The sequence below is a fragment of the Peromyscus californicus genome, unplaced genomic scaffold (genome assembly GCF_007827085.1).
Source record: "Peromyscus californicus insignis strain IS unplaced genomic scaffold, ASM782708v3 Scaffold_10__1_contigs__length_136768540, whole genome shotgun sequence".
NCBI classification, from domain to species: Eukaryota; Metazoa; Chordata; class Mammalia; order Rodentia; family Cricetidae; genus Peromyscus; species Peromyscus californicus.
Window position 1 is genome coordinate 92,218,142 of NW_026294391.1, and position 288,358 is coordinate 92,506,499.

General features: G+C 41.9%; 2 protein-coding genes and 1 pseudogene across 8 annotated transcripts in view; 1 reads left to right on the plus strand and 2 right to left on the minus strand.

Annotated features, from left to right (window-relative positions):
* The first annotated feature begins 14,538 nt into the window (after positions 1 to 14,538).
* Tmem164 (transmembrane protein 164) lies at positions 14,539 to 188,709 on the plus strand. 6 transcript variants are annotated; one of them, XM_052737280.1, is made up of 7 exons: positions 14,546 to 14,713; positions 15,448 to 16,105; positions 82,565 to 82,614; positions 102,818 to 102,884; positions 142,556 to 142,634; positions 174,338 to 174,438; positions 183,562 to 188,709. In XM_052737280.1, exons 2-7 carry the CDS (start codon positions 15,719 to 15,721, stop codon positions 183,769 to 183,771), a joined length of 894 nt encoding a protein of 297 aa, XP_052593240.1. In that variant the 5' UTR covers positions 14,546 to 14,713; positions 15,448 to 15,718; the 3' UTR covers positions 183,772 to 188,709. The 6 variants fall into 6 exon arrangements, with proteins under 6 accessions (XP_052593276.1, XP_052593240.1, XP_052593284.1 ...); XM_052737309.1 differs by lacking the exon at positions 183,562 to 188,709 and adding an exon at positions 176,004 to 180,503 and having other exon boundaries at positions 14,552 to 14,713; XM_052737290.1 differs by lacking the exon at positions 14,546 to 14,713 and adding an exon at positions 14,963 to 15,091.
* Positions 107,104 to 108,198, minus strand: LOC128109814 (POU domain, class 5, transcription factor 1-like; annotated as a pseudogene).
* A 6,905-nt stretch (positions 188,710 to 195,614) lies between the features above and the next one.
* Ammecr1 (AMMECR nuclear protein 1) overlaps positions 195,615 to 288,358 on the minus strand; it is a 112,050-nt gene continuing 19,306 nt past the window's right edge. Inside the window, exons 2-6 of one of the 2 annotated variants that reach the window (XM_052737257.1) lie at positions 254,064 to 254,174; positions 216,878 to 216,992; positions 203,442 to 203,532; positions 202,030 to 202,126; positions 195,615 to 200,088 (exon numbers count right to left, since the gene is read on the minus strand). In XM_052737257.1, the coding sequence (XP_052593217.1) occupies positions 199,974 to 200,088; positions 202,030 to 202,126; positions 203,442 to 203,532; positions 216,878 to 216,992; positions 254,064 to 254,174 (529 nt within the window). In that variant the 3' untranslated portion in view covers positions 195,615 to 199,973. Of the gene's footprint in view, positions 200,089 to 202,029; positions 202,127 to 203,441; positions 203,533 to 204,423; positions 211,473 to 216,877; positions 216,993 to 254,063; positions 254,175 to 288,358 lie in introns of those variants that run through there. The other variant, XM_052737267.1, reaches the window with a different exon arrangement.

Here is a 288,358-nt window from a genome sequence, read left to right on the forward strand (position 1 = left end):
GCGAGTTTTCTAAAAGCGCTTTCAGCATATTGATTTCTGACAGCACTCCGATCCAGGAAAAGAGCAACTACAAACTGCCAGCTTGCCCACAACTCCAAATCAATTGCACATGTAACAGATGCTTGGGTTTCTCTTTGCTTTTCTTCCTCCTCCCCTGCAGGAAAGTGTGTGGTTTCTAATAACACTCCGCCATGTTGAGGCAGCACAGGACGTTAGCTGCACCTGAGGCTACAAAGGTAAAAGGGTATTGAACAGAAATTCAGGCATCACGAGCCACTTAGGGTAGATTTCATTTTTGCCTTGTGATGAGAACGTGTGTATTTGACATTTAAAGGGAAGAAGGATCTAAAGTAAACACTTACTGAGTTATTTACTTGCCAGATGAGATGCTAGTTACTTTCCATATGTACGGCCACATTGAACCTCACAAGCACACTACAAGGCAAACACTGAATAATACGTTGTACATAAGGGAAAGGGTTCTGAGTGGTTAAGCCACATGCCTAGGGTTGCAAGGGCTCATCATTGGTAAATACTAGAACTCACTTCTCTCGTTTAAGATTCAATTTGTTCATTTACTTTGTTATTCAAATATTGATTCATGAAATAAAACTCCTATTTTTGGAGGGGTGGGGGTGGGATCTCTCTTCTAAACTGGCTTCAAACTCACTGTGTAGCTGAGGATGGCCATACAATTTGGGTCTTACTGTCTTGACCTTCCTACTGCAGGACTACAAATGTGGCTCATCATAGCCAGTTTTATGTGGGGCTAGGAATCAAGCCTGAGGTTTGGACATGCTAGGCAGGCACTCTACCACGAGAGCTACATCTCCAGCCCCTATTTTCTTTTATGTTACTTTCAACATCAGACACTTAAAATATTTCTTGCAACATTCAATCACAGCGAAAACAAAGAATGTGGTGTGTGTGTGTGTGTGTGTATGTGTGTGTGTGTATGTGTGTGTGTGTATGTGTGTGTGTGTTAATACTTGAAATATTATTACCTTATGTGAAATTTTGGTTATACTTATTTGTACATGTTACTTGGAACATAGCAACACTCAATTCACATTTATCATAACAATAATGGCAACAAAAGCAAAGAATGAAAGGAAATAGCACACGTAGAAATGAATCTTCCACAAGGAAGTACAAGGTCTTCCATCTTCCATGCGTCTGTGGCTAGCTTAGCCCGTAACGAATCAGTTTATGTCTGTATTCAATGAAGCGATTCCTTCATTAGTGTATCAGGGTCTAGATAGAAAAGAGAAAAATGAGCTAGGAATTCAAGTATTCAAATTGCAGCTTAAATTTGTAAGGTCAGCTCTTTCACATTAATAATCTTCCTAGTTTCTTTGAAAGAATATTATTAAAGCTAGAAGGGAATTCAGAAGTGAGTGACTAAAAGTCCAGTAGATTCTAGAAGAGAAAATGGAGGCCCAAAGATTGACTGATGCTAGTTGAACCAACTCTGGTGTCCAGCGCAATGGTCTGTTTCTGTCCAGTATCGCTCCTTTCTTTATGATGTGGATTTCTGAAGTTTGTCAGCCGTGTTCAGTCTCAGTCTGAAAATATTAGTGGAAAATTCCAGAAGGAAACAGCTCATAAGTTTTAAATTCCACACCTTTCTGAGTGGGATTTGGGGATTTCACAGTATTCCTTCCTGACTTTGCAGGGCCATGAAAAATCCGCTGATGCATTGTATCTCTGTTACCCCTCACTGTTCTACTCCGGCAGTGCGAGTCATCAAGTGACTTATTTCACTTCGTAATGACTCCAATGTGCAAACATCGGAACGTTACAATTTAAATTTTTATTTAATTTATTATTATTATTATTACTTGTGTGTGTGTGTGTGTGTGTGTGATGGTGTGTGTGAATGAGAGTGCTCACACGCCACAGCACTCACGTGAACGTCAGCGGACAACTTCCAGGAGTCAGCTCTGTCCTTCCACTGGGTTCCAGGAATCAAACTGAAATCAGAAGGTTTGTGCGGCAAGTGCTGTTACCCTGTGAGCCGTCTATCTCCCTGGCACTTACGCTGCTGTTTAGATGTGAAGAGAAGCTGCAGAGAGCTGCCTTTAAACTGAACAATGAAAGGCTGTTTTGTAGTTTTATTTAAACAGGGTTTCAGTATGTAATTCAGGATGGCCTCTAACTCCTGTTCCTTTTCCTTCAGTCTCCCAAGTACTTGGGTTACAGATGTACACCATCATGATCAGCTAAAAAAAAAAAAAAAAAAAAAAAAAAAAAAAAAAAAAAAAAAAAAAAAAATTCCTTGACGTGATAAGAATGAAATTACATGCTGAGGGAAAAGAGAAAAAAATTATGCTTAGGCCGGGCAGTGGTGGCACATGCCTTTAATCCCAGCACTTGGGAGGCAGAGCCAGGCGGATCTCTGTGAGTTTGAGGCCAGCCTGGTCTACAAGAGTGAGTTCCAGGAAAGGAGCAAAGCTGCACAGAGAAACCCTGTCTCAAAAAAAAAATATGCTTAGATTGCTAAGGTCTATGGTAAAAATAAATCTACCTGTGAAACTGTGAAGAGGGGGAAAAAATCATGTTAGCATTGCCTTTGTGTCTCAAACTGCACAAGCTATGGCCATGGTGCTTAGTTTCAGTGGAAAAGGCATCCCATTTGTATACAAACAGAAAAGAAACATAAACATAATGGATTATATGAGTCAGTGTGGGGGTCTCGGAATGTATCCCCTGCATATAAGGATGGACCACTGTAGTTTCAATTATGAAATGATGCTGTCCAGCCAGGCTTTCCCAGTCTATGCCAAGGGCCAGGCAAAACCGAAAGGTTCTCTGCTTTGCCCAGTATTCCTCAGCAACATTGTTTTTTTTTTTTTTTTTTTTTTTTTTTTTTTTTTTTTGGTTTTTCGAGACAGGGTTTCTCTGTGTAGCTTTGCGCCTTTCCTGGGACTCGCTTGGTAGCCCAGGCTGGCCTTGAACTCACAGAGATCCTCCTGGTTCTGCCTCCTGAGTGCGTGTGCCACCACTGCCTGCTCAGCAACATTGTTTTGGCCCTATTTGAACTCACGATGCTTAACCAAAGACTTTTCTTGAAACCCCTGTAAGAAAGACAGCTGTCTCATGGCTTTGTGATGTAAGTAGCCAAATAATGCCAAACTGAAGTTTGGATGACAAGGTAAGTGGTAATTTAGAACTAGAAGCCAAGAAAATATTTTGTCAACGACAAAACAGAATATATTATAATATATAATAGATAATACAATCATTCTAGATTATAAATAAAAGGTTTAAGTGTGTCAGGGTATATTTAAAGTTGCTTTCCATCACACCAAAACCTTTTTAGTGCTTCCATCAAATGTTTTCCCTTTAGTATGTACATGACATATATATCTAAAATGGCTGCCCTGTGAAAACCTAACTTTCCTTCTAACTTTCATTGAATTCGATGATGGCAGTAATCTTTGGAGCAGATAGGCCAGCAATATACTTATGAACCTTATTTGTATGCCGGAATGATAGGGCACACCTTTAATGCTGGCACTCGGGCGGCAGAGGCAGTCTGTGAGTTCCAGACCAGTCTCGTCTACATAGCAAGTTCCAGGACAGTCGGGATATATGCAGGGGGACACTGTTAAAAACAGCAGCAATAACAACACCACCACAAATTCCTGTCCAAAACTCAAAAGAGCCTTATGTTTGTGTATAATGTTGTTGACTCTGGGAATATTCTGGAAAAAGGAGGAGTGCCTTTCTGCCAGCTATGAGGAAAGCAAAGCAGGAAGTGGGTTAGATAGCAGGATAAGGACCCGAGGTTTTTATCTGGGCAGTTGTGTCTCCTAAGATAATAATGCTTGTCTCAACCTGTGTCTCTGTCTTGTATTGGTAGCTTTTCTTGTCCCTGTGGCCAAATACCAAGCAGGAAGTAACTTGAGAGGATTCCGTTCCACTCATGGTTGAGGGAGATAACAACAGTTCATGCTGGTGGGGGAGGCATGCTGGTGGGAGCAGCCTGCAGATGTGGGAATGTGCAGCAGCTGTTTAGATCATGGAGAGTCTGAAGCAGAAAAGGAATGCAGCATTCCTCAGGCTTTCTCCTTTTGACTCTTTCTTTTCTTTTCTTTCTTTCTTTTTTTTTTTTTTTTTTTTTTTTTTTTTTTTTTTGGTTTTTTGAGACAGGGTTTCTCTGTGTAGCTTTGCCCCTTTCCTGGAACTCACTCTGTAGTCCAGGCTGGCCTCAAACTCACAGAGATTCGCCTGGCTCTGCCTCCCGAGTGCTGGGATTAAAGGCTTGCACCACCACCGCTTGGCTTTCCTTTTGACTCTTTCATTCAGTCTGAGCCCCTAGGCAGTGTGATGATGCCCATCATCCTCAGGGTGACTTTTCTCTCAGTTAAGCCTCTTTGTAAATGCCCTCACAGACCTGCTCCAAGGTACTGAGGTGTTTTTTAAAATCTAATCGAGTCTTCCAGGAGTAGTGGTGCATGCCTTTAGGCCTAGCACCACGGAGACAGAGGCAGGCAGATCTCTGTGAGTTCAAGACCAGCCTGGTCTACATAGTGAGTTCCAGGACACCCATGGCTACACAGAGAAAGAAACCCTATCTCAAAAAAAAAACAAAAATCCACTCAATTCTGGGGAGTAAGTGAAAAAGTTATTGCTAGAAGGATCAAGTAGGTTAGAAATCAGAGATCTAAATAATAAGAGACAAGCAAAACACCCACAGGCTGTTAGGTAACCATCTAGAGAAGTTAGCTTCACATCTGGAGACTGCAGTAGATGTAGGAATAGAGTTCAGATATTGAAGGAAACTGTTTTAGACAGGAAACCTTTAAAACTGGGCAGCAAATGTAGAGCTCGGTGATAAAGCACTTGCCTAGCATGCATAAGGTCCTGGGATTGATCCCAAACACCACAAAATGAAATAAAACCAAGGCCAGGCATGGTGGCACATATCTGTCATCCCAGGGACTTGGGAGGCTGAGTCAGGAGCATTAATCAGTCAAGTCTGGGAGTTTGAGGCAAACCTGGATCACATAGTAAGATCATATTTCTTTAAAATGAAGCAATAAGTAAAATGAAGCCAGAAAGAAAATGTCAAGATTTTCACTCTCTCCCTCTCAAAACTGTTTTTTTCCCCCTGATATTTTTTAGATACTGGGATTTGAACCAGGGGCCTATGCATGCTAAGCATATACTCTACTGCTGAGCTACATCGTAGCTGTTATTAAAGGACTCTGCTGGTAACAAGAGCCCAAGTGATCATTGCTTCTGCTGGAGACCTTGAGTGGTGAGGAAAAGAAAGAGTAACTCGCAGCAACATGACTAAGCCATTTGTTTATTTTAGTGTTTTGAGACAGGATCTCACTATATAGCTCTGGCTGGCCTGGAACTCAGTATTTTAGAACAGGCTGGCATTGAACTCACAATGATCTGCCTGCCTCTGCTGCCTGAGTGCTGGAAATAAAGGCCTGCACTTTCACCATGCCCATGACTAAACCCATTTAACGTGGTTGCAACCATAGATCTAGACGTCTACACATTTGAGAGGGATGTTGTAGTATATACCTGTAATTCCAGAACTCAGGAATCAGAGGCAGGACGATCATATGTTGAAGGATAGCTTGGGCTACATGGCAAGACCCTGTCTTACATATGGAAGGATGGAAGACAGGCCCAGGATTTGCGTGGGGTGAAAGGATCAAGGAAAGACGGAGAATAGCAGTCTCCATTTGGTGTTATTTTGAGGTCAGCCAGGGCATTCTGAGTGGGGTATTTGGAAAAGAGAACTTTCTTGTTATTATCAAGAAGTATCTGAGGGATGAAAACCCTGTGAAGAAGAAGCTTGTTGGCCTTAGCCGTTTTGAGGTTGAAAGTTTAAACAGCATGGAGATAGCCCAAGCAAGGGCCTCATGACAAACAGCCCGAGTTCATGTCTGAGGAAGTGATCAATCGTGTTGCCAGACAGGGAACCAGAGAGAGTGTGTAGAGCTAGGCTTGATCCTTTTAAAGAACGTCTCTCCAGCCCCGACCTTGAGAGTTAATCTAGAGTTGCTCAAGAACTACTTAATCTTTTCCAAGGGCAGATCCTCCAGTGCTTATGGACCTCCCTCTAGGTCCTACCTCTTAAAGGTCCCATTTCCTTCTCCTACAGTACTAAACTGAGGACTCAGTCTCCAACATATGAAGCCTTGGGAAAAAAAAAACTGCATCCAAAACATTGTGCTGGCCATGTACTTTCTTGCCCAGCCCTCTCCCACACCTCTTAGCCAAATATTGACCTTGAATCAGAATTGTGTGGATCAGAATTCTTCATTATAAGAAACAATAAAAGTAAAAATAAATGAAATAAAAAGAATTCTCCCTGTGATATATATTTTTAATTAATTAATTTTGGTTTTTCCGAGACAAGGTTTCTCTGTGTAGCCCTGGCTGTTGTCCTGGAACTTGATCTGTAGACCAAGCTGGCCTTGAATTTACAGAGATCAACCTGCCTCTGCCTCCCGAGTGCTGGGATTAAAGGCTTGCACCACCACTGTCCGGCTTCTTCCTGTGATCTTAAAGCCCATAAAGCTGCAATCTGTGTAGCATATACCTTTTATTTACTTGTGAGAGCTGGATTTGGTGTTTCCTATGACGTGTGAGCTTGATATATTACCAAAGTGTTCGAGCGGTTCTATGGGACTATACTATGCAGGCTCCACTCTTAATAGGCTTTGAGCCGGATGGTGGTGGCGCACGCCTTTAATCCCAGCACTCAGGAGGCAGAGCCAGGCGGATCTCTGTGAGTTTGAGGCCAGCCTGGGCTACAGAGTGAGTTCCAGGAAAAGGCGCAAAGCTACACAGAGAAACCCTGTCTCAAAAAACAAAACAAAACAAAAAGTATCGGCTTTGAAAACACCGCTGGAACTAAAGCTTCCAGGGGTGCGGTGGGAAAAGGCTCCCCAGAAGCAGTATTTGCCAGGCCTCTCATTAAAGCCCTGTGCTAGCTGGGTCCTGAGTCTGAAAGTTTAGCGTCTCCTACAATCAGCATTTGTTTCTGAATATAAGACCTGATCTGACAGAGCATGATGGTACACACCTGAAATACTAGCCCTCAGGTGCTGGAGGCAGCAGAGTTCTGAGTTCCAGGTTAGGCTAGACTACATAATTTGATCTTATAACAAAAGGAAGAAAACAATACCAAAACAAGAAAACATTTTTTTTTTTAAGAACCATGATTTTCGTCATGCCTGTGGCTCATGTCTGTAATCACAGCATTACAGAGTCAGAGGCAGGAGAACTGCAGTAAGTTTGGGGTCTACATAGTGAGTTCTAACCTGGCCTGAGTTACAATGTGAGACCTTCTCTCAGAAAAAGAAAGAGGGACAGGATGAGCTGAGAGAGAGAGAGACTGAGAGGAGAGACAGACAGACAGACAGACAAAGAGAGATAGAGAAAAAAGATAGAGACAGATCGAGAGAGAGAGAGAGAGAGAAGAGTTGTTTTGATGAATTTCGGGGATAGAATGTTGAGCATAAGGAGCCAGTCACAATAGCAAAATGATTCCATTTGTGTGGCATTCAAGGATAGGCCACATGAATAGTTATGAAAATCAGAGCAATGGTTACCTCTAGAGGTGAGGATTGATTGGGAGGCGTGCCTGAAGATCTGAATGATGATTACGGGGGTGTATGCATTTGTCAAACTCACCAAGCTGTACACTTAAGACTAATAATGCATCTTAGTGAATGTCAGGTAGCCCTGCCCTGGATAGAAAGGAAAAAAATTAAATGCAGTGATCTTTTCACAGATTAGCCAGCTTTTCTACCAAGAGCCTCTGCAGTATTGTCTCTGTGGCATGGTCCCCTGAGAGACAATATTGTATATATGCTCAGGTCACTCGCTTTGGAGATCGAAGATCTGGGACAAAATCTGAGCTGTTGCACTTGGAGGCAGTAAGATCCGAGTTTCCAATTTTCTGTCTGTAAAATAGGAATCATAGCAATAGGAATTATGGACATAAATATGTATAGTGACTATGTCTCAGGCTGTTTGGTCACAAAGTTTAAATGAGATAATTTAAGTGAATCACTGGGCCACTTTAATGGGTTTGATCATCCACAAGTAAAATGTAAAAATATTTTGTTGTACTTATGTATTTATTTTATTTTGTGCATGTGTACATACCGTACATACGTGTACACATGTGGAGCTCAGGAGACAATCTTTGGGAGTCAAATCTCTCCTTCTGCCATGTGAGGCTCAGGGATCGAACTTAGGTAGTTCAAGTAGGAAGTCTTAGTGGCTAGCACTTTTTTTTTTTTTTTACCAACTGAGCTATCCTGCCAGCCCCCAGTGTGTATATGGGGGCTGGGGCTTGAGGACAGAACCTGGGGCCTTGTATATTAGGCAAACATTGTCCCACTACACAAATCCACAGCCTCTAGGTTTTCTAACTTTAGTGACTAAACTAGTAGTTACCTTTTTTTTTTTTTTTGAAGTCCCATTGTAAGGTCTTACTTCCAGAAGTTCTGATTACATTGGTCTGATTGGCCTGAGATGTGACCCAGTACTTGTGTGTTTAAACTTTTGTTGCATTTATTTATTTATTTATTTATTTATTTATTTATTTATTTATTTGAGTGTGTGTGTGCACACACACATTTGAGAACATGTGTATACCAGGGTAAACTTGAAGTCAGAGGACAGATTGCAGGACTTGCTTCTTTTTCCACTCTGTGAGTCACCAGGATCAGACTTCGGCAGTCAGGTTTAGCAGCAAGAACGTTCACCTGCTGAGCCATCTCTCCAGCCTGAGACTTGGTGTTTTAAAACAGCAGCCAGACAATTCTGAAGTGTAGCCACAGCTGATCTCCATGGGGTTAGATTTATTTGCACCTCCAAATGGGCTGCCTCTTTATCCAGGAGACGCTCTTGGTCATTCCAGCTCCTAGTGTTTTTTTTTTTTTTTCTTTTCTGAACTCTGAAAAAACGATGTGCAACTGCCATCCAACATAAACAGACAACTCTGGAGTGTGCGGCTCTGACTGTTTCCATATGTAGCACTCCCTAGATCAAGACATTGAACAGGACTAACATCTTTGAAGGCTTCCTCCTAGGGTACCTTCCCTGGTACATATCATGCTGACCTTTCTCGCTATAGATGACTTTAGCTTTGTTTCAACTACCCCTGTGCTACATCTGGTGTGGTGGGGATTTGACCTGACTGTGTTCACAAGGGAATGAAGAAAGGGCAGACACAGACACACAGAGAAAAGCTGGGGTCAGGTGGAATCTGATGATGTGGGGCCAACCACAGCAACAGCCAGAACCTCAGCTTGTTTACTATGTATATAGCATGTGGAGGAAGTCGTAGCTAATCTCAGTGGATGCCTATAGGTTACCAATCTCACGTTGTAAACAACTAAGAGGAAGAGGCTGCAGTTGCTAGTTTTTGCACACAATGGCCGATCACAGTACACACTTGTATTTGGACCAGAGGTTTTGCTATTTCTATGGGTCTGAAGCATTGGGTCCTTGGTGTAGCTGTGTCCACGTCAACAATACACACTCGGGAGCTCATTTGCTCTTTACACATTCACGCATGGCTTCCTTGGCTCTCCCACATCCCTGATTTTCAGTTTTGTTTTGTTTTGAGACAGGATCTTGCTCTATAGCCCCAGCTGGCCTGGTCCATGCCATGCTGCAGAATTTGTCTTCCATCTCTGATGATCCTGTCTCAAGTCTCTTGCTTCTTGAGATAATGGGCAAGTACTACCACACTGCTCTACCTCTGAGTTTTTGTGACTCCCCAGGTCTTACCTGTGTAGGTCATTCCTACAGGCAGGATTTGCGCTTACCAGCTTGGCTTTATTATTCACCACCCCTGTGTTATTATTTAACCTTTCTTGTTCATAAGTGCTCTGTAGGGTGGATCTTAAGCTCCTTAGGGCAAGAATTGCTCACAGGCCCAGAGCATTCCTCTGCACATTACAGAGACTCAGTGACTATGTAGAGAAAGAATGCTGGTGTTGAATGAATGGGAGTGGGGAGAAAAAAGTAAGCAGACAGACCAAGACAAAGGCTTCTCTCTTCATGGTCCTCCATCCACATGTGGCTCAGTACTCCTGATGACACTTCACAGCACATCAGGATTGTGCATTGTTTTTTGCTTGCGCTTGACTTGAGGGTTTGTTGTGTGCCTTTTCCTGGGGGAGATGTGGACAAGTATCTATTCATCCCAGATAGGGCAATGATAATAGACAAAAAAAAAATCGTTCCACTGAAGTCTGGTTTAGTGAACTAGTGTGTTTATCTGGGCTTCCTTACAGGAGCATGGGTGACTCAAAGGCAGCTGTGTCACTGAAAAGCTCACCCAGCATGGGTGACGGCTCAGTTCAAGCCACATCCCTGGACCTCCCCGTACACAATTTGTAGGCAGCTGCACTGGATGCAGTCTTCTCTTCCCAACAGAATTGTTTACTGTGTACCTAACCTTAGGAAGTGCTCTTGTGCATCTTGTAACTTTTTGAGTTTTCCAAGCATTATAAATTTAGTTAGCTTCTCAAGTCTTAAGAGGCTCCCTCTTCCCTCTCTCTCGGGAAATGTTTCAGTTGGGAGGAAATGGCTACACAAAACAAGGTTTCATTGTAGACAGAAGGCAGACATAGATTCCAAGAACCACCTGCCTGAGGAGAAAGTTAGATGCCCAAGTTTAACTTGAGAGTCTAACAAAAGAGAAGGCCCTTCCGGGTGACCTATACGCTCCAGGAAGTCACCTGAGCTCATAACTGGGAAGACGCTTTAGCCTAAAGAATTTAGGAGACTGTCTATACAAGCAGAGAGGTGACTCATGCCACCAAACCGGGAGATCAACTATCTGTCTTAAGACAGGCCTGAGAAGACAGGGAGGCAGATTATATAGAATTATACCCTTTTGTGACCTACAAGGATCTCAGAGACTATTGTCAAAAACATCCTCAAGAAGCCAGGGAGACTTGCATGTCTTTTATCCCCAGCAATCTGGAGGCAGAGGCAGGCAGGTTTCTGTGAGTTCCAGGCCAGCCTGATCTATGTTCTGGGACAGCCAGGGCTACATAGGGGGACCCTGTCTCAAAAACAGCAACAAACAGATACCACCACCACAAAGTACCCCTCACATACACCTACCAACTGCCTCCACCCTTGACCCTCCTCTCCTTGTCCGCTTTCCCCAGACACACAGGTCCTCAGGCCACTACTGCCCCACCTCACAGCATTCCTTCCCCACCCCACCCCCACCTACACCTGCCTCCTCCCCACCTCTACCCCCCCCCAGCTTCCTGTCATCTCCCTGTCCACCCAGCTGTCCTCCCAGCCCAGCCTCACTCTGCACTGCTGGAGCTGTTGTGGACTTCAGGCTCCCTTTTCACTGTAGGCCACTAAGACTTTTTTAAGAGCCCATGGCCCAGCAGGCCCAGGGACTGGCTGCCAAGCCTGAAGACCTGACTTGGACCCCTGGGAAGAGGGTTGGTGAAAGGAGAGAACTGAGTGCTGCAAGTTGTCATCCTCTGACTTCCAAACACACGGCATGGTGCTCGAGTGTCCAGTGCTCCCACAGAACAAACAAGTCCCATAATTTAAAATATACCCTCTTAAAAAGCAAAATCTGTCTCTTCTTGTCAGTGTTTGGAGATCAACAGGCTCTCCCAGCAAAGAAATATGGAGACATTTGTCTGAAGATTTTGGTTGTTGTTTGTAAAATTAGACCCATCATTTCAGTTCAGTGCTTGTCTCTTTACCTATGGGGACAATAGTTTCTTTGTGTTTCTTTGGTGTTTACTATGTGTCACTCTGTTAGGTGCTGAGGGGTGTGCTTGTGTAGAAAGGATTAAGACCCTTGCATGCTGTCAAAGAGCTGGGTGTTGGAGGCAGGCCTCCGAGAGAACAATGGAAGGCAGTATGTGATTCAGACAAAAATAAGTAGTGCAAGCAATAAATGCTATACAAGTTTTGAGGAGGGAGGGGGATCTGGGAACGGGGTGGGGGACTGAGAAGAGTGTGAGTTTCCATGGGTGTTGGAGGATGCTTTGCTTCCGCAGATGTGGGGGAGGGCACAGAAGTGAAGTGTGTTACCCACACACTTAAAGGCACATGCAAACGCCCGGCTTGCTAACAGTCTTCAGTGGATACTTTCTATGTATCAGACACCAAAAAAAGTTTTACAGAGTTCAGCTCATTTGAATGTGCATAACCCTATGAATTAGATAGCACTATCTTTCAATTAATAGATAAGAAATGGAAGCAATGAGAGGTTGGGCAAATTACTCAAGGCTACAGAAGTAACTGGCATACATAGGATTAGTTAGAATATGCATCTTTTAATCATTTTTAAAGATTAATTGGTTTTTATTTTATGTGTATGGGTGTTTTGCCTGCATGCATGTGTGTTCACCACATGCTTACCTGGTGACCAGAGGCCCGAAGAAGGTGTCAGATACTCTGGAACTGGAGTTACAGATGGTTGTAAGCCACCATATGGGTGCTGGGCATTGAACCCAGGTCCTCTGCTAGAATAACAAAAACTGTTAACCATTGAGCCATCTGTCCAGCCCAGAATGTACATTTTAAAAACATTTTGGGGGGCTAAAGAGATGGTTCAGCGGTTAAAAGCACTGGCAACTCTTGCAGAAGACCCAGATATGATTCCTAGCAGCGACACAGTGGCTCACACTTTAGTCCTCTGTGGGAATCAGGCACACGGAAGTGGTGCTCAGACATACATGCAGGTAAAACATTCATGCACATATAATAAAAATAAATAAAATATTGAAGAAAAACCCACTTTGTCTAACCTATGAAAAAAGAAAAAGGAATTTGTGGCTTAGATCAAGAAGTTGGCTTGGTTCCAGTCATGAAAGACAGTCCCTTTTTTTTTGCGGGCACAGGAGTGGCTAGGCCAGATTCCCTCCTGAAGGTCAGCATGGAAATGAGAGGGATTAATGAAGCCATTACTGAGAGCTATACCCTCATCTTTACTTCTTTGAAGATAGGAACGTGAGGCCGCCAGATGCTGCATTCCACAGCCAGGAGCTCCCTTGCCTTGTTCTTTGGTCATATTGCTGAGATTTAGCAAAACACCTAAGGAGAGCCAGTGAGCCTCTGAACTGAGTCTTGTTTGTTGCCATTCTTTATTAATTAGCACTTGGAAAACATCCTGCCTATGGTGGATGCTTCACAAAGCTTGAAGTCAGAGGAGCTTGCCTGGCTGTATTTGTTAGGTTGGAAAGGATGGGAGGGTATTGGCCTGATAAAACAGACGACTGTGTTTTACATTTTAAGACTGGCATGCAGCCAACATCTGAAAGTGTTTCCTAGGCAAGGTGCCTAACCGCGTTTTTTCTGGATATTCTTCTAACTTATGTGAGTCTTCAATAAATATTAAACCAATATATGGTACATTCTGAGTAGTCCTTTCCTTAATTCTTGATCCTAAGAAGAGCCAACACAGTCACTAAGTAGAAAGTGCCAGGGAAGAGGGGGCCCCTGGACACTAGCTAGCACTCACTTTGGCCAGGCTGCTTTTTCCAAGGCGGGGTTAGGAAGCAGCTGCTCTCATTTGGGGAGGGAGGAGGGGGAGAGGTCAGGAGACTTCCTTTCCTGCAGCTAGTCTTTCACGGACTGCACGCGGTGGAAGATAGGGAGCCTGAGAGGGAGACTGAGAGGGAGGGAGACACACAGAGAGGCAGAAACCGAGAGACACAAAGAGACAGACAAAGAGAGAGGCAGAGTGAGAGAGAGAGAGACAGAGAGAGAAATAGAGAGAGAAAGAGAGGGAGGGAGAGAGGTACAGAGAAACGGGGGCGGGGAGGGAGAGAGCAAGAGAGGGCTAGGGTGGTTTGTGTAGCTGGAGGAGAGAGGAAAAACATCAGAACTGGCTTAGAGGAAGTCCAGGGAGAAGCCCCCAACTTAGGCACTGAAGTAGGAAGTGAGGCTGTAACTAGAAGGGGCGAGGGACGATACTCTTATGGTCTTTTAACAATGTCCCATTTCAAGGCGGAAAGGAGGAAGCGGGAAGACCATACCCAGCACACTCCAAAAGTCAAAACCTGTCCAGTAGTTTTGCAGCCTTACTCCTAAAAGTTAGTGAGGGCCAGCTGAGTGCCTAGTGTGTGTCCAGGTGTACAAAGGAGTGATCTGAGAACCGGGTCACCTGAGGAGTTAGTCCACCAGGCTTAGGCGGGGAGGTGAATTGAGTCACAGTGGCGAAGGAGCAAAGCTGTGTACGCGTGCACGCATCGAGTGCAGAAGACCAGGCAAGGAGAAGACGGAGGAAAGAGGCAGGGATGGGGCCTCGGGAGGGCAGCAGAGTGGAGGGGGAGATGAGAGGAAGCAGGGCGGGGGGGGGGCGGGGGCGGGGGGGGGGAGGGAGTCGAGGACGAAGTGGAGGGAAGACAGCGAGGCGGGGCAGTGGTGGCTTGAGGACGTGTGCATGTGAGGGGGGGGGGACGGGGGTGGTGGTGATGGTGAAGTGGACGGGAGGAGGGCCTAAGGTGGAGGGAGTTGACGACGAGGGGGAGGAGAGAGGGAGGGGAAACCGGAGGAAGCGAGCGGCGGCTGCTGGGGGAGGAAGGCAGGGAGGAGGAGCCGTGAGCCGCGGCGGTGGCGGCGGCTGCTGCAGCCGCCTGGGGAGCCCAGCCCAGTGCCGCCTGGGGCTGCGGGAAGTGCGGGGAGACGGAGCGATCGGTCGAGCCCGGGCGGCGGGGCCGAGCAGCGGGTGAGTGGAGCCCCAAGGGGACGCGGCGGCCCGTCTCTGGGGGCCGGGCGAAGAGGAGCGGGAAGATGCGGCGGCGGCGGGGCGGAGGGTGGCGGCCCCATGGCTCGGCCCCTGGCTGGCCCCGCTTCCCCGCCCTCCCTCTCAGTTTCCTCCCGTCGCCCGCCTGCGCCTAAGGGGCTGGTCCCGGGCGGGCCGCGGGCTGAGGGTGGCGCTGGCCCGGAGGGCGGGCGTGATGGGCCAGGGGGGGTGGAGCTGGTGGCTCGGGGTGTACCCGGGGGCGGGAGGTTGGACCGGGACCGCTCTAAATTGGCTGGAGAGGGGGCCCCGTCGGCGGCGAAGTTGCTAGCTGGGGGCAGAGACGGCCACGCGGTTGCAGGAGTAAGACATCCCCCTCTCGTGGAGTGCGTGAGACGAGGAGTCCGGCGTCCCTGCCCTCCCCGTCGCCCTCCCCGCCTGCCCAGCCCTGCTAGCTCCTCTCCTAGCCTCCGGTGTCCCCTCTCTCTCACCCCCGCTCCCCCCCCCCCCCACACCGCCTCCTGCTTGGCTCCCTCGGCAGTGCCGGGTCCCCTAGGTCCCCGCCCTGACCCTCTCGGCCCTCCAACTTCCCTCGACCCCTGCTTGCTTGGCCACGACTCCTGTTCCCCTTTTCTTCCCTCGCTAGTTATCCCTCCCCGCTTCGTTAATTCCCGTGCAATTGCCTCTTTGAGACCTTTTTTTCCTCTCCTTCCTTTTAGATTGGCCAACGGCTCCTTTCAACCCTGCCTCGTTGGTGGCCACTGGAGAAGCGCGGGGGGCTCCCCAGACAGCCGTGGGGACAAGTTAGAGCCAGCACTTTACCCCGGGCCTCGCGTGTAGCTTTCCCTCCCCTGTTCTAGGTGCCCCAGTGTCCAGAGGGGGGTGCGGGTGTGCCCTCCTTAATGTTCCACCGCCCGGGCAACCCTTCGGTCTCGTGTTCCATCTCGCTCTTGCTTCCTGTACCGTAGTCAAGTGGAGCCACTTTGCATCATGTCCCGGTATAGCTACCAAAGTCTCCTGGACTGGCTCTATGGGGGTGTCGACCCCAGTTTTGCAGGCAATGGGGGCCCCGACTGTGCTGCCTTCCTGTCTTGGCAGCAGCGGCTGCTGGAAAGTGTGGTGGTCCTGACCCTGGCCCTGTTGGAGATCCTGGTGGCCCTTCGGCACATCCTGAGGCAGACGGAGGACGGTAGGGGTGGCCGTGGCAGCCAGCCACAGCAGGTGACCCAGCGGCCAGAGGAAGGCAAGGAGAGCCTGAGCAAGAATCTGCTCTTAGTAGCCCTGTGCCTGATCTTCGGGGTGGAGGTGGGCTTTAAGTTCGCCACCAAGACCGTCATCTACCTGCTCAACCCTTGTCACCTGGTCACCATGATGCATGTGAGTCTGTTGACTTTTTCCTGGGCAGCCTAAGTGATAAAAGTCATTTGTGTGCTCAGGACACTAGTGTAGAGAGCACTTTGTCCCCTTGGGAAGTGGGACCCTTAAAAATGGTTTTCCAAACAGCGGCTGCCTTTGTGCTAACTTGAGAGTTGCACAATGGATCAGCCCTACAGCGGAGGTAAAGAGCCCTAGAAACGACTTGCACTCCGAGCCCCATGCCCCCCCCCCCGCCCTCCTCCCCTCCCCCTCCCCCTCCCCCTCCCCCCTCCCCCTTCCTCCCTCCAGCTCCCAGCCCCGCTGGGGCCTGGCCTTTTCACCAGCAGGAAGTCCAACCCCAGCTAGGTGCCCCTTCAGAATCACATCTGTGGCCCATGGCCCAGCCCTCTTGCCTTTTGCAGTAGTTTCCCTGGGGCCTGGTTACATGCTTTCCTGGAGGTGGTTACACAAGCTTCCTTGTCTCCACTGTGGTACATTGGGGGAATACTTTTAGGGGTTTCTCTTAAGGACTCTTTCATTTGGGAGTTTATGCTCTTAGGGCGAGGTCTGCTTTTGGGTTGTGAGAAGCTTGAGCAACCCAAAGCTGCTAAGAGCTCTCTGAACTGGGCTCCATGCTGATTTGTGAACTTTAGGTTGGAGATCGCGATTGGAGGTGAGAGGGAATTTACTTTTTTCAAACCTGATTCTCTGATTCTGTCCTCTGGTCATGCTCCAAGGGTACTCAGAGAGCTGATTTCTTTTGCTCTCCTGACCTCTATTCATTAGTTATGCTAAGGCGAACAAATGGTCTTGAAGGGGGAAATTGCCAGCAAGGTACACATAATCTGTGTGAGGACCAAAGAGGGAGACTTCTCTACTCAGCCTGGTCAGGGATATTCTGAAGCTATAAATTCATGGGAACGAGGAGAAAGGGAGAACGGGAAAGCAATTAGGTCTTTTTACATTCCCGGCTGTGGAAAACTTTGTGTGTTTTACTGGGGGTAGTTTTGAAGGCTGTCTTTAGCATCTTTATTGCTTTTATATTTGTTGAAGGTTGTTCTCAGGAGAATGCGGACAATTCTGCTTAGAGCAGGAGGTTGAGATTATTATCCTCACTTTACAGCCCCTGCAGGGTTCAAGGATAGAGGTCGCTTGCCTCAAGGCAAAAGATGGATTAGAATCAGGGATGGAAGCGAACTCCTTTGGAGTTGCAAACCTTCAGCTCTCAACTCGGGGTGGCAGAGGGTGGTAAGGCCAGCCTGTAGGACTTTGCTGTATACTTGGGGCTCATATATTTGGTAGCTCACTTTGCCTGGAAATCCATTTGGTTACACATTCTTGGCCTCAGTTTCTTGATCTATAAAATGAGAATGACCTTGGCCCCTTGGCATCTTGTAGATGGTAAGAAGGTGTAGATGGCTCTGGAATAAAGTGGACGTTGTTGATTGGGTCCCTAAAAAGCATGGAAAAGAGTTGGGGTAAGATGGGGTAGGCAGCAGTTTTTTTTTTTTTTTAGGGCTTCTTGTGAAGGGGTGCCATGCACAGCAAGTCCAGGGTTGTCCTAGCTAGACCTTCTGTGCAGATTTGACCGGTCCTCTTTCTTTTCTTTTGAAATGAATGGCCTTTTTGTTAATGAGAGGAAACAATGCGTCTGAGCTGCTGTTGTGTATGCCTCTTCAGACAGGAGTGCTTTTTTAGGACGGCAGGTGGTAAGGGTCAGAGGGTACCTCTACAAAGGGGTCTTGAGGCCTCTGGCAACCACAGATCTGGAAGGTCAACCAAGGGCTAAATTCAGCCTCACTGGGGCTGCTACTGGTGTGATGATGACATCAAACCTGGCAACGACCATGATTTTTAAAGGAAAGATTTTAGAGGCTTTTAGAAGACTCTGGAGACCTACTTCTGGAATTAATTAGTTGTATGGCTTTGGGGAAAGTCCCCTTTCTGGGCCTCAGTTTCTCTACCTGTAAGATGGAACAGAATTGTACTCCTAACCCTCGACAGTCTGTTCTGTGATTCTTTGTCCCATAGCTAATGGGACTATGACAAAAGCCTTTGAAAGGCTTTTGACTTCCTTGTGCAAAAAAGAGAAATTGGTCTCCTCTGTGGAGGTCAGGTAGCCAGTCAGTTCACCCTTAGCTTTTGCTCCACATGGCTCCCAGTAAAGTAAAATTGTTGAGGCGACCTTCGGGGTCACATGCACTTGATGTCAGGACAGATAGATGTTTGGGTGACTACAGGCTGATTTCTTGTCCTCATGTGTGGGTTTTTTTTCCTTAGCTTTTGCCCTGAAGCTATAGGGTGGACGCAGGGAAAGGACTCATGCTGATACATTCTTGCAGTGTCCTGGGGACACTGTACTCCTTTGTCCTCTGTCCCCAATCACTGCTTTGTACCCTACTAAGGTCCTACGTCGGCTTTGGTACATCTAACTTTCTAGTGCCTTCTATGTAGCTCTTCGTTAGAACCTGGACTGTATAGATTTTTGAAAGTTGATGAGAGTCGGTTAAAAAAAAATTAACAGCAGATGGTAGCAACCAGTGTTATGACGTGGAAGCAGAAATGACTAATGATAGTTTGGAGGACTACTAATACCTTACATTTATCTAGCACTTTACTGCTCACAGGCACTTTAATATGCATTATCTTATTCGAGGTTGTGATAGATCAGCTTAGGCCCGGAGAAAAAGATGTTAAAATGTTTTCTGTGATTGTGTCTATTGCAAAGGGGAGATATTATGAATCAGTAAATGCTTTTTGCAAGTGAATTAGATGAATTAGGCTTTAATGCAGCAACAGACCTCGGAGATTAGAAGTACTGACCAGGCAAGGGGGATGTTAGCTGAAGTGAAAAGGGGTTTCAAGGTGGACATGCTTATGTTTGATAGTGTCTCTTAACTCCATGACTCCATTTTGGCTTTCTAGAAAGTTCTTTTCCAGTAGAATCACTAAGTGTAACAAGGGCCATGTTACTTTACGCCAGGAAGTAGAGGAGTTGGAGGGAAATTGGTTCCTTTCTCCAGCTCTCATTTTTCAGTCTGCAAAATATTCGTTTGCAACGCCTTGTTACACAGACCCTCCTCGTCAGAGCCATGCTGCCTTTGGGTGGCTGCCAACGGTAGTAACATAAGGAAGGGCATAACTTGCGTCTGAATTCTGTCCCTGATTAACATTCCTGCTGTTGAGTTTCTTTTTGGTCTCATGTGATTTCTCTGAGGTTTGAGGATTGTAGATTGATAGTGGCTTGGAGGATTACATTGGTACCAGCCCACAGCTCAGTTCCAGCTGAAGGTGCAAGTGCCCAGGTTAGCACAGCATTGTTAAACCCTGTGCTAAATATCAGGTCTGTCTGCCAACTACACCAATAAGGATTTCTTCAAGCATGGCCACTCAATCCTCTTTTGCCCATGAATCTTGGCAGGTATGCATTCCGGGGAATGAACCTACTGAGCCATTGGTCTGTTTATCCAAAAATCTCCCAGCAGTTTAGTGGCACAGGTGGCTTTAAATCTCAGCTGCCACAGTGGGAATCTCGGATTAGTCGGGAGAGATTCTTGTAGCTGTTTAAGTCTGAAAAAATCTACAGTTTCTCAGTAGAAGAGTTAAAATGCCAGACAGGCTAGATGTGATGGCGAATGCCTGCAATCTCATTACCAGGAGGTTTAGGTAGGGGGATGGCAAGTTCAAGGCCAGTATGACCTACATAATGAGACTCAAATACAAATACAGTCTGGTTGGTTGTGTCTGTAAAGAATAGGGGTCTACAACTAACTTTAACATATTGGTTCTTTGTTTTCTTTCTTCTTTGGTTCTTTTAATACATCTTAACTTACATTATTTTTCTTGAATACAATTATGTTGTGTTTGTCTTAAGAACTTAATGAAAAGATCTCCTTTTTCATGCTTTGTTTAATTGCAAAATTTCTTTGGGTTCTGAATGTGTCTGTGTTAACATCCGGTTAGGTGCTGAACTTAGCCAGGTACAACATTTGCAGCTTAATCTTCAATGCCTGTACACAGGAAGCGGGCCAGGCATTCAGCAAATTATAATTCATGATAATTGACCTGTAGCTCCCAGCCAGTACTTAATTTTTTAAAAATTTTGGTCAGTAATTCCGAGCCCCCTCTTGTTTTGTAAATTTACTTTATTAGTGTGTGTGTGTGTGTGTGTGTGTGTGTGTGTGTGTGTGTGTGTGTGTGTGTGTGTGTGTGACATACCACAGTGCATACACAGAGGTCAGAGGACACCTTCCAGATGTTGGATATCCTACACATCTACTCTAGGTCCTGGGACTTGAGCTCAGGTTGTCAAGCTTGCATGACAAGCACTTTTATTCTCGGAGTCGTCTCATTTTAGAATTGTGTTGCTTATTACATATTCTGCCTTTAAAAATATATATAATATATTAGAGGTTTGATTTCTACCAGACAGGGCTTTCCTGCCTTGGGTTTGCTAAAGTTTAATCCCCCATCTTTTCTTTCTCTCTTTTTCTTTCCCTCTCTTCATCCCTCCCTCCCTCCCTCTCTCCCCCCTCCCTCCCTCCCTCCCTCCCTCCTCCCTCCCTCCTCCCTCCCCCCCTCCCTTTCTCCCTCCCTTCCTTCCACACGAGAACTCACCATGTTGCTCTTGCTGGCCTGGAGCTCACTTTGCAGATGAAGCTGGTCTCAAACTCGCAGACATCTGCCTGCTTCTGCCTCCAGAGTGATGGGGAATAAAAATGTGGGCTCCATCTTACTAAAAGTATGGGGTGGTATATCTTCACAGATTCTGAGCTTTGGGCTGGGCTGGAGCCCAGTTGGAAGGGTATGTGTTTTGCACGCTTGGAACTCCAGGTTCCGGTCCCAGCACTTGATAAACCAGGCACGGTGGCACAGGCCTGCAATCACAGTACTGGGGAGGTGGAGAGAGGAGGAGTCAGAAGTTCAAGGTTATCTTCAGCTACAAAGCAAGATTGAGGACATTCTGGGATATATGAGACCCATCTCAAAAAACAGAAACAAAACGAAACCGAGTTTTTGGTGGCACCCTCTTTGACTTACTGAACACTCACTGGTACACTCCATTTACCGTTTGATGGGTTCATTTTAGAGAAAATCAGACAAAGAACTGAGAATGAGTCTTTCTCTTCCCCCCAACTTCAGATCAGACTCACTTCCTCACTCCCCATCTGTTGTCAGGAGCACTGATTACTGTTCCTACATGGGATTGATGTTCATGGATAATGGGTGGAATGAGGGATCCAGCCATTTGCTGATGGCTGTGTCCTGTGTCATCAGACCAGGAGGGCATCAGGGAATGTATGCTTATATGGGCCTTGGCATTGAGACATGACATTATTTTATTCTTCCCTCCAGAGAAAATGGCAGAGAATTCTCCCATCTTTCATCGGTGCAGTCTTTAGGAGACTACATTCATTATACATAGAGTTGCTGTGGACTGGTGGATTAAGCATCTACATCTAACACTGGGGTTGAATATTACGATGCCTATGGCTTTCTGTGGGAACCTGAGCAAATTATTTAACCTTTTCCTTTCCAGATCTACACCATGAAAATGAATACAGGGAATGCAAAGCTTTTTAATCTGCTAAATAACTATATAGCCACTTAACCCAGAGAAGAAGCTGGGCAAAGCTAATCAGAGTGGCAGATGACCAATGTGGTATTACTTTAATCTCAACCCCTTCTCACTTTTCCCGATGGCTGCTGAGATCCATTCTTCCAATAATGCCTGTTGCTTTTCTCTGGCTTCTTGCCCATGTCTCCATGCCCTTGTAATGCACAGCATGCAAAACTGGGCTCTGTAGCGCTTACGGTCCAGCCCATACCAAGCAGGGAGGAATGCTTTTCCCTCTCGGCCTTTTCATGCCACGCACCTGTGAATACAACCCCACATCATCACGCCTGCTTTTAAATAACAGTCTGTTTCTGGCTCCTGCTCGGTACCTGATTGCAGGCTCGCTGGACTTTGTTCCCTAACCGCACATCCACCACCTTCTCCGTCTTTCTGGGGCTTGTTTTCGATTCGTTCTCTCTGCAAGTCCTCCTCTGAGGATTCTCCTCTTTGAAACCTTTCTAGATGATCCTGACCTGACTCCAGTTATTCTTGTCAGTCTATTAAAATCGTTTGTCCTCCTTTCCCAACCCTCTCAGCACCTTCTCAGAATATTGGGCAAGGGGTTGGGGTATAGCTCAGAGGCAGAGTTTGCGTGCTTAGCATGCATGCCTCTCTGGGTTCAATCCCCAGCACCTCACACACATTTTTTTTTTTTGCTGTTGTTTGGTGAGGGCTCTTGTTTTTGTATGCTTATTCAGTTTCCACTGTTAGCAGGGACAGTTTTTATAAGAAAGGCATGTAATAGTTTAATTCCATGATTACAATGATGTACAGGCATGTTAATTGTTGTGGGCCTGGGTAATGGTGATTAAGTGACTGACAAGACTTGATGATGTTTTGTATCTCCCTGCCCCCATGGTGGCCTGTGTTCCCTTGAGGTCTCATGGACATGGTTCTTATGTCTGTTGTGCCCAAGGAGTTTATCTTTGGATCTGTTGGTTTGTTTGTTTTTTCGAGACAGAGTTTCTCTGTGTTGTCCTGGCTGTCCTGGAACTAGCTCTGTAGACCAGGCTGACCTTGAACTCAGAGACCTACCTGCCTCTGCCTCCTCAGTGCTAGGATTAAAGAGGTACACCACCATCGCCTGGCTCTGATCTGTTTTTGAAATAGCCAGAGGACAGAAACAGGCTCAGTTCTAGAGCACACAAGTCTTATAGAAGTTCTGCCACAAACTGCCCGTTATTCAACCATGGCCCACTCTGATCCAAAGTATGACTTTCATCCAGATCAGGAAATTAGGATGCTGGATCTACGTCTCTATCCCTTGGCAGATATCTGGGCACGGCAACTTTAATTTCTTGCTTTACTATAGAGATAAAAAGAATGTTATTAGGCCAGTGACTCACTTTTCTTTTTTTCTCCTGTACTTTTGAGTGCTAGCTCATTGTCATTGTGTCTACTTGAAATATTCTCAACAAGAGCCAAGTTTTTCAGCTTGTCCTTGTCTTTCATATCTTTTTATTATTATCATTTATTTTGAAGTACTGCAGAATGGATCCCATGCTTTGTGTGTACTAGGTAAGTGTCATGCCAATGAGCTATAACCAAGCTTCGTTTTTTGCTGTGTGCATATGCTTTGTTACATTGAGAGTACATTCGTCTCAAAGGTCCCTATCTGGCCAGGCTGAAGAGGCATGAAGAGAGCTTTGGATATGGAGAGGAGTGATTAGCTGGTTATAATGCAGATGCCTGACTCCCTCTATAGACACCTAAGCAGGTCCAGGGTAAGGATGGCATTATGATTTTTTTTTTGAGATAGCCTATGTAACCCTGGCTGTCCTAGAATTTACAGAGATCTGCCTGCCTCTGCCTCCTTAGTGCTGGCATCAAAGATTGTACCACAGGGGGTGGGGCTGGCTTCTGAATTTTTTGTTGGGGTTTGAGACAGGGTCTCACTATGTAGCTCTGGCTGTCCAGAAACTCACTACTTAGACCAGGCTGGCCACAAAGTCACAGAGATCTGCCTGCCTCTGCCTCCCAAGTGCTGAGATTAAAGGCATGCGCCACTACACTCAGATTTGCATCATGAATTTATATATTTTATATATATATTTTTTCTCTTTTTCTTTTTTTTTCTTTTCTTTTTTCAAGACAGGGTTTCTCTGTGTAGCTTTGCGCCTGTCCTGGAACTCACTCTGTAACCCAGGCTGGCCTCGAACTCACAGAGATCCGCCTGCCTCTGCCTCTCAGTGCTGAGATTAAAGGCATGCGCCACCACCGCCCAGCTCTGTATCATGAATTTTAAAGAAATTCCTTGGTGGACTGGTGGTGTGCCCAGCGTGAACAGAACAGCACTGTGTGATCAGGTATAGTGGTCATACTCCAGAAATGGACGGTCTCTCACAAAAACAAAACTAACCCCAAACTAAACTCCCACACAGTTCAAATGTTGGTCAGTCTTGGGTCCCATTTGGGGAGACATCTGGTGGCTGAAATAATAAGTGGGAAGAGCACTTGAGTGCTCTTCATGACTGACATGAAACTGTGGGCAAGCATTTAGGCTTCTGAAAGCAGTGTATATAGGTTGGTAGTATAGGCTATATAGGTAGTTTATGTAGGTAGTATGGCTTAAGTGAGATGGTAAGGACAAGTTTTTGTGAAGGGAGTGTTAAGGGAGTTGTTCTCATTAGAATATTTCAAGCAGGCCTTTGTTACCCTCTAGTTCTCCATTTCTCTCCTCTAGGCCAGTAAGTGCTCTCAATTGCCAGGAGGCCATTTTGACACCTGGTTGCTGCATGCTAGCTCTCTGTATGGGAGACTTGTTTTAAATGGTTGTAAGAATTTATTCCTTCTTAAACTTTTTTTTGAGATTTTTATTTTATGTATATGGATGTTTTGCCTGCATGTATGTCTGGGCACCATGTGTGTTCCTGGTGCCTGCTGGAAGTCAGAAGAGGGCATGGGATCTCCCCAGGACTGCAGTTACAGATGGTTGGGAGCTACCATGTGGGTGCTGGGACCTGAACCTTGATCCTTTGCAAGAGCAATTCTTGAGCCATATCTCCAGCCCCAAATTTATTCATTCCTGTATTCATTTAATAAATGTTTATGAATATCTGTTGCATGCCAAACATTGGTGCCAGGCGCTGGAGATTCAACAAGAAGTAATAAGTTTAGATGAGAAAGACAAGACTACGGGGTCAACTCATTTATAATGTTATATGTAAAGTCAAACACCCGAATGAAACAGAATGGGAAGGCGTTTTCGACAATGCATTTAAGGAAGATTCCCGCCCCCCCCCCCCCCCCCCCCCCCCCCCGAGATGACATTTGATTTGAGCTGGCACATGTAGGAGGCATGTTAACTTCATCAGAGCAGGGGCCCTTGGTAGTCTTATTCTCTGTTTGCATACCTAGAATGAGGCCCAACAAAGAGGGAAACGAAGAGAATTCTGGACATAAGACACAATGTATGGGTCAGTCACAGGAGCATAGGCCTTTGCATTGAGGAGGCATACGCAGGCTGATCTCTGAGTTTTAGGCTATCCTGGTCTACGTAATGAGTTCCAGGCCAGCCAGGGCTACATAGAGAGAAATCCTGTCTTTAAAAAAGAAAGAAAGAAAGATTGAATGTGTGACGGGCTGAGGGTGTTCATGTTCAAGCTAAATTTGATCCTGATCCCTGCTAAAACAAAAGCAAAAAATTCTAGACATACTGCTGCTGCCTCCTTCATATGACAGTGTCTCAACTGTAACCTTGCATCTTATCAGGGTCACATTTCCTGTTTCTTCCTCGCCAAGGCAAGTGAAGCTTTAAGAATGCTTTGTCATTTCTGGGCCATTGATAAAAGTCACAGATGCTCATGAAGTTTCATTAGGGGATATGCAATACAGAGAATCGTGTTCTCTGTCCTGTCCCAAGGAAGACCCATGCCGTCAAGGACAGATGCCCAGAACATTGAGGTAAGTTAGCAGAGATGAGTGGAGATAGCACACACCCGTGTACAACCTGGGGGCGATGATTTAGTTCTTCATGAGATGGTTGCCCTCCTGAATGCCCTCCACAGCAGAATTCAACACGAGGTCTTCCCTCCTCCCTCCCTCCCTCCACCCATCCCTCCCTCCTTCCCTCCCTCTCTATTTCTTGCCCTCCCCCTCCCTCCCCCTCCCTCCTTACCTTTTTTTTTCAAGACTTGTTGCTGCCTTCCTACCTTTCTTTTTCATATTCTTTCTTTCCCATTGCTCTGTCTTTCTACCTGACAACTCCATTCAAGTTGGCCTCCTTCCAGAGTATTTCACGGCTCTAACACGATGCCTTTTACAATGTAAAAATGCCTGTTTCAGGACTGGCAAGATGGCTCAGCAGGTAAAGGCACTTGCTGCTAAGCCTGTTGACTTGGATTCAATCTCTGGGACTCATAATGGAAGAAGAGGACCTACCCCTGCAAGTGGTCTTCTGATCACACGAAGTAAAGAGATGTAATCAAAATCTCCATTTCATTAGAGAATGTGACATGCCTGGGGGAACTGGGAAGAAACTACCTCCATTTTAAAGGTTCACAATGAAGTAAGAATGGCATGTGGACAGACTTCATTGGCTATCTGGGAAAGAATGAGTTAAAAAAACTGCTTTTCCAGTTTTAATATATTACCCTTCAACATTCTTTGTAACTTTGAATTCTTGGATATTTTATTTTATTTTATTATGCACTAGTGTGTGTGTGTGTGTGTGTGTGTGTGTGTGTGTGTGTGTGTGTGTGTGTGTGTGCTATGTGCATGTGTGGCAATTTTGGGAGTTGGTTCGCTCCTCCTTCCATGTTGGTCCTGGAGATAGAACTTGGGTGGTTGGGTTTGGCACCAAATACCGGCTGAGCTATCTTTATATCCCATTTTTATTTCATTTTAAAAAGTAAAAAAGCCAGGCTGGGTATGGTGGCACACATCTTTAATCCCAGCACTGGGGTGTAAAAGGCAAGCAGATCAATGTGATTTGGGGGCCAGCCTGGTCCACATAGTGAGTTCCAGGCTAGCCGGGACTATGTAGTGTGACAGTATCTCAAAAAAAAAAAAAGGAGGAAAAGAGAAATTAATTTTTAAAGAAAACTGTTGCATTGTTTATTTTAGAAATTCTCCTTTTGTGTTGGCCTGGAAGTTGAGTTTCTTTAGACAGAGGGGACTGAGACTGGATTCAAAGTACTGTGAGTATAAAGAAGGAAGACGGCCTTTATGCATAGTTCTTTAAAAGGGGCGGAGCCAGAAACCCCTTTGACTTTATGGGTTTATTTAAGACATTCTGCTCGAAGATTTCAGGCTTTGGATTTTTCATGTTTTCTAATGTTAGTGTAAACAGAACTGCTACACACACACACACACACAAAATGAATATAGTTATTATTCCTCTTCCTAGTCGCTGCTGTCATTTTCTATTATTTCTTTGTGTGAGTTTGTTTAAAAGGAAAAACACAGCCGGGCGGTGGTGGCGCACGCCTTTAATCCCAGCACTCGGGAGGCAGAGCCAGGCGGATCTCTGTGAGTTCGAGGCCAGCCTGGGCTACCAAGTGAGTTCCAGGAAAAGGCGCAAAGCTACACAGAGAAACCCTGTCTCGAAAAACCAAAAAAAAAAAAAAAAAAAAAAAAAAAAGGAAAAACACTTTTTGTAATGACTATTTGAGTTTAAAAATTAATGGACCTCACCAGGAGTTGTGGCGCACACCTTTAATCCCAGCACTCAGGAGGCAGAGGCAGGCAGATCTGTGGGTTCAAGGCCAGCCTGGTCTACAAGAATGAGTTCCAGGACAGCCAGGGCTACACAGAGAAACCCTGTTTTGAAAATAAAAAAAAAAAGAAAACACAACAAAGCAAACGAACAAAAGAAAGGAAGGAAGAAAGAAAGAAAAATAAATAAACCAGCCAGGCATGGTGGCACACACCTTTAATCCAAGCACTTTGGAGGCAGAGGCAGGTGGATCTCTCATTTCGAAGCTAGCCTGGTCTACATAATAAATTTTAGTATAGACAGAGCTACATAAGAGACTCTGTCTCAAACCCCCCCCCCCAAACAAAAACCCCAAATCAAATCAAAAAACCCTGTTTTCAAAGAAAAATAATGACAAAAATTTCTAGTTACCTTACCCTGGTCTAGTGGGTTTTTTTGTTGTTGTTTTGTTTTTGTTTTTTTGAGACAGGGTTTCTCTGTGTAGTTTTGGTGCCTGTCCTGGATCTCTGTAGACCAGGCTGGCCTCGAACTCACAGAGATACACCTGACTCTGCCTCCTGAGTGCTGGGATTAAAGGCTTGCGCCACCATCGCCCAGTCTGGTCTAGTGTTTTTAAGCAGCTGGCTTTTCCCATATTCCTTGCCCAGGGTTGGTGCTGTTTGCTGCCTCCTTTTCCAGACAGTATTGCAGCTATCAATACCTTTCCACCCAGGTGCAGTATTGTTCTGTATTGGTTGGTTCCAAAGGATGTGGGCAACCGGGGATGTGGAGGTGCTGGAAGTGTGGTGCTTTGGGCAGGAACAGTGCAAACTCTGGCCTGCGGCAGGTGCTCAGGTGTGTAGAAGGAGAACGAGATCATCTGGAGGGAAAGGAAGCATGCGTCCATCATCATTCCAGCTCAGTGCCTTCCATCTCCCCATCTCCATCACACATCAGCGGGGCTGTCATCTTGGGGTATATTTGGCCTGTGAGTGGAATGGCCTCTGCCAGTTCACCAGCTGTGTTTGCAGAAAAACTCTAGCTGACTGTGCTCTGGCTGTTGCTAGCAAAGAGACATTTCATTCAGGTGCTGATTAAATAAGGCACAGAGCCAGACTGCACATTAAGGCCCTTAACTGTGGCTCTGGGAGCTCTGAGTAAACATTTATTAGATGTTCTGGGCACAGCGTTAGCAGAGGACCATGGTGAGGTGTTATCTTCAGAAATCCGGTTGAAGGAAATGGGAGCTAGGAGACACTTCTAGAAGGAGATGGATCCTCTTTTCCTAGAGTAACCAGACCCGAGTTGCTGGCATGTACACAGAAGGACTAGAGAGGTTTCCTCACTGCCATTAACTTGCTGAGACTCAACACATCTCAGGATTGGGACACAGCAGGGTTCCTGACTAAGTAGGGCAATAGAAATATCTCCTTGTCCTAATGTAAGTTGGGCCTAGTGGAGAGAGCTTTGGAGTTCTGTTTCCGAGCTCTGGCTTTGAGCCCATTACCATGTGACCTTAGGCATGCTGTTTAACTACTCAATCAGTTTCACTCATCTGTAACATGGGAGTACTAACAGCACTCACCAAACAGGGTTGTTGTGAGAATGAAATGAAGTCATTTCAATCAAGAATTGAGCAGTAGTCTTGGCTCACTGTGAGCAAAGCAAAGGATGTTAGTTTTTTACTGGCAGTCATTGTAGTACTGTATATTTCAAGGCAGGAGTGGTAGATGGTGGGTCTGTGGGCTGAGGTGTTACAGTCCTGAGTTCAAATCCTTTTAGCTACGTGACCCTGGGTAGCTTAGCCTGTGTTTCCATATTTGTGAAATGAAATGATCACATATAAATATACTGGGGTTGTGTAAAGATGAGAAACCATTAATAAGTCACTTACTGTAGTAAATGGTATGCGCAGAATGTGCATTCAGTATCTTTTAGCTGTGATAGCGATGAGGAAGGTAATGACAGTCACTACTACTATTGTTACCCCAACTACCATGATGGCAACTAAAATGAGAGGTTCCTTCATGGTTAGCATTATGACTTGCTGTTTCGACCTTGGGTGCCTGATGGTAGGGTTTGATACTGGATTTAGAATTTTTGTTAACAAAAGCATCCCTGCAATCTTTGTGTCAGGCATGCGGTGGGCAGAGATACTGGTTTTCATGAAGCTAGCACCTGGGTGGTAATGGTTGTGGACATTATGAAGATTACCTTAGGTTAACCAGTCCTTTGGGAGAATGGGGGGCAGGAGGTGGTTCTGGTGGCTTTCCAGGGACCTCTTGGCTTACTTATTCCTGCTCTTTATTAGTGGGCTGACTCAATGATGCAAGCTATCTTGAGATTGGTAGTCTAGGAAACCAGTGATGAGCAGAAGTATGAAGGGTGTGGTTTTCTGTGGGTGGGGTAGATAGAGAGAGGTGAATGGGTTTCATTTTTACATTTTTCTTAATGTCTTTTGATTGAGGTAATTGTGGAGAATGAACCACTCACAGGGCTTAGAGAAAGGCAGGTTTACTTTTTTTACTTTTTTAAGATTTATTTATTTATTGCATATACAGAAGCGGGTGCCAGATCTCATTACAGATGGTTGTGAGCCACCATGTGGGTGCTGGGAATTGAACTCAGAACCTCTGGAAGAGCAGTCTGTACTCTTAACCTCTGAGCCATCTCTCCAGCCCTACTTTTTTACTTTTTATTTTGTTGCCAAGCTCGGGGATAGAACCCAAGGCCTTGTGCATACTGGACGAGTATTCTGCCTCTGAGCTACATACATACCCAGTTCCAGAGGAGCATGTTTTAAAGCAGACCAGTATCTTAGCTAAAAGGAAAGCACATTGTGGCAGAAGGTGGTTGTTAGGGGATCAGATTCCTGATGCCTTTACTTACAGTGTCAGCAAATAGACCAAAACAAAGCCACAGCACCACCAGCGAATCCCAGTGCCTTCTACAATCCTAGTATTTAGTAAACCTCTCCTTTCAAGAACTGTCACTGTTTTAAAATAGACTGTGCTCTGGAGTCTAAGCCACCAGTCACGGGAGGGAGACCCAGTTTAAATGTGGTTTCTAGGCCTTACTACTTTGTCATGTGACTTTACAGCCACGGGATAGGGAGGTGCCTCACCCCCACCTTGGAAGATCTGTGGGTATATTCACAAGCATTGGTGGGTAAATAGGCAGTTCTTTAGTTGAGGACTGAGGAGACTAAGGTGTTTTCCTGCAATAGTCCTGGTTCCCTGGGAGAGCTGTTTGGAGCACATGTCTATAGCAAACTGCAACCCAAGGGAAGGGCATACTTTAGAAATGAGCTTTTCCAAACTCACCATTCTAAGACCTAGGAAGGACTGCAATGAAGGATCCAGTTCACATCAGTACTTCCTCCTTATCCGTTTGCATTTGTTAAGGGTTTCCTTTATTGGAGCTTCAGGCGCTTGGGTGTGTGTGTGTGTGTGCCTGTCACTGCACTTTTATTCTGTTCACTGCACTTTATTCTCTGTACCCTGCAGGAATGTTGCTGAGGCTCATGTGCACAAGTGCCTCATTATCTTGAACATTTTCACACTGGGCCCCCTGGGCTGCCAGCTGCTGCTTCTCCCCCGGGCATTTCTCATTCCCAGCCATGAGCAATGTGGGCACCCAGAGGAAAGTGACTCATTTTACCTGTGGGTCTCCACTCCATGCAACTGCCCTATCCAGCTCTCAAAAGAACAGCCTTGTGAGCTAGCACCAGCCAAGGTCAAGTGTCCTTGCTTGCTTGTGGGATTTTTATTTTTTTTATTTTTTGGCCAGTAAATGAAGAAAAGAGATTGACCTCCAGCCCTGTGGCTGTCCACCCTGGAAAGGCCCCTTAGGGGGAAGTATTGTCTTAGGCCAAGGTTAGGGGTGATGTCTTATTGGCCAAGGCTGAGTGGGATTTGCAAAGAATGCGAAGGCCGCTGTGTCCCTGGGTCTCCAGAGCAGCCCGTTCTTGTTTGGCCATGTTTCACTTCACAGCTAGCGCTGTGTTTGCTCAGATGGACGCATGTGGAAACTGGGATCAGCTTCCCAAATTTCTTACTCCCTGAAAAACAATTTGCAAAGTATATTGTGGCCCACACCTGTTACTATTTTTGAAATCCTCCTTTTCCACAGGCACTTCACTGTAACCTAGGATTAAGTTCCCGATCCTGCTCAGACTGGCCCCCTTTTGGGGTTCTTCAGTTTCATTGAGAATAGAACTTAAAAACTGACTCAGAAGAAGTATAAAGAATATTTTAATAGAGTTTTAGAGAAAACGACAGTCCAGTCCAGCCAAGTTGTATATCCTGGCAGCTGCCTAGAGGAGGGAGATGGGTAAGAGGAAGAAAAGGTTTTTTTTTTTTTTTTTTGAGCTAGATCTAAGTTTGCAAGTAGCTCCATGGTCAGGGACGGGGAACATCAGAGAAAGAATGAAAATACTTGGTGTCAGGGCAAGCGTATGTAGGACTTATTTTTATTTCCTTTTTGTTTTTAGAGACACAGTCTCACTGTGTAGCCCTGGCTGTCCTGGAACTCACTCTGTAGACCAGGCTGGCCTCAGACTCAGAGATCTGCCTGCCTCTGCCTCCTTAGTTTGGGAGCGAAGGGGTGAGCCCCTGAAGCCTGGCATAGGATTTATTTTTAAGTTTTTATTGTATAGGCTTAGGATTTTAGCTGTTATCCAAAGGAGTCATAAAAAGGAGGGAAAGAAGAAGTTACACTTTTTGAGTTAGAGATCCGAAAAGCAGGGCAGGCTTACCAGCAAGTGCACTGAGGAAAAGGATGCTGGGAAGTGTAAGCACATTGTCTTAGTGAAAGAGGGCAATTAGCCGCTCCTGAGCATGTTTTCAGCTTTCCTGAAGGTAGTCTCCTGGCACAGTGACAAGCACAAGTGTATTGGTGATTGAGGGCAGGGAGGGTGGTGATAGCACGTTTTCTGATATTGTGACCTTTTGTGCAGTTTAGAACATTGTTTCCACCCAGACTCAGAGGTAGAGCTCAGATCCCATTCTCTTAAGTCAAAATCATGTACTTGAAGGAGAATTGTTAGGAGGAGGTTAGCTTTCCTTTAACGGGCCTCAACAAAGGCTGCAGTCTCTGCCTTCCTTTCATAAGGCTTTTTTTTGTAAAAAAATTTTTTCAGGACAAGGTTTCTCTGTAATAGTCTAGGTGTCCTGAAACTAGCTCTGTAGACCAGGCTGGCCTGCCTCTGCCTCCCTGGTGCTGGGATTAAAGGCGTGCGCCACCACTGCCCTGCAGCTTTGTAAATCTTAAGGAGGAGTAATTGTGATGTTTCCCTTTCTGCAAATTGCTGTGGTACTAGAGAGATGAGCTGGGCATGAGTGGGAGGGACCAGCCTCAATGACCTCCCCGTCTGATGGTTGCCTGACCAGCTATCTAGCGCCTCCACATTCTTCATGTCATCCCTTGTCAATGCGTTTCTCATCTTCTTGTCATGTACTTTAGGCATAGCTGGCTCCCAATTCTGGGATTACAGGTGACATGACTGTCGTACAGAAATGCTTCTTGCCTTTTGAGTCTTCTGCAGACCTTTGAACTGCTATAAACCGGGAACAGGGTCTGATGGGCAAAGAAGTGTGAGATTTCAGAGGAGGTGCTCGTAGTAATTTTTCATGATCTTACCCACTCCTGGAAAAGTTGACAGTAATAATAACACTCGTGACTTTGTGTTTTAGACAAGGTCTTTGTCTTTTTATGTAGTCCAGGTTGCTCCTTAACTCAGGACCCTTCTGTCTCCGTTTCTGAGGTTCAGGATTACAGGTGTGCACCACCATGCACCAAACCAATCTGTAACATTTTTGAACACTCATTAACTCTGCTGTAGGCTTGGCGCTAAGTCTTCTGCCCATGCACTGCTTCAGTTGCAGCCTTCCACAAAGATCACTTTGGGTTGATCTCACATTTTCACTTGCTTCCAGTCCGTTTGCCCTTTTGTTGACTTGGAGATGCAGGCTATTCTAGCAGCTCTTTCTTCGCTTGTTGAATCAGCTGAGTGATGGGGAAAAGAGCTAAAAACAAACAAACAACCCTCAGATTAGCTCAGAGGTGGCTATCGCCCCTCGTTATTTTTCCTTTCTTTCTTTTCTTTTTCTTTCTTTCTTTTTTTTTTTTCCAAGACACAGTTTCTCTGTAACCACCCTGGCTGTCCTGGAACTCATTCTGTACACCAGGCTGGCCTTGAACTCACAGAGATTCACCTGTCTCCGCCTCCCGAGTGCTGGGATTAAAGGCGTATGCCACCATACCTGGCATATTCCCTCATTTTTTAGATGAGTAAACAGACTCCGAGAGGTGAAATGATTCTCCAAAGCGGCAGAGAAGGGCAGAGAGTGAAGTCAGAATTAGAGTATGAAGAACTCCATGAGAAGGATAAAAAACCTCTTCACCAAGATCAGCATGTTAACAGCAGGTGCAAAAAAGAGGCCTTAGATATGCAAGTGACGACCTATAGCGGCTCCAGTCTGTATGGCAGCGATACCAGAGCTTTCATTCTCCCAGCTCTGCTCCCCACGCCCCCTTTTTTAAAAATTAAAACTGCTCAGCCATTAGCTCAGGCTTATTACTGACTAGCTCTTGCACTTAAACTCAGCCCATTTCTGTTAATCTATACGTCACCACGTTTTCCGGGGCTTTACCTGTGTACCATTACATGCTGCTCCCTAGATGGCGGACTGGCATCTCCTCAGTCTTCCTTTTCCCAGAATTCTTTTTCTGCTGGCCCCGCCTATACTTCCTGTCTGGCTACTGACCAATCAGCATTTTATGTATCAACTAACCAGTCTGGTCTCTTCTTTTGGAAGTGCATTCTCTCTTCATCAAACCTTCCATTCTGTCATCATTCACCTATCTCTGTCCAATCTCTTCTTTGGGGACAAAAGAACCTAAGGACTCTCAGCAGATGTCCAGTGGATTTGCATGTCTACCTGTGGCACAGTTACACAGCTAAATGGAAGCAGTGCTGGATGGTCTCTGGATCCCAAACTTAGTTTCATATTGTGATACCATGTGTGGCCTCTTTACACTTTTAACTGTGGCAGAATAAAATGGAATTAGACTTTTGCTTTTGCTCACAGAATTCTTTCCTGTGGCATGGGCGATTAAATTCAGGACCTTGTACATGCTAGCACTTCACCCCTAAGCTCCATCCCCAGCCCCAGAAATCTTGTGAATTTTGAACATTGCGATCCATAGCAGTTCTCAAAATGACGATCCTTTGGCTGCAGTCCACCTGGGTAACTGTTTGGTATAGTGGCTCCTTTGCCGTTCTGCCTTTTCCTCCCTTGTCTTCACTTCTCAGGAGACCCTGGTCTTGCTGCCTATCATGGGCAGGTGGTACGGGAAGCCGTGTGAGCACACGAGCCTGTGTGTAGAGCCAGTGTGGCCTGACTCCAGATGCTGCTTGCTTACACTCATTACACGTGCAGCTGTGGCTAGAAAGAGGCCATTGCTTCCTCATTGAAAGAGCCTGGCATCTGAGACCCAGATCGGAAGTTAGCTTTGTCAGGCATAAGCCACAGTGGTCAAAGAAGAAAAGGGCCAAGATAATCCGCTAGTCCAGTGGACTTGAACAACACACAGTAATAGAGTACTGGGTTAAGTACTAGGTAGACCTAGGTCCCGGTTTTAGCTTTGTTACTAACTGCTTGACAACACCGAGTTGTTTGGGATTGTCAAGTAGCCTGTCTGCGCTTCAGTCTTCTTATAGAATAAGACATATGGTGGCTAGTTAAATATACTGGCCTCAGAGCCAGCCTAGCTGGCTTCGAATCCCGGCACTGCTGCTTTCTAGCTTGGCTAAGTGTTGATATTTCTGGGCCTGGTTTATTCTTGTTTCCTTTTTTCTTTAGGTTTCCCAAGCTCATCCTTTTCTCCTGTTTGTTGCCAGGTGAATATACCTGAAGTGCTTGGGTAGTTTTCGTAGCTATGGAATGGTAATAATACCAATATCTCTTTCATGAGGTTTTTTTTTTTTTCTTTTTGGTTTTCTGATTTTTTTTTTTTCAGACAGGGTTTCTCTGTGTATCTCTGGTTGTCCTGGAACTCACTCTGTAGACCAGACTGGCCTCGAACTCAGAGATCTGCCTATTTGTGCATCCCGAGTGCTGGGATTAAAGATGTTCGCTGCCATTGCCCAGCAGAATTTTTAAATTTATTTTTATCTGTATAGGTGTTTTGCCTGTATGCACATCTGTGCACCTTAAATATGCCCAAGGAGACCAAAAGAGGACATTGGGTCCCTTGGGACTAGAGTTACAGTCAGTTATGAGCTGTCTATCATGTGGGTGCTGGGAGTCAAACCCTGGTCCTCAGGAAGAACAACCAGTGCTTTTAACTGCTGGGCCATCTCGGGAGGTGCTTATGAGAATTAAATGACTGCCTGTGAAGGGTTTAGAATGGTCATGCATAGCAAGTGTTCAGAGCTATGAGCCAGGGCTGGTGTCTGGAAGGGATGGATGGATGACCTCTGCCCTTCTTTGTCCAAAGGGTAAGTAAGCATGGGAATCAAGTGAAAGAAGGTCCATGCACGGTCTTGGAGTAAAATGCCAAGCCAGAGGAACGATCCTTTAAACAAACAAACTTAAACTTGTAGTTAACTTACAGAACAGTCGTGATGAAGAGGGCAATTGTTTATCCCGAGTCACTAGATGAACTGTGATGGCAAGAGCTAAGGCACATTCTGGGAAGACTGTCCTAACAGTCCCTGCTTTTCTTTCTAACTCTTCCAGCCACTTGATTTGAGATGTGGGACTTTCAAGGCCCCTTGAGGATGCTGGGATGGAAGGCAGAAGTGGTCTCAGCGTTGCCTGACAGTTCTGGCATTTATATACCCTCTGACTCCTCGTTTTTCTTCAGTCCATCTTTTCCTTTTCTTATTCCTCTGTCCTAGTTCATCCAATTTTTCCTTATCATCTTTCCTTCATCACCATTATCATCCGTATCCGGTGTCTTATGACAGCAGTCTCCCGGTGGATAGATAGTCCCTGCTTCGAGTATCTTTCCTGCTCTATCTACTGCTCTTGCTACTCCCAGAATGATACATTCTTGAAAAACCATCAACTGCTCCCAGTTGTCTTTTGTGGGGATGGCAGACAAAGAGGTGCATATACTTTTTTATGGTGTTCTTGGCTGACGATGCTAATCAGCCATAGGCATGTTTCCCAGGGAGTATCTGTTCAGGTTCAAAATGTTTTTAGAGTAATTTTCTAGTCAGCCACTTATCAAATCAGTCAGAGATGGCACACAGACAGGGTTGGTGAATACATAAATCCTCTAGGGAACCAACGCTTGAGCTCCATACATTAAAACTGAGGATCTGCTGAGATTTGGCTCCCAGCCCTTCCAATGTTGTTTTTAGTTGCGCGCTTTCTTGTGCTTTCAGATTGAGTCACGTGCACTGTGTCCTCCCATGCCTCTCTGAGTTTATCCTTTGTTCATGCTATACACCTTCAACCAGGTATACATTTTCTTTCTGTTGAAAGGCTCGTCCTTCAAGGCCTGGTCCAGACAGTCTGCATGAAGCTGTCTCCAGGCTTCCAAGCCCACTTTCATGATTCTCGTCTATTTAGCATGTTATTCTGCCTTATGTGATGTAATTGTTTATGCCTTGCCCCTTCCCGAGAGTTTGTGTTCCTTAAATGTGAGGCCTGGTTCTTTTAAATCAGTTTTGCTATGTCCTAAATTCTGGTGTGCCCTGGGCAATCCTCCCTCCCTCCCTCTCTCTCTCCCCCTCCCTCCCTTTCTCCCTCCATCTCCAGACAGGCCTCAAACTGTATGTAGCTAAGGCTGGCCTTGAACTTTTGATCTTCTGCAGGCATTCTGGGATTATAGCCATGTGCTCCCATACTCAGTTTGTGGGATGCTGAGGGCTTTGTAAATTCCACCAAGCGCTGTCACCCGTGCTGTGTCCCTGGCTCCTTCCTGCTTCTTTTTAAACTTGTTTTTTAGTTAATTGAGTTTTGTTCAATCCCTTGGCTTTTCAGATGAGGAGACTGGCTTAGAGACAAAGGTCACGAGTACATTTTGGGGTTTGTTTAAATTTCAGATGTTTGAGACATTTAGACCTTTGAGGTTCGCATATTCCCTAGGCAACTGAAATGTGGTTAGGACTAGAAATGTCAGGTAAGGAGGCATTTGCCTCGAGAATATAAAGGAAGAAAAGACAAGGGACATCCTTCAAGCTCAAATGAAAGTGGAAGAATATTCTAGGGAATGCTTCCTTTCCAGGACAGAAAGATGGTTCAGCAAAGCAGCAGCCATATTGGAAGTGGAAAGACACTCAGGAAAGTGGGGTGATACCCAAGAGTGGCAGGCGGCGTTTCAGGAAAGGGGCTGGTCCTCTGCCAAGCAGTGCTGAGACAGGAGGCCCAGAGGGCTCAAGGCAAGGCTTGTCCTCTGTTGCCAACCACTCCACCCACCTCTAAATATTTACCCTATAAATGTTAATGTGTGAGGACCTTTGTATGTGTAGCTCTTTATGGCAGTTGGTAAACAGAGAGCATTGGGAATGAATCCATCAGTAGGCGAATGGTAAATCAGGTCAGTGAATACTGGGCGGCTTTAAAAGGAGGCTTCTGTAACCACTTTGAAAGCTGTTACTGTACGTTACTAAAACAAAAAGAAACAATAGCAGAACAATATGTATGATAGAAAAACCCTTCATAGGTGCATTTTTTTTTATGAGCATACTCTAAAAAGTCTGGAAGAACATACACCAAAGAGTGCTTGTTCCTGGGTGGTTGAGGGAAGGGACACAATAAACTGTTACTACCATCCTATATTGTGTAAATTTGCTGCAAGCACAGATTTTTAACAGTAATTAGGAAAAATATTAAGGCTTATGGGTGAAGCCCAGTGGTGGAACACTTACCTAGCAAAACAAAATAATTAGAACAACAGTTGCCCATGCAGAGTATTTAAAGGAGCAAAGAATGCTGGAGTGTAGCTCAGTGGCGAAACACACGTTTCGCATGCATGGAGCCATTTTGGGTTCTATCACTAAGGTCTAAAAATAAATAAATAAGGGGTTGGGGATTTAGCTCAGTGATAGAGCGCTTGCCTAGCAAGTACAAGGCCCTGGGTTTGGTCCTCAGCTCCAAAATAAACAAACAAATAAATAAATAGGAGTAAGGAAAGGAGGTGGTTGGTAGCTTGAGGGAATGGTTATCATAAAATATTCACTGGAGAAAAGATTTGGCAACTGAGAAAACATCCTGGGTATGGGAGGCTGTGCCCCTTGCTGCCTGGGTGGTACAAGGGGGGTTGGTAGTGGAGAGATTATTGCCCAAACCAAGCAGTTACTCAGTGTCAGGAAGTTGAGCCAAGAGGAGAGGGGATTAATGGAAGAGTAGATAAGTCCCTAGAGGCAAGCAGGGGCTGATTAAGACAGACTTTAAAAAGTAAGCATGTATGTGTGTGGTTGGTGTGTATGTGTGAGACAGACAGACAGACAGACACCCCCCCACACACACACAGACAGACTGACTTGATGCTCTGAGGTATACAGGGATCCTGGAGCACTCACCACTGTGTGAAAATGTCAGCCTGGAACAGGGTAGAGAAGTTGAGAAAGGATGCATGAAATACCAATTTTAGGAGGATAGACGCTTCCAGAAAGGGAAGAGCTCTCAGGACAGCTCAGTGTGTGACATATGTCACAGTGTGGTATAGGCTGGAGGAGCTAATAGCCTTTTCTGACTAAGCTAAGTCCCCCAGGCCTGGGAGTGCAGCTCAGTGGTGGGGTACTTACTTGCCTGGCATGGACAAAGTCTAGCTCAAGCTCTGGCAGGAAAAGAAGGCAAGGAGAGCCCCCCTGTTGAGCTTTTCAGGTAACTGTACTGCTGTCCGCCTGGCTTAGCGAGCTGTGTGCTGAGGGACTGGACTGGAATGCTGGTGCCGCTTCTAGACCTCACCAGCTGCTGGAGCTGATGCTAATTTGGGGTCTAGAAACTGAAAAGGAGAAGGTGGAAGACAAGATTGTCAACATCTGGTGCCCCTCTCAGTCAACTGAGGCTGAGTTGAGTAGAAAATAAATACATGCCTGCTCCTCTACCCCACTCACTTTTTTGTTTAGTTTGTTTGTTTGTTTTGTTTTTGAGACAGGGTTTCCTCTATAGCTTTGGAACCTGTCCTGGAACTCCCTCTGTAGACCAGGCTGACCTTGAACTCACAGAGATTCTCCTGCCTCTGCCTCCCAAGTGCTGGGATTAAAGGTGTGCGCCACCACCGCCCAGCTCCTACTGTTTTTCTTCTCTTCTCCTCCTCTTCCTCCTTCTCTTCTCTTCTTTTCTCTTTCCCTCCCTCCCTCTCTCCATCCCTCCTTCCCTCCATCCCTTCCTTCCTTTCTTCCTGAGACATGGTCTCTATGTAGCCCTGGCTATCCCAGAACTCACCATGTAGAGCCCTCTGGCTTCAAATTCACAGAGATCTGTGCCCACAAAGTGCTGGGATTTGAAGTGTGTGCCACCATGTCTGGCTTTCTATCCCGTTCTTAAACGTATCTGGGCTGAGGCCTGGATATAGGCCTCTTTTAAAGTTCCTCACATGATTCCAGTCAGCAGACAGGATTAGGAATCCATCACTACTGTAGAGACTGTGTTAAATATTCAGAGCCTAAGCTGAGACTTGTGTGTCTCTGTGTTAAATAATATCTCAACACAGGTGTTTCCTCCTTTGCATTCCCAAAGCTGTTGGGTTCCACTTTTAGCATAAATGGTTCGTCTCCTTGCATGCTAGTGAGCTCTGCTTCTGTCTAGAGTGGGGTCAGGCCTAGGATGTCAAATTCAGGAGTTCTTCCATAATAGTCATTGCCTTTGTGGGGCCTCGCAATGAGCTGCATTCATTGACTCACCCTGAATCACACAACTTGTAGGATGGGTGGGGTACCAGCACTCAGGCCCGGATCTGCATCATACTGGGTAAAAGAGCAGAATTTGTGCTACCTAGCTGTTCAATCACTGTCACATAATATGACAAGGAACTTTGTTGTCTTGTGCAATGCTTCTTTGTATTAAAAGCCCAGGGGTGGTAAAATCTGCCATATTTAAAAAGTCTGGTGGGAGAGAGGTTTGAGGAGACCTGTTTGGCATGCAAAAAGCTTCTTATATGCTAAGTACTGTGTGGTGAATCTACATCATTTAACAGTTATTAAGCAATTACTCTGGGCCTAGCATGGGAAGTGGGAGAAAGCACAGTACATGCTTCTGCCCCCAGGGAATTTATTGTCAAGGCTCATTTGTAGTCAGATTACTGCAGTTTTAAGTGGCAGGTTTGTACTGAGTTCTTGTCCAGAAAATGGGAGAGGTAGGAGGGAGCTGAGTTCCTGGAGTTCATGACCTTTGCTTTACCGATGGGAACAAAGCTCAGGGAGGAAGCTACTTGCCCAAGGCCACAGCCCTTGGGAGTAGCAGGGTCATGACTGGTCTGTCACGCCATCACCCTTTGAGGTTATATGACACTCTGCCCCATTTGAAGGATGAGTGAACCTAATGTCCCATATTAAAAGTTTAATGAGAATTCCATTTTGTGCTTTATGCCTCCAGTCTTCCTTGTGGTTTGGGGGAGGGAAGGAGGGACTGGAGTTTCTGTGTGTGTGTGTGTGTGTGTGTGTGTGTGTGTGTGTGTGTGTGTGTGTGTGTGTGTGTGGTTTTAACAGTTTTGTATATGTATGTAATGAAAGTTTTTTCACCTTTCATTCTCCTTGGCCATCCCTGTCCCTCTCCTGCTAAAACCCATCTTCTTCCCAATATGTCCCTCACCTACTGTTACGGCTTTCTGTGTGTGACCCACTGAGTTTAATTAGAGCTCCTTGCTCAAATGTTGGTGAGAGCTTCTTTACTGGAGCATGGGCAAGTCTCAGTGGAGACTTTCTTTCACTGAAGAAAATGATACCCCTCCCTAGGCAACCATCTCTCTCTATCTTTTTGGGTTTTTTGTTTTTTTTTGTTTTCTAGGCAGGATTTTTCTCTGTGTAACAGCGTTGGCTGTCCTGGAACTCGCTTTGTAGAACAGACTGGTCTCGAACTCAGAGATCTGCCTGCCTCTGTCTTCCTAGTGCCTGGCTAACTATCTCCTTTCCTTCCTTCCTTCCTTCCTTCCTTCCTTCCTTCCTTCCTTCCTTCCTTCCTTCTTTCTTTCTCTTTCTTTTTTTTTTGTTTTTTTTTTTTCAAGACAGGGTTTCTCTGTGTAGTTTTGGTTCCTGTCCTGGATCTCACTCTGTAGACCAGACTGGCCTCGAACTCACAGAGATCCATCTGCCTCTGCCTCCTGAATGCTGGGGTTAAAGGTGTGTACCACCACCGCCCAGCATATCTCCTTTCTTAAGACCTTGCCCAGAAGATAGCTCTGCTTTATCAAAGACCAAGCGTGGCTGCTTTCTTTTTAACTAGAGTAGCTTGGACTCGGTTCCTAGAGTCCTTTTCTATTGCTTCTAAGGCCCTTTCCCAGACCTGGTGTGTTTCTGATATCTCCTTTCTCCAAATGCTCTATATTTTCCTTTTGTGAAAAGCACCTTGGAGACTGGAGGTGTCTGGTTTTGTGTGGGCCTGAGAATGAATGCAATGGTACCAGCCAGAATCATTAGCAGGCCTTTTTCTTTGAAGTCCTTATTCCTTGTTGGTCCAGAGTTCAGAAAATAGAACCCGAGTTTGGGGTTTTCTTGGAATAGGCTGGTGTAATCTGAAGTGAAGATAGTGGACTTGAACTTCCTGAGTCGTCTTCTCACACAGAGTGCTGAGGATGTGGTAATAGTACCAACTAACATTTGTTGAATAATACAATGTGCCAGACATCTTGAGGAATGCATAGATACATAATTTGGCATTTCCAGGTTATATACAGAAAAATAAAATCCATGTTGGTTAGCTAGTGTGTCTGAAGTCACACAGCTGGAAAGTGGCCAAGGTGGTATGGATATTTAACATCTGGTTGATTCCAAAGCTAGCATGGTTAAGTACAGGTTGACTATTTCATCTGTACAGTTCTTGGCGACAGAAGTACTTTAGATTTCAGAGGTTTTCAGATTTTGGATTCCTTGCATATGCTTTAGTGCCAGCTCATGTAAGCAACCAAAAAGATTTGGATTTTGTATTTTTTGTTTCTTTTTTGGTTTGCTTTTGGGGTCCTTATTTGGGGTTGGTCTCTATGTGCTAAAATAATAGAACCTACCATTAAAGGACCTCCGCAGTTACAGTTTGTATCTGTGACGAGCCTGTTGACAATTTTCTGTAAGCTTTTTTAGAGGATTGGTCAGAAGACATCTGTTCTGTACTGGGGGACCAGCTGTTTGAGGAGACCTACCCATCACCTGCCATGTCGCGTAAGTCCCTTCCCTTCCTTGAGACTCAGTTTCTGCATCTGTGGGAGAGCCGGCAGTATTGACACAGCTTTTCAGTCAGTATGTGACGTCGTCAGTTCATTTCTTGCTTTTTAGTGGAATGGACAAACTGAACAGGATGGGGGACCAAATGTGTCAGAAAGGTAAAAATGGGGAGGGAAGAATTTAATGATGCATTCTGGGTGGGTCAGTCAGCAGCACATGGTTCCAGCATGCTTAGCCAGTTACACATTGCTTTTCTTTTCCTGTGGATTTTATGCTGCAATGGAGTTTCTTTGCTGTTAGTACCATGTCAGAAAGCGTTTTCTTAAATTGGCTATTGTTATTTAATTTCAGGGCTGTGGTCTCTAAAGATATTTATAAACATCAAATAAAGGCTGAAAGTTAACAGGGGACTTAAATATGTATGAGATACTCCTATTTTATTGCTCTATGTTAGAATTACAAGAATGTGTGTTCTATTTTGCAAGAGAGCTTTGCTTCCAGAAGAGAACAGTCTAAACAATGGGTCATATACATGTTTATTATCTCTTTGCAAACTTTTAAGAGTTAAGTAGGTACATAACTAGTTCTAGTATAATTTTCTTTTTACTTTTCTATTTTCTCTTAAATATCACTAAGGCTAATAATCTATAAAACCCCACCCTCCATTTAGAAGAATGGTAGTTTTGATTTTTTTTTTCTTGTTTGAGACATCTCACACAACACAGGATAGTTTTGAACTTGTTACATAGCCAAGGATGGCAGTGAACTCCCGATCCTCCTTGTCTCTACCTCCAAAGTGCTGGGATTGCAGGCATGTTCCAGGTTTATGTGGTAGTAGGGGTAGAATTCAGTGCTTCCTGCATGCTAGGCAAGACCTCCATAACTAAGCTTCATCCCTAGTCCTAAAGCTTTGATTTAAAGAAAAAAAAATGTTGTTATTATGGGGTGTGTGTGTGTGTGTGTGTGTGTGTGTGTGTGTGTGTGTGTGTGCTGTTCTTGTGCTTGTAAGTCTTGTTTTTTTAAATAGACAAATTGGACTTACTTGAAACTTAGAATATTACAACATAGGACTGGTTTAAGAGGTGTCAGCCCATTATGGCAGGGAGGGTGGGCTCTTTTCTCCTTCTTTGCTGCCTCATGCACATTTTCAGACTTTCTCTGTCCCACCAGCTCCCAAATAATGACACAGAGACTTATTAATAATTATGAAAGCTCAGCCTATAGCTTAGGCTTCTTTCTAACTAGGTCTTATAACTTAAATTAACCCATTTCTATTAATCTATGTGTTGTCACACACTCTTAATAGCTTGAGTCTATCCCACCCAAGAATTAATATTTCTAAAGCCCTGAGGATACTATGTGATATGTAGGAAGTATTAAAAACATATCACAGCCCCTGCTTATAGTTAGTAGCATCACCTTTCTTCTAATAACCCATAGACAGCTCCTGGTTTTTGTCTGAATGGGGACTGAGATAGACCTTTTCTTTGGATAATGAAGGGTATCTACCAGGAAGTCGGTTTCATCTTCCCAGGAAGCTTGAAGTTGTTGACTTTTACTGCCAGTTAAAGAGCTGGTAAGATTAGGGCAGAAACCTCCAGAGAGAGGGTGTGTTCTTCTGCTAATTACTCTGTAGACAGCAGAGTGTGTGGGTAATGAGCTGTATGCTGGGTGTGGGAGCTAAGTGTCCACCCTTTGGGAAAACATGGGCAAGTTTCACTGGCTCCTGTGACAGGTAGCTAGCTCTCTGACTCTCATCCCTGGAGATGTTTTGGAGTCCAGTAGAGCTCTGGGTACTAGGCCTGTTAGCTGCTTCTTCACAGTCATCATAAGCTCCATTTAGTTACCTCTTACTTGGTGCTAGGCACTCTTCTAAGTACTTTATGTGTCCTAACTCATTTACTACTCACAATAGCCCTTAAAGAGAATTAGCTTGTCCAGAGTCATGTAACTAATGGGTTAGAACTTGAATTAGAAAACAGGTGATCTGGACCCAGAGCCTAGGAGCATAACCAGATACTTATTTCCTTTTCCCTTTTTAAATGGCATATAATTTTGTTAGTTGCTGGTGCCTAGGAATATGACTGATTTTTGTTCATGATCTAGCTAAACCTTGCTAAGTGCTTTTAAGTTAATGATAATTAATTTACTTGGGGGATTCTTTTGAGTTATCTGTGTTGGTAATCATAATTGACAAATGAGACACCTGTGGCTTCATTTGCAGCTACTTTGTATTTTTCTGTTTCCTATTTTTTTAGATTTATTTATTTTAATTTATGTATATGAGTATCTTGCCTGCATACTTGTATGTTCACCATGTGCATACCTGTTGGACCCCCCCCTGAACTGGGGTTACAGGTACTTGTGAGCTATTACGTGGGTCCTGGGAACCGAACCTTCATCCTCTGCAAGAGCAGCAAGTGCTCCTAACCATTGAGTCATCATCTCTCCTTCCCCCCTACTATTTCCCTTTGTTGTCTTATTGTTCTGGTACAATGTTTGGTAGAAGTAGCAGCCATTTATACCCTTATCTTAAAGGATATGCTTTGGGTATTGTGCCACTCCGAGGGGTGTTGCTGTAGATTTGTTCAATGATACACATTAGATTAGAGTAGGTCCTTTTGTTCTTGGCTTTACTAAGACTAAAAGAAAGAATCATGAATGGATGTTGGATCTTATAGACTTTTTAAAATTTGAGTCGACCATAGCGCTTTGGTTTTTAGTCTTTAAAAAGTAGTGGATTACATTGATTGATCATGTAATGTTAAAGGGACTTTGCAGTCCTGGAGTCAAGTCCCCTTGAGTATGACGTATTATCTTCTCTATTATTCCTGGATATGGCTTGCTACTGTTCCGTGGCTTGACAGCTATGTTCCTGAGTGAATCCGACTCCAGGGTTCTTTTGCCATCTTTTTCTCTCAGGTTTTGGTACTAAGTTTATGTTACTAGCTCATGTAATGAGTGGGGTAAGTGTTTCTTCCTTTTCTAAATTTCCCAGTAGTTTGCATGGGAATAAGAGATCTTACTTGATTTTTGTTAGAATTTTATGAAAAAGCTGTTAAGGTTTACTGTCACAAGGGTAGATTTATCCATTTCTTCTTTTAGTCAACTTTTACTAGATGTATCTTAAGACTATAATATTAGATGTACTACGTTATTACTTACGTTTTTTTTGTCGTATCCATTCATCACATATTTCATATAGGCGTCTTACAGCAACTTGGTCTGTAGAAGATCAATAAGGGTGGCATGTTGATAACAAAAGCATCCTTCTAGGTGGGCTGGGTAAATTGGATTTTGAGCCCCAGGGAAGAAAGTCAAAATTGCACATTTTCAGCTAAAGAATTTTAGAAAATTTTTAAATTTGGCACTGCCAGACAAAATTAAGCACCACACATCCTCCAAGTGTGTGTGGCTTTCATCAGCATTCAGACACCATTAAACACTCCACACTTCTGGGTTTGGGCATGGAGTTGGGGGCCAGAGCTTTGTTGTTCATTGGCCTTAATGACATTGGTGGGGGAGACAGGCTTCTGAGCCATAGGCTTCTTCCTATTGCTTGCTGTTTCTCTGAGACTTGACCCAAATCTTGTGACTTTCCCTCTTCCTTTTAGGTTTGGGGCTATAATTATGTGGCAGGTGTGAGGTGTGGGAAAATTGAGATAATAGTTACATTGGTGTTCTAAATAATCTCTTCTGCTCACTCTGCTGAGAAAGAAGCAGCATCTGCAATCTGTAGAAGACAAGTGCTCACAAGGACTAAGCGACAGAAATGATCGCAACTACTGTCTCTTTTCATTAGATGTTTGAACGGAATTGGACTATGTGAAGTGGGAAGTCCTACTGAGAGGCAAATTGCATTTGGGCACATCCGGGCGGGAATGGAAGTTTTCAGTTTCAGCTCTTGAGCCTACATGGTGCTGTGAAATCTTATTTTCAGGCTCTGTTAGGGCAGCTTCTAGTTCTGATTACATTTCCCCAATAAGCTCTCGCTTGTCATCTTCCTTTCCACGCAGAGAATTTTCGAGAAGTGGGAGCAGGTGAGCCAGTGTCATTTCATGTCAGCACAGTGATCCTCCCCTCTCGGTCTCTTGGTTTTTATGAAGTAAACCTTTATTTAGTTTTGTTTACAGAAACAAAATCATAAGTAAAAATAAAAGATGGATAAAAGAAAGGAGTTGCTCCTGGAGATCTATTTTCCTCCATTTTCTCTGAAAAGGCCTGGGCGAATGTCACTTTACATTTCTCATAAAAGTGTAGTGTGAGATGGAGGAGGTTGCAGATACTACAGACCGTGGCTGCACGAAATAAAGATCAGAGCTTGAAGGAACAGCAATTCAAAACAACATTAGTCATGCATGTGCATGTTTAATATTTATTTATTTATTTATTTAACATGGGGGGTGTTTTATGTCATCTATGTCTGTGCACCATGTATGTGCCTAGGGTCCTTGGAGGCCAGCAGAGGGCATCAGGTCCCCCAGCACTGGAGTTACAGATGATTGTGATACCCAAACGTGGGTGCTGGGAATCGGATGGGGTCTACTGGAAGAGCAGCAATGCTCTTAACCACTGAGCCATCTCTCTAGCCCCATACATACATACATACATACATACATACATATATATATATATATGTTTTAAATCAATGGATAATCTTTAAGACAGAGAATAAGGTTGTAGGCGCATACACTTTGATCCAACTGTCTTTGTGTTGGGGGGATGGTGGCCAAGTGATACAGTTCAAGTTAGATCACTTTTGTGAGGTGCCACACATACAAGATTACCAGTAACACTGCACTGACTGGCCCAGGATCTCTGGTACCATCACTGGACCATTGCACAGGGCGCTGACAAAATGATATCCCATGGCTCTGCTGTTGCTGTAATTCCAGTAGCAGATTTATTTAATTTCCCTCATTACCTTACTATATACCACATCAAAAGGACAGAAGATCAGAACTTAGCCTCAGAAAGGAAGGGACCCAACAAGTGTCACTTCCTTTAGTGATGCGTGTAGATAAGGAACTGATGGTGGTATAGGGTGTAGCAGAAGCATTCTGGGGAGCACCTCCGCCCTGCCTTGAATACAGGAAAGCAAGTGACAGTGCTCTATAAACTGTACAAGCTGGGTAATAACGCCAGGGATGGTTGTCGTCATGACTTCCGAGATTGGCTGTCACCCAGTGACTTTGCTGGGCTATGCTTGCAGGCAGTTCCTGAGAGGTCCTGGAAGCCCCTTTCCTGTACAGGTGCCAGGAAGTGGCATAGAAATACTGTCTCCTGATGATTGTAAAAGCCAGGCAGCTAAATTTAATAAGACATTTGTCAAGAAGATGGAAGATAATGACCAATTTTGGGTAGACAGATAGTTGCCTGCTGAAACAAAGCATGTATTGAACTATTTTGGAGTAGGAAGAAGCATTGCTATGACAACAAATTACTTATATTTGATTTAGAAGGAGAGCAGTGCAGCTAAATGGTTCAGAAAGCTCATGAGAACAATTGTTGGTACGGGTCTGTGTTAAAATATAAAATGTTAAGTATGATCTGTTAAATAATTGAGCATCGTGGTGTATTCTGTATCTTTTCTCTTTTCAATAAAGTACAATATAAATAAAATTAAATGAAAAAAGGGAACAGAGTTACATGCAAATTGTTTCACTTTTTAAGATGCCCCAAATGAAATCCATGGCGTTAATTTGTTGAAATACAGAAAATGCTGTTTCTCATTTTTCCAGTGATTAATCGTGTGTGTGTGTGTGTGTGTGTGTGTGTGTGTGTGTGTGTGCGTGTGCGTGTAAGAGAGAGAGAACGGTAGTGTGTTTATTGAAAGGAAAACTGCTCTTGAGCTCATTTCTATGCTTTGCTGTGTTTGTGGCTGAGAGGAAGAGTAAACAGTGACTGGAGTCAGCTGCTCGTGTGCATCTGGGGAAGCGGCCTTGAGGCAGGGGGTTGAAGGCCTGGCAGATCTAGGAGAAAGGACTCCTGTGAATATGGAGGTTAGGCCTATAGAGACAAGACTCACTGTTCCCTAAAAGTGAAACTTAGCTGTTGAGACTGAGTGCCTTTGCTGGGGACAGGTCTCAGAGCTGGGGACAGGTCTCAGAGCTGGGGACAGGTCTCAGGGTCTTTAGACTGGCTTCTGAGGGTGGGTACATCTTACAGCTCTTTGAGGGCTCTTGAGCCAGGCAGCATTTGGAATACATTTTTGTTCTCTCCTTTCTGCCTCTTGCCTCACTTTACCCCGTGTCAGCTCCCTATTTTCCCATTGTACTTCTAGGTTGTAAAGTAGGAGACAGGAAAAAGCTTGGAAATGGACAACTTAACTTTAGGAAGCCTGGAACATTACCCTAAACTTTAAACTGCCTCTCCAGTCAGAGCTCACAAATTCACATAGCCTTTCCCTTTCTTTGGAGGGGAAATTCCACTGGTCCTTCCTACAGGGAGGAGGCTGTGTCACAGAGGTCATTTCAAAGGAGGAAACTTGAAGACAGTAACATGCCCAACCTTAGGCTAACCTCCTATAAATGAGGAGTGGCCCTGGATCAGAGCTGTTGACTTTGACAAGTACACTATTTAAATTCTGTCTTCCTAAATGACAGGTTTAGTGTTTTATTGGCTGGGATCATGTCCTATCATGCCCCACCTTCTTCAGAAACTTCTGCTGCGCTCAGGTGTTTATCTCAAACTGTGACCCTGTTCCATAAAGGCTGTCACAAATTGGAAATACACCTTTTTGAAAAATATTAACACTTTCATTGTTAGAGAGAATTTGGAAAACAGGGAGACTTGCAACCTTTTCCTGTAATGGGCCTTAGTAATGAACATTACAAAGATTTGTGGGCCAGGTCACAACTACTCAACACTGTTACTAAAACTCAGAAGCAGACACAGGTAATGACAATATGTAAATGTATCTGTGGCTGTGCTCCAACTACACATTATATCTAATCAGTCAGCGAGCTAGATTTGATTTACAGAGCATACTTTTCCAGGCCCTGCATACAAAATCATAAGCAATCATGATCTCACCACTGAGGTTTGAACATTCTTCTGTCCCTCCTATGTATATTATTTTCACTGTTGTCACTGTACTGTATCTTACCAACCTGGGCCCCACTTTTGCGATTATTACAAACATTGTCTGTATTGAAAATTTATGACAGTCAGTTCATACTGGTTGCATAATATTCCATCGTATAACTAGATCATTATGTACCCGATAATTTCCTCTTATTCTTTGTAGTTACAAAGACCCTTACAGAAAAGTTCTTTCTGTCTAAATCTTTGTGTCTCAGATGACTTCTTAGGTCTTTTTCCATGAAGCAGAATTACTGAGTCAGAGGATGTGAATGTTGAGCTGCTGTTCAATGGTGTGTTGACCAAAGTCATGGTCATTAACATTTCCACAGTAATGAGAAGAGACTGAGTCTGGGCCACCTTCTCCTTGTCAACACCAGCTAGTCTCAGTAAAGCAAACTCTTAAAATGGTATCTAGATTAATGTATACTTCTTGGATTATTAGGATGAGTATTGAAAGGATTTCAAATAATTATTACTTTTCATAGGTTTTTTTTTTTTTTTTTTTTTTTTTGGTTTTTCAAGACGGTTTCTCTGTGTAGTTTTGGTGCCTGTCCTGGATCTCGCTCTATAGACCAGGCTGGCTTTGAACTTACAGAGATCCGCCTGGCTCTGCCTCCCAAGTGCTGGGACTAAAGGTGTGTGCCACACCCCCCCCCCCCCCCCCCCCCCCCCCGCTACCGCTACTTTTCATAGTTTCTTGGGTGTGCTCTTCTCTAAAGGCACATTGGACCTAACTCGATTCTCCTTTTCCTTGTGTCTTTTTTTTACACTTCCATTCCTCTGGCTCAGTTTCATTCATCCTTTAGTTCCCATTCCAGATCTGAATGGAGCTTCAGTCAGTGCAGCCTCGCTTAGTTCCTCCTACTCGATATGATCTCTCGGCTTTTGAGCTCTGTAGCACGGTGTGCCTCTCTGGGCACTTATCTGCCCCCTTTTGTTTCTGTCTGTGTACTGACATTCCCAGGGGGGTGGGAGGGCAGGGACTAGGCCATTGTTTGCTTTGTATGGACCCCCCAGAGCTTAGCAGAGGGCATAGTATGCAATGGACAGACTAGTTAGTCTCTTAGCACTTTGTTGAAAGGATTCGAAGGTCTTGTTGCTTGTTCCTTTTTTTTTTATATGCCATCTTGCTACTCCTTGCAACCTTTACAGAACTCTTTGGGATCACTGATAAGATAGGAACTTGGCTGATTACTTAAGGTGGGTTGTCTTCTAGATTCTGATTACTCTTTTTCTGTGAAATTTGGATTATCAAGTTTAACAAGCAATGTAAAAAATAATTTTTAGTATCCCCGAGACTGCTGTTCAGTCACATGTATAGAATTGTTCCAGAAGTTTCTGTTTTATTTATTTATTTATTTGTTTATTTTTTAAATTTATTTATTATGTATACAGTATTCTGCCTGCATGTATTCCTGTAGGCCAGAAGAGAGCACCAGACTTCATTACGGAGGTTTGTGAGCCACCATGTGGTTTCTGGGAATTGAACTCAGGACCTTTAGAAGAGCAGCCAGTGCTCTTAACCACTGAGCCATGTCTCCAGCCCCTATTTATTTATTTTTTAAGACAAGGAAGGTCTCAGGCTGGCATCTGAACTCAAAGAGACCTATCTGCCTCTGCCGGGATTAAAGGCGTGCACCACCACACCCTGAGATGGCGGGGTTTTGTCTGTTTTATGCCGTATGGTAGCTGCTAGTCGCATGTGGCTATTTCATATGTGGTTACTGCAGCCAACGTTCTGATACTTTTCTTCATTTTATTTAGTTGATGACACTTTGAGAACAGCCACAGGTAGCTTGTAGCTGTTTATTGGACAGTGCAAGATTATATAGAGCATTTATTGTTTTTACTTTTTTATGTCCAATGGAAGTTGAATTTCTTTTTGCAACAAAGTCTCATATACCCTATGCTCACCTTGAACTCACTATGTAGTCAGGGATGACCGTAAACTTCTGATCATTACTCCTGAACCTCCCAAGTGCTGGGAATATAGGCCTGAGCCAGCACACCTGATTTATGAAGTAGTTGGCAACTAACCAAATCCTTGTGTCCTTGTGCATGCTAGGCAAGCACTGCGCTACGTCCCTAGCCCAGAAGCCTAGTATTTACAGATGCTCATAGTAATAGTGACATTAAGACAGTCTAGAATCTTCAGCTTAGATCTAGGTAGAACTGTGAAGAGAGAAAAGAAAACATTGGTTTGGTTCAAAATAGAAAATGATTGCAGTGGGTCTATGATGGGAGAAAAGGGAGATGGTCCCAAATGAGTAGAGGCAGAAAATACCATGAGGCAGGATTTGAACCTGATATAGTCAGTAATGGGGGAGCCATTAAAGATTCATAGAAAGATGAGTAAGAGATGAGAAAGCCGTTGTAAGATCACCTTAGGATGTGCGTTATGGGCTCCTCTGTTGGATAAGGTTGGGCAGGAGTGACTCAGACTCCCGTCAAAAGGAGCCCCATTAGAAGACACAAACTGTTTATTTTCCCATTCACTTCCAGTTATTGTGTGTTTTCCTGCAGCTCATGTACACAGCGGCAGAGACCGCTAAGGTCTGGCAGTTGAATGGCAGAGTGACTGCTTCTGTGGAAGGAGGTAGCACCCTTTCCTGTGCTTGCAGCAAGAAATGCCCTCAGTAACCTTGGTGCCTTGAAAGAAACAATCTGGTATCTACACGTGCTTTTCCCATTTGCCTGCTTTCTTTGGAAAATATTTTAAAATCTCATTTCCATTTTTCACTGGTTTTTATAGTTTTATATTGGAGGCAGGGCCTCACTGGATAGCCCTGGCTGGCCTTAAACTTCCAGCGGCCATCTTGCCTCAGCCCGAGTGCTAGGATTGCAGGCATGCACTACCACACCAGTTCGGATTTCATTTTTAACCTTGAATTAGGTCAGACATTCATGTTTTTTTCCTTCTATCTACTCTTTCCAGCCCTCACCCTTTCTTTACTACGTTACTTGTGTTTCCATAATTGTATCATGACTTCAACATATGAGCTCAATAATTAACTGCTATTATCCTAAAGATCTCTGGAATCCCTTTTAAAGAAAAAGACGACTCAGGGTGCTCTCCCTCTCCGCAACCCCACTTCCCATACCCCAATGTGCCTGTTGACCCGGCCCAGCCCCTGCCATTTCTGCTCTTCCTGTCCTTAGCACGTCCAGGCCCCTTGGGCTCAGAGAGACTTGTTCTAGTTAAACCAGACCTAGAAATCTTCAGAAACCCTTGACCCAGAAGGGGCCTTGGGACACAGCCAGCAGTTAAATCTCCACGTGTTAGCATACCTCCCACCTCCCAATGGTTAAGTGCTCAGGGCGGTTGTTCGGTGGCTGAGAGAAAAGGGGGCCTTCTGTGGGCCCCGTCTTCCTTCTTGCTCTGGAGAGAGAGAGAGAGAGCTGCAACATCTAGGAGAAGCACTTCTTCTTTTTTTTTTTTTTTTTTGCATAGTGAAACAGCTTCCTTAATGAGGCCTCTTTAGAGGAAACAGCAAAGTAGTTCTGGACTGAGTTGCCATGGGGGTGGGGTAGGAAGAAAGGGGAAAACCAAAATGTGACAACACACTAATTTCCAGAGGGCAGGAGTTGTCTGGAAGTGGTAAAGTGCTTACCTAGTAAGCATGGAGCTCTGGGTTTGATCCCTACCACTACATACAACTCGCATCGTGGCGGGTGCCTGTAAGCTCAACAGTTAGGAAGTAGAGATGGGAGATCAGAAATCCAAGGTCAACTTTGGCTGCATAATGCAGTCTGGGTTACGTATGAACCAGTATAAAAAAAAAATAAGTTTGGAACTGTACACCTGTGATGTTTAGCAAAATCGAGCGTATTTGTATGGCTTCTCTGCTGATCATGTCAGTGGTATACTTCAAGGGTTAGAAGAGTAGATTGTTTTTTAAAGATGGAGTCTCACTAGGTAACTTAGGCTGGCTTTCTACCAGAAGTCTTCATGCCAGGATTATAGCTATGTGCCAATATGCCTGGTTGTTGCTTAATTCTGCTAGGTACTAGAATCAGATGCTTATGAATTAAAATTTTGGCTCTGTCTTTGTTAGTTGTTTTGAACTTGGACAATTTCTGCATTTCTTCAAACCTCAGTTTACCTGTTACACAGTGGGGAGAATGATGTCTACCTTGCATGGTTTTTGTAAGAGGGTTTTCAGGGGCAGTCTTGAGGGGCTAGGCTCATACACTGACACAGGTAAGCTTCTTGGTCTCTCCCCAGCCCTGTTTTCTATGTATTGACACAGGGTTACACTAAGTTGGTCAGGCTTCCCTTGAACTTGTACTGTATGTAGTCCTCACAAGGTCCTGAACTTGCAATTCTCCTGCCTTAGCTTCCTGGATAGCTGAGATTAGAGGCCTGTCCAACCAGGCCCGACTTAGAAGGATTCTTTTTTTTTAATTACTGCATTTATTAATTTACCTTCTCTTTTTCTTGGTTATAAAATATATTTTGATCATAGGTAGATATGGGGCAGATTCTACTGCTGGACTTTTGGAGAGTGGTAATGTGGCCTCTGCTTTCTGCAGAAGGTGGTGTGGAAGAGGGTACATTGTTTTTGAGTCAGAGAAATCTTAAGTTCCTTATGTGGGGTTTCATAGCTCCCTACCCTGGGAAGCTGGCTTACATTGAAGAGAAGTTTTCCTTTTGTTCTCTTGATGCTCAGAAATAACAGCAGCAATCAACGCCATATCCCATATTACAGCACTAGCTAGCCTTCCTTTAGCACAATGGTTCTCAACTTATGGATTGTGACCCCTTTGGGGGTTGAAAGACCCTTTCACAGGGTTTGCCTGAGACCATCAGAAAACACAGATATTTACATCACGATTCATAAAGGCAGCAAAATTACAGTTGTGAAGTAGCAACGGAAATAATTGCATGGTGGAGGGTCAGCACAACATGAGGAATTGTATTAAAGGGTCGCAGCATCAGGGAGGTTGAGAAGCACAGCTCTAGCAGGTCTGGGTTGAGGAGACTGAGTGACTGTGGACTGTGATTTTCTGTCCTGGTTGAGTAGAACTTCCAAGGGTTCTTGTTGTATGGATGTGGGAGGAGACGGGTGGCCCAGAGAAGGAGGGGTGTGTGGTACTGACATGGAAATGTATGAGGCTGAGAGAGAGTTGCCCTAATGGGGATCTTAGAAAAGAAAGATGGGATTGCCTTGAGCAATCCAGAGGTATACTCCTAGATAGCAAATAAAACGCTGTGAAGACATCCTTAAGAGCTTAACTCCGACCTTCCCCCCTCAGCCGCACTCATTCCAGTACCCTTGCTTTTGTAAGAATAAGAAGAAACATGCTCTTGGAAGACCGTGATACAATCTATATCTTAAATCCTCCTTTAAGAGAGGCAGCTGGCAGAAAGTCAGCAATTCTGGGGAGAATCTCCAGGCAAGCTCCTTAGTCATTGTAACCTGTGGCCTTTGATTTCTTGGTGATTAGATATTTTTATGCATTGGGTATGCTTCAAGCAGATTACTTTTTTCCCCCCAAGCTACAACCTGCTTTTAGTGGAGTGACTGAATGTGTTCCTATTCTACTTACATATCCAGGGAAATAGAATCAGTGTCACAGTCCCCTTCATCTATGTCCCTAGTGATTAAGGCCTTGGAGAGGTTGCAGCAACTCCAGTAGTTCAGCTAGCAGCTTTTTCTGTATATGTATTTTTTAAAAATATGTTGATTTTTATTAGTTTGTGTGTATGGTTGTTTTGCCTGTGTACCATGTGCATACAGTGCTCCTCGAGGCCAGAAGAGGATGATGGAGCCTCCGAAACTGGAGTTACAGGTGGTTTGTAACCCATGAGAAGAGCAGCTAAGAAAACCACTGAGTCATCCATCCATCATCCCCTCTCTGTGCATCTTAAGCAAGTGTATACAGAGGCACTTTTCATGATGACACCATGTGTGATGACTGGTTCGTAAACAGCAAGAACTGAATGAGTTCTTGGTGTCCGTCCTTCTCCTGGTTTTCACTGTTCCCCTCTGCCCATCTTTCTCACTGGAGTTACTTGCTTCTTGATCTCAACTCCTGAGGCTGAGCAGCAACTAAACCTATTGCCTCACAGGCTCAGGGACACACTTCCAAATTGATGATTTGGGACCTTAGCTTTCCGCCAGTGTTGTTAGACTCTCAGACTATTAACTGACCACCATACATCGTAGATTAATACTAACACTGGGTTGTGATGATTGGATACTGGGCAGGCAGAGACAGGAAGACTGCATATTTAAGGCCAACCTGGTAGAGTGCTTGGCTAGCCAAAGCAACAGACAAACACAGCCTAACACCACCTTTCAGTGTGTGTACTGCAAGTGTTTGAAATCACTATCATTATAATTAAAAAGGAAAAATGATTTTCAATTACAACATTAGTTCCCTGCAACGAAAGTAAGAGTAGCTACCATATTGAGTATATCAGCCAGAGACAGGGTGAGTTTCTTTCCTCTAATCTTCTGGACCTTTGTTCTTTCCTAATGTACCAAGTACAGAACTGTAAGGGGTTAAAGATAGCCTTTTTCTCGATTGCAGAAACATGTATTGTAAAGAGAATTTGAGCAAGTCAGAAATGGCAAAAATAGAAAGTGAAAATCCTCCGTAGTCCCATCTGCCACGGATAATCATTAGTAACAGCTCGTGCTTATTCTGTTAGGGCTTTGTCTTTACACATTAAAAACACAGAAGTGACACTGCTCCCTGTTATCTGAAACTTTCCCCTTTGGTAATAGTGCTGGAGTGTTTTCCAGGTCAGTGAAAATAAATACTTCACATCTTCTAGCAGCTGCATAATTTCCCTTGTGTGAGAAGAAAGCTAAGAGAGGTTTGAAGAAGGGATAGTAGGTGACATATGGACTAGATAGCAAGACTGCTAACTGCTGTGGAGTGTGAACGGAGCCACCATACTGTCCATTTTTCTCCTCTGGCTCCCATAACTTACCAAATGGGCTCAGGAGGCCCCACCTCTCCCTGAGGATCCAGAAGCAATTGGTGGGGGAAAGAGACATTGTATCCAGTGGTATAGGAAACATAAGTTACTATGTTGCTGTAAGCCACCCTAATTAAACTCGTTGAGTCGCAAAAGAGAGGAGAGAGAGAAAGAGAGAGAGAGAGAGAGAGAGAGAGAGAGAGAGAGAGAATAGGTATTAAGATAGAAGTGGAGTGAGCTGGGGAGAAGGGAATCAGTGGGCGTGGCCAAGAGAGGGTAGTAGGACTTGCATATGGTCAAAATACATTATAAGCATGTGTGAAAATGTCATAATGAAGCTCATTGTGTATAATTAATATATGCTAATAAAAACCTTTTAAAAATCAGTTAATAGTGTTATGAGTTACGGGAAAGCTCTTAAAACTACTCAGGGATAATTAAGAGGCAAGACTGCACATCAAATGTACATCAAATTCTTTCAGGGCTTCCCCCGCCCCTTTCAACAGATTCTTATGTAGGTCATGCAGGTTTAAACTCACTCTGTGCAGCCAGTGATGACCTTGAACTTCTGATCCTCCTGCCTTTACCTCTGGAGAATGCTGGGATTGCAGGTCTGTACCACCATGCCCAGTTTTTTATATGCTGGGAATTAAAGCCCAGGTTTTCAGGCTTCAATGAGCTACAAGTAGATTTTTTTGTATTCAGTTCTGATCTCTCTGTTCTCAGTGGTTGTCAGTATTTCTTTGTCCTGGGCAGTTGTTACTAGTAAAGCTCCTATTGAGTCTCTCGGGTGTGGCATTGGTTATTCTGACGCCAGGGAATTGATGGAAGAAAAGAAGGTTGTCTAGGGGAAGGGTTAACCAGGAGGTAGTACAAGTATGGACAGCTATTATTAGGTGGCTGTCAACATAGCGTGCTTTACTCTCTGGCACGTATCCCTCCTGGGAATGAAATAATCCAAGAATGATAAGCTCTCAATTGCCATCTGTCAGTTTGTGATGCTGCTTGCCTTGTTCTAGTTAACACTGAACACTGACCTCACATGGCATCTGGTGGAACTTAGAGGAAGATAAGATGATCACAGGGTGTAAAGCAAATGGACTGAGAGCTTGTAGAGAGATGGGCTAAAGGCCAGTGGTGTCAGTTTATCAGCATTTGTCTGTCTTGTGCTCTTACTTCTTCCTTCCTTCCCTCCTTGGTAGCTGATGTTTCCCCTGGATTCAACTTGTGTCGTTTCTTTTAGTAGTTGAATGAGAATGAGGGTTCTTTTTTTTTGTTTTTTGTTTTGTTTTGTTTTTTTTTTTTTTTTTGGTTTTTTGAGACAGGGTTTCTCTGTGTACTTTTGGTGCCTGTCCTGGATCTCGCTCTGTAGACCAGGCTGGCCTTGAACTCACAGAGATCCGCCTGGCTCTGCCTCCTGAGTGCTGGGACTAAAGGCTTGCGCCACCACCGCCCTGCGTATGAGGGTTCTTTAATAGGGATGAAGAGAGTTAGTTTCCAGGTTTGATGTAAAATGCAAACTTTTTCTTAAGAAGGTAAGGTTTAGAGCTGGAAGGTGTGGCTCAGTGGTACGATGTTTGCCTAGTGTGCATGCTATTCTGGGTTCCATTTCAAAACACACACACACACACACACACACACACACACACACACACACACACCACAGACAGAGACAGAGACTGAGAGACAGACAGACAGAGAGAAATATCACACACAGAGATAGAGTCAGAACATTTCCCACATGTGAGGGTGGGGTGTGTGGGGGGGGAATATTAAGATTGTAGGTGTTTGACGCTCAAAGGTGGACATACCATTTTCTTCCAGATTATCGCTAGGCATTCAGCATGTAGATAGCGCACTGTTCTTTCTGGCTATATTCCCTCCTAAGGTAAAAATGTGTCTGTGCCAGCAGCTGTGTTGGGGTAGAGGCTCAACAGGCAATTGTGCCAGAGAGCCTGCCTTCCTGGCACGGTTCAACTGAACTAAGAGTGGGCCACCTGTTTCTTTGATAGGCCATCCATCATGTGGAGAGCAACACAGGCTTGACAAGATGAGCCCATGCAATTTGTTCCTCTCCCAGGAAATTAGAACTGGGAATCTAAGAGGCTGCTGATGGCGGTCTGCAACAGGGACAAAGGGTAAACTGGAAGACAGGCAGTCGTGATGATCCATGCCCATACTGGCGCTGTGTGGAGCCAAGCCACGAGTTAGAGGGAGCTTGTAAGGGAGGAGTGGAGCTAACCCCAAGAGACAGACGAGCCTTTCTCCACGGCTGCCCAACCCTGAGGCCAGATCCCTATGGAATACCTGCGTTCTCACCACAGACCTGTCTTCTCTGGAGTCAGCTTGTTCTGGACTCCATTTTTTCTCACGATAAAAGTAGTCGGATGAGATCCAAACCCCTTCCTTTTCTACCATTGGCTTGAGCCAACAGCAGTCAGTCGAGGCTCACATGAAGTGCTGACGACATTGAAGGTATTGCTGGGAAGAGTGGAAAAACCCAAGATGCTTGATTATTTCTCTCCAGCTTAGTCCGGATGCTCTGAGCTGTGAGGCCTTGTTCCTGGCACAACAGCGCGAATGAAACCAGGCAGGGATCCTGACTGTTCATTTATCACCTCATAGCTCCCCACCAACAGGGGGCCTTCTTTATCTCATTTAACCTCTCAGCTGAGGAGGATTTGCCTTTCACATATTCCTCTGCCCAGCCAAGTCTTGATTATTCATGTATTAGAGAAAAGCATCAATGTGAATTATAGAAGACTGGCCCACCTTGGCCTCTCTTCCCTGTCACAGTGGCATTGAGCCTCGGAAATAGATACAGAAATGGAAACATCTAGCAAGAGGTAAGAGGCTGAGACAAACTGGGGCGGGTCATGCAAATTAATATTTTTAACAAGTTTTCTTTTTTATTCCTTCTTTTGAAACGTTCCTTGTTGAAGTTCTTTTTCTGTTATCTAATAAGAGATAGCATGAACATCTGGCTCTTAGCAACTCTTCTCGGTTCAGGATTTGGGGCTTGGCTGGCTGAAACACCCATAGTGGTGCTTGTCAGCCCTTGATTCTGGCTTCACAGTCTCTCAGGGTGTTTGTTAAATATGCTAATTCCTGAGTGCTATTGCAGATCTGGGGAGTCCAGATCCCAGGGAGAAGGGAGGGAGGGAGACTGCTCTATGAATACAGCATGCATTTATTTATTTTATTTTATTTTGAAAAAAGAATTTCACTCTTCAGTCCATCTTGGTCTGACATGCATCCTTCAGCTTGTTACAATCCACTTGCCTCAGCCTCCTGAGTGCTAGGATGGCAGGCACATGTCACTATGCTTGGCTATGAATATGGATTTTAATCCACTCTTCTCCAGGTGATAATTATGCACACTCACTTTTGAGAAGAACCACTATGCAATCACCTGAGGAAGACTAGGGGGAGGGTGGTTTTGGGAAGTGAAACATAATATCTCTGAGTCATTTTCTACTGGTATTGGGAGTGGGGAGAAAAAAAAAACCAAACAATCAAAACTGGCATTTTCGGTGCCAGAGGGGCTAGCTAAGGGGTCTTGTGAAAGGAAAAGCAAAATAATAATAAAGCCTCTGGGCAAGATCAGATGGTACATGGCACTCTCATCTCTCCTTAATTAGTGCTTGAGTAATTGAGAGTTGATTGGGCAAGGGCCCAGGAAAACTGTAAGTTAAGGGCTTGGCTGTCATCCATGTTGCCTTTTAAAGTTATAGTATCCTTGTCTCTGTTTTGGTGTTGACTTTATTTAGAGTGAAAGCAGCCACATACCCTTAATATATTTGGGGGTTTGTAGTAATTTACATATATAGTAGGTACTGCATAATGCCATTTAGTGGTCGTGTATTAAGTATAATCCTATAAATCAACAGGAGGGTACAATGCTTGCAGTGTCCTCCCTCCCTCCCTCCCTTCCTTCCTTCTGTTTTTCTTTTCTGAGACAAGATTTCGCTGTGTAATAGCTCTGGGTGTCCTGGAACTCAATTTGTAGATTTGTAGTCGAGGCTGGCCTCGAACTCAGATCTGCCTGCCTCTGCATATCACCCCCCCCATACCCCCACCCTGTCTCTGCCTCCAGAGCACTGAGATGAAAAGACTGTGCCACCACACTGGACTTCAGTCTTTTTTTCAATACTGTCTCGGTGGAGCAAAGCAAGGTCCTGTATTTCATTGCTTTCCAGGCATTCTCCAACAACTGTTGAATGGATTTGTTTCCAAAGCTCCTTTGGAAGTCTGTTTAGAATTCAGATTGCACTTTCCCATGGACACGATATTCTTCTGGTGGGTCAGGTTCCCAGAGCAGCCTGCAAAAACCTATTTAATGTGGAGTGAAGTCCAAGGGCAGATCTCCCGCACCTAACCAGAAGTCCTAAATGTGTTGTTAATGGAGGAAAGAGCCAATATTCAGCCCTGTGATCTTAGGCACATGCCCCAGCTCATTTTTAGCAGAATCATAGGACTTGGTTGGTGGAAGGAACAATTCCATCTCTTTCCCATGACCTCTTAGGTTTTATGTGACCTGGCAGCTGCTCACCTCTCCAGTATCTTGTCTTACCATTTTCTTGGCATTGCTTTGTTTCTAGGCAAAAAGACTACTTTGTACTCCCTGAGTGTGTCTTTATAACTTCTGGACCATTAAGTTAAGCTTTTATCTACTTTCTTTTCTCTTCCCGGAACCTCTCCTTTCCTGCCCTCTAAAGAAGGCCAGTGCTTCAGGCTTTCAAAACTGACCAGTTTTTTTTTTTATTGCAATGTGTTTGCATGCTTTTGCTAATTTCTCTTAGACTGAATACTCCCACAAAAGCAAATACCTTTTCTGTTACTTGTTTCACTATTCCCTACGTACTTAGCATGGTGACTGGCAGCTAAATGATACCCAGTTCAGGGGTTTTCAACCTTTTTGTACCAGATTTATACATACATACATACATACATACATACATACATACATATATATATACATATATATGTATATATATAGTCTTCATGTGCTCAATATACTTAAGTTGTAGCTCACATTAATACAGTGATATTTAGGTTATCCATAATTTCTTACTGCTTTATCTGTAATTCAAGCCTTTTCTCTGTGATTCAAGAAAACATAGTGGGAATACACATAGAAAGGTTTTCATCATCATGCTCTTTGCTCCCAAAATGCCACACTCACCTCAACAGGAATAAGAGATTTGTTTATTCTAGAGCCAAACATGAGTGTCCAAGGCCCAGGAGGGTGGATGGAGCTAGGTCACCCTAGCTTCTATACTCCTCCGTGGAAGCAGTTTCAAGGACAAAGAAAGTCATAAATCAAGGCAATTTTGAAAGCGTGAACTTTGTAGCTGATAACATTGTATCATGATGTCAAACAGTTATACTTGTCTGTACGTTTAGATAGAATGTATTCTGTCATTTGACTCTGATTCCCAGCTACTGCATTTCCTTCCAGAGTATATTTCTTCATAAATAAAGCCGAAATGCGCTGGAGCCAACTAATCCACATGGATGTTTCAGGTATTCAGACACTTGGCTAGGGTTGTCACTGGTGATGCAAACAGGAAAATGCAATAATGAAGAAAGTGCCTCCTGGCACTCTGATTTGGTTCAGTTAATATAGAGCCTAGAGGAGAGCCAAAAGAGATTAGCTCAACCAAGGCATTCCTTACAGTCTACACACAGCAGTTGCATTATTCTAGGATGCCACATCTGTAGAGAGTATAGAACCTTACAGCATGCTTAGTGGGTAGTTCCTGATTGTGTGCTTTGCTGACATCACTAGTATGTTGACACCACCATTTGGAATTTATTTTACTCATTTTGCATTTAATAAACGTGGTTTGATAAATTTTATTTACTTATCTGAATAATAGCAGTGCTTTCATGTAGTTCTTACAGAGTTAAGAAGATTCTTTAGGTCATTTGCCTCAACTATTAAGACGTAAGTCATACATTTTGACTATCTGTACTATGAAAAGCTGAGATGTGAAGCTTTCTGAGTGCTGAGATGATGCTGGAAACATTTGAGAGTTCGTGTTCACCTGGCAGCACATGCTCTAAAATTGGAATGATAGAAAATTAGCTTGGCTGTCAGACAGGGATGGCAGGTGGGCTGGAGAGATGGCTCAGGGAGTGAAGGCGCTTGCTGTGCAGTATGCAAGCCTGGTGACCCGAGTTCAATCCCCGGAAGCAACATGAAGGTGGAAAGAGAGAACCAGCTGCACTGTGGCACGTGTACCTACCACGCTCACACACACACACACACACACACGCACACGCACACGCACACGCACACGCACACACACACACACACACACACCCACTAAGAAATTAGTACAGTTTTTAAAAGGGATGAAAGGCAAATCAGTGATACATTCTATGTTTTAAATTCCTTTTCTAAAGATTTGGAAGAGAAGATTTCGAAGGTTTACCAACACAAAGAAATATGTTTCAGGAGATGAAAATGCTATGGTCCTGGTTTCATCATTGCATGTTGTGTACACATTGAATTACCGTACTCCACCTCCTGAATATGTACACTTCAAGGAATTTTGAGTGAGGAAGACAGTATGCATGAAGAAAAAAGTTATCAGCTGTTTGTGTGGTGCACATCTTTAATCCCAACACTCCTGAGACAGAGACAGGCAGATCTCTGGGTTTCGGGTTCAGGGCAGCCAAGAGCTACTCTCTGAGTGTGCGCCATAAGTGTCTGCCATCTTTCTTTCTCTGAGGGCACTGGCTTACTTCCTTACTAAGGAGTGATGATGGACAGTGATTGAAAATATCAGATTTCCAAGTTTAGAATTAGGAGTGCTTGCTTATCCACTAAGTCTCTGCGATCATTCCCAAATCTGAAAAAAAAAAAGGCTCTCTGAACTATTTGTGGTCACATTTTTAGATGAGGTGTACTCAGCCTGTGCCTGGATGCCTGCTGCCAAATGCTGCTTTTTTTCTTGTGGTCGGTCTTCAGTGTGCAGAATAGAATTTGTTAGTAGACAGAACAAAGCCTAATGGATAACCTTTGGAGAGTTCACAGGCTTTTAGGAGGAAGACCATTTGAAGAGAGGAAATAGCAGCCTCTGGAAGAAAAAGAGAGGGCTGTGTTGTTTTGGGCATATGTTTGGGATTGAAAGTTGGCTTCCTGTGGCTGATTTGTGGCTGCCTGGGAGAATGGCATAGTTCACTTCTCTACCTGGTTTACAGTTGGATCCACACCAGGAATTTCACACCACACTGCCTTTTCTCCCTGTAATGAAGAGACTAGTTGGCAGGGATGTAAAGAAAATGATTGTAAGTCCAAAAGCCAGTTAAAGAAAGGCTTGTGAGAATCAGCATCCTTCTCTCTGGCCTCACAAATTCCTTCACAGCTGCTTGTCTGACAGTATAATAAAGGAGAGTACCCCCCACGGCTCCAGCTATGGTGCGGTAGTAGGACATATTTGTGTGCACCATCAGACCAGCAGTTCGCTCTACCAGACTTGCTTCTAAGCTCCTTCCTTAATGGCACCCTGAAGAAACTCATCTGTCTGTCTGAGTCCAGGGAACAGAGCAATTCTAAAGGAGCTTCTCTTAGAGTCACGTATTTCCTTCTCTCTGGTGGCTGCCAAACCACCAAACTGTGGTCTATTTGCATCCGTCTCACTTTCTCTTCATAACACTGCAAAACGAGGTCCAGTGTTCTGTACAACGTGAAGCTACCTGTTGTGAGGCAGATGTGGAAAGCGCCACCGTAATTTGAGGTAGTTTTCAGAAGGGCCCCTTCTGATACAAAAAGGCTCTTTTCCTTTCCTTTCTTTTCTGCCTTTTTTTTTCTTTTTCATTTATGCCTCATAATTTTGTCCAATTTCAGCCCCTTGCTGCTGGGATTTTCCTTTTGATGTCTGCTTTCTAGAATAGTCACTGCTTGGAAAAAAAGGAAAGAAAAGAAGAAAAGGCCATCTCCCCAGCTTTCAATTTGCAGCCCCCCACCCCCTGCTCTTTTATCCACCCCAGTGTTTCTCTGGTTAGGAACAAAACCTGGGCTTCAGGGGCAGAGCATAGGCGGAAGACGAACCCTTTTTAAAGACCGAGCACATGTGGAGTTCAGGTTTCACTGTCATCTTGCTTCACAATTGGGTCAGGTACACAGGGCAAGAGTGAGGGGTAAACGGATGGTTAACCACCTCTGTAAAAGCTAACGTCCCGTTTTTTGAGTAAGTTTGAGGAAGAAGCAAACAGGGTTTTAAGATTTTCACGAGCTAATTGCAGTTGCTTTCAGCCCTTAGGGCATCTGTGGAGATTTGTGCCCCCCTCTGTTGCCTATGCTTACGTGCAAGCGCATGTGTGTGCATGTTTGTGTGCATGGAGCTGAGCGTGCGTGCATTGGTGTGGCGGCAAGAACTCCCCGGACCTCAAGCCCGTGGACAGGTTAGGCTGGCTGTTCAGCAAGCCCCAAAGATACCTCTGTCCTTCTGCACCCCTCAGCATCGAGCCTGTAGCTGCTGTGCCGCTCTGCAGGAATGCTGTCTGGAGTGAGCCGCTTGCCCAAGTCCTTCCCCTAGTTCTTTGATTCAGAGGTATGGATGGAATGTTGGCACCAAAGCCACAGAAGCAAAGGTATATACTCCCGCCACCATTTATTCTGGCTAGGAATGAGTTCCTGGGAGGTCGGTTAATTACAATTGTTGATGGTGTTATGTACTCCCGAGTGGATATACTCCTTTGCTGAGCAGTCTGCAGGCTTCCTGTAGACAGGAGCTATGCTTAGGATCTCTTGTGCCTAGCACACACACTGCTTACAGGTACTGACTGGGCTGTGGCTCTCTCCTCTTCCCCTGCCTTGTTCCTTAGGCACACTACACGTGATAGAAATTCTTGTAAAAATGATTGTGCTTTGTGTTTAATTATGTGTATGTGTTTGTGTGTGGCTTGTGTGCACGTGAGTGTAGGTGCATGTGGCGTCCAGAAGATGGTGTTAGATCCCCTGAAACTGGAGTTACAGGCAGTTGTGACTCACCTGACGCTGGTGCTGGGAACTGAACCTGGGACCTCTACAAGAGCAGTGAAGTGCTTTTAACTAACCATTGAGCCATCTCTCCAGCCCCGTGACAGGTGTTTTTATTCCTATTTTATTTTAATGTTTTTTTCCTAATGCTGGGGACCAAACTCAGTCTTACAGTTTCTAGGCAAGTGTTCTATCACTGATCCAAATGCCAAATCCCTTATTCCTATTTTAAAAGATAGAAACAACTGGGCCTCAGGTTTGGGAATGTGGCTTAGTTGGTAGAGTGCTTGCCTAGAATGCACAAAACCTGGGTTACAATTCTAGCACCTTATAAACCAGGTGTGCTGGCACACATCTGTAACCCCAGCAGTTGGGAGAGGGGGACAAGAGGATGAAAAATTCAAAAATTCAAAATCATCCTTGACTATATATGGAGTTTGAGGCTATTCTGGAATACATGAGACCTTGTCTCAAAAAGAAAAGTAAAGGAAAAGGAAGAAAAAATAAATATTGGAAAAAGACGTGAAAAAGGCCCAAGGATGTGGGAAAACCTCTTTCCTTTGTCTATGTATTTTCCCACCCAACAGCTCATGCCAAAAAACCAAAACAAAACTAGACCGTTCACCAATGTTGCGCATAGTCATAGCTAGATCCTTTTTGGCAGAACTCAGAAAACATACTGGTTTGTGTGCCTGTGACCCTGACTCAGTCGATCACCTTCCTGCAGGGGGACTGGACACTGGCCATCCCTCCTACAGGTGGGTGTAGCCTTGGTTTCTTCAGAACTCTCTTGAAGTTCCAAGGTAACCAGGTCATCTTGTTCTAAATATTTTTCTGGGATTGAGGTCCAGACGTCAGCATGATACCCACTCAAGTGGGTCAGACGAGGAAGTCTCTCTACACTCCAGTCTCTTTCAGGTCGCATCCCTGGCTGTACTCTGCCAGTGATGGCCCAGAGTGCCTCTTCTTGCCCCACACTGGTTAGGCACTACAGGGAATGCAACAAACAAATCACCTTGTGGTGAAGACAGGATGGATGTACGAATGGCTATATTCACGACGTTTGTAATTAGGTGGCTCTGGGGACTTTAGACCTTGAACTTTACTCTCCAGAAGTGAACACAATAGCTTCACAAACTTACAGTGCAAAGCCAAAAATCACAGCTGGCACATCAAAGAGGAGAGAAGCATTTTTATTTACTGCTGATAGGAAAGTACAGCTTCCAAAGATGCCATGCTCTCCTCCCTTAAAGAAAGTGTGAGGAATTCATGTTGGGGAGGCACTTTGGGGAGGGTACATTCCTACATACACACACTTTAATATACGTACTTCTGAGTGCGCTAAGTTAAGGTCATAATTCAAGGAGACACTCACGGCAGGAAGGAACTTCCCCATAGACACTGAAGCAATGTTAAAAGGTGGTGAAACTTGCTGGTCCATCTGGTTTCCATCATCAGGATCTGACAACTGCAGTGGGCTAGGAGGGAGAAGGCAAAGCTTGAGGCAGCCCGCCATTTGGAAGAGCTGGAACAGAGGCCCTAGCTGGTCAACTCTTTTCCCTAAGCCCCCTTTCCCTAGGCAGTGTCAGATTGCTTGCATTCCACGTAATCAGCAACAGCCCTCAAGCTTCTTATGACCAATGGAAAGAGCACCCTTGCAGAAGAATTAAAATGGATCGCCTCTACTTTTATGCCTACTAATGCCTCCATTTCCCAAATTCTGTGGTTACAAATTTCAGGCCAGCGACAATGTACCTGGTTTATGTGTTATCTTACCATCTGAGCTATATACATAGCAAAATATCTGGGCCCCTGGACTCTTTAGTAGTGTGACCTTAAGAAAGTTACTCTGCTGTAGCTCAGTTTCCCTATATGTCTGCTGGGGGATGGTGTTGGGGGAGAGGGCAGATGTCACATAACAGGATTGCTATGGGGAATACATGAAACAGCACATGTAACATTCCAGCTCTCATGTCAGGCACATGCAGAATGCTTCATAATGAATATTTGCTGCTGCTTTTGTTATTAACAACAACCTGACACCAGCAAACAAATTTCAGTTGTTTTTCTTCACATGCAGTTTCTCCTTCAGGAGTTTAAGTCACCTCCATTAAATCGTGATCCAAAAATACTAAATGAAAAACTCCAGGAATGAATAATTCATACATTTTAAGTTGTGTACCATTCTGAGGGGTGAGATGCTTTCTGTTCTGTCCTGCCCAGGACACAAATAATTCCTTTGTCAAGTGTGTGCACATTGTGTATGCTATCTGTAAGGTAGTCATTTTGTAGCCATCCCAGATTGAATGTGACAGTATTCCGCACGCACGAGATCCCATTTGTGGACATTCATTGTATTATGATAATTATTGTATTTCATTGTTGTCTTTGATTTGTTACAGTGTCTCAGTTTTGAATTAAAATGTCATAAGCTTCTAGATACAGGGGAAAAACATCTCTCTAGAATTTGGTGGTACATCCAGTTTTAGGTCTTCACTGGGGTCTTGGAAGGTGTTCCTGTGATGAACTTGGGACTGCTCTTCTGGACAGTACCAATAAGAACCAATGGATTTGGGAAGAAGGAGAAATTTGGGTGGGTATGCAAAAAAAAAAAAAAAAAAACATTCCATGAGGAAGTGGAATGAAATATGCAAGGTGGAGAAGATATGAAAGTGGGGGTCTGAAGTCACCTTGAGTGGGGACAGTGTCTGACATGCTTTGATATCCACCAGCCTGTCTGTCATCAGGACCAATTATCTCCAGCCCTTGTGGCTCTCCAGTTCCGGAATCTCACATTATGGTATGGAATACAGAGGAATAAGGTTAGGGCTCAAGTTGGTTCTTTGAGCTGAGCTTGAGGGTCTCTGTGCTTTGGTGAACTTGAGATAAGTCCTAACTCTGGTTTGTGGGTTCAGAGTCCCATTTTTATCACCTTACTCAGGCATGTTGGGAACCCTGTGGCCCATAGATGGGTTGATGATGAGACAGATCTGCATAGAGACGGTAACACTGAATCAGCCATTCCTGAAGCCTAATTTCAGAGGGGCTTGTTTCATAATTTCAAATCACTTCAAGGGCCCCATGGGAAAGACATTTATTTAGTGTCAGATAGGCTATAGACAATTGTCCCTTTTTGTTTGTCAATCATACCTTTGTTGTGTGACCTGAATGTGTTTTGCTTTGTCCATTGCTGTGGATACATCAATAATAATTTTGGAGAGTTTCTGTTTTCTGATTACATGTAAAAATTGTGTACTACCCATATGTTCTTCTGGAGTTTCTTTGCCATGTCTTTTTTTTTTTTTTTTTTTGAAACAGGGTTTCACTGTGTTGTCCAAGCTGACGGATCTCCATGTATAGCCCAGGCTGGTCTGGTGCTCCTGATCCTCTTGCTCAGCCTCCCGAGTGCTGGGGTCACAGGTTTGTACCAGGGTCCAGCTAATCTTCACAAGCTTTAGAAATGATATTGTCATTGTCATTTTTTTTTCGTCAAATGTTCTTTTTGACTTTATTCCCAAATTCCAGGTATGTTTCCACGGAGGGCCTCCGCGAACGGCTGTGCACCGCACAACCCTAGGAGGGGGTGCCATTCACATAAACTATAGTTGAATGGCGCCACTAGGGTTGTGCGGTGTACAGCCTGTGCAGCTCAACTCGACGTTCCTGGCGTGATGAATTAATGGATTAGTGCTGTCTTCATCAAGGGTGTGCTTTGGGGGAGAAATAGAGGGCGGTACAATTTGGAAGTGTTTCCCAGGGGTCCGAAACAGAAGGCTGCTGCTGTAGTAATCAGAAACATAAAAGATGTAAAGTTCTGGTGGGGTGGGAGGGCCGTTATTCTGTGGCAGAGGCAATCATTACATGGGAGGTGTATTTACCTTTATTTATTCAGTAAATAACGCCTTAAGAGCCTACTGTATAAGTGCAGGGAAGGGCTGGCATAGGAGAGCTTTAGCACTGGGCCTTGTGAGAGAAGCTGGGTAGAAACTTATAAAGATAAGTCAGGAGGAGAGAATCCCCCCTTGCGGGGTAGTGGAGGGAAATATGGAGGTGGGAGCCTATGGAGGTATTTGGGTAATGGTGACTGATTTATCTGGCTGTATAAAGATGTATGTGAAAGGAGTGGGGAGCAATAACTTGTGGAGGGTCTAGTGATGAAGCGGGTAATGATTGCTAAATGGAAGCCTTTGCCTTTATTCACCAACTAACAAACAGCCATTCAAAGTTTGTGGGTTTTAAAAGCAGCTTTGTTGAGATATATTCACACCCTCTATAATTCTCTCATTGAAAATGTATCTTTGAGAACTCGCGGTGGCGGTTTCTATCTGCAGTCTCAGCATTTGGAAGGCTGAGGCAGGAGAATTGAGAGCTCGCTGCCTGCCTGGGCTACAATAGTGACACCTTGTCTCAAATAGAAATAAATGAATGAATAGCTAAATTTTAAAGTACACAATTGAATGGTTTTTAATACATTCATGTGAGTATGTGACCATCACCATAGGAAGGTTTAGAACATTTTCATTGACTTCCCCAAGAAATTCCTTCCTGCACCACCTGCAAAGCCCCCAGAGTACTTTTTAATCTATAGATTCGCCTGTTTCCGAAATTTCAAATAAATAAAGTTATAACATGTCTTTTTGTGTGTGGCCTTTTTCACTGTGTGTGTGTCTGTACTTACATTTTTAATTTTGCAGTGCTGAGGATCAAACTTCGTTTCATGCATGCTAGGCAAGGGGCTCTTTCACTGAGCCTCACCTCCAGCCCCTGGTATGACGTTATTGAGGTTCATTCATGTTGTAGCATATACGTTGGTACTTCATTCCTTTTAAGTCAATGTAATATTGTCTGGTATGGGTGTGCACATTTTGTGTATCTTTTTATTCATTGATGAACATTGTAATTAATCCTCCCTTTCAGCTTTTATGAATAACATTTTAACCTCTATGTATCAGCTTTCGGATCTGCATATGTTCTCATTTCTCTTGGCTGTAGGAGTAGGATTTGGGGCTGGAGAAGTGGTTGCAAGTTTAAGACCACTGGCTGCTCTTCCAGGGGACCCAGGTTCAATTCCCAGCACCCACTTAGAGGCTCACAACCATTTGTAACTACAGTTCCAGGGGATCTGATGTTCTCCTGGTCTCCTTGGTCACCACACATACACGTGGTACACAGATATGCATGTAGGCAAAAACTCATGCACATAAAATAATAGAATAAAATTAAGAAAGAAGTAGAGTTGCTAGGTCATATGATAACTAAGTTTAACCTCTTGGAATTGTCAAACTGTTTTCTAAAATGGCCACACTATATTATATCCCTACTAACAGTGTAGGAGGGCTTTGATTTCTCCATATTCTCTTGAATACTAATAATTGTCATTAAAAAATCTATATAAAATTTATATAATATATGTGCATGTGCGTAGTGTGCATGTGCATGTCTGCCTATTTACGCAAATAAGTGTATATGCATGTGAATACAGGTGTGACTATGTTTGTTTGGAGGTCAGTGGACAGCCTTGGGTGTTAATCTTAGCCTTCCAACCTTGTTTGGGGCAGAAATTCTTGTTCCTTGGAGCATAGGCTAGTCTAGCTGGCCTGCCAGCTTCTGTGGATTCTCCTGTCCCCATTTCCCATCTTGCTGTAGGTGTGCTGGGATTACACATGCGTACTCCTGCAGCCGGGTCGATGTGGGCTCCAGGCACCTGAACATAGTTCCTCACACTTGGAAGAGGCTCTGTCCATTGGGTCATCTTCCCGGTGCTAATAGTCTCTTATTGTATTTATGCTGCTGTGTGGGTGTTCGTACCTCCTTGTGAATTCGACTTGCATTTCCCCGATGTCTAGTGATGGTGAACATCTTTTCATCTATATATGGACCCTTTGTACATTTTCTTTGGAGAAATGTCTATTCAAATATTTAGTTCATTTTCTCTTTTTGATTTTCCTTCTTTCTACTTTTTATTTTATGATACAGTCTTGCTATTATCCCTTACTGACCTCAAACTTGCAATCCTGTCTGGGTTTCTGTGGCACTTGGAGTATAGACACTAGACCACCATGCTGAGCTCTTAGTCTACTTTGCAATTGGGTTATTTGTCTTTAAAACTCATTATACTTATTTATGTGTGTTTGCATGTGCACACATGTACACACATGTGTGAAGGTCAGAGGACAACTTGCTGGAGTCAGTTCTCTCCTTCAACCATTTGTGTTCCAGGGGTTGAATTCAGATTGTTAGAGTAAGCAGCAAGGACTTTAAAGGCCCAGATACTAGGTCATTGTTAGATGCATGGCTTGCAGCCTCATAACTGTCTATTTGCTTTCTCACTATCCTTTGAAGCACAAACTATTTTAATCTTTAAAAATTCCACTTTACGTTTTCTGTTGTCTCCTATGTTTTTAGTATAGTATTTTTAATTTTTTCTTTGAAAACTTTCATCCATGTTGGGTTGGAGAGATGGCTCAGAAGAACACTGGCTAGCTACTCTTCTAGAGGACCTCGGTTTAATTCCTAACATCCACATAGCCACTCATGACCATCCATAGCCCTAGTTCCAGGAAATCAGATCATCTCTTTTGGCTTCTGCGGCCAATAGGCACACACATGGTGCACATATATGTAGACAAATACTCATACACGTGAATTTTTTTTTTTTTAAGAATTAGGAGCTGAAGAAATGGCTGAGTGGTTAAGAATACATACTGTTCTTGCAGAAGACCTGAGTTCAAGCCATGCACAACTGCCTGTAATTCTATCTCTAGGGGATTTGATGCCTCGGGCCATTGTGTACTTATATGCACATTACCTCTCCCTGCCAAATAATTGAAAATAAAATCTTGAAAAAGAAAATTTCATATGTGTATTCAATGTATTTGATCATAACCACTTTCCCACTCACCCCTACAACTTCCAGATCACCCAATTTCTCTTTTCCCATTTAATGTTTTTTTTTTGTGGTTTTTTTTTTTTTTTTTTTTGTGTGTGTGTGTGTGTGTGTGTGTGTGTGTGTGTGTGTGTGTGTGTGTGTGTGTGTTTGGTTTTAGTTTTTGGGTTTTTTTTTCTTCGACAAGGTCTACATAGCTCTGGCTGACCTAGAACTCACTATGTAGACTAGGCTCGCCTCAAATTCAGAGATATCCACTTGCCTCTGTCTTCTGAGTGCTGGGATTAAAGGAAAGCACCACCAAGCCTGACTTTAAAAAAAATGACTCACTTGGTCCAGTTAGAGCTGCCCATAGGCCCTTAGGTGTGGAGCTGTCCAATAGAACACAGACAACCTACCAGTGGCCGTATACTGAGGAAAAGCTGCAGCCAGCTCCTCAGCCAGGAGTGAGGACTCAGGACCCTCCTCCTGATGTCTGTGTTTTGATGTCATATCTTTGAGTTCATTGTCAAATCCAAGTCATCAAGATTTATTCTGATGTTTTTCACACACTTTGTAAGTTTGACTGTCACAGTTGGATCTTTGATTTTGAGTAAACCATTGTCTATATTTGTATGATAAGACATTCTTTTGCATGTGGATAACTTGGTGGCCCCGCATCATTTGCTACAGTGAGTATGTTTTCTCCCTTTGAGATCAGTTGAGAGGGTAGACTAAATTCTGTCCCATCATCTGTATGCCTATCATTGATGTTGGTACCACACTACTTTGGTTCTTGTTGCCGTGGGTGGAGTTTTGAAGCCAAGTAGTATTGAGTCTTGCGTGCTCTTATTTTTAAAGTTTTTTTTTTGGCTGTTACTGTCATGTAAATTTGAGAATTAGCCTGTCACTAATTGTGATAAGGACTGCAGTAAATCTGTCATCAGAAATTCTTAAGGAGTATAATGTAGTCAGACACTTTTTTTTGTTGTTTGTTTTTTTGGAGACAGGGTTTCTCCATGTAGTTTTTGGTGCCTGTCCTCAATCTCCCTCTGTAGACCAGGCTGGCCTTGAACTCACAGAGATCCACCTGCTTCTGCCTCCAGAGTGCTGGGATTAAAGGCGTGCGCCACTGCTGCCTGGCAATCAGACATTGTTTTAAGAGTAGGAATATGACAATACTTTGAACTAGGGTAAAGAGGGAGAGGTGTTGGAGATCCGGAGTTTAACAAGGAAAACTGCAGGTTGAGTGAGTGATATGGACGAAACTAGGAAAAGATAGTAAGGATGGACTCCAGACACAGCAAAATAGTTAAAGTGGCAAGATGCCAAGCTGTGGGAACTGGCTGCATGTGAAGATTCAGTTCAGAAAGATAGGAGGCATCCAGATACCTCTGAGGTTTGAAGATAAGCTGATTGTGATCCGCTCACAGGTCCTTTTAATTTTCTTCTCCTCTGCTTCTTCGTCTTCTTCCTTCTCCTCTTCCCCCTCCTCCCTCTTATTTCTCCTTCCTTCTTCCCTTCTCCTCCTCCTCCTCTGCCTCCTTTTCCTCTTCCTTCAGACAGGGTCTGTCTTTTATGTAGTCCTGGCTGTCTTGGAACTCTGTAGACCAGGCTGGCCTTGAATTCCCAGAGATCCACCTGCTTCTGCCTCCCAAGTGTACCACCACTCGAAGTTCTTAATTTTGTTTCTTGGAATGATTGTGACTTCTAGAAAGGGAGCAAAGATATCTGATAGCCGTCCCATACACCTGCCGCCCAGCTCCTCCAAATGTTAGTATCTTGTGTAATTATAGTACAATGTCAACACTGTTAGTGTTGGTACAGTATTATTAGCTAAGCTAGACACTCTGTTTAGGTCCCAACGGTGTTTCCATGAATGTCCTTTTCTTCTCCAGGATCCAGTCCAGAGCCTCACATTACCTTGCCTTGTCCTGGTATTTTAGTCTTCCAGTGTCTTTTGTGACCCTGGCAGTTTTAAAGAGTGCTGGCCAGTTTCTGTGGAAAAGTTCTTCATGTTTCAACTGGGATTATGTAATTTGAGTCAGGTTATCACAAAAAAATGGCATATTCTTCACTCTCTCTGTCATACCAAGAGGTACGTGGTGACGTGTCTTATTAATGTGATGCTAGATGTGGTTTCCTGCTTTGGGTGGTTTCCGTCAGGTTTCCCCACTGTAAATGATTCTTTTAGAAATGGTGGCACTTTCCTTATTAACTACTGTCTTTTAGTGCTTGCCTGCAGCGGTTACGGCTGCTATTGGCGATTGTTATGTTTCTCTCCTTTCTACCCTTCTTTGTGGGAAGCCTACCATATGGAAGGATAGGCCCTTCTCTCCCATTTTTTAAAAGTGGAGTAGACAGGGAAAGAAGACAACAAGTTCAGATTTAAGCATGCTATGTCAGAGGTGCCTGTATACCATCCACATGGAAACCTCCAGAGAGAATTTGGTGCCTACATGGATATAACAGTTGAAGCTGTGACATCACATCTAAGTGCCATTTTTTTTTCCATTTAGAAATGTAGATTTGGAGGTTCCATAGAAAATACTGGCGAGGCATCACTGGGAGGCCACATTGGTGAGGGCCTTCTTTGCTTATGCTCCAGTGGGCATGTTCAGTGGCCCATCATTGGCAATTCAAGATACGTCTGAAAGGAAGCATTGATAACCAGATTCTAGCTTTCAATTTACTATGCCACTATGTGCAACTGTGTGTGATGATAAAGACCATTTAAATGAAATCCAATAACAGGCTTTTAGAAAAGAGGGGTGTAAGGGTGTCTGGAGTTATTGGAGAAGGCTTTGTGGAGGAAATCAAACTTGCCATGTGCTTTGGTGGAATTTACAGGATAAGGGAAAGGGATAGCCAATAAGGACGATGCTCTCCATAGGTGACACTTACTTTATTCTTTATGGTATCCACTGAACTCAGCAATCCAACATTTCATTTTCTCACCTACTCTGAGATAGTTCCATTGTAATCCCCATTTCACAGATGAGGAACTTGAGTCTGAATGGTTAAGTATTTTCTCCCTTTAGGCAGCTGGACAAGGGAAGCCAAGTCATATGTCAGAATGTTATGAATATGAGCATAAAATTAGAAAAAAACAAAGTAGGGTGGATTGCAAGTTTAATATAAGCTGTTGCTGATGTAGTTCACCCTAGGAATGGATTTTCTATAGAAATCAGGTTAATAGCTGCTGTGTATTTAGGGCTGGCTCTGTGGTAGGCATTGTGCCGAATGCTTTGGCTGGTTTTATCATGTTTGATCCTCTCTGAAACCCTGTGAGACATAGGTCCTATTTTCAGTCCCATTTTACAGATCAAAAAACCCTCTTCTCTTCCAAGGCCACAAGATGAATTCGTGTGTCCATCTGCCTGAACTGGAAAACTGCACATGTCTGTCACCCTAGCATCCAGCAGGCTGAGTCAGGAGGATTATAAGTTACAGGCTAACCTGGCTACTTTGTGTGATCCTGTCAAAAACAAACAAAAAATACCCAGCCTTTTAATCTGGGTGGATTTGCCAATTGGATCAGAAATCATTGGTTATGAGCCTAGTAATGGCCATTGTTTGAGTAACGGACATTACTAAATCTAAGCATCCCTTTGCACCTCTTCTTATTCCGCACCCCAGTGGTTGCCCAGTGGTTGTCTGATAGTTTTTCAGAAATCATTCAAAGTGGGTTGCAGTCTGGTCCGTTAAGTCTGTGACTTTACAGCTTACTTCTCTTTGGGCATATTTATTTCCATCTCTCTAAGTTGAGGGGAGCTTCTTTGTAAGCCTCTTACACTGACAAAAATGGTAAAGTCTTAGAAAGAGGTAAGCTGAGAGAGCTGGTCTGAGGACTGGGGAGTAGTAGCCTTTAACTGTGGGTGTGTATATGGGGAAGGTGTCCTGGGGAAAAGGTGTTATGTCTGCATTTGCAAAGTATCCCCACAGGAGGGAAGGATGTCCTCTGAGGCCATTCTGGAATAGTGACTAGGACTACCAAGGGTAGTTTCTTGGTGTTGTAGATCCATCAATTAATTGATTGATGTGGAACACTATTTCTGTATCATTTACTTTTCCATTGCTGTGATAAGACACCAGGACCAAGATAATTTATGGAAGAAAGAGTTTATTTGGGTTCATGGTTCCACAGGGATTAAGAGTTCATGGTGTCAGAAAGTAGTAGCATGCACAGGAAGAACTATTCCGTCCTGAACCACAAGCCGGAAGCAGAGCGAGAGAGAACTGGCTGTAGATGATGCTGTTTTACACTTCAAGCCTGCCCTCAGTGACATCCTTCCACTATCAAGGTCACGCCTCTCAAATCTCCCCAGACAGTGCCACCAAACTGAGACCAAGGGTCGAGATGTCTAAGACTGTGGGTCGGGGGCATTTTATTCAAACCACCAGTTTCACTCTCTAGTCCATGTTCAAGTTCAAGTTCGCCATGTAACCTAGGCTGGTGTGGTCTGGAACTCATCTTCCTGTCTCAGTGCTCTCACAAACTGGGATTCCAGTTGGGAGCTAGCACAACTGGCTGATGGTGTAGATTTTACAATTGAAATTAAAACTATAAAAGTATTAGGAAAGCAATAGGTGAGCCACTTTATAACCCCAGGGTTGTAAAAGATTTTTGAAACACGATATCAGAGATAGAAGCCATAAAGGAAATAAGATGTACATCTGATGGCATAATGGTCAAACAGCTTCTGTACATGAAGAGACTACTATAGGTAGAGTTGTTCCAGCGGGGGAAACATGTTTACAGTCAAAGTATGTGTAGTCTAGAGTAAGTGCTTTGCTTTCCGCCTATAGCCAAGGCTGACCTTGAACTCCTGAGCCTCCTGTCTCCTGCCAGCTTCTAAATGTTATTAATATATAGATAGCTTTGGTGACTCACTGAAACAGAAGCATGCAAATTGCAATAGAAAAAATACAAAGATGGCCACATCCCCCCAAAGAAATCCAGCTAGTTAATAAACATGTTAGAGAGCAGTTTAACATTTCTGGTTGTCTGAGATCTGCAAATTGAAAATACAGCAACAACGAAAGCCCACATAAGTTTCTTAGAGCTTTTCAAAATGATAGTTACCATTTGACCAGGATGCAGCAGAAGAAAACACATTCTCATATATGCCTGGAGGAAATATTGATTCAAATAACTTTCTTAGAGCACACTTTATCATTATGAAATCAAAAGCCTTAAGGCATATGTAGTTGGCTTTCCATATCTTTTGGCTCCATATCTAAGAATTCAACCAACTGCAAGACAAAACTATTTTTAAAAAATTCCATTTGTATTAGAATGTATGAGACAGTTCTTTCTCTTAACATTAGCCCCTAATGATATAGTCGGCACATATGTACATAGCATTTACATTGTATTAGGCAGTATAAGTAATTTAAAGGTCATTAAGATATATAGGAAAACAAAAATAGGTGATATGTAAATGTTACGGCATTTTCTATAGTGGAGTTGAACATCCACAGATGTGAGGGTCTGGGAGCAGGGGTCTTGGAACCAATTCCCCATGGATAGGCAGGGGTAACTATTTCTGTTTCCTTGGACCCAGAAAGTCTCCTATAACTGTGGACTAAGGAAATGGTAAAGGAACTTGGTAAAGTATTGCATGTACATGTAATTGAGTCAGGTGAAGCTGTTAGTGATTAAGCTGTAGATGGGGCTAGCTCTACGGTAAGGAGCCCTACCTGCTCTTGCAGAAGACCCAGGTTCAAGTCCCAGCACCCACATGATGGTTAACAACTTGTCTGTAACTCCAGTTCCTGGGGATCTGATGCCAACTTCTGGCCTCCTTGAGCACTGCACCTATGTGGTGCACAGACATACACGCAGACATACTATGCATTTTAAAAGTATTTTTTTAAGTGAACAACGAAATGAGGCTATAGAAGCACATTGACCAGCATATTGTATGTTCAGGGTACAGTTGGCATTGTACATGTTTACATGATAGATGGAGCCTGGAGCCTAGATGCTTTTATCTGCTGTGCTTTTCTTGAGGTATTGGCCAGCCTTGGGAGGATTAAAATAGCACAGCAGAGTGGCGTTTTAGATAGACCCTTCTTGTAACCTTATGCTTAGATAGATCCTTTGTGACATGGAAGAGATTGTCACAGTGGTCCAGAAAGAAATGATGAGGCTACAAAGGTGTGAGTAGAGTTTTAGGATAGACTTGGTGCAACCCAGGGAGTTGATTCTCCCTATGGTAAGTAACACTCATAGGCACTTGTCCTGAGGAATCCTAGATATCTAGGTGTCTTCATCAGAAGTAGAGCCAGGAAAACTGGGGCCAGAGGACTAGGACCTGAAGGCGAATGTGCTAGGCTCCATGCCAGTCCCTTGTGCCTCCTACTCTCGATTTCCATTTCATGGAGTTCAACCATGTCCCTCCAGTGCTTAACTGAGCCAGCGGCTCATTTAGGATGGTCTGGGTCTGTGGTAAACTTGGGGCCAATATAATTGGGGACAGGAATAGGGAGTAGGACAAATGATGGCTGAGAGGGTGGGAGGCAAAGGGGGCGCCTAGAACCATAATGCTTTAGAGTTAGAAAATGAATTGAGACAGCAACTGGGTAACCAGAAAGAGTTAAATGTACTGTTCTGGGCTGGATGATCTTGGACTTGTATGGGGGTTTTCCTGGGAATTAAGCCTGGGTTTCAACAGCATCTGAACATTTTTTTTCCTGCAATGACTAGCCTTCTATGACAAGTCTCATAAACACTTGAGTTTCATAAGGGTTTGCGAATCACATGTACCCACCAGACCTGGGGCTGAGATGAGTTTGAGCTAAAATGAACTTGTGTGGGTATTGCTGGATCTGTGTGATGGGCTGCCCTGTTGGGTGTGTTTTGAGATATCTCATGGTATAGAAAATAGATCTCACGAATGTATGGCAGTACTGGCATAAAGCCCTGTGTGTTCTCTGAACACACTGAATGGGCAGAGCTATGGCGGGAGGAGGAGCCTTTGTGGTCTGCTTTATGAGTGTGAGGTGGCAAGTGCGTTGAAATGGGGTTTCATAAGAAGTGCTTGTGAGAGCTTCTCTCCCCTAGTCTCTTCATCTGTGAAATGAGGTTAAGTAACACGGCCCCGCCTCTGAGGGGATGTGGCAGTTCTCTGTAGCACCATTTCACTGGCTCCCTGTTTTTGCTCTATGCTTTAGGGGCTGCACTGGGCAGTTTGGACTATAGATAGAGAGCACCACATGGGTGCTGGGATAGGCTGGCATGTGTTCTCATCTCTCATCTTTGTACTTCTAGATGTCCTCTCCTACCGTTAAGCATCCCTAAACCTCAAGGGATGTTTTCGTTTTTCCTTCTGCCAGTCTGAAACACAGGCCATCAAAAGTTGGAGGGGTGGAGCCACCCAGTGAAGGAAGCAAAGAAAGGCAAGGCCGGGGACCCTTGGGCTGCTAAGTTAAAATGCTTTAACAAGGCACAATCAACTAAGAATCATTTTAGTTGTGACCTTACAATTTCAGAACTCTTTCGAGTGGCTGAAAGAGGTTACCTAGAAATGGAATGTGGGGTTTTTTGCTAGTGTATTCACTGTATTTGACTCAAAGATTGCTTGAAGAAAAGTCCTCTATCCTGGTGATAGTCATAGACAGGCAAGGTGAGAAAGGCCAGAATGTCAATTAGAACATTTTGGCCCTGTGAAAGTAACTATTGCTAAGCTCATCAAGACTAGACTAGCTGGCTGTCTCTTGAGTGGTGGCGAATAACTGGAGAATGGAGTGGGTTGGAACTGGCGGCTTAATCCTTATAGTAGGTTCCTAAATATCTGCTGTAGGGAAGTACAGAACCAGTTAAATAGTTATGTGCTTGCCCCTCGAGGCTACAGACACAGAAAAGTAAGACTTCATTAATTGTGAGGCCCACTATTGCATTTTTACTTTCTGGTGGCATGTTGCAAGTGTCTGGGTATTTCAGAAACTCAGGAAGGCTGCTGGCATAACTCTCCTGGGTATTCCAGATGAACTGGAGACCTTTTCATTGTGGTTGGGACCCAGTTTCCTCTCTGTACTGTAGCTTTAAAGTGTAGGCTTTGGTTGGCCTGATGCTGGGTAACTATGTGCAACCTCCAACTTGGTCCTTTGCCTAAGGTAAGTAACCTTCCTGCTGTGTCTGGGGTAAAGAACACCAGCTTCATTTAGTTCTTTCTTGGACTGCTCCTGAGGGCTAGGCTAGAGTGTGGGTAGGAACTAATATTTGCAGAATCAAAATTTCAAGTATATGATCCTTATTCAAAACCAGGAGAGTAGTTCAGAAATCTGCTGCTTTGGTATTTGAGAAAGGCAACACGATGGATGGTAAGAGTATTTTACATGTAATCCCAGTGAGGTCTGGGAGTGCATTACTCCACACAATGAAATACATCTTAGTTCTGTGAGAAGTACATGAAAATTCCTCATAAATAAAGTGAGATTTACCCCCTTTCAAGTCATGCTTTGAACAGGCATACATTTTCTTTTTTAGAGCCTTTTGGATTTGGCATCCAACAGAGGATTGTGGACCTAAAATTATCATTGAGTTTGCACTTTAATCAAATGAACCCACAGGGGAAAGGCATGGGGTAGGTGCTGGTAGATGGCTCTTTCCTTGGAGGGGTTCTCTAATGGGGTATCGTAGGTGATGGATTCCCACTGGTATTCTTCTTAAGACACTTTCTCTTTTCCATAATCCCCCTTTTTCCTCTTAGCAGGGATTCTAGCTGCCAAGCAGATGTCTTCCCTATGGTACAGACTATTCTTCTCACTGTAGACTGAGAAAATGGCGGAACAAAATGTCAAAGCATGCACCCTTGGCAAAGCCAACAAGCCCATAATGGAATCTGTCAGCTATCAATGAGTTTTTTAAACCACACAATCAAATCAGTTTGGGTCAAGGAACCCTACAAACATAAGGCTTAGGTATTAGTTAATCCTCCGTCCCATGTGTCTTTGGCCCTCAGAGTAGTTCAGTCCAAGAGCAAACACATAGCATGTGAGGCTACCAGGAATGGCTGACCTCATTCCATCTGGAACTTTTGTTCAGCATGCAGATGTGGTGGGGGGAGGTCCCAGGTTTGCAGAATCAGAATGCTTTATGTGAGAACACAGGAATTTGCGTATTTAGCAAATTTTGCAAAGGATGTTTTGTCCTTGATGACAGTTGAAGACAACGGTATGGGTAAATAAAAGTCAAACAACTGCAGGTCCTTAGAGGCTGTAGTCCAGGCCTGTGTCACACCCAAGAGCAGGGAGCTGACTGTCCTCTTGAGTGACAGAGCTTTTGGTTTGCGTTTTTGCCTGTCACGATAACAGGACATTAAAAAATTCCCTAGGTCAATTTGTAGAAACAAACAATCCAGTGGGATTTAGAGTCGGGGGGGGGGGGGGCAGTTTGTTAGAGTTGTGGGGAAATTCAGGATCCCAGATACTTCCAATTTTCAGATAAACACAAAGCAATGTTTTAATAGAAACATGCTTCATGCAACACTTCCAGCCTACTTACTCAAAAACATTATTCATTGTTTCTCTGGAATTCCAATTTAACTCGGTGGCCTGCATTTTCATGTGCTAAATTTGGCAGCTCTGAGTATTGATAAGCCCACCTACCCTCATGGGAGGCAAGCAGATGGCGTGTGTGCGCATCTTCCATGTGCAGAATCTATTTTTACCTGGCCTGGGGTAAAGCTTCAAAGACTGGCTACTTATGGCGTATTGAAGTTAGAGTACTGAAAAATGAACTCTCTCTCCCTTACACACACACACACACACACACACACACACACACACACACACACACACACACACTACAAATGTACTTCGGTAAGCTATCTGTTTGCCTCATAACTATAAAAATTTTAACTAACACACAAAACATACAAATTTCACTTTTCTAATTTTTTATATTACATTTTTTGTGTTAAACTTTTATTTTTTTTAAATGTTATTAAAGTAAAACCAAGTCACCGTGCTCAGTGTTTTGCTCACTAACCATTCTTAATTCTTCAATTGCAGATCTTCCTCCTGGCCTGCCCTCCATGTCCGGGAGCTATCGTCATCTTCAAGTAAGAGAAAATTGTGTTTTACCCCTCCATGGCCCTTCCTTTTCAGGCTATTCTTTCCATTTGGTGATAGAGGACAATGTGGTCTCAACCCCCCTGGACTGGACTGCTTGGTCCTCTGGCCTTTCACAAGGATTAAACATCTGTCGAGGTCCACTGAACTGTCATGTACATGTTGGATATAGGTTGTAGCTGTTGTTGAGCCCTGGCAAATCCTACTGAACCAATCTTTGTGTTTACACATCCAAGGCAGGGTGGCTTGGCAGCTTGTTGTCCTACTGAGGTTACTCTTGAGAGCTGCTGGGGACTACCTGGCTTTATTCCACAGTCCCCCCCCCCCCCCAACTACCCCTACTGGTGATGTGCCATTGAAGGTCATTGTTCCTGTGTCTTAATGGCCATTTTTCCTTCAGGTGCAAAATGAAGTGACAGGGATTCTGGAAATTGAACTCAGGGTCTTATACCTGCTGCACAATGTTCTACCCCTGAGCCACGTCCTTAGCCTTAGAAATTCTGACTTTCTTTCAAATATCAGCAAACATCAAATTCAATAAAGCAAGCAAACATGTTTCTCTGAAGGCAAGTTTACGTAAATTAAATTAGTAAGAGTCCCAGAACCCTCATTTTCGCCATGAGTTGTGATCATCTCCCTCATCAGACCTTTTATTAGAGTTGCTAGTGTGAAGGTAAATGGGCTGAATTAATTTCCTCTCTCCACCCCCACCCCCATGTTGGAGCTATTCCTGAAGAGTGAAATGGCCAGAGGGAGGGAACAGGAAGTAATAGGCCTAGCAGATGCTTGGCTAGTTGAGAGTAGAGTAAATGGCTTTCTGATTTACTTAAGTCATTAGAGTGTTAGGCAGGGGGAAAGCTACCCCATTTGCTGCTGCAAACAGCTCCTTAGAATAGCCACTTAGTCTCTTGCCTAAGGTGAGTAACTTTCTTCCCGGTGAGGGGTAATGGATCCTGACTTTATATATTTTATGTGGACAGCTCCCACAGAAAATGGCTATTTAACCTCACTTCCCTCCCTTGCCTTTTCAAAATGAGCTCAATTATTCAGTGTAATGTTTTTAAAGCAATGGTCATTGATTTTTATTTCATTAGGATGAAAGCAGCAATCCTCATCAGAAAATAAACACCACCTCCATCCTCCCCCGAGAGATAATTTCGGTTATTGCCTTTCTTTTTTTGATAAGCAAAAATCACATTGTTTACTCATATTTGTACTATTTATTTTCTCAATTTAATTTAGTTTACTTATATTTTATACTCATATGATTACTGGATATTTCATAGTGGTCCTTTGTGATTCCTTTTTCTTGGCCCCTAACTCACACTATCCCTCCATATACTAAACCGATACATGTCTTTCTCCATGTGCATGGACAAGCACATGTGGCTTTTAGAAGGTTTTGTTAATTGTTTTTATTCTTTAATACATGTTGCTTTTTTCACTCAGCAACATCTCATGGAAATCCATCAAAGTCTACTGGTATAAGTGTTATTTCAGAAGGCTGTAAAATATTTCATAAATACATAATTTATCTTGGCATTTCCATGTTAGTGAATATTTACTTTCTTTCCATAATGCTGAGATAACCATTACTGTCTACTAACTTTGTATATTGTTGCTTTCAATTTTTGTTTGTGCGTGTATGTGAATGCTTTACACAATATTTTTCTTTTCTATACAAATATTATTCCTTTGGAGCTTCCTCATTTCCAATTCTATTTAAAGTTGCTTTACCAAAGATGAATAACCAGTTGCACTCGAACAGTATATTACACACTCCCAGCTTTTTCCTGTAAACTGAACATCCGTATTGTCAGCTATTAAATGTTTTATGTACTAGGCTCAAGTTATTGATTCTCTGTTCTGTTCCGTTGGCTTGTGTACCAAGACCATATTGACTTGATGACATTAGTTGAAAATTCATTTAGCACCGTCTTGTCAACTTTTCCTATTTATACATTTTTAAAGTTTCCTTTTACTCAGTACTCCCTTCCAGTTCTACTGGGATTCTAATTAGAATTACATTACATTGGTCTTCACTTTTTAATTAGGTTCTTTATAGCTAAGAAATTGTATTTCTTTGCATGTTCACATCTGATTTTGTGTTAATTAGATCTATTCTTTTCTTCTTATCTAGTCTATGCTCTTTTTGATGCATTTCTCAAGAATTAATAACTTTTCTCCTGTTGGGGCTCAAATGCCTTCCTCATCTCCATTGCTAAGTGCTATCTGCTATGCAGGAAAATGGTATTGACTTTTATGAATATTTATCTTATGTTTAGCAGATTCTCCTATTATCTCTGGTAAATTTCATTTTTCTTCTATCTTTTCAATACTTACATTTTTTGTTGCGTTTTGTAGAAACTCAGGTAGCTAAATAGAAATCATGTTGATGGCCTACTCTGCCTAAAGATTTTAAAATCAAAATGTTTTCTGAGTTTTTACATTTGCTCTTGGCATTTGTTTACTTATTTGGTTTCAACTTTTCATTTCTTGTGTTTCCACATTTACTTACAGGATTGGTTACTGTATTTTAATAGCATCTGCATGAGTTTGAAATTGTACTCCAAGTTTTTTCTTTTCTTTCCTGAAGCACATTAGTCAAGTTCTGTGCTATTGAGCTATACCCCAGATCTAATTTATTTTTTCAATACAATGAATTATGTTGATAGAATTTCTGGATTTGAACTACTATTATATTACTGAAGTAAGCCTGCTGATCACAGTATGTTACTATTTTGATACAAAGCTGAATTCTGTTTATTAGTATTTTATTTAGAATGTGTCTTCAATATTCATAGGTGAGATTGAAATCTTTTGTGTTTTTTATTAGATTTGAAGATTAAAGATAAGATGGGTAACATATAGTATAGAATGTTTCTTCTTTTTCTTTGGCCCACAATACTTGAATTACACTTAGATGTTACATGTCCTTTGAAGGTGTGATGAAACTCCCTTGTAAAGCACATCTGGACTTGGTATCTTTTTCATTAGGTAGAGTCATAATTACCTTTTCAGTGTCTTCTTCTATGGAAACCAATCTATTTAAATTCTTTGCCTTTAATTTTGGTTGTTTGTATTTGTTAGAATATTATCTACTTATCCTATATCTTCAGATTTATTGCCATAAGTTTGGGTGAGTATGCAGTATTCTTTATCATTTGGAGAATCTTTCCTCGTGTGGTTACGTTTTATTTCTTGAACTTAATCTTGTATGTTTTCTGTTGTCTCTTCTGTATTTAAATTTGCTCAGCAAGCTCATTATTGATTTTTGATTGCTATGTAGAATAAAGTCTTGGATTTATTCATCCTTTCAGTCTCCCTTCGAAGTGTTAAAACCATCAACCTATGTCATTCAACAGTCCTTACGGCTCAGTGTACACACTCGGAGTGTACACACAGGCTCTGCTGTGGCCTCGTGTACGAGCACTACCTACCTATTTCTTATTTGTCCACTCCTGCTTTGCTGTACCAGTCTATGCACGTTTGCTAGCTTCCCAGCTAAACAGAGCTTGGCATGTTCTTTGCAGAGACATGCCCAGTCACTGCAGGAAATGGGTTATGATGTATACAGCAGGCTGCATTGCCCCATGCTGGTTTGGGACTGACAGTTCTTTTGGCGGGTAGAGAAGGGGCAGGATTCTCTACAGGGATCTCGTGGCCTGTTTCACAGGAGAGACTGATAGTTTGCCAGTGTTCCAGCTGGGTCGTGACTATTTCATTTATGGGAACCTCTGCTGACATGTGACTTGCTAAGTGCTGCTGCTGTAGCCTGCTGCTAGAAAGGCTGCCTCAGCAGAAACCATGCATCTGAGATGTAGAGCTAGAATTGGCAGGGTTTCTGCTTGACCCAATCCACAGCAAGCTTGGGCGTGGTGGTCTTATGCCCTCTGATCTCACCGACTTTGGGAATTGCAGCCTGGTAGCTTTCTGCTTCTGGAAGCCCCTTATCTTCGTGTTTCTAGGCGCTCCTACTTTATGCATGCTCAGCAAGCAGCTCCAGCATTGTTTGTTGTGTCGTATTTGTTCACGCATGACTGCTCTCCATCTCTTGGAATCTGAGCCACTTTCCTTTCCTCATTTGGCTGCTTAGAGGGGCTTTTTCCGTAAGAGCGGTCCCCCAGTCCTTTCTATGGCCACCCTATAGAATCCTTTTTTCTCATCAGGTTTGCCTGAAAATAATACATTCCACCCTCTGTGTGAGGTCCCACCTCCCCAGATTCAACCAACTGCACACTGCACACTGCAAGATTTGTTTGTTTCTTTTCAAATTGCATCTGTTTGAACAGGAGGCTTTTTTTCCCTTGTCATTATCCCCTCAACACTATAGGATAACATGTTTGCAGAGTGTTTACATTGTATGAACTTTTGTTAAAAAAAAATGGGCTGGAGAGATGGCTCAGATGTTAAGAGCCCGACTGCTCTTCCAGAGGTCCTGAGTTCAATTCCCAGCACCCACATGGTGGCTCACAACCATCTGTAATGAGATCTGGCACGCTCTTCTGTATGCATAATAAATAAATAAATCTTAAAAAAAACAATCTAAAGAGGAAGTAAGCATTGAAGTGTGCCAACTTTTAAGTAAGTTACCTGTCTCAGTCACCATTAGGGAACCTACCCTGTCATATTATGCGAAAGTTGGTCTTCCCCTCCCTCCTTGTTTTTTATCCCTGACTGGCCTCCAACTCATACAGATTCATCTCAGAGCACTGGAATTAAAGGCATATACCATCTTGCCAATCCCTCACACTTAATAAATAAGATTTCCTTTTGAAACTGAGGTGGAGTCAGGTAGGGTGGGTTGGCGCACGCCTTTGATCCCCGCACTCGGGAGGCAGAGGCAGAGGCAGGCAGATTTCTAAGTTTGAGCCTAGCCTGGTCTACGGTGAGTTCCAGGACAGCCAGGGCTACACAGAGAAACCCTGTCTCGAAAAGAAAAAGAAAAGGGAAAAGAAAAAGAAAAAGAAAACAGATTTCCTTTTGATAAAAGGAGAAGAAAGAGGGCCATGTTGGAGTAGCCAGGAAGTCCCTCAGCTCTCTCTCCTAAGCATCTCACTGTGACTTTTTCTTTACTTTTTTGCTTAACCCTTTCCTCAGTTTTTTCTTTATTACAGCAGATTTCAGATATATACATATTCTATTTATTCTCATATGTTCCTTATACATTTGTGTAATTTCTTCTGTGGGCTATCAATTCATGTTATGAGTTTTATATAGAGATATTTCTCTTAGTTGAATAAATTATATGCGTGTGAAGTCTAGAAGTTTTTTTTTTTACTTTTACAATGAATACTTCTTTTGCTTTTTTAACATTTTTGTTGTTAATTTTCAAAAAGGACCTATTTTTATGTGTGTGTTTGTGTGTATGTATGTGAATATGTATACGGGTGCCAAGGAGGCCAGAAGAAGGTGTCAGATCTCCTGGAACTGGAGTTCCAGGCGGTGGAGTTCCTCAGCAGAGTACTGAGCCTTCTGACATGGGTGCTGGCACCTCGGCAAGAGCGGCAAACCCTCCTCATCACTGAGCAGTCTCTCCAGCTCTCATCTCGATAGATGTCTCAGATTAGTCTGTAAATCACTATGTAGCCCAGGCTGGACTTGAACTTGAGATCATCCTCAGTGCTGGGATTACAGCATTTACCACCATGCCTGGCTTACGTTTTAACATTTTTTTTTTCTTTGAGACAGGGTCACATTATGTAGCTCTCGATGGACTAGACTCACAGAAATCTGCCTGCCTCTCCCTCCTAATTGCTGGGATTAAAAACATGCACCACAGACACTGCAACTTTTAACTTTTTAATGAAGTGTTTGCTGCACATCAATTTTGCATTTTTCTTGGTCGAATCGGTTATTCCTTCCTTCAGGCCATGAGTATTTCCTATGATATATGTATGTATGTAAGTATGTATGTATGTATGTATGTATGTATGTATGTATTTAATTATTTGAGATAGAGTCTTACCATGTAGCCCAGACTGGCTTGAAATTGACTGTGTATCCCAGGACGGCCTGGAATTCTTGGTTCTCGTGTTTCATTCTCCCAAATCCACTACCACAACCAGCTCTCTTCCTGTGTTTTTATGCCTGAACAGACTCTTTCTTGTTGTGAGATTAGCTAGAAAGTTCAGTGTTACACTATTAAAAAGTATTTAATGTGGCCATTTAAAACCCGTTCTATGAACAGGGTGAAGCAGGGCTATAGCTTGTATTTTTCCCTCAGTAGTTTTCTTATTTCTGTATTTATTGTTCATATAGCAGAGGCTGGACTTTAATTCCTGGTTTTCCTGACTATACTTTCCAGGATTATAGGTATATGCCATCACACCCAGCAAAGGATTCTCTAAGGTCATTACCATACTTTAATAAGTAACTTCTTGTATGTGCTAGGAGTTAGCTCAGGGGTGTGTTTTACTATTCTGTTCATCTCTCTTGGGTTTTAACCCAGCTTTATATTCTTTTTTGTAAAAAAATTCTTTTTCTTATTTTATCTTATGTGTATGGAATTTTGCCTTTATGTATGTGCAGCACATGTGTGCCTGGTGCTCATGGAAGCCAGAAGAGGGTGTCAGGTCCCCTGGACCCATAGTTAGACAGTTGTGAGCCACCATGTGGGTGAACTCAGATTCTCCACAAGAGCAGCCAGTGCTCTTCACTGCTGAGCTAGCTTGCTAGCCCCACAAGAAGTTAATTGATGGAAAGAGTGGCACCGAGTATCATGCCCTTCATTGGGTGGGCAAAGGGACAGATTAGGCCCCAGCTTCAAAGCCTTGGGTTTGGAACATCAGGCAGGTAGACCAGATTTCTCTTACCCCCTCAGTCTACTCTGCCACCCACAGTTCTTTTTCTCAGCTACTCTCAATCAGTCAGTGTTTTGGTTTCAGGTGAACTTTAAATGTTTTTCTCAGGTTCTCTTCCAAATCCTGCCAGGATTTTGACTGCACTTACTTTAATCCTATGATTTCACTGACTTCATCACAACGTTGAATCTCCTCAGCCAGGATAAAACAATGATTCTACATGATTCTTTTTTTTTTTTTGGTTTTTCAAAACTAAGTTTCTCGGTGTAGCCCTGGCTATCCTAGAACTAGCTCTGTAGACCAGGCTGGCCTTGACCTCACAGAGATCTGCCTGTCTCTGCCTCCCGAGTGCTGGGATTAAAGGCGTGTGCCACCACCGCCCGGCAGTGAATTCCTAATTGCAGCTTTTGAAGGACTGCTAATGTCATCTCCTCTTTTCCTCCGTGTGTTTACAAGAGACTCATGTTTGGCTTCCTTCCCACGAGTTTGAGTGATTTTGCTCTCTGTCACCCCTGCTATGAAATTTAACTTTGTCATTCTTCCTTACTTTGCAAAGTGCTCTTTTTGCCTCAGCTTGTTGATTTTCCTTCCCAGTGTGCCTTATTCTGGTGGCTTCCCAGAGTCCAAGTTTTCTTGCATACTATTCAGGATGTACTCAGGTTTTTCTAAAATCCTTTCTGGTTCTTACACTAAATTTGGATGTTTGTGCTTCTCCAAGTCTCCAGAATGATATGCGTTTCTCCATGTGCTGCTAGACATTTTCATAGGAACTGCGCTGGCTTTTTGTATGTCTATGCATATTCAAAGGAGGATCTGTTGTTTGTCAAAGACAGATTGTGTATAATGCCTTTAAATATTTTTATATTCTCTGTGGTATTGGTTAGAACCACTTCTCAGCTCCATTCTTTGCTGGCAGGTTAATGCACACAGCTTTTTAGTACGTTTCTCACAGTCTAGTAACTATTCAGATTGTCTGTCCCAACTACTAAGCTCTCAGATACTCTGAACAAATAAAGGATGTAAAAAGCCATAGTCTCCCACATGTATAACTCCCAGAGGTTTCCTTGTGAAGCTTCCCCTCCTCAGCATGCAGTTTGCTAGCACCAATCAGATCATATTCTACTGTTTTGACTTTGGAGAATTGATTAGAGCCTAGTGAAGTGGTATTTGTGCTGCCCATGACCTTGGGCTATGCAGCCCAAAGGAGGTGGTGCTTCCTGCCATTGTATGTGACCTCTTCTAAGGAAAGGGAGAAGGGTCACATAGATATAGATGGGTTCCAGGAATTACTAATATTACCTGTAAGCAGTTGTCATGCCGTGGAGGAGCAGCTATCTGATTTCCTGATTGCCAGCCATGAGGCTGATCATAGCAGGATTTAGGATCTTCCTGTCTTCTTTTCAGGTTTTTAGAAGCTGCTGCATGGCTTGGCCAGAGTTTTCCCCTCACTTTAGCATGACCCATATTACTGACCAAGATTTCTTGCAGATTCTGGCTGTCAGTCTGTCTGACCATCATTTAAGGTTTTCACTGATTTGGGGAATTTGATCTTTTTTGGTACCTTATAGTTATTTGATTGGAAAGTTGGGAGAGGCTGGATTAGGGGTTTTTAGCCACAGATTTTAAAGTAGAAACCTAGGGTATATTTTGGTTTGGGGTGACTTTTTTTGGTTTGTTTTTTTTGAGACAGGGTCTCTCTGCGTAGCTTTGGAGCCTTTCCTAGAACTCACTTTGTAGACCAGGCTGGCCTAGAACTCAGAGATCCGCCTGGCTCTGCCTCCCGAGTGCTGGGATTCAAGGCATGCACTACCACCGCCCGGCTTGGGGTGACTTTTTAATATATAAAATAAAGGGCTACATAGCAACATTTTAGACCTTAGGGGCTCATGATGTAGAACAACATAATCTCTGGCCTTGAACAATGTTCTTTTGATAGTGAGGAAAGAGCCTAGAAATATGCAAAGGAATGAATATGGCTATGGTCCACTAAAGTGTTAGTCATGTAAGCAGCAGGATCAGATGCAAAACTTGTAGGGACTGCTGGGGATAACAATTGTACAGTGTCACTATTCTTTTTTTTTTTTTTTTTTTTTGGTTTTTTGAGACAGGGTTTCTCTGTGTAGCTTTGCGCCTTTCCTGGAACTCGCTTTGGAGACCAGGCTGGCCTCGAACTCACAAAGATCCGCCTGCCTCTGCCTCCCGAGTGCTGGGATTAAAGGCGTGCGCCACCACCGCCCGGCAAGTGTCACTATTCTTAATGCTGAATTGTAGAGGTAAAAGCAGTTAATACTGGGAATTCCCGATAGATATTTTATCACAACACCAAAGGAAGAGCAGGGCCATACCCCTAACTTTAGGAGAATTAGATCCAGCATACAGAGTCCATAGCTGAGGAGGAATGGGGTTTGGTCTGTACAACAGAGCTGTAGCCTTGTTAGTTAGATGGCAGGATGTGATTTCTTGCCTACTTGGAATGAATACCTTGATGAGGGATAACGGGTTCTGGAAAGCTGCAGCTGCTTCTGGTGACACCATCCCATGGGCATTAAGGTTGGAATTAGTCTTCATGTCTTCAGATATAAGCATCAGAACAGGGATTTTCTCTTTGGCACACTTCTGGTTCTATCACAAGTCTTCATATCAGAGGCATCTTAAAAAGCAAACAGAGGCCTTCGAGATGTCTCAGTGGGTAAAGGCACTTGCTAAACAAGTCTGATGGCCTGGGTTTAATATCTGAACTCACATACAGGTGGAAGGAGAGAACCAATTCCAAAAAGTTGTTCTCTGGCCTCCAAATATGCACCATGGCAAGCATGCATCTCCCCCTCCAATAATTAAAATATTTTAAAAAATGCTCAGACACTCCTTCCTGATTATAATACAGTTGGTAGTTAGACTGCCCATAGATGATCTCAGCCCTTTCCAAGACTAGAAAACTCTGGTTCTTAAGTTATTGACCACCCACAATTGACTCACTAGCTAAAAGAGCAGACACTGACTGGAGTCTGTTGGTTCTGTAGGTTCAAGGTGAAAATTCTTCCTTGTCAGCTGGAGATTGGGCTTTTACATCTGGATAGCACTGCCCTTCAGAGCCTATTACTTTTCTTTTGGTGGTGTCCAGAGGATGTTCTCTACCTCTCAGCTCTGGTCTTTGCTGCCCCGTTTGACCAACGACTATGAACAGCCTAAATTCCTGCTGCCTTCTCCAATCTATCCAGGAGTTAGGAGCTGGCTCCGGAGGCAGGGCTCTGGTGTGTTTGATGTTGTTCCTGGAAAACAGTTAGCAGATCCAGGTCGATTTTCCACTCCCTTTGTGACATTAGAGAAAGGCTGAGATCTCAGGGCTAGGGGCACTGAAGTCCTGGAGCCACAGAGCAGCTTCAGAGTTCCTGTCTCTGTTGGGTCTGCTAGCTAGCTAAAGGCGGTGTTGTCATCACCCGGTAGGAGGCTTCTACACCCCTTCCTGGTCTCTGATGCCTCTAACCACAGGTGGATGTAATTGTCAGCTTGGTTTTTGTTGCCCTGACTGCACTTTCTTTTCATCCAGCCAGCCATTCATCACTGGGTCTTACTATAGTGTATAGCTTGGCCTTGAATGCATGGGCTCGTGACCCCTCTCTCCCAGCCTCTCCAATTGCTGGGACTTACAGGACTGTGCTGCCTTGGCCAGCTGGTTGCTCATTAGAAGCTCTCACAAGGGTCTAGGCACTTCTTAGAAAAGCTGACCTTTTAGGACTTGCTCTTTCTCTCTTGTGATACCTTGAAGGAAGGGAAGGAAAAGAGAATGGCAGCTAAGATTTTCCCAGCTTTGGGTTATGAGCTGATGGTTTCCTTGTATTGGGAACACCCACTATTTAATGTGATGGGTTATCTACATGTGCACCAAGAGTCGGGGAAGCTCAAGACCTACGTCTGTGAGCTGTGAAGTTTGAAGGTCTACAGATTCCTCCGCCCATCCTGTGTAAGAAAAGTGACTGGCAGAGAGCTGGAAGCCTATGGCATGCGCCCCCCCCCCCCCACTGCCGCTGCCCAGTTCTGAAACTCTGAAAGCTGCTCATCTTCATGAGCACATGGAAAGCAGAGGAGCTGTGATGCAAGTGAGATTGTCTGATCATGAGTATCTGCTGACTCAGTTCCCGGAGGCTTTTGAACGAGAGGAGATGAAATTTCATCTGTGCCACAGAGAGCAGAGGTGCACTGCTGGATGGAGAGACTATAGGCCGGGTGTGAGCCAAGGTAGGTGAGGGAAATGTGGGGATGGCTGAGGGCAAGAATTAGGACAGCCTGACATGTGATCATGGCATTGCAAGACTGATACCCCATTAACCTTTGGTTCACATGATATTAGGATAATTCTGTAGCCTTGTCATACTCTCTCTTCTAGATCCCACTTATACTTTATTGTACTCTCTGAATTAAATGTTTATTTTTCTGGGATTATAATATAATTATTGAATTTTAAACAGCGTGGCTTTCTCCAATGAGCCTCCCATATCTGAGTGCTCTGAGGCTCGGGTTGAACTGGTTGGATTTTTTTTTCTTTTCTTTTCTCCCTTTCTTCCATCCTCTCTCCCTCCCTCCCTCCCTCCCTCCCTCCTTCCCTCCCTCCCTCCTTCCCTCCCCCCCCTTCCTTGCTGCCCGCCCATCAGTGTTAAAGACTAGGTCTAGGGACTCATGCACGGGAGGCAAGCATTTCACCACTGAGCTGTTACTCCAGCCCTAACCTGTTGTGTCTTAGTGTTTTTCCCAGTGCTCATCTTCTGTGGAACCTGAGATTTGGAACCGTAGCTCAGCTTAGAACCATAGATACAACATTTAAAGGGGACATCTTTTTGGCACCCTTGCTGTGGAGGTAGCTGATTTTGGGCTTAGCTTTAGACTCATTACTAAGAAAGGTGTTTAGAGAATTGCCTCTGACCTGTGCAGCTTTATTAAGGCTTGGTCTTGGCAAGGGAGAAAAAGCTGTACAGAAGAACACTATGCATTCAAGGGAGAAGGAGACCAGAAACCTAGAAGACTCCTAAGAAATTGGCAGTAGTTCTGGGAAACCATTTCTTCTTTGGTGTGGTACTGAGCTCAGGTATCTGCTTTCCTAAGACCTAATTGTCTGGACCCTGCCTACATCCATATACATTCTTTCCTTAATGTTTTGGGACTTTTCCAGTTGATTATAGGTCTCTCTTCCTCTCCCATGCCCATAACATAAACTATCTTCTTCCCCACATAAGCATATTCAGTTCTGTCTTTTACAAATCTCCCGTGACGATCTTACTTAGTAGGGACCGCTTTCTTTTTCCTTCCTTTTCTTTCTTCTGTATAGCTATGTATTACAACATATGTTTGGGTATGCACCATCTTCAGGAAAAAGGAAAGGCTATCACTCCAGATAACTTTTCCCATCTTGAGAAAGCAAAGTGTGGACTCTCCTGCATTCTGTGGGGTTTTTTGTTTTTTGTTTGTTTGTTTTGTTTTTTTGTTTCTTCGAGACAGGGTTTCTCTGTGTAGCTTTGTACCTTTCCTGGAACTCACTCTGTAGCCCAGGCGGGACTCGAACTCACAGAAATCCTCCTGCCTCTGCCTCCCGAGTGCTGGGATTAAAGGTGTGCACCACCACCGCCCAGCGGTGTGTTTAAAAAAAAAAAAAGAACAATATGGTTTAATAAGATTTGGGCAAAGTGTGTTAAAGCTGTGCAATTAGTAATGGAAAAGTAGAGATGCTCCAGTCTTAGAAAAGTCATGTGTGTTTATTGTACAGAAAAATGAAACATCTCATAAAGCAGCAAAGAAGATCGTCATGGATAAGAGATCATTTCTGTTAGTAGGATAAAAAAAACTTTCTTCCAGTTTTCCTTATGTATGTGCTCAGAAATAATGATTATTCTTTTTGTGCTTTGTAATGTTTTAAAAGCTAACAGACTAGATGTGGTGGTGTATGTCTGTAATACCAACACTTAGGAGATGAATTCAGGGGATCAGGGTATATAGCAAGTTAAAGGCTAGCCTGGGCTATATTCGACCCTGTCTCAAAAAACAAAAGGGCAAACAAAACAAATGTTAGTAATTACAATTACTTCTATATTTTAGTTAATATACTATAGTTGTTTCCCTATCTATCTTATTAAATACTAATCTAAAAATTATTCCTAATGGCCATATAAACATCTATTATTTGGATGAATAATGTGTCATAATATAATATAGTATAATTAATATAAGTGGATATAAACAGTATCCTATTAATTCAGCATTTATCTTCCTAGATAGATGTTAGGAGAGTCTTGAGTAATCCAGTGGGATTTCATGACCTGGGCTATATGTGTGCTTTCGGCTGCTTGCTTCTCGATGGTGAGCAAAGATGAAAGCCTCAGCCTCCATTTCTTCACTTGTAAAGGATGCATTAGTAGTACTCCGTCCTTGAGTGCTGGTAGCAGTTAGAGGAGCTGACCCCTGGAAATCTTTTAGCATGGAGCTGACATCTACTAAGTACTCACTAAGTGTTACTAATAACACATAGTAGCATTAGCCTCATCTTTACCCTTTGCCATCTTTCCCTGTACCTCAAGTTTAAAATTTGAGATGGAAAATTGCTTTCATTTAGATAAGTAGAGTTTCAGAATGGAAATTGCTTTCATCTAAGTTGCCTCTTTTACCAGTTGAGCATTTCCAGATAGAAGCTTATGTCAACTTTATAAGAGGGGGAAATGTACCGGAACCTTTGCAATTATGTGACCCCGTTGGGTCCAGAATAAGGTAGTGGAAATCCACTGACTGCAACCAGAGGAATGGTCTTTGTGCCCACAGACAAAGCCACCCAAACTTTCCTCTTGTACCTATCACCTTTTTTTTTTAAAAAAAATCTTTGTGTGTTTTTTTATGTTCCGATTTTCTTTCTTTTTTAAAAAATTTATTTATTTGTAGTTTATGTACATTGGTGTTTTGCCTGCATGTAGGTCTGTGTGAAGACCCCGGAACAGGATACAACCTGCTCTGTCTGTATGTTGCTTTGAATGATATTTTCAGGACTGACCACTGTTTTATCTCAAGAATGTCATATAAATGGAATCTTTCTGCATATAGTCTTTGGAGAATGGTTTTGTGCATTTGTGCACGCAGCATAGTGCCTTCTTTTCTTTTCCTTATTTTTCTTCCCCGCTTTTTTTTTTTTAACACAGGGTCTCTCTACATAGCCCTGACTTGTCCTGAAACTATGTAGACCAGGCTGGCCTCAAACTCACAGAGATTCTTCTGCCTCTGTCTCCTGGGTGCTGAGATTAAAGGTGTGTGCCGATACACCTGGCCTTATGGAGTCTTGTCTTTTTTTTCCCCCGCTCATTCATCAACTCCTCAGCTGATCTTGTTTCCTCAGACTTCAAACTGTAGGATTCTGAATCCTCTCCTGGATGGATTTCAGCTGAGCAGGGTAGTCTCACCAACACTTACTTCCAAGTTGTTGGGTTTCGCAGGATCAGCAGCTGGGCCCTGGGTTGGCCTCAGACAGAGTGTTCAGATCCATTTTATAAATTCCCGGCCTTAGCTTGGTTTGTTGCTAGCCAGCTTTTCTTAATTTTAAATTATCCAGTCTATCTTTGGCCTTGGGGCTTTTATCTTTCTCTATTCTTGAGTATTTTTTCTTTCCTTCTTTCCGTGTCTGGCTGTGTAGCTGAGTGGCTGGCCCCTGAACTCCTCCTCTCTTTCCTGTCTCGTTCCTTCTTCCTCTATTAATTCTCTCTGTCTCTCTCTCTCTTTTTTTTATTTTAATTTTTGGATAGTCCTGGCTGTCCTGGACCTTGATATGTAGACCAGACTGTCCTTGAACTCACAGAGATCCACCTTTCACCCATACTGCGTTTGAGATGCGTTCAAATTGTTACTTTTATTAGTTGTTTACTCGATTTTTCTCTTTGAGTGGTTCTCCACAATATGCATTGTCCAGTTTCTTTTTTTCTTGTTTTTGTCATTTAAAGGCACTTGTGCTGAATCCATATTTTGGCTATTACAGAGGTGCTATAAACATTATAGTGTGTGCGTTTTCAGGGAAACAAAAATTTCCATCTCAGGGTGGTAAATACCCTGGAGCAAGATTATTGGGGCGTAGAATGAGCAGTTTCAGCTTTCTACACTTTTATAAATTAACTTTTAATTCGATTTGTTTTCTTAATATCTAGTTTCTTGAGTTCTCCAAGGACATTAATGACATAGGGAATATCAGCCACTCCAGGGCAGAGCTCATGTTCAGGAGTAGTTGACCAACACATAATAGACAACTTAGGTTTTTTGTTTGTTTGTTTGTTTGTTTGCTGTGTGTGTGTGTGTGTGTGTGTGTGTGTGTGTGTGTGTGTGTGTGTGTGGTTTTTATTTGGTTGCAGTTTGACATTTTTTATTTTTCTTTTTTGGGTGATGTTGGAGTTTGTTTTCTAGGTTTTGGGAGTTTTGTTGTTGTATTGGGCTTTTGGTTTGTTTTTTGAGAACAAACTTGAAGTTGGGTAGGGAGGGAGGAGGAGAGGAACTGGACAAACTTGGGGGGAGGGGAAGAATATGATCAAAATATATTTAAATTTAAAATTTCTTTTAAGTGGTAAAAAATGCAAAAAAATTATAATATACTGCCCAACTTACCTGAAGTAGTAGTTTTGTATTTTCCACAACAAATGAGCGTTCCACTTTCTCTACATTCAGTGTAACGAATTCTGCTGTGGTGGTTTAGCAATCCTGTTCGAAGGTGATGTGAATGCTCCACTGTCATAATACTATTTACACTATTGTCAAAATAGTGAGCATATCAATGTAGTCTGATTCTGAAGTGTTCTGCTTTGTTGATTGTTGGCTCTGTTCTTGACCAATGGCACATTGTTTTGGCGGCTGTAACTTTAAAATCAGGTTGTTATTCCTGTCCCTCTGTCCTTTCCACGTACATTTTAAAATCAGTTTATCCACATACACAAAACATACTGCTGAGATTTTGGTCAAAATTGCTTGGGATCCGTAGATCATTTTAGTGAGAGCTGCAGTCTTTCCTCTGTGGAGCCATAGGTTCTAACCAACTGAGCTAACAGAGCACAGTATAAACTGGGATTGCTTACAAGACGGTTGGAGAGATTGCTTAGCTGGCTTAGAGCACTTGCTGCTCTTGTAGCGTATCTGTGTTGGGTTCCGAGTATCCACAGGGCAGCTCACAATGGCCTTTCACACCAGTTCCATGGGAATCTGATACCCTCTTCTGGTCTTGGGGAGCAGCAGGCACCCCCATAGTGTACACACATGCATGCAGGCACACCTTCATACACATAAAACAAAAATAAAAACATTGCCTCCAGGAAGTATGAGTGAGAGTAGTAATGCTGTTTTGTATTTTTCTTTGGCCACGTGGCCAGTCAGGTGTAGCTAAAGAGGAGATGGAAGACAACAAAGTTCATTCTATTTGAAAGGATTTAGTCCTCCAAGTAGAGCCACCGCATGGGAAGGACATCAAGATGGAGCAGTCACGAAGAAGGGAACATTTAGGCCACTGTCAATGAAGATTCTCTGGGAAGGCAAGAGAAGGCAGAGCTGGGTGAAGGGTTCAGGATTGCCTAGTTTGAATCATTTCTATAAGCTCTAACTGCAGGGGTAGATTTTAGTTGCATGGCACCGGGTCCTGGGATGGCTAAAGTGGAGGAGTATATGCAGAGGACGTACAGCTGTGGACTGACTAGTTTACATGTCAAAGACCTGCCCACAACCACGCCTTTCTGTCTGTAGGACTGATCCTCTGGAGAGGGCATACTTATCCCAGTCATAAAGGTAATGGGTAATGCGCGTGCGTGCGTGTTTGTGTGTGTGAGAACTGGGAATAGAACCCAGGGCTGTACATATATGAAGCAAGTGATCTTTCCCCGCTCTGTCTCTCTCTCTCTCTCTCTCTCTCTCTCTCTCTCTCTCTCTCTCTCTCTCTCTCTCTCACACACACACACACACACACACACACACACACACACACACACACACACACGCATAATTAAAACATTAAGAAACACCTCACACAGCCCTTGCTGATTATAATACAAATAGTAACTAGTTAGACAGGACATATGTCATTCCATGTGTGAAGATGAGTACAGTGGCAAAATGTAGGCTTGAAACTTGACTTATTACCATCTGATCTTGGGCGGGTCAATTATTTGGAGTTTTTGTTTTCTCAGTTATGAAATCAAGATGATAATGACCATTATAATAAAAAACTAGGTAAGCTGGGTGTAGTGGCTTACACTTTTAATCTCAGTACTTAGGCAGAAGAGGTAGGTGGATCTCTGTGAGTTCAAGGCCAGCCAGAGTTCAAGGCCAGCAAGAAATACAGAGTGAGTTCCAGGACAGTCAGAGCTACATAGTTCGACCTTGTCTCGAAACAAACAAACAAACAACAAAAACAAAACAAAAGGAAGACCTAGAAGGGTTGAATTAAATATATTTGAATATTTAGCCCAGTGATTTACACATGGTCCATATTTTTGTTAATTATTTATACAAGTCCTTCTTATGTATTAAATATAATTCACTCTACCCACCCCCATTCCTTCTATAAGGAATTTTGAGAACTTCAAACAAGGTTTGCCTTTATATGGGATTTTTTGTCTTCGTATTAATTTTATCACTAGCTTAATAATATTACTTGATATTATCTTTATCAGTGGCCTCCCATGGGCACTTGGAATCCATTCTGTCATCCCTGAGATGTAACTTTTTTTTTTATAGGATTTTCAAGACAGGGTTTCTCTGTGTAGCTTTGCACCTTTCCTGGAACTCACTCTGTAGCCCAGGCTGGCCTCGAACCTGCAGAGATCCACCTGCCTCTGCCTCCCGAGTGCTGGGATTAAAGGTGTGCGCCACTACCACCCGGCAAGATGTAACTTTTGATATCCAAATGCCTAACTGGCCTTGTACAAATGTCGTCTTTCCTTTGAGGTCAGTGGCAAAGCCTGGCCCCGGATTCTAGTGGTACATGGATCATCAATGAGACTTTTCCTCTCCCAGCATGAATCTACACTGTGGCTGTCACAGAAGAGGGCTAAGTGGCAATATTAGGCCAGGGTCGACTTTTCTCAAGACCTAAAATCACTTTTCCAGAGCACAGGGTGTCTGGGTGGCCTTTCTGAAAACTCTGCTAGTCAGCCTGAGGTAAAGAAGTGGCATTGCTTTGGTCTGCCTACTCTTAATAACCTGTATGTCTAGAGAGTCTTTCACCCTAAAAACCACCCTCAATGTCATATGGAATCTAGGACAAATGATGCAGGAGGTAGAGAGATGCCTGGAACCAAAGGAAGGACAGAGACACATTTCCACCTTATCTGAGGTCATATTTGAAAGGGAGGGAGGGAGGCGCCGATATAAGGCAGTGCTAAATGATGGGAGTTTGAAGTCTGATATCAGATAGATTTGAGTGTGAGTCCTGGCATTTGAGCACGTCACCTAACTTTTCTGAGTGAACTTTGTTTCCATATCAAAATGGTGGAAAAGTCACAGTGCCTGTTTAGAAATTTGCTATCAGAATTAAGTGAGAAGGTTCACACAAAGCAATTCATTTGATACTTTCCGGAAATGTATTGAGTGAGCATCATGACCATCATTGAGGCCTTGGTGACAAAGAATAGCAGGAAGAAACAGATTAGCAGGAATGAAAGGCAGTCAGGGGCTTCTGTGCCATCTTCTGGGCTACACAGGCCACTTCTGGGAGCTAGAAGAGGAGCGGCAAATGTCTAGGTGCAGGTGTGTTCAAACTTTGGATGCCACGACACAATATTGTCATCTACAAAATTCTCCTTTGAAAATCACACAACTGCATTACAGAAACAATAGCAGAAGTACCTTCATTATGTTTTATGTTAATGACTTTTTGTTGTACCACATTTCTAGTTTACCTGGCACATGTAGCCCATGGCCTAAAGTTGGACATGCCTAGTAGGGTTCTTCTTTAAGATCTATTGTCCTAGGAGTAGTGTGCATATCGGGGCGGGGGTGCGGGGGTGCGGGGAGGGGAGTGACTCAGAAGCCATCCAGTATCTTACTTAGCTGTGTCTTACTCAGCTAGTGCTTTTACTGTTGTGTGTCTGAGAGGCACAGTTCAGGTTGTCCATGACCCATCAAATCAGCTTTTCTTCAGGAGGAACAAACTCATTCTTTGTCTCTCTCTCAAGTAAGAACCCAGAATGGTGAAGAAAGCTGCTTAAATCCCCCCTCAGAGCCCTCACAAGAAGGGCTTGTTCCTGGGTTAATTGTTCTTGACTCAGGAAGGATGTGTAGTGTGCATTTTAAGAAGTCTGCTATCGAGACCTGGAAACACTATCCTTACTTGGTGTTCCTCTTTTCTTTCCTCTGTCCCTCTCCCCTCTTCTGTTAATGCGAGGGATGGGATGCTGTGATGTATGCTAATCAAGTGCTCTTCCAAGCTGAGGCCCTAGCACTGCTTCGCCTTTAAGCAACAGGGTCTCATATATAGACTAGATCAGAGAAAGTCTGAGGGTTTCCTTGTTTGCCCTCCCCACCTCCTGCAGCAGCTACTAAAGGTGTGGCTAGACAGCCGGCAAACAGTGTGGATGACACTGCAGTCAGATCCTGTTAGTTGCTTTTCCTGTTGCTGTGTTAAACACACTGACAAGAGGAACTTAAGGGAGAAAGGACTTATTTTATTCACAATTCCATGTTATAGTCCCCCAGTGTCGGGAAGTCAAGGCAGCAGGAACCTGAGAGAACTGCTCACATTACATCCACAGCCAAGAGCAAAGAGCAATAAGTTAATACGTGCAGCTCAGTTTTCCATCTCTGTTTTACACAGTCTAGGATCCCAGGCCCAGGGAATGGTCCTGTTCAGTCACTGTGGGTCTTTCCACCTCAGCTAACCCAATTTTGATAGTCCATCCCAGGCATTCTCAAGTTAACCTTAATCTAGATAGTTCCTCACAAGTGTTCCTGGAAGCTTGCCTCCTAGATGACGGTATGGACCCTCATAGACAGCTCCCTAGCATGTACCAGTGCTTTCTGTCCAGATCTTTGGCCGAAAGACTGACCATAGCTCGTTAAACAAGCAGCTGCATTCTAATAAACAGGCCTCTATACTAACAACAAGCATTTAGCTATTGTACTTTTCAAATGCTGCAGCAGTTAGAGCCATTGGTTGGGGCTGACTGAATGTTTAGGAAACACAGACCTTGGTAGGTTATGAACTGTTATAACCACAGTGTGTTCAAGAAGTGTCTGGGGATTCTGAGACAGTATGTGTTTCAGGTAATAAACACAAAATATACTGATTTTCATATACTTTGCCTTTGGGTAAGCAGAGGGATACTTCTCCCACATGGCTTAGCTCAACCTCCAGCATTTTCTTCTCTCTCGTGACCTGTTGCTCTTCTTTCTCCTACAGGTTACAGATGCACATGTTGAATGGAGCTCTTCTGGCATTGCTGTTTCCTGTGGTAAATACCCGGCTGGTAAGTAGTCTCTTCTAGAAATGAATCAGTAATCTAAATCACTATATGCTTACTCCTTTGCTATCCAATGTTTCTCTTAAGTCTTTGCCCTTATGGCCAAGTGATTTGAATTTGTATCCAATGTTTCTCCTAAGTCTTTGCCCTTATGGCCAAGTGATGTGAATTTGTGTATATTAATGTTTGACACAGTCATGTCTGGAGTTAATGGAGGCTTGATGGGGCAGGAGTAGTTTGTTAGGCTTGGGCTACAGCAAGGGTTTAGATCAGAACTAGAAAAACCAAAATGTTATCTAGAAATTGGAGAGGTTCTATGGGAAAAAAGAGGTCTAGAATCATACCCTTAGGCTGAGTCTTCTAGATGTTTTCAGGGGCACAATGATGTAGATCAACATGCTAGGGAGCCTCAAAACTTGTCTATTTTACTAAGGATCCTCTTGAGCAAGCATATTTCTTCTGCATGCACTCAAATCCCCAGGGCAGAGTGGGTCACTCCTCCACCTCCAACTTCAGGAGAAGAAGGAGGTACAAGGCTGGGGGAATAGTATACTGTCTAGACTCCTACAGAAACTAATGAGACACTTATTGAAAGTCCAGGGGGAGATTTCCTTTAAAGGTGAGTTATATTGCTTTATGCTTTCATGACTTAAGTTTGCTGCCTTGATGAACATCATAGCTTAACCATTGATAACCATTGATTTAGATAGAATTTTGTAGTTTACAAGACAAGGTCTTTTGATGTGATAATTTTTTGTTTTATTTTTTGTTTTTGTTTTTTGGTTTTTTGTTTGTTTTTTTTTAGGTAGGTAGATAGGACAAGTATTACAGCCTCTTGTTTCTTAGAGGAAGAAAGTGACATTCAGGATGTCACCTGAATTGTAAGTGACAGTTATGACCAGACTCTGAGGCCCTTAATCCCAAAAATCTGGCCACACGCTGCTCCTTCTGAAGAATGTAATCATCTTCTCTCTACAGATGGTCCTCAATACTGTAAGTTGTGCTGGTCTAGATTTATATAATACAGCAGTAGACATTAAAAGTGAAAGTTCGCCGGGCGATGGTGGCGCACGCCTTTAATCCCAGCACTCGGGAGGCAGAGCCAGGCGGATCTCTGTGAGTTCGAGGCCAGCCTGGGCTACCGAGTAAGTTCCAGGAAAGGCACAAAGCTACACAGAGAAACCCTGTCTCGAAAAACCAAAAAAAAAAAAAAAAAAAAAAAAGTGAAAGTTCATCTAGAACAATGAGTTTTGAACCGTCTCACTATGCTCCAGACTCATCATCAGATTATTAGCTGGGCTGTGGCTTTAGCTCAGTACTGGAATGCCTGCCTAGTGTACTCAAGGCCCTGGTTCCCATCGCTAGCACCGTGAAACAAAGAAACAAGCAAATAAGAAGGTTTGCTGGGTCCCACTGCCAGAGCAACTGCCTGGCACAGGACAGTAGCCGACAAACCCCCAAGTGATGCCCAAGCAGGGCATCTCTCGGACTGTCCCCAGAGAACCCATGTGTTGGGCACTCATAATTCAGTTGCTCTAAGTGTATAATTCAAAGTGTGGCCTGAAATTAAGCATCAACTGGGTGTTGCTTGTTAGAAATGTTGGGGTTCCAGCCCCACCCCAGGTTTACTGTATCTGAATCTACTTAGATGGTACCTTTGATGGCCTCGACCCTTTCCTTCAAGGAGCCTAAAGCACCTTTTACGTGGACCGTTTGGGCTGATGTGAATTGAGAGATGGCAGGCAGTGTTGTTTCTGAGTTAATAGAAAGGGGTCATTCTGATCAGTGTTCCCTTGTGAGATGGCATGAGCAGGCACAGGCTGCATCACAGGCACAGCTGGCCTCAATTCCATGTCCCTCCTAATATAAGTTGCCTGAATTGACCTGCCGAATTGTAGAATCAAAACTCATGTCTTAGGCCTCCAAGTGTAGGGAGAACATATACTTCTGGTATACAAGACCCTGAATTCTTTCCCCGTACCAAACAAACAACCATAACAAAATACTGGTAGATGCTGGTGGTGAGGTTTTCATTGAGACACTATTGTTAACAGCAATTGAGTGTGTCTCACCAGGTCTCCTGATGTGTTCCGGAGCTTTTTATCAGTAACTACCTCAGTTGCTGCTTCTTGAGGGCCCATTTCATGCCAGTTGCTGCTGTAACTGTTTTGCATGAGTGGATTTAGTTAATCTTTACAGCTTCCGAGGCTATGTTCAATTATTATCTCCAATGTCAAGATGGCAGCGGGATTGGCTTCTTCAGGCCTCTTGCTTGAAGATGGCAGCCATCATTATGTTTTTATTCTCATGATTTCTTGGTGTGGTCAACTATTTATGAAGACATCTATCACATTGAATCAGAGCACATTTGAATAGCCTACTTTCATCTTCATCTCGCCTATAAATCCCTCTCTCCAAATATACTCACATTGCAAGATACCAGGGTTAGAACTTGGACATATAAACAGGGGTTGCAGAGGACCTGGGGTCCATAATCCACGTACTATCTTACACAGATAACCTTGTTTCTTCCCTGCCACGCCTTGATGGTTTTTCTCCCCCTGGCTTTTTTCCTCCACCTCTTTCCCCTTTTCTCTCTTTCTCTCCCCACCTCCCATCTTTCTTTTCTCCCCCTTGTCATGGCATGGATTAGTTGCCACAATCCACAGTGCTTTCTAAATAAGTGCCAAGTTGTAATCAACCAGCTCATCAAGAATGTGTATCACTTTTCTTGTCACTGAAACTTCTTTTTTTTAAAAAAAAATGTTTATTTATTATGTATACAGTCATTATGTCAGAAGAGAGCATCAGATCTTATTTATAGATGGTTGTGAGCCACCATGTGGGAATTGCTGGGAATTGAACTCAGGACCTCTGGGAGAACAGTCAGTGCTCTTAACCACTGAGCCATCTCTCCAGCTTCAGTCACTGAAACTTCTTAAGAAGTGAGTCCAGCTACCCTAGTAAATCTTTACACTTCTATTCTAAAATAAAGCTGAACGAAGCTCACGTCCATCTCCTTCTGCATTTGTCTGTGACATTGGTACTGGTCTGGCTCTTTCATATATTTGGGGTCCGCTTGAGCAACTTTGGCCTTTAAGACAGCCAGCTTTGCAGAGGTCAAGTTCAGATTGGCTTCCAAGGAGACACAGGGAGGCTGGCACTTCTTGGTTAAACCTGATGGTCCATTTAGGCAGGAAAAGCAGCTTTGACTTCTCTTTTGCCTTTCCTTCTTGGCCCTTTATCTTCTTAATCTCTTCTTCCTCATTAGCAATAATGAGGAAGCAAGAGAAAGAACTAATTAGTGGTGTGCCTATCCTACAACATATATACACTTGCATGCATAAAGACAGGGTGAGAGGGAGGTGGAGGAGATCGCCATAGTCAGCTAAAGGGTTTGAGGTCATCAGTGAATTTCCATGTGAACTCTTCTGCCCTGTGACTGGCAACAGGATTTGCAGATCATCTAGAAAATGTGCCACCTTCAGTTCTATGGGTTTCTCCATCTTTAAAGCTAACACCCTAGAAGAAGGACCTTTATTTCCATGGACCAAGTTACAAGTAAGTGCTCCTTATAGCTAGGATCTAGCTTGAGATGAAGCATCTTCAAGGTAATTTGCAGTGGTGTGTCCTTCTGCTTCTTAAAGGCAAGCGGAGGAAGCACATCATGGAACCCGCTGGTTAGATTACTCAGGTGCTCAAAGCTTGTGTGATCTGATCTTCTCTTCTGGTAGGGAGATGCCCTCCCTCCCTCTGTCCTGTCTGTCTGTCTGTCTGTCCTCCCTCCCCTCCCTCCCTCCCTCTCTCTCTCTCCTCTCCCCTCTTTTTTCTCTTTCTTTCTTTCTTTCCTCCCTCCCTCCCTCCTTCCTTCCTTCCTTCCTTCCTTCCTTCCTCCCTCCCTCCCTCCCTCCCTTCCTTCCTTCCTTCCTTCCTTCTCTCTCTCTCTGTCTCTTCCTTTTTTCTTCCTGCTGTCCCAGACTTCTTTATGTAAGAACAAAATGATGAATGATTGGCTCATGATCAGTGTGATCACTGAACTTCATCTTTCCTTCAACTACCTACCTCCCCCAACACTTCCTTGTCCCCCACCCTTTTGTGCTTCTAATCCCTTCTCAGTAACTGAAGAACTTAATCCCCAAACTATGGTGGAACAGGCTCCAGGTTCTCTTCATCTACCACCTCCCCCTTCCCTCTGCTCCCCCCATCCCTGGGTGGGGCTAATGCCTCAGTTTGAATGTATGGGAGAGCTCAGAGCAGTGGCCGGAATAGAGGGAAAGGCTTCGTCTTGGGAAACGGGATCTCAGAGTAGAGCATGGTGAAGTGGGTGCCCCTGTAGCCTGGAGCACCAACACCGGGCCCTGAGGACAGAGGAAAGGATAGAGGCCTCCCTGGGAAAGGAGACCCTGAAGTGTCTCGTACTCCTCACTGGGAATAGGCAATGCTTAATTGTTTGCCCTCCTGGCAAATAAAGAAGCACCCTCAGACTGTAGCCTTCTCTAGTCCGAGCTCCTTGGTGATGATGCTGATCCGCTGCAGGGTGGGTTTACAGGAACATGTTCTCCAGGTTCCTTCTTACGTCGTTCTCCATGCTCCGGTTTCTCTGGTGGGCCTTCATCAGGGTCTTCACTTTGTACATCTCCTGAAGGTTCTCATGTCTCCAGCAGGGGCCCGAGCTTACACTTGTTCTTGAAATTGAGCTGCAGGGACTCAAAGTGGCAGATGGTCATTTGGCTGAACCTTTCCAAAGAGCAATGTCCTGGTGAGCCCCACATCAGCCTGGGTATACCCCAAGGTGATCCTCTTCTGCTTTAGCAGCTTGGCAAACTGTTCTAATTCTTTCTGCAGGGTTTTCAGTCCTGGGACTCCTTGGAACTTGGCTCCACCCTCCCCTTCTCCACCTTCATGGCACTGGGGTGGACAGACAGTACAGGACTCAGAGGAAGCCCCCTCCAAGTTGCCTGCCTGCCTCAGGCCGCAAAGTCTTCCAGGCTAACTTGGGGCATTAGGCCCACTCCAACCTGAGGTCCACAGTATGCCATCCCTTCACAGAATTCATACATTGGGGGACATGGGGAGTTCCACACATTTCCAAGCCTGGCCAAACCCCTGGTTCAATTTTGTGCCCAACCAGATGGCCTTGGAAGCTTCCAGGTCTGAGGGTCCACTTACTCTGACTCCTACCCCTGGTGGGGGTGAAAAGGCCAGTTCTGAAGCCTGGTATCTGGCCATGGAGAAGGTGGGCACCCCAATCCAGGGACCTGATGGAAGGAGGGTTCACTTACAGACTGCTCTGATAGGGAGATTTCTGAGGTTAAATGTTACTTGCTGAAGGAGGAGGCATGCCTAGAACCCAGGTCTGATGCCCGCATCTTCTATTCTGTGACCAAGATTTAGAGTTGAATGTGTATGCTAGCTAGTGAGATGGGGTGTAGGCAATGCTTTCTAGCTTCCTTTTAGCTTTAAGAATTGGATCACAGGCCTTGCTGAGTAGCTGGAGGAAACTTCAGAGCCTCTTCCCAGACAAATGCACAAATATTCTTCTTTGTGTGCATAGTGCTAGGGATTGAACCCAGATTTATGTGCATGCTAGGCAAGTCCTCTACCATTGACGCCTAGCCCTCAAGCACATAATTTCCCATATAGTATCAGGAGGGACACAGACCACTGCCTCCCCTCCTCCTCTTTCCTGCCCATTTATGGATCCAAAATTATATTCCCCTGGCCACATAGGTCATAGCTTGGAAAACAGATGTGCTATGCACTTTGTATATCCCTTGTTATAGTCATGAACCTTTTGTCCTTATGGTTATGCTGGGTTCCACATCTGTACATATGTCTTTGCAAAGAATATCATGTAAGCCTGGTATGGTGGTTTGAAAGAAAATGGCCTCCAAAGAGAGTGGCACCATTAGGAAGTGTGGCCTTGTTGAAGTAGGTTTGATTTTTTTTTTTTCGAGACAGGGTTTCTCTGTGTAGCTTTGTGCCTTTCCTGAAACTCGCTTTGTAGACCAGGCTGGCTTTGAACTCACAGAGATCCACCTGCCTCTGCCTCCCGAGTGCTGGGATTAAAGGCATGAGCCACCACCGCCCGCCTTGTTGAAGTAGATGTGGCCTTGTTGGAGGAAGTGTGTCACTGTGGGGGTGGGCTTTGAGCTTTCTTTTGCTCAAGCTTCCCCCAGTGTGACATTGAGACCACTTCCTGTTGCCTGCAAGATGTAGGACTCTCAGCTACTTCTCCAGCACCATGTCTGCCTGCATGCCACCATGTTCTACCATGATGATAATGGACTGAACCGCTGAACTATAAGGGAAGCCACCTCAGTTAAATGTTTTTCTTTATTAGAGTTGTCATGGCCAGGCGGTGGTGGCACACACCTTTAATCCCAGCACTTGGGAGGCAGAGGCAAGTAAATCTCTGTGAGTTTGAGGCCAGCCTGCTGCTCTACAGAGTGAGTTTCAGGTCAGCTAGAGGTACACAGAGAAGCCCCATGTCAAAAAAATAAAGTTGCCATGGTCATGGTATCTCTTCACAGAAATAGAAACCCTAATTAAGACACCTGGCTAAATTACCTTCTGGAAAGGTCAAGCAACCCAAAAGTGGCATCCATGGAGGATGGTCATGGAAGCTGGTTAGAGATGTGATTACCAGTTACCTGCAAAGCTGGTAATCTGGCCCTGAAAAGAGGCACTGGGCCCATGTAGCATTTGTAGCCCTCTACTGATCTCCGTTTTGCCCTCTAACTCCCGTGACACTTTCTTCTCAGTGTTCTAAGCAGCCGAGACTGGCATAGAAAACAACCTTAAGACATTGTATCAATCCTTTGCCAGATGGAAGACACTAGCCTGGCCTGTGTCTGTATTTGCAGACTTCTGTCTTCTGCTAGGATTATAAGAAGAGTGATAATGATCCTTTTCATCCAGCTCCTTTCTTCTCCAAGGCCCGAAGCCTCCAGTGTATGATTAGCTCATTATCAAAATTGCCCATTATTGTGTATCTTTGTTCAGCTATTAGATTCATTCCCTTTCCCACCCCTCCCCCATTTTCCCAGTCCTTTTCTTGCCAGTGTTCTTGAAATTCTCCCCACTCTCAGACTCAACAGAAGAGGTTAGTAGTGCTTTTGTCATGGTTAGGACTGCTCCCCACCATTCAGAAACCTTGCTGCCAGCACACCTTGTCCCCATGTGGGTTGCTGGGACAGCTTTGCTGTCATCAACGCGAACAGGCTCGAGAATCTCACTCTTTGCTAATTGGCACATTGAAATGTGCTAATTGACCTGGAAGAGTTATTTATGTGACTGACAAAATCGAGCTGCTTAAAAAAGTTATAGTTTGGATTTTCGATTTGAGCCAAGGACAGAATATCTTTTTGGTTTCTTGAGGGTACTTAAGGCATCAAAAGCTTGATTTCAAAAGAGGCTGTAAATTGCTGAGGCATTAACTGAGGCAAAATTGTCCCTTCGCTTTCTACAAAGGATGATGTGTACTGAATCCGATAAATGCAATGTGTCTGAGATGTGGGGTCTGTTGAAAAGGGTTGAGGGCTCACAAGTTTAACCAAATTCTAGGAACTACTCTCGTATTTGGATTACAGGTATAATAATGCTTACTAAAAACCCAGTCAGAAGAATATAAAAAGGGGAATTGTTTTCTGCTACCAGCCTTCAGTGCTATCACCTGAAGAGTAATTGTGTCAAAGGCTTATGTGTCTGTCAGTTCACACTTCTTCTTGCTCATACCTACAGATAAAGATTTTCATAGTTTTTAGATTGCTGGACTATTTGAGACTAAATTTTGTGCACAGTTGAGATTTGATAATAAACATTCCATTGTGCTTTCCTCTTAACCTAAAACTAGACAGTCAATAATCTCATCAGGCATGCACACAGTTCTTTTCCATTAGCTGCTTGATGGTTGGAGTGGATCATACATCGTAAGTATGCTCTGTGAGGGTGAACAGTGGCTCTTGCTTTCTGCCTAATCCCTGCAGGGACTCATACTTAGAACATTATAGGTTCCACAGATAATAGTTGAATATTCAGGGCCTGGAAATGCAGGTCTGTTTGATGCTGAGGCAGGAGGGTCACAAGTCAAAGGCCAGTTTGGGCTAGATTTGGAGTCTGAGGCTAGTCTGAGCAGTTTAGTGAAACTCCGTGTCAAAATAAATGCTAAAAAGAGGGTTGATCCAGTGATAGAGTGCTTGGTTAACATGTGGTAGGTCCTAGGTTTAACCCCAATTAAAAAACAAGACATGAGATTGGGTAGTAGCATGTTGAGAGGAGCATAGTGAGGATGGACAGGGGAAATTGTAGGTGGATATGATCAGATACATGTATGAGATTCTCAAATAGTCAAGAAATGTTTTAAAAAGGAAAAGATACAAAGACTCTACCAGAATATCTTCCATAATATTGCGAGAATGTCCAGAGGTCCCTTTCATGTGTTTTGGGATCTTGGGTTTGAAGAAAGAAAGGTGGCAGAGAACTTTTCCTGGTGAGTTATTTTTTTCAGCCACTTAAAATTCTATTTATTCCTAAGTTTATAACAAAAGACAATGTTATTGTTGAAAATGCATGCAATACAGTAAGACAGAAAAGTCATCACTAATGCATAGACGGTTTCCCCCAGAGATTACAAACAACATGAGGCAAGAGGCTGTTGTCTTGTGTGTGTGTGTGTGTGTGTGTGTGTGTGTGTGTGTGTGTGTGTGTGTGCGCGCGCGCGTGCGCGCGCACGCACGTATGCTACATATGTGGCTATATTAGCAATTAAGCTTCATTCACACTGGGCATGTGCAGATATCATTCATAATAGGCAATGGACCTTTGATCTACATCCCAGAATTTGTTTTCCCTGTTTGTGTTTCTACATTTTATTTTATAAGGGGATTTCACTCAGTAAGTCCAGGTGGGTTTGAATTTTGGACCCTCCTGCCTCAGCCTTCTGAGTAGCTAGGATTATAGACCTGGACCACATGGCTTGGATATATGATTTTTTTCAATAAACTTAATGTATGTACAGTACAGAAAAACAAGGAAAATACAGAAAAATACTCAAATCGAACTGAAACTGTGGGGCATTAATGACTGCTAATGTTTGCTCTGTGTTCTCAAAGGGCCTTTTTCCCCTCGGTAGATGTTAAGAGGTCACATGTGCCCTCTGTGGGGCCAGCCTGTCTGTGGATTTCTAGTCAGTTCCTGTGGGCGCAGCCACATGACCTTGCACAAGGTAGTGCGTGTCTTGCTGTCCTCATTAGCTTATCTGTAAGTTCTGCTGTTCATGGGAGGCTTCTAGTTACCAGAAGCTATGGAGAAGCACCCCATGGGGAGGGACTACTATTATTGCTAATATTATCCCAAAATTTTGAGGAGGACTCCTGTCAGTGTGCCACTTTTAATGTTATTCTGCGGCGTTTTGGTTTTGGCCTCAGCTCCCTGAGTTGCTCAGTGTCATGAAGGGGGCTTTGTTTCAGAATTAGCCTTGCTGAGTGAGATTAAAATTCCCTGGCAGGGATTCTTGTTCGTACTGATGAACACTACTTTTATTTTTTTGCATTTGGTTCAGGGGCAGTGTGTTTGATTAGGAAACTGGCCAGCCTGCCCCTTTCCTTCCCTTCTGACAGGAAAATTAGGCTCACTCCTGCCCCTACCCCCATCTCTCTCCTTCACTACCTTCCTCTCTCCTTTCTCTAAAACAGAGTAGACAGACCTATTGGGTAGATTAGTAGGCCCAAGCCAGAGGCTGAGACACTATTCAGGGATTGGCACAGTGGGAGTCACATGTCAGCCTGCTTGCCTTCTGAGCTTCCTGGTTGCCTTGGCTCTATAGAACACAACCCTCCCCAATATCTTTTCTCTTCACCTTGAGCTACTATTCTAAATGTTGATTTTTTGAAGGGTGAGAGCACGATCCTATGTGTCCTAGGTTGGTCTCAAACTCACTATGTAACCCCAGATGACCTTGGACTCCAAATCTCCTGTCACACCTCTCAAGTGCTGGGCTAATAGCCATATACCACCACACCTAGCTAAGAGATGTTTCTTCATGTAATAAAAGTCTTATTTGCCAAGTTTGTAGCTAGAGTTTTCCTGCCTGGCCCACGGTCAGGACAAATCTCTCTCACCTGCCAGTCCCACAGCCGCTCAGACCCAACCAAGTAAACACAGAGACTTATATTGGTTACAAACTGTATGGCCATGGCAGGCTTCTTGCTAACTGTTCTTACAGCTTAAATTAATCCATTTCTATACATCTATACCTTGCCACGTGGCTCATGGCTTACCGGCATCTTCACATGCTGTTTGTCATCGTGGCGGCTAGCAGTGTCTCTCTGACTCAGCCTTCCTCTTCCCAGCTTTATTCTCCTCCTTGTCCCGCCTACACTTCCTGTCTGGCCACTGACCAATCAGTGATTTATTTATTGACCAATCAGCAACACACTTGACATACAGAACATCCCACAGCACTTCCCCATTTCTTTTTTTTTTCAAAAAGGAAGGTTTTAACCTTAACAAAGTAAAATTACATATAATTTGGGAATTTGGGCGTAGCTTCTCTTACTACTTCCTGCTTGAGGGGGGCGCTGTATCTTATGGGGACACAAGGAAAATTTTAGGATTATGGAGTAGTCCATGAGGGTGTATCATCTGAGCCAGTTGCCTTGAAACCATTCTGGATGTTGGATCATCTGGGCCATGGTGTCATCGGAGACCTTTCAGGGGGTCTTGGCTGGTCAAACCTGATGTATCTTAATCTGGAACAAATCCATAGCCTTTGGCTTTCTGTGGGAACAAAAGCAGAGACTCTTTTCCAAAGCAACATATCCTTATATCCAAATTTTGAAGTCAAGGTATCTTTAAAATATACATTTTGGCATAATTCAACAGCTTTTACAATCAAATGTTTTTCTGCAGTTAAAAATCCCAAAGACAACACAATCCAGATTCTCTGTGTAATATTCATCTTCACGTGGCTTATTTTTTATATTAATTTTACTGTCTCTTTAAAGACTTTATTTTTTAAAACTATGTATTTGTTTATATAACTGTATATATCACCTTTTTTGTCTCTTTCAAGCCTACGTATATTTTACACACATTGTAAACTATTACATCTGAATCTGTCTTATTGTGAATCTATTGCTTTAAGCTGCAGCAGCTGTGGCTGCTGGCTCCGCCCACCTCAGCTTCCCAACATGGCTATGTTTACCACCAGCTCTGGGAGCTATCGTGGGTCTATGCTTTTATCCAAGCAGCGTGTAGCCCAGACACCTTTTTTTTTTCTGTTTTGTTCTAGCAAAGGCTAAATCTACCACGCAGCTTAATGTGCCACTTGCAGAGGCCTCATTCCCGCCATACTGCAGGTCGAGCGCACATGCCAGGAACCCGCAAGTAGATCAAACCAGCAGCTGCCACTCATTTGAGAGAGAAAATTAGGAACTGTTTTTAACTCTGTTTTAGAATCTTTTTTTCTCAGTTTTTAGGTGGAAACTCTTGCCCCCACGTTGGACGCCATTTGTAGCTAGAGTTTTCCTGCCTGGCCCACGGTCAGGGCAAATCTCTCTCACCTGCCAGTCCCACAGCCGCTCAGACCCAACCAAGTAAACACAGAGACTTATATTGGTTACAAACTGTATGGCCGTGGCAGGCTTCTTGCTAACTTTTCTTACAGCTTAAATTAATCCATTTCTATAAATCTATATCTTGCCACGTGGCTCATGGCTTACCGGCATCTTCACATGCTGTTTGTCATCGTGGCGGCTGGCAGTGTCTCTCTGACTCAGCCTTCCTCTTCCCAGCTTTATTCTCCTCCTTGTCCCGCCTACACTTCCTGTCTGGCCACTGGCCAATCAGTGATTTATTTATTGACCAACCAGCAACACAGTTGACATACGGAACATCCCACAGCACATGTTACTTCTTTCTTCCGGGTCTCTGGATTGCTTGTTGGCAACCTTGACTGTACAATTCAGATTCCCAAAGCTGCCTTCAAAATGTACCAGTGGAAAAGCTGGGATGTGGCTCAGTTGGGTGAGTGCTTGCCTAACATGCACGAAGCTCTGGTTTTGCTCCCCAGCACTCCACTAAAACAAAAAGGAAAACAAAACAAAAAACATACAACAACAAAATGTGACCCAAGCTATTAATCCTGGTGCTCAGGATGATCCGAAGTTGGTGGTCATCCTGAGTTGCATCATGTATTTAGAGTCATCCTGGGATACAGGAGATCCTGTGTCAGAAAATAAAACAGTCCAGCAAGGAATACAAAGGCCCACTGGCCATTCCAGGGAAGAGTCAGGGCACCTGTGCTCCTCTAGTCCTAGTTTGTCTCCAGCTGGAACCGGGCCTTTGGAACAGTCCATTTCACCTCATCTAGCATCAGATAGCCAAGTAGGATTGGTGGTATCTGTTTTCTGTATCTCCTACATACAGCATAGAGAAAAAAATACTAAAGAAAAGAAGAGAGGGTAGAGAAGGAAGAGCTTTGGAAAGTTAAAAGTACTATGGAAAGGTCTCCTGGCCTCCTGTCATCATTTAGTAATATTTTTGAAGCAGGAAATTAATTGGGATTCAACTTACACATAATAAAGGCATCCTTTAAAAGTATCTGTTAAGTGGCTTTTAGTCCATTCAATATCATGCAGCTGTCACTACTATTTGGTTTTAGATGTTTTTCATCATCTGTCCCCCAAACCAAGCCCTGGACCTGTTAACATTCACAACTCATTTGTGCATTTCCTCATCTCCAGCCTCTAGCATTTAGTCATCAACTTTCAGTCTCCATGGGTTTGCCTATTCTGGACATATGTAAATTAAATCCTATAATGCTTTGGTTTTGGTGGCTTTTTTTTCATTAAGCGTGCTTTCAAGGTTCATTCATGCTACAACATGGATTAGTACTTCATGTTTATGAGCATGTAATATCCCTTTGCTTGATATGTGATGTTTTATTCAGCTCTTCAGGCATTGGTGTTTTTTTTTCCTTTTGGCTGGTATGATTGATGTTGCTGTGCACATTTCTTTATTAATGGATGTCTGTTTAGGTATGTACCTTGAAGCTGGATTGCTGCATCATAAAGTAACTCTCTGTCTAGGACTTGGAGGAAACTGCCAGACTGCTTTGTAACCTGACTGTACCAATTCATAGCCTCACCAGCAATGAATCATTTCTCAGTTCTTCACATCCGTACACTCTTCTCGTTCTTTTCATTAGTGCCTCAAAGAGGTGATGTGGGATATCATTGTGGTTTTGATTTTCCTGATAAGCTAAATGATGTTGAATGCCTTTTCATGTACTGGCTAGCCATTTTAATGCCTTTTCATGTACTGGGTAGCCATTTTTACGCCTTTGTGGAGGTTATTTTCAAATTTCTTTTCATTTTTAATTGAGTTTTTTATTATTCAGTTTTAAGAATTCTCTCTAAATATTAGCCCCATATTAGACATATGATTAGAAATATTTTCTCTTATTCTATTGGTTGTGTTTTCATTTTCTTTGTGTTTGTTTTGTTTCTAATTTTTAGAAAAGATCTTATATATCCTAGGCTAGCCTTGAATTTGCCATGCAGACAAGGATGACATTGACCTCATCCTCCTGCCTCCATCTCCATTTCCCAAGTGCTAGGATTACAGGTGTTCACTGTCACATCTGGCATCTTTGCATTTTCTTGATTATGTCCTTTGAACTAAACATTTTTTTTTATTTCAAGAAAGTCTAATTGCTTTTGATTTGGCTATCCTTTGAAATACGCATTTTAAAAAATTTTTGAAAAACTCTAACGTCTTTCGATTTAGTTGCTTTTACTTTTTGGTATAGCATATGAAACATATTATTGGCTAAGATAATAAAGAGAGGACACATAAGAGCCTTATAAGGTTAGCTCTTACGTTTGGGTCTATGACCATTTTTGAGTGAATTTTGAAATGTGGTGTGAATCAGCAGCCTAAAGTAATTTTTCAGTATATGAACATCCAGTTGTCTTTGTGCCATTTATTGAAATGACTGCTTCCATCCTGCCATCTATGTCAAAAGTCAGCCAAAAATAAATATCACGTCTATTTTGGAGTCTTCAGTTCTATCCTGTGTTTGTCTGTGTCTTGCCTGATATAAATGGACTATACTGTGTCAATCACTGTAGCATCATAGGAGGTATTATGTTGTTTTGCTTTGTTTTTACATAGCGTCTCTCTGTGTAGCCCAAGCTGGCCCAGAAATTTTAGTTCTCGTGACCCTCCCAAGTGCTTGGATTACAGATTTACACCGCTGTGCCTGGTGATAGAGAGTGAAAGCTGGGACATACACATTTTGCAAGATGGTTTTAGCCTTTCTAGGACCCTTGCTTACCATGTAGTTTTTGTAAAGAAGCCAATAGAGAATTTGATAGAGATTGCATTGAATGTAGAATCATTTGAGAAGCTTGTGCATCTTAAAAATATTAAATCTCCCAATTCATAAACACAAGATATCTAAGCATTCAGTCTTTAATTTTCAGTGATACCTAGTTACCTAGTATAGGATTGATGATGAGATAATCATATAGGATACATTTCTTTTGTTAAATTTGTTCCTATGTATTTTATTCTTTTTCTTGAGACAAGGTTTTTCTATACAGTCCAGACTGTACTAGAACTCACTCTGTAGCCCAGGCTGGCCACAAACTCAGAGATCCTCCTGTCTCTACCTCCTGAGTGCTGGGATTAAAGGCGTGTACCACCACTGCCCAGCTCATAAATGGAACTTTTAACTTTTAGATTGTTGACTGCTACTCTGTAGAAATACAGCTCAATCAATCTTCATACTAATTTTGTATCCCCCTCAGCTTTTAAGACTCAACTTATTACCTCTAATGATTATATGGGCTTCTGAGGATTTTCTATGACAAAATCATGTCACTTGTGAATAGAAATAGTCCTACTTCTTCCTTTACAATCAGGAAATATTTTGTTATTTTCCCTGCTCAGTGGTTGTGGCTGGATCTTATAGGACAGTATTAAATATAAGTAGCAAAAGCAGACACCTTTATATCATTCCTCATCTTAAAGGGAACCCATTCTGTCTTTCATCTCATTAAGTAATTTACGTGTAGAGTGTTTGATGTTACTAGTGAACTGCATATGATGTTGCTTAATATGAGGAAAGCTAACTATTGCTGATTTGGAATAAGTGAGAAAATAGCAGTTCTTTGAAAGGGAGCTAATATGATGCTTCAGGGATCCCGAGCAAGCTGTGTTCAGATTAAAATATGGAATCCTGTGTGAGGCAGTGGAGCACACCTGTAATCTCAGTACTTGGAAGACTGAGGCAGGAGAACTAAGAGGTTGAGGCTACCATGGGCTACATACCAAGATCTTGTTTTAAACCTTGAGATTGTAAGCATATGTCAATGATTACTCCAAGCAAATAGTGGCTGTGAAATATTGTAGTACTATATTGTTAGGAGGCACTTAGCATGAAATAAAATGCCACTTTAGAACTGGCATATAGTTGATTTCAAGAAATGACTGTAATATGGCTACCATGTTTAGAGGAGATGGATGAGTCAGCTTAGTCTTCCATAACAAAATACAATTGACAGGATGGTCAAACAAACAAACAGAAATTCTAGTTCTGGACATGTGGAGATGTGCTTTTTGAGTGACAACATGGTAGAGGATTTTTCTGGCTTGCTGCAGAGGAGGTGACTTCCCACAATGGAGGAAAGAAGTGAGCATAAACATGTCTTGTAAGCCCCTTCAAAGACACTGACCTTGTGTTAATGTCTGCGTTAGCTTTCTGTCATAGCGATGATGGAGCCGAGATGAGCCTCTTATAAAAAGCGAGCATTTATGGTGACTCAATAGTTCCAAAGTTAGCGTGCTCATGGCTGTCTGGCTCTCTTCCTCTCAGGCCTCTGGCAAGCAGAGCATCGTGATGACAGTGTGTGCTAAGTGGTGGAAGAGCTTTCTCACCGCTCGGCAGCTAGGAATGGGGGAGAGGGAAGAGGGAGGGATGAAGCCTCGTAGGACGAGGAGGAGAAGGGAAGAGATCCCAATATTCTCTTCAAGTACAGGCCTCTAATGACCCAACTTCCATCCTTTAGGCCACTGGTTCTCAACCTTCCTCATGCTGCAACCCTTTAATACAGTTCTTCATCCTGTGGTGACCCCAAATCTAAAATTATTTCCATTGCTACTTCATAACTGTAATTTTGCTAGTGTTGTGAATCATAATGTAATTCTCTGTGTTTTCCGATGGTCTTAGGCAATCCCTGTGAAAGGGTCTTTCGATCCCCCAAAGGAGTTGTGACCCACATGTTAAGAACCACTGCTTTAGGCCCATCTCCTGAAAGATTCACCACCTCCCAATACAGTCATAGTCTGGTAGCTAAGTCTTCATGGAACTTTGGGAGCCACAACTCCAAATCACAACTGATATAGAGCCAGCAAATGCTTACTCTTACATCAGCACTCCCAGACAGTGCCCTTCCCATGTCCCCTGTTGTGTGAGTACTGGGTGGGATGCTCTGTCTCATACATCTGGGACCTAGAGCCAAGTGACTTGAGATTTGAGTACAAACGAAGACTTTGGAAAGTCGAAGAGGTGAGAAGTCCCTTCTGAGTCCTAGTGCTGCTTAGACACCAGTGGGAAAGACTGTGGTGGGATGAGTAAGAGCCAGGGAACTGACCCAGGAAGGATGTTTTGGGCAGAGAAATGTGTGAAGCCAGGAAAGCTATACAGAAAGCTATACAGTTACAACCATGGATGTGTGTATGTAGTGTTGTCTATCTGTAGGTTTTTATTATAATTACTATTTTAATTGCATGGATTTGTGGGATACAGTGTAATTTGGTATGTGCATTGTTGGTATGTAATGATCAAGTCAGTGTAAGGAACATTTGCATCTCAAATATTTAAACATTTTCAGCCAGGTATGATGGTGAACGCCGTTAATTCCAGCACTGGGGAGACAGAGGCAGGCAGCTCTCTGCAAGTTTGAGAGCTGCCTCCTCTATATAGTGAGTTTCAGGACTGCCAGCACTACGTAGTGAGACCCCGCCTCAAAATTCTTTTTTCAGTTGTCACATAATCATATATATTTATGAGGTACACTGATACTTTAATACACATATAATATACAATGATCCGATTGGGTATTTAACATTTCCTTATCATCACCTTGTGTTTGAAGATTTATATTATAGAACACTAAAAGTATTTGGAGAAGGAGAGAAGACATGGCCTAGTGCATCTATCCCCTGGTTTCAACAATTCTCAACTCTTGGCTCATGTTTTGTTTAATTGCTATACTTCACTCTTCCTCAAGTCTACCTGCAAGCAACATAAATAGCTATCCTTGAATATTTTGAAAAAGAATTCATGTAATTTTAAAATGAAAGCATTTTATTGAACACCTCTAAAATATAAGGATGCACACATTACAATACCATGATCATACTTATAATAATAATTTCTTAATATTATCACACATCTGTTCAGCAGAATACTTGCTTTTAACATAAACAGGCTGCTGTTCTGGCATTTCTTTTGGAGCACTAATAACTTGCTCATAGTTAGTCTCATATTCTTTGTTTGCTTGTTTGTTTTGTTTTGTTTTTGTTTTTTGAGACAGGGTTTCTCTGTGTAGTTTTGGTGCCTGTCCTGGATCTCGCTCTGTAGACCAGGCTGGCCTCAAACTCACAGATATCTGCCTGCCTCTGCCTCCCCAGTGCTGGGATTAAAGGCATGTGCCACCACCACCTGGCTAGTCTCATATTCTAAAATGACGAAAATCTTAAGATTGTTAATAGTTCACTAAGGCAAAGAATATAAGGTATATATTGCAAGCTTCACACATAGCAGTAAATGTTCAATAAAAATCACCTAAGGTTATTAGTAATATAAAGCACATTAACTGCCATTAAGGTACCTTTGAGAATGGCTTTGAGTTATAATCAGTTGTCATACTTAGAGCAAAGGATTCTTTTTGAAGACAATAATAAAAATATTTAGAAAGTGATCCCCCCAAAAAAAACTACCAAAGAGCACTGGTATAAATTGGGAAGTAGATGTAGAAATAACAGCATCCTCATCGTTTTCGTCTGCTGTCTGTGGCTCTCCTCCCACTCCCCCAGGGTTCCTGTTCACCATGGTAGTATGATGTAGCTGTTGAAAACTCTCAGTCCTTGGAGGAGAGAAGAGCATATAGGCAGGAGGGTTTCCAGTACTGGAAGCTATTCAGGGTAGGAAGGGACACTGCATTTGAAGGGGTATGGGTTCTCAGAATGAAGCTTCTTCTTTCCTCTATGGCCATGGACATGAAGTGCCCCCATTGAGCCACCCTGCTTTCTGGTGTGCAGTCTGGACATGAAGCAGATTCACTTTGTTGTATTGTCCTTGGAAATCCCCCTTGCACTGAGATGGCCTGCTCTAGGCATCAGCTGAGAGCTTTTTAATAAAAATGAAGCCCAAAGGAGAAATGATAAGGTATCTGATTTTAACCCAAAGTGAGAGAACAGCAGATGTTTCATTCTGTCTGAGGGTCTGAGGGAGAAAAAGCAATTAGCAGCTGCTACTGATTTAGCAACAGACACCTGCTAAATGAAAATCTGTAAACCCGGCCAGGCTTGGCACCAGCAGCATATATACTGCTTCTCAAGCATTTCTGGGAATTGTAAATTATGCTGGCTTAAAATGGCAAGCAGGGGGCTCAGAGAAGCTCAATATGTACATCTGGACCAGGAGATTAGTTTTCCAAGATGGCAGCAACTTAGATACAGCCTCTTTGATTGCTGGACAGAGAACAAGAGGAGAGTGAATGCAACAATGAGATGCCTGATTACTCTGTGCTTTTGACTTGGCTCTAGGCTACCTTCTGGGGCATCCCATAGGAACAGAGCACTGACCGGAGGGGCGGGGAATTCACCAAGCAGTATGCCTATTCCTTCTACCATAGGAAATGTCTCAAAATAAGATGAAAATATAACTCTGAGTACTCTCAGCTCTATTGTTCCTATCAGCTCTACACCTGATCCAAACACCTGTTTAATTGTTGCTTTGATTTGGTAGGGAAGGAAGTTTCTCCGTGGCCTTTTGCCTTCCAAGAGTCTTTTTCCAGATGCATATTAACTACTGATCTCCACATCCGTTTTCCTGAGACCTACAGTTAAAACATACCTCAGGAACATAGAACTCCATGAAGAGGGCTTTAGGGATTTGCAGTATGTCGCGTGTGTATGCATGTTGAGGTAGAGAATGCAAGCTTCCATATGGGGGGGTAGTCAAGGTATGAGTAACTTGAAGGTCAACCTGTTAGGCCATCTACTCTGTATTGAAACAATTGGGTGACTTCCATTTGTGCCTCATGGCACATTCACTGTATGCATCTGTCATTTCTCAGTCTCTGAACTGGGCTAGAAGTCACCTATAGCTGGGCAGAAGAGATGAGCCCCGTATTGTTTCCAGGCTTAAGGAACAAGTCAACCACGGATTCCCATTCTACCCGTGGCTCAAGCCTTTGTGGCTCCTGCTGTTCAGAAAACTCACTGGTGATAGAATTTTTTTTAGTGTTAGAGCTGTAAGTCCCTACTGACTTGAGCAATCATCTGCTCACCAAAGGGAGGATGTCTTGTTACAACATGCTATATTCTAAGAGGTCCTCGGTGATAGTCTTTGCTATGATATGCTAGTTTTTTTTTTTTTTTTTTTTTTTGTTGGCGTGACAGATGCCTGAGAGAAACAGTTGAAAAGGAGGAAAGGATTTGTTTTGCTCATGGCTCCAGTGTGTGCTTGGCTGAACCCATTGCTTTCTGAACTGGCGTTAAAGTGGAGCATCGTAGCAGAGAGGCCTGGGAGAGCAGAGCTGTTCATGGTGACCAGGAAGCAAAAGAAGGGGAGGGAAAGGAGGCTGGTGACAGAATGTATCTTTCCAAGCTGTATTCCCAGTGATTGCTTCTTCTAACCAGCCCTCATGTCCAGCGTTGCCTTGTGTGTTATGAATCCATAGTAGAAGAATCCATTATGTCCATGCCCTCTGGATCTGGCCACTTCGCAATGATTTGAATCTACCTGCTGGGGACCAAACTTTCAACTTATGAGCTTTTCGGGCACACTTTATATCCAAACATGTAGCTAGAGTTTTCCTGCCTGGCCCACAGTCAGTACAAATCTCTCTCACCTGCCAGTCCCACAGCTACTCAGACCCGACCAAGTAAACACAGAGACTTATATTGGTTACAAACCGTATGGCCGTGGCAGGCTTCTTGCTAACTGTTCTTACAGCTTAAATTAATCCATTTCCATTAATCTATACCTTGCCACATGGCTCGTGGCTTATCGGCATCTTCACATGCTGTTTGTCATCATGGCGGCTGGCAGTGTCTCTCTGACTCAGCCTTCCACTTCCCAGCTTTATTCTCCTCCTTGTCCCGCCTATACTTCCTGCCTGGCCAATGGCCAATCAGTGTTTTATTTATTGACCAATCAGCAACACATTTGACATACAGACCATCCCACAGCACAAACATATGAGCTCTATGAATGAAGGAGGTAGGTAGGACGTGTATATTCCGGCACACACAAAAAAGCATAAGATTACAATGGCCACTTCCTGCTCAAAATTACAATGGCTATGTCATGCCCAGAAGACAGTATTCTGTATCATGTCACCCCTTCCTCCAGTTCCTATACTCTTCCTGCCCTTTCTTCTGTCATGTTCTTTAGATATGGAGGATGGTGAGATAGATAGATAGATAGATAGATAGATAGATAGATAGATAGATAGATAGATAGATGGACGGACGACAGATGGACAGATGGATGTGACATTTAGGGCTGAGCTTTTTTTTTTTTTTAAATTTGGTGGTATGTCTCGGGCAGATGCTCTTTAAATAAATTGACTTATTTGGGGTGTGTGTATGTGCATGTACATGTACACGCATTGGTGTGTACATGGAGGTCAGAAGACAATTTGTGGGAGTCAGTGTGGGTCTGGGGGATTAAACTCAGGTCATCAGGCTTGGTGGCAAGTGCCTTTACACCTTTACCTCCTGAACCATCATACCAGTCCGTTATAACACTTTCTTTGTGGGGCTGGAGAGATGGCTCAGAGGTTAAGAGCACTGGCTGTTCTGCCAGAGGTCCTGAGTTCACTTGCCTGCAACCACATGGTGGCTCACAACCATCTATAATGAGATCTGGTGCCCTCTTCTGGCCTGGGGGGATACACGCAGGCAGAACACTGTATACATGGTGGATGGATAAATCTAAAAAAACAAACAAAAAAAAAAAAACCCACCCCACTTTCTTTGTAATTGCTTTCATTGAGATAAAATTCACACAGCAAAATCTACCCACTAATCTATACAGTTCACTGCTTTTTAGTATATTCACGTTTGTACAGCCAAAACACAACGATAAATCTTAGAACATTTGGATCAGCCCCAAAGTAACCTATTTCCTTTAGCTAGTGTTTCCGTAGTGCTCTAGAATCTCTCACAAGCATAAGCAACAACTAGTCTATTTGCTCCCTCTGTAGGTCTGCCTGTTCTGTGCACAAATGGGAGCATGTAGTACTTGCCCTTTGGTTCTGTCTTCCCTTTCACTCAGCATGCAGTTCTTAAGGTTCCTCCTTTATTACTTATTAACAACATTCAATTATGTGGATACACTGTTCAAGTGTATGAATATACCATGCACTTTCAATCACCAGGTGGTGGGCCTTTTAATAACTTTTACTAGGCTATTGTAAAAAATGCAGCTATGACCTTTTTGGGATAGATATTTTCTTTTGTCTCTCTTAGATATGTTCCTAGCAGTGTATATTATATTAGGTACGAATGCAATCTTACTTATTTACATGTAAATCCTATACATTTGATTAGCCACCCTCTACTTAGATGCTTGTTTTGACAAATAGTTTTATTCTGTATTGTTTTAGGTTTCTTTCCTTTTTTTTAGCCTTTTAAGAAAGCATGGCATTGTTTTATATAATCAATGTTCATTTAGCTCACACACATATTTATCCCCTTTTTTACTCATTACTATGATTTAGATATGATTTGGAGAGCTTCCTTCCACGAACCAAGGCTTCATGTACTGAAACTTAATCCTTGTTGTGATATACTGGGAAAGTGGAAATTTTAAATGGCTGTGAGTTATTGGTGTAGAATCCTTGGAAAATGATAAGTAACTCAGAATTTTTTAAAAATATTTATTTATTTATTATGTATACACTGTTCTGCCTGCATGTATACCTGCACGCCAGAAGAGGGCACCAGATCTCATTATAGATGGTTGTGAGCCATGATGTGGTTGCTGGAAATTGAACTCAGGACCTCTGCAAGAGCAGCCAGTGCTCTTAACCTCTGAGCCATCTCTCCAGCCCCGTAACTCAGAATTTTGATGGCATTATAAGAAGAACAAGTACTAGAACACGTCCCCACCCCTCACCTCCCATCCCATGTCCCATCCCTACCCTGATCTCTTGCCAGGCAAATCTAGATAAGGTACCTAACTAAATCTTATACCCCAGAACTATGAGCAAAGTTTACTCTTTTTTTTTTTTTTAATCAAGTAGCCCACCACTGGTAATTTCGTTCGTCATGAAAAACTAATACAGCTGGCATTTCTTATTGCATCCCAGACCTTCTTTCTGGAATTACTTTATGATTTCTTAAAGTATATCTTTTAGAATTTTCTTTGGTGATGGTCTGCTGATGGTAAATCTTGGCTGCTTTTTTATGTTTCATAAAATATATATGTATAATATATTATATATATATATATATATTCATTCTTGGAAGCCTTTTTCATTGCTTTGTATTTTCTAGGTTCATACTTCCCATGTATAATGAAGTTATAATTTCCCTATATTGTATCTTTTACACTTTGTGCTTTGAAAAGTCAGTGATCAATGTTACCTTTCAGTAAAACAATCTTTTCTTTTTGTCCACTTTTAAGAAATTCTCTCTGTTGGATGTTCTGCAGTTTTGCTATGGGATGCTTTGATGTTAATTTTTCTTTATTCTGTTAGGCTCTCTCTTTTCTGTTTCTCCTTCCTCCCTTCCTCCTTTTCTCCCTTCTTCCCCCAGTCCCATGAAACTCAGGATGTGGCACACACCAGACCGCCATACTATACTCATGGCTCCTCTGAGCTGTTTATGTCCGTTTGTATATGTTTTTATAAGGTTTCTAGACAGTCTAGGCTGTAATACCTTCACATGCTGCCTTTCTCTGCTTCTGGAACAATATTGTGAAGGACATTGTTCATCCTTGTCTTCCCAGCCCCTAGTCTTCTTTCATATTTGTCGCCTTTATGTCTTGCTGTATTGCATTTGTGACCATGCTTTCAGTTCTACTTCCTAGCTCTTTATGTGTACCCAATCAGCCGACTGAGTTTTTATGTCAATTACTGCATATTTAATTGTTAAAACATTGAACTGTGTGTAGTCTATCCCGTGAGATCTTGAAGTGGTCCTTGGCTTATTTCCTTGTGTCTTTGCATAGCATTGTTATTTTACTGTGAGTTTCTTCTTTTCCTTAGGATCTTTATTTGTGGGCATTTCTTGAGTGTCGGGTTTCTCTGGAGAGGACTTGTTTTTGTTCTTGCTAGTCACAGGAGGGCTACTAGTTTGGAGACATGCCACATGACACGCTCACGCTACTGTCTTTGAATTACCCAAGTAGTGTATATTGAGATGGTGAGGCCCTATGATCTGAAGGTGTTAGCGGGGAAGCTGCATTCACTCCTACTGACCTAACTCAGCATTAAATTATGAGACTGCGCTCACACTGTAAGTGAAGACATTGTTTGTGCTTCTCATGGGCCTCTATGCTGGAGTGTAGCTCTTTGGGGGGTGGGGTGGGATCTCACTTCTCTTAGACTCTGCAAAAACATTTGTTCATTCCCTATGTCTTATTAACCTATAAAAAACTGAGCCCACATTTAGTTGGCTTAACTGGAAAACTGGATTACATAATGGATCCCACTTATTTCACTGGGGTTCTATTTTCACTTGGTGAAAATGGCCAAAAAATTCCTTTTGTTTCAGATTTTTCTTTTGGGTGGTACTGTGGACCCATCCCTTGGCCTCGTGCCTGCCAGACAAGTGCTCTGTCATTAGGCTGTACCTACATCCACCAGGAGTTCCAAGTGTTTCGAAAAACAATTCAAACTCTATTTTATGCAAGACTTTTTCAGTGAAAGATCTCTTTAAAACTAATATTTGAGGGCTGGAGAGATGGCTTAGAGGTTAAGAGCACCGAGCACCGACTGCTCTTCCAGAGGTCCTGAGTTCAATTCCCAGCACCCACATGGTGGCTCACAACCATCTGTAATGAGATCTGGTGCCCTCTTCTGTATACATAATAAATAAAGAAATCTTTTAAAAAAAAAAAACCAAAAAAAACTAATATTTGATTGATCGGAAATGAGTGTGTTGATCTTGTTTCCAACCCCTTTCAATCTTTTTTTTTTTTTATAGCCATGTCCTTTTCCTCAGCGGCAGTTAGGAGGACAGTCTATCTATAGGTTTTCCTTGTTCTGAAACAGCTTTGCATCAGTCGACAAATATCTACACTGTGTCCAGTATTGCCACTTTCTGTGAGGTATCAGAAAGTCCAGTTAGCCTATTATGCAGCTAATAAAACACTAATATCAGTGACCTGAGTCCTTGAAGCAATGACTTAAGGAAAATTTCTACATCCTAGAAATCAGCTTTTGGGGTGAGGGGAGCATAAGACTTTAAAGTTCATGAAAGCAAGACACCATTTGTATTTTACTGATAGTGGTTGTCATCAAGTAGGTACTCATATTTGCTAAATGACTATGTTGGGGTCTGGGAGGCATGATCAACTCCCATGTAAGTAGATGATTCCCCATCTTAGTTCACATGGGGGAGGGAAAGAATAAACAGCAAATGTCAAACCATCATGTCCTTTGTAAATCAAGTTTAAATGTATTCCTTTGTACCAAAAGAAGGCTTCATTGAGGTAGTATAGGTCAATGGTTAAGAATACCAAATCCCAGACTCAAATTGTCTAGTTTACTTACTGTTTCTATGAGTAAACTTGGACCAGTTACCCAATTAACCTCTCCTTTCAATTTCCTTGTATATAAAAGGGAAAAATTTAAAACCTATCTGAGGGACTGGTCTTAAGAATTAGTTCATATACAGAAGGTTCTCCAGCCAGTGCCTGGCAGAGTAATGCTATGTAGTGGCAGTTATTAATTGTCGTTTCTGTAATTTTGACTTTTTTTTTTTTTTTGCTGTTTTGAGCACGAGTCGCATCACCATTCTGATGAGTACATTTTCCTAGCAGCTGCCTTCCATTCCTTTGTGATAATTCTCTAGAGTTTCCACATTTACCTTTCAGAGATTAGGAGCTTTTATTTCTCCGAGTGTACATTGAACACTTCTACACCCAAGTATCCTTAGGGAGGTTTATGAAAATAAAAATTGCTGGATTTTATCCAAAGAAGATTATCTTGGTGCCAGTCTGACATAGATAAAAATTATACACATCCTATGTTGGATGAGACAGCATCTAGTGGGAGTGTAAATTGTACAACCATCAGTATAGATGGAAAATCTGGGAACAGCCCTGAAGCCTTGGGGGAGATAGAGAATGGGAGAAAGAAGTACTAGAGAAGCAGAAAGAGAATTGAACAGATTCTGATCATGGCAGGACATAGTCAAGTTCCTTCACCTCTTGTGGCCTCAAGGGCCTAGGTGACATTTGCCGTTCACTGATGTAGAAAGCGGTGGACTGGCTGAAGCTTATAGCAGGCTTATAGAGTGAGTTAAGAGAGATGTCGACGGTAGCAAGGCAGGGAGGCCTGCCTCACAACTTCAGGCCTACCTAAAAAAAAGTCCTCCCTACCCCAGAAATGTGTCCCTCAGAGAGTTGAAGATTAACTAGATTCCTCACTTGGCAGCTGTGGGGTAGAGGGCAGGTTGAGCGCCCTTGAGCTGTTAGGACAAGACTGGGAGCCTTTGATTTAGTGCTAGTAGACTGACCTTATCTCAAACCACTTGATGCTGAAGTCCTTTGAAGTCACTAAAATATGGAAAGCGGGGGAGGGTATCATGGATGGCCTGGGCTCATGAGAAACTGGGAGTTGACTTTATATGGATCGAATGGTTAGGGTAGAATCTGCAACCTGAGGCAGGGTGGAACGATATTTGGGCTGGTGAGTGGTGGGAAAGGCCGTCACTGAGCCCCTTGCCACTCTACCCAAGCATGAGGTTCAGCCTTGGGCAGGTCAGTCTGGATGTGTTGTTCGGCCTCTATAAAAACAGCCTGATTGACCTTTGCCTTGCCCTTACCCTTGCCCTCAGTTCCTCTGGCAGCCTTTTAAACTGTCTCTGTGTTTTTAGCTTTTCCTGAAAGAGAGAGAGAAACAAATACTGACTTTCTCTTCTTGAGTGAGAAATCAAACAATGAGTTCATTGCTGAATTTCAAGACCTGAAGTATCTTCTTGTGTACTCAAAAGGTTGTTTTCTAGATTGCATCACATTTGACCAGTTTGGAAAAGTTTGAAGAAGTGGTAAGCCTGGAGTTGGTGAGTTTCAGAACCTCTGTGTCCACTTCTGTGGGTAGTGTCTATGTCATAGTAGCCAGGTTAGACAGGGCCCTTGAGTCTCACAGGTGACCCACTATATTCTATCAGTAGAGCAGCATAAGAAATGGAAGAGACCACAGTGGTGGAGATCATGGGCTCTGACGTCAGATGCCTTGAGTTAAAACCCCAACTCAGTCATTTAACAAGCCTTGAACCTATGCACAAGCTAGTTAGCTGAACATCTATTCCTCATTCTTTCAAATAGATATTGGTGCACACAGTTGGGGAACCACATTTACAGTTGGGGATTTGTAGAACCTTCACCATTCATCCACACAGGTTCTCTTTTAATTGTGCTCTTGCATGTATTTGTTTACAGACAATATAATTCCTGCAAGCCTAGCATAAGAACTAACCCATGTGCTATCCTTCCAATCCTGCTGCCTCTGTCTTTAACTTCCCCTAAGAGGAAACTGCCAGCCTGAATTAGAGTTATTATTTCTTTGCTTGTTTTAAAAACTAGTTTCTTTGGAAAGATTTTTTTAAAAGTCGGAAGTAGTGGCCATACATAGCAGAAACCATATTTGCTGGACATGACAGGGCTGTTGCACACGGGACGGCATGGTCACTGTGACTGCATGCACAATGCCTGCGCAAGATCAAGCAGCCCAAATCCCCGCATGGGTGTAAGAAGGCCTCAGGAAGCCTCACCCAATAGCTGAGAAACGATTTGCAGTTGATGGCTGCTGAGGGATGGAAAGTATGTTTTCTTCAGGGATGTGGCTCCTGAAGGTTGCTGGTGCTCCAGTAGATGATCCTGCATCCATGCACATCCAGACAGTGTACTCAGTGGGTTTCACAAAAGAGAGCACATGAAATTGCGAGAGAAAAGTGGTGTAGAGGAAAAATTGGAGTGTAAGGAATAGGGAGTGGATTTAATCAATACATACTATATGCATGTGCAAAATTCTCAAAAAACAGTTTTATCTCTCAGATGTACAGATATGTCTATAAACATGAATATGTAGTCAGATTTTTAAATAAGATGTTACTTAGTTTTAGGTGTTTACTGGCCTTTATGGAGATGATATCATGTGTGTCGTTTTCTAGGACTTCCTTGTGCTATACAACAGTATGTTAGCATGATCCATTCCTGTTCTGGAGTGCCTATAACTATAGTAATACTTTTCAATGTGACATTCCATCACATTAAGTGCACCAGTGTCCTTCTCTGCTCTACCTGGGCTAGCCATTTGGCTTCCAGTAGTTGACTATTACAAAACAGGTGTACTCACTCTGTGCCTCAAGTTCTTCGTGGTGGAGAGAGCAGCGCTAGCTGTGGCAGCAGGAGCATGGGGCAGCTGTCACCTTGCATCCAGTCAGGAAGCACAGGGCAGTGAATGTTGTTCTCAGCTCGCTTTCCGTTTTGCCTTTTCATTCAGACTAGACTAGCAGCCCATGTGATATCATCACCATTCAGAGTGGCTCTTCCCTCTTCAGTCAAGCCCCTTAGAAAACACACACACACACACACACACACACACACACACACACACACACACACACACACACACACAGCCTAGAGCAGCAGTTCTCAACCTGTGGGTCAGACCATCAGAAAACACATATTTCTGGTGATCTTGGGAACTGAGACACTGCTCAGTAGCAAAATTACAGTTATGAAGTAGCAACGAAAATGATTTTATGGTTGAAGGGTCACCACAGCATGAGGAACTGTATTAAAGGGTCATAGCATTAGGAAGGCTGGGAAGCAGTGCCCTGGAGATACGCTTTTTAGGTTGTTCTACGTCTAGTCAGGTTGAAGACGAAGATTAGCCACCACACTTGGCCAGGGTATTAATTTGCTAGGACTTCTGTAATAGGGACTGTCTCACACACTGGATAAGTAGATATTCCTCACAGGTCTAAGATCAAGGGATCAGCTGGATAATTTTCATCTTGGGTTCTCTCTTTCATTTGCTGATGGCCTTCCATGTTTTTCTCTGTATCCTCATCTTTTCCTCTCTAGAGGATGTTGGTGGTCTATTATTGAATTAGGTCCTAATGATAATTAGAGCCCACCTCTATGATCTCTTTAAAGGCTCTGTCTCTAGGTGCAGTCACATAATCATGTATTGGGGGTTATGATTTTAATACTTGACATTTGGAGAGGTGGTTCAATCCATTAGAGTTTGGAAGTATTAGCCATTAAGATCATTACTGTTCATTTTCTTCATCATTAAAACTCAGGAGACAGCAGATTTTTGTGTCCTAGGAACACTCCGTCGTAGTTGCTGTTGTTACTGCTGTGATTCTTGTCATTCTCACTAAGCATCGTTGTGCCATCAGAGCTTCTTCGCGTGTCACATTCCTTTCCGATGTGACTCCAGGTACCAGAAACAATTACTCGGCGTGGTATCTGGTCATTTCCCACGAGGACAGGTAACAGCTCCAAAGTCAGTTAGAGGTGGACGGCCAGGAACTAAGAGAGTTCATTTTCAGCTTGGTTAAAATAAAGAGCTAAGTGAATCCCTGCAGAAGAGCTCAGGGCGAAAAGGGCTGGAACGGCCGCTCCACACAGTTCTGTGGGCCTGTCCAAACAAAGTAGGCAGGTCGGGGCAGCTGTGTCTTTTACACCAGGAAATGTGCTCGCCCAGATTGCTGTGTCACCAGAGCAAGTAGCATCTTTCATAAGCTCAAAATATCTCCTTTGACACTAGGGAGCTTACCCGCCGTTTGGCAAGCCTAACTGTGGTCCTGTTTGCTGGGACTCAGAGAACAAAGAGGAAGTCGGTGGTGTGCTGGAGGAAAGAGCAGTGCTCTGCCCTGACTCGCTCACTCCATCTTCTTCTCATGTCAGGAGAGGGAATGAGGTGGATCATAATGTGCTTGCTTGGGTTGTGGGCATGTAACCTCAAAAGATGCTTAGGAGAGTCATCAGGACAGATACAATGATACCACGGGATCTTGGGGGTCTGCCCTTTACTTTTTTTTTTTCCCCGTGTCCTGAGTATCAACTCTTAAGGCTTTGAGTGCTCTTAGCAAATCCTCTAATACTGAAGTTCATTTCCGGGCCTAAAAGTTATTTTTTAAACATGTTCAGATACTCTGAGGGAAAGAACTATAGAGGTTATGAGAAAATTTGAACTCTAATCATCATTAGTGGTTTAATGCATCTTCTTGGCTAAAGAGTCTTATGACACACATATATAAAGAATACAATATTTAAGCTAAGTGTGGTGGCATATGCCTTTAATCCTGTGGTTCTCAACCTTCCTAATGCTGCGACCCATGAATACAGTTCCTCGTATTGTGATGGCCCCCAACCATAAAATTATTTCATTGCTACTTCATAACTGTAATTTTGCTACTGTTATGAGTTGTAATGTAAATATCTGATATGCAACCTGAAAAGGTCACGACCCACAGGTTGAGAACCACTGCTGCTTTAATCCCAACACTCGGGATGTAGAGGTAATTGAATCTTTGGAAGTTCAAGGCCAGCCTGGTCTACATAGCAAGTTCCATGAGAAATCAGTACTGAATGTGAGCTTAGCTAGTCTCAGTTTGACAAATATTGTATATTTTCTCTTATATGTGCTTGTTGCATTTTGTATAATAACTAAAAGTATAAGACACAGAAAAGTAGAAGAAAATTATCTAGGAGAAAAAGGGGAACAAATGGGAAGGGAAGAGGGAGAAAAGGGTTGGGGGAAGAATATGCTCTAGACGCAACATGTACCTGCACAAAAATTAAAAATAACTGCAAAATAAAAGCGTGTCCTATACCCTATTCTTCCCTTTTCTGCTAACAGTCATGGCATTCATGTGGTGTTCGCTTTTCCACGTCTGACTTACTTCATTTAGCTTCATGTTCTAGATTCAGTCACCTTGTTTCAAATGACAGGCCTTCATTATTTTTTTGATTCTTTGAGAGCTTCATATGTGTATGCCATGAGATATGAAATATGATCATATCTACCCTCGCATTTCTCCTCTAAGTCTCCTCCCCTATGTCTGCTTCCCAACTTCATATCCTCTTTGTTGTTTTTAAAATAAGAGTCGCCGGGCGGTGGTGGCGCACGCCTTTAATCCCAGCACTCGGGAGGCAGAGCCAGGCGGATCTCTGTGAGTTCGAGGCTAGTCTGGGCTACAGAGTGAGTTCCAGGAAAGGCGCAAAGCTACACAGAGAAACCCTGTCTCGAAAAACCAAAAACAAAAACAAAATAATAAAATAAGAGTCTACTAAATCCATTTGCTGGTACCTATATGTGCATGGGTGTGGGGTCATCCACTAGAGCATGGGCAACCAACCTATCGGTAGCTCCATCTCCCAGAGGAATCACCCTCCCTTCCTCAGCAGCTAATAACTGCCACTCCTTTCTCAGTAAGGGGTGGGTCCTGGTAAGTCTGAATGCTATCCACTGTATTTCTAGACTGTATTTTCTTCTTTAGGAAATTTGTTTTATTTTATTTATGTGCACATGTGTATCTTTGTGTGTATGTTCCATGTTGTGTGGGAGCCCATGAAGGCCAGAAGAGTGTATTGAGTCCCCTGGAGCTAGAGTTACAGGTGGTTGTGAGCTGCCTGAACATGGACACTGGGAACTGAACTTAGGTCCTGTAGAAGAACAGCAAGTGCTTTTAACCACTGAGCTATCTCTCTAGGCCCAATATGCCATTTTTTTCTTTATCTTTACATCTGTTGATGGCCACACAGGTGGATTGCATACCTTGACTATAGTGAATGATGCAGCAATAGACAGTAGAGTGCAGAAACTATAAACTGAGAAAATCTCTCTCCTGCTAAAGAGACAGTTGCTGGGAACAGTGTGGAGTATTCCTCTATTGACCTTTTTACAGCTTTAAAATACTTTAGTTATGGCACTAATACTTGGCCACTTTTCATTTGCTGTCAGATTTACCTATAAAAGCATATGAAGTCTAAAGTCAAGTTATCTTCTTCCCTTTACAAACCTCTTGTCAATCTTTTCTCTCTTCTCAGTTTGGTAAACGCATTCCAGTCTTTTTTCTATGCATTAACATCTACCTAAAAGGGTGTATACAAACTTTGCATTTTCTTCTGTAAAAAGGGATCATTTTTTATACAATATCAAGTTGGTTTCTTTCACCTAGAAATGGTTAATGCCTTCTTTTCTTTCTTTCTTTCTTTCTTTCTTTCTTTCTTTCTTTCTTTCTTTCTTTCTTTTGTGTTTTTTTTTTTTTTTTGGTTTTTCGAGACAGGGTTTCTCTGTGTAGCTTTGCGCCTTTCCTGGGACTCACTTGGTAGCCCAGGCTGGCCTCGAACTCACAGAGATCCGCCTGGCTCTGCCTCCCGAGTGCTGGGATTAAAGGCGTGCGCCACCACCGCCCGGCTTTCTTTTGTGTTTTGAGACAGGGTTTCTCTGTGTAGCTTTGCGCCTTTCCTGGAACTCGCTCTGTAGACCAGGCTGGCCTCAAACTCACAGAGATCCGCCTGCTTCTGCCTCCCGAGTGCTGGGATTAAAGGCATGCATCACCACCTCCTGGCAGGTTAATGCCTTCTTTAAAAAATGTAATGGCGTAGTTCATCTTCCCGAGTATTTCCTGGTGAAAAGCCCATTGATGGACACTTAAACTGACCCCTCCTTTTTGTGTTTACTTTCCATAATTTGGATTGCTTCTAAAATTTTCTTCAGGAACTGGAGTGCTCACTTTAGAAGTTAAGAGGACTTACTGCTCTTACAGAGGACCAGGGCTCAGTTTCCAGCACCCACATGGTGCTCACAACCATATGTAACTCCAGTTCAAAAGCAACTGATGCTCTATCCTGGCCTCCACAGGCAGTAGGAACTCACCTTGTGCACATACATCTATGTGAGCAAAATACTCACACAGAGAAACCCTGTCTCAAAAAACCACCCCCACCCCCCCAAAAAAAAGGAAATTTATGATAACTTAGATACTGGCATATCTAAGTTACCAAGATTTTTGTATTTATTTTATTTTTATTTTATATGTATAATGGCCTTGGCTGTCCTGGAACTCCTTTGTGGAACAAGCTGGCCTTGAACTCACAGGGATCCATCTACCTGCCTCTGCCTTCCTAGTGCTGGGATTAAAGGCATATGCCACCATACCTGGCTACCATAAACTAGAAGGTAAAGGATCAAGTAAAGAAGAATGGGCATCTAAAATGTTTTATAGCGGTTGACAAATTGTTCTCCTAAATGAATTTTATCTCTCTCTTTTTGTCCCACCACACAATTTTGCAGTATTGGTTCATGATGATAGGTTATTTAAATTGAAAAGAATCCCCAGGTTTTTAGTAAACAACCATTGAAACATTGAAAAGCTGAAATAGTAGCAGCATCAACTACTTTGTCACTCCTGCTAGAGCAATTGTCGCCCTCGTTCCCATTCATTTTCTGAGTGCATCCTGTCTCCGAGCTTGCTGGGTGGGCTGAATGGTAAGAGAGCTTGGTATGCATGCGTGCCTGGGCCATTGAGCTCTGCAGTACTCAAGTAATCAGCCGGGGAGGCATGGATGCGGTAGTGAGACAGGGGAATTGCTGTGGGTTGCTGGCTGCTATCTAGCCGAATTGCAGCCAAACAAAATAACAACGGAATTCTGGTGAGCTCTTTGTTCAGTCCGAGACTGTCTCAAAAAAATAGGGTGAGTAGCTTATAAAGAAAGACAGCTAGACGACTCCCTCCCCTGTCTCTGCAAATGTCCACTTGTGCGTGTGCGCTCTCTCGCTCCCTTCTCCTCCCACCTCCCTCTTCTCCCTTCCTCCTTCTCTACTACTCACCCTTTCTCAGGTCTAGTCAGATTGTAAGTATTGCTTTGATTATTCTGTCTTTAATTTTTTTATTGATTTGTTGATTTAGTCTAAGAACACCTCAGCCGCTTCATGATATGACTTTGCATAGTTACTTTATGGAATAGTCCACAGTCTAGATTTTTTTGAGTGTTTCCTGAATGTATCGTGCCCTATTTAACCAGCTCTTTGTGGACGTTTATCGCAGTTGTGGGACTTCTTTTTGTGACTCCTCTAACAGGTAGTACTTAATTGAAAGGAGTTTGTGGCCCTACTGTGCCAGTTAAAGTCTGTGCTTGGTTAAGGAAGATAAACTGTTCCAAAGCCAAATGTTGCCGGAAGGAACAGTGCCAACAGCAGGTGTACCTGTGGGCTATATCCTTTCCCATTTGAAGGTCTGTGGATGGCCAGACTTAGTGGCGCACGCCTTTAATCCCAGCGCTCGGGAGGCAGAGACAGGCAGATCTCTGTGAGTTCGAGGCCAGCCTGGTCTACAGAGCGAGTTCCAAGACAGCTAGTGCTGTTACACAGAGAAACCCTGTATTGACAAACAATAAAGGGGGGAGGGGTATGAATTAATTTTGTAACTTCCTGACGTTAGACATGGACTCTTTTGTCATAAAATTATTTGTTATTTGTTTTTCTGTATACAGGTTGGAGGTGTGTGTGTGTGTGTGTGTGTGTGTGTGTGTGTGTGTGTGTGTGTGTGTGTGTGTGTACAGCGGACAGCAAGCATTTTTACCTGCAGAGCTATCTTGCCAGCCCTGCACACACACAACTCCTCTAGTAATGCCGAGTCTGCTGTAGTATGGTATGAGTTCCTCCAACACACAGCATGTACCCCGCCTGCATAAGTTATTCTTATCCGAGCCTGTCCTTCCGTATCTCTGGGGAGCCGAAGGCTAACCCTTGGCTCTGTGCTTTGGGTCCTCTGCCCTCCTGCCTGCTTCCTGTCCTCTGTCCTCTGTCTAGTGCCTCCTGCCCTTACTCCTTCTGCTTCCCTCATCTACATCCAGTCTACAAATATATTTAGGCTTTCCCAGTGTTAACAATTGTGCCTCTATATTGCCACTACCTCTTAGTTATAGCTTCCAACTCTCCGTCCATTCCATCTTCTTGAAAGAGGGTGGTATCAGCAGAGTGGAGGGCTTAAGGTGTGATTTTAGTGCGCTTGAAGAAAGTGTTAGGATGTCTGTGCATTTCAGAATTTCATCCAATACACGTGTGTGCACCTATTTTATAACCCAGTTATACGTGTGGATCGCTTGTCTTATTTGCGTCTTTTCTCGCCTTCTCCGACTCTTTAGCAGTCCAGACCGCATTCCAACTGACTTAGGAGTAGTTCTGCTAGAGAAGGAACCTCAATCACCAGAACAATGACTTGCATGAAGTGGCATGGGAGGGAAACAGCAGTCAACTGAGAGGGCAGTGAGGACATCAGCATCTTCATGGAGAGACTGAAGTACTTGTTAAAACAAGAAGGGATTGGGTTGTCCAGAGAAGAGTTTGAGAATATAAGGGATTGTGCTCGTGATGGCCAGAGGGACCCAGAGAATAGAGGAGGATTTCAAAAACTGAGAAACGAGGCCGATGAGGAGAGGGACAGAGACATAGGGAAGTTGGAACTCAGGTGTTTCCAGGTGACCTGGATGTCTGGGCCATCTTTTGGTGATTGTAGTAACCAAGGATGGAGGATGCAGTGAGGGGCTTGACTTCCACAGCAGAATCTGATGGTGTGACCATCAGGTTTGTGAGGTGGAAGGGAGCAAGTTGTGGACCTTGCTGTGAACAGGCTCCGTATTTCTAATGTTTTATACAGTCTGACTCTAAAGGACTAGATCATTTCCCCATCCCCAAGCTGAAAATCATCTTGACTTGGAAGTGAGAAGAAAAGTTAATGATCTCTTTTGCTCAAAACCTTTTTTATTGCTCTGGATCTTGAGTTGCATCAGTGTCAGGAGGCCGTGGCTGTAGCCCCAGGATTTTTGTGGTGGAAAAAGAGCCATTACGTCTTTCTTATCTGTCAGATGTGTCTAACCATTTCCTCGTGTACAACCACTTCCTGGGAAATTTGCACTAATTAAAATGTTATAATAGTGCAGAAAAGTTTACTTAACACGTCACACAGTACTTAATAGAAGTGCTTAGCAAGTATCATTTGCTATTAAGTGGTAAGTGCTGGATTTTCAGCTGCCGTCTGGCTCTGTTCTTTATTGTTGTTGTGTGTTTTGGTTTTTGCTCCCGTATTCCTACTAGTAGTCTGCTGGTCTTACAGCTCTCAGTTCTGTTCTCCCTGTCTCTCCTCATGCTCCCACACGTCTACTTTAATGTCTTCCCCCTGCCTAGCCCTTGTGGTCTGGCATCTGTTCTCAGTTCAGCTCCCTTTGTGGCATTACATTATGGGGAACTCTTGAATAGGAGCAAGGCAACCCTCACTGCATGCATTTGAACAGGTGGAAACAGGGAATCCTTCATTATAGGATAAGGTTAGCCACTCTAACGTATGCTGGAGTGACAGCGGGCAGAGCAGACTGTGAAGGTGCCAGTCATTTGAACAGGAAGGGGCTGGGCCACCGAACCATGTAGAGAGACAAATGGCGACATGTTCTAGTCCCGTTGCTGTGCCCATATTTCCTCCCACTGTCACCACTCTAGTTGAAAACAGTGGCCTTCTGCATAAGCGCCTTCTGTGTGTCAGGCTTTGGGAGGGCCAGTGGGAGCAGGGCAGAGTAGAGGTCTTCAGCCACAGGTTTGGCATCCGCAGATTCACCAACTGCATTGCATGTATCGGAAGTGTTAGTCTATCCTAAACAATGTACAGACTGTTGTGATTATTTCCTGCGCAACACAGTACGAGAACTATTTTTTTTCAGCATTTACATTTACATCAGGGATTATAAGTCATCTATATACAACTTAAAGGGTATCCAACCTTTTGACATTGTCACATGACATTGTGATCTACACATGTGTGGCCTGCATTTATAGTTGTCTTAAGGGGCGTGTGGCCAGACCTGATCTAAAATATCTAGGCAGATACTAGAGAGATGGCTCGGTGGTTAAGAGTATGCACTTTTCTTTCAGAAGACCCGGGTTCAATTCCCAGGACCCGTACTGGGTTGCTCATAGCCACTCGTAGCTCTATTTCTAGAAGATCTGGTGCCCTCCTGGCCTCGGTGGCAGTGCACATGTACACTCAGGCATACACATATACACATAAAATAAATAAAGGAATTAGTAATTAAAGGGAGCTGGAGAGATTGTTAGGTGATTAAGGGCACACTGATTGCTCTTCCAGAGGACTCAGGTTCAGTTCCCAGAACCCACATGGCAACTCACAACCACATATAACTCCAGTTCCAGGGGATCATATGACCTCTTCTGACCTTTGTGGGTACTGCATGCTCATGGTGCACAGACATACATGCAGGCAAAACACCCATACACATAAAATAAAAGTAAAAGTAAAAAATGGAATAGAAACTCCCCCTATGCCTAAAATGTCTAAGCAGATGTTTATAGGTTATACACAAGGGCTACATTACTTTTTTGTTAGAGACTTGAACATCAGATTTTGGAATATGGTAGTTGGATCTTGGAACCAGTCCCCCAAAGATACTGAGTGAAGACTGACTATATATTGCCCGAGATTATCTGTTTGAGATCAGGCTGCATGCATTTGAATCCTGCCTCCATAATGAGCTGTAAGTTATCTAACCTTTCTGAGTCCCAGTTTCTTATCTGTAAAATGGAGATAGTTAAAAAAATTTTTTTTTTAATAATAGTAGTTCCTGGCCCACAAGAAGCACTATACAAGTCTTAAATTTAAAAAAAAAAATTATGAACCCATCTTAGAACACCACAATTATTTTATTTTATTAATGTCAGCAATAGAGTGGAGAGGTTAGGTAACTTGCCCAAAGACACAGGTGTGTTGAGTAGCAGAGTCAAATCTAGAAAACAGGTATAACAGGCTTGAAAAGCATTAGGTTAAAGCTACTGTGCACAGCCACCTACCAGGACATGCAGGTGGATGCTTTGCTTTCTCGGAGGGCTCTACAGGAGGTGTGGACACATGAGTCAGGGTACAGGTGGGCAGAGGAACTGCATGGTAGTTCACAGGGACTGTTGGACACATGACCTTGATCTGGCTTTGTGCACCATGCTATGGGACAGCAGCCTGGCCTCAGGCTCATTTTGGAGAGTGGTCAGTGTTGTGCCTGTACCCAGAGAGCTGAACCTTCCTGGGATACTTTTCTCCTTGTCTACTATTGGGTGACCTCATTGAAATCATTCAGTTACCACCGCCCCCCACTTTTTTTTTTTTTTGCCTCTGTGCCTCAGGTTCCTCATCTGTCAAAGGTGAGAGATTGAATAGCTCATGGCATAAAAATATTTGAAAAGCATAAAATAATATCCCAATTAGAACCACTATAGTCATTCTGAACCATATCAATTAGGTTCACATCGGAGCCTCTTAGGCCTCCATACCAGCCTTCTGCTAGTGATACTGTGTGACAGATGGCATAACCAGTTGTAGCATGTTCTACAGACTGGCTTGGAAACCGTGTCTTCTTTTCTGGGTTTAGACATTCCTCTGTGAACATAAAGTAGTAGCTGGGTATCAGCTCGGCCCCTGGGAAATTTTCCTTCAGTGTGTAATTCCGCAGTCAAGAGCCAGAGCCATTGTCTGTGTCCAGGGTCCATTGCTGGCCCGGCTACCATTCTGGGAGTGCTGCCAGGTCCTGGTTTCAGCTCTTGGCACAAGGCAGCCTTGGCCTCATGTGCTTTGGGTGCCTCTAACTGTTTCCTCGCATTAGCACACAGTCCTGATCCTGTGCTTGCACTGAAGGGAGCAGGAAAGCAGCTGACACCTTCCCTGGAGTTCTTGTCTCCTGGGCTTGCCTTGGACTCCGTGTACATTACACGCGCACGCGCACACGCGTACATGCACAAGTACACTAAGGGTTGAGAATTTGCCTTAGATGAATAGCCTGGCAAAATTCTTTTTTCTCCAGAGTTGACAGGCCAGCACTGAGTTTTATTTTGTTTGTGTTTTTTTGTTTTTTTGTTTTTTTTGCATTTTGATCTTTTAAAAAATTAATTCTTTGAGGATTTCATACAGCATATTTTTATCATATTCTTTCTCATCCTCTCAGCACTTCTGTCTGGAGGGAGACAGAAAAGGGATGAGAGAGTGTTGGATGTGGGGAGGGCAAGGAAGGTCTTTTTGGAAAACTATGCCAGAATTGGCCCAGCTCTAGAATAAGGTAAACCCTCAACCAACACCCAAGTATCCCATGGAGGAACTCATTATTCTTAGATCTGGACTTGACCACACCTAGGACTCCTTTTTTTTCACATTTGGAATATGAGTTTAATAAATCCTCCTTTGAGGCTGGAGAGATGGCTCAGAGGTTAAAAGCACTGGCTGCTGCTCTTTCAGAGGTCCTGAGTTCAATTCCCAGCAACCACATGGTGGCTCACAACCATCTACAATGAGATCTGGTGCCCTCTTCTGGCATGTGGGCATACATGCAGGCAGAACACTATGCATAATAAAAAAATAAATCTTTTAAAAAAATTTTAAAAAATCCTCCATTGAATGTTCTTGTCAAATGGGGAGTAAATTTTTAAATCCTCTGCCGTCTGCTTTCCAGGAGTGGGACTATAGGGACTATAAGGTTGTTCCTTCAGATGTATTCTGCAGAGTATTATTATTTTTAATGCGGTATTACATGTATATTTATATTTGAGACAGGGTTTCTTTGGTGGCCTTGGCTGTTCTTGAACTCACTCTGTAGACCAGGCTGGCCTTGAACTCACAGAGATCCGCCTGTCTCTACTTCTCAAGTGCTGGGATGAAAGGCGTGTGCCACCACTGCCTGGCAGAAATATGTTTTTATGAAAGGAACACTTGAGAAAGCGTTGTAATCACTTCTCGGCCTTTTGGCTAAGATCACATGGAGAAAGCGTTATATAAACCATGTTAAAGTAGCTTCCACTTTTGCAGAAACCACTGAGGTCCATTGTCATTCACCAGTGGTCTTCATGGTGAATCTCTGAGTGGATATATTGCCATATGCAACATCCGTTCAATTTTAATACACTTTTTCTGGTAAAGTGTTTTCCATGTACTCTATAAAACACAGCTAGGAACATGCCAGTTGAGATACGAAAGTTCATGCATTTCATTCTTTTTTTCCTTGAATTGTGAAGGGAGGTGAATGGATGAAATGTCAAGGTTGCCACCACCTTGTGGGGCCTAAAGGCTAAGGGTGTCTAGCAGAGTCTAATAGGCCATCTGTTCTGAAATGTCTCTCCATCTTTTCCCCACAGCTCCCCTTTGAACTGGAGATATACTACATCCAGCATGTTATGCTCTACGTGGTCCCCATCTACCTGCTTTGGAAAGGAGGTAAGGCCAGCAAATCACACACCTCTGGAATCTCCACACCTTCCCTTTCTCTCTGTTTGGAGGAGTCACACGCTCTTGGGTGCCCACCAGGATCTTGGGGGTGCTGCTTGGCTGAGTATCTACAGCATGCTTATTGTTGGTCCCTAGGCGCTGGGGTAGTGGGCATGAAAGAGGCCTGCAAGGAGTTTGGAGGCTGTTCAGAGCATCCCTTGTAGGTGAGCATGGTACCTCTGACTGCTTGACACAGAACCTAGGTTTGGGGTTCTTGGTGGTGGCCTGGGATTTGTATGGCACCCAGCACACCGTGTCATTCTTGTGCTTCTGCCTCCCCTGCGCCAGTGTGCACTTCAGAATAGGAGAGAAGGAAGTCCTCCACCCTATCAAGAGACTTCGAATTCATGTCCTTTGTATCCATGGTCTCAGAACCAGAAAAGCTACTGAAAGGGGCGAGAAGTGCCCAGAATAGGAGATCATGGGATTGAAGAAAGCGGCAGGCGAACATGTCATCCTTCCAGTAAAAGAAAGGGCTACAGATGTCACTTTAGCCAAGCAGGAGAGAGCACTGACCTAGTAGAGACAGACTGCGAAGGAATCTGAAGCGCTAGTGATCTCTGCTGTAGACAGAAGGACAGGACAGTTCCTGTGCCTTCTGTGGCTTCCCGAAAGCCTTTAGAACTGGAGGGTTTTCTTCTTCTCTCCTCACCACCAGTTGCTGCTGTCCTGGTTGCTGTGATTTTTCTGGGAGACCAACCACAAAGGTCCATTTCTATCACTTTCAAAATGGCCCGAGGCCACCTGGGGCCTTGAGCTCACTAGCTGGTACTCTTGAAGTACTGTTGGGCTCAGATGCCTCTTGTCATTCAGATTTATCTCCTCTTCCCTGGCCCCACCAGGTCTGTTTCCACGTTCTTTGATGCTGCTTTAACCCGGTGATGCCACTAGGGGTCTCACTCTGTCAGAGAACTCTTCCCTTTAGTTTGATTTGAAAGTATTGTTTTCCCTACTGAGCTTCCAGAGAAGTCTAACATTCCTTCATCCAGGAGACTCCTGCTGTTCCTCAGCTTTTTCCTGGGGGGGCATAGGCAACAGTCTAATGGTAGTCAAATCTCAGAAGTTCATGTATTCTGAATGGAACCAGAACACCCAGCCCATAGGTAACTAATTGTTCCTTTCTTCTGAGATGTGTGCTTGGAAGTATGGCCAAATCCACTTGCTTGTCATTAAAATGATTTTGTACTCTGTGCTCACCATCAAAAGCTATCCAGTAGCTGGGTGACATTGGTCTACCATGGAAAATACTGAGTAGTTAATGCTCTTCCTTCTGGGGTGGGAGTAGGGGGTAGGGGAGAGACAGCCCAGGATGTCATACCCTCTAAACAGGGTTGATTCTCTGCAGCCCTCTGTTGGGTCGGTTTCTATGTGTTTTGAGGCAGCTGAGCTGAGGAAATAGGGATTCTGAGTCTTCAGTTTCTACTTTTTATTCTTCCACTTGATGAGAATCTGCAACGCTAGCAAGAGTAAATAATAATAGCAACTACCTTTTTAATGACTACTTGTTCTGTGCAGAATATGTATACTGTACATGTTTTGTTTACATACACTTTTAAATAGTCTATTGATGGACCCTCCTATGGACAAGAAAATTAAGGCTGAGAACATTGGATAAAACCGTTGCTCTAAGGAACAAAGCTAGAACTCCAGGGTAGCCAAACTTCCTTGACTGGGGCTTTCTCCCACATACCGTACTGTCCAGAAGGCCAGTTGTCTTTGTCTTTACTGCATCAGCCTGGAAGTTCTGTCCTGTGTGCGTCCTTTCTCCTCTGCTTCGGTTCAACAATGTACTCAGTGTGGATTTGTTGAGCACCTCCTACGTGTCAGGCATCCGTAGCTGTAAATGGGGGACCCAGGGGGACGTAGAGCGTTGCAGCACAGCATGGTGGGTGCTACAGAGGGGAGTGTGGAAACAGAATGCCATTTCCAAAGGTCAACTCATCTTCGTTTCTGCACCATTTCCAGGAAGATAACTGTACGTTCTTAGAGAAAATGCTGCTAGTATCCGAGGTCCCTAACTCAAGAGATGCACAATAGGACCGTAAGAAGAGGTGGTATGCTCTTTTATTGCTAATACCTCATTGTCACCTGAGCTTGGTGAGGATTTAGCTGGCAAGGCAGGAAGAATGATGTCCTTTTCACTCCAGGTCTGGGCGAGAGCACCTAAGCAACCCATACAATTTGAAGGTTCTCTCCCTTCTCTCAGGATGGTGGAGAGTTCCAGGGCTCCGCTCCTTTTCTAACTCTTTGCTGCCATCTGCTGTTCACTTAGGAATTGTGAGCATGAAGAGAAAACCATGAATTTCTTCCCAAGTAAGGCTAGCGTTGTTTTTGGTCCTGATCCTTGGGCTCTACCCCTACAGGAGGAGGCATGAATCTGGAGAGATGAGACGCGAAGTCCCTGGTAAAGTAAGAAAACATAGTTTCAGGTTTCTATTCTCCTCAAGACTCTAGGAATTTTCCTGAAATAAATGCTTGGTAGTCTTGGCAGGAGCACAAAGTTCCTGTTCCTGGAGCTCGGGTGTAGGGTATTGAGTGGGAATTCCATTCCTTCCTCTTTTCCACGGGCCCCTACCTGCCCAGCAGCTCCTACAGAACCAAGACGCCTATGTTTTCCCCAAGGCAGTGTAGTGCGCCCTGCCCGTGTGTTCTCTGGTAACTCCACTATCTCCTCTGGGTCATTGTTCCATCTCGACTTCAGGGGAACATGCTTTGCCCTTTATCATTCTTTTTATCACTACCACCTGCCCTCCCCCTCCTCCTCTCCCCCTCCTTCTAATTCTCTCATCTCCACCTTATGTGTGAGTTGGGGGTGAGAGGCACCTATTCATACCACCATGCCTGGTTTATGCAGTGCTAGGCTCGAACTCAGGATCTTGTGCTTGCTAGGCAAGCAGTCTATTAACTGAGCTGTATCCCCAGCCCTTCTCCACCCTCCTTTTCTCCACTGCGGTCACCTGTTCACTTCCCTCACATGCCCGGAAGTCTGGGGCCCGTGGTTCATAGTGTTTCCATAGCAGTGTTAGCAGCATTCCGAGCGACCTCTTTCAAAGAAAATGTTAGTTGCACCGCTACCTTCTCACGGTTTGGGCCTGTAAAGTTGCACTGGCTTCCACATTGCCTTCTCTTTAGCTACCAGGGTCTTGCTTTCCCCGAGACTGCTCTGTTTGAGATAATATACAGCTACGTCCATCTCTTTGGTGGGTAACGTCTCTCCTTCCAGCTTCGTGTCTTCCCACTTAGCTTGTACCACCATGATCAGTTACTGGAATTTTCCTTTCCCAAGCTCCTGAGAGTTTTCTGTCCCCCTGTTGCCTATAACTGGGAACAGTTTCCAGTCCCTTTGTAGTGTGCCTGGTCTTGGCCTAGTGGAGAAAATCCAGTGATTCCAGTGAAGGGCACTGAGGCTTCCGAGGCCCTATTATAATTTCCAGTCAACACCATTGCTCAGGTCTTTCTCATTTTGCTTCGATCCTCCACACATTGCTCCTGGAAGTCATGTAGAAACCTTCCCACCCTCTTCTAGTGTCCTGCCTACTATATCCAAATGTCCTATTCTCTGTATGCTCAAAATGCTGCCCGCGCCCGTGACTGAGGAAACAGAAGTTGATATATGGCACTTCTCTAACACTTCTCTCCACTTCTTTAGCTTTTACCCACAGCACACTGCTTCATATGCTCATGTTCCGCCTTCCATCTCAGACGAAGAGGTGATCCTGATAGTGGCCAGTCACATCTTTTTACCTCGTGGGGAAACCTCAGTTCTTCAGTTCTTTTTTGGGGTGGTTGGTTTTGGTTTTGACTTTTCGAGACAGGGTTTCTCTGTATGGCCCTGGCTTTCCTGGAACTCTGTAGAACAGGCTGGGATTAAAGGCACCCACCACCACCGCCCAGACAGTGTTTCCTTTTTCCTTCCTTCTTTCTTTCTTGCTTTTTTTTTTTAAACTGGTTTTTCAAACAATTAAACCCCGCACAGTTCTGTCTTTGCTTTTTCCTTCTTTTCAAGCATCTAAAAAAAATGTAAAGACTTGTCCAGTCCAAGCATAGTTATGAGTACAGCTCAGCACAGACTCATAAGCTTACTTAAAATATTATGAAGTGGTTTTTTTTTTTTTTCTGACTCGGCTCTCTAGCATGAATTTTGTAGAGGCCACGATATCAAAAGGCTGAGGATGGCATGATGTAAATAATATTTCCAAATGTTTACTTCTTTAGGTATGATGACTTTTTTGCCTTCTTCATATGAACATCTATTACTCTGAATGTAATATATGTCCTTGAATCTACTGACTATAAAAAATAAAATATTATTCTTAAGGCAATCCACATAATGTTCATTAAAGCATCGCTTTCGTTTCCTGGCTGTTTTTTCAACACTTGAAATACGTATCATGATTAGAAATGATTTACAACTAGAAATCAGCTCAGGAACTTTGTGGAGTACATACATCCATTCTGTCGGAGTCTGCCTTCTCCATTATTCCTTATAACAGTGCAATCCCACATTCCCTCTTTTACCAGGATCTTCACAGAAATGCCAAAGGCTGCCAACAACACCCGTCTGACTAAACCTAATAACCAGTCTTTATCTAACAGGAAGCCTGGGGCAGTGGGCACTGTTGACTGCATCCTTCTGGAAGGTTCTGGGTTTGCCCTTCCCAAGGCTCCCTTTCTTCTGGTCTGCTCTCCTCACTGATATGCTTTCACAGCGTCCTTCCCAAGGCCCTGTTCTGTAATCCTCTGGGATGTCTGTTTCCCAAGAGGTCTGTTCCAGGCACATTCCCTCTTCAAGATTCTGCCAGCATTTTGTGTATTTTTGTAGCTTAACTGTCAGTCAGTGTGAGGCCGCCTGCTGCCACTACCCATAGCCCTGATTCATGGGACTGAGAAGTTGTTTATTATTATTGTTACTGTCATCATCATCATCATCATCATCATCATCATCATCATCATCATTCTATTTGTGTTTGTGTGGAGGGAGAGGGAGAGATAGGTATTGGGGGTGGGAAGTGTGTGCATGTGTAGGCAAGAGGATAGTTTTCAGGAGTTGCTTCTCTTCTTCCAGCTTTATGAGGCTTCCAGGCATTGAACTCAGACTGTGAGTCCTGTAGGGGACGCATTTTACCTGCTGAGACATCGTGCCGGTGGGTCACGAGGCTTATTTTTTAAAACTCATCCCCAGCTCTTGCTGAGTGTTCCCAGCACACCTGCTTCAGCCTGATTATGATTTTACCCTTTTCACTTCCCCTCCATCATTTCTGTTTTTCTGACATTATCTAGTGGCATCACAAAGTCACTCAAGGTACAATCTAGGACGATCCTTGTCCCTAGGGTCTCATCTACCCATTCATTCATTCATCTCCTCTATATAAAATGCTTTCTTTCAGTCAGTCTCCTCACTGGCCACTAGGGTGTGCTAGTGAGCAAACCTCAGACAGTACCTCTTCCTACTCAGCTTTTGTGAGCCGGTGCCCAGAGATAAATGAATCTGTTACAGAAATAGGGTAAAACGGAGATGAGTACTGTAAAGAAAGGGAGCTCTCGCTTATGAGAGCGTAGGACAAAGCAAGCTGACCTAGTCTGGGGGGCTCAGGAGGGGGGAGAGTGTTCCCCTTAGGAAGTAACACTTAAATAGAGATCGGAAGGCTAAGTGGGAGTTTACAGGGCACATAAAGCTGTAGAGGCCATGAACTCTTGTGGCTGGACAAAATGTCATGCATGTACAATAGCATTGCGGCAAGGGTGAGAGTGATGGAGAAGGCGTGTGACAGTGGACCCAAGCAGCAGGTGGGTCAGGAATAAAAGGCTTTGTGAACCATTAGAGGTTGGCCATGTTTTTTTTTGTGTGTTTTGTGTTTTTTTTCAGGTTGTTTATACAACACTGGGAGGCAGTGAAAGTTTTAAGAAGGACCATAATGCTGGCTTATTATACACATTGATTTTGTTGCCAGATTCAAGTTCATTTATAAAATCTACAAACCTTAGTTTAGTAGTTGAAATACATAAACTGGTATTATTAAAAATGACCTTTCTAATCCTGTTCCATCCACGCTATTCCTGCCCGCACTATACAGGTAGCAACTACTTTGGGTTTTTGCATATCCCTCCATGGTTTCCTTTCATACAGTTGACCTTCTGCACCCACGGGTTCTATTACGTTTATTTCTTTATTGATGCGCATGCATGTGTGTCACAGCATGCATGTGGAGGTCACAGGCCAACCTGCCGATATGGTTCTTTCCTTCCACCAAACTGGGGGGTAGGTCTGAGGATCAAACTCAGGTCCTCGGGTTGGCAGCAAGGAGTTTTCCCCACTGAACTATCTCACCAGCCCCGGGTTCTGTTTCTTCCATGTCCCTGGGTTCAGTCAAACTTTATTTGAAAGTATTTTTTTAAAAAATTGTCTGCACTGAACATGTACAGACTTTTTTCTCATTATTGTTCCCTAAACAATATAGTATAACAACGTTTAATATAATGTTTATACAGTTTCGGGTATTGTAAATGATCGAGAGATGATTTAAATTATGTGGAAGGTTTGTGTATGTTATGTGTAAACACTGTTCTGTTTTGTATAATCATCTGGAGCAGTGCTTATTTTGGTATCTATGTGGGTTCCTGGAACCAAGCCTCTTGGATATCAAGGGATAACTATACAAGGAAGTGGAAAAAAAGGATTTTACCCCGTCTTAAGACAAATACGCAAAACCAGCATGTCTGCTGCCGCTGTCGCTGTCGCTCGTGTGTCTGTTGCTGTGCTTTAGCTTAGAGAACTGTTTCAGCTAGGCCCGCAGGTATCTTTCTTTCCCTTTGCTCTCTATGGTGGCTTAATATTCCGTAACAGCGATGGTTGAATCTGGTGTGAGAATGACAGTACTTTCTCTAGCACAGCTAATGCCGGGATTCCCTCCAGCGTTAGCTCATTTCATCACAACACTTGTAGGGAGGTGTCCTCACTGTCAGTCTCCTCACTGGCCACTAGGGTGTGCTAGTGAGCAAACCTCAGACAGTACCTCTTCCTACTCAGCTTTTGTGAGCCGGTGCCCAGAGATAAATGAATCTGTTACAGAAATAGGGTAAAACGGAGATGAGTACTGTAAAGAAAGGGATGCTTAGTCAAGGGCAGAGGCATCATTTGAACGCGAGGCTGTGGGTGGAGGCCTCTTCCCTTTAAACAGTGACATGGGCTTACAAGAGTGGACCACAGTTTATTGACTGATGTGCATGTGGGTTGTTTCCACACAGATTTACGAGGACAGTGTTTTTCCAGTCTTTTGTATTTTTGCCGATCTGGTGGGTGAAAAGCAAAACCCAAACCAAAATAGTATAGCAGTGCAATTTTCTTCTCAGTTTCTTTTTCTTTGAGTGCAGCTGAGCACTTTAGAAACCTGTTTGCAGTCTGCTCACCTTTCTCTCCTTGCTAGGGATGGAACCCAGGGCCTTATGTATGCTAGACCAACACTTACCACTAAGCCACACTCCCAGTCCCTTCTTACATATGTTTGGGATTGCATTTGGTTTCCCTTCTTTGAACTCTGTGCTTCTCCTATGTGCTCATTTTTTTTTTGTATTCTGTCAGTCCTTAAATACATTGAATCCCAATAGCTCTTTACATATGAATAGCAGACATGGTCCCAGGCTATGTTGTCTTTTGACCTTATTTGTGCTTGATTTTGATCGGGCAGAATTTCTATGTGATTTTAAGTTGTCCGTCTTCACTTCCATGGCCTCTGACTTTTGAGTTGCGTTAAGAAGGCCTTTCCTCCTCTGTGGTGACCTATAAACATGTAGTAGTAACCCTCCCTTATTTATCTGTGGAAGTACAGTCCAAGGCTCCCAGTGGGTGCCTGGAACTTGAGGCAGCACCAAAACTTGTATGTACTGTGTTTTTTCCCTCTGATGATGTTTTCATGTATAAATTAGGTATAATGAAGGATTAATGCTAGCTATCATTAAAATAATCATAGCAGCTCCTGCTTTCTCTGGAGCCACTCTTTGGGGCCCAGCCTTGCGGCTGGCTCATCACCTTCTTCAGTGGTGACAGTTGCCTCCCAGTGGTTTCCCCTTCACCTTAACCCTCCATTCTACTGGATTCCAAAGGCACTTCTCAAGTGTTCCCCTATGTAGAAAGTTTCAGTGGTCCCCATATAACCCGGCCTCTAAGTTTTCTCTACCGCATCTGTTTCAGCCCCTTCCTCGCCGTCTAAGGCTTGGCCATCCCAGAATCCTGTGTGTTCCCCGAGCTTCCCGTTCATGTCTGTGTGCGTTGGCAGTGCGGCAGCTTCTGCTGAGAATGGCCTTTTCCCTGCCAGCCCCGGGCCTGGACAACATTCATTTCTCTAAACCCCCCTCAGCTGCAGCCTTCTCCAGGAAGCACAGACTGAAACCCCAGGCCCCCCTCCCTTGACTGCCTCCTTCCCTCCTGCTCCCCTCCTTCTGCAGGCTGCTGAGCAGGTGGCTCGGGGTATCTTTTTACATCTGGGGCCCCTGAAGTACAGGGAGGTTTTTCTTTTGTTATTGGTTCGAGAGTGGAGTGAATGAGAGACCGGACCCCCTGCCCCATATTGCACGCGCACACATATGCCTAAGGGAAGGTGTGTGTCTTCTAAGCTGACTGTTGTTGTCTGTGTGCTACACACTTTTGTTTTACTTTTGCTTGTAGCATCTTGATCTCATTTCATCTCCACACCGCCCCTAGACTTATGGGAGCCTCACACACCTGGGGCCCATGACCTTGAATTAAAAAAAAAAAACCAACCCAGCTATATCATCTGGATTAACTCCAAGTGAAATGAAGTGTTTCAGTGAGTTATTGAATATCAGCAACTAACTCCAGTTAAACCTACAGCACTCAAGCATATTTTCCTTAATGTAAACCACAGATCTTCTCCTCTTGTGTTACTGTTTGCTGCAGATAGCTAAGAAAAGCATTCATATTTATCAGTGCCTAAAACTTTGCATATTTGCTATTTGAAAATCTTTCGATAACCAGATTGTAATATGATTGGTTTCTTTTGTACTTCTCTATGTCCTGTGCTTAACATTTTTATTCAAGGCTGTGGACGTAGCTCAAGTGATAGAGGACTCGGCCTACCACTCTATGAAGCCCTGGGTTCGGTCGCCAACACCACATTGCATGTAATCCCAGCACTTGGGTAGTGAAAGCAGGAGGTTAAGGTGTTCCAGGTCATCCTTGGGTACATAGTGAGTCTCGCCCCAGACCCGCCTGGCTACTCAAGACCCACCATATGTTTGTGTGTGTGTGTGTGTGTGTGTGTGTGTGTGTGTGTGTGTGTGTGTGTGTGTACTCTGGGAGGAAGGAATAGTTACGTTTCTTCAACTGCCCCAAGGGTCCATGGTACCAAAAACTGAGGAGTACTTTTTATGGAGTTTATTCCAGTACTTGAAAAGGGGCAGGCAGGCTGGCTTCCACACACCACGGAATCGCTGGGTTCAAAAATTGATATTTTTGTGCGGTGGTGGCGCACGCCTTTAATCCCAGCACTCGGGAGGCAGAGGCAGGCAGATCTCTGTGAGTTCGAAGCCAGCCTGGTCTACAAAGCGAGTTCCAGGAAAGGAGAACCCTGTCTTGAAAAACCAAAAAAAAAAAAAAACAAAAAAAAAAACTAATATTGCCAGTTGCTAATGGACTCTGGCATAGGGGTTAGTGCTTTGAGGTCTCTGTCTGTCTGTCACTTTGCAGGCTGGGGTAGTACTAGGACCTACCTTCTTGATTGTCACGAAGATCACTGGAGCTGATGTGCTTGCCAAGTCCATAGCCCGTCGTCTGGTGATTTCCTACTGTTATTATTATTCACCACTATTCTCTTGCCTCTTATGAATTTACATCTGTGTCTTCTGACTAGACTGTAGGCTCTGGGGGTGAGGATTATGCCTTGATCAATTCTAAAGCCACAGAGCCCTGTATGGACAGATTGCATGATTAGCAGTGGATTTAGCGGCTTCTGCTCCCCTCTTTGAGATGCTGATTTCTCCCCAGGGCCAGATGCTCCTATTACCTGGCTCTCCCGCTCTGGCTGAGCTTTGCTCCTTGGGCTGCTCTGCTTTACCCACGCCAGAGGCGAGTTGCTTGTGGACAGGCGGTACAAGCTGGAAGCACCATGGGCACTTGAAAAGACTATGGCCAGCACCAAACTCCTCATTTTTAGACCCTTCTCCCAACTTGGCCCTCCTTCCTTGCCGTCCTCCGTTTCCCTCCAGTTCAGTCCCCTCCATTGCTTCATCTTCTCCACTGACCAGTTCAGAAGTTTGGACTTCAAACCCCTAGCAGTGCTGGCACATTTTGTCACCCCCCCCCCCCCCCCGGCCTCCAGCCTAGTAGAGTTTCTCATTCTCTAAGATGGGGCTTACTTTTGTTTTCTCACTCGCATTCTTACCTCCCCATACCCTTCCTGCCCTCCACCAACTCTGTCCCTCATAGCATCAGAACAAGCTGTCTAAAAGAGCCGATCTATTAGATTTTGTCCACTGCTTGTAACTCACCTAGGATTTTTTTTTTTAAACATGCCCATTCCTTCATGTGGCATTAAAGATCATTTACAATCTGACCTTGTTTCCCATCACTCGGACTCTGACCCTATTACTTAGTCCTTTTGAAACAACCAATCTGCTGTACACACACACACACACACACACACACACACACACACACACACACACACACCAATGTTTCCCCGGTGGGCTCCAGGCCCTTCTTTGTAAATTAGCTCAAGGCCACTGCCTTTTTTCTGGAGGTGTCTCTCACTGAGGCAGCTGGAAAGCACATTTTCCTTTTTGTTGTTTGTTTTTCGAAACAACATAGCCCTGGCTGTCCTGGAACTCACTCTGTAGACCAGGCTGGCCTTGAACTCACAGAGATCTGCCTGAGTGATGAGATTAAAGGTTTGTGCCACCACCATTCTGCTTTTTTTTAAAAAAAGATTTTTTATTATTTTAATTTTATGTATGTGTGTGTGGGAGTTATGTACACATGAATGCAAGTGCCCATGGAGGACAGAGGTGTGAGATCCCCCTGGAGCTGGGGTTACAGGCCATTGTAAGCCACCTGATGTGAGTGCTGGGAATTGAACTAAGTATCAGGAAGAGCAGTATGTGCTTTTCACCACAGAGCCATCTCTCCAGCCTACATTTTCCTTTATGTGCCTTTTTCCTTACACTTTTAAGATGTCCATTGACCTTAATTGCCACAGCTAGCAGATGTTTATCTGTATTTCACCACCAGGTGGCAGCAGTCACACATTTTTAATCTCAGGAGAGCAAGTTAAGTTTGGATATTTGTTTTAAATCACTAAATGAATACTAAACATTGATTAAGTTAATAATCATTTTTGTAATTGAAATGCTGTGGGAGCAAGGGAGACGGTGAAGTCCACAAGCCCTCTAGGATTTGGGTCTAGGTGACAGGGTGGGAGAGAGTTCTACTAAGAGAGAAAAGGCACAGAAAGGAGCGTATTTTAGGAAGTGATTTTTTTCTGACTGCTATAACAAAAAAATGCCAGGTATTAAATATCTTATAAATATCAGAAATTTATGGTTCCATTCTGGAGGCTGAGAAGCCCAAGATCCAGGACCAGCAGATGTAGTGTCTGGTGAGGGCCCTTTCTTCATGGGTGCCTATGTCTGTCTACATTCACGCATGTGCCCCAGATGAACAGGTCCTCTGCGACCTATTTTATAAGGTCACTGATCCCGTTCATAAGGGCTCTACCGTCTACTTCCCCAACTTCTAGCGCCATCCCGTTGGCAGTGAGGTTTCAACATGAATGGAGGGGACAAGTGTTCCATCTGGAGCAGAAAGGACATGGTTGAGCTTGAGGTGCTTCTAACTATTCAGGCTGAGTTGTCCAGGAGACAGTAGGATAGAAAGGTCTGGAGCTATTTGGGGGGAGTTCTGGGAAGGGGTAGTAGACTTCAGTATCATCGGTATAGAAGCAGTGATAGAAGCTTTGTAATGGATGAGTTGGTCCAGGGTAGCCAGGTGGCTGGTGAGGTCAGGGAACCTGGAAAACAAAACGCTTGGAGTAAAGCAACCTGCAGAATGCAGAAGGCGGACAGAGGAAATGGGCTGTTGGGAGATTGCAGGAATGGTCAGAGCAACAGGAGGACAGCTGAGTTGTCCAGAAGTGAAAAGAGTAGCCAGTTCCACTTGAATCGCAGTAGCCAAACCATGTGGGATCTGAGAAGTACAAGATCAGGCCTCTGGAGAAGAGGGAAGGTGTGTGTGCCAGGGGTGAGGGCCCATGGGCATCGCAGAACCAATGGGAGAAGTTGCCCTTCAGTGCTGCCTTGGTGTTGCCTCTTCTCTGTTCTTTTCTTTGTCTCCTCTCCCCAGGACTGGGTGTCTTCAAATCCCATGGTAAGGTCAGTGGTGTGAGAGAACTTTGGAAGTATTGCAGAGAAGCGGGACTCAGTGAATCATGAAGTTATGACCTGTGCCGAGAATGACAGGGGCTTGGTGGTGAATTAGAAATGATAATACCGAGAGGACCAGGTGATGAGGAGCGTGGAAGAGGAGTCTAGGTTCTTTGAGGACCGTCCATAGAATTGTTTTGTATGTATGTTCACGTGTGTGTGTGTCTGTGCTCGTGTGGAGGCATGTGTAATACAATGCATGTGTGTAGACCGGAAGTCAGCCTCTAGTGTTGTTCCTCAGGCACCATCCACTTGTTTGGGATCAAGGCTCCCTCATTGGCCTGATACTTATTGAGCAGGCATGGCGGGATGGCCAGTATGCTGCAGGGAGCCATCTCTCTCCACCCGAAATTATAAATGCATGCATGCCACAATACTTGTTTTTTTATTTTTATTGGAAATAGATTTTTTTCACGCAATATATTCTGATCACACTTTCCCCTCTCCCAACTCCTAGAAACTTCCCACCTTCTCACCCACCCAAATCCATATCCTCTCTTTCTCTCATTAGAAAACAAACACATACATACCATAATATGTAAGCAAAAGACTTAAACAAGGTTAAAACATGCCCAAACAAGGCATTAGGAGACAAAAAAAATCACCAAAAAATCCCATTGAGCTTGTTTTGTGTTGGCCTTCTCCCTCCGGGCACAGGGCCTGTCCTTAAGTGTGGTTTGTGTTCCCAGTGAGACTCCATTGGAGAAACCTAATTTTTCCTTTGTGAGCAGTAATTAACTGAAGATAGCTTCAGGGTTAGGGGTGGGGGCTTGTGTACATTTCCCCTTTCAGCACTGGGATCCTGTCTGGCTTAGAACTGTGCAGGCCCTGTGGATGAACTCACAGTCCTGTGAGTTCATATGTGCATCAGTCCAGTTGCGTCTAGAAGGCCTTGTTGTAGAATATTATTTTTAGGCGTGTTACTTTTGTTTATGTTGCATTTGTTTAATTCTGTGAAGCTGTGTTACTGTGCCTGTCGAAAACACCTGATGGTCTAATAAAGACTGAATGGCCAAAGCAAGTCAAGGGAAAGGATAGGTGGGGCTGGCAGGCAGAGAGAAAATATAGAAGGAGAAATCTGAGAGAGAGAAAGAAGTAGCCAGAGAAGAAGGAAGACTCCAGGGGGTACACGGCAAGCCATGGAGTAAGAGAAAGATTTACAGAAGTAAGAGAATGGGAAAAGCCCAGAGGCAAAAGGTAAATGGGATAATTTAAGAAAAGCTGACTAGAAAAAAGCCAAGTAAGGCCTTTCATTTATAATTAAGAATATGCCTCCATGTGTGATTTATTTGGGAGCTGGGTGGCGGGCCCCCAAAAGAGTAAAAAAACAAATGACAACAGCCTCATTTCCTTGGTGTCCCCCATCTCCTCTGGCTCTTACAATCCTTCTGCCTCCTCTTTCATAGAGTTCGTGAGCTCTGATGGGGAGGGATTTGATGGAACTGAGTGTTCCAAGGTCTCTCATTCTCTGCACATTGTCCAGCTCTGGATCTCTGTATTTGTTCCATCTGCAGCAGGAAGAAGCTTCTCTGATGATGGCTGAGCAAGACGCTGATCTGTGGACATAGCAGAATGTCATTAGGAATCATTTTATTGCTTTGTTTCTTTAGCAGAACAGTAAACACCTGGTTTTTACACAGGGGTCCACAAGGCAATCATCTTACCAACTATGCTATCCCATAGAACTATTTTTTTAATGATCTGATTACTTTGTATATATGGTGTTACTTTATTATTTTTGGGTGTGTGGGTGTTTGGCCTGCCTGTATGTCTGTGTACCACATGCATTGCAAGTGCCTGTGGGGTCCAGAAGAGGGTGTTGGATCCACTGTAACTGCAGTTACAGGTGGTTGGGTGCTGGGAATTGAACATGGGTCTTCTGAAAGAGCAGCCAGCGTTCTTAACCACTGAGCCATCTCTCCTCTCACACCCAGTCCCCATTCTTGATGATAGAAGTAGCTTGTACATTGAGTTGGGTGGGGTGTTACACACTTTGTAATCCCAGCACCCAGGAAGCTGAGGCAGGAGGATCTTGAGTTTGAGGCCAGCAAAAGGACTCTGTAGGAGAGGGAGAAAGGAAGGGAGGAAGAGAAGAAAGGGGAGAGAATGGATGAGAGTATTTCTGCTGTTGCATCTGTCAACATGTTACCCACTCGCTAGCAGTGACTCCTGCACAGTTGAAATGTTGCTGGTGGGACTGAAGAATTGAACTCCTAATTTGGTTTGAAGTTTAATTGAGTAGAAATTTCAATGGCGACATGTGGCCAGGTGTTACTGTGTTGAACAACCTTGTTCTATAAGATGGGAGAGCAGCACAGGACCATGCTGAGTCAGAAATCCATGCACTTTTCTGGTCCTGCTCTGAACCATTCTGCAGCCTGAGTAGAGGAGAGTGTCTGGCTTGGTGGGGCTTTATAAGTAGGGTCAATTCTGTTGAACATTGGGAACATGAGGGATGTTGGGGATAAGAACCCTGCCACCACCTTCCAGCATTGGACAAGTCACCCCAGGAATGACAGCGGAATGTGACACAGGGTACCAGTTGAATTCTAGCACATCTTATGCAGGCCTTCTTTATCACCCTCCCTCTGGACACCTAACGGCTTCCTGCTCTGTACAAAGAGAATGGAAGATGGCTGTGCACATAGAGACAAGAAGGTGACTCCACGCATGCGCATAGAGAACGGACGGTGGCTCCGCACATAGAGACAGGAAGGTGACTCCACGCATGCGCATAGAGAACGGAAGGTGGCTCCGCACAGAGACAAGAGACAAGGTGACTCCACGCATGCGCATAGAGAACGGAAGGTGGTTCTGCATGTAGAGTAGAAGGTGGCTCTGTACACAGAGAACGGAAGGTGGCTCCAGCTAACGCAGGTCCTCCCTTACTCCCCATCCTGTCAGAGACAACGAGAAGTAGAGTAGAGAGGAAGGTATGCAGATCTGTCTGCCCAGAGACAGGCCATACTCACATGTACATGATAAAAAGTGTGTGCTTCGCACTCTGCAGTTAGATCACCCGTTTCCAAATTCTGCTTCTGTTCCTTGGCAGCTATGTGACTGGCCGAGTTCCTTAACTTCTCTGTCCTCCAGTTTCTTTGCAAAATAGGAATAAGAGTGGTCTTTCCATAGAGTTGTAATGAACATTTCATAACATCATGTGTGGAAAGTGTTTCCAGTAGTGCCTTGCGTAGGCAGTGGTGGGTACGTTGTTCAGTATTATGGGGATGGCTCTGCTTGTCAGTGGACCAAGAGCCTGCCTACTAATCCAATAAAACAGGATATCAGCAGTTTCTTCAGTTCCCACCTTTAGCATGAGAGATGCCCAGGGAACTACCTAGTGTGAGGGTAATAGAAAAGTGTAAGGAGAGGGATGAAAAGTCCCTTCTGCCCATCAGATCAAGTTGAAGGTGCTGGTGCTAGAGTTCAAGGTCAAAAGGATCCTAGGTGGGCTGTAATGAGTCTTTTTCTGTCCCACCAGCCAGCTCTCAAATAATGAATGGAGACTTCTTATTAATTATGAAAGCTCAGCCTATAGCTTAGGCTTGTTCCTAACTAGCTCTTATAACTTAAATTAACCCATTTCTATTCATCTACATTCTATCACGTGGTGTTACCTCTCTTCCATCTTGCACCTCCTGTTTTGTCTCCTTGACTCCTGGCATCTCCTGTGAGACTTGATTATCTCCTTCCTACTTCCTCTCTCTGCCCGGAAGTCCCGCCTATACCTCCTGCCTAGCTATTGGCTGTTCGACTCTTTATTAAACCAATCACGGCAATATACCTTCACACAGTGTACAAATATCCCACAACATTGGGCTGGAGAGAAGGGAGGCCAGGAGAGAGCAGAGAAACAAGTAGGTATTGTGTGTGTGTGTGTGTGTGTGTGTGTGTGTGTGTGTGTGTGTGTGTTGGGGTGAGGGCAGCAAGGAATCAGTGGTCATAAGGAGGTCTAGGGGCCCATACACTGTAAGAATGAGGATATGAGGATATGAAAGCTGAACTCGTCAGAGGTTGTGGTCAGATTATCCGAGCCAAAGTGGGGCCCATAGAGCGATGGCAGGTTGTGTAACAAGCCCAGCAGCACTGTGGTGTTCAAGATGCTACTAGGTGAGGACGATAGAAGAGGCACCCACATGGATGTTGAAGTCTCCCTGAATGCTGTTGGGAAAGGGGGCAGTGTGAAAAGGAGGACTGCAATTCAAGTAATGTTAGTCTTGGGTGAAGTTGCTAGTGACCGTGGGCCCTGGAAGAGTGGGGTCTTGAAAGGAGAAAAGGAGCAGGAGAATGGGCATTGAGATCAAGCACAGAGGGCCGCAGGCACTAGTTTCCTCTGCCTGGAGGCTGCCAGTGGGAACGAAAGGATTGGAAAGAGTGCGCTCTGCTTAGAGCTGCATCCTAGGGAAGCGTATCCGTCTCCTGACTGTGAAGACATGAATGGGGCATTGGAGAAAGGTAGCAGATACAGTAGTAGCTGATGGCAGCCAGGTATTCCTTTTCCTGATGCAGTAGTGGGATGATGGGGAGGAAAGCCACAGGGTTGATGTGGGGAGCATCTGCATAGCTTTAGCCACAGGCTCCATTTCTGCCTGCTAGGTTGGCGACCAACTCAGTATAGCTCTCTTCATTTCCCTGTCTGTCTTCATCCTGCACTGTTGACCGATTGGGTGGTTTGGGTAGTTGAGGTAGCTTTTATTTAGGCAGGGCTTCGTAGCCCGTGCTCCACCGACAGGATTTAAGGCTTCCCAAGCTTTAATAAGGGGGAACTTGTAAGCACCAGGTCTGTTAGCTGCACCTGTGACTTTGTTGTCACTGGCCAACACAGTCTGCTTCCTATCACATCGTAATAGCTGCAGCCACCTCCAAATATGCCAATGCTCATCTGTGCTTTGAAATTTGGGTGACTGTCAGATTTGCTGCTAAATCTTAGAGCATGTGTTTATAAAGAAACATACCTGGGTTTCAAAACATTATAGATATTTTGATAATCCTTTTAGCTGTGCTACCTTTTAGAATTCTTTGCTCTTTATTTTATGTTTTTCAAACATAAATGTAGAAAACAAGAGGTGTCTATTCTAAGAAGGGGGACTTGAATATCCATCCCTAGGTTGCTGGTCCCTCCTTTGCCTGGTCTGTAGGCTGCAGGAAACCCCTCTTGCTTACACTAGAGGGCGCTCTAGCTTCAGAATTGGCAGATGGGGTCTTTCTAGTGAGGAAGTGGTTGTTTTGGAGTGCTAACAGTTTAGCAGCCCTTGGGGAGACATTTCGGGAGACTGGGGTTTAAAACCCTGGTGTTATATGATCTGGGGAAGCTACTTCTCCACTTGGCTTTTAGCTTCTTCAGCAACACAAGAATCGAGGCAGAGCCTCTCTGCTAGTTGGTTTCCTGGACCACTCAGAACCGAAGTTCTTTGTTTGCCTAGGAGCGCTTCACCAGTGCCCCAAAGGTCGTTCTCTCAGCGTCCAGGTTGGCTCTCCTGCTTCTTTGCTCCTGTGAGCCCATTGCCCATCCTGGCTGGCAAAGGTTAAGGTTCTGGGAAAGTGCTTATCATTTAGGTTTCCTCACTCTGTTTTTCTGGTTGGACAAGGCCAGAGGAAAGGCTGAGAAAGTCAGAGAAAGGCCGAAGGCTCCTGAGGGATGAGTGTAGGGGTGTGGGGGAGCTGAGTGGAGGAATTTAAACAGTGGCCAAGGGCTGGGCCTTACACAATAGGGCAGTAGGAGACTCTCTGAAGGCCATTGAATTTTCCCTGCTAAGGAGGATGTCACTGGGGCTTTGTGGGAACAAAAGCTCAGGTCAAGTGTTTTCTTGCCTTAATTTGATCACTTTCCAGAAAACACCGCAGTTCCCACTTGGCTACAGTGTTTCCCTCTTTTCTGGTGGTTTTCCCCAGGCCTCTTGGCTTCAGGCTCCAGGGTTCTCTCTACATCAGTGGCCCTCCTGTGTTGTCAGAAAAGTCTGAGTGCTGGGCCACCCGGAGGTGCTTGTTACTTAAATAGGAACTGCAGGATCCACCTCTAGGGTTTGAGTCCCAGGAAGCAGGCCCTAAGAACCTGCCTTTCCTATGACTTCCCCAGGACAGAGCAGCCCCTCCATCATCTGAACCAAGGAACCTGATAACAGTGCATGTTCTTAGACTCCAGATTGGAGGTCACTCTTCAGAGCCACTGAATCAGAAGCTGCTGGGTGGAGTCCAAAAAAACTGGTTGGTTTTTTTTTTCATCAGCCATCCAGGGAGTCCTGTGCCACGGAAGATTGAGTCTCCGCCCTCAGAATGTTTGATACAGACTGAACGTCAAGCCTCATTGCCTCAAATGGTTCAGGAGTTGGCTTCTCCTTGCTCACAGCTCACGGACGACTCAGTTTGTACTCAGTGCATAACATGGCTGTACAGTGGCATGTGTTGTGTTTAAATAGCACTTCTGTTCAGAGTGCCTCCATGCTTTTAGCTTTTCTGTCTCTGGAAGTTAGGGAGGGTCTGGAAGTTTCCTGCTAAAGAATCCCTCAGGCTTTGAGAGGTTTTGACCTGCAACTTGCAAAGAATAGAAGTTGGGAGTTGACTCTTTAGACTCTCAAATTTCTGCCAGGTCAGGTCCACCCGTTGGATTCTGTACCTATTCAGAACTCTACCCTAAGTGCTGGCTGTCACACCCAGATGAAAATGGGCTTTTATGATGCCTCAGTCACAGGCTTGGTGGCCAATCAGCTCCCACTGCACACAGTGAGGCCAATACTTGGCCTGTGTGGGCTCTCTAGCTTGTTGGGGTACGTGTTGAGCACATCCACCTCCATTGAAAGCACCCAGCACACAACTCTCCCCTACCTTTGTAATAAACAAATCATACTAAGTGCGGGTATGGGGCTCATTTGACCCATTGCCTGGGGGACAGAAATTTGGCCTGAGCCCACATTCGGTGGCTGAAAATATTGAGTCAGATATCCATCGTCGTCTTGGGGTTGTACCACACGAAGATAGCTTCTGGGCAATTCAAGCTGTATTAGTCAGGTCTGTTGTTGTTGTTGTTGTTGTTGTTTTGTCACGTGACAAATACCTGAGGAAGAAACAACGTAAAAGGTGGGAAGATAGAGTTTGACGCACAGTTTTTGAGTTTTTGTCCCACGGTGAATTGCATCTGCTGTCTATGGGCCTGTGCATGATCAAGCAGATCACCACGGCAGTGAGGGCATACCTAGTGGTGCAGAGATGGTCACCTCATGCTGGCAGGAAGCAGAGCGACACAGAGAAGGGCCAGAGAAAAGGTTGATCTTTCCAAGCCTTACCTCTGGTGAGCCTCTTCTCTGCAGTAAGTCCATTCGATTGTGAATCTTGTCAGTGGACTCATCCACTGATTTAGGATGGCAGCATCCTGATGCCGTCCTGACACTGGATCCACCCACACCTTTGTGGGGAGCACCACATATTCAAAATAATGACAAAGCCTTACAAAAGCCAGAAATGGAGCTAGCTGTCTCATTCCTAGGGCACTGAAGATAAGATGGCATCATTATCAGGAGCTAACTTTGTCATTTTCTTTCTTACGTCCAAACCTTCACCTTTTCCAAAGTTTCTAGTCATACTGAGTAAGTAGCCTCTTAGCCAGGCCAGAGGTCGAAAGGTGATCAGCGCCTCTTACTCTTAGTGGCTCCAACTTCATTTAGTTGGTGATCAAATCCTGCCAGTCTCACCTCACCCATTCTGATCCATCCCCACTAGACTTTTTTAGTTCAGGTTAGACCACCTCTGCTCGGTCTCCTGTTGCAGCTTCCTCCCCGGCTTCCCAACACCTGCTCTCCCTGAGTCTACAAACTCCAGTCTTTACTAGTAGAAGGGTAGCCTGAGGCTCAAGAGCTGGTTAGAAATTCTGAAGCTCTGACCCTGCCCAGACACCCGCATCAGAACCCACATTTTAACATAGTCTCACCGTGATCCATCTATGATGCCCCAAGTATGTAAAGTAGTAAGCTGGATTCTCCTTGAACTGACCTTAGTCTATTACTCTGTCTCTGTCACACAAGTCTAATGGCGCATGTTCGACTATATGAAGTACTTAAGCATGCTGGCCTGCTCAGGCCATTCTTTCAACAAATATTTATAGAATCCCCACATGACGTCTGGCAGTGTAGTAGCCACTGAGATTTCAAACACAAAGAGCCAGACACACAAGAATCCTTGCTTTCATGGACATTACATGCATGTGGGTGGAGATAAACAGTAAAGAAATAGGGAAATGGTGCATAAGTTCAATGTTAAGTGTAATGCAAGAGGCAATAATATAAAGTATGGGATGCTGCTGTGTGGAGCTGGGGGGGCGCTGTTTTGAATGAGGCGGCCTCATTTAAAGGAAACATTTCACTTACAGTTTTACTACAAAGGGTAGCTGGGAAAAGAAAAAGCCCTTTGGTCTCTATGGGAAAGATATGGCAAGTTGAGGAGATAACAAGTGTAATGGCCATGAGGCAGAAATGTTTCTAGATTATTCCAGCAACTGTGTATAAACTACTGTGGCTGGTTCCATATGAATGAAGGGAGAAATAGTAGGACATGAAGTTAGAGATGATAATCACCCTAAAAATAGCTAAGACAAACAGGTGAAATTAATGGGCGAATGAGAGAGAGGTCATTGGAGGGTTTTTGAGGGAAAGACCTATGGATCTAATTTAAAATTGTAAAGGATTGCTTGGTTGACTTTGCTAACGTTAGAATGCAAGTATGCACGGGTTTGACAATAGATGCAGGGAGAAATGTAAGTGCTTTCTGTAATAATTGAGGAAGTGGATGATGGTAGCTGGGACTAGAACGCAGTAGAGATAGGGAAAAGGTGTTGGCTTCTGAGAACATGTTAAAGGTACAGCCAACTATTGCACGAATCTTAAGTTGTCTTCTAATAAAAGCCTGGAGCCAGATGTCAGGGTGAATCCTGAAAGATCAGAGGAACAGAGCAAACCACAGCCACCACCTCTTACCTCACCAACTCCTCAGCCTGAAAGAGCCCAAGTTCCTGTCCCACCTTATATTCCTTTCTCTGCCCAGCCATATCACTTCCTGTCTCAACCTTCTTAGTGCTGGGATTAAAGGTGTGTGATCCCAAGTACTAGGATTAAAGGTGTGTGCCACCACTGCCTGGCTCTATTTCTCTTTTAGACTGGATTAATCTTGTGTAGCCCAGCATGGTCTTGAACTCACAGAAATCCAGACGGATCTCTGCCTCTCCTCCCAAGTGCTAGGATTAAAGGTGTGTGCCACCACTGCCTGGCCTCTATGTTTAATCTAGTGGCTTGTTCTGTCCTCTGATCTTCAGGTAAATTTTATTTGTTCAAAATATCACCACAGCCAACAGTTTGTGGATGAATCAGATATAGGATGAGAAAGAAAAAGAAGAAAGGCCCAAGAGTAAGTCTAAGAGTTTTACCAGGTCAAATTAGATGGATGGCCATTTACTGAAATAAGAAAAGCTTTTGGGATTGTGTATTGCCTTTCTTTTTCCCTTTTTGGTTTGGTAGGGGACTGTTGTTTCAATTAAGTAATATTAAGTAATAACCATCCCTAAAACTTGGTGACTTAGAATAATGACATTAGTTCTTACAATTGGGTGGACCCATTGGCCCATTCTTTTTGGACTGAATGTGTGAGTTTATCTAAGATCATTCATATATTGAAGCTGTGCCCCACAATGTGATGGTACTCAAAAACTGGGTCTGGGGGATATAGTTAGGGGTAGATGAAGTTGTTAGTTATTCTCCCATGAAGGAATCAATGCCCTTGTTAGAGGGCAGACCTTGAACTAGCACCACCCCCTCGGTCACGTGAGGCAGACATAGTAAGAAGGTGCTATCTATAAGTCAGGAAGTGATCCCCATAGAAACCAACTGTCTTATGCCTTGATTGTGGACTTTTTAGCTTTCAGAAATTCATTTCTGTTGTTTAAGGCATCCAGTCTATGGTGTTTTATTAAAAAAGCTTGAATTGGCTAAGACATTCTTCTGGTCTTCCCTTGACCCAGCTGGGACCCTGGAATGCCTGGGCCTCTTTATTCACACAGTTGTTCATGGCATGTGGATCTCAGGGTAGTGTTTCAAAGAGGGCAACCCCCAGTGCCCAAGTGCACATCAAACCGCCTATTGAATTTTCTTTGGTGAGGTCCCATTGACTAAAGTAAGCCATGTGATTGGGTCCTGTTGCTCACACAGACAAGTCGTTGTGGAAAGGTTTGGATTTTGAGAAAGTGGAATTCACTCGCAGCCTTTACTACAGTGATAAGCTAAGACCAGAAGTTTGGTTGAGACACCACTAGCTGTTGATTCTAGAGTTCAGAGTGGAGGTCTGCAGAGATGTAAACTTTGGAGTCATGTGGATCGTATTAAAGCCATGAGATGTGTTAACACCAGCTATAGGGTAAAAGTAAACAGCAGAGTTCTGACTTGTGCGGCCTGATCCTGTCTATCATTTCAAGATCAGCACCATGGGGAGGAAATGACAGGGGAGGCTGAGAAGCAGGGAAGGAGGCGGGAAGAAAGCTGAGAGTGAGCAGTAGCCCAGAAACCAAGTGCCTAGTGTTTTAAGAATAAACTGGTATATAGGATGAGGCCCGAAGTCACTGGATTTAGAAATGAAAAGGTCATTTGTGACTTTGATGGCAACAGTTGTCATGGAGGAAGAGGAATCCAATATAAGTGGGTTTAAGAGAGAGCAGGAAGAGAGGAATTTGGGTGAGGAGAATAGATCAGAGTGTGTGATAAAAAATATGTGAGTCATGTATATAATTTCAGGTGTTCATAAGCACACTGAAAATAGTGGGATTATTTAGACAAACAGGTGGAATTGATATTAGAAATATAACTTACTATCCCTAGTTTATCCAAAAGCTACCATTCAAATATAACCAATATAAAATTACGACTGGAATATTTTAGTATATATGCTTTACTATCCAGTGCCTATACCAAGAGCACAGCTCAGTTCAAACTAGTTACATTAGAAGTTCTGAATGGTATGTGACTAGCAGCTACCACATTGGCCCGTCCAGATGTGGCTAGTTCTATCTTTGTTGTGAAGACATTCTCTCTTTGTTGTAAAGGAGGGACATGCAGTTACTGGGAGCTCTAGGGAGCTGTCAAGTGCCTGTTTTTAAATGAGAGCAATCTCTGTATGTTTCGTTTGTTTTCATGGTCACAGGAATAATCCAGTGGAAAGGAGGAAACAAGTGTTGTAAGAGAAAGAATAAAACCTTATGGAGTGGTGGGTGGATGAGGCAGTAGCATCAGGGTCCCAGAGGAAAGTTTGGCCTTGACTGCGACCCTCGCTTCACAGCTTTTCTGTGTCGCAGAGATGAAGGCAGAGTAGATCAGACAAGTGTTAATGTGCATAGGTGAATAAATGTGCTCGGGAAGGTTCGAGATGTCTGGAGTAATTCCCTTTTGCTAGGCGAAGTGGGAAGTGGCACCCAGGTCACTGTTTGACAGCGAGGCTGGGAGGAGAGGATTAAAGGGTCGAGAAGAGAGGAAAAGATATTAAATTGCAACTTCAGAAAGCGAGAGGGTGACCAGGCAGGGGAATATACTGTGATTGCCTGGCAACATGAAAGATGTGCTTCAGGTCTGTGATCAGAAATGGGACGTGAGGATAGTCCACACCACTGTTGTTCTGCAGTCATGTTAAGCTGTGTAGGGACAGGTGAGGAAAGAGGAGGAAATTTAACCAGGGCAGAGGAGTTTTTTTCCAGCCATAGTGAGAAGAGACCAAGGTCTCAGCAAAGGAAAATCATAATAACAGGGCAAGGGATTTAAGAAAGGAAGGGAGACTGCTGAGTGAAAAGATGGTAGGACCAATGAATGCATCCCAGATTCTATTTGTGTGAAAGACCAGATAGAGTCATGGTTGGGAGAAGTGAGCAGGAAAGGTAATAATGCTGGCTAAGGGGGGAATGCTTGTCTTTGAGATCAGAGAGAGGATGTAGCTGTTCCTCATCACAGGGTCTCAGGCTCGACCCTGAAAGTGAATGGACAAAGCGGAGTAATGGGGACAGACCGTGGAACTGAGGGGATCCTGGAAGATTCTTTCAGAGACATGCAGCAGTGAGCAAGGCATAGGACAGGAATGGTTTGGGAGAGCGTGGTACCAAGCCAGGCAGGTCTTGGTATTCTCAGAGCAAAAGGGCCATCATCTCTAGTGGACAGCGGAAGGGAAAAGAGCTCTGCAGCCCCCTGGCGCTTGTGGGCTTTTAGGGTGGAGGGAGGACCAGCAGTCTGGAAGGAGCAGTGAGAAGAAGGCAAGCACTGCTCTACCTAACACGGTTCCTTGCACTTCCAGAGAGAGGACTGTCAAGGACTGCCGGGCAGCAGATGACTGGTAGGGAGAGGTCTGTTGGGTAAGAACAAAGGTTGAATCAGGTGTCGTGCACACCTATAATCACAGCCCTGGAGAGGCTGAGTCAGGGGCATTTCTGCAAGTTTGAGGTCAGCCTTGACTACGACAGTTTGTCTCAAAAACAAAACAAAAAAGAAAACAACAGGAGGCCACGGGAAGAGAATGAGAATGTAGGGGTTTGACTGATCATTTCTATGCGGTCTTACGTTCTGACACCTTTTCCTGGAATTCACTTCCTTACTTTGTTTAGCAGGAAAACATATTCTGACACTTCGCTCTTTCATAGCTCCTTTCCTGAAATTGCCAGAGCAAAGAGTGCCAGTGGCCAGCACGTGTCTGAACTCTGGGGAATGTTTGTCTTGACTTTGCTTTGGCACCCCCATAAGAGAAGGATATCCTCACTGGAATTCTCTGTGGTCATGGCAATGCTTTGTGTCTGCACTGTCTAATATGGCAGTCACTAGGCACATGTGGCTCTTGAACACTTGAAATGTGGCTTGTATGAGTGAGGAAACAGATCTTTGGTTTGATGCATTTAAATAAATGCCATTGCATGTGACTAGTGGCCAGTACCACAGAGAGAGTGTTTAACATTGTTGGTCCTTCTTTAACTGTGTTCTCCCAACTTCTAGAATGCCTCTCTTCCAGTTCTGTGGCTGCTTCTGTAGTTTGCTCATCAAGCTCATCCTCTAATGGGTCTCTCTTTTTTTCTAGCCACCTAAATATTGCTGTTTTCCTGACCCCTGTTCTTACAACTCTAACCTCATTTTGTAGAATCCTTTTTGTCAGTTTTAGCCACATTCCAAGCTATGTTCCCAAACCATTTCCCTCTCCCAAGCTCTAGCCCTGGGCAGCCCCCAGTGGAGGCATCGCCTGGTACAGCTTACAGCATCCGTGCTGTGCCCTCACCTGAGCTCATCTCTCCCCTAAACCTCCTGTCCGTTCCTGAAGTCACAGATCTGGAAGTTCCTGTAGATGGTTCTCCTTTGTGTCTGACAAAAGGCCATCTGTGTCACGAGGACAGTGTCTGAGTCTGTCTTCAGTTCTGCTTCCCTCTGGCCCACTGTCTCTCCTACTGCCAGAGCTGGCCAGCTGCCGGAAACATAGATCCGATCTTTTCATCTCTGAACACCTATCGGTGGCCTCTCGTTGTATAGAGGGTAAAGGCCAAGTTCTCTGGCCTGGATAACAAGGCTCTTCCTTTTTCGGGTCCTGTTTTCTTGTTTCTCCAGCTATCTCCTGACACATGACAGACACCTCTTGTGTTCTTCTGCTCTGCTGTAACGAGGAACTGCACATAATTGCACACAGATGACGTGCCAATGACGTCCATATACCTTTCAGGCTATACCTTCTGCCTAGAGTGTTCCTTCAGGCATGTCCTACCCCAGTTGCTTCCTGTTGTCCAAATCTCCTGAACTATGACCCTCTCCAGCTTCTTCCCTTCCTCAGGGTCCCCAGGACTGACGTACTTCCTTCACCGTGTCAGCTCCTCCTTCATTTGTCAACTGCAGTTTGTCAACTGCAGCAGATTGTCAAGGGCAGGAGCTAGCCAAGATTATAAACCCCACTCTTGCCATGGAGTCTAATGTGCGTCATAGATATCGAATGAGTGGGTAGCACGAATAAGTCTGTGAGTTGAAGGAAGCAGGAAGATGGGATAATAGTAGGCTACCCTACCCAGCGCCGAGCCCTGGTGTCATCTTCCCTGAGTGAGAGTGTAGGAGGAGAGAAAGATCCCTCCTGAGGGCCTCTGGGGGTCTTTGCTACTGCTGGAGCAATTGCTGCCTCGGTTCCCAGCACACCTACGGCTTCCTTCTGTCAGAAATCAATTTTACAGAAACTATTAGCTTCGTTTCCCCCTACCTTTACTGATGACGTGCCTCTTTCCTCCTGGGATAGAAGATGCTAGCAGAAAAATGTCACATACGAGTTTTATGATGTGTTGAATTTTCCTGAATGTGATTCAGTTTCTGTTTTCCTCTCGAAGAAAACTGGTTTTTCACTAGGATTACCCCAAGGGCCACATCCAGGTATCCAGCAAAGAGAATTATGTGGGTTTGCATACGATTTGCATATATCCCTATGGGCTGTGCATCAGTGCACAGGATGCCTTTTTACTGTGGTTTTTCAAGGCAATGGAGGATTGGATCACATTTGCCACAGGCAGTCTCCCTTCACTGAGGAGGTGTCTGTTTCCCCATTTCCCCAGAATACCCCTCCTCTTCCTGCCTGTGTATGAGTTGGGATGCCTGTGATCCCTGGGGTGAAAATAGGTAGCTCCGTGCTAGGCGGCTGCTGGCTCTGCTTTTGGTAATGTCTTCTTCCACTCCTCAGTCCTGAGAAGTGGATGCTGCTATCTCTAGTTCCTGCGCAGGAAAACAACTTTAAAGGAAGTGTGATTTGCTCACGGCCATTCCCCTGGGGAATGTGACGATGCCTGACCGCCCCCCCCCCCCCAGGCCTTTGTTTTTAAGCTACTACATTGTCTTTTCTTTCATGTCTGTACTGTTTGAAGTTCTGCCTTTTATACTTGTTGCTTCTCACCGGGTACTGGTTTCTTCATGCATGGACAATCTGGGTATCATTTGAATGGCAGTGGACTGTTACACAATATTGAAGTATTGTAGTTTACTTAACTATCTCCCTAGTTGGTTTGTTTCCAGTTTCTCAGTATTATAGAGAAAACAAGTCTAAATACCTTTGTGCAGGTAAGGGTGGTTTGTGGGTTGGGTTTTATATGTGTTTGAAGATAGTCTTCAGAGTACTAGCATTGGATCAAAGTAATTTTTAGGATTCCTCAGCAAGTCTGTGCCACCACTCGGCCCATGTAGTGAGCATTTGAGTGTCCACTGTTCATCCAGGCCTGAGGAGAAAAGCCCCTCCCTCCGTCAACAGTCAGTGTGGTTGAGAGAGCTGATGCGGCACAGAAGGCATGGGACAAACGGGGCTTTGCAGAGGGTCAGTGAGGCCACTGAAACACATGTCCCCTGACAGTATCTCAGAACACACAACACAACACGAGAAGCACAGGGAAGGGACAACTGTCCTATGCCTGAACCTTCATTCCCTTCTTCCCTAGGACTATGGCTGCTGAGCTCATCCTGGGTGAGGACACACACACACACACACGCACGCACGCACGCACGCACGCACGCACGCACGCACGCTCAAGTCTATAAGTCCATTCCTGCACCACACTGGGCATCTGAGGCATGTCACTGCCACTCAGCTGCATTGGGGCAGGGGCTGTTGAGCAGAAGTCAGAGGGAAGGAAAAGGCAGCTGAGAAAGTGATGAATGGAGGCTTTCCAGGTCTCTTCTTCCCCTGTGTGCCCTCGGAAAGTGGGGCAGCAAACGTGGTATCCAGGCCACACTCATTTATCAGACAGACCAGTGTTCACACTCCCAGTATATTGCTCAATGCATTGTTACCAAGCAAGTGCTGTGTGGGCTATTGGAAAGACTGTGTGGAACATTGGGTACCAAAGGTGTGTCCAACACATGGGCCGAATGTGGCTAAAGATAGCAATAAATACAATGCAATACAAAATCCTAAACCGCAGACACTTCACCATGGCCAGAGCGAACGTCACAGGATAGCCCCACTTACGGCCTTCTTTCTGCCCCGTCTTACACTTGTGCCTTGGTGTGTTGCTGTTGGACTTATTACTCTTTCTCTGTGTACATGTTTCCATGATTTTGTTTTCTGCTCTGTGCTGATGCCTCCCCACCCCACCCCCGCATCTTTGTATGCTCACCTTATCCTCTTCATGGAGTTTGTGGCTCATATCATAAATCCCTGTATTATCTCATCTGACCAACGGCTCTGGGAATGAGATGGCGCCTTTTCCATTAGACAGATGAGTAAAACTGAGTTGAAGAGATACTGCGATTTGTCCAAAGCTCTGAAATCCATAAGTGATAGAACTGGGATTTGAGTACGTCCCCCTTCTAGGCTCCAGGTATCCACAATGTCACCCATCACACTCTAGAGTCTATACAGTCCCTGTAGGAATGTTTCTATGTGGATATTGCATAGACACAGCTATTCCGTTTTCAACATGTCTACAATGGACTTCGTCATTTCCTTACGCTTGCTTCAATCAGCTGTTGCCTGTCTTTGCCATTGCAATAAATGGCGTCACCAATCCAGTGATGGCAAGCTACTAGTACGACTCTGAGAGTCACTACTGTCCTTCCTCCCCCTCGACCCCACCCTCCTGTCTTCTACCAGATCCTTGTGATTTTCACTCCTCTCTTCATTTCTTGCTGCTTTCCCTACAGAAACGACCTTGTTCTAGGCTCCTGGAGCGGCCCCCTCCCTTGTCAGCACCCTGCCTTTCCTCTCTCTGCTCTAAACTGACCCTGGTACCTTCATCTGAATGACCAGAACTCACATTCCTCAAACTCGCTGCCGCTAGTGGTGGCTCTGGAGCAGAGCACGGCGGAGATGGCCGCCCAGGGACTGAAATCCATCTGGAATACGTGTTGTGCTTGGCCCATTGAGCATTCTTAAGACAGTTTGAATAGTTGCCTGCAGTTAAACAGCAGGACATTCCACATAAAGTTTCATGTTTCTCGCTTTCTTTTGAAAAAGCAAGAAACAGGCACCTTGAGCCATAGTCTAGGATGGCAGAACTAAGTGGTGGCCGCACTCTCTAGAAAGGGTGTGGGCTGTTTACCAGTCTCTAGAGTTCCTGAGGATCTCTGAGTCCTAGTCATGCTCCCACTTCCTAGAATCTTTGTAAGACATGACATATTTGACCTTGCAGTTCAACAGATGCACGTAGCCCAAAGCCCTCAGCCTAGCTCCTTGAGGCTCACATGGCTCAGTCTGGGTCAGACCAGCTTTGCTAGCCACTTACTCACTGCCTCCATTACATTCTCCCTGTGACTGTACTGAATTATTTCATGATTACTATTACAATTGTTGTTGTTATTATTGTTATTATTATTATTATTTGTGTGTGTGAAAGAGAGTTGTATGTGCTTGTGAGAAAGATGTATTTATGTGAGTGTGGGCGTGCATGTGCCCCAACATGTATGTGAACTTAGAGGACAACTTCTGGGAATTGGTTATCTTGTTCCACCATGTTTTGGGGCAGGATGTCTCTTGTTTCTGCTGGGCTGCGTTCTCTGGGATAGCTGGACCACAACCTTCCCGGGGATTATTCGGTCTCTGCCTCCCATCTCACCATAGGAGTGTTGAGATTACAGATGTGCCCCACCACATCTGGCATTTTTACTTGGTTCCCAGGATCAGGTCACCAGGCATGAACAACGCACAAGTTTACCTGTTGAACCCTCACATCCCAACCCCCACTACTGCCACCGAACTCTTACTATACAGCTCTGAATTTCCTGCCTCATGTCTGCCTGGGTGCAGATCGAAAGGCCTGGGGCCCTCCTGAAGTCCCACTCGTTTCTCAGGACTCTGCTCTAATGCTGCCTCTATCAAGAAACATTCCTTACCCTACCTTCACCTCCACCTCCCACTCCCAGGTTGAGTTTTGTCTTCCCATAACTGGAAGCACTGATCTCAGTCACCCCACCCCCAGCTTTCTGTATTGTCGTTATTGCCTGTAGTTCTCAAACTGTCGGGGCCTCGCCTTATTACAAAATCTGCAAGGTACAAACAACTGTTGGACAAAGGAACGAATCAGTGAAAGGCTGGCGTGGGCAAACACTACTGTAGGAGGAGATGGCATCACCCCCATTTTGGGGGATGGGAAGGTGTCTTTCCGGTCCCTTTCTGAAGCACACCTTCCAAGTGCCTAACCAGAGAGCTACCTGCAGCACCTTGTCTACCATGTCCCTGCTCTGTGCGCTCTGACATACATGCAGGTCTACAAGGATAGTAGTTGCCAGCAGTAACAGGAGAGGAAAGGCATCACTCGGTGTTCCTGGGAGGGGTCGTTCAGTAGGTGGCAAATGGCACAACCACTCGATAAAACACTTACAAGGGCTCTAGATTGAAGGTTGATGGGAAGAGAACATTGATGCTCCTTGAGTAGCCATGTTGGACCAGACTTTGGGGACACAACTATCCCAATTTGATGGGCAAGTAAGATTTGCAAAATTCTTGAAAGTTTTTCAGAGTCAAACAGCTAATGAATGGTAGAGTCAAAATTTGAACCCAAATCTGCCAGGCGGTGGTGGCACCCACCTTTAATCCCAGCACTCAGGAGGCAGAGGCAGGTGGATCTCTGAGTTCGAGGCCAGCCTGGTCTATAGGGTGAGCTCCAGGACAGCCAAGGCTACAGAGAAGCCTTATCTCGGAAAAACCAAAACCAAACAAACAAAAAATTGAACCCGAATCTATCTGACTTCAACATTAACATTTCAACTACTGTGTCATACTGTTTAGAATCATGAGGAAATAAATATAGACACAAAGACAGTTACATATACAGATAGTACTAATTTAAGTATTAATTTTAAAGCTTAATCCTGGGGCACAGAGAAAATGACGAAAGAGACACAGTCATGTTATTAGTGAGGGTTCTATTCTAGGAATCAAGTGCTGGGAATGATTTCCTCCTTTGCTTCTATCTTCTTTCTGTTTTTTTTTTTAAACTCTAAATCGCCTTTAATAATCATGAATGACTTTCAGACTAAAACAGAAACCTCTCTTTTTAATGGTGTAATCAACTGGCAGAAACCGGGGTCGAGAAAGGGCTACCATGGTTCCTAGCTAAGCATCGAGGCCCTTGGAAGGTTCTGTCATTGACAAGTGGAAGCGACCCCAAGCCTGCTGCAGCTGTGGCTGGGACCTCAGCACCTGCACCCCTGTGAGCAGAGGAGGAGAAGTGGGTCATTATTCCCCTCGGCTCACCATCTCCCATCTTCCTCCAGGTGCTTACACCCCAGAGCCCCTCAGCAGTTTCCGGTGGGCTCTTCTCTCGACGGGTCTCATGTTCTTTTACCACTTCAGCATCCTGCAGATCCTCGGCCTGGTAAGTTTGCTTAGATCCCCTTCTCTCCCCTCTATTTGGAGTTCTTCATAAATCTTGATAATCCTGCTTGGTGCTGTTGTATCATTTTGCTTTGAAAAATACATGATGCTAAAGGCCAGGACGTCAGATTGTTGTGTCTGGGATGCTGATTTATGATCCAAAGCTTTGGCCTCTTCGAAGAGTTTTCTGAATCCTTCAGTAATGGTCGTTCCTTCATTCCTGAGGATGCAAGGATACCCTTCACTCATGACTACTTGGGTCTGAAACAGTGACCTGTAACTGGCAAGTGCTTTGCTGTGGACCTCATGGGCATGTAGGATCCTTATCCTGATGGCCCTGGGCCTTGTGACGGCCTCTGACCTTGGGTCCACTCTGGGAATTCTCCCAAGTCCTTCAGGAGACCCTTCCTTCAGCTGTGTGGCCAGTGTATGTGAGGTGTTGGGAGCCCCAGAGCATTCTGTAGTATGAGAAGTGCCTGGAATATGAAAAATGGCTGGCCCCAATGTTGAAATACCCAGAGTCCAATAGCGCCGAAACTGCAAGGGTATGTATCAGTGCTGAAGTGAGGACAGAAAGCTCATGGTTGGGTGTGGGGACAGGGAGTTTTCCACCTCACTCTAACAGGATACAGAAGCCTAGCTTCCTTGAGAGATGGTGAGGACTTGTCTTTAATGTGAGTGAGCTCTGAAGAGCTCTGGAAGGCAGGTGTTATTTCTGTCCTTGAGGCAGGAACGCCATGTTTGGTTTTGTGTGGTTGGCATTAACGCAGCGTTAGTCATGTGGAGCCTTGTGCAGCCTTGCATGATACGGGCGTGTAACTGGATGTCCCCAATGCCTTTGGAGAGGCGCCCACTTTGTCTTCCTCGCTCTGCTTTGCCGGAGGTAGGCTGGGTTCTTTGCCAGTAGTGTGCTTACAGGAGGCCTCGGCATGATGCTGACCTGCACACACCCCTCCTTCCCTCTTGCCGCTCCTCACTGATATGCTGCTTTCCAGGAGTGTCGGTGTGCTCATGTGACCATACATACCATGTGCTGCTACACCTCCCACCAGGAAAGCTCGACTCCCCCACTCCTTGCCATAACCTTGTCCATCTTTCATGAGTCCATTCACGTGCCACTTCCTTCACAAAATCTTCTGTATGCTCCTCAGACCTCCTCGTGGCATGTAAAGCTGAGTGGGCACCATCTAGTTTGAGGTCATAAGCAGTCAATGATTGCCCTTGCTACTTGGAGACAGAGACCATGCAGCTAACAGCTTTAAAAAAAAAAAAAAGAACCTAATCTTTCTCTAGGAGCTAGGCACACAATAAATGCTTAGGAATGGCAATGGACTCTGGGCCCAACTGGAAAGCAAGACTGTGCAAAACCGAACAGCTTTCGCCCAGGACATTGACTCATCATCACCCACTCAGAAAGCCTAGGGCAAAGAAGCCCCTTTATGAACAGGCGGGGATTGGTCAATCCCTCCTTGTCTAGTCACCCCTAGGGAGAGATGGCTGAACTGGCGGTAGCCGGAGGAAGCCTCGGGATGGCGAACGCTCACTCTACCTCCCTTGTCCCTGCAGGTCACCGAAGTGAATTTGAACAACATGCTGTGTCCGGCCATCTCAGACCCATTCTACGGCCCCTGGTATCGCATCTGGGCCTCGGGACACCAGACTCTCATGACCATGACCCACGGGAAGCTGGTCATCCTGTTCTCATACATGGCTGGGCCCTTGTGTAAATATCTGCTGGATTTGCTCCGGCTTCCAGCCAAGAAAATAGACTGAAGGTGCTTGGATTTTTGTTTTGTTTAATTTTGTTTGTTTTTTGTTTTTGTTTTCTTGTTTTGGTTTGTTTCTCCCTGAGGAAGCAAGTCCTGACTTGACTCAGAGAACACCCAGTTCTTAACAAAATCACTGGAGAGGGCAACAGGATGCTTGGTGTATTTACTTTTTTCTCCTCTCTGTCCCTTTCTTCCACTACTCTTCCCTCCCCAGCTCCTCCCCACGGATGGCTCTTCGTGCCCAGGCATAGTGCTGGGGGCTGGCACTTACTCCCTTTCATCCCCCAGTGTCTTGGTCCCTCCTGCGCCCCACTCCCTCTGTGTGGCCTTCCGCAGGGAAATGGTAGGCAGCAGGCCCCCTCTCACTGCTTGTTGGTGCTTTTAACAACAGCTAGTTGAAGAAGCAGGGAACAACATGCAGTCATTAGTTCTTCCAGTATCCCAGCAATGAAACAGTGTTGGGTTCATTTCTCCACTGCCAGGGACCTCCAGGCTCATGCTGGGATCCCCTTTTATCTCCAGCATAGCCCCCACCAGAAGGGGACCAAGGCCTTGTTTCTATACCAGCTGCAAGCCCAGAGCCAAGGGACTTCCCAGATCACAGCCAAAATAGATTCTTCCAGTGACCGGTGTCCCATGACTCAAAGCAGGGAGCCACCCAGCCGCTCCTTCTAGGGTACTGCCTGGGGTGGAAGGTGATAGCAATGTGCAGCCCAAGGGCATGATTCTGTAGAGGGCTGCTGGAGATCTGTTGCCACAGTGAGGCTAAAGTAAAGAGGGTGAAGGTGTGCACAGTACCAGGCAGGACACCCCATTCCCATCCCAAAACAAAAAACAAACAAACAAACAAACAAACAAGCCTTCCTTGTGAAAGCTGAGAACAGATCCGCATCCCAATCGGAAGTGAGCATAGAAATTAAGACATGAACTAAGTCGAGGGGCAACTTGAGAAAGCTGTGGTCTGAATCACACTCGCTGTCCTGTCGATAATAGGTAACGTTCTAGTCTCAGCTGCCCCTGTGAACCATCCTCATCGTCTCTGTATGTGTCTATCTGTGTCTCTTTGTCTGAGGCCGCTTCATGGAAGAGGGAGCTGGGGTTGGCCTTGGGTGCTGTTTGCCTGTTTGTATTTTAGATGTTTGAAGTGGGGTAAACCCTTGCATTTCGGGAAGGTACGCTAGAGACATTCCTGGTACTTAGAGGACATGGCCGCAGTTCCTAAAGGCAGTTTCCTTAGGGTTAGATTTCTTTCATTAGACTCTGCTCCAAGTGCTCAGTGTGGGGAAACGTCACTGGTTTTGCAGTTTGACAACGTCCAAAGCCCAGGTGTAGGTTGAAAGGGAACTGCCAATGGGTCAGGTCCCCATAGGTAGAGGTTCAAGTGTTCTTTGGTTGAAAGGTACTTAGTGGTGTATGGACCACAAAGGAGGCCAGTGGCTGTGCATTTACTGACTCCTTGTTGACTTCTAGTAGGAGGAGATTTGCTTAAGCATAGAAAAGTTTGTACCTCGACCACCCCATTGCCCTGTTCTAGTTGCAGTATTCAATGTGAGTTTGTGAGTATTAGGCCTAACCTGAGCTTCAGTGCCTCAGTGGCCATGATTTTATGAAATGGACTTGCAGGGGAAGCAGTGGCAGGAAAATCTGCTGGAGCAAATGGAAACTAAGGGAAGGATCTCTGGGGACGGCTACTTGCCCATGAGGTGATGGACTCTGAGATACAGAGAGCAGGAAAGGGAGAGCTCTTAGTGCGCTGGCCCCCTTGAGCTCCTGCCAGGGCTCTTCCTCCCCTCACCTTCTTGCTGGGCTCTAGAAGTGCTTCTTCAGTTGCTGATCTGCCCCTCCCCACACACACTCAGAGGAATCGATGGATGAATAGAATGTGAGAGCCTCCTTGGCTCTGGGCCTCTCTCTAAAAGAAGAATGTGGAAAGAGGTCATGGGAGGGAAGCCTATGAGGCCTGCCTTGGCCTCTGCCACAACATGGAGCTGCTTCCTGCAGTGATGCAGGGCCTCCACTGAGGGAGCCACCTCCAGAATGCCACAGAGGTGGGAGTGCCACACAGGCCTCTTCCCTATCTGAGGCACCGTGGCCCAGACTGCCAGGCATCTTGGGCTTTCCCTGCATTGGCATGCCTCCAGGAGCTTGCCTCTGCTTTGGCACCAGCTCAGCAGACCCATTTCTGGTAGGCATTTTCTGGTGCTCAGAGGGAGAGAAGAAATTCCAAACCATGTTGTCTGGCTTGGCCAGGCCAGAGTCAGACACACCTGTCAAGAAGGGGGAAGGAAAGGGGGGAATGCAGGGGGCCTAGGTTTGCTCACATGTAAAGAAGTTAAAGAAGCCGATGATGGGTCCTTCAACAGACTCCATAGGGAGTCTTGGCCTGGGTTTGAGGTGTTGGGGAACAGGGGACCTCTTCATTGTATCTCACTCTCACCTTGGTCCTAACCCACATGGAAAGAGGTAACCTGCCTAGGCACTAAGCACTTTGACTTGGGAGTTGCCCCCCCCCCCCAGGTATGTCTAACAGCCTGCGTGATGGTAGAGACTATCTGTGGTACCAGGGACAAAGGAGAAGACTGTTTGCACTGACTCTGAAGGGCCAGGCCTTTCTTGTCCCTATGAAGGCTGTTCCTTAGCTACGTTGGCCAAAGTTCCGTGTGCAGTCTACCAGCGTGTGTGAGCTCTGTGTCTGTGTGAGAGTGCTCATAGAGGTGGCCAGTTTCTTTGTGATAGTCCCAGCAAGAGAGAACGAACAGTGCATCCTCAAGTCCTCGACGTCTGTGGTCAAGGGGCTGTGCCAATAAGAACAGTTGGCTACACTGGACAATTTGTGGCAGCCACTCTGAGCAACAGAGGTTGTCTTGCTTCCTTAAAGGTCCTTCCCACTCCCCAGTATTTGGTTTTGTATAAGACTTGGCCCAACATCCTCTCAGAAGCCTAGCAGCAAGTACTTCTGTCATCCTGTGATGCACTGTGGGGTTCTGGAGCCACCACCTCCACCTTTCTTGAGTCTGCCTTCTGTCTGTCTGTGGACTTCTGTACCTGTGGCTTGACAGGGTCTAAGTGGCTACGCGGGGTCGGCCATGTGCTTTATCCCGCGCTGCTCTAGAGTGCCTGTCAGATCGTCCCTTTTGCTGTAGCCTCTGGTGGGGCTTTGCTGTATGTGGTCGTGGAAGATTCAGTGTTTTGTGATGTAATTACCAGCTTCACAGACAGCTCAGCGTCAGCAGGGCTCTACACAGAGGAACTGGGGTTAGGTAATGCTCTGAGTTGTGTTGAGCTGGGTGTTCAGGAGATGCCAAGGGCCCTTTGAGCCCTCTTGCTGCCAAATGGACTTCCCTGGGATTCTGTCACCTGTCTTGACTGGGAGAGGAGTTTCTTAATAGTTTCTACTAGAAGGGAGACTTGTGGGGAGGGAAAGGGGGCCTTCTGACACTCTAGGACAAGACACTGCTGTTGGTTTCAGTGAGCCAGGACCGGGCCTCCCAGGCAACGTGGGCAGGCCCAAGACTGGGAAGGAGTGTCCTGAGTCTTCTCCTGGCCTTGCCCTCTCTGAGGTAGGAGTCTACGAGGGGAGTCAGTCTTCCTCTGGCATATACAACTGCAGGAAGACCACGGTACTTGCCGTGGCCCTTGTCTGAGACACTTTTGTCCACTGATTTGCTACTTGGGCCACTAAACAGACCCCTACCCCCCACTCAATGATAAACAAATCAAAAACAAAAGTCGTCTTAAGCAGAAATGATGTTTTGGAAACTCTTGATTCATTTTAGTGTCAATGTTATATTAGATTTTAAAGCATTCTTCAATTATTTGATGCAATTGTCGTGAAGAGAATGGAATTGAATGATGTACAATTATTTCTTCTGGGACATTGGTGAACGCCTCTTCCTCCATCCTTCTTCTCATGCTGAGACTGCCATGTACTGTCACCCTCATGTGCAAGGCTCCCTTGAGAGCCAATCTCTGAACTCCCTAGATGGCAGCAAGATCGAGCCTCTTTGTTAGGCTGCTTCTGGGGTGTTCTTTACTCCCCCACCTCCAGTCTACCTCCCCTCTTTGGGGGATTTTGTAATGTGTTTTCTCTGTTTTGTAAAACCCCTTTGATTGTGCTGAAGTGGTTTCTGTAGCCACCTTTGGAAATAAATGGTCCTTAATTTGTGTACTTAGCATTTTGAATCTTAGCCTCAGGTGTTTCTGCTGTTGAAGATCCCTGAATGAAAAGGCACCCTCCCCATGGGACTTATTGTTATAATGTTTTCTTCATTTACTGTTATTAAAAGATTTATGAGAACTCAGGCATCCTGGCCTTGCTTCTCAGAACCCTCTTAAGAAGGCTTTGCAAAGGAGACAAAAGGGGTCATTTGCTGGCCTGGTGTGTCATGAAGTAGTCAACACCTCCCCAAGCCAGGGTGGCTGGGCTCAGCATAGCTTGGCCACATGGGCAGCACAGTGACTTGCCTTGATTTCCCATACACGGCCTACTTCCACTGAGGTTCCTGGAGCCTGTCAGGCCATTCACTCTGAGGGGAGCTTATCAGCCAGGGACATAGGCTCTCTGGACCCCATGGTTTGGCTAGGCTAGATGGGGAGGTCAAACAATGCAACTCTGGGGCTTGGGAGATGGCTCAGTGTATAAAGTGTTTGTTGGACAAGCAAGTGCACCTGAGTTTGAATCGCCAATACACATGGAAAAGCCAAGTACAACAGCATGAACTTTTAACCCCAGCCCTTGGGGATGGAGACAGATTCCAGGGCCTTGGATAGCTAGTCTGGCCAATCGATGGGACGACCTTGCTCAGTCATTTCTGACCTCTGAACTCATGTGGGTGAGGGTACACACACACACATACACACACACACACACACACACACACACACACACACACACACACACACACAGAAAGAACGCAACTTTAAAACATGTTGACTTCTGGCCCATAGCCCCCAAATGCCCTTCAAGTAAGCAGTATCCATTTAGGGTCAGACTGTCCCTTGGCCAATAAGCAAGATAACAGTGCCCTTTGGCAATAGCCAGCTGTGCTTATCCAAAGTCCTCTGCCTGTTTTGCTGATGCTGCCACTTCTAGAAGGGATGCATAGTGACAGTCAGTGCAGGAGGACCCCTCTCACCCCCGTTGGCCAGATGTTGGCCCCCAGGCTGTGAAGCATGCAGCACCTTATAATCCCAGACTAGAAATAACCAGCTTGGTTTTGAATTTCATTTGCTGCTCAGGTTCCCACTCTGTAAAGCAATAACTACAACTGTGTGCCAGTCCCAGTGTTCAGCGCCTCTCCATGTGTTCCCGAAATACTCCCCCTGGATGCTCTGGGAGTTGACTGGCAATGTGGTTCCCACTTAAGGGGAGAAGCTGAGTCAAGTGAGGCTCAGTAATAAGCAAGAAGCTAGAAACCAGTACTATAAGCTTCACCTCTCTTGGGCTCTACTGCCTTTTGGGTGTGTTAGATTGCTAGGGAGACCATGGCTTAGGGGCCCAGCTCTCAGAGGAGAGGGAAGAGAGGTCTGGGGAGATGACTGGATAAGGGACTGCTGGGAAACCATAAGGATCCGAGTTCTGATCTCTAGAATCCATGTAAAAGCCAGGCTTGCCTAGATGTTCCTGTGATGCCAGCACTGATGGGAAGGAGACAAGAAGGCTGCTGGGGCTTGCTGTCCTGCCAGGCTAGCTGGGAAAAAAAAAGGGTGAGCTCCAGGTTCAGCAGACAAGGACGGCCTCATTCAAAGTCGGCCTGACTCGTTTCTCCCAGTCAGCATTATGTGTAGCATTGAGATGGCTAAGTTGCAGAACAAGGGCCTTCTAAGCCTTCCAGAAGGGCAGTAGGAGAGATTGCTCCAGTTGATAGACACATTCCACAGAAGACTCCCTAACCTTGATGGGTCAGCTGCCTGGGATCCCAGCATCTCATAAGGCAAGGCTCGGTAATAAAGGTGGATCCTGCCTTGGCCTATCCCTGCCAGGGTCTTGGACAATAGCATGAGCCGCTGGTCTAGTCTGTTGTCCAACAACTCAGTCCCAGCCCCACCTCTGAACCAGCCACCAGCTTTCCCCGCCGACTCTTGTCCTTTAACCTCCTTTTCCCAGGGGTTTTCAGAGGGGGCGCTAACCTGCCTCCGCTCTGTCTACAGGTTCCTCTTCCGTAACAGCCAAGAGCACAACCTCTTCGCTGTTTCATTTGTCCACAAAGATCCTGGACCCTCCAGCATTATGTCTCATGGGAACGCAGGCCCTTCCTATGCATCTTTGGATCTACCTTATGTTTGGAGTGTGCCAGAGTGGCCAGGCTCATAAATGCTGTGTATTTATGGCCTGGAAGGCAGTGGTGGGGGGGTGGGGATCAGGTAGAGAATGTCAATGCTGAGGCCTGATTCAAGCACATAATTCCAGGCAAACTTTTCTGTTGTTCTTGTACTTGCTTTAAGCCCCCAGGTTCTGAGTCATCTCTTTGACCTGACAGTCTACAGCGGTGCTTTTATGAAACCTTTTAAGACATCTAAAAGGCACGAAGAGTAACAGCTAAATCCAACTTAAGGGAATGAACATTACCAGTGCAATTGACGCTCCTCCAGACAGTTAGAAATCATTCCTCTACATTTCATAGATTCTGAGGAGGTACCATAGAGGGCCCCTTCTGGGCATGAGGGATAGGGGGCAGAGTAGTTGGCCTCTGCGTTTCATCACACAGCTTGTCCTCAGAGTAGCCATTAGCAGCTACTGGGGTTTTGACTGCACTCACCCGCTGTGCCTTTATGCGCCCTATGTTGTGGAAATCTGTGGGGATGTGGTGTGTGTAGAAGAGGTGCTATCTTTGTTTTAATGGATTTTTCTCTTTTTCTTTGGCTCTAAGACATTTTTGGTCATGTTTTAATATCTCTAGAAAGCTGAATGCACCTTATGATCAATGACATGCACCTTCTTTCACTTCCAGTGGTATAAAAGAAGAGCTATCTTACAGCCTAAAGTGCTTTAGAGTTGCTTTAAATACTGGAATTGTTTCTTCTTCCCTTCTTCAAGGAAGTCACTTTCCTGCTACAGAAAACCCCTTGGTGAAAAAATTATAAACTTTTAGCATGTGACATCATTATCACACTTTGTCCAACCTAGATGTGGTAGTACGGGCCTGAAATCCCAGTACTTGGAATCCTCACACTTGGGATGTTGAGGCAGGAGGACTCCAAGTTGGGAAGACAGCCTGGGCTACAGAGCAAGACCCCATGTCAATGAAAAAATACATAAACCCAAGACCGTCTTCTTTCTCTACAAGCATCCATGAGGCCAGACAAGCTTTCTGCTTCCTACCTGAGGGATTCATTCTGTTGAACTCTCTTCCTAGACAAGTGGTTTTGGGGACACAATACTGAGGAGGCCAAGTACACCTGCATCAGGAAGACCATTGTGCCAAATGAAGGAGAGAGAGCCAGACAAACCAGACCGGGCCAGGTCCAACAGCTCTGGTTTTTTTTCATTATTGTTGTTTGTTTTGTTTTGTTTTTATTTGTTTCCCAACCACAGCCTAGAAAGACAGCTCAGTCTGGTTCCCTAAGGAACTTTAGGTTAGTCAACCGCCAGACATGAGGTGAGCTGGCAGCAGCAGTAGCAGAGAGGAGGCAGAGCCTAGCCTGTCCAGAAGCGTCTAGGTTGACGTAAGTGCTTGTCTGGCCCACACAGAGGAAGGCAGTGATTTCCTGGCTTTCTCAAGGTGGAGGAAGGGGAGCCAGTGGGCCTTTCAAGGAAAACCAATGGTTTGACCTGAGTCAGCTTGAACCCTGGGTATTTCCAATAGCCTGAGCAGTTGCCGGCTGCTAAAAGCCTGGCTGCCTTGCAAGTTAAGCTTGGCCCATTATAACCTTCAGGTCATGCTCGTCCAGAAGGAAAAAGGCGTGTCTGCAGCAAACCTGGGATACTTGGAGTCAAGAAACAGCTTTTGGCCATTTTTCCCCTAGAGGGTTTAGCAAGATCTGATCATCCTGGATTAGAGCTGCCCTCACGTAACTGGGTTAAAGTGTTGGCCTACTTAGGCCCCTCCTGCTGTGGCCTCCTTCAAAGCTGATGAGGCCGATTAGGGGGCTATTTCTGAGCACTAGTCATGTACCCACAAGCCTGGGAGCAGTCTTCCCCTGACTAGAAAGACAATAACCATGGCTGAGGCAGAGTCTGTCGTGCCTGTAGGAAAGCACTGCTGTCAGACACACCACGAGTCTTGGGAAAGCGAGTAAGGGCTCAGATAAGTCAGGGCTGTGGATATTGACCTTACTAAACCAGACCAACCTGTCAGCTTCCAGATACAGACCTACAAAACCGACCAAGAAATTCATTTTCAGGAATGGACTTAGTCCTGTACCTTTACTATCTTCATTTGTAGAGAGAGATGGTAGGCCTTCAACAACAGCAGCCACTAGCCTCCACTCAGGAGAGTCTCTGCCTTCGAGGAAGATTGCTGTCTTAACCTATCTGAGCCTCAGTTTGATCATTCACAAGAAAACAGCAATAGTACCCACTTCAGAGCACTATCATAAGGATCTAGTAGAGTACATAAAACACCTGGTGCAGGGCCTCACAGCCTATTTTAGGAACTGCTTCCATCAGTGCTTAGCATCACCACTATCATCAGCATCACCACTACCATCAGCATCACCACTACTATCAGCATCACCCCTACCATCAGCATCACCACCATCAGCATCACCATCACCACCACCATCAGCATCATCACCACCATCACCATCACCACCACCATCAGCATCACCCCTACGATTAGCATCACCACCACCATCAGCATCACCACCACCATCAGCATCACCAACACCATCACCATCACCACCACCATCAGCATCACCCCTACCATCAGCATCACCTCTACCATCAGCATCACCACCACCATCAGCATCACCACCACCATCAGCATCACCACCACCATCAGCATCACCCCTACCATCAGCATCACCACCACCATCAGCATCACCACCACCATCAGCATCACCAACACCATCACCATCACCACCACCATCAGCATCACCCCTACCATCAGCATCACCCCTACCATCAGCATCACCACCACCATCAGCATCACCACCACCATCAGCATCACCACCACCATCAGCATCACCACTACCATTGCCACCACCATAACCATCATTGTCATCACCATCATCTTCATCAAGACCAATAGTGACTGGTAGAAAGCTCAGTCTCTGGAGCCCAACAAGCTTGATTTGAATCCTGGCTTTGCCACTTTAGGTAGCCATGTATAAGGGACAACTTGTTTGAATTTCATTCTTACTTTGTAAAATGGAAAAAAAATCATCAGGCTATTGAAAAATGTACAATATGATTCTTAGTTCACAGGATGCATTTAATTGGTGTTGACTTATTATAATTGTTAAAAAGGAATGATCATGAAGAGTTGTGCCTAAATGTTTATGGTTGTGGGAATGAATATGCAAAGCAAGGGATACTTAGTGTAGTTGAAGCATTCATATGATATTTTAATTGTGGATACACTTCTCAATACATCATCACACCTGAAGGACACGCAATACCAGCAGTGTACCCTCCTAATGTAAACTATAGACTTGGACTAATAAGTATGTGACAGTGTGGGCCCTTCAGATGCTGCAAATGTATCATTCTGGTGCAGGATGCTGATGGTAGGGAAGACTGTGAAGGGGAAGGGGAACTTTCTCTTCAATTTTCATGCAAAATTAAAACTCTTCTAAACAATAAAATCTGTTTTAGAGGGAGATTCGGAAAGGAGATTAGCTAGATGTTAAATATGTTCCTATGGTAGTCATTAAAAAATAACTAAAAAATATAGAAAAAAAGGAAACAGGGAAGGAATCAAAAGGATATACTGCAAAAATACACCACATCCAACACAAAATAAGGTAGTAACTGGAAGAATCGAGAAACAAAAGAAATGGAAGATATATGGAAAAATTACACAATGGCAGAATTAAATAGTTAATTATCAATACTCACTTTAAATATAAGTGAAGGAAATTCAACTAAAATACAGATAATGGAAGGTTGTATTAAAAACTTTCTGGGGCTGGAGAGGTGGCTCAGATGTTAACAGTAGTTAACTTCACACTCTTGCAGAAGATCTGAGTTTGTTTCTCAGCACCCACGTCAGGAGGCTCACAACCATCTGTAATTCCAGCTCCAAGGGATCCGACACTTCTGTCCTCTGAAGGCACCTGCCTACATATGGCGTACGCAGATATACGTACACATAAAAGAGCACGTCCATGCAAATAATAACCACAACGAAGCTGAAGTGGTCGCTACACTAATATGAGCCATAATCAATCAATTTTTAAGTAAAAACTTATAAGAAACAAAGTACCCCAGGTGGTGGTGATGCGTGCCTTTAATCTCACCACTCGGAGGCAAAAGCTGGTGGATCTCTGTGAGTTTGAGGCCAGCCTGGTTGGTCTACAGAATGAGTTGCAGGACAGCTAGGACTACACAGAGAAACCCTGTCTTGAAAAATCAAGCAAGCAAACAAACAAAAGAAACAAAGTACATTTTATTGATAAGAGGAATAAATAATAGTGAAGATACAGCAATTGAAAATATGTATGCACCAAACAGTCTCTATCACATAGTTGGATGGTAGGTTTTGTCGTAAGTGCTTTTTATCATGGCAAAGAGTTTGCCTTCCATTCTGAATTTGCCACGTTTTCATTATGAAAGGGTGTTGACTCTTGTCAAATTCATTCTCTGATTTTGCCAAGGGGAGAATGTTTTTTTCCTTGTCCAATAAAAGACTGAAAGTTTTTCTCCTAAGATCAGGAAGACCCGTTTATTCTTTGCACCTCTGCTATCAACTGGGAATCTTAGCCAGAGTAGTTGAGCAAAAGTGTTTGTTCCCCGAGATAGTTTTGTTTCTGCTATCATTACTATATATATGCATATATATGTGTATATAATCTAGGAATTGCAAATTAGAGAAATGGAACTTAAAATATATGACATTTTCTTTTCTTAGATGGACTTAATCCCCCACTTGTACCCATTTTCCTGCAAACAACATGGTTTCACTTTTCTCTATGGCTGAAAGAATATATGAATATCAGAATATATGCCGCACAAAAATATTAATAAAAGAGGACATGAATCTAGGAAGGAGATGTGTTAGGGGGCAGTGGGTAGTTGGGGGATGGGGTGGAAATGATCAAGATAGATTGCATACTAAGAATAATGAAAAATGGATCTATAAAGGAAAAAAGAAGGAAAGCCATCTAAATTTGAAAATTAGGAAAAAGTAGGGGCTGGAAAGATGGTTTAGTCAAGTAAAGTACTTACCTCTCAAACAAGGGGCCTGAGTCTGTCCCTAAAACCTGTGCAAAAAATGCCAGGCATGGTAGCACGTGCTTGTAATCTCAGCACTGGGGAAACAGAGACAGGAGATCCTTAGAACTCACTGGCTAGCCAGTTTGACTTATTTGGTGAGCTCCAGACCAATGAGAGACCCTGTATCAAAGGAGGTAGATGGCAGTCTTGAGAATGATACCTGTTGTCCTCTGACATACATGTGCATGTGTGTGAGCACATATACACATACAAAAGGAAAAGCAAAACTGTATGTGGACAATATCATTATATTAATATATAAATAAATCCCATAAAACATAGCCGCTCAATTATGGGAGTCAATAAATACATTCAGCAAGATTGTAGGATATAAAAACCAACACATCAAAATTAGTTGTGCTTCTGTATGCCAGGAAAAAAACAATTTAAAAATGAAGAAAATCCTATTTATGATAGCATGTAAAAGCATTTTTTAAAACCTAGGAGTAAATGTAATCAAGGAGGTAAACAACTTGTACACAGTAAACTACAAAATATTGCTCAAATGTGTACATAAATAAAATTTTGTGTGTTGAATGAATGGAAAAATAGTAAGATGGCAATGGTCTCCAAAGCTAGCTACTGCCCCATCAAAGTTTCCAATCGTTAACTTTATATATGGAATCTTGAATATTTGAAACAGCATTGAAAAAGGAAAAAAATCTTTGTTTCAAAACCTACTCCAAAGTTACTGTAATCAAGGTGATTTAGTACTAGGAGAAAGATAAACCAATGGAAAACAATAGAAAATTCCAGAAATAATCCTAAACCTTTATCATCAATTGTTTTTCAACAAGGATGCCCAAACAATTCAGTGGAAGAAATGCTATTGGGTCAGCCATGTAACCACATGCAGAACAATGAAATTTGAATGGCTACCTCACAGTCATACAAAAATTAACACATCAAATCTTTAAATTTAGAGGCTTAATCAATCTACAGGGCTATTGGAAGAAGACATAGGGTAAATCTTTAGGACGCTGGTTTGGCAATTAGTTCTTAGGTTAGAAAAAACACAAAGGAGCAAGTCAAAAACTAATAAACTTGGATAAAGGCTTAATACCCTGAGTACAAAAAGAAAAAGAATTCTTATAACTTGGTAGAAAAATATAACTCACCTCCCCCCCCCCAAAAAAAACCTAAAAAACAAATTGTTCAATTAAGAACTAAGCAAAGAACTTGAACAGAAAATTTCCCCAAAGATATGCCATAAATACACCAATGACCAATAAACATGGCAAAAATCATTCCACATCCCTAATCATTAAAGAAATGCAAATGCAAACTATAATGAAGCTGGACCTGGTGATGTACATCTGTCAGGGATGTGGGAGTCAGAGGTTTATGACTTCAAGGTTGGCCTCCACTTCAACTGAGAGCCTGTCTCAAAAACGAAAAGCCAAAATGAGTGTAACATACCAGAGAGAAGGGATTTCCATGGAAGAAATGTGTCCTTTGGCTCCCAGTTCTACTGGCTCCTTGGTGGCTTAGCCGATTGCACATCATGGTAAGAGCCAGTGGTGGACAAAGGTCGGAATTTCATGTCTGCTGGATGCAAAGGCAGTCAGCAAGGAGCTAGGGTCCGAGTATCCCCCTCAAGGATGTGCCTGAGTCAACAGACTCCTCCTCCCTCTAGGTTCTCACCTCTTAAATGTTCCACTACTTCTCAAGAGTGTCACAGGCTGGGAACTTGGTCTTTGACACATAGGCCTTTGGGGGACACTTAGCCAAACCATAACATTGAAATGCCACTTCACCTCCACTAAGATGGCTTTGATTTTGAACAAGGCCAGAGTGTGTATTTCAGAGAAATGAAACACATGCACATAGAAACTTGACTAGGACTGTCTGTAGGCCACATCGCTGCTGAGAGCCAACAGGTGGAGACAAGACATTAGGATGGATAAACAAATTGTGTTACATGATACAATGGAATATTATTCACCCATGAAAAGGAACAGTACCAAGACGTGGCTGGGGGTTGAGGAGTGGCTTGTCACTGTTTGGGGGTGTGCTTATGGAGTGATGCAGAAGTGTTTGGACATTGAAAGCTGGTGGCTGTAAAACACCGAAGACACTAACTGTTACTGAGATCCCCTCCACTATAAACTGGTTAATTGTATGCAATCTGAGTTTTACCTTAATAAAAGAAAAATGTCCAATAAAAATAATGAAATCGAGCAGTTTCTTTTTCACTCCTAAGTGCCTTGTGCACCCCTTCTCACAGTACCTCCTGATATAACCATCCACCAAGCAAAAAGGGTTGCCCATGTTTTCCCAGCCTATGCCAGCACAGTGTCTATTTGACCTTCTTCAGGGCTGCGGATTCTACGGGAGTAAACAAATACCCATGCCCCGCAGAAGAGGAATCCATTCTATCTGAACAACTGGGCCAGCCCATATCTCTTAAACCTCTCATTCAGGGTGCTGTTACTAGATATGCATGGCAAGACAAACAAGACCCAAATCACCAAGACACTAGTAATGAAGGGCACACACTTTCGTCTTTGAGTGTGATTCTTATAAAGAGGTCACTGCTGAGGCCTCCTGTGCCACAGGGTTACAATGCCTCTAAGAAGTTCCTGGAGTTCCCTGGGATGTCTGAAGTAGCAAGAGTGTAGGGAAATATTTGCATTACTCACACCAGCACTATTCCTCAAGAAGATGGGGTTTTCAGGGATGGACAGATGCATCAGTGGTAAAGAGTGTGTACTGTTCTTTCAGAAGACCCAGAACCCATGTTTAGTGGCTTACAACCTCACAATGCCTGTAGCTCCAGCTCAGTGGGATCAGATATCGCTAGCCTCTGTAGGTGTCTTCACTCATTCATGCACACACACACACACACACACACACACACACACACACACACACACACACACTTTTTCCCATGGGGTTTCCCACTCCTTCCAGTTCATGCCATTCTCTTTATAGTCTGCCAGGCTATGCTTGAGTGGGCACTATTATGTTCCTTCCAGCTATCTGGCCAGGTCCCAATTATGTCTTATGCTGAAACACATAGTGTGTATGTACCATTGTGGATTATTCCAGAATGCCACTTAGGAGGAATTTCAAGTGACACAGAAAGTGACACAAAAATGTCCACTTTGGAATCCACCTGATGGTCACCGGGTGCCTACACGTCAGCAGCTTTCTCTCAGTTCAAATGGCATTACACTCTGTGCTTCTGGCCTCAACACAGCCACAACTTCATTTTGCCTCCTTGCCCTTCCTATGTAGCAGGTGATTCATAGTTACTCTGATTTCCCTTCCCTTGTCATTTGCCTTCGTTAGCCTCTCCTCCTGCCCCAGGAAGGGATTTTTGCCTCCTATGGGATCAGCATCGGACTAGGAATCTTGCTGTGCACTCTCATCTTGGGCCCAAAGGCAGCCTCTTGGAGCAAATGGCCTAGACTGTGTTTCCTTTTATCTCTGTCTTCTGTCTTGGTGCCAGGAAGGGCCATGTGCCTCTCAGAGGGCAGGTTCACAGGAAGGAACACGATTTTCAGTTTCCAAATACCATTCTGTGTGTCCATAAACCTTATTCTTGAATGATCCTAGTGACCTTGCACATTTCTCATAGGAAACATGACAGCCATGTGTGAGGGTAGAAAAACAATCCAGTCTTACTGTGCTTCATATGGAGTTTATGGCACAGACATGTTGGAGGGTCAGAAATTAAAATGCCATTTTTCTTAACATCATTCTGAGGTGGAAGCCATTTAGAAAAACCCTATGCTGACAAGCCACTGCTGCCCGGATCCAGTCTGAAGTTTTGCAGCAAGAACTAACTTGTATGCCCCTCCCAATTCTTATCCCAGGTTATTAATTTGTCTTCTGCAATTACATGATATTCATTCCGCAACCAAGCAAAGCACTGTGACTCTGAGGCCACAGGCACTCAATAAATATTGATGGATCACATTGAGCCTGACATTTGGGAGGAAAAGGCCAAAAACGGCAGTCATTTCATCTAATGACGGCTTCCCAGTGGCTACCAGAATAACTCACAGTTGGGACTCCAGCAGTCATCCTCAGATTGTCCCGTGAGATCCTTGGGTTATTGCAACTGTTCCAATTTTCCATGAACACAATTCAAACAACACACTCATGTGTGTGTTTAAGTATATACTATTTTTAAAATGTAATCTTAAAAACCAAACTGAAGAGAACACCTCATATGTTACATCTCGAAGGGCAATAGATACCCACCGGTGAGTTAGCAGAAGCAAGTTGACTCATTTCTGCTCAACAATGGGGGCGATGCTTCTTCCTGCTGGAACTTCTTGGAGCTTTGACTCACTGGTTCAGGTTGTAGCTGTACTGGGATTTTATAGCTTCGGCTGATATGGACCTACTGCTATGAGACTGTGTGCATAGTATAATGTCTGTTCTTTGTGCCAATGAAGGCCTTCTTGCTGTTGCCCAGCCAAATTAAAATAGAGAAAGAAATTGAGTCTGGAGATCAACTACAACTGCCATCCCTCTCCTCAATCACAACTGTATTGTAGTCACTAACACAGCCTTATTGTTCTTAACATTATAAGTAACTGGCATCCATTTGTAGTGTAGAGCGATGAAATACCACTTTACATCTATTTTTAACACAGTCAAGTGACAACTATGATTTTGATAAAAAAAAAAAACAGCTCCTTCTTCCACTTTGAAAGGAGACTAATGGTTGAACAAATTAGCCACCTCTTCTGACCTAGATGTGTTGGAAAGGGAGCAAGAGCAGCCAGGGCAGTTGATGAGCACAGAAGCATTCAAGGCAGTCACTACCCAGCTGTAGGCAACAAACTTAGACAGCAGGCCTTCTAGTTCCCTCGGTGTAAATAAGTAATCAGTGGCCAGGATGGAAATCTGTGAATGCAGGTCCACACCTGCTTACAATAAAGCATATGCCTGTCCTCTCCCAGCTCTCTGAGTGGTTCCACTTAAAGGGTTGGAGATAGAGTACCTGCTGAACATTAACAGAGCTTCCAGTCACCTGTGATTTCAGATACCTATAGTTAACCATAGTCCAAAAATATTAAATGGAAGATTCCAGAAATAAACAAGTATTTGTGTTTTCTTATTTATTTGTTTTGCTTTTCTGGGGGGGTGACATAGGAAAAGCTTTTATTTAAGAGTCTGGAAAATTAGTGATATGTAACAATATACAAGCTAATGACATCTTGACCTCTGGCACACGACTAGGCACTAGCAAAGAACTTGTCCTAGCATGCAGAGGGCTACAGGCACCACCTCCTATACCAACACACTCTAATGAGCTAGCAGGAATGTCCTTTAAATCCCCTTTTTGCTTGCACCTCAAAAAGCCTAACATGTCATAGCCAGGCTGGTGGTGTAGACCTCTAAACCCAGCACTCCGGAGGCAGACTAGTCTCTTGAGTTTCAGGACAGCCAGGTATACAGAGAAACCCTGACTTGACACCCCCCTTCCAAAAAAAAAATCCCTAACGTGGATAATTTGTGGAGACTACCTTCGGTGCAACCAATTACAACAAGCTATTCAGGGATACTCTTACACAACCCCCATTCTTTTATCTAGAAAATGGGAGTTCAGCACTTATCTCAGCAACACAGTGACAATGAATCTGCTACGCTGCCCCCCAATCCTAAGGTGGGACATAGGCAAGCCTGGTCACTACATGCGAGACTACTTCACCTTGGGTGCATTACCTGCTTGGAACCAACTTCAAGGCATTCAGCTCACTAGTTTCTTAAAGTTTTCAGCCTGCGCTTGGGTCCGAGGCAGCTGCATGGTTGGACACCAGTTCCCGAGGGTTGGCCACCAAGTCCAGGACAGAAAGCAGTATTTGTGTTTTCAATTGCATTGTGTTAGAGGTAACATGAAGAATTCTCATACCACCTCACTATGTCTTACTCATTCCTTTGTCTACCATATCATATATATACATAATGTATATACACCATATATATAACCTGTATCACACATCACACACACACACACACACACACACACACACACACACACACACACACACACACACACACAACCTACCTGTTAGCCACAGCAGGCATCTCATTATCAGACTGACCATGCAGTACTGTAATACGTGGATTCACAGAACCCTTCTTTTACTTAATAATGGTCAGAAATTCAGGCGTAGTGATGCTGGCGATTGTATTACAGGACACTATTGCAGTCATTCTTAGTTATTCATCTTTTATAGTGCCTAATTTTATGGGTAGTAATAGGAAAAATAGTATATATTGGGGTTTTCCACTGGCAGGTTTCAGGCATCCATTCAAGGACTTGGTATGTTTCCCCCTACAAATAAGGAATCTGTATACTGTTACAGGGCCATTCTTCTTGGTGGTGCTAGGGATTAAATCCAGGGCCTTAGGCACATTAGACAAGAACTCTATAATTGAGCTATACTTCCACTCTTAAAGGATCATTTTAAAGAGATGGCATCTAAGCTTTTGGCAAAAGTAACCTGGCTTCTAAATGGTACTTAAGATAATTCCTTCCATTTCTTGCTTCCAATCAGGCTTAGGAACTGGAAAGTAGGAGGCTGTAGGTATGGAGCTAGGTCTTTCAATACAGTTGCCCCCCCCAAAAAAAAGGAAAACCAACCCAAACAAACAAACAGACAAAAAAGACTGAAACCAAACATTCTAACAAGGGCTGGCCTCAGCTGCAATCTCCCATTTAGCTTTCCCTCTTGAAACTGAAAAGCCTGGGCAAACACAGATGGGAAGTTTTCAAGTGTTCAACTGATCCAAACCAACACTGGTTTCAGCTCTTAAGGGCAGAGCCGAAGACAGGAGGAGAAGGCATGTTGGATAGGCAGTCTTTTATTCGCCAGCTCTCCTAGCTGGCAGCTCAGAGCCAGAGGCCCTTCCCTCCCGACCCCAACCCCAGGCACTTTCCCTAGCTCACACTGACAGGATCCCAGGGTGATGGTGTCGTCCCACGAACAGAGAGGAAGCGCCTCAGCCTGCAAAGCCACACTTGCCTTCTGAGTTGCCAAGCTGTTTAAAAGGTACCCAGTGGGGCATGAAATCCAAAGGGACTACTGAAAGTCAAGGATGAATTGAGGGAAGCGGAATGTGATTAGTGAAGTTGAAATCTGTCCAGACCATTGAGTTCACCACTGATGCCATAAAAAGAATGCTGTGGGCCTGTTATGTTACTTTATTCTACCTGAAACTATTAATATGGTCTAAATGATGAAGAAATCTTAATGTCCCATTAAATACAAATGAAGAAAATGAATAAACCACAAGCAGAAGATACTGCCTTAATAGAGTACTAGCCCAAACCACAATAGTTCTTTAGGGCCTGAGATGGTTGTTTTCAGCTACTGTGATTGACATAAGCACATGTTATAAAATCCACATGGTCCTAGGGTTTTGGGGCAATGTAACTGAAAAGTGTCCTGTTTATATTCAAGTAGCAACTAAGGCTGAAACACGCAAGATGCAAGTGAGACAGCAGAAATGACATGACTGATAAAGAGCCAGAGGTACTGTCCACAATCTGGCTGGTAGCCTTCCCAGAGGAAACAGACACATGGCAGCTGCTGCCAGAGAGCCACCCTCCAAGTGCCTCCTTTCTGGATGCAAGATTTTACCTGGCCCTTGAAAGTTGTGGCACCGGTTGCCCTACCCCTAAGCCCAGGCATTTTCCTCAAGCTGGCAAGTCACAAGTAGCACTCTGGAGCTAACAATGTTTATGGTGCTCAGTCTCAGTGTGTAGAATGCCCATTGTGTACAGTCCTTGGCTTGCCACCATATTAAGAACATTTTCAGGGTCCAACCTATACTCTGAAAATGGGTAGAGACCGACGTTAAAAGAAACAGTCTGCACTTAATCAGGCGTTTTCACCAAAACTGACCATGTCCTCCACAGCTCATGAATGATCACCCTTGACTACAAAGTGACTTTGAGGCCGGCCTGAGGCACAGGAGACCCCGTCTCTTAAACACAGAAGTTCCAATGGCTCCAACACCTCATCGTGAGGCAAGTTAAATAAATACATACCTCCAAAACAAAGATTTAGTTTTAACATTTTATTGGGTAAATGATTTTAAAGGTAATAACAATAGTGTCAAAACTACTACAATATCTTTCCACAGCCATACCATACAGACCCACATAAACCTTTTCATATTTTTTTCTTTTTTTGTTCATTTTTAATATTTTAAAGCCATACAGGTCATATAAAATGCCCACTTCCAATAGCTTCTTCAAACTAGTAAGCAATTCAGTGTGGAAGGAGGGAGGACCTAGTTATAATGAAGGGGTTTCAGGTAATCCGTGATGTCTCACTGTAATCAAAATACCAGGTTACTAAGAAGGGAAGGGAGAGCTACTCCAGGTAGCATTTTGCTCATTACAAGTCTCACCACTGCATCACCAAAAACTCTTTATGCTGGTGACCGATTCAAAGTAATTTGGGGGAACATATAAAACACTAAAATAACTTAGAAACTAGATCCCAATATCTCAAAAGTAATCAACTTTGATATACAAAAGCAGTCAGAGGTGGTTACAAAAGTATTTTTTGTTGGTTTGTTTGTTTTGTTTTTCTCAGTGCGTCTATGTACCAGCGCAGTTACTGGGTCTGGAGCAAAATAAAAGGTTCATTTTCTTCTGAAACAGTAATAAAAAACAAGGAAAACATATCTTTGTATATAAAGGATCAATGCTGGTCTTAAGAATAATGTAATCAGAAACCCTTAAATCGAGAGGCACACAATGGGTTTCCACTTGTAAAAAATAAAAGGAAAGTCACCAGTTTATTTAAATGGAGGAGGTACTTACACTCCTCAAATAAACTTAATTCATTTTAACGTCACTAGCAAAAAATCACTTAGAAACTGTACAAAAATAAAAAAGTTAACACATTTAATCCTGCAAGGTTTTTGTAAGGACCGGAAGGCAGGCTTTTGGAGCAGCATTTGGGCATGGCTGGGGGCTTCTTTGGTTTGATCTAACACACATAAGAGATGGAACCTATTCCAGATGACAGTTTCGAATTCTTGCACATTTGAAGACAGGAAAAGAGGCCAGTATACAAACTTCCGGTGTGCTGGATGTGCAATGGAACCACTTGCATTGGACTGGACATCCTAGGTGAGGTGTGGGGGAGGGGAGAGAGCAAGCCTTGCACTTCCTCCATTGCTTTCACTGACCTCCTCTGGGTGGGGGTGATTAGAGAGATTAGAGAGGGTAGCTGCACATTCGTGCAGTCAGAAGGCCACTTGAGGGGGGGGGCAATTGTTCTTATAGAATCTGGTACCTGGTTGACCTTGTTTAAGAACAATAAAACCTTCCAGAAGTGGAAGCCTTTTGCTACATACCAAAATAAAATACACACTGTTTTCCAAGAAAATACCCAGTTGCATTTGAAAAAAAAAAAAAACAAAAACAAAAACAAAAGAAAGAAAGAAAAAACAACCAAAAAAAACGGAAAACTTAACTTGGAACTAATTAACATTTAAAAGGGGATCTGTAAACTTTGTGCTACTCAAATGAAGTTCAAGTATTACTTCTGAGCTGTTTAAAGATCACGGAACTTATACAATATTCTGGTGATAAGAGTGCAATTCACATTTGTGTTTCTGAACAAATAAACCACAACTGGCTGGAACACAACTTGTGCAATTAGAATCTTTGTCCGAGTTAAAGACACATGCTACATATTTCCACATATTCAAAGTGATTTCAAACCACATATTTAACAGCTTTGTAATATACATCAAAAGTGAAAGGGCCTAGCATCTGTTTGTCTGAAGCACACCATTAGAGTTTGTATAACACCCTTTACACTACAAAGTCTTTTAGTCAACAGCTACTTAGACACAAAAATGCACTGTGCATCAACTTGAATACAAAAGGAGACAAAACTATCCTTTTTCCCCAAGCCATGGTGGGAAATATTGCTGACCTCGTCCTTTGAAGCCTGCAGGATGGTTATTCTTCAGTATAACATTATTACACTGGTAAGAAAATCTGTATAATATCTGCATATATCAAGGATTTTAAAAACTCTGATATGATTTTTAGAGTCCGCATGACCAGTCACGTGACCTGCTCAAGATTGATTAGCACCGTTAAATACATAAACACACATATATGCATGTATGCATGTGTAAGTATATGTATACATACATGCATATATGTATGTGATAGATCTTCTCTTTAAAAACAATAAGAACAGAAAAAAACTAGCCATAAGCTCACCCCGGACGAGGAGCTGTTGAAATGATGAGATGATGGATAAGATGGATTTCACAACGATATTGGTCTATTCTGTCTCTCTTCAATTTGTATGTTTCTTACTTTTTTCTTTCTCTTTTTCTTTCTTTTATTTACTTATTTATTTATTTTTTTGCAGCAGACAATACCATTCAGCTTGTGCTCACTTTCCCTATAAGGGCAAGAAAATGTCAGGTAGCCGCTTGCTTTTATACCGAAAGACTAATCTATCCCAACATGCTTCCAAGCAGAAACAACAGGACTTAAAAGCCCATTCTAAAGCCCAGAAGCTTACGTTTTTCTGACGAATCTCTGCGTTCAGTAGAATTGGCTACTGAGATTGCCTTTCAGGCTAGCAATTGGCTTCTTAGTTAAGGCATCATAACTGAAAATGGTTACTTCAACAATGGATGCTGTGGATGAAGGCATACCAAACTTCGAAGAACTCTCATCAAAAACTCAAACTGCGCACTTTGAGCGAATTCATCCAATTGTCTTACAAACTAGAAAATGATTTTCGGAACTACCAGTCTGTCATTTATCACAGCAATTAAATGTATAAGCTTGACCATTTCATTAATCAGCGGCATGTCATAGTTTTAGAATATACATTCTACAGCATAATTTCACTCACCACTTGTTATATTGACTTCCTATTTGAAAAAAATGATATATTTTCCCAAATATATATCTATATATATCTATATATCTATATCTATATCTAGGATATATAGATATATATACTACCATAAACAAAGGTCATCATTTGCCAGAATCATCTGTGGTTTTCCTGGGGATAAACATAAGGGCTTCCCATTGACATCAGTAAGCTTTCTTTGATTGTGCCATGGGAAGAATAGCCCTGCAAATGACCTGGGCTCTAATTAATATATCTGAATGCCATCTTCACAGGTCCAACATAATATCTGTCAACATAGAAATGTGTTTCTATCAAAAGTATGTAGTGCAGAAAGAGATTCAAACTCTTTATAGTATCTCTGAAACTCAGCATTGTCTCCATGATAGACAAATTTGAAATCCTAGTATATATGAACTTTTGTTTCACTAGATTATCTTTATCATGTCTTAGATAGTAGCTAAAGTTGTCTCTGACCAATTATGACTCATTGAAACCTAAAGCTAACAAATTTAAATTAATACAAAATAGACAAGTGTCTTTTTGGTTATTTGCTCAAAATAATTTTTTCACCTAAAAAAATACTTTGGAGTAAGGAATTTTTGTAATCTGTTGTTTCTTATATAGAAACAATAAAATTTTACAAGAATATTTCTCTAAATTGCCTTTTTAAAACCCCTCTTAATTTGACTTCATTACAGTCTTCTCCAAGGCACTAAGTTCTGCATCTCATCTCTTCCTAATCTTTGCTGCCTTTCCAAATGAATTCTGCAGCCCATTTGAAAGGTAGCTTATACTTTTCTAAAACAGCGTTTTAGATTGTAAATGGATTCGATAACTCGATGAGCTGTCTCTTCTATGACAACCAGCACAGAAGGTGTCAATGGTTTTTGCTCTCTGTGACAAGCCCTATCATGGACCTTTGAATGTTCATTACTTAAACTAAAGCTCATTTATTTTAACCATGGGAAAAACATGTACTTGACCCAAATACAAAGCTGTCATAGCAAAGAGAATTTTAGGCAAATTCAAGAGTAATATACAAATACCTGAATTTGTTATGAATTAATCCCCAACTCAGCTATCAAAAAATGACTATCTTACTGAGGAATACTAAAGACAAACCTAATAAATCCTCAAAAACTGCATACTTTCTTCCATCCACAGTCAAAAGGGAGGAGGAAGCAGGAAAAAGAAAAGGGATAGAAAGACAGAAACCTGACTGAGATAGCAAAGCAAAAATATACCTAATATTGTAAGGAAAGAAAACTCCAAAAGCTGTATGTGCTGCAAAAAAAATCAATGATCTAAAATAATAACAAGATCTTCTTAACAAATGCCATTTTCCTACCCGTTACCATGATGCTCTTAACTGACAATGTCGAAGCTTCACCATGGCAACGGAAACTATCATCATAAAATGGTACAGTAAAAGAGATAGCTAGACCAAGAAGGTGTAGGGTCTCCTGGGAAGAGGTCTGCAGAGAGGCCCAGTGACTGGTTGTGCGGCTCAGTGTCAGGAATAATGGTTGTATGGCGGAAGGGGATGCCCGATGCCATTTTGAAAGTGATGATGCTGGCGATGAGCAAGGTATTCAGCATAACTCAAGGTCATCTTTTCACTACGGTACCTAAAAGAGAGTCAGGGAAGAGAAAAGATAATATCAAGAAACGGATGATATGCTATTATCGAGCTAGGAGGGCCCTGGGAGATCATTTTACATAGTAGAAAACAAGAAGCCCTGAGAGAAGCAGTTACTTGTTCAAGGTCACAAAGTTGGTAAGTAGCAAAGCTGAGATCAGAACACAGGAATCCAAACTCTGAGTCCAGTGCTGTTTTTTCTGCTCTACTGCTTGTTTACAGTGCTCCAGGAATGGCATTGCCCCTCTCACCCAATTTGGAGCAAGAAAGAACAGGGGAGAGCCAATCATTTACCATCGTGTATATATCTCCATCATGGATACATCTCATTCATTGGACCATTTTTCTTCAGAGATCTTCCATTTCTCCCTCCTTTACCATTCCTTTCTTTGTCCACACATGTTGGGTTGGGGTTTGTTATACTGGCACTGGAACCCTCTCCTTTGCCTGAGTCTAGTTGTCCTTCCATTGCCTTGCTTTTCTAGAGGAATCATAGTTTCTCCCTTCAGTCTTCTTCTTTTTCTATCCATTGCCCAGCATACCTTGGTTCTGCCACTGTTCTTTCATGGCTGTCAGAGGCTTCTTTGGATTCTCTTGGACCTTTCCATGATGGTCCCACTTACCACTTGCACAGATTCTTTGATAACAGCAATGTTTCCTCTACTATTTACCCGTTCTAATCCTATACTCCCCAAGTTGACATTTTTAGACAAGGTCTCTCTACATAGTCCTGGATGTCCTGGAACCTACTATACAGACCAAGCTGGCCTTCAAGTCATAGAGATCCACCTGCCTCTGCTTCCTGAATGCTGGGATGAAAGCACCACCATATGTGGCCTGGAGAATATTTTTTAAAACCCTCTAATGGCTATCAAATGTTTGTAGATTCAGGTTGAAATTTCTTAGTTTGGAATACCAAGCCCTTGCATGATCTGACTCAGTCTACCTTCTGGGCTGCATTTTCCCTTCATGACATTTCTTATGTGCACTGAAAGACCGGCCCAATCATAGTGCTTTGTATTCCTTAAAACTGGCTTCATACTTCGCCACCTACATGCTTTGATTCACAACACATCTTCAGGGAATCCCTTTCCGCCCTCGCTTTCTACCTGTCAAATAGTCTACCCATTTTTCAAGCCCAGCCCTAAATCCACCTCCTCTTTGAAGTCTTCTGTCACCCACTGACTTCCTGGAGTTCCTCTTCCCCAGCATTATGATCCTACACATCCATACTAGTCTGCCTTGGAGTAGTAATTATTTTTATTCATTCCCTTCTAGTCTCCTCAAACTATAAACTTGGGGAGAACAGAAATGGGGGCATTTTCAAATTTGTAACTATGCAGAGCTGAGAAAAATCCATTTTTAAACCACAGGCATATAAAGCAATTTTCTAGAATTGAAATGAATGGAAACAGTAACCCATTTTCCTAAAATGTTCGATACTTTCTTTCTTAAGTAAGTATCCCTATTATTCCATGATGAAATTTATTTAGCATTCAAGTTCAGCTCAATTGTGTTTTTCAATAAGCCTTCATAGTAGACTCCTATCACTGCCAAAATTCTAAGGTTAAATTTAAATTTTAGGACTGCTTATCAGAATCCTGGGGTTCTGCTAGGCAATGTCAAAAGCTAGTGAATAGCTAATTCTGGTATTTTCTCCAATAAGGTAGTTTAAAGTCTCAGGGGGTTGGTTGTATAAAGCCAGAATAATCACACAGAGCCAAAGATGGAAAGGATGGGCTAATATATCATGCAGTATTTACTGCCAAGCAGAGTTCTATTGTATCCACTCTCAGTATGGCCCTGCCATTTGTTTCCACTATTTTAGACAAGAGAAGCAAGTGCTGTTTGAGAGATCAAAGAAATCAAAGTTATAGGCATACACTTGGAAGTGTACTGGTTAGTCTTGTGCTACAAAATGCCATGGTACCTGGTCAGCTTTATGGTTTTCCTGAATTCATTAGTAATCGGAGCTTTGTATCCTCCTTTCCTCAGTAAGGAATCTATGGTCTGAATATGGTCCCATCCTGTGGGGAGACAATGAGACAAAATATCAGTCAAGCACGTATCACAAAGCACCACTGGTTAAATACAAAAATGACTCTGTAGAGGTCAGCTATCACTGTGACCAAATGCCATCAACTCCTTTGGTCCTAAACAAAGTCATACAGAAGAGCTATGATTTTATCCTTGTATAGAAGCAGGTTCATCACCACATGCCTTAAATTGTCTAAGAAACCGTTCAGTCATATCTCTGTAACAAATGTGCTCTTCTTTAATGGTCATACCTTCAAAAGGGAGAGAAAGCCTAAATAAATAAAACATGACTTGTGTTAACTCAGTAGTATTTGGGGCTCCCATGGCTATTTCATGGTGATTGCTGGTCTTAATGGTATTTTCTATGCTCAATAATCTATACTTATGTGAAACATTCAAGGGTATTTAATTGTTTCTGATATGAATGCTATTCTAATATCCTTATGAAGTCAATGATTCTGCAGTATTAAGACATTTTCTAAAGCAATCCAAACAAATCTTCACATAACTGCCTTAAAGATTAACATCTCATTTGAGGATTAACACGCTAAAATTTGTTGTTATATCTTTCATATTTGTATAAGCATATACAAGGAAAGCACATTTTAAATGCTTACTGAAAAGATAAGCTCTAAAGAATTTTTGAAAAGCATTTATTTAAACTAATGTGAGACTAGAGTTTAGTAGTGGCTAGAAAGGATGAAGTACTATAGCAAAGTTGTTTGGAGTCACCATATTGGTTCATAACGATGTGTGGCATATCTGTGAAATAAGAAAATTGTTACTGATCATGAAGTAGAGACTAAACATAAAGTGTTACTTCATGTATTCACAAAGCTCCCAATCTTAATGGGAAACTTACATTTTCAATATTAGCAGAATGAAGAATAGCAATCACCTAAGAAGAATTATTAGATATTGACAATGAATACCATCAAACTACCTGGCTGTCTTTAAGCCTAAGGCCTCTTTATACCACCATGCTAAGTTCTGCATACTGGTGCATGGGAAAATTGTGTTCCAAAGTAGTAACAAACTGTTGCTTAAAATAAACCCCAACTTTGATAAATTTGTGCTATTTTGAAACTATGTATTTATGAGTATATGCTGTCAAATGTCACTGTCAAGATGCAGATTCTTTGTAATTCACCAATTTGAACCAGACATTGCAGTGGCAGTCAGTGATGAAAGGGTCGGTTATTATAATGTCATGTCGATCAATTATCAGACATATCTGCAAGGTCAGCTACTGCAATTCAGTTTACAATCTTCACTAGAGCATATGAAATAAAGTACAACAATGACCTTGCTCCTTTGCAACCTCCGGTAGGTAGGTGGCGGTGCGTTTTGATCCTTTTTCATTGATGAATTCTATTCTAATGCCATGCACACCCACCTGAAAGAAATTGGCAGTTTTATTAGTACAGACTTCTTTATGGAAACAGAAAGAAAAGGTTATAATTTAATCTTCAACGCAATTCTTTCCCCACCCTTGTTTTTATTTATTAGTATTTTTTTCCAGAGCTGAGGACCAGACCCAGGGACTTGTGCTTGCTAGACAAGTACTCTATCACTGAGCTAAGTGTCCAATCCTTTCCCCTTGTTTTTAGAAGTATGTAGTAGTTTTCTGTTTTCCAACACTTTGATTTTGGATTGGAAGGCCAGTATAATATCCATAGAGACTGAAAAAATGCTGACTTATATATGTCCAACATATACCAGGCTATGCTTTTTTTAAAAAATAAATCTGAAACAAACTATAGGCATAGAGTAGGATAGTTAAGGGAAAGAATCCTGCCACACTTCCCAACCTGGAATAAGGAAAAGACTTCAAGGAGATAGCAAAACCCCATGCAGTCACACTCATGACTTCAGGTTATAACCCCAAACTCCCTGTACTTATGCCCTTATGTACCAAGCTTTAGTTCCTTCAAAACCTTAACTAATCTGGAGGCAAACTACCACTGTCCGATAGGTCTGAAAAAACAGTCTGGGCTGGGTGGTACACATGGAAGACAAGACAGGAGAATCTTGTATTTGAGGTCAACCCGTGCTACATGGCGAGCTCCTGGGCAGCTTGAACTATATAGTGAGACCCTGATTAAAAGAAAAGACTAAAAAGTAATGAAAACAATCAGACTGTCCATTTCATAATATGTGTCGATTTAACAGCAATAAAGACTTCCAATTACCTTTGGACAGGGCATTTTTTGTAGGGTTTTTGTTTTGTTTTGTTTTTTTGGTTTTTTCTTTTGTTTTGTTTTTTTTTGTTTTTTTTTTTTTTTTTGGTTTTTCGAGATAGGGTTTCTCTGTGTGTAGTTTTGATGCCTGTCCTAGATCTTGCTCTGTAGATCATGTTGGCCTCAAACTCACAGAGACCCGCCTGGCTCTGCCTCCCGAGGCTGGGATAACTTAAAAATTATTAAAGGTGTGCGCCATTACTGCCCGGCCATTTGTATAACATTTTAAAGTGTGAAATAAACTTTTAGTGATACCCAAAAAGAGAAGTCCATTGGCTGTAGGAAGATTGGTTGCTAATGTTTTGGTTTTTACTTTTTATTTTGTTTTGAAGCAAAACCAATGTGCTTTCCCTTTGATTAGCATATAATCAAAAGGAAGTGGTCCTTTCCCCTCATAGAATAGCACACAATGCTGAAGAGAAATTATTCAAAGTTCTTAACTTCTTTCAAGACACTGTTAATAAAAATGTAAAGTTTAGAGTAGGACCATCCTATTCTATTCTCTCATTTTTCTAGGAACCTCAGGTTAGGAGTCCCCAGGAAGAGGATAGGGCTGCCTGATGCAATGGAGGGCAGATGGAAAGGCAGGGACACACCATTCCCAGACAGACTTCTCTTTAGAGCAGATAAGTGAAGACAGGCATATGCTTTCCATGTGTGGATACATGCTAAGGTTTTAGAGGAGAAAGGTACCAGTGAGAATCTCTTTTGCTCTTTCTGCCCTTCAGCAGAAGTTTTCTAGTTTTTCAGGGAATGAAATGTCCCCTGGGGAGTGGATTTCATCCTGTCTTCATACATGTACCCTTTGAGCCTGTCAGATCTTTTGAGCAATTACTGTTTTAATTATTATTAAAGTGTGCCCCTGTGGCTATTCTATCTATTAGATATCAATATTCCCATGAATCTCCTCTTGCTAAAAATGCAACCAGGACAGCTGTTTAAAAACCATCGCAGTAAGGCCTCTCAGGCACTGTGGGATGTGACTGTGGACAGCTGAGGGGAAACATGAATGTTTAGTTATCAAATTATTTCCAGGATGAAGGGCATCTACCAGTCACCCCAAAGTATGACACAGCATTGAGGCAATAACAGATCTGACACTTTCTCTATACTAACGTCCTGATCAGTGACTCTGAAAGTTTAGTCTCTGACAGTATCAGATGCTTCATAATTTGTTTCTTCAAAATACACAGCACAGGTAATTTATGCTCTATCATTCACTGCAGTGAATTTTGAATCGTTACCTCTATTTATCAAAAATCTGTCATGTTAAAATTGAAAATAATTTTGGTGTTATTAAGATGTCTAGTCACAACTCTGAGACGGGTTCCTTATCTGCACGATGAGAGTGTGAGGCAAAGATCAGCGATATTTAACTGTCTCGGAGAGAGGAAGGGGATGAAAACATTATCGGAATTGCAGGGTTGCTCACATTTCAGCAGGGATGGTTTGTACCTCCTGACAATTGTTAACATGCTAAACTAGATAATCTCTAATAACCATGCAAGCTCTGGCAAACCACAAGCTCTGTGCCTACATATTGGGGGAAAATAATTACTTAGATGATGGGATAGTTTAGACATATAATCCTCTATAGGAACACATTCTCTTCGATGAGAATCTCTGACATTTTAAATCTCAGTAATTTAATAATTAAAAGAGGCTAAGACTAATTGTATGGTATATATGAATTGTTTCTTCAAAACCTGTTTATCTGAGATCAAAACTTGGACATGTTGAATAAAATAAAAATTACTCAACAACAGGATTGTTTATTTACTTTTTTATTGTGAAAAGGCCCAGGCATCAAATTTGATTTAAAAAAAAAAAAGCCATTTACTTTTCTGGGTTCCTATGATTTGAAGAACTGAAAGTTCCTATAAATATGGTCATTTTAAAGTAAATGCTTTGTGAGAAGCTTTCACAGGTCAGAAAGCTATTCCACAAAGCTAGAAGCCCAAACTCGGGTGACTCGTTTTTCAACTAGCAGAACAAGGAGAATGGGAATAATGTTCTCTTTGGTACTTGTTAAGCAGTGGCTTTTTTATTGTACTTGGACCACGGATGCCAACAAATAGTTACATTGAAGAAGTTAACACAGGAGAGTGGAAGCAGCCAATTCTGATCAGTCTATGGAAATCGCTGACTTTGCAACCTAAGTCTTCTTCACCAAAGTGAATGATGCCGTGGTTTGAATATGAAAAGTTCCCCCATAAGCTCCTGTACATGAACATGCGTGTCCAGCTTGTGACCTTTTAGAAGGTGGAGCCTTGCTGGAAGAAGTAATTCAGGTGGTGGGGGCGAGTAAGGCTTTATAGTTGGACCTACCTCTTGTTCTCTCTGCCTGTTTCTCAACTGTTGATGGATGCACTGGGAGAGGTGCTCGCCTCATCTCCTACCACCCTGCCTTCGGTACTACAATGGACTGTATTCCCCATGGAACTGGAAGCCAGAATAAATGCTTTCTCCCTTAAATGGCTTTTGCTGGGCTGTTTCATAACAGCTATGGTTGACTGTATATTGACTATATATCAATGAGATATGGGATCAGTTACATAGAGAACTGGGGTTCCATGAAGTAAGTGTGCTCTAAAACTATCTTAGTAACTGTCTTAGGATGGAAAAAGAGAAAGTATCTAGGTACAGAATGGCAATCAGGCAGTAATATATCCCTACCTAACTGTACCACTCTCCCCCACTCCCCCCCAAAAAAAAAAATTTAAAAAAAGGCACGTAGGCAAAACCTCGAGACTTACAAATCTAGCTTCAAGGGACTCTGCAGGTCAGTTTCAAAATGATTAGAATGTCTGAGAAAAAATGCTTTCAAGGTCCATCAGCTGCTATAATATTGTTTTAGTCAAGACTGTACTTTTGCTAAGTAGAGCTATAAATCAACTAGAATTGTAGTATATTAAATGTAGGACTTATAGCTAAGAGGATATGGAGTTAAAGGGAGCTATATCTGTATGTCGAGTGAACATTCAGACCAGTTCAACAGATTTCTATTTCATGCTAAAAAGAAAGCCATATTTATTCAGAGCCATTCCATAGCAAGTCATTTTTACTAGTGATATTATACAATCTTTCATTTTTAAACATTGTTCAGAATAATTACATATCAAGATTAATGTAAGTTATCTTGATTATTCCCTAGTTGATTACCCAGTTTGGGGTTTATGCATCCCCAAGTCTACCAGGCCTCAGTCTCCATCATCTTTTCTCTCTTGTCCATTTCTCTATTTGTTCATTCTATCAGTGAGCATGTGTGGGGAGAAAAAATACATGCAAATTAATCAATGTTGCTTCATAGTAAAAGGTTTGGTAGAAGAGATTATAACTAATGGCTGAAATGAAGCCCCGAGACTGTCTACAGATTTCATTTATCCTCATTATCTGGCCCCTTGTTAGAAACGTGGTTTCACTTAAAATTATTATTCTCTAATGCAGTGACCCTCAACATAAGAGTATTAAAAAAAAGTGCCCTCTCCCACTCCATTATAATACATGGTCCATATTATGTTCTCTACAGCTGCATAGTCAAAGCTTAATAAAGCCTCATCTATCTGTAAGGCAAGTATTAGTCCTATAATACACAGGCAGCACTACAAAAGGGTCCTGCTTTTACTGGCGAGCCTAATCGGTGAGCAGACAATCTGAACAGGTTAAAACATGAAAGAGAAGAAAAAAGGCATCTGGCTAAGAGTATAATTGCCTATAAAATGTGCTCTGGTGTTGAGTGGGCTCCATGAAACCTTTGACCACTGGGGTCTACAATTATGTCCCAAGTCCTGACCTTTGAAGCTAACTCTGCACCTGATAATATTTTGGCCAAGAATATTAATCAGTTTCCTCGGGTACTATCTTATCTCAGACAGTAGTGGCAGGGCCAGTTCCATTAACGCCCATTTCGGGACCTCATGCTTTTCCAACAGGATGGCCATGGCTCACCATAAAGTAAGTTCATCTTGAATAACATAAAGAAACATATAGCAGGAGGTCAGAGAATTAAAAGTTGCTTGGCATGCCTTTTTAGATAAAATCTTTGGGCAAAATATGCTTTGTAATTAACAACACAGTCAGTTACTGGCCATTCACAAAAGACTGACCTGCCAGGCTTAATATACCAGCACTATTGAAGTAAATGAAAGGACTCAGTTCTTAATGAGAGGAACAGGGATGTCTGGCACACTCCCAACTCTTTCAAGGCTTGCATTGCTGATGACATACATATGCATCCAGAAAGCAGCCTAGGATATTGTGGCCAGAAACAAATGCTGCACAGGACAGTCCAGGATCAGACCCAGACTCTCTTACTTCTGAGTAGAAAAACTTGATACCTCTTTTCCCTGAAAATACTACAAATCCACAGTGCTATACATTGCTCTCTCAAACTCATCACATCACAACCAATTTTCTTCCACTCTAGCTCAGCCTATCACAATAGTGACTTTTCCTAGTGAGAGAAAATTCAACATTAAAAGATGACAGTACCTCAAATGCGGGCCTACTTATTCCAAGTTTGCAATCTGGAATAATTCTTAGGGTAGAATTATTTAATCGTAGAAGCTGATACTGATCTGTATGGATCCTACTCAGTGCTTACCCCCAAACTCAGTAGTACCAAAAAAAATTAGACTGTATATTCTCTAGATCCTCCATTCAAATTCTCAGTCCTGTGGCTGGCTGCATGTCTTTACCCACCAGTTTGAGCAGAAATTCAGGAGTTCTGAAGGTGTCTTTCTGGTTAACATGACCCCTTTATAATCTGGCTAAATTACAAATTTTTAAAGTCTTGCTGAAATTTGGATTTTTTTCTTTGCTTTTTCCCTTAGTAGCTTTTGATTTGTGAATTGTAGCACTGTGACCATGAATATTTTGTCAATAAGAAAAAACACGCATGTAACTTCTCTTTAGAAGACTATAATGGAGGAAAGGTGGTGTATTAGCCCATAATCCCTAGTATGACTAACAGGCAACTTAGTGACTTAAAAATATTTTTCTCCTGAAGTGGGCCAATAAGAAGTACATCTTAGGCTGCTTTTATGTATCATCCACCCAGTTCTTAGAATACACTCAATACCTCTTGAGAAGTTTTGTAGAAAAAAAACAGGAATATAAATCAAAAGTGATAATTGATTATAAATTAATCACCTAGACATTAGTAATCTTTTGACATAGTTGAATATAAAAACTTGGCTTCATCATCTACCTCAGCTAATGGATTTTTTTTCCTGTTATGTAGCAACAACTGCAAGTATCTCCTTGAATAAAATACATATATGCTGCTATAGTCTAAAATCCCTGTAAATTAGTCACCTTAGCTTAGCAATAAATTAGTGCAGTTAGACCAGTTCTTAGCTGTTGTAGTAATTTTGATTCATGTAGGAGACTCAGACATCTTGTCTATAAAGAACACAGCCTGCCAATTTAGTCACAAAGGCCCATGAACAAAAATCACATATAGCATTTATTTTACCTAATAGCTTGACACTCTAAAGTGCCTGAACTCTCTAACAATAACCCCTATGACCTTTTAAAGAATCAGTTAAGATTTTAAATAAAGCAGTATTAATGAAGTGGTGCATTAAAAAGCTATGAAGCTGAACATATTTATATATCATTTTCAATGAAAGAAAATGCTCTTACTCAAAGGTTTACAGTGAACAAGTTATAGCTCAGAGTGTAATTATGGGGAAAATCACTTCTTTATTATGACTAATTATAATAAGCATTCAGAAAACTGAATACACTGAAGCTCCCCATGCAAAGTTCAGGCAACATACCTCTAAATAAAAGGCCCACTTTTCATCAAATCTTATAAAAATGCATTCCTACCATTCTTTAAAAAGGAAATGACAAAGGAGATGAAATTAAAAATGGGGAAACTGAAGTTATTTATATTTTTCAAAACCTAGAGCTATGAATTAATTTACTCTTCAAAGACTGGGCTACAGAGGGTATCTCTGTTCAAACCTGTTCTGTAGGAAATCTTTGCTTGGTAAGAAATTAAGAAAAATCATATTCAAGTCCTAACTGTACATTGAATATGTAACTCAATATGGGTTAGCTCAGTTTATGGAAGAGGTTTGTTTCTAAACAGCTACATGGGGGTTGAATTTATGAAAATAAATTAATCTTGAAATCACAAGGAAGACAATAAAGATACTACACTGAATCCTTCTGCAAAGCAAAGCACCACTTGTAAAATGAATAATCTCTCCCTAGTGTGACTGTTTCCCTTACATTTAAATGTAAAATGCTGACTTAAAGGAAGACATGACAGTAATAAAACAGAGGCATTAATGGCTTAGAATATTTTGTTACCCAAGAGAATTCTTTGTGAAAATCAAAAGTAGAATGCATAATTTTAAAAAATGGGCTCTTTGACAATTTTTGGCCAACATTTACATTGACAATGGCCATTTCAAAAGTTAGGGAACTCTTTTTATGATTTCTAAATAGCTGATTCATTCTCTGGATGTAAAATGAACCAGAAGCCATTTTTTTAAGGGAGTCTGCCACAGAACCACACTCTGTCAAAGAGACCTTAGTCCAACCTTTTCAACTTCCTAGTATAGAAACTGAGGTCCAGAAAGGTCACAGAACTGGGGTAGGGGCAGCTAAGAACAGAACCCAAGTCTCCTTGTTCTCAGAATTCATCACTTGAAAAAAAAATTAAATGCTGAGGATATATGCAAACTGCCGATGAAAGAACTGTTACTGAGCCTAGGCAAGCAGAAGGAAGACAGTGTGGATTCTAGGGAAGGAAACAGAAACTTCCTCCACCAAACAATACAGACAGGAAGGCAGGAGACCTGAGGATGGACTCTGTTGCCCATTCCCTAAGGGTCCAAATGAGTAATGCAAATATTTATGGACTAAATCCCCTTCTAAGAAGTTGCTTTAACTGCTTGCCTCCTCCTTAGGCTTCTTGTTCTGCACGAGGCCTTGCTGATACCCAGCAAATCCTCTGGAGATGGCCAGTAAGTGCAAAGCATCCCAATGTTCCATGGCACTGAAAACAATGCTCAAAGCAGAGCTTCGGACAAGGACTGGATTTCCATAATGGCATCTTCCACTCCATCTCAAGGTCCTTCTGAAAATAACAATGAGGTGTAATTTCCAGAGCTAGGTAGACTGATTTATTTTTGTTGTTGCTTGTCTTGTGTTCATAAAGGCAGGAATTTTAAGGCAGAAGAAAAACAGAACATAATGTGCATCATAGTTGCGGGAAAATAATCAAAGGGAAAACAGACTGTATACATGCGACTGGAAGTCATTTCACTTGGTGACTTTGTGAGTCATGCTAGCCATCTGTGTATGAATGGGGACTCTGTTTTCAGTTGTACATTAAGAGGATCTAAAAAAAATTGGAAACCTTTATGTGGGAAGGAAAGTGAAAAAGAGAATATTAGCTTCTAAAATATGGGGGGGGGGATAATGACAGTAGCCAATTTGTCTATCTCATCTGTTTATTCTCATGAAGGATGTTACAAAAGCACCCTATTATTAACTGCAACCAGACACATCAGAAATGGAACTGGGATCGCTCAAGAGGTGTGCATTAGAGGTTCTTTTGAAAATGAAGTACAGCTCTCTCTGAGTGGCAGGAGTCCTCAAGGCTCACATACAATGACAGATGCTTTATTATATTAGGGACAGAGTGAGACTAGAGACATGAGGTCTAGCTTTAATAGTCCAGGGACAGATTTTTGAATCACACAAGAATCATGCTGGCCAGCCCCATTAAGCATGGGATGATTCCATGTAAGTGTGATGTACTAATGAACCAAAAAAAAAAAAAAAAAAAGCTGTCTTCGAAGCCAGATAAGGAAGAAAAAGTCCCCAAGTTTGTGCAAGCATCATTAATCTATCTAAATATGATTTGAGCTTCCACTTTAGGATACGTTAGAGAACATTTGTTCTTCATGCCTTTAAATGCTCTTCCCTCTAAAGCTCAGAAGTAAAAATGCCTGATTATAATTTAGAAAATATTTTGACTTCTGTCAGTGATGTGCTTCTGCATTACATCCCAACAAAATCACAGTTAGGATGTATGCCACACAACTTCTACAAACACAAAGCCTATTCACTTAGAATATCCTGAAAATGAGCGGCTGCGGTGACTATCCTGAGAGTCAACCTGCCAAACTCTGCCCGGTGTCATTTGTCTTACAACCTTTCATACTGTTTGAAAGGGCAACATGACTTCCGAACAGTGGAACTATACTAGTTTCAGGCTACGTGTCATTTTGGAAGGTTCCGACATGCTATGTGCGGTTCTCTTTCTTTCTAAAGTGCCGTGTCTGTCAATCATCCTGTCATTTAGAATTAGCATAATGCTGTCAATGGAAGAACACAGAGCAGTGGTGGTGATAAGTTTTTATGTTCAAACACAAGAGAGACTGTGTTAGAATTCTCCCTGGGGGAGTAATTTTTCTCATTTAACAATCATTTTAGCCTTGCAGGTGGATATGACAACACATCAGTTAATGAATATTTTCCCCCAAATTACTCATTTTTCATACCTTTAAAAGATCCCTTTAATAAGGGATTCTACTGAAGTAATGCACTTCATCAGCAGCCCTATTCCAACTTCTGCTTATTTCAAATGTACTCTCTTATTTTTTTAACTTTAAATTCTCTACTATAATTCTTTAATAATTTTGTTTTCCCCTATGGCATAAGCACATGCAGGACTCTGCATCTCATGTTAAAATTAAACACAGAAAATAGGGTATTTTATTCTGGGGAAAGAGTTCAAATTACTTGACAGTGTGAAATTTCTCCAAGAGAAGGCTATAGCTTTCATAATATAGTTTGACTTCTCCAAATAAAAGATCAAAAATACATAATTAACTAATATGCAAGGATAAGCCATAAGGCCATCTTCATAATTTTCTTTTACATAATAATCACATATATAACTAGGCATATAAATGTACTGCTACACAAAGAATGTAAAGAAACATAGTTCAGGATACCCAAGTCTAGTGACAAGAGAAATTTACATATTTAGTACAGATGTAATGTTTTCCAAACATTTTCAGTCTATAGCTGGCTAGATCTGTGCTTATAGAGCCCACAGATGCTACTAAGGCCTTGACTGTATTAAAAAAATGAAATGGTGAGATTATAAGGAACTTATTTTTCTTTATATTCTAAATTTTTTTTAGCGTTTTCTTCAGGAAGTCAAAATTACTAAAGATTGTGTGTGTGTGTGTGTGTGTGTGCACCTTAGTAAAATTTATTTTACTATTTTCGTTTTGGTAAAATACAAATAAAATGTACCATTTTAATAGCTTTTGTTTTTATCTTTTCATAATTTTAAAAGCATGTAATTCAGTGACATTAAATGTATTTCTCCTCTCAGATAACCACCACTGATCTAGAACTTCCCCACTGTAATGGAAATGCTGTGCCCACTAAGCAGTTACTTCCCATCCACCCTTTTTCCACGGCCTGACAACCATTAATCCAATAATCTCCTATAAGGCTGCCTATTCTGGACATTTCATACAAATGGAATCATACAACGTGTGGCCTATTGTGTCTGGTTTCTTTCATTTAGCATGATGTTTCTGAGGTTCATCCATGCTATATCATGGATTATGGCTGATATGGATATACTATTGATAACCAACAGTTGGGTTTTCACTTTGTGGTTATTGTAAAAAGTACTGCTATGAGCATTCTTATTTAAGGTTTTGTTTCAATATCTTTCTTATATTAATTTGGGCATATATCTAGAAATGGAACTGTATCAGCCTATAATTAAAAATATTTTTACTTCCACTTTGACACCCTGTTTAAAGCAGCAATGGTTTTCATAATTAGCAGAGGCAACCTTTAGACTATCCTTCCCAAAAGAATAGCATTCTATTTTTAACCACAATAGTACACTTAAAACCAACTCACATTTCTTAGTTAAAAAACTAACTGTTACTTTTTGAGAATATACTTCTTGCAAGGTTCCAGTGCCTTACTTGAAACAGCGATGAAATAACAGAGAGAGACAGTCTTTCCCTCCTAGCACAGCCATTCTAGCAGTGTGTAATTCCCTTTCAAATGCTGATATACTAAAAGTACAAAGCCCTGGGTGTTGTTTGAATTTGACAAGAGAATGTTACATAATAAGACGGGGATTCACGCTCCCAAACAGCAAGTCGAGGGAATATAGAACCCTGTAGAAATTCAAGCTGGCAGACAGTGACCACAAAAGACAAATAGCACTTGACAGAATACATAGTGCTACTATTTCAAGTGCTGTACTTCCTATCCACCTAGTAGAACATGAAAGCCACACAGCAAGGTGAAGTTTTGCTGTTGAGAGCTCTTGATGTGAACTAAAGGGGATGTTATTAACTCTGCCTATTTATACCTATTCATCAGTTGCTGGGGTCTCAAATTTTTCTTTCCCATGAAACATACATACATTTACTCACTGTGTATACATGAACAAAACGTATTCATGTGTTTATACATGCTCAAACCATATTTTCAACTCAGTGGCAGCAAGCAAGGGTAAAAGGGCTTCTGTAGCTTGGTCATCCAAGAGAAAAGCAAGCAACAGTCCCCCAATAGTAAAAATAACCATCTAGATTATATGTCCATCAGTGGGGACATGAATGGGAGCCATTACATAAAAACTACTGGGAGATGGTTCCATAATATTGGTAAACTTCTCTTAAAAAAAAATCCAAATAGGCCTGGTGTGATGGAGCACACATGAAATCCTGCTACTCAGGAAGCAGACAGTAAGAGATCTTGAGTTCAAGGGCAGCCTGGGCAACATGGTTGCAAACAAACATAAAGGCTGACAGAGGAAAAGAAGAGAGGGAGGGAAGGAGGAAGGGAGGGGACATCAAATAGGAATGTTAAACTTCAACAATAAAGAAGGAAATTTTAGTTCTATAAAGGGTTGACACTTTTCAAATTTTCTAATATGTTACTAGATTTTTTCATTTCTTCCTTTATAAAGGTTATACAATGCTTTCATATTCTGATAATGACACAAAAAGCCTGTAACAAAACCTAGAAGGGATACTTTCATCCTCTTCTGTGCAAAATGTTATAAAATAGCTCTGGTGTCCCCCAAATAATTCATATCCAAGATCTTCTGAGATGATTCTCCAGAATATTATTCTGTACACAGAGTAGTGACCTGCAGTGGAGTAAACCATCTGTAGTCTCCCGAGGAATCATAGAAAAACCAAAAATAAAATTCAAGTCCAGTTAACTAGGAGGACAAGGATCTGGTTACAAGGCAGTCTCGGCAACACTGGGAATGATTCTTCGAGACAACAGTAGAAGGAAAAGCTCTTCTAAGGATGCAGTGGTTCTGTTTCTAAGCGGCATGTGAGAGGATGCTATTTATCAACACATTGCCCTTGTTTTGTTCTTCTACCACTAGTTTCTTCCTACCCTGCATATAAATTTCTCGCTGCATCCTGGTAGAGACCCTATCTTGTCATTTCTGTACATGGAGAACACTGCCTGGAACACAGTTGCTATTCAGGAATACAGGCATGACCTCCACTCAACTATTTCAACTGCCAAAGAAAATCACCATGAGAACCTCTGAATCCCACATAGTAGAGAAGAAAAATATAAGTAATATAGGTTTCTCTCCTAATGACAAGGCACAGACATACTCTAGGTAGAAGAACAGTATTCTCAGTGTAATTTCAAGTGTGTGTATTAATGTAGCTAAGAATGAACTCACACTTTTTTTTTTTTCGAGACAGGGTTTCTCTGTGTAGCATTGGCACCTATCCTGGAACTTACTCTGTAGCCCAGGCTGGCCTTGAACTCACAGAGATCCGCCCGCCTCTGCCTCCCGAGTGCTGGGATTAAAGGCGTGCGCCACCACCGCCCAGCTGAACTCACACTATTGAATTCTAGCTCCTGTCACAAACTGCTTTCCCCCAAGTGGTATATTTTGCTAACTCTTGCTGCTTCTTCCTGATATGTGTATTCTGACTGCCTAATCATTCAGTGGTGGTTACAGCACACCACCCTGGAGTGGAAATACAAGGAGAAATAGATTCCAGCTAGTCTTTCTCACTACTTATTAACAGCCTTATTGGGTACTTAAGTGATGTAGGAGAACAAAAGTAACACCACATTCAACTGGAGATTTTAACCCCACAGGATATTTGGCCATTAAAAAAAATCCTCCAGCCCTGTGGTGGTGATGCACACCTTTAATCCCAGCACTCGGGAGGCAGAGGCAGGTGGATCTCTGTGAGTTCGAGGCCAGCCTGGCCTACACAGTGAGTTCCAGGACAGGTGCAAAGCTACACAGAGAAACTGTCCCAAAAAGCAAAAAAAAAAGAAAAAAAAAGAAAAACAAACAAACAAAAAACCTTCACTCATATCTCATTGTTCAATGGGGAGCTTTATTTCAGTGTTAGAATGGACAGGAAGCCTTATATTCTGGGCTCAGTTGGTAGCATCTACTCAGGAATTACCGTCATGTAAAGTATCTTATAATCTTACCTCCCAATCCAAATAGTCACAGACATCCTCAAAGTTAGTGAGCAGAGACACCGAACAGAAAAGTCGTGGCAGCTCATCCCTTGTCATTGGTGGAAAACGGCTGTCTTTAAGGGCACTGTGGAAGACAGAGCAGAGATTAAAGCCATCCATTGATACGAAGGTTCCTAAGCTCAAATACTGACCATCATTTGAAATAGGTAAATAATTAAGAATCGGAAATGTATCAAAGGTGCAAGTGACTGTCCAAGGCATTTTCAGAAACCTAGAGATTTTAGAAGTCACTATTTTTCATTGAATAGATTCTGTTTACTGGCTAATCCTGTGGCTACTCCACTGTAAAGAATGAATGTTCAATTCACTCTCCCAAGCAATTTTTGATGTCTCTCCATGTTATTTTTAAAAGCAGAACATGCTTTATTTTACAGCTGGAGGAGTAGAAACATGCTGGAAGGCCTCTGAATCAATGATTGGGAGAGAAAATGTATATATGATCACACATAGCTCTCTTTCTATATAGAAAATCACACTGTAAACCTAAAAAAGTTAATACAAGCTGCAACAGTTACCACAGAACATTAAATAACTCAAAAAGATGAATTTTTTTCATCAAGGAAATAAAATCAAAGAAAATGAAAATAATCATTCAAATCATAGACTAAAACCACAAGGATTTCATGTACCTACTAAAGGACAACTGAAGACAGGACTCAAAAACCGTGGAACTACAAGAAAGAGGGCTCATCTGTGCGACAGAGGTCTGATTAGGAGATTGCGAGGTCATTAATCCCACCAGTGGAGTTCTGAGTTTCTGCATACATCAACTCTGATTAGACCCTTTAATCACACTCCCCTGTGCCAAACTCTAGAGACCCTTGTAAAGGATAAAAATGGTCTTCTTCCAAGAGTAGAAGAGATAAATCAATGGTGCCCCTCCCACACACCACCTTACTTTCTCTCTGCCTCACACACACACACAAACACACACACCATGTTCCTTGTACTTTGTAAAGAAATCATTTCCTGGTCAAGCAGAACACACCTCTGATTGTCTAACACATAAATGCAACTGTTGACACAGCATCCATAATCAAACAGCCGAGGTAGCAGCCAGGCATAGAACACGTTTTCACTGTTTCCTTCTCACAGATTACAAACTCAGAAACATAACAAAGTCCCACAGCCTTTGGAAATAACTGAATTCTCTTTTAAGTGACTCATTCCCAAATCCACTATTCTTCCACTTTTGTATTTTTGAAACAGGCTCTTGTATGTACTTTTTTTTTTTTTACTTTTCCCTCCCTTCTTGACATTCTAAAACTCACTGCATTTATATTTTCAGTGATTCTGGTACTACTGCCATCCCACTATACAAAAGAAAATGCTCTTAGGAAGATACAGATGTAAAAATTTATAAAGAACAAATGTTCGTGTCATTCAAGAGGCCGCGATCAACCAAGAAAACCAGGAAATTACAAACTCATACTCTGAAGGCAGCGTCTCACTATTTTACAATTTAACAACATAAGTTTCCTATGGTTTGGCTTTATTTTCCTCCTGACAAATAAAATTCTTAAAAACACTCTCAAGCTCTCATCCAAAGGCAAGCTGAAGACACACTTATATTTAACCAGCTCTTTTGCACACAAATACTGGAACCAAATGCTAACACATTGTGTAGAAGTGTCCCTGGCATAATTAAAAGGCCAATCCCATGTTTTAGTTTTCCTGTTAAAAAGAACCAAAAGAAAGAAAAAGCCCTTTATACATTAGAATCATGTGAAATACAAATTTTGTAGTTAGGGAGTGGGTTTTACTGTGGTAAAATATGCATAAAACAACATTTTAATCATTTTAAATAGCTCTATTTGGGGAGAATAAGTATATTCACAGCCATTACCACCATCTATCCCCAGAAATCCAGAGGTTCCCCAAGTGAAACACTATACCAATTAAACACTAACCTCCCATTCCTCTCTTGCCTCCAGTTCCTGGCATAAAATATAAATTAAGTATACTTTGATTTCAAATAGTTGTGCTAAAATACACTTACTATTGCTTTTATTACAGTAGTCACATAGCACTAAATTCACCCATTTAAAGTACACAATTTGATGAGTTTTAATATAGTCAGAGTTGTACAGTTATCAGTCTTACTCAATATTAGAGTATTCTATAACTTCATAAAGAAATTCTGTATTTGTCAGCAATGAATCCAAGTTTTCCCTATTCCCACTTTCCTGGTAATTATAAATCTACTTTTTGCCTTCATGGATTTGCCTATTCTGGCCATTTTATGCATGTAGATTTAGACTTACAAAAAAGTAAAAATATTTAAAAATAAAAATATTGCCTTTTGTGTTTGGCTTCTCTCATAATGTTTCGGGGATTTCATCTGTGCAGCAGCACTTTATCCCTTCTATTATCTAATAATGTTTCATTATATAAATAAACCGTATTTTGTTTTTATTCATGGATGGATGGATATTTAGACCTTTTCCTTTTTGCTATGCATTATGAATTATGCTGCTGTGAATATCTACATAATTTTTAGTAAGGGCATAATTTTTCATTTCTTTTGGATACATACCTACGAGGAGAATTACTGGTCATTAAGGTAATTCTGTTGAGCTGGAGAGACGGCTCAGCAGTTAAGAGCACTGTGTACTCTTGCTAGAAAACAAGTGTTTGATTACCAGCACCTATCTGACAGCTCACAACCACATGTAACTCCGGTTCCAGGGGATCCAATGAATGCCCTCTTCTGAACTCTAAAGGGCACAAGGCACACATGTGGTGCTTAGACATACATGCAAGGAAAATACTTACATCAAATAAGCAACTCTTTAAAATAAAAAAAAAAAGTATGTCTGTCTTTAACTTTGTGTGGAACTGGAGTTGTCCCCAAAACAGGCTGAATAATTGTACATTCCCACCTGCAATATATTAAGGCTCCCATGTGTTTACATCCTCAACAACGCTTGTTGTCATCTGCTGTGTGTTTTTGTTATTTTGTATAATTCGGGGCCTGCTTTAAGGAAGATACATTTTTGCATTCAGCTCTATCTTTTTACTAAAAAACAATGCATGTGATGCAGTTATCATATAGTTAATGTCTCAATACTTTGTGGTAAGTTACGTTGTGTGCCGTATTTCCTAAACTGACCAATGACAGCGTAATTCAAGCCCACTAAAATTCAATCTATTTCAAATGGATGAATATTTCAAGTACCTAAAATGGAACAAGTTTTTCTCATGCTGTGGAGCCTTGCTGTTCAGTCACTCTAGAACTTAAGGGAAAAAAAGTATTTAGAACAATGAGTGAGTCATGATGGAAATTGTCTGATTGTATCAAAGAATTCAAACAAAAATTTTGGTATTCGCATTTTTCTTCCATCTCCAAGTAACTTTTTGTTAAACTTGTGAGCCGAGAAACATCAATGGATCTCAATGCAAATTCCTAGAGAAATACACTGGCAATGAAAGCCTAGCAAGGATTTAAGGGATCCTAAAGAGATAAAAATTCAGCTGGAGACTCACCTCCAAGCTGCCAAGCCAGTGTGGATAACTGATACACAAGAGAATTCAGCTTATCTCAACCAAGCTCTTTTTAGAATACACCATACACACTGTTAAACCTAGGGCTTTGGAGAGGATGCTGCATTTTGAAGTCAGGCAATGACTTTTATGAGGTGACCCAGCTAAGCCAAAAATTGAAGTATGTCTATAACCCAGATTTTTAGGCTCAAGTCCAAAAATTAGTATTCACACATTAGTCTTCACCTTTGAATAGATTATACTTTAAAATTTGAAAATGAAATACTTGTCTTACTTGGCATTTTGATCTCAAACCTGTAGTGTCTCTGCCTAAAAGAAGATATGTAATCATTCAGTAGCATTCCTTAAGTAGTCAAATGGAAAGCATTCCTAGACTTCTTGGCTACTGGAAATCTGCAAGAATAAATTAGTAATATTGTCCACTAAAAATATTTTCTACCCAACAAGTATCTGCCAATTGAAATTCTAGGGAGTTTAAGAAGCTGACAGGGGGATCTTGTAGTAAACTGATCATGAAATTTCTCTTTGAAATGATAGGAAGCCATTTTCAAATGTTTAAATAGTACTAGGGAAAATAACCAAAACGTTTATGCACAAAATCAGCTGGCTGCTCCATCAACCATATGATGGACAGGAAAGGTTTAAACATAATTTAGTTCACATACCAAATTCAAATGCATTCAGTTCAATCTGGCACCTTCCCAAGTAGACATTTCACCTAATTGAGAAACAGCATTAACATCTGTCAAAGTTAATATCTAATGTTAAATGGCACTCCAATGAATATATTAAGAAAATAAGACTTCAGCTATTGAGGAATCAAGTTTTGTGAGAGTAGCTGCTGAAAAGAAAGTAAACATAGCTGGAAGGAGCCACAACATTAGCTACTACAGGGCTCATCCTAAACAATATTATTACCTGCAACAGAAATGACGGAAGTGCACCTGTCGCGCTTCCTGAAACAGAGCCCATTAATCAGTTAAGTAGTGGGAAGTTACCAAAGTGACAGGGCTTCCCATTACAGACAATCACTTTAAAGCACAAATAATTAAATCCACAATTAAGCACTGCTATTGGAATAGATAAAGAGAAATGAATGAAGTGTGCATGATTTTTTTTTTTAAATCTTGCTGAAAAGTTTAAACCATTAGGAAATTGCTTGTTCTGCCATTCCTAGGCATCAGGACCCCAGGACCAGAATGCTCATGTGGTACATTTGTACCACACAAACTTAGAAAACTAGAATCTTAAACCCACATCTGAAAATTTATACACCACTTATCTTTCTTATTGAATAGTGTATTTTAGCTTTTACAAATTTGAGAAACAATGGGACACAATCCAAAATTCAAGCATGTAACTCTTGTTCAAACTTAAGCATACTGCTGGCAGGGGAGAAGAAAGAGACCCCGGTTTTGGTAAGGGCTGTGCAGGGCAAGGAAATTTCCAACTCTGTCATAGGTACACTGTTGCCTGACTGCGAAGTGTTATTTCTTTAACAGTTATACAGGCAACTTACTTGCTGCTAAAGAAACATTTCTGTTGGTAAATTTTGATGTCCATTTTAGTGTGGTATAATAATGGGCAATTCATGAGGAATAGAGAAAAGAACAGAGCTGGGACAAAAGGAAGAGGGCTGAAAGAAAGGAAAGGAAAGAAAAAGAAGTGAGGAAAGGTAAATGGGAGGCAAAAAAAAAAAAAGATACAAGGAAGATACCTAGGAAAGTGTCCAGTAGAGACACACATCAAAGGAAAAAAGAGAGAAAACACAGAAGGGAGAATTATACTGGGGAGGGAGATAAAGGGCAGTAGCTTCTGTAGGGTTTGCTACACATTTGGTCCCTATGAAATTCATTTAGCCTTCAAGAGTGCTATCACCGATTGGCCTTCTATTGGAGTTCTTGGATTCTTAAAATGTCTACACATAAGCCGGGCAGTGGTGGCGCACACCTTTAATCCCAGCACTCGGGAGGCAGAGCCAGGCAGAGCTCTGTGAGTTCGAGGCCAGCCTGGGGTACAGAGTGAGTTCCAGGAAAGGAGCCAAGTTACACAGAGAAACCCTGTCTCGAAAAACCAAAAAAGTCTGCATGTATTTATATTATAATCTCAAAAAGCAAAAGAAGAAATACCTGTTTTAAAAACCTGTGCGCTTTGACACAGCCATGGCTATGCACTGGAAATTTCCTCTTTAGGCAAGAGTATCATCAGAATCTGCCTCTATAGGCTTGCAAGCTTCTCCCTTAAAAATTAGACGAACTGATTGCAATTTTGATTTAATGCAGCAAGATAAAAACTGCCAAATACATGATACCTAAAGAAACAGATGGCTAAATGTGCATATGGCAAATATGTCTCATTTCCTCCCATGCAATGTCCACGCAATGCTTTCAATGTGGAGTTTCTCTACCTTGGTTTTGGAAATAGACAACTTAAAAACCATTTTTTTTTTCTGATGAAAGTCTTTAAAATATATTCTGCCAGAGTAAATGGTAATTTAATTTTCACTTTATGAGTCAGGTTCATTTTTAAGACTCAAAATGAGTTTGAGTCATCCATTACTACACACGATAAGAAAAGTACTCTCAGCATATTGAAAAGGAAAGGCTGTGTGGGTTTGGAAAACAGACTATAATGTGGCCATGAACAATTTCCATTTTGGCAAATTTAAAAACAAGATTATTTCTGATTTCAAGTGACTGAAATACAATAATAAACTGATATAGACTAAAATCTTCCAAGGAGCTCACCCTCATTTAAATTAGGGCACTATAAAACTGAATGAACTTTTTTTTTGAGAGGGTTTCACTATGTAGCCTTGGCCAGCCTGGAACTCGCTATGTAGACAAGGCTGACTCTGAACTTAGAGGTCTATCTGCCTCTGCCTAGGATTAAAGGTGTGCTGGGATTAAAGGCATTCACCACCACACCCAGCTTGTTAAATTTCTTGAGACAAGGTCTCACTATGCAGCCCAGGCTGGCTACCAATTCACAATATTCCTGCTTTAGCCTTCCAAATGCTGAGATTACAAGCAAGTACCTTCACACTTGGCTCTGAATGAATTACTTCTTAAAATACTTAGAATTAAAACACTCTGTCTATATCCCTGAATGAATTATCTCTTTGCAGCCATGGAATGCATGTCTCAATGGTGAAGTCACTAAATACAGCACCGAAAATGCAAAACTGAAGTCACAGTTAACAAATAAGCACTATTTCACAATTGTATAGAATCTAATATATTAACATGGTCAAGAACTTGGGGCCCTGGAATCACAAATCCTTGCACGTGGATATTGGCTCCACTGCATACTAGCTATGTGATGTCTTAATCTGTGGAAGTTCCATTTATAAGATGAAGATAATAATAGTACCTCTGTAGTCCTCATAAATGACAGATAGTAAGTGCTTATTAAGTATTTTGAAAATGAGGGAAAATGAAACAAAGGCTTTTCAAAGATACTTGTTAAAATCTTCCCATAGTGTGACTAAAGGGCCAAGCTTAGACCTAGAGCTCCCTTGCTTTTACCAGACCAGTCCCTGGCCTCACAGTGTTACTATGACAATAAAAGAATAAGTCCAGAAGTGACTTGCATATACTAGGTGCTTAATAAATAGTGCCCATTGAAGAACTCTGATAGTGGGTATATTTGAAGAACTCTGATAGTGGGTGTATTTGATAAGCTTATACCCAGCGACTGGTCTGGTGAAAGGAAGGTAGCTCCAGGTCTAAGCTGGGCCCTTTAGTCATATTAGGGAAAGATTTTAACAAGTATCTTTAAAAATCCTTTGTTTCATTTTCGAAATACTTACTGAGCACTTACTATCTGTCATTTATGAGAAGGACTACAGAGGCTACAATAGTAATGGCTGACCATCCTAATGGGAACACCTAAAGTCCAAAATGCTCCAAAACCCAAAACCTTTTGAGTGTCAACAGAGATTCAAAATGTTTCAGATTTTAGAGCATTTGAGATTTCAGATTCAGATTAGGTATGGTAAATACCCCATCACTGGAAAACCACCCAAAATAAGAAGCACATCTGGTCCTAAGCACTTCAGATACAGGATACTCAGCTTACAGTAAGTGGATTACTAAATAACACATGGATATGTGTAAAACACCCATTAAAATAATAAATTATAAAATGCTGAAGAGGAATAATCAGACTGGGGTTGACTCCCTTTTTGGAAAGATCTAACTATTAGTTTGCTAGTTTCCAAATGACCTAGGATTGTAGGTAACTTTACAGAAATGAACCTGTTTCATTAAGTAAGGTACGCCTTCTTCAAGAATTATATTACCACAGAAGAATGCAGTCATATATTATGTAATATTTTCTTGAGTTCCTGAACTAGATTTTTTTCCTAACTCTCTAGGGCAGATTTTACTTCTGTGCAAGGAATGTTATCAAGCAATGAAGTTTGTACAATTAACATACACTAACTAATACAAAGAAACACTGCTCATGGAATTATAATCACTCTATTATTTTCTATCCTACTGGTTGCATTCTAAGAAAATGATCAGAAAAAAAAGACAACTCCCTAAGAGGCAGGAGATGGGGAGAGACAGAGACCAAAAGAGGCAGAGAGAGAGAGAGAAAGCGGACAGAAAAGCAGAGAGAAGCATGTGGGGGATAGGGGGAACCAGACACCCCAAGGGCAACAGCTTCTTTCCTTATCTTTTCCAGTGATTTCCAAACTACTTGGATTGCGCATTTACATCAGGAGGGGAAAAAAAAGGTTGAGCACACATTCCCATACTCTTATTCATTCTGTTGTAGCTATCTTAAGCCATGTCATTTTGCTTAGGTTAGCTTCTCTAGCTTAGGATAAACTGGTCGAACAGCTTTAAGAAGATTGCTACAAAGGAACTGCAAGTTGAAAGAATCTACTCAAGCAGCCATGTGTAAACTGAAATACACTGTAGGGTGCTAAATGTGGATGAAACAATGTGTTCCACTACCACACCACACCAAATGGTAGGTGACACCTTTCTTCTGAGTTCCTCATTTAGTGTTATGGTAACCCTCCAATGTGGAATGAACGAGAGTACTAAGGTCAACCCAATTACCAAATATTTTCACATATTCTAGATAAAACGATCCTGAAAAGAATTTCTAATATTTCCTTCCCATTTCTCACTTGGGCCCATCCGTCTTTGAAGCTGCTAACTGACTTTTCCTATCACGTTTAGAAGACTAGTCTTAATATACTTAGACATGAAACTTTGAGCAAAAGCAGCTTTAACCACTAAAGAGTCGAGATTTATTGAGCATTTACTGTGAGCCAGGCGCTATGCATGGAGACGTCTGTTTAGTCCTTACAATAATCCCATTATGGATGTGAAGAAACAGAAGTTGACATTAAGCAACTTGCCTAGGTCCCAAAACGGGTGAGAAACTTGCTGCCTGAAGTTGACACTGCCCGTTTCAAAAGCCCATTCTCTTTTGAGAACCAACATGATTATGTGAACAATAACCATAAGTATACATGCACTCCATCATTTTCAAGAATTTCCTCTCACTGGAGGCTTCCTTTCAGGGAGTTTGGCTAGAAGCTCTAAGTACAAGTAGGAGCACGTTCCGAAAGTGCTGCAGCAAAAGCACTCACTTGTTTTCCTTCTCCTTTTCCTTCTCCCATTTTGATCCTGGTGATTCAGAGCTGTTGCCATTGAAAAACATCTGTTTTGTCTAAACTTAATAAGTCTTATTAGTGGGATACTAAGCCTTGCCTTATTCTGAAACCTTTCCACAGCTTGAAATTTAATCTGCTGGAAGTCATAATAGAGTTACCAAAGTACTAAGATTTGGACCTATCTAAGCTGGTGGGCCTGTTTCTGATTTTTATCTGCTATTTGGACATGAATAAGTTGTCTCATATTTGCCACAAATGTCATGTTATTTTTCTTCCTTTTTTCCATGACAATCAAATCTATAATTTGAATTTCATAAACCACAAGACATGTGTTATTATTCTAACTTGTGTGCCATGTTGGAGCCGTTCAGTCTTACCTACTGATTTACTGTCCTTTCTAACATTATTGCCAGTCCTTGATGCTGGGGCTGGTGACAGAGAGCATGATGGTTTGTATTGTGTGGCCTGTTGATAATTTTTATAGTTACCGCTGGCAAGGGGCAAAAGGTCACTAAGGGAAGAAGTAATGCTAACTAGAAAGATCAGATGCAAAGTGAGCTTGTGTGCTCTATCCTAACTAAGAAATAAAGAGAAGGAGGTGAAGCCCGCCTACTATTTCATCGTAATGTTTTCCATCTTGATTCTTCTTCCACTGTGCCGTTAGATGTTTCCCTATCTTGCTTGCTTGCTTGCTTACCCTAGTAAGGTAAGGAAGGAAGAATAGTAAAATGCTAGAAGGAAGCCATGAAAGAAAACATTGGATATGGGAGAAGAGAAGAGGTGACTACCAGACAAAGATACACAGTGGCCACCTATAATAATATTCCGAATACAGGGGGAAGAAGCGTCTGCGCGACAGGCTTGTGGTCCCACATTTTCCCACTGGGTCAAGATGACCTTTTCCCTTCTGAACAGGTTTCCATGTTCTAGCTCATTCTTTTAGGAGACAGGTGATAGTGACAGAGAAAAGTGAGTGATCCCCTGTCTACTTCTCTAGGGTTTTAGAGAAACCATTATTAAGCAGAAAGGGGTTTGGGAAGAAAAGTAGCATACCTCATCCCCACAGCCTACCTGTTTAACCAACCAATGGTAGGTGGTGCCTACTACACAGTTCATCTGTACTTTTTACTTGGCCTGTTTCTCTACAATACGTATAAGTACACACGAGTTCTTAAGACCACTGTAATTTACCATACATCCATTTTAATTTAACTATTTTAATGTTCGTTACTACATCATATCTTTGGGGTGAGGCATTCTTTAATCCATCATCTTTCTCATTTTCCAAGGTATTTCACTGTTTCCAAAGTATATTTACCTCTTTCATCATAGCTGAGCCTCAATGCAGCCTCATGAGGTAGACAAAGCTAATCATACATTTTGTCAGAAACTATAATAGGAGTCCTCCAAGAACAAGTCCCTTATAGTCATGGGTTCAACCAAAGGGTACTGCTAGAAATCCTTAGAACATGTAGTCTTCACGGGACAACTGACTTCATGTATCCAAAGTTACTTGGCTACCTGGCAGCAGGACCAAGGCTCTACACTCCTCTACATACATCTCCTGACTTCTTCCTGTTTCCACGGAGCGTTCCATTATTCTGCCACATACTACTTGATCAGCTCCACCCTGATCCAATAACACTCCATAGCAGATGTTTAAGAAGCAAAGAGGAAACCGGTGCCTTTGGCACCAGGAAGTAGCTAGAACAATAAAACAGTGAGTGCTGCTCAGCATAACTCAACACTGTTGGGCACCTGGTACCCGTTACCCTGCTGAGGCCAAGGACAACCTAGAAATTGAGCAGATGAGGGCATGGGAGCAGCAGGGCACCAAGTGGCCAATGCAGTCTTAACTACTGCCCTCCTGCATTTCATACCCACTCCTTTCTTTCCTGCTCTATGCTCTTATAGATAGAGTCCTTACACAGTCTTACACAGTGGGGCTCTCTCCCTGTCTCCTGATCTTACACAGTGGGGCTCTCTCCCTCTCCTGTTCTTACACAGTGGGGCTCTCTCCCTCTCCTGTTCTTACACAGTGGGGCTCTCTCCCTCTCCTGCTCTTACACAGTGGGGCTCTCTCCCTGTCTCCTGATCTTACACAGTGGGGCTCTCTCCCTCTCCTGCTCTCACACAGTGGGGCTCTCTCCCTCTCCTGTTCTTACACAGTGGGGCTCTCTCCCTCTCCTGCTCTTACACAGGGGGGCTCTCTCCCTCTCCTGCTCTTACACAGTGGGGCTCTCTCCCTCTCTTGCTCTTACACAGTGGGGCTCTCTCCCTCTCCTGATCTTACACAGGGGGGCTCTCTCCCTGTCTCCTGATCTTACACAGTGGGGCTCTCTCCCTCTCCTGTTCTTACACAGTGGGGCTCTCTCCCTCTCCTGATCTTACACAGTGGGGCTCTCTCCCTCTCCTGATCTTGTCCACTCCTTACACAGTCTTACACAATGGGGTTCTTTTCCTCTCCTGCTTTTCCCTTGCTCATCTTGTCCTGCATTCCATCTAGTCTGACGAATCATTTCTCCTTAGCTACTTAGTTACATAAAGGACCATTCAACAGCAAAAGTTACATATTTTTAAAATAAGACATTTAATTCTCTTTTATTAAAGTCTAACAACTGGAGTCTTGTCCCCATGGTAAAAGCCACTGTATGTTCTGATTGTGTGTGCACAACTATGTCAGACTATACGCTGGTCAGGGCAAGATAACCTCAGTGCTCATTTTCAAGTAAATAGCACAACGCCACGTGTAGATTCAGTACAGGGAAAATATGTGGTGCTTGATGTACTAAAGCTCTCTCGGACTTTAATCCATCCTATCCCCAATCTCTTAAACTGGAACAGACTTTACTTCACTCCCTCTAATATGTTTAAACTGAGCCTGATAAATAGAAAAGGACATTTTAAGTCTTTGTTTCTTTTTTGGTTATAGCTTAAGAAACCTAATTTTCAAAGGCAAAGACAAATTTTGCTAGTATAGTTTTCCATTCTTTTACCATCAAAAATGGAATAACTCAACAAAAAGGTATCCTACTTTGATTTTGTTTCCATGAGAAAAGCACATGGGCTAATAAAATATATTGGAAAGGCTTCATAATATGCAGCTAAAATAACAGTTGCTGATTCTGTCCTATGATGCATTTTGGTAAAACCACAACTGATACTGAAAGGGGCAGCATCATTTAAGGATAGGAAAAATGCAACGGATAAAAGCCATGCAACGTAAATCAGTCATGTGACAGTAGTGGTATCACCCAGAGCAGAACTTGCCATAAACAGGTGGTAGCTATAATGACTATGGGAAGCAGGGAACATCAAGTGAACATGACTTATTTTAGCAGACATTCATGAGTGCCTGCTACAGGAAAAATGTTAAGTATGTATCTAGGGTCATTCAATGTTCTTCTTAGTTTTGAGAAACACCTTGCTTTGTGGAGGTTTCACTACACTGTGGTAACATGACTAGATTTGAAAAGAGTTGAAATTTGAAAGGAGTTCTATTTGTATCTATGTACATACTATAATTTAATTACACCCAAGGTGAATGGACATTATTCTTACTTTTGTTCACTGCTGTATATTTACTACCTAAAATACTGTAGCTGATAAGTAGATATTTAATGAATGAAATAAAAAATACAGGAAAAGCAGTCTCATATAGTTTCATTTTAATACACATTTATTGGTAATATAATAAGCATTAAAATAATTGTGCTGCATATACTTTATTAAATGGTTAATGGTCCCTTAAATTCTTTTGTTCTTATATTTTATGTATATCTTTTATTGCTCAGTTTAAAAACTATGCCATTAAAGTGTATCTTCCTTTTTTTATAGCCATTAAATGATGTTCATTTAGAATGTGGCAACTGGTCTTTTTAGTTTTTATTTAGATTAGTGTGCATTCACAATGCCACTGTTTGGCAATATTTTTCTATCTGAAACTCACATACTGCTATAAATAGATAATAATCTCCCATGATAGAGTCACAGAGTGGCTTTGATCTCACAAGCCTTTTTCCCCTTGAGGAAAACATGAATGTTCTCATCCTGACGGAGCTCAACAGCATCTTATGTTTATGTTGCTATTATTACCATTTTGTTGTAGCACGAAACATACAGGGACCCATGTTACTAACCTATTTTATGCTTTTCACACCTTCTTATAAAGGGACATATTATGAACTGGATGAATCATAAGACATCAAGGGTAGGCACAGATGATAAAAGAAACACAATAGTCTCTTTAAATGAACACAGACCTGGAGGAAATTGGCTAACAATTCACATAGACACACACTGTAAAAAAAAAAAAAATCCTGTGGCCACTTCCTGTTCTCTGACATTGGACAATTACTAACCTGAAATTCATCAAAGGGAAAAAGGCCTTGTTGAAAATCAAGCTTCTGAAGCCATAAGGATTATTTAGCAGGAGAAAGCAGATTCTGTGGAAGATGTGTGTACACCTGGCAGGACTATGAAAATGTTGACTTCGAAGGTCTTACAACTCACCAGGCTCATGCGGGTTAAAGTATTAGCATGCACTGGCATGCACTCTATCAATCACATTAGACTTTAACATTCCAAGGTCTCGTTTGCTTTTTATATGGAATAATATTGGCTTAGAATGCTGCTCAGAGCCTGCTCCACAGGTATGAGACCAGGTTATAGCACGTCATTTTCATCGGCCGCTGCCATGTCCTCTCTGTAGCCCCATGAAACTAAAAGCCATTTCTTTTTTTTTGGGGGGGGGGGTGTTTTCGAGACAGGGTTTCTCTGTGTAGCTACCCTTTGGTAAACAACATTAAGGAATCTGGGGGAGTATTTTCTGTGGATTTAACTTTTCTGGAAATAATTATCAATGATGGAAAACAAACTCTCCAAACAGAATAAAGCCTCATTAATTTCAACTCTACTATTTCAAAAACTTGGCCTAATTCAAACAGACCTTGGCTGAAGGTCTCGTTTAGCAAGTCTGGAAAATAAGGACCAGCTAAGCAAATCAAGTCTGTAATTAAGGTTGTAAGGAGAATATAGAACTTGCTCAAAGAGAACAAATTATTTTCCTGAATTTACTCATCTACAAGCAAGATAACATCCTAGTTATAAATCTTCTGTGTAGGTTAAAAAGGCAGGTCTCTGGCAAACTTTTGCTAGACAACACAACCTATTTTGAGACATCTGTGTCACTAAACCAAGCACAACTAATTTTAAAATAAATATTTCATTCATTCTTTTTTGGTATGAATTTTTTATTAGTTAATTTTTTTCATTTATTTTATATCCCGATCACAGTCATCCATTCTTTTTTGATTACTCTGGTCTTCCTGCAACTGTTTTGAATTTGGGAGCTTTTACTCACATGGTAATATTACTAGTCACTTGCCTACTGTGGCAATGGCCACTAAGTTTATGGTTTACAACAGATCACTAATAACTCAAACAGAAAATAAAACTAAAACATGTGGACCGAGTTTGATTACTTGCTCACTATCCGAACCAATCCAGTTTCATATGTGAGATAGCTCTATCCATAAAAGGGAAAACAGAGGGTAAAAAGGGATTGTATTCCCTAGGTTAGAGATCCACATACCAAAACGAACAAAATAAAAAGCCAAAACAATGAATAAAATCCTTTGGAACACTGTATGTTAAGTACTAAATATCTAGTCATTATGAAATAAATACCAAGTAAAAACCCAATGAAATATCATTCCTGTCCAAAGGAAGCATTCCTGGAAGTTGTTACTCCTCATGCATCTACACTGGCTCTCACTTCACCAGCACAGGGCAGTCTTCCAGCTCTCTACAACACTCCCTCTGCAAGTATGGCTCACTGCCTAGGAAGCTCTGTTACCCTGACAAAAATATACATCTGGCTACCCTAACTATATTGCTAGCTCTTGGATTTATACAGGTTTCCCTAAAGCACAAAACAAACTTAACCAGCACATCATGGATATTCTACTAGTTTTGCTTGGTTGGCCAGGATAAGATGCCTCCTTTTCATATACAGAACTGTAAACCACAGCGATTTAAAAAGAAAAAAAAAAAGGCAACAAGATGTCCTGTTTCTATGGAAACCTTGAAAACACCAGAAACACCAAATGTGTTTGCTTAAGAAAATTTGGGACACTAAAATTGATAGGTATCCTTTCAAAGGCCTATATAGGAATACTGAATAAAATAATCACAGGTCAATGTTCCAACAAAAGTAAAATGCTAACCAGTACATTTTATACAGGGGAAAAGTCAAAATGGTTTTGGCCAGGAGAGTCACAAAGAGTCTCTGTTTTAAATGGAAGCATCTTTATGCTTTGAGTTAATCATTTAGGTCTGCTCTGTATTATCAGTCCAAAAATCATCTACAGCAGGACATCATAAGCTTGTGAACCTTGAAAGGAGACTTTTTCTTGGAACAATGTTTCTAAGCTAGTCAACATATTCAGGGCACAAACCAGCTGTTCCATTTAGGGATGGCTTTGCTACAGAGCATTATAAAAATCAGGAAAATTAAATGTGGACTACTACATAAATGTTAAAAATAAACTGAGCTATAAAATAATTGGGGCGCTTGTTTGAAGTTGTTTTACTATTCAGTGCTAATCTACTACAACATATCAGCATTAAATTAATCTGTTACTTGGAAATGGTTCTGTTTAACAATGTGTATAGTACATCCACCCTCTCGTCACTAAATTTTAGGAATTTCCCTTTAGAATATGTGTCAATATCTGCACCTAATGAACCATCTAAATTTTTTTGTGGAACTAGCTATTCATTTGTCCTATATTTCAGGATCATTATTCAAAACTTAGAGACCCCAGCTGATTTCTGGAAATATTATTTTATTTGTTAATGTACATTACTACAAGGAGGGCTGAACTCTGCCTCCAAGAAACTCTCCCCATCTTGCACTCAAGAAGACTTGAAAGTCAAAGTCAAGAAGTCCACAGTGTCACAGGACATTACTCTAAAAACTGCAAAGGACCCAATTCTTTGGATAGAATTTTACCTCATATGAAAGTTTCATCTTAGGACATTACTCAGCTACAATATACAAACAGATCTTCTAAATTTGAATCATAGTCACAAAACATCTAGAAAGTTCCCCAATGGAGAACAGATTACTCAAAAGTATTGCTAAATAGATGGAGTAGAAGACACTGACTTTTATAACAATCAAACTTTAGTTTCCATTGTACTACTCAAAGGATGTGCTGTTTACCTTTAAGGAAGCCTAGAATCTATTTTAATTCAGCCACAAACCTCAGACATACTTAAGTAATAAATATAGATATTAAATTACATAACAACCATCCACTGTTTACAAATATTTATTTTCTTACACATTTCTCATCCACAAATGTATTTTTGGTTAGAAATTTTTCTTCAAGGTTCTGTTATATTTTAACAAATGTCATAACATGTGGAGGTCAGAGAACAACTTTGTGGAACGTTTTCTCTCTTCCCACATTTACATCGGTTCTGGGCATCCAGCTCAAGTTGTCAGGCTTGCATGACAAGTGATTCTGCACAATGGGCCATCTTATCAGCTCCCCCTGTTTACAAACGTAATTTCATCTATAACTGGGAAACTAACTGTGTTTTTAAATTACTTATTATTTTTTAGATTATAATGTAAATTTTATTATTTTCCCCTTCCCTTTCTTTCAAATCCCTCCCATATACTACTCTTTGCTGTCTTCCAAAGTCACAGACTCTTCTTTCATTAATTCTTGTTTTATACACACACACACACACACACACACACACACACACACACACACACACACACACGTAAACAACCTGTTCAGTCTGTATAATGTTACTCATATGTATCTTTTTCAGGGTTGATCATTTGGTATTGGATAACCAATTGGTGTGCTCTTCCCTAGGGCAAACTATTAAGAGACTAATACTCTTAAAAAGTCTCACACATGGGGAGGGGGTAGATGGGAGGTAGGGGAAGGGAGCAGGAAGAGAGGAGGGAAGGGAAACTGTGGTTGGTACATAAAATAAATGAAAAATAATTTAATAAAAAAAGAAAAAGAAAAATCACACATGTAGGTGCACAATACACATAAAAAATAAATGTTGGGTACCCAGAGAGATGGCTCAGCAGTTTAGAGTATTTGCTTCTCTTTTAGATGACCTGAGTTCAGTCCTAGCACTCACACGAGGAGGCTCACAACGGTCTATAACTCCAACTCCAGAGGATCCAATGCCCTTTTTTAGCCTAAAGGCACCTGCATACATATGCATGAACACACACACACACACACACACACACACACACACACACACACACACTCTTAAATTTGAAAAAAAAGATAGCTCAAGACAAATTCAAAATGTCTTTGACACTAGAAGATAAAGTAGATTTGTATCACTGTGCCCATCTTTGTTACTAATATCTGTCCTTTCCAATACATCTTATATGTGAGTAACCAGAGATATATCCCTGATAACCTTGTTCTTCTGCTAACATCTTCCAATGGCAATTCAATGCCTTTACAGTCTATCACTGTATCTCCCCGTTTCCACTAGAGGCCAAATCACGCAGCATTACTTGCAATTCTTCCTCAAATAACACATACTTCTACCTTCTTAGCTCAAGGTATTTTTTGGATATAGAATGCATATCCTTTCCATATCCCCACCCTTGGATATTGAAACTGAATCTTAAAATGTCCACAGAGATTCAGCTTTAAAGTTCATTCCTTAAAGCTGTCAATCTATTGAGCCCCATCTAATTCCTCCCATTTCTGTTGGCACGGTACCTCCACCTAATGAGGACGTTTCTACTTTGCTCATCATAGATCTTGTGTATATACACAAGTATTCCTTACAAAACTGTAAGCTCCTTGAAGGTGGATGTGTCCTGATGGTCACCATTAGTGCTCTGTAGTACTTAGTGATGTTTTCAGAATTAAGTGTTCAGCCATCATGAAACTGAAATGAATGAAACCTTAATTCGGTCTGATGTGATTAGGAAGTAAAACCATGAGGATTTATGAAAAAGTCTATCTTTAACTACAGCTGTGTTGTTATAACTGCTGCATATTTAGAGAAAACTGAATGTATCTTTCAATCAAGCGTTGGAACTCTAGCAAGTATTCAGAGTTGGAATTACCTTATTAAGAAAGGAAGGAGCAAAAGAAAAGAAGTAGGAGAGCAAGCACACTGAAATCTCTAGTAACATGATGGTGGCTGGAGAAGGACCCAGCTGGACAAGTTCAACCAATAAGCTCCACGGGCTTCTTTTCTCCAAGCCCAGAATATAAAGAGGGCAATAGTAAGCACATGAATGTAAACTAACTAGAAGACTTGTGGACAGTGTATCAGTACTCACTCATACTGCTCTGTCTTGCAGCTAGGTTTCCATCTTCTCTCACTGAAGGGCTGAGGAGACCTGATCACACTTAATTTCCAAGTCTGACAAAATCACAACTTGCATGTGCCTGGCAGTTGGCAACTGTTAAACACAGTAACTCCCTTCTCTTTCTAGATACCCCTCTCAAATGTCTTGCATTCACAACTTTTTGTATCAGATGTTTTGTTGAAATTAACCCAGTCCTTATCAAATGCACATCAGAAGGCTATTTTCCCACTGCATCTCAGCTTTATTGCATTAAGCACTCCTTTTAACCCCCAAACTGTTTACTCCTCACACCACTATTTACTGTGTGATATTTATTCCACCGGGAATGAGGAAGAAAGTCAAGTTCAGAAAGGGGTGTGGCCCTTTGGGGAATAGATACTAATGACTGTAAACAGGAGCTCTTAGAGGCTGGATTTCAAAAGGGCTTTTTTGAACTTGCTAAATTCAATGAGAAAAAATGACTCGATCACTAGCTCAATGTCTCTTCTCTGGGAAAAAGATATTAACTAGTACTTCATTTGTTGAATTCAAGTTTTATTTCTGTACCAACACAATCTAAGTGCTTTCATACCTTAGTAAAATTAAACATAATTAGTTAGCTACTAATAAATGGCACAACATGAACCCAGGACCTTGGGTTGCTTACCTAGAACTTCGGTCCTCCCAAATTGTTCCCCTATCACAGAAAGGTCCTTCTGTAAAGCCACCTTCACCTACTCACTCAAGCTCTGTAAGACAGGAAGTATAAACAAAACGCCACAGAACTGGCCTTTTCAATGAATAAAATGTCCTCTGCAAAACAACTTTAATAGTGGCTTGATGGCATCTTCTCTTACAAATGTTTGTGAGCTACAACTATATGCTATAGTGCACACACACACACACACACACACACACACACACACTGCACTTACCACTTCTTTTCCACCTACTGCTCTTTCTCATTCACCTTATGTGTAGACTACATATAGGTTTTTCCTTGGGAGCAGATTTCAAACTTGTATTTCAATGTGCCTCATTTGTAGAATAGCACAACTTCATTACCACAACGAGAACATCCAAATGTGAAAACTGAGTATCCCCATCCTTTACTAAAGGGTTACCGATGCTGTTACAACACAAGGTAGAATGTCCATGATTTAAAATTATAAGTAGAAAACAAAATATAGATACCTCTCGATTCCAAAGTAAATCACTACAAATGAAAAAAAAGCTTGCTTTTGCAAACTGACTTATTTTCATGACTTACCTAACACACATTTTCAGAGGTTTCCTTGCTTCTCACATCTCTTATATAGGATTACAGTTCCCAGTGCTTTAATTGCCTTAACCACCTTATAAACAGATATTTCAATATACTGAGACAACTGGCTCTTAGTCAAACACTTATTTTGGTCTATACCTAACTCCTAACAGTTACCAAGGGAATGTAAAGGTGTGAAATATTTGAAATATTTGGTCTTGGGAGGGGATCATCAATCTAACTAGGGAACACAAGCATGCAAATAATGAAGCAGGCAAGAGGAAGCAAGAGCTGTAACACAGGCAGTGTGATGTGAGCACACAAAGGAAGAACAGTAACTCTGGGAAGCTGGGGGAAATTTCGAAGTGAATCCTTAGGGAAACAGAGAAGGAACTCTACACTATAAAAAAGTATAAATAAAGCCACAAGCATTTACTTATTTATGTGCTTTGAGAAAGCCTGAGTTTCTTTCTAGAAATTGTGAACTGAAAATGGCATATGCCTTACACAAGAACAGAAGAGCAACAACCAACTCTGACATTCAACTATTTGGCAAAATTATCACTGTACCAGGTCTTATCACCCTTTCCTCCTACTTCTTCAGCCTATGACTTCAGGCTACAACTGACACAAAGTCGTGGGCTGGAGCACTTCAGTGGTGGGAAGGAGGTGACATGTCTGCACTGGGTCAGCACATCCTGTACAGCAAGGAGAGGCTGCGGGGGGGGGGGGGGGGGGGGGGATGTGGACAGTGAACCAAGCAAGGTGTTCTGGGAAGGAGAATTAAGACTCCTACTGAATCCACACACTAGCTAGCAGTTTCAGGGGAGCAGTGCTACAGTTAGAGTGCTGTGACTCAGCCAGGACCAGACCCATCCTAGGTCACAGAGACCTTTTAACCTGAACAAGGGAGGATGCATTTGAAGAAAGACTCCTGCAGAGTAGCTGTAGTATAATTTTGACCGTCATTCAGGCACTTGTCCTTCTATTAACTTAAAGATAGCTTGACTGGTTGTCTAGAACTTATACAACTTATAGCAACTTATAGCAAAATATCCTAAAATGCTGGGATATTGCCTACATGAAACCTAAATTAAAATTAAGAGTAGACTCCCAATCAGACAATAGGAACATACCTCATTTTGACAAGAAAGGACAACTAAGAACTAGCCACACATTGATTAATCTGTAATGTCTTCTGAGACAAGAGAAGAAACTACCAAAAAGTAAAATGAAGTCACACTGACTGTGATAGTGCATGTCTGTAGCCCCAGCACATGACTTGGGAGATTGAAGCAGAAGGGTCATGGATTAGAGGCCAGCCTATACTACACAGTGAGACCTTGTCTCAAAAGCCAACCACAAAAATCTGAATCACTTGTGTTAGACCTTCAAAACGTAACTAGACAGAAAGCAATGGAGAAGATTTTATATATAGTTACATGGACCATATGTCTAGCTGAATGTCTAATTTATACTACTACTTGTATTCTGCTCATGGGGTATCCTTCAGTTGCAGGAACGTGGCTCTTTTATACCTACATGTTTCAGGAGCCACTTCCAGAATCTACATACCCATCAGCAATAGATGGCACAACACCCCAAATTCCTGAAGGCTGAAGAATGGGCAAAACAAAGGGACTCTAAAGAGGGTCCAAAAGATTTATTTCAGGAAATTTCACAATGGGGATGAGTATAGGCCACTCAAGGGAATGTTGGTGACAGCAGAAGAATTTTCTCACAGAGAAAGACTCATCTCCCAGTCCCAGCAGGCTGCCCTCACAGCTAGTATCTACAGATGAAAATTCTTACTTTTTGGTTCTTCTTTTCTATAAATTGCAACTCTGCTATAGGCAAGGCCAAAACAAATTGAGAGTTTCTTTCACTCTGGTTCTGGCTAAAATTGTAAATAAATTCAGTTTTCCATCTTTCTTTATAACAAAGTAACATCTTACTGCTATCCTAAAAGAATAAAATGTTACCAGGTTCTGGGCTAGCATCTCCAGCCACTTGCTGCTTTTGCATTCGCTGCAGCATTAATTTGCCATGTTACCATGAGCAAGTATGTAGGCCCTAAATATGTGGAATGACAGTATCTTACACTGGTGAAAGTCTTTGAAATTCTAAGAGATATGTAACATGGATAATGCCCCAAATACTGCTATCAATTTCATTATAATTAACAGGCAATACGTGAATAAAAATAAAAATGTGTTTTCACTGCCAAATTGAAAAAATACCTAACTTGACAACAGGAGTCCAGATAATTTATTGTCTCAGACATTAAAAAAAAAGCTCTTACATGGATCAGGAGAAAACCCAGAGGACACTCAATAATGCCTATATTTCTAAAGTTTCCATAATTCTTTAACTCAAAAATTTAAAGACAATCCATATATAAAAATACTACTATAATTTCAAAGTATTTTCCTTTCTTTTCTCTTACTCCTCAAATCTCTGCTACAAAAAACAAAAGACATATTCTGGATGATTTAATTACTTTAAAAATTGATTCTTGTAAATCCAAATATGGCAAAAGAGGCATAGCTTGTTACCACATACACACACTTCCTTCCTAAAATCCATTTTTTATTTTTCTATGAGGAAAATGTCAGGCATAGGTACATTTATGTTCTACTTATATAACTGTTTCTTCTTTTATGCTAACTTTTCTTAAGGGACTTAAATTATAAGGGGAAAAAAGGAAGAAGAAAAGAAAATGAAAGCAATGTTTGACCTAAATTATCTAGAAATCTGGGCTATTTACCTAATTATAATTTCTAAGGAATAGACTAACTTCTTACTCCCCAAATGATGCCTCCTATATGAGCAAGTTGTAGAGAAGAGCAGAATCGGGATGACTCTGCAGTCCTCCTGTGGGAAACATTTCCCCAAGCCCTCAAAGTCATAGTAGATTGCAGAGCTTTAGAACTTGAGGACTGTATTCCATGTAAATCTGTTGAGATTGGCTGCACACGTTACACAGGCAGAGAAATCAAAACCTTCAGACTGCATATCCCCCAAATGAGAAGCTCTGATTGGAGTATGGGAGTTCATAAAACCCCACTGCACTAAGAAGGTCACTGTGAACAAAAAACCATGCCTCAGGATTCTAAAAGAAAAGACAACCCAGGAGAGGCTAAATTACACAGGAATAAACAAACTGGGGATATAAGGGAAGTTGTGGGAAACTAAGAGTTGAGGAACTGAATGCCCAAAGGATCAGAATGCTCACTCAAAGATTTGTTTTCATCTGACACAAGACCAAATTAGTTGAGTGAATGAAGCAAGTCTCTGTACAAAGAGGAGGGAGTGAAGTTATTGGGAGAAGAGCAGTGTAGGAATATGGTTTGGAATGCAAGTCAAATCCAGGTACTGCTGTGTATTTGCTTTCATTCAGTAAAGTTGAACTTTCCTAAGCCTTGGATTTCCCTAACTATATATAACATAAGCAAAATGACTTCAACTTGATAGGGTTGCCGAAGAGATTAAATGAAGCAATGTGTAAAACACTTAGTAAAGGTCCAGTACACAGAAAATAAAGGTTACTACTATGATTAGGAAACGTAACTACTACTATGTTTGAGACATTGTTTTTATTATGTATTTTTATGAATACAATGTATATTGATCATATTCATGCCCCCAGTCCTCTTCCCCATATACCTCTGGCTGTGGGGCCACACATTTAGAGTGTGGTTGACCTACTAGGAGCCATGCCCTTAGCAGAAACTGACTCTCCCTCCCTCGGAAGCCAGCAACTGTCTAGTGGAAGAGTGGAAGTTTGTATATCTTTCCCACTATTGAAGATATTTTTGATAAAAAGGAAACCTACCACAATAAACAAGGCTTTGTTTCAAGTTCCTATAATAGCTTCTACTACTGCAGGTTTAAACGATGATTACATTTATTTATTTAGTGTGTGTATATACACACATGGCTGTAGAGGTCAGAGGATAAATTATGGTGGTCAGTTCTCTCCTTCTACCAAGTAGGTCCAAGGAATCAAATTCAGGTCACGCAGCTTGGAAGCAAGTGTCTTTACTCACTGAGCCATCTTGCTGGCCCAGTCTCTACAGTTTACGGAAATAGTGTCAAAAATGTGATGCAAGGCATGTAGCTTGAGAGTTAGTCTTTACATTATGAAATGATTCTTTTATTATAGGATTCCTTGAAATAACATACATGTTAATATAAAAATAAAATACATAAATTTGCATACTCTATGCCTTCCATCATGTACATTGAGTGGCAGTCCAAGACAGTGTCAAGAGGCTGTGTTCTAATGCTAGTTCCAATTCTATATCATAGAGTATTGGGACAATTGAAAGATCTAATTCTTGTTCTAGCTTGAAATCTCAGGATTCTCTTGCCCATCTGACTCTAAAAGTTTAAGACAGTGAAAAAAGTTGTGATGGCAGTAGCTTCAAAGGTTTCAATAATAAGGGGCCAGTTCAAATCCTTATGGGTGGGTAGAAGGAAGTCAATTGTAAAACTTTGTATCTTACCACTCCTAAACTTCTGAAGATGAGGATATTACTCAGAGGTTAAGTTTGACCGCTGCTGGTTAATGTGGCTTTCATGAAGAAGAAGGTGCTAAATGCAGGCAGTCTGTAGTTTCTGGCATTCAAACTAACTGGTGCCCCATGAAAGAATAACTGGCGTAAATAAGGGTAGTGAGGTTAGAGGTGTCCAAAAATTAAATGGTCTGCTGAGCTGGTAGTGAGTCCCAAGTCAATGAAAATAATTGAGACAGAAACTAAATGCTCATTTCTTGGAAGATTTAAAGGCAAATCAAATAAGGGCTGGCCCAGAAGACTTCTAAGGGTCTCTTCCAGCTCTATGGTCCTACAGCGAGCATCAGCTTACATGGAGCTTCTTCCATCACCTATGGCTATTAAAAGAAGGTATTAGTCTCCTGTTAATCTGTTCTGTAAAATGTTCCGCACCCAGTTCCTGTCCTACAGTTCAATCAAACTGCAACTGGCCTTAAACCAACTCCTCACTATCAATCAACTTCAGCATCTCTTCTTATAAGTTGGCAGCAATGAAAGGTAACAAAAGTCAACAGAGGCAGAGATATAAAGGAGGAAAGTAGACATGGCTATCAGGACCAAGTAAGGTTGCTACCAAGGAATAGGACTGGTTTCTGTTTATTTGCTCTGACATGGCTTGGTAAACTACCATTAAGGGCAATTTTATACCAGAGACAAACATATAAAGTCAATAATGATAATCTGGTGGGTTAAATATTTACAACAGAGGCCTGAACAGAGTGCTGTGGGAACACAAAAGACTAACCAGCTTTGCTGGGGCGTGTCAAAGAAATTTTGTAGAGGAAGTAACAAGCAAGCTGGGGCTTGAATAATGAGTAGGAGTTGACTGGGTGGAAATGGGGCAAGGCATGGCTGGCAGAGGAAAAAAAAATGTTCAAAGTCAGAAAGACATGAAAGAATCTACATAGGAAATGGTGAATAAGCATTCATGGCTAGATTGTGAGGCTGGGGCTTTGTAGGGTAGGCTGCTTACAAGACTGGGCCTTCCTCTGTGCAGACAGAGTAAGAGTAGCTCCTCGAAGCAGTGCCATACATTGTGTCTGAATGGTTTTGATGGGAAGTGTATGAACTTCATGAGTCAACATCAGAGCCTTGAGTAAAAAAGTGTCCTAAATATTTGAGATCGAGAATCAGCTGAGGACATACTTGATAGTGTAGAACGACCTATGAATACTGACTGGTGGTGTTTTGTTCAATGGTCACATTGTGTGTGTGTGGGGGGGTGCATGCATGTGTTTAAAAGATTTCATAAACAAAAGTGAGATGGTGACAGATTATACTGTCATTGATTTATTTTTTAACGATGGTTCTGTCTTTTCATACAATAAGAACTCCTGCCAATTTACATGTGCAAGAGATAAAAGAAAACTTCAATTCCTACAAGTATATTTAAATTTATATTTGTTTATTATTCTTACTATTTAATTTCTGAAGTAGAAAAACAGCATAACCAGAACGTGCTGATACTTTATATCAATATGCCTCTTAATTTTCACAAGAAATCTACCACATTGATATCATCTCTATTTTACAACTGAAGAAAGTAAGATTCCATAAAAGTTCCTTAGCGTCTCTAATTTCACAAAGTTAAAGACTTGGGGTAACCAGCACGCAACGCAGCTACTACTTACTCTAAAGCTCAGGCTCTTGATATGCCCACACAGCCTCGTTTCTTAAAAATTAAGCATCGCCGGGCGGTGGTGGCGCACGCCTTTAATCCCAGCACTCGGGAGGCAGAGCCAGGCGGATCTCTGTGAGTTCAGGGCCAGCCTGGTCTACAGAGCGAGATCCAGGAAAGGCGCAAAGCTACACAGAGAAACCCTGTCTCGAAAAAAACCAAAAAAAAAAAAAAAAATTAAGCATCAAACCCCTGTAAATTAGGAGGCAAATATTGCTATTATCAAAAAGACTAACACCAGACTATTCTAAGTCATTTGAATTGAGACATATAGAGAGAAAGGGAGGCAAGTACATTGGTATCTGGGAGAAGATTAGTTGACAAAATGGCATGTGCAAAAGCGTTTAAAGGTTTAAAGGAAAACAAAGAAGCCAGGCGGGCTAAGGGCTAAGGCTAACTGGGGGGGGGGGGGTGGATATGAAAAGCAAAGCAGAAGACTAGGAGCAGGGGAGGCAAGCAGAGCACTGGAACACTGTAGGATATTAATTTTACCCTGAGTAAAATGTAGACTTTATAATGAGATTGGCTTTTACTCTAGGCAAAGAGAGGTAGATGGAAATCTTGTCTCAGAGGGAAAGGTTAGCTATGCCAGTGAGTGTCTGTGGCTACACTGGCTAATGGGTGAAGTGTGCTGTTCTGAGCAATAATAAAACCTATGAAGTGGAAGAGGCAATTGCACAGGAGGGCACACAGTTTGAGACCACAGATAACCACTTTAGTGAGCTGCTACCTGAAGCACAGGAACATCTCCACCCACAACAGACCGGCACTTCAACATGGAGCCTTTTAAGATGTACTTTGAAATGAGAAGCAATTGTACTTGATGGAGTTTTCACACTGGTAAATTTAATCTAGTCATCTTTTCCCACTGAAATATTTAGCAGTGGCAGCAGCGTACATCTACTATTCTCTGAGAGGACTCTCACTAATTCTAGCCACTACTCTCTACATTAAAGGTGGGGACGCAGCAGAAGGGAAGTAATAAACAATTTGTTCCTGAGGTTTTGAGTGCAGATTTTCTTTTCTTCCATAGTATTTTCAGGCCTGTTGAAGGTCAACCTATGTTCTCAGTTTTCCCTTCTACTCCAAAGAACTAAACACTCCCCATCCCCAAAGCCATATTGACTCTCTTAAGAGAGCTTTTGAAAATAAATCACCAATTTTTAATATGTGCACCTTTTCTTACAGAGTCAAAGCAATTATTAACTCTTCCCAGGATGGCTCGGTGTTAGAAGTCTTAATGTGGCCTGTCTGGTATCATGTTTGGGTTTTATACTTGACCGTGCACAAGCTCTGCCTGAGCTTTACCGTGTCAACTACCTGGGGCACAGGCTGCTATGTGGAACAAAGCGAACTGGTCCAAACTGGGCCTTGAACCAACGACTTCATTAGTAGCATAAGCCTAGCCTAGTGAACAGTTTATTCCTTTTCATATGCAACCCTGCCCACTATTCCAAAGGTTTAGAATAGTTCTCTGGATCTAGCTAAGGAAATCAGGTCCTCTTATCTAGGGAGCAACAAAAGGTCATAAGAATGTCTCAGGTTAAAAGCAGCCTGCAAAGTGGAAAGAAATCCTCTGCCCTGTCATTGCCAACGAAGCAGATACAGTTGGAACCTTTTAAACCGACTTTGTGGAACACAGAAAACAGGCCCAAGGGGAGCTGGGTATAGCAACAGGAGGTTGAGCTCTCAGCAATCCCTGTAATTAAAGCTTCCGGAAGATTTTCTATATGGATTTTTCTTAGTTTTTCTCTAAGGAAGGACACAAATTAGTATTTCAATGTGGAAAAGTTAAAAAAAAAAAGTGGGTGGTGGTGGAAATGGGGACAATAATATGCTAATCTCATTTAAACGATGTTCCTACAGTGGATATACAGGTTAATTCTGTGAGCTGAAGTAAGGTTATACAATTAATAAAACGGGCTGGAGAGATGGCTTAGTTGCTAATAGTACTTGTTGCTCTTGCAAAGCACCTGGACTCGGCACCCAGCACCCCCTTGGTAGCACACAACTGCCTATAATTCCAGTTCCAGAGGATCCATTGCCTATTTCTGGTCTCCCCAGGCACCAGGCACACATGTGGTGCACATACATACATGCAGGCAAAACATTCATACACATAAAATAAAATACATAAGTCTAAAAAAGCAATACATATGCTTTCTGATCACAACACCAATTATTAGGCTGCATTTTATATTCTTTGTGTTAAAGATTTTAAATATACTGAGAAGTGTGCTACATAATCTCTTTCCACATATATATGTATGTGAATACATGTACATAATTTATTTTGTTAACTAGAAGCAGTTCAAACAATGCAGCTCTTTGGTTCCCTCATTTTATATCCAGCATTTGTGATTTGTTTAAAAAAGCAGAAAAAAAATGTAAAACCATCTGGAAGTTGTTTCTAAGAAAAATATATTCTTGATGCAACATGAAAGGCTAACACAGTGTTTGGCCTTAGAAGGGCAACAAACTGTTATCAGCAATAAAACGAGAATTTTCTTCCAGTGACGGCTACTTTGAATATACACATATGAAACACTTTACAGTCTGAGAGAAGGGCAAGGATCACAGAGAAAGACTTTCTTATTGCCTTTTAAGGAAATCTTTTCAAAAGCATTTCTCAGGCTAAAAAAATAAAGCTAAAAATTTAATATGAAATTGCCACACCCAAACCTCAACATTCATTATTTTAAAGCACTCAGATCACTAGTGGCATCGCCCCTGCCCCCATCCCCAAATGTGGCAAAAGTGTATATCGTTTGTGTCAGATTCTGGAATAATCACTTTGAGCTTACATCAACCTGATTATTTTATTCTTCCCGAACATCAAGACACAAATCTGTTTTCTGGTTGATTCAGGTCCTACTGACTCAAACACTTTAGACATTTAAAAGTAGAACCAATATTTATCACTGAAATGTTCAGACCAAAAGAAATACGCTTTTAAAGCCAGCCATGGAGGCACAGGCCTGTAATTCCAGATACTCCAGAGACTGTGGCAGGAATATCATGAGTTTGAGGCTGGATTGCATGCATAATAAGACTCTGTACCTCCCCCTAAAAAAAACCCAATATACATAGTAAGTACCTGAGTATAATTTTAAGCCTCATTTAATACAATAATGCCAGATAATATTACTATTCTAACACTGCTTTATCAATTCAATATTCCATCAAAAGAAATGATAAGTATCTCAGGATTGTTAGGAAAGGAGGTAGATATCAGCTTATACTACAACAAAACATGAATTAACTTTAATGTAGATGGAGCAGAGAAAAATCCGTTAACTTTTGTCATCATTTGTCAAACAACAGGCTTAATTCAAGTTGGTTCTAGATATTTTTAGTAGTAGTGTTTGTGTTTGCGTGTGTGTGTGTGTGTGTGTGTGTGTGTGTGTGTGTGTGTGTGTACACATACCTATGTGTGCATATACACACTTTTTGAAATAAATTATTTAATTTTTAAAAATCTTATGTGTATGAGTGTTTTGTCTGCATATATATCTGGTGCCTGTGGAGGCTAGAAGAGGACTTCTCTAGAAATGGATTTACAGATGCTTGGGAGCCACCATGTGGGGGTTGGGAATTGAACCTGGGTCATTTCTCTTAACTGCTGAGCCATCTCTCTAGCCCAATACACACACACACTTTTACAAGTTCTTTTATTCCAAAAGATTTTTCCATACTAAGTTCATTTCCCTTGACAGTGTTGCTGGGCATGGTAATATACGCCATTAATCCCAGCTCTCAGAAGGCAGAGGCAAGTGACTCTTCGTGAGTTCCAGACCAGCCTGGTCTATATACCACGTTTCATGGTTGTCAAGGCCACATATTGAGATCTGGTCTCAAAGAAACAAACAAAAAAATATTAAATATTATTAATTTCTTGAAATATCCAAAATCTTATAAGGTTACTTGGCTGACAACAATTTGAATATATCCTTGTAGAAAAAAACTCATGTACAATAATTTATACCGAGTAAAACAACTGGCTAGTTGAAATAATGTATGAATTGCATTAAATGTGCTTCAGTTTTATCACAATGCAAAGAATCTGTGTTCATCTTTTTTTGTCTCTTTGGCAAAAATCTATTCTGCCTAGTACTGTAATTATTTATTTATTTACCTTCTTTCTCCTATGATGTCATAAATTCCTAAGGCAAAACACAGACAGATTTCAGGAAGAATTATTTAAACCTGATTAAAAGGGGGAAATATCAGTATCAGAGGAGCAAACAGGTTAAGTTCCTAGACATATGTATGAATACAGTCAATTTCTTGTACTTCACTCTCTGCCTGTCAAACTCAAGAATCAAGAGGCCTGCCATTGAAAAAGCTCATTTATAGCTTCCCTCGCAGCTTTTTTACAGATGGGCCTTTCTGCCTTTCTGCCCTAAGGCATTGTGCCTGTGGCACTTAATCAAAGCAGCAGGGGAATTCCAAGTGAAGACTCCAGAGATCTGACAGATGTGATAGGGAATTAGAATCGGATACACTCAGTGCATTTAATTCCTATGGCAGGAGGTGCTACATGAGTTCAGACAATTCTCTCTCATTCAGGAGCCATTAGCCATACTGGGAAGGGTTCGTGCATTTTCCTTTTTCTTTCCACATTCCGCTAGCCAATGTTTTTGGCCACATCTCTGCACATTAGCACAAACTTGGGATAATGAAAAGGGTACATTAACCCAGCAGCTAAAATGAAGATCTCAGATTTCTGCAGCTAAGTATCTTCATCATGCTTTTCTAAGGGTAATATTGAATAAAAAGCACATGACAATCTAGGTTCCAAATTGTACCTTAAGTTAAATACTTTATAAAATCTGAACAAATTTACATTTGGTAATTGAGCTGAAATGACTACAGTAGCTGTAAGTTTTAGAACTCGGGCCTTACTCCTTTTTGGAAAGAGTAAAGCATAGATTGTAAATTAAGGTAATTATTTTTGCATTGAATTTCTAATAAATCTACTTTTCCCAAAGCATACTTGAGCCAGGAGTCTTGCCATAGTCACTTACCAAAAATAGTCTGTCCTCAACATCTCAGGAATGAGCTGCCATGACAATAATGTACAGTCAGAAGTGACTCATTGATTTTTCATAAGAAAAAAATCAATCTGGGTGATGCTAACATAAGGATCAATATTACATGAAAAGGAAGAATAACTTGTTTAATTTAATTATTCACAATGAGCCATGTGTATTACTAAAATAATCAATCATGAGAATTAGCACATAATAGTCTATTATGTCTGAGTGGAAAAAACATAATCACGGTGCTTACAATGGCTGTAAACGCTACAAAAATGAGAGATTATGCTCCCAAATACAAAAGAAAATTCAGTTGACAACGCATCTAGTCACCCAGAAGAACCCAATCTGAATAAGACCTTTTAAAGAAAAGTAAAAAGCAAAGCTTGTTTGGAATTTTCAATATCTCAAACAATCTAATCAAAAGCAAACACATTTGTAATGTGCAAACAATCCCTTGCTTGCTTTTCTTGTTATTCCATTTCAGCACAGACACACATATGTATGTGTACACTCCAGTCAGGCACACAGAATCAAAGAAAAGAAAACTCTAAATCAAAACAAACTCTTCTCCGCCTTTCATATGGTCACTCCATTTCTTGGAAAGAACTAAAGCTCCACTGCTAATTTCTCAGAATTCAGAGCACAACAAAAGCAGTGTAGTGAAGACTCAAGCTCCAGGTCTGGCCGGCCACAACCTACATAATTACTTCCCTGCTCAGAGGAGACTCTGTGGACAATGAAATAGAAGAGAAAAAAAGATAGTCATCTTGTAAGTGTGCTGACTGGCCACATCCCTGTCCTCACAAAGTATCAGTCACTTCAGTATTCTAAAATACCATGCTATCATTATGAATTTATATAAAGAATTAGAGCTGTGCTTTCAAGAGCAATTTATAAGCCACCTTCATTGACTGAGATGACTGCATTCCTCTCTTAATCCTAATTCTCCTACATACAAAAGTATGTTTTTAAGTAGCAAAAAAGAGAAGTCTTTTTATTGTCCAGCTTACAAAAGCTATACATCTACATAAATACTATAAGTTATTGGTTTTGAAAATGGTAAATAATAGAGACTACTCTTATTCACTGAGACAAAGGACTATTTCTACTTCAAAGTATAGGCACTGAAAAAGAACTAACTCCTGTACTTCACCATCAGCCTGTATTTTATGAATGTTTATCTGTGACTCTCAGCTCTACATCCTGCTTCTTGTTCACTAGAATCTTTCCTGCTTTTGTCTAAAAGAGCCTCCCAGGAGAAAGGAAAGGTGGTCTTCTTCAGAGTCCCATATTGTAACTGTCACAAAGTCTTCAGTCTTTTTTTTTTTGTTTTTAGTTTTTCAAGACAGGGATTCTCTGTGTAACTCTGCGTCTTTCCTGGAACTCACTCTGTAGACCAGGCTGGCCTCGAACTCACAGAGATCCGCCTGCCTCTGCCTCCCTGAGTGCTGGGATTAAAGGCATGCGCCACCACCGCCCGGCAGTTTTCAGACTTTCTAATTATGTATTTCTTTTCTTTTTTTTTTTTTTTTTGGTTTTTCAAGACAGGGTTTCTCTGTGTAGCTTTGTGCCTTTCCTGGAACTCTCTTTGGAGACCAGGCTGGCCTTGAACTCACAGAGATCTGCCTGGCTCTGCCTCCCGAGTGCTGGATTAAAGGTGTGCGCCACCAACGCCCGGCCTAATTATGTATTTCTATAATTGGGAGAAAATCACCAATTTATAAAGTCTTATTTCAATCTAAAATAAATTAAAATTTCAATTAAGCAAACACTTTGATGATGAAAAATGTCAATTAAAAACTTCATTTATGAATCAAAACTTAATCCAGGGTAGATGTTTCATTAAAAAAAACCTGGTAATTTTTAAAGAAATATTTAAAAGATTCATGGACTATAAACAAGCTATGTGACTGTCATTTAAAAAAGAGAGTATTCAGGTATTCGCATGCCCATTTTCAATGCAGCATTATTATTATTATTATTATTATTATTATTATTATTATTCATGATAGCCAAAAGGTAGACACTAAGATGAAAAAGTTCTGGAGATAAACAGTGGTGATAGTTACACAACAACACGAGATGATTTAAGATCACAGAAGTGTATGTTTAAAAATGAGTAAAATGATAAGATATGATTTTATTTATTTATATTTTAGAATAAGACAGGGTACAACTGAGTAGCATTCTGAAAAACTGAATCTCTACCTAATCACAGATGAAGATAACAAATAAGTAGATATTCTAATTTTTAACCCATCTGTTACTGAAGAGTGATTCATTCTACCGCTCTACTTGCTCCCTGGTTACCACCTCCCCAGGTCCCTAAGTTTATCTGATTCTATTAGTTCATTTGAGTTACAGACTTTATGATGGGAACACCAGACTCCAAAAAAGAATCACTACTTATAATGTTTAGAAATTCTGAATTCTTCTTGATGTCTAGACTATACAACCAAAAATTACAATTTCCTACCTCCAAGTAGTATTTTTATATAAGCATTTTCTTTTATATAATAGAAATTCAAATCAACTTTATTCATAACTCTTCACTAGAATTTTTGAAGAATTATTGATCACCAACTCATTAAGTTCATAGTAATCTTTTGAGTTCATTATTTTCATGATGAAGCTACAAATAAAATCAGAATAATAACTTGACTTCCGTTTATAAGGTCTTATTTTAATCTAACTTTATCAAAGTTTCCATTAAGGGAACATATGACAGAGAGTTGTGTATATATGTCCCAATAAAAAATATGTTCTTTGCAGTCCATGGCCTAAATTTGAATCTGAGTTCTACCACTTAGTAGAAGCATGACTGAGTAAATTATTCTCAAGTCTCCATTTCCTCACTAAAAAATGTAGCTATCTAGACCTAAGAGTTATTATGAAGAAGGCACAAAGCACCTCACAGATGTCTAACACAGCACTAGCCGGACAACAGTATAGCATGCGGGAAAGCAAGGTACTGCTGGAGGCAGGCAGGACGCGAGAAGGGCTCCCAGGACCCCAGCACCTCACTGCTGAAGCACTTCTGCCCGGGGATGGACGCTAGGGAAGGAGAAGTCATTGTCTGCTGTTGTGTAGCCACTGGTGAGACCAGCAAGCTTCAATACACAGTTCCAAACTCACGGTCATCCAGACAACCCAGGTTAAACTCAGTGGGTCATAAACAAAACAGAGACATGGATGTGGGAAAGGGACCTGTAGGGAGGCTGGGGGTTGACAGTGATGAGAAGGAGATAAAAGAAAGTGGGGTAAGGATCAGGATGCATTATATAAGACTGTCAGATAACCAATTTAATTAATCAAAAATTATTGCCTTTAAAAACCCTAATTGAAAATACATTTCTCTAGACACTCACACATTGAAATACACAGAGAGAGAGAGAGAGAGAGAGAGAGAGAGAGAGAGAGAGAGAGAGAGAGAAGGGGGGGTAAGCACAAGGGACTGAAAAGCATTATTATATTAAAACTTCTAAATATGCATTAAAATGAATTAAAATATTGCTTAAATTTCATAAAATTTCTTTTTATATCTTCCAAATAACCAGATTTATAATATGTTAATTAGATTATATTGCACAGAAAAATGGGAAACAAACCAGATGCAAGTATGCGTATATAGAAAACACAAAGTAAGTATATATACACGCATTCCTCTGTAATGTGCTATATACAATTTAAGGAAGCTGTATAGAAATACAAGGAAAGGGTTGAAAAGTAAACAGGATGTTCCCATCCACAGAACACAATGCAATGAGAGTGAAAAGGTCCATAAATACAGGCAAATTTTTATTGTGTGAAAAACTCACTCAGTTCACATTATTGTCAAAAAAATTCATAAGCTCAGAAAAGTTGGACATTCTCATCTCCTAGGCAAAAGAATTTCCCTAAACAGGTTACTACTGCCACCACCACCCAAGATTTTTAAAGTATGGAATATCTGATAATGGAATTTCTTCCACAATTTCACTTCAAAGCACAAAGAACCTCTATACTATAAATAGTGTGTATAAACCTAAAGAAAAAGCATAATATATAACACTTGTAAAATTTCATCACAGGCTCATGTTTACAAAGATGTATTCCTTGGAATCCTAGTGGCACAAGACACCGGAGTAGAAGGATAAAGGGGATCTGTAGTCAAATAAACTGTAGTCTAGAAAATGCTGCATTATATAGTTTTCCAGATTTATAACAATACTTCCACACAAGGGCCTGAAACTTGCTGCAATCAAGGAGAGCTTTCTACATTTATCAACTGGTGCTGGTGTTTCCCAAGTTCACCTAGCACAGAACTCTTTCTCAGGAAATGTCAAGGAGCCAGTATATCTCGTAGCAAGTTACTTTGGAGAAAGTATAATAAATTATCCATTATATGGAGTCAACAAGCAATTTCATATGTATCTGTTTCCTCAAAAAGTAGTCATTTAAAGAATTTGATTAAGTCTTCAAGTGAATCTTATTTCATGTTTAAAATATTTATTTCAAGGGTAGTATTTATACTCTTTAGTGAGTTGGAGTTCTTTTCAGAAGATAGGTAAATAGGTAAGTAGGTAGATAAATGTTAGAAAGAAAGAAAGAAAGGAAGGAAGGAAGGAAGGAAGGAAGGAAGGAGAAAGAGAGAGAGAGAAAGAAAGAAAGAAAGAAAGAAAGAAAGAAAGAAAAGAAAGAAAGAAAGAAAGAAAGAAAGAAAGAAAGAAAGAAAGAAAGAAAGAAAGGCAGACAGATAGATGATTGGTATGATTGATTGATAGATTGATAGACAGACAGACAGATAGACAGATAGACAGACAGACAGATGGATGATAGAAAGATAAATAAGTAGATAGATAGAAAGGTAGATAAATAGATACATAGATATATAGACTGATGATGGCTGGATGTAGAGATATAGATATTTGACTTCTCCTGAGCTTTGTGCTGTCTAATCAAGTCCAAGCACCCTGTTTCTCATATTTGGGAAGAGACAACAATAGATATGTCCCCCCCAAGCTATTGCATATTTTTTTCTTGCAATTCACTATGGATGGGGAAAAACTTGCAGCTATGAGGTATCTTCAAACACAAGAATATTAAACTTAGTTTTTTTATTAACTTGTGTCGTAAGTCTGAATTTACACAATTCTACAACAAGATAATTAACTGTCACATTAATCCTGTGGTAAAATAATGATTATTTCATTCTAACACCTATATTGAGTATATAGAAAAAATACTTGAATTATTCCTTTACCTATGGAAGTTATGCAACTTCCCCCAAGCACCAATAGTTAGTTAGCAAGGACCAATTTCATACTGTACTAATACCGTGTGGATTACAACTATGTGTCAAATAGCCACACTAACAATTGAACAAAACCAGGAAATACCTTTACTAACAGCTCATTACTTAAAGACATTTTCTTCTTATGAAATAATTTTGGAACACAACTTGCTAGAAGTTGTGTTTTTAAAAACATTAGATGGCATGTTAGATAGCTTGTTGTGAGTAGAGAAATAAAGAGCAAAGTCTTAGTAAGTGTAATGGGGCGCTCATTACTTTCTCATTGTGTTAGAGGCAACAAAATAAAGAAGCTACAATGAACTTGAGGGTGAAGTGTGAATGGGAATGATTATGCTGCCGGGCTGTGACATCACTTTCTTCCTAGGATTTCTTTTCAAATTTTAAAGCACATAAAAGTGTAGCAAAATGCATACATGAAGGAAAAAACAACTCTTTTTGAAAGGTCTAAAGGGGAACCAGTAAAGGCTGTTAAGATAGAAATAATACTTTTGGTAACTCATGGACATTTAGTCATTCGTTTTCAAGTTATACAAAATAAGCTGCCCACTGGGAAAAAAAAGATCATGTTCACAATCTATGGCAAGATATATGTCACCACAGCATTTTATATAATAATACATAGCAATAACACATTATAAGAGAAGTTAACTGGATACCAAGAAGAAAAAAAAAACTAACAAGAAAGGAGAGAGGAATGTCAATAATTTAGTAAATGAAAACAAATTAAAGTATTAGGTTCAAGTATTGTAAGATTTTTTTATAAGTAGACGTAAATGAAACAAAAATTGGTCTTCACCTGGTAAGTGTGTACTCCCTGAGTCCTGAATGCAAATTCATGGCAGAAAAAGTACCTATGCATCCACGCAATCTTTTGTCTCGACCAATCTTCCATGTTACAAACAGTGGGCTGTAACAGAACATAAGATAGGGGAAATCAGTCAGTTGAACCAGCCAGCGTTTATTGAGTATATACCATATGCTAGGTTAGGTGACTGAAATAGAAAGACCAAGGACAAGCCTTCAAGGGGCTCAAGGTTTAGCTCAGTAACAGTGTTTCGTACATTGTATTGAGTGTCTTCTATACATTAGGTACCAAAATTAATGTTTTAATGAAGTATTTTTGTTAATCTTCATCAACAATTCTTGCAGACTGAAGATATTAATTTCCTGTTTACAGACCAGACATAGTAAAATAAACACTCAAACTTGGTAATGTTGAATACAGAGCTTTAACTCATCATTGATGTCTGCCAGATTCCCTGTTTAAACCTAGGATCACTGACTGATTTGTAAGTCTGATTTAGAAAACTGGGAATGGGTAATCAACAACTTTAACAAGCACATTTTCTGACAATACAGGGGCTATGAAACACTAAAAGGCAGTCATTGGTTTGTAGGAAGCCAGAACAGAGGCAGACACAGTCACAGCTAACTAACAAGGCAGACAAAAACAAGCATTATAAGGGGCTGGAGAGATGGCTCAGCGGTTAAGAGACCTGGGTTCAATTCCCAGTACCCACATGGCAGCTCACAACTGTCTGTATTCCAGTTCCAGGGGATCAATCGGTCACCTTCACACCAATGCACATAAAATAAAGTGAAATAAATTTTGAAAAAAAAAAAACCCAAGCATTATAAACCATGTCCAAAATGCCGTAATTTAAGCTATAGGGATAGGAAAACACTTCATCAGACCTGATAATCTTCAGTTTGCCCTAGTAAAATCAGGATGGTTTGGGTAAAGTGTGGCTACAAACATTAACTAGCAAATATCCTTAAATGATTAAGTCTGAAAACAATTATGTTGTAATTGCAAATAACTTTATATAATCTATACATTTTAGGACATTCTGCAAAAATATAAATACAACGCAGGTAAGGTGGTCTGTATTACTATGAATATTCACAATAATAGAGGTATAATATATTTCTGTTTTCTAAAATATTTACATTTATGGGGTTATACCATATTTTATATATTTCTCATTAATCAGTAGTGAGTCAAAAAAGAATATTCTCTCCTTAAAATGTTCTTCAGAAACAAGACAGTCCCTTAAAACAATTTAATCATCTACCTCAAACATTTAAATTATGGTGAGTTCTGACAGATAGGCACAATGGCAGACTGGGTTCCAAACCAACCCCATAGACAAACCAGGACACACTATGAAAAGTTCCCTTCTTCCACGAACTCAATATTCAGCAGCACTGAAAAAAAACATGACTGCAATATCAAGGCAAAGATGACATTGAGGCACCAGATGACCTACACTAAAGTAAAAACAAAAAGGACAGCCCAACTTTTCTGCTTTTTAGCTCTTATGTGCTAAATATAAATAACTTGAGATTATAATCATCCATTTGAAAATTTTCCTCTAAATGCTCTTGATTAGCAGTTCATAAGAAGACAAAAATTAGATGGGAATTACACTATCATGATCTCTTTTCATTACTCAGAGAAACACTAATATCAAAAGATTTATGCATTCTTTAGAATAAATTTCATCTCTTTATTTTTCCGTCTTCCAACTTAGTGTAGTCCACATCTGCAACAATTCCTATGGACAGCAAGATCATCAATCCTTTCTTAACCTCTGAGCCATCTCTCCAGCCCCATCAATCCTTTCTAATCACACTAACTAGACAATATCCCTACGTAAGGCAGGTCCTCTGACAGCTTTGACAGCTTCAGAGTGAAGTGAGTCATCCTGTAAATCTATATAAAGCCATGTATCCAAAGTACCTTGACGACTTTTCAGTAACAGACCAACATTGTATATTCTTATCTCCAGTGACTTAAGAAACTTAAAAAGTGGGAATGAATTCATTTCTTACCAAAACACTTGAAATGAAAGTCATTTAAAAGTGCTATACTTTCAATTATTTACCCTACTAGAATATATACATATGTCATTCTTACAATAAGGTAACATCATTTCCAGTAAATACTTAAAATATATAGGATAAATAGAACTATACATACTGATCACTATACTGAATGATCAAATATGTTGGAAGGGATTCAACCACATGGTAGGGGAAATTACATGCCATTTTTTATAATGCTATGCTCATTCTTTGGGGAATTGTTCATATATGACTAAGGGTGCTAGAGGACTGCATTTCTGCAAGGCGGCCTGGGAAGCAAAGGCACTTCACAATAACCCAGGGCATGGAGATGTAAAAAACTGCATAGGGAATGGGTTGTCTGATAACAGCCTTTACAACTTGCTGTGGTCTCTTTCAGATTTAACATTCTTTGGATTTTTGACATTATTAAATATGTGTTCTTAAGCGTCCTCATAACAGGCAAAATAGATGATGCAAAATTATTTATGTTATTTCCTATTCTTCCCCTAACCAATACCCACTTTGGGAGTTAAGATTGCCGTAAAGCAGCTGTCAAGAATGGGAGGGAATGCCGACCCTACTAAGACAGATGTCTGAAGATATAAGAAGTCAGACTTTTAGTAAACGTTATAAAGTTTTTCCATAAGTGTCTGGGTCTCGCATTTGTCATTTACAAACGCACATCCAATATCTTTTATCTTTTAAAAAAAAAGTATTCACAGACTTAAAAATAAAGTGTCTAAAAGCATCATTTAATAGGGAAAAAGGAATCTAGGCAGTTGAGCATTTTAAAGTGAACTGACACACAACAAACCACTGAGCCCAAAAGATAGCATCATGTGCATAATAATGACTCTGCACAGGGCAATGGCTGCACGAACATTCAATGCATATTATCTAAAAATAGTAACAACATAATTTTCACTCCAAACAGAGGAAAGGAATAGGTGATTTCATTCTTAAATATGGTATTAAAACATGTATGAGTCCGCCAAAGTACATAAGCTAAGCCATCAGCATAAGCAGAATCAGATCAAAGGGGAAAGGGGGTTTAGAGCTTGCTGAGAGGAGCTATTCAATGACAAGGGAAAAAGGAAAATAGTTCATAGTAAGACAAAGATTGAACGTTTTTGGAAAATGCTTTTGCCATATGGTTTAAGGCCACCTACATGCATTGAAAAAAATACTACAAACTACAAGAAGGATCAAAATGAGTTGAAATATTAATGGAAATATTTATCTGAGGGTAACCAGATGTAGCTTTTAAAGGAATTATCCTACTTCTGAACATTTTGTACCGGTATGTTCTGAGAAACAGTTGGAGAAAAGTAAACCCCATTTCCCCAAGCCTGTGCATAGAAACAGGAAACAACCACCTAATCTAGGTGAATCCTCTCTGCCAACTGGCAGCCAATACTGTCAGATCAAAAGTGGCTCTCTGAAATGTAGCTGTTATGGAACAAAAATGGAACACAGAGCAATATAAATCTGCACAGGATTCTCCCCCTTTCATGCCACTTCTAATGCCCTCTTCTGAGACAGTCTATTGATTTAAGCCACAACACATTAGAAATGTGTTTGTAGGACTGGAATACAATTACAGGAGACAATGAAAAAGATGTATTTACTTAACAATGGTGTCACTCAAAGCCTTTCTTTCTGCAACAGCATAAAATGGGAAGTCTAAAACCACAGTCTGTGGTGAGCTTCTCCGTCTCCTGTTTAGAATGAAGCTTACCGGTAACAACATTAACACGATAATAGAAACCATACCTATTTGCTACAGGAATTCAACAAGATTATTTATTTCACAGAGAGATAAAAAGAACAAGAAGGCTTGTATCTTAGTGTGTTTCTTACACCACCAAATAATGGCTGTCAAGTGTCCTTGGTCTCATCAGCAACTTAGCTCAAAGATCCAATTATGCTCATTATACCATGCAACTAAACTCAAGGATCTAGGAAGCTTAAGTAAAAGCAAGAACGATGGCACCTTCTTTCTACCACCAAGCTAAGACATTTCTCTTCATATTTCAATGAAAAGAGGTTGTGTGTTTCCTTTCCAAGCTATATAAATTACAGTTTTCATGAATACAAAATATGCCCAATATCATTACATTCTGCATTAGTCAGCACGGGCTGCTATAATAATTCTCCTAGGCTGGACAGCTTTAAGAAACTTTACTTATAGCTTTAGGAGCTCCAAATCCCATGATGCAGATTATAGTAGACTTTAGTTCTTAGAACCCTCGTCTGGCATATAGAAAGCTACTTTGCCCTCACATGCCATTTTCTGTGAGCGTGGCAGGGCAGCATCTCCAGGGTAGGAAGTACAGCTGTCATGTAAATTACCATGTAGGAAAATTCTACGCATACTACACAGTTAACCATATATATAGATAGATGAGCAGAAGGGCCAGTCTCCTCCCATTCCTCCATCTCCTCTTCTAAGGAGAGAAAAGATTAGCTGAAAAGATGACAGGATGCAGTACAAATGGCAGACCATCTAGAACAGTGCTTCTTAACCTTCCTGATGCTGTGACCCTTTAATACAGTTCCTCATGTTGTGGTGACCCCAACCATAAAATTATTTTCATTGCTACTTCATAACTATAAATTTGCTAGTTATGAATTGCAATGTAAACATCTGTGTTTTCCAATGATCTCAGGTGATCCTTGTGAAAAGGTCGTTTGGCCCCAACAGGACACAACCACAGATTGAGAACCACTGATCTAGAAAGACCAGCACCAATTTACAAGTTCTTATACTGTTCCTATTAGAAACCCACAGCAAAGCCTACTATTCAATCCTCAATGGCTTACCAACACAAGGATGGCTTACCAACACCCTTTCTACCTCCCCCTCCCCCCACATTCTCATTTCATGTTCTCCTGTTATCGAGGCAGCCTTCATGAAATCCAGGTCTTTTGTCTATTCTCTACAAATTGTCCATCAAATGAAAATTTCCACTTACCCTTGTTTAATGATTATTCAGCTAGGGATGGGATCTGATCATTTAATTATGCAATTTATGTTATGGAATGAATAATGCTTAGGTTCCAGATAATCTGAATCTCAGAGCAGTTGGAAATGAGAGAAAATAGGCTAAACTGGAAGAGACAGGGGAGAGAAGGTAAAGTTCAAATGCATTCAACACTTTTTTGTTCACACCATTGTTTTCTTATAGATGAAAATATATTAAACAACAAACAAACAAAAAACATCATAACTTTATACTACATCCCTCCCTTCAACCTCTGTATGTAGCCTGTACCTCATGGTACCTGGGAAACCAAAGCCATAAGGCTAGATAGCATGTATAGTATAGAAGATAATAAATATCTAAAGTTGAGAATCAAGAATTACCTTATTCTAACATGTTTTTGGTTTGGTATTCACAGAAATGAAATAATAACTTTCCCCCCATGTTTATATTTCTAATTTAGTTGGTGAATGCCAGATGAAGGAGAGGCAAAGTCTACCAGAGCTGAAAATTCTGAATTCTCTTTATAATCAAGTCTAATCACACTGACATACAGTCACCCCAATCAAATGCATGCTGTAGGAGATTACCATGATTCTGCCAATTTTTGAACTGAAGGAACCATTTCTTCCCCTTAGCAAGACTAAATCAACCATTTTCAGCAAACTTCTTTAAAAATTCAGTTTCAGGTCGATGGGGTCTTATTTTTTATTACAGTCCAATTTAGATAAGAATGATCACCTAGACTGGAAAAAAATAACATATCTGTACATATTTTCTTTCCCTAATTTATACTGCAGTGGGCATTAAATTTAATCCATGGCAACATTCTGAAAATGGACTAGCTAAGGCTTCTTTCCTGACAAGAAAAACACACCACAAATTTTTATCTAACTCACTAATTTTAGGTGACAATTTACTACAGATTTCAAAAATGAAATGATTTCCATTTGAATTTCCTACTCTGAAAACCATTTTTCTCAGAGCTTTAAATCTTGCAACTCAGCTTTTGCTATGAAAAGGGTTATTTTAATATGTATCAGACTGAGCAAAAAGAGACTTTATTATTGACGTCTGAAGATTCCTTGACATGAACAAAATTAAGAAAAAGAAAATTAGGTCCAGAAGTTTTAGGACAAATATTAATGGATACAATTGATGGATATAGTCTCCTCTTATTTTTCTTGATCACTAAGGATTTTGATGGGACTTTGCTTTGGCACTTTCTTGGGACTGAGTATGTAGCACAATCAGGGAACAGAAACAACTAAGGACTTGGAACTGGCAGTTATATTCTGCCTCCTCCATTAATGATCTATACTTTACCATCTTGTCCTTGCTGTGGAGCCCACTCAGGAGAAATGAAGTAGATAGAAAACAAATAAATATGCTGATTAATTTAAACACTAATGTAAAAGAAGCTGGAAAATCATTTTAGCTTCTTCATCCTAGATTTTATCTTGTTTCTCATTCCATGGAGATCTGATGAAATGTGTCAGCTTAATAAGTAAGAGCCACAATAAAACTGATGCAGTTGTTTTTCACGTGCTTTCTGGATTTAGCAAGGTTAACTCTATGGATGTTAAGGTCTTTTCTTGGATTGCATGCTCTCATGGAAGAAAAGAAATGGAAAGACATAGCTTTAGAGCAGAAACTCAGCAAGACTGTCTCATTTCAGAGGGAAGAAAAGCAGATTCCAGGGACAAAGCAGACAAGTGACACTATAGTTGTCCTCTCCTGCTTTCACCTTTCACCTTTCAGAGAACAGTTGAAACGTCCTAAAACCTCTACCATGAAATATATAAGAGGTTGAATGTGTGTATGTGTGTGTGTAAGCACGCATGCATGTATGTATGTATATGTATGTGTGTGTGTCTGTGTCTGTGTGGTGTTGTGGATTGAACACAAGGGGTATGTGTGCCTCTGTGTGTGTGTGTCTATGTGTGTGTGTTGTATTGAGGACTGAACCCAAGGTAGGTGTGTATGCGTGTATGCATTGGGGATTGAACCAAAGCCCTCATACAAGTTAGATAAGCACTCTACCACTGAGCTATACTTGCTGGGCCTACAGTGTTTCTATAGGTAGAATAGATATCTTTCTTCCAAACTGCCTCTTAAACATCACTTTTACCAAAACATAATTTGCATAGAAAAAATTACCAGAGTCAAATGTAACATTCAACAAACTGTGGCAAATGTACACATACAGGCAAGCTGAATCACAGTCAAGGTCTGGAACTCTTACTATTATCCCAAAGAGTTCCCTCATGCCCTTTAGTAATAGCTTCCTTCCTTGCAATCCTAGACCTTGGTAAACACCAATTTACTATCTATCACTGTAGTTTTGCCTTTCCTAGAAGTCCACACAAACCCATCTGTGGTGATATTGTATCCCCCAATATACTGTGCACCCTAATAAACTTATCTGGGTTCAGAGAACAGAACAGTCACTAGACTGACATAGAGGTCAGAAAATGGTGGCACACACACCTTTAATCCTATCACTTGGGAGGCAGAGATTCATAGGATCTCTGTGAGTTCAAGGCCACACTGGAAACAGCCAGGCATGGTGGTACACACCTTTAATCCCAGCACTTGAGATCTCATGTCTTGCTTGGGAAAGACACATGCCTTTTATTCCAGGAAGTGATGGAAGGAAGCAGAAAGGTATGTAAGGCATGAGGACCAGGAACTTTAGTTTTTTAAGCTTTTAGGCTTTTAGTATCAGTTCTGCTGACATCCATTCCGATGAGGACTCAGAGGCTTCCAGTTTAAGGGAACAGGATCAGCTGAGAAGCTGGCGAGGTGAGGTTAGCTGTGGTTTGTTCTGCTTCTCTGATCTTTCAGGATTCACCCCAATATCTGGCCCCCCTTTTTTTTATTAATAAGACCATTTAGCAATTTGTGCTACATCCATCATTCTATCTATCATCCATTGTGTCAGTATTCTTTCACCTAACATGCTGCTCTGAATAGCTAAACATCTTGGGTGCACATTATTATTGCTTAGAATTCCACTGAACGAATACACCAAAAAATGTATCCAGTAAACTGCTGATAGATACGTAGGTTGCCTCTAGTTTGGTGATCAATATGTAAGTTACTTCCAGTTTGGTGATGTACCGGTATGCAGGTGCCTTCCAGTTTGGGACTGTTACAAATAAGGACACTGAGATTATTTCTCTTCAAGTTTTTAACAGCATTAGGTGTGTATGTGTGTGTGTGTGTGTGTGTGTGTGTGTGTGTGTGTGTGTGTACACACATATATGCCTCTTTTTTAAGATAGAGTTTTTACTTAGCACTACGCTACTCAGACTTATGGTTGAATTTGAGATCCTGCAGGCTAAGACTTCCAATTAGCTGGGATTATAGGCACATAGCTCCTAGTCCAACAAAAATAAACACATTTAATACACACAATTTAATGAGTTTGTATAGTTGCAAACAACTATGATACCATCATCACAATAAAGGTAATAGACATATTCATCAGCTCTCCCCAAATTGCATCCTTTTTTTTGTAGTAGGAATATTTAACATGATCTCATAAATTTTGATATATATTAACTATAAGGCTACATTGCATAGATCTTTACAGCTTATTTCAACTGTAACTATAACCTAACACACACTGAACAACCCTCCAGCAGTGTCGTAAGCTTCCAGTAAGCACTATTACAGATTTCTCGCATAAGCATCATCATGCGGTGTTTATAATCGTGGTGTTTGTCCTCCTGTGGCTGCTTTATTTCACTTAGCATAATGGTCTCCAGATTAATCCACATTGTTGTAAATACCAGGATTTCTCCCATTTTGAAAACTGTCTAACATTTCCCTTATTCAATTGATTGTTAGGAGTTATTTCCATACCTTGGATAATGAGACAAGGCATACTAGACTCGGGATAAGCACTGTTTTCAATTCTTTTGAATATGTACTCAAACATGGGACTGTTGGAGTACTGCGACAGTTTTGAATTAAAAATTGTCAGCAATTCCTACACTGTTTTCCATGGCTGCTGCACATTCTCACCAACAGGTTTCAACATCATCTGCCTTGTGGCACGAATTAGGAAGCATTCTATTGTCCTCTAGATTCTGAGTTTGGTTTATTTGTTCTTTAAACATTTGATAGGACTTACCATTAAATATATCAGAGGCTAAAGTTATAATTGTGGGATGATTCTTAATTGCAAAGTTAATGTCTTTGACAGATGTCAAGCTCTTCAGATTTTCTGAGTCCATTTTGAGCAATTGTACCTTTCAATGAATCTTTTCATTTACCTACATTGTAAAAATCCCTGGCATAATATTCAAAATATTCTCTTATTCTTTTAATGGCTCTAAGAGCTGTAGTAGGATCTATTACATTGTCTCCAACATTGGGCATTTATGTTAACAGGTCTTTTCTCCCTTTTAATCTTTGTAAGTCTAGCTATAAGGTTCTCCTTTTAAAGTTTTTTTCTATCCAAGCACTGTGGTACCTGCATCTCATAAATGCTCATTATCTTTTGGCTCATTATCTTTTTAGATGTATATTAAAAGCCAAGCATGGCAGCTCATGACCATAATCCCAACACTTGAGAGGCTAAGGCAGGAGGATCATCATACGTTCAAGGCCAACTTTGGTTACATAGTAAATTCTAGAGTGGCCTGGATTACACTGTGAGACTGTCTCAAAACAACAATAACAACAAACAAATACACTGTATAATAGTGGGAACTTAAATTGGGAAATTAAAGATATTTTTATTACTTCTAATTTCATTTTGGTCAAAGAACACACATTATGAATTCCTTGTTAAATGTACTAAAAGTTTATTTTATGGCTCATAGTGAATGTAACATGACTGGAGAAGAAAATATATTCTGGTAGTGTTGTGTCCAATGCTTTATAAATGTCATTTAGATTCAGTTAGTTGTTATCTACCTTCCATCGACTCAATGAAGTTTTATTCATTAGTTCTAGTTCTACCAAGCACCAAGCTAAGACAGTTAAAATATCTAATTCTGATGATAGTTTTGTCTACTTAGCTTATCAGAATATGCTTATTTTCTGTGTATTTTGAGGTTCTGTTAGGGGCATATTTCTGGTCATCGACTTCTTGTTGAATTGATCACTTATCATTATAAAATGGCCAGCCTTATTTCTGGTAATACCACTCTAACTGAAGACTACTTCATCTTGTATTAATATGGGCATTCTGGCTTCCTCGTGGTAACTGTTCATATTATCTTCTTCCATATTCTTGCTTTTAATCCGTGTTTATTCTTAAAGTTTGTTCTTATCTATATAGTATATTATTAGGTCTTGCATTTTTTCAACCTTTAATAGCAGTGGTTGCATTACTTATATTTAACTATTGGTATGTTTACATTTAAGTCTACCGCACCTATATTTGTGTGTGCATGTGTACATGTTATTATATGCATATATATGTGAGAAGTGTGGGTGCCTGCATGTCTGGTGGCTAGTGGCTGAAACTATATGTCACCAAATCTGGAGTTCACCATTTTGGTTAGACTGACTGGACAGCCAGCCCCAGGACCTACCTGTCTGCTCCCATCTGGCATTCTTCTCCTTCTATCTAAAGAATGCCATTAATATTTCTCCCTCATTTCTTGTTCTCCTTCCTTTTGAAGATCCTTTCATGACTTGTGGATTTTACAGTCAGAAGTACTATTTGTTTTCTGTTTCCTCACTTTAAGTACTTTAAGGGATGTCAGTGTATCATCCTCTGTCACTGATTTGATGAGAAGTAAACGGCCCTCCCTGCACTTATTATGTTTTTGTTTTTCTCCAGCAGTATTTAAAATGCAATCACTGGTTTTTATCAAGTTGATTATAATTGCTCTACTCTGGTTTTCGCAGTAGTTTTTTTGTTTCTGGTTGCTAAATTTCTCAGATCTATGGAGAAAGTCTCCAAAACTTCAACGTATTTAGAAATGTTATAGGCATTACTTCACTATTTTCTGGTTATTCTTCTCTTTCATTGACTCCAGTTACATGGCATATAAGTCTGCTTGATATTGCCTCACCATTGGAATCTTCCCCCGAACTGGGCTATTCCCATTATGTCTGAGATTGGTCAATTTCCACTCATCTATTGAAATTCATCAGTCCTTTTCCCCCTGTAATGTTTCATTTGCTATTTATCTCATCTAGTAAATAAATTTTCAATTCATGTCGTACACCTTTCACCTTCAGAAGTTCCTTTTGGTTCACTACAGTCTTTAATTTCTTTGTTATATTTATGCTTTTCTTTCAATCATTCATGTATTTTCAGAGTTGCTTTAAAATCTTCTGTTAATTCTCTTGCCATTATCTCTGGTTCTATTTCTATTGACTAACTTTCTCCTAGTTACAGCTCATATTTCACTGATTCTTGGAAGATCTAATAATCTGGGGCGGAGTACTAGATCTTTTAAATATTACACTGCTGAGTATCTGGATTTTGCCCTATTCCCTTGGGGAGTATTCAAGTTGTGCACACAGTTAAATTATGTTAGAGTCATTTGTCAAGGTGTGGTTTTGTTTTGTTCATTTGGGATCAGAGTGGCCCTGCTATAGGGTTAATTTAAGTCTGCTAATATTCTAAGAGCACTCTCGGGTCTCTATTGTATGCACATGATATTAGACATAACTCCTGGTATAGGAGCTCAGAAGTCCTTTGTGACACATGCTCAGATTTACACCGATGCGGAATTTTGGAGTTATTTCTATGAGTGGCTCCCCATCTCTAATAATCTCTTCCACCAATTCCTGCTATCTACCCCTCCCTGTCTCTGACGTTCAGCAAGATCACAGGCTCATAGATCTTAAAAACTGTCATTTTGTAGACAAAAAGTCAGGACGACTGAAACACTCATTTCATTTATTCGTTCTCTTTCTTTTAGAGATTGCCGCCTGTGAGGAATGTCTGAACACATTTTTTTTTTCATATATTTTGTCTAGTTTCCAGTTGTTATGGGAGATAAGACTTGAAAAATAACCAGTCATGTACCAGTTACTCTTTCATGAACAGAAGTGGAAGTCTCGAAGCCTTTGAACCCTGAGTCACTTTAAGGATCAAACTCTGGTAGGTTTCACATCAGAAATGTGGAAAAACTTGCCACACATAATAGAAGATTACTACCAGCAGGAAAATGGTTCAGGAAGCAGAAGGGGAAAGGGACAGCTCTCTTCAGCTTTGACAGGTGGTGAAAAATATTAAGTGACTCAACCAATTTCAGGGGCAACGCACTGCTCAGACCTAAAGGTTAGAGATGTCACTGTTACAAATTTCACTTTGAAAACTCTAATGTCCAAAGTAATGAAAGAAAGAAAAAAAGCCAAAGCACTCAGGTAGAAATTGAACTTGACAAAAGTGTCAGTTAACAGTCACACTGATATTCCCTTAAGTCTCTGCCAAAAATAGATCACTTTTTATTCTCCTTTCGTGAGTTAAAAAATAAAAACAATCTGAACAATCATATTTACAAGACCTGACATACTTGAAGATGTTCTCAGTAATCATGAACAATGTCTGAGGTATATGTCTCTTTTATTCCTATTTTTAAATGCCAATTTTAGCTGGGACTATTTAAACAGTCTTACATCACAGCTACTTACCTCATTGTGTCCAGAGACAATACTAAATGTATCAATTTTACTAGTACAAATCTTTCAATACCAATGTCATATCTATAAAGGAACAGTAATACCTAAGGACAGGAACTACATATGAAGGGAAACAGATACGCAAAGCCCTTTATCATAAAAAAAGCAGAATGAGATATATCATTAAATTATTATATCCAAAAATTCATTTAAGAAGTACCCTACTAACACATGAGGCAACATTATGATAGTTCAATATTCATAGAATAACATGAACTATTTTCTAATTTGGGAGACAAAGAACAAAGTAAATTTCTACAGAAAATTAGGACAGCAATAAGAAAGTCAATGCAGACATGTGAGAAGAAAGTAAAATCCATGAATGACAATGGCTGAGAAGTCCAGGCGGTAAGATGGTAAAACGAGGATACATACCTGTTTATGTATACAGCAGCCTTTTTACTTCGCCCTTCTCTCTAATGGTCCTATATAACTGTCTACTTCAAAGCCTGCATCTTTGTAAACAAATCAAATAGAAGCCCAACAAAGGGGCCAAGTCCCCTGGGAAGATAATAGAGAACAAAAACGAAAAAACTAGTTCTACCAACAACCTCTAATACAACAACTTCCTGCATGTATTTAAATGCTTGGGTTTAAAGTCTCCACTTGAACTGCTAGGTACATGGTAAAATAAAGATTAGTATATGGTCTAGGAATGAAAGCAACCTACTTTGATTAATCACAGCAATAACAGAAGAAAGCACAATTTGTCAGTCCTGGTGGCATAGGCCTATCACCTCAGCTATTCAAAAGGCTAAGGCAGAAGGATTGCAAGTTCAAGGCCTGCCTGGGCTCCAGTGAGTTCAAGAGCAGCCTGGGTAACTTAGTGAAAACCTTTCTTAAACTAGAAGGTAACAGGAGAGCGAGCTGGGAATGCAATTCTGTGGAGAGTGCTGGCATCCAGTATCGAAGAGGCAGGAGGCAGGCAAGAAAGAAGGGAAGAGTAGAGGCCATGAAAGAACCTCTTCTTCACTGGAAGGCAACAAAGCAATGGCCAAATTAATTAGCTATGAAGAACTAATTATTCAGTACAAATAAACCGTTCGAATTACGTTAAATTCAATTGTTTTCTGTAGGAACACATTTGTAATTTTCTAATGGAAGAGTACAATTTCCAAATGATTGTTTTACTTAAAATAGTTCTTGTAGTAGACTGCAAAACTGTGTAAGACATAAAAAGTCTAGCCCAATGACTGATTCAATGAAAGGTAGCTTTCTTTACACCACCAATATGTCTGGGGAGAAGAGATTACTTTAGAGAAATTAAGATCGTAGCATTTTAAAAGAAACAAATATAGTTCTTCTGGAATATACTGACATCTGACCTTCTTCACTTTTCCCACTAAAGTAGGACTTTAATGTATAGGGTGAATAATAGATTAGAATAGCTGGTATTGTATGGGGGGGGAGGTACTGTGTACTGAATCCAAGGCCTTGCATGTGCTGGGAAGCACTTTTTGGCTGAAAAATAGTCTTCCAATGTGGAACTGAACTGTTGTTCTTTAAGGAGACTACCTAGAAACTGGAACTAACAAAGATAAAGCCCTATCAAAAAAAAATCAAACATTAGAAGATTAAAAACTCACTACAAAGAAAAAATGTTCTAAAGATAAAAATGTAGAAAACATTGATTACAGTAATAGAAATTGACTGGATAGTAATAAAAATTGTCTCACTGAGGGTAAGGCCAGAACGCTTATAGAACATGTTTACTCACTATGAATTTAATCCATGCTGGGTATCGAAAACTAGAGAGACAAAATAATAAATCTTCTAACACAAAGAAGAGGAAAATTTATAATGGAAATACTGTCTACAGAAGCAGGCTGGAGGTACAGGTCAGTGTGGTAAAGTGTCTGCCGAGCACATGTGAGACCCTGCATTTCATTCCCAGCACTGGTTTTATATAGCTTGTTTTTTCAGTTGAATTGTATAAACAAGTTCCTGCATGGTTAACATTTTTAAAAATATTTGAAGGGCTCTGTGATATTTCATTACACAAGTTTTCGAGACCTTAGCTAATCATTCCCCCCTTGTTAAACTGTTGGGCAAAGCATCTGTGCATTACGGTTTATCAGGATTTCAGATTTATTTTCTCAGTACAGATTGCAAAAGGAACGGAATGACCAGATCAAAGTCTGAAACTATTTTACCATTCTATGCATTTTATCAAATGCCTTTATCAGTGCTTTCCAGAAAGACACCAGCACTAAACAGACAGGCTTTAATGAGTTAAAATTTCAAGTATATTTTTTTATGACCAGCACTTATGGATCAGCTGAATCAATGGCAGTTGTGTTAAATATGTTTCTCATTGTTAAAGAGGCTGTCTTAATTAATGGTCAAACCTCAGCTATAGTTTAAAAATTAAACTCAAGTATATCTATTCCATGGTAAAAATGGCTTCTTTCCAACTTATGGGCTCCCTCTTCTTCAGAACCTATATCAAAAAGAATTTATTCTATGGTCCTAATGCCACAAAACTAAAAGCATCCAAGTAGAATGCTTTTTATAGGATCTTTTTTTTTCTCTTTTTCTTTTTTTGTTTTTTCAAGACAGTGTTTTTCTGTGTAGCCCTGGCTGTCCTGGAACATGCTCTGTAGATCAGACTGGCCTTGAACTCAGAGACCCGCCTGCCTCTGCCTCCTGAATGCTGAGATTAAAGGCTTGTGCCACCACCACCAGGCTTTATATGATCTTCTTAAATATAGCAGAGCTAAATAGGTATTTTAAAATATGTCGATTTTCATTGTTCTTTGTATAAGACACTACAAAGAATAAAGAATAAAATAACTCTGAAATGATATGAAGCTGCTTCTCCAAAACTGTTTCACTCCTAACTTCCTTTCTCAACAACCTGCTTGGCCAGCCCTTTAACTCCAATTTGATCAAGGTTGTCACTGTACAAGGAATAGCCCAAATGATAGAAAAGAAAGGGAGCCCTGCAGAGAGCTCTCGAAGACAACAATGCTCCTTCTCTAAGGCCATTTTCCCAGGATTAACTTTGTAAAAAGGGGTTACCAGAGGCAGCTGCTATAATTTAGTAAGATCCTAACATAAGCAAATTTTGAAGTGCTTCATTTTTCTTTACAATAATTATCATTTTTATCATCTATCTTGCTAGATTGTAAGTCTCAAGGACAGAGAGCCCACCTTTTAAATGGACATAACCATAGCCCTGGTACATAATAAGGACTAAATATGTTTGTTGAAAGAAAAAGAGATGAAATAAATTAATCTAACAGTTCTGACAAGAGTCTGTGACACTAAAAATCACTTCTGTTACAAATCTAATTCCAACCAATACTGCTTTTGAATGTACAGTGCATGTCTATCTGCAGCACACCGATGCACACCAAAGGCACAAGGAGCATTTACTGAATTTCTGAGTCCCGCACTTTAGACTATCATAGGAAGAGAAGCACCACAGGGGTCAAATTGAGAGGAGGCAAGGAAGTACTTTATTCTTAGAAATCCAGTAATTATATAAAACATGTACCAGAACCTCACAGTTCAAATCACTGTGGCTTAGTAAGACAAAGTTGATGAAACAGGGCAGGAAGGAGAGAGTTATCAGAAGATATGTGCTTAAGGTTCACATTCAGTCAGAAGAGTATAAGGGACCCACCCAACTCTCTTGATCCTCAGACATGGCTATTCAAGATGGAGGCCACACATCTGATCAATTGTTGTAGGGATCAGTTATTGCTTGAATGTAAGATGTCTCCTGTGGGCTCGTATGTCTCAACACCTGGCTCCTAGCTAGTGGCACTGTTTTAGGAGGCTGTGGAACCTCTGGCAGTGAGGCCTGGATGTAGGAAGCAGGTCACTGGAGTCGGCTTTGATGTTTATAGTCACATCTCACTTCCTTTTCTCCCTGCTTCCTGGACCTCAGAAATGTGAGCAAAATACCTCCATAGCTAAGCTGATTCTAGCTCCCTGTCTTCCCAGCCATTGTGGACTTAGATCACTTGAAACCATGAGCCAAAAGAAGACCTTCTTTCCTTAAGTTGGTATTTGCTCATAGGGATGTGAAAAATAATACATAATCCAAGGACATTACTGATTAAAGGGATTTTGCAAATTGCCATGTAGGTAAATCCATATCAATAATGGTGTAACTCTAAATGTTACTATCATTTTGGGCCAATGAGACATCTACTAAGTTGGTAATCTCTCAATTTCCTTGTTTAGATACCTGGGAGAATAAGGGGTGTTCTAAGTACTGTGATTAATCATAATAAAAATAATTTAGCAAGTAGTTCATGAAAGGATTCCATATCTAGCAAATATAAGCTTTTGGAGCCAATATGAATGCAATACAAGGGAATGCACCTTGATCAGTCAAATGGTTCAGAGTTAAGAACATCAAGAAGGAAAATAAGAGTAAGCAATGAGTAAGAGCACACTAAGTTTTAAGTACTATTGAGTACTTTCATATGTGTTTTAACCTCCATAGCAAGACTGGTTTATGTATGTACAACTCTTACATTTTTATATAAAAGATAAAATAAGTTTAATTTAAATTTTAAAGAGACTAGTTTAGTTACCAAAGACATAATATAGAACAGACATAATATGACCAACCAAGGCTATTTGACTTCAAAGACCCAGAAAAGGCTTCTCATTTCCAGATATGAGAAAGCCTGTACATAATTTCTCCTTCTGTTATTTCACTCAAATCAGTTAAGATATGGGTTCAAATATATGTGCACCCTCTATGCCACCAGGACCCAAATTATTCAAAGGAAACTCTGAATTCATGGTAAACACTGCTTCTCAATCTGGGTAAAGTAGTTAAGTCTGGCCCCTTGGTGCTGGTGGATGGAAGACAGTCTACAAAATATGCATGAGATGTCTTTTCAAACTTGAAATATCTTTGTCCACCAGAAACGTCCATTTCCAGTATTTTCCATCTGATAATATTTTTTGGTTTAGGGATTTATAGACTGCTGATTAAGTAAGTACTCTTCCTAGAAATATCTAAAGAAAAGCCTAGTACCTTAGTTCATTTGGATTGCCACAATAAAATAACACAAAGTAGGTACCTAATAAATAAGACAAATGGATTTCTCACAGTTCTGTACACTGAATTGGAAGATAAAGTCACCAGCGGAAAAGTTGCCTGGTAAGGATCAGTTGCTCATAGGCAGCAACTTCTCACTGTATCTTCACAAGGCAGAAGAGACAAATAAGCAATCCTTGGGTCTTCTTTCTATAAGGTCACCAAGTCATACTCATGAGGCTCACATGAAAGAATTTCCAATCATCTCACAAGATCCTGCTCCTTAATTCCACCAACTTGAGAGGAAATAAATATTTATGTCATAGTGTTTGGTGAGAGACCCCTTTCCTGCATAGGGACAGAATACCAAAGAAACTTTAATCAAAACAAAATAAAACTGGACAGCAAGAAAATAGTTCCAGAGACAGAATGTTCTAAACAAAAGCCAGTTAACTCAAAGCACGGAAGGTCCAGAGCAGGGGGAAAAAGAATATATCATCAAACTTCAGAGCTAAAAATCTGCCATCAAAAGATAAGAGCAGGTGGGTAGAAAATATCCCTAAATTAGATCACAATGTAATGAAAATAAAAATTATTAACAGAATCTTGGAAAACACACATAGAGTGGGACATTAAACAAATGTTCTTAAACAACAAATGGGCCACAGAAGAAATTTTAAAAGAAATAAAAATGTTTTAGTCAGAAGAAAATGGAAGCCAGGCATGGTGCCATAAACACCTACAATCCCAGCACCTAGAAGGCTGAGGTTGGAGGACTGCCAGAAATTCAAGGACAGCCTGACTCTATAGAAGACTCTAACTCCAGGGGAAAAAATGGAAAAACAACATACCAAAACCACATTGAAAAAAAACAACCCTATGAGTGAAACTAATAGCTGTCCAATATATCAATAAAGAACAAAGATCACATGCGAGAAGCAGCATATATACAACAGATCTTCCACAACATACACTTCAAACATCTAGAAGAGTAGAACAAAACCCCTTAAAACTTCGTAGAAGACTCAAGATCAGACTGGAAACAAAGGAAACATTCTAAAAAAAAATCAAATCAAGTAGAGAATAAACAAGGAGAAGATTCTGGTTTTGAAGAGATAATAGACAAACCCCTAGCTCACCTAAGGAAGAGAAGGACTGCTGAAGAGCGAGCAAGAATGAAAAACGGCACTACTGAGAGCACTGAAAACCAGAGGCTCCAAAGAGCTTTCCATGGACTACTCTACGTTAACAAACTGGATGGTGTCCGAGCAGCTTAATTCCTAAAGACATAAAGCAAACCAAGAACGAATTATGAAGGGACAGAAAATCTGAACACATCAGTATTAAGCAAAAAGATTAACACAATAAAAGTCCCCCACAGAAAAATAGTCAAAGACGGGTGTATATCGCCATGACCTAGGAAACCACAAGAAAATCAGAAGGCAATATTTCTATGAAATATAAGTTCAAAAATCTTCAGAAAAATATTGGTCAAACCAAATTCAGGAGCACATTAAAGGAGTTAGGGCTGGAGAGATGGTTCAGCAGTTAAGAGCACAGGTTGCTCTTGCAGAGGACGTGAGCTTGATTCCCAGCACCCACATGATGGCTCATAACCAGTTTTAAATTCAGTCCCAGGGGCTCTGAAGCCCTGCCATCTTTTGACCTCTGCAGGCACCAGGCATGCATGTGGTGCACAGACATACATACAGGCAAAGCACACATATACATAAAAAAATACAATAAAATAAAATTTTAAAGATATTTTTAGCATTTTTAAAGAAAACCTCACTTTAATAGCAACAAATTTTTTAAAAGATGTATTTATTTATTATGTATACAGAAGAGGGTGCCAGATCTCATTACAGATGGTTGTGAGCCACCATGTGGGTGCTGGGAATTGAACTCAGGACCTCTGGAAGAGCAGTCAGTGAAGAGAGTCAGCCATCTCTCCAGCCCAATAGTAACAAAATTTAAAATATTTATGCACAAATTTAAACAAGGAGATAAAAGGCTGTGTATTAGTTATAGTTCCTCTTGCTGTGAAAAAGGTCACTAAGCAAAGTCCATTAAGGGGCTATTGAGACTCACAGTTTGCTGGTGCAGCCATGGGGCAGAGTGTGAGGAGCCTGGCCACATTGTGTCTGCAGTCAGGAGGCAGAGCCACGACTGCTGGAGCTCAGCTCACTTTTTCCTTCTCATGCAGCCCAATACCCTTGCCATGGGATGATGTCCCCCACTTACGGTAGGTCTTTCCTCCTCAGTTAAACTTGGCAAAAATCCCCAAACACTCCGAAGTGATTCTAAATCCACTCACACGTTTATGCTCAGCTGAGTATTTGTTTCTTTGTCTGTTTTACAAGGGGGCTAAGAGTAAACAATGAGGAGTGGATAATAGTCTTCAAAAATAGTTTAAAGAAAAGTGGATGTCCATGTGCAAAAGAATGAAATTAGATCTTCACTACATGCAACATACAAAAATTCCCCCGACCCAGGCCCAGGGAACAAACACAAGAGGGGCTAAAAGAATGTAAGAGCTGGGGCTGGAGAGATGGCTCAGTGGTTAAAAGTACTTTGCTGCTCTTCCAGAGGACCTGGATTCAATTCCCAGCAACCATATGGTAGTTCACAACTGTCTGTAACTATAGTTCAAGGGGATCTAACACCCTCACACAGACACACATGCAGACAAAGTTGGTTGGTTTTCCAAGACAGGTTTGTGTTACCTGTCCTGGAACTAGCTCTGTAGACCAGGCTAGCCTCAAACTCACAGAGATTCTCCTGCCTCTGCCTCCTGAGTGCTGGGATTAAAGATGTGTGCCCCTATTGTCCGGCTTTTCTTTTCAGTATGATCCTGAAAGCACAGGAAATCCAAGCAAAAATAGACAAATAGGATGACAGCAAGCTAAAAATGTGCTGCACAACAACAAAGTTCACTTCTGTCCTTATTTCATTTTAATGTTAGTTGGTTCTTCAAATGTGTGATATGTAAAAAATGAGCAGAGTAAAAGACCAACACATAGAATGGAAGAAAGTATGTACAAACTATGCGACTGATAAGGAACTAATAAATGTCCAAAATATAAGAAATTAAAGAAACTTTCATGACTCAATAGCAAAAAAAAAATCTGATTTTTAAATGGGAAAAGAATAGAAACATTTTTCAAATGAAGAGGTACAAATAGCCAAGGGATTCATGAGAAAATGATTAGTATCATTGATTACTGGTAAAGTGTATCAAAACCACAATGAGATACTACCTTGTGTCTGTTAGAATGGATACAAATGTGATACAGGGTATACCAATACTCAAATATTGTCAATAAAAATGTAAATAGGGCAGTCATTGTGAAAAACAGTAGAGAAGGTTTTTTTGTTTAGTTTGCTTTGTTATTTGAATTGAAAAAAATAAAACTTACTATATGGGGCTGTGGGTCTAGATAGCTCAATGGTAGAGAGATGCCTAGAATACATAAACACACTGGCTACATTTCCCAGCACTGCAAAGACAAAACAAAACCAACCTACAGTACAGAACAGTATTCCCATGGCTGGGTCTACATCCAAAGGAACTGAGATCAGGGTGTCTAAGGGAAGTCTACCTTTCTGTGTTCCTTACAAAACTATTTAACAGCCAAGAAATAGAAACATCCTAACTGTTCATCAATGGATAGATGGATGGATGAAAATATACATGTTCCATGCACATGTTGGAATACCATTCAGCCTTAAAAAGGTGGTATAGAACCTTGTCTTTTGCTACAACATGGATAAATCTGGAGGATATGCTATGTAAGATAAGTTTTTCACAGAACTATAAATACCTCATAATCTCATCTCATATGTGAAATCTAATATCTATAGTTGAACTCATGCAAGAAAAAAGTGTAAAACAATGGCTACTGGAGGCTGGAGGGAGGGGGGAATATAAATTTGAACACAGAGTACAAAGGGAAATAGGTTCTGCAATCTATGGTGCAGCAGGCTGTCTGTCTACAGTCTATAACAATGTATTATACATTTCCCCATTACTAAGAGACTAAATTTCAGTCATCTAGTGTGACTGGGAGCTACAAGGAGTCACTAAAGCAAAAGCTCTTTCCCCTCCAGACCTAGCTCAAGCTAGAAGTGTCAAGCAGTTCCAGTTTCTTCTCCAATTTTGAAAAAAAAAAAGGCCACCACCCTGTTGCTGTGAGAGAAAGGACACCTGGCTATCGGTATTCCAGTCACAACAGTGATAAAAGCTGGTATGACTTATTCTAATCTCTACCTGAAGCAGTTGATTCCTTGTTGGATGACTAGGAGGATCCTTGGTTCCTGAGTTACATTCTTCTAGGGACAGAAATGATTGTATATACTGCTGCTCTGAATTCCTTGCCTCAATCACTACTTGCACTTCAATCTATATGCACCATCTTGTACATGGTGGGTTACATCCATGGAGGATTAGTGTGTTACTTGGAAGCAAGTCACAAGTATTTCAGCCATAGGTTGTCTAGATTAAGATAGACTCCAAAGAAGCCTAAGGAGTTTTTCTTTATAGGCAGACTTGGTTCGAGTATGCAGAGATAATCCCTTAACACAAACAAGATGAAATTCCAGATTGCAGTTGATAGGGTCAATTTAATGTAAGAAAGCATTATGGGCTAGAGAGATGGCTCAGCACCTAAGCACAGGTACTGCTCTTGCGCAGGACCTGAGTTTAGTTTCTAGCACCCACACCAGGTGATTCACAACCACTTGTAACTCCAGTTCCAGGAGATCTGATGCCCACTTCTAGCCTCCACAAACACTGTATTCATGTGCATATAAATACACAGAAACATATATGCATAATTAAAAGTAAAAATTAATCTAAGAACGAAACCATTATGAAGCATTTTCTCTATCATGTGCCATGTGCTAGTCAGGAACCAAAAATTAAAAGGTCATCCACCGGTGATCCCTAGTTTTTAGGAACCAGTAAAGGATGGGAGAAAAATTAAACAGAAGTTTGGTATGAAAGTGATCCCTAGTTTTTAGGAACCAGTAAAGGATGGGAGAAAAATTAAACAGAAGTTTGGTATGAAAGCAATACATAGTAAGAATATAGCTACGAGCTGGGTGGTAGTGGTGCATGCCTTTAATTCCTGCACTTGGAAGACAGAGGCAGACGTATCTCTGGGAGTTCTAGGCTAGCCTGGCCATAGAATTCATATATAGCTATGAATGAGGAATGTGAAGAAGGCCACTTACCCAATTTTCAAGTTCAGGTAACTAAGGAAAGAGAGGATTACTAAGGAGGAAGTATATTATATCTTTATTTATGTGTTTGAGCCATCAGAAACCAGAAATCAATAGAGGAAAAGGGGGAAAAAGGGCCAGGGTACTTAACATTTTTAGAAGATAGAGGACTTGATAGAATGGGCAGTTTTCTTTCAATGAAGTGTCCACTCACTAACACATGCCCTCATACGTATTGGCTTAGTGGAGAAAAATAAAAATAGGTATGTGAAACATCCAGCCAGGCACACATCATAAACTATGTTCTCATCCAGCATCATTCATTTCTTTTGATTTAGCTTCATAAGCTGCATGAGAATTTCAGAGGTTAGTTTGTACACTGTCAAGAATTGATAGAAAACTAGAGATCTGCAAGATATACCTGGCAGCAAATTACAAACCATGTTGTACAGGGCTTCAATAGTGTGTGGCTGGCCAAGCTCTCCAAACTCTCTACTTGAAAATGGCACAGTCCTTCTCTTTGGAAGAACAGAGCTAGCCTATCAGGAACCACCAAACTATCACCCACATTATTCAATTAAATTCCAAATGATGGCCTTCCTTTCTTGTTCTTCTCAAATCTAATTTCACAACTAAGTCTTATGTAGACCAGAGTCATCTCTGGGTTGTACACTTCCCATGTCTTTAACAACAAGCTGGTTTTATATATGACTTTTCCTCACTCTGATTCAACCATATAACTCTTACAGCATTTCCCAGTAAGTCAGAAAACAAAGTAAACATGAATAAACAAATGCTGTAATTTCAAGTCATTCCAATAAGAATATCAGAAGTCACTTGATTCAAGAATAATCAAACTGGATGGTGGTGGTGCACACCTTTAATCATAGCACTCAGGAGGCTGAGGTAGGCAGATCTCTGTGAGTTTGAGTACAGAGCGAGTTCCAGGACAGCCAGGGCCACCCAGAGAAACCGTCTCAAAAAACAAAAACAACAACCAAAAAAAAACAAAAAAAACAAAAAAAACCAACAAATTCTTAAACATCCTCGGTACCCTGTAGTTTTCTGAACAAAACCAGTCATTCAGCCCTGTCCATGATCCTCAATGACTGGAATGTCTAGTCGTCTTCCTCACAATAAAATTCTAATCACTATGACTTGAGCCATAATTCAAACCCATCCCTGAATCCTTCCTTAACAAATAAGTTCATGAACTATAAAATACCACTATGTACACTGCCATTCCCATGGTCTATCAAATTTATTCAATTCACCATTTCCCTTCTATGAGTTTCCTACTTCTAATGCAACCCACTCCACTGAAAGCAACGGAGCAAGATTCAAAAGGCACACAAAGGTACAGGTCAAGAAAAGGAGGCAAAATCATAGTTATGTAGCACTGTTTACATAAGAGGCCCTCACAAAAATCAGGATAATGGCAAATGACAATCAGCTCTCTATGTATTAAGTCTGAACTGTCATAATTAAATTGTACTTTTACACATATGTATATATAGAGAACTGCAGATATGTGGATATGTGACATCAATTTTTATCTAAAATTGACATATACCACACAGTCATAGAAATAGTCAATCACTCAGTTCCATAGAAGCGATAGCATGTTTCCCTATACTCTACTCTAAGACTAATGGGTAAATTTGATGGATATGCCAAGCCCACAGACAAAGATCACAAATATGTATGCATAAAAACACATAGTCACAGCACAAATATACCCATCCTAGTTACTACTACAAAGCTTGTGACACAAAAAAGATACTGTTCTATTCTCTAAATTCTGATTAGTCTGCAATAAGCTGTCAAATACATACATGGCATTTGAACAGTAGTTGACAGGAATAATTCAAATGCAGGAGAAAATTAATGTTTAATCATAAAAATTCTCAAAAAAAACATCCTGCATGTTAAAGCCTTCTTATAATTATACTGAAAGTTATACTGTAATTTACTTAGTATAGCCAAGAAATTATAGAATAATGATTCAGAGTTGCAAACAATCTGATTTTAGTACTAATGCTGAAAAATAAACCTACTGGAACCAACCCAACTTGCTGTATTTCCTGGACCACTGGTAAAAGCCTGTTATAATTAAGAGCAGGTTAACAGAGCTTCTATGCAACAATGCGTAGTCTCACACTGACCCCACAATCTTTTGTTGCTTTGGTTCAAAGAAAACTGTTTATAGAAAATAATCAGGAAAAACAAATGTTTTCTCCAATTCTCTTTAATAATCATCCTTTATAATGAAAAATATTTAGGCACTGCTAGCTAAGCATTTCTCACTTGATAATTCACTGTGATAATTACAAATGAAGAGCACCCTCTCTCACAGCCTTCCAACACAACTTCTACTACGATTTCATTAACTAGTACACGTAACTGCCCACTATGGATGTAAAGCAATTCTTCCTTCCCTCATTTTAGGCTTACTTTTCAGAGTCATGCCATTTTTACAACTATGTTCCCTCTATTAACTATTGTTACCTCTTATGTCACTTGTGTAAGATATGCTGATCAATCTACTGATTTTATTTACTAATATGAAGTTTATGTAGAAGATATCTTTAACAAAACATTAGTTTCCATTCTTCCTTGTCTGTTTACAGCAGTCATATATATAAACATATATGTGTATCATGTGATTCTAGTGATGTTTTAATGAAATATTTAATATAAATTCATAAAACATTTCTAGTGCTTAACAGTAATGATAAATCCAGTCTTAAAAATACAGCTTCCTTCCTAAATCAATGACAAAATTAAGAGCTGATAGAATTGGGTATTTTTATGGCATAAACTTGATGCACTATCTCAGAACCACACTTAACATAAGCATACAATGCATATAATAGATGTTAGATTTGTTCTGAAAAAAAGCTTGATATGCTTTCCTTGACCTATAACAAGATACAATTCTTTCGCATACATCAGGCTCTTAACACACTCTTGTGAAAAATTCTTCTTCTTCCAATGGTATAATATTCAGTGGAACCAAAACTCAACAACCTGCTTACAAACTCACAAGGAGTGCTGTTCCTCTGGTTTTTATTGCCAAAGCTATAATCCTTCATGCTTTTGAAACTGCAGTACCCCATCATTAGCTGTTTGATTTCACAGCACACCCTTTTACTCCCTTGCAAAAATGGTATGTGTGGGCATTTTAATTCAAATAATTTGAGTTTTCAAATTTCAAGACACTTTCTTGAAGTATTAAGAAGCAGACTTAAAATTCATTGCTCATGGCTTACTGAACAAAAATGTCAACAAAAATTCTTTTAGCACCTTTATTTGAAAATAATATTCAGAGAGGAGAGGCGAGGAGAGGAAAGGAGAGCAAAGCTAAAGACATAAGGTCTCTGGTGTCAAAGAAGCTCACAACCCAATGGACAGACATGTACAGGGTAGAAAACATACAACACCTGAAGTCCAAGTGTGCTAAGTCTTCAAAGTTTTAAACTGAAACACTAATATCAAGTTAAAGAACTTCAAAGTATACTCCATTATCAGATTTGGGTTCTCGCATAGATCCACAGAGATACCCATGTAGAGCTGCTAAATGTAATTGCTCTGATTTTATTTCGCTTTCCAATATATGTGCTTATAGGACTACATACATTGAGAGCATTTTTTCTAATTGACACAGGTAACATATGTTAGTAGTGGCTGTGAATACACAGATGTGTCCTGTTTCTTGCCATTCCTTGTGCCAGCAACACTACAATATAAATGTACATCAATAAAGAACTGATTAAATTATGTTACACCATATAATGGAATATGTTGAGGGCATTAAGATGAGAGACACAGGGTAGAATAGTTAATTAGATACTTAAAATTAATATCTTGGTACTAATAATGTATTATATTTCTGCAAGATATCACCAATGATGGAAGCTGTGATAAGTACATAGGATCTATTTACAATTTTTACAGTTTCTTGTGAGTCTATAATTATTTCAAAATAAAAAGTAAAAGTAAACAGAGAAGAACTGGGCATTTATAAGAACACTGATAACATACATATGTACAAGATCTGGAGCAACAACTCTCACTCATTACTGGGTGGTGGGAGGGGAGAGAATGGTCCAGCCAACTTTGGAAGAATTTGGCTGTTACTCGTATTGTGTGATTTGGCAATTATTCTCCTTGATATTTATAAGACTAACTTGAAAGTTTATATATTGGTCTACATAAAACCCATACACTGATGTTTAAAAGTGGCTTTATGCCTAATTGCCAAAATCTGGAAACAGCTAAGAGGTCTTTCAGCAGACAAATGGATAAAGACAGTGTGTTACATCCAGATAATGAGGTAATATTCAGCACTTAATAAGAAATGAACTCTCAAGCCCCAGAAAGATATGGATGAAACTTAATTACAATTACTATGTGAAAGGCGGCAACTATATGTAATTCTGGAAAAGACGAAAGTATGGAAACATCAAAAAAAAATCAATGATTTCTGGGGAGGTAAAGATCAGAGGAGTTTTAAGACAAAGAAACTATTCTACATGAGCCTATGATGGGATGTTCAAGTCTGTAAAATTTATACCCCTAAAAGTGAGCCCCACAATAACTGAATTGGAGGTGATGATTTGCCAATGCAAGGTAATCCAATTTTTAAGAAATGTACTCTTGATAATGGACTTTATGTATATTGGGACAGAGAATAGGATATGTGGTATCTCTCCACGTCTCTCATTTTTTTTCCGCTGTAAAATAAAACTGCCCCCCAAAATTTTATAAAAGTAATCCCCAAACCAACTCTTAACTGCTGAGAAGAATGCATAGAAGAGTATGTATATAATATGCTCCTTTTCAAGTAAAACACAGAAAGTATATGTACTAATCTACACATAGAAACTCTCTGTAAAGACACATGAACAACTGGCAGTAATGATAGTTGCCTCTGGAGAGGAAAACTAGGTAGCTGAGAGCTGGGGTTGGGGAGGGGAGGTTACACTGAATTTTCTTCTTACAATATCTGAATTTACTATGTTTCCATAATGAGCATATACTATTTGCTCAAAAAAGAAGTCCTTTCTGTGGGCACATTTGTTTTTCCTGTTACAGACTTCTTAGGTATCCCCTCCATCTGGCACATTGTCTTTTTTACCCAACTGAGAAGGTCTGGAGCTCACGGGATGGGATTTGCGGATAGGTTTTCCCATGGATCCAGCATTCTGAGTTCTGCTACCCTATGAGCTACTCCAGTGTAATGTACCACTCACTGTATGAGCTGTTCTTGTCCCAACAACTGACACAGCAATAGACACAGATCTTCAGCAATTAATTCAACCTATTAGCATTAACATTCCATTTGATCTGCTCTTAGAACCCCAGGTCCAGAAAAATTCCTTACCAATGGTGCTGTCCGTAGGATGGCATTGTTAAAAACTTAAGTTCTCCCTAGCATAAGTCATTCCCCAGTCAACAACTGCCTAACCTTAACCATCAATACTAGCAAAGATGTAAGCTTTTATCGTGAAGGCAGAACTTCATGTGGAAGTGAGTTACTTATACATTTCTTTATGTTAACATTCTGTATGTTGGTGAAGCATTTGCCATCTTAGCCAAAATTCCCCAAGCTTTATTTGGACCTCTATAAGGCACTCATTGGTTTGCTGAGCTTATAGCTTAGTTCTTGTGCTAGAGAATAACCTTCTTAAAGGCAGTGAAGCTTTCGTATCCATTACAGCATTCTTCACAGCAACTATTATGTGTAGGTCATTCGTCTTTGAGGATAGTTCATTTAACATTACAAACTTTAAAAATTAAGTAACTTTAAAATAGAATTTAAAACCAAACTAAATTGTTTAAAATACAACAGTGGTATTATTGTAAAGACAATGAAAATGATTCTAGAAGTACATTATAGAAAGAAATGACATGCTCATAACTAACAAGGCTTTATCCCTTGAGGATGCTGTTTTGACTTTGTGGGTGGGAGACCAGCATTTTGTGCATTAATGAAAACTGTTTCCCTTCTCCTGCCATTCACCATGCAGAGCTTGCTTCTCAGCTGAAACATTACTACAAAATTGCTAAACTCCTCTCTTTAAACTCGGTAAACAAATGCTACATAAGGAGACTAAGATCCCTGGAGACAGGTGGAAGATGGTAGTCCCTTCTGAGAGCACAACTTCTATAGCGTCCTACTAGCAAGGAATCTTGCTTTGTCTGCTTACATCCCAGATCATGAAGGCCCCAGAAGCATGCAGTCCTTATTTGGTGTTACTTGCATATAATGTTATAAGATAACATTCAAAATTATTCAGTTTTCACTCATTTTGTCACATTTCCCCCCTTAAGAACTGAAAACAAGCCAAAGGAGACCAGACTTTCTTCCCATAGGAACAAATCAACAATATTGCTATTTAAATATTAATATTACTTATGATACAGAGCTTTGTTTGTATATTCTGTAATTAAGTTATATAAATTTGTGTAACTTCCAAGCAGGCAAAGATTAAATTCTCCTCAACAGAGCTTTATCAACTTCACATTACAAGAACTCATAATTCACTTTAATGTTCTGAGAATTAATTGTTGTGAATTTTTAAGTATTTTATTAAAGTTTATTCAGAAAGAAACTATTCTATTTGGGTAAAATATTTGTACATAGTTATAAGAGATGAAATAAATTGTCAAAGATTAATTTTGGAAATACCATTTATTATTTTACTCTCAGAATCTAGATTCTGAGGATATGCCAAAACACTGAGATTCTAATGCTAAATACCAATTCTTAAGTCATTTTCTTAAGGGTTACCATGGTTAGGACAATATCTTAAACCCATCCATTTTAGATTAACACAAACAACATTAGTAATGTACAAAGACTCTTCCTCTATATCTGCTCATTACCTCCTCCTTTATTTGTACTCTCCTGCCATTCAGGTTCCCTTTTTTCTAAGATAGGATCCCAGGCTGGCTTGGAACTCACTATATAACCCAGACTGTTTTGGGAGATAGGATCCTCTTGCCTGAGCCTCTCAAATGGTGAGATCACAGGTGTATACCATCATAACTGACTTTAAATAGTGTATCTATAAGTGATAATCCCATCAATAGTTTTATGATCAGTGTGTTATGCAGCTTCTGTCTTTTAAATCAGAGAAAGCAATTGTAATCAAAACAAAATATTTTTATTTTTACATTATAGTTAATTTTACCAGTTCTTTGTGTGCACATAAGTTTATATCTACAGATACTCTATTTATGTGGTGTTAACATCCAAATAAACCTATCATAAATTAAAACATACCATAAGTTAAAAATATACTTCATACAACTAGACTGCCCAAACATCACAGCTTAGCATCAGAGAACATGGTAGAGTCTCAGTTGATCACATGGATCAGTGGGAGCTGGGATTGACTATTACTGCTTGGTATACTGAGACAGCATAATACCTCATATCCTTAGCCTGGTAAAAGTTACAAATTCAAAATTCCAACTAGGGTTTCTACTGAGTATGTATCACTTTGATATCAGCATAATGCCTAATAAAAACAAAACCAAGAAGTAAAACTCAAGTTGACCTACTGTAAACTGAGGAATGTGAGTTTCCTTTTACTTCAGTCTAAAGGATTCCTCCCCACTTCAATAACTTCTTAGAGGACATATAGCAACAAATTCTCAGTTTTTAGTTAGTTGAGAATGTTCTTATTCTCTTATTTTTTAAATAAAATATATTCTTATTAGACATAGAATTTCTGGCTTAAAATCAATTTCTTTCAAGGTTTGACTATTTTATCCCACTGCTCTTCTGGGTCAAAAATTTCTGATGTGAAATCATCTGTTAATCTCATTGAGAGGCCACATCTATGATCAGTTTCTTTTCCCTTACAAGACTTATTTTGACTTTGTCTTTCAAGAATCTGAATATGCTTTGGGTTTATCCGATTTGAATTCACTGGACTTCTTGGACATTGAGGATTTATACTTTCAATAAATTTGGGGAGTATTTATCTGTTATTCCTTGAAATATTCTTTCTGTCCATATCCCCAGTTCAGCGATATTATGTATACATTGGGACCCATGTTATAACACAGGCCTCATAGACGGCCAATTTTCTTCATTCTATTTTTTTTTGTTCCTTAAATATAATCATCTAGATTAACTTATTTTCTTAACTTATTTTCAATTTTCTTGATTCTGCCTGGCGTGGTGGCTCATACCTTTAATTCCAGCACTCTAGAGGCAAAGACAGGTGCGTATCTGTGAGTTCAAGGCCATCCTCGTCTACATAGTGAGTTCCAAGTCAGTCAGGGTTACATAACAAGGTTCATTTGAAAAAAAAACTAAAAAGGGGGGACTGGAGAGGTAGCTCAGGGGTTAAGAGCACTAGTTGCTCTTCCAGAGGACCCGTGTTCAATTCTCAAAACTCACGTGGTAGCTTACAACTTGCTGTAACCTGACACCCTCACATAGACATACATGCAGGCAAAATACCAATGCACATAAAAATAAGTATTTAAAAAAACTAAAATAAAATGTATTTGTTCTTCTTCCTGTTATATAATTTTAGTGACATTTTCATTTCAGTTATTATACTTTTTAAAGTACATTTATTGTACTTTTTAAATCCAGATATTTGTTTCTTCATAATTTATTTTTCTCTACTCTATTAGTCAAGACATCATTCTTATAATTCTTTGGATATGGTTTCTTTTAAAGGAGTTTGTTTATAATATCTAAATTAAAGTATTGTCTAATAAGCACAATATCTGGGCTTCCTCAGAGACAATTTCTTACTGGCTGCTTATTTACTTGTGTATGTGTCCTGCTTAGGAAAATTAAACATTTAAATAATATGATGTAGAATGTTTGAAAATCAAATTTCTTCTATCGTCATAAATTTTCCCGTGTCCTGGCTGGCTGGTGGTTGGGACAAATCTATCTCACTCTCATCCTGCAGCCTTTTATAAAATAATCACACAGAGGCTTAATATTATTTATAACTGCTCAACCATTAGCTCAGGCTTATTAATGATTAGCTCTTACACTTAAAAATTAACCCATAATTCTTATCTATGTTTAGCCATGTGGCTTGGTACCTTTTCTCAGTTCTGCCTTGTCATCTTGCTTCCTCTTTGTTTGGCTGGCAACTCCTGACTCTGCTCTTCCTCTTCCCAGCATTCCTTTAGTCTGCTCACCCCACCTATACTTCCTGCCAGGCTACTGGCCAATCAGTTTTATTAAACCAATGTACAAAGGCATTACCCCACATCATTTCCCCTTTTCTGTCTAAACAAGAAGAAAGGCTCTAACTTTAACATAGTAAAATTGCATATAATAGAACAGTTATCAAGCAAGAATTACAGTTACAATATCTAGGCTATTTGTATTTAGCAATATTAAAGAAAATACTCTATCCTATATTTGTGAGTCTAAAGTTTCATATCTAACTTATCTTTTATCATAACCAAGGAAAATTATAATCATAACTATCTAGCCTTCAACTACATCAAAGACCCCAGAAGGATATAATATTACCTAAGTAAACAAGAAATGCATTGAAAGCAACTTCCAAAATTCTGGAAATGACAGAGACAGCTGCCTGCCTAGACACTCATCCAAAGTTCCTCTGTAATGTTGGGGCATCCAACTTCAGCCTATTGGCCTTGAGTTTTTTAATCGCTTCTCCATGTGGCCTGTAGAATATCTGGCAGTCTCCTCTGCAAAGCAGGAACCTGAAGGACCATCTCGTCTTGCAGAGTTCAGTGGTCACCTTCCTATGGGTCCTGCATGTCCAGTCAATACAACATTTTGTCAAGCAGTCCAGGTAAGAACAGTTTCTTGTCCAAATGGCTATTTTTGCCAAGAAGAAGATAAACTCCATATAGAGTGTCTTCAATGCCCATCTTTCTCTATGAAGTAAATGGTGATGCCAGGAGCAGATGTGTCTCATAGTCCAGAAAAGTCTAAGTTTTTAAAACATTTTAAATGCCATATTCTGTAGGTCTTTGAAGCATTTGAAGATTACCTAATTAACTGAAATATATCTATGTATACCTAGAAAACTTAACTAATATGACTGTAAGTTTGACTATCATGGATGACTACTAATCTGCATTTTTTAACTATACATTACAATTTCAAGTGAGCTGTACAAACATAATACCTTAAACAAGAGTAGAAATATACATAAAGTATAACAAAATGAACTTTAAATTTGTATCAATAAACTAAAATCCATAGCATTATAAAACATTTTTGAACAAGTTGTTGCTCTTTAAAAGTAGATTCAATAATCTATCCTTTTATCCTATCATATCTATATTATCCCCTTTTCTTTTTTAGAAAGAGATTGCATTTGTAATCAAACCCCTTTAAATAAAAATAAACATTTGTAAACAATATTTTGGGAATCTGGGCATAGCTTCTCATACTACTTCCTGTTAGATGAGGGAGCTGGCAATCTTTGGGGATCCTGAGAAAATTAAGAATTACGGTCAAGTCTTGACTCAAATAGTCTGTGAGGCTGCATTCTCTGAGCCAGCTACTTTGAAGCTGATTTTGGATGTTGGATCATCTGGAGACCTCTCAAGAGGTCTTCCTTGATCAAACCATATGAGCCTGGAAGCAATCCACAGGTTCTCATCTTCTGTGGAAACAAAAGCAGAACCTCTTTTCCAAAGCAACATATCCTTAGACATAAATTTTGAAGTCAAGGTACTTTTAAAATATATATATTGGCTTAATTCAGCAGCTTTTACAATCAAATGTCTTTCTGTAGTTAAAAATACCAAAGACAATATAATTCAGACTCTGTGTGTGATTTCCATCTTTACGTGGCTTTTTTTTTTTATATTTTACTGTCTCTTTAAAGATTTCATTTTAAAAACTATTTCTTTATATAACTGTCTATATTCATTTTCTTCTCTCTTCCAAACCTATGTACATTTTTACACACACTGTAAACTGTTTAGGGTTTATCCCATCTGAATCTGTTTTATTGTGAATCTATTGCTTTAAATTGCAGCATGACTAGGGCTGAAATGGCAGCTTTGGCTGCTGGTTCTGCCCACCTCAGCTTTCCAACATGGTGGAACTATGTTTACTGCCAGCTCTGGAGGAATCATGCTCATCGCTGACTATATGAAGCAGTGGGTCTATTCTTCCATCCAGCAGCATGTAGCCCAAAAAATCTTTTCTTTCTTTCCTTTTTTTTTCTTGTCTGTACTGGCAAAAGCTATATCTACCATGCACCATGCTGTGCAGCTTGCAGATGCCTCTGTACTGCAGTGGGAATTCGCAGCCATGCCGCTTAGCTCATGGCCACTGGCGGCCAGCTCAATCTTGTAGCAGCTGTTGGCATGAGACTGTGAGACTAGAAA

Coding starts and splice junctions, on each gene's coding strand:
- Tmem164 (XM_052737280.1), top strand. CDS start 15,719: ATGTCCCGGTATAGCTACCAAAGTCTCCTGGACTGGCTCTATGGGGGT. Junction 102,885..142,555: donor CTGTGGTAAATACCCGGCTG/GTAAGTAGTCTC, acceptor TTTTCCCCACAG/CTCCCCTTTGAACTGGAGAT. Junction 174,439..183,561: donor TCCTGCAGATCCTCGGCCTG/GTAAGTTTGCTT, acceptor CTCTCTTCCTAG/ACAAGTGGTTTTGGGGACAC.